Below are 288358 nucleotides of genomic sequence, written 5' to 3'. Positions count from 1 at the left end.
GGGCAGAAAATGTAACTCATCAGGCAGGGTGTTCTAGAAAGAGAAAGCAGTCAATGCAGAGGCCCAGGGGAAGACAACCAGATGGGAGCAGCGGGGGGCAGGGAATGGAAGGTGGGTCAGTACAGCTGGAGTGGTAACAGAATGGAGAAGAGGCCACCTAAGGGAGCCCTGAAAGCCACTTCATAGACTGTAGACTTTCTGGAAAACAAAGAGAGGTACTACTAAGTTTAAGTAAAGGCACAGCCTTGTGAGATTTGCATTTGGGAAAGACTGATGGGAGCACGGCAGAAAGGGGACTGGAAGAGGACAAGGGGGAGTCAGGGAGTCTGTTCGATCGTCCAGGGCAAAGAGGAAGGTGATCTTTGCCAAGGCAGAGACCAAGGGGATGAGAAGAAGAGCTACTGAAGGAAAACTTCTCTGAGAAGGAAGAATCACAACACTATCTTACTTTCCTGGTTTCTACACACCTACCCAGCTCATTAATCCTCACACAAACCCACTGAGGCGAATCTCACCCATGGTGTTTTATTTCTCCAGAAAGAAATGAGCTCCAGGTGGTTGACTCAGAGGTAGGAAGCTCCCTCCCAGGGAGACACCACATGCCCAGGCTGGCATTATTTCCACTGTAAGCCTGCAACTAACGAGCTTACGGCTCCGAAGCTGCTGACCACACTCAGTGAAAATGCATGTGATTTGAGAGAAATCCCACTGGCAAGGAGACCAAGTAGAAAGAGAAATTCTCAGGGAAAAAATACTTCCTTCTGTTGTTCAGAAAATAATGCTACTCTGAAAGCCATTTTTAGAACGGTTAAATAACCAAAGAATTACACGAGAGATCTATTTTTATTTTGTGGGGTAAAGAAAATTATTTAAATATTGTATTTTGTTTTCTATATTTCTCTATGTAGGGTCTATTTTTACCCAAAGATGTTATTTGGAGAAATATATTTATATCTTACAGCCTTCAAGAACATCTGATAGATAGGTAAAAGTTGAATTAGCCTCCAGAATTCTAAAAAGGGGCATCTATATACCTGTTTATCTTTGGAGCAAGCAATATTAAAACAGCTAAATAAATTAATAAGACATTTACCTATCTAAAATGTGAATGCAGTGTAATGAAACCACTCTGTGTTCTGCCAGTTAACTGAAGGAGTTTTATTCAGGAAACACCGAGAGCCAGCATGCCAAAGAGGAGTAAACAGCAAAAAGTTTTATCACAAACGCATGATCTTTGAAGAACAAAATCCACTCCCTTGGCAGTGATCAAAAAGGAAAAGTGTGGGAGTGTTTCCTTCAAAGAAGACCTTCAGGTGATTGCTCTCATGTGGTTAGCAGTGGCTCATTTAATCCCTAAGGGCTGTCCAGCCAGGCCTGCACAAACCAGCAACACCCTTCCTTATCTGCAGTTTGCTTCTGCTTGCAGAGGAAGGAAAACAGAAGAAGATACCTTGATGGTGGCTGGTAGATGGTATCTGTGAGTAGCTGGTAACTGTCAAAACTAGAACAAATCCTTTCCCAAGGATGGGACACATTCTTTTGTCTTGCTCCAACACCATGGAATTGACAATCACAATATATAAAACTGAATTCTTAATACCCCAGCCAAATCTGCTCTTCCTCTGGTCTTTCCCAGTTTCATAAATGTCACATTGATTCATCCTGGTGCTCCTTTCAGTAAGCATTCCTTCACCTTCATGTTCAACGGATTACCAAGTCTCCAATCCATCTGTAATCTCAAGCCACATGGACCGGACCACCCTGATTCATGATGCCTTGTCCCCACAGCTGCTGGAGAGCTGCAAGAACCTCCTGCCAGTCCCCCATTTCTACTCTGACCTTCTCTACCCATCACCACCCAGCAGTTGGCATGGCCTCCCCATGCAAATGAGAAATTACAAATTCCTCAAAGGTTTTCCTTTCCTCCTAACACTCTATAGCATGTCCTATAATACGTCCAACTTGAGGTCTGGCCCAAGCCCTTTCTCCAGCTTGACCTCACACCTTTCACCCCGACATGTATTACTCTCCAGAGACAATTCCTTCACTTCCATAAATACGTCAATGAATTTCTCACTTCCAGGTCTTAGCAGCAGGTCTTGGAGTGCTCTAATCCTTGCTCTTTGCCTGGTTAACTCCTATCTCTAACAGGTCTCAAAGAAAATATCCAGCTTTCCCTGACCCTTCAATCTAAATTTGATTCTAAATTAGGGCATTTTTTTTCTCAATGCATGTAGTTTTCCTTGGCATGTAACAGCAATCTGAATCTCCCATATTTGCCATGTGTTTATCTTTTTAATGTTAATGCCTTCTACTATCCTGTAATCTTGGTGAGAGCAGGAACCAGGTGTGTTTTTCTGGCTCACCCATTTCTCCAGCACCAAGCACAGAGCCTAATACATAGTAAGTGCTCAAGAGCTATTTACTGAATATATGGATAAAGAGATGAGCAAAATCAAGGCTTACAGATACAGTACACAGAGAGTTTTAGTACACAGAGAGTTTTCATTTCATTTAAAAGGCATTAATAATGAATTCTATTTTTTTAAGGTTAGCAGAATACAGACAACGGTTGAGTTAAACTGACTTGTATTTAAACATTGCATATACCATTCAGTAGCTGTATACCATGGGGAAGTTTCTTCCCTCTCTGCATCTTGGGATTTTAAATTCCAATAGCAGAAATAACAATCTATCTCATAGTAAATTGAGAGTGCTTTCTGGTTTTTTCTCACAACTTTATTGTACTTTCCAATTTTTCTATTATTATAATCAGGAAGGAACAACAAGAATTATTTTAGAAAATGCCTATCTCAGAAAGTTATTGTGAAAATTTTCTACTAACTAGTGATTCAGATAATGTATTAATTATCCACCACTGAATAAAAACCATAAACATGAGGGTGCCTGGGTGGCTCAGTCAGTTGAGCATCTGCTTCAGCTCAGGTCATGATCCCAGGGTCCTGGGGTCAAGTACCACATCAGGCTCCCTGCTCAGTAGGGAATCTGCTTCTCCCTCCATTCCTTCCCATTGCCTGTGCTCTTGTTTTCTCTCTGTCCTATCTTTTCTCTTTCTCAAATAAATAAATAAATAAAATCTTTTTTTTAAAGTGTGATATAAAACAATAATATTGAATATGTCTATGTGGCTCTGGAATCAGAAATGGCACACTGGAGTAGTTCGGGCTCAAATCACTCATGAGTTGCAGACAGATACAGCCAGGCTGTGGTCATCTACAATCATCCAGTTATGGCTGGAAGATCCACTTCTAGGGTGGCTCACTCACATGGCTGGCAAGTTGATGCTGGCTTTTGGTTAGGGGCTCAGGTCCTTCTCTTGTAGATCTTTCTGCAGAGCTACTTAAGTGTCCTCATAGGCTGATGGCTGGCTTTCCCCAGGGTAAGGAATCTAAGAGGTCAAAGCAAAGTTGCAATGCCTTTTACAACTCAGCCTTAGAAGTCACAACACTGTTGCTCCCACCATATTCTATTGGTTGCGGGCAGTCAGTCCTGATTCGGGGTGAGAGGAGACCCCACTGTAGCTAAAATACTGGGACCTATGCAACATTTGAGAGGCTGGCTTCCATAGAGAGAAAGACTTCATGCTTATTTTCTCCCTACAAAATGCCCATAAATTTCTACCACTATGTGTGTGATGTGTGACATTGGCAATTGCTAATTGTGGCATGTCTGGGATTTTTTTTTACACTACTAGGCTTTTGTCACACTGCTTCAGGTAGAGCAAAATGAGTGTCCTTTGTACATTTTCAAGGATATGCCTAAATCAATTTCATATACTTTCCAAAGTGGTTTCTTGTTTAATTTGCTTTATCCAACTCTCAGCATGCCACCATCTTTGTTCATACTTAAACATTATTAAATAAAATTCATCATTTGATGATGATGAGAATGATTATACCTCTCATATCACTACTCCCTGATTTCAATCCAAAGGTAATTTAACTAACAGTATCTTTGTAACTGTTATTCTGATGTGGAAGCTGGAAAGTGGAATGCGTAAACATGTAGTAGAAGAAAGCCTAACACCTTGGTCCCATATCCAATGTCATGTCATTGACTGAAATTAATTGAAATACTTGAGCTCTCTCCTTATTTATGGCCCTTACTAAATAAAATTGATAATAATAATCTTATCTTGCAAGCATAAATAGTAATGTCTATGTTAAACACACATAGAACACTAGGTTTCCTCTGGAGATGGGAACTAGCTATCTGGGGAAAAGAAGTAAGAAGTGTATTTTCACTGTATGTTCTTTTGTATCATTTGATTTTTTAACTATTGAATGTAATATCTAGTCAACATCCATCAAAAAGTATTTAAAATTATTGGAAATAACTCAACTCTTCAACAGAACACTGCTTAACTAAACCAGTTTCCTATCCAGAAAATGGCATCCTAGTTAGCTGAAAAAGAAATGAGGCATTATCTCTATACAGTACTACTAAATGAGCTCCAGGATATATTGTTAAGTGAAAAAAAGCAAAGTATAGAAAAGTGTGCTTAGACAAAAGGGCACACTATAATAAAATACAATAGATAAAATATATTATCTAAAATACAATAAATGGGGCACCTGGGTGGCTCAGTCAGTTAAGCATTTGCCTTCAGCTCAGGTCATGACCCCAGGGTCCTTGGATTGAGCCCCATATCAGACTCCCTGTTCAGCAGGGAGTCTGCTTCTCCCTCTCCCACTCCCCCCTGCTTGTGCTTACTCTCTGTCAAATAAATAATAAATATAAAATAAAATTAAAATGTAATAAAATTAAAGAGCAATGGATGGCTACCATAATATTTTTAAATAAATGGTTATCTGTGGAGGGGGAAGAACCTGGGTGAAGGTAATAGGGATGGAAGCTAGACTTCTTGTTTTGTTTTATTTTGTTTTGTTTAAGATTTTTATTTATTTATTTATTTATTTATTTGACAGACAGAGATCAGAAGTAGGCAGAGAGGCAGGCAGAGAGAGGAGAGGAAGCAGGCTCCCTGCTGAGCAGAGACCCCCCCCCCACCCCCCAATGCAGGGCTCCATCCCAGTAACCCGGGATCATATCCTGAGCCAAAGGCAGACGCTTTAACCTACTGAGCCACCCAGGCACCCCGGAAGCTAGACTTTTTAAAATATTTTTAGATTTGACTTTGAAACCATGAAGGTATTTTGCATAATTATAAAACAAACTTTAAGTTTTAAAAAGTAATCCCTAAGACTTTAAAGTGAAATGGTACAAGTTAACCTAAGTGTCCAACTGTTGGCACAACCACACAGTAAAGAACCCTTTTGAGTGACGTCAAAGCAGAATTCCCAGAATGTTAACTGGAGCCAGTCAGCAAGGGCTCCCGAAAGCTGTGTCTGTCCTTCCCAACTCTGTATTCAATGATGCAGAGTCCATAGCTTGGAAGCAGCCACTCAAGGGTATTTATATCATGGAAATCAGCAAATGCCACAAATAAGTCTTCTGCTTATTTTGGTTTTCTTGCTTCTTTGTTCTTAGAATACTAATTGTTAAACATTTACCAGCACACCACTCAATTTATCTGTACATACCGAGAGACCAAAATAATTATAAAACAAAATTACCACAAATTAGCTTCAATAATCATGGTGTTGGTGTAGAGTTGGTGTTGTTATTCTGAGACTGTCTTGGAGCAGTACAGGATAAACAAATGAGTCATTATGTTGCTATTGTTAAGAACTGAGATTTTGGAGAGTGGGAGAAAGAAGATAGGAATGTAAGAGATTAAATAAAAGCCCTCAGTATTGAATTTCATTTGGGAGTATCAGTGTGAACACATGATGAATTTTACTTTATCTAGCATAATCATAGAGATGGAACCAGCAAAATCCAAATTGTGGGAACTCTGCAGCAAACTACACAATTTCTTCAACAAAAACAAAAGAAAAAAAAAAGAAAAACAACAAGAAAAAAAAATGGAGGAGGGTATCTATTGATTAAAAGAGATGTAAAATATATTTAACCAATCTCATTGTATGAACTTCTTTGGATCCTGATTCATACCAAAAAAGAAAGAAAAGAAAAAAGAAGGAAAGAAGGAAGAGAGAGCATGTGGGAACATGAATAAAAACTGAACATCTGGGGATGCCTGGATGGCTCAGTTGGTTACACATCTGCATTTGGCTCAAGCCAGGACCTCTGGCTCCTGAGACTGAGCCCAGCATCAAGCTCCCTGCTCAGCAGGGGATTCTGCTTCTCCCTCTCCCTCTGCCCCTCCCCACATGCTCTTGCTCACGTTCTGTCTCTCAAATAAAATCTTTAAAACAAAAACAAAAACAAAACAGGGACACCTGGGTGGCTCAGTCGGTTAAGTGTGTGCCTTCAGCTCAGATCCAAGGGTCCTGGAATGGAGTCCCACATCAAGCTCCTTGCTCAGTGGGGAACCCCCTTCTCCCTCTGCCTCTTCCCCCTCCCCACCCCATGCACGCTCTCTCTCTCTCTCTCTCTCTCTCTCTGTGTCAAAATAAATAAATAAAATCTTTAAAAATATATAAGTAAAATAAAATAAAGCAAGAAAACAGAACATCTGATGTTACTAAGGATTTTGTGCTGGTTTTGTATGATGATTGTACATTATTGTGTGATGACTGTATTGTGATTCTGTTTTACTAGCCTAGTCTTTGTCTTTTAGGAATACTCCTGAAATATTTACATATGAAATTATATAACCAATATGCCTAGGATTTGACCAAAATAATCAGGGGTAGGAGTAATGAGAGAAGCTGTAAAAAATAAAATTGGTCATAAACTGATCATTGTTGGAGCATAGTGATGGATCCATGGAAGGTTAATATATTGTCTATTTTTGTATTTGCTAGAAATTTTTGATATGTTTTTAAAGATGAATTCCTATACCCCTATGCCTACTAGATTTTGCTTTCCCCCAAGTTTTTTTTTAAATATAAGCATATTTTTATGGTTACTACAGTATATAATACTATATTATGTACTTTAAAGTTAGTGAGAAAGAGGATCTTAAATATTCTCATTACAAAAAACAAAAATCTGTAACTGTCTGATGATGGATGCTACTGGACTTATTGTGGTGATCGTTCTACAACATATGCAAATATCAGATCATTAAATTTTACAACTAAAGCTACTATAATATTATGTCAATTATAACCAGTTTAAAAAAACATGTATGAGCGTATTTGCAAAGAGATAAGTTTCTGTGGATGTGTTTTTAATATCATCATCTACTAAAAATTACTAAGTGCCTCATGTGTGGGCCTCAATTTAACAAAATTCACAAAGCACCAAAGTATAGCCATTAAATCATACCGAATTAGTTAGAAAAAAAAATCAACTTAATAGAGTCCATGTATAGACCAAAAGGCCTTGGCAGCTATTAACTCAATGCTTAATTAGGAAAAACACATTTCAAACAATAAGCAATCAGAAATTCTTACAAAGTCACAAGACTCAAAAGGAGTTATTGCTGGCTGTATAACATTATATAGGCCCACATAGAAAGATTGTTAAAAACATCTGGAATCCAAGAACATCTGCTACAGGTGAGCAAACAGAGCTCCATAAAGCCATGAAAGAGACAAAACAAGCCGATTGACCCGAGGGGCACTTCTATGAATAGCCCATTAGGAGGAAGCATAGACAGCACTTCTACCCACTGTGCGTTTCTCAAGAAAATGAAACCTCAAAAAGTATAAAGAGGCATCAGCCAAAACCATCTCCATTTGCCTTTGGTGTGAAATATCCTTTTCCAATTCAGACAGACAGCAAATATTTAACAAGGAAAGAAGAGAAGCAGGTGCAGAATTTGGGCAATAGGTAACGACTTCTTGCACCATTTTGAGTCATCAGTGAGACATTTAGGTCAGTCACCTTCAGACACAGATAGTGCTTTTGATCACTATAAAAAGTAGGGAGGACTTTAGGAAGAGACCCACTCCTGTCCCTGGCCCCGTAGTTCCAACTAAATAAAAAACCCACACTCCACGGCAAGCTGGTGGTGAGAAATGTCGGCCATCAGCCAAAGTAAGTAATGTAAGCAAACCCTGAAAATGTCCCGAAGCCAGACTTCAGAAGAGAATGAACAAGGTGTTGACTTTTGGAGTTCCTTGTCGGTGTCCTTAAGGTCTCAAGTCACATAGGTAGGAAGTAGCGGTTTTCTTTGTGGACATAAGCCAACATCCCTGCAAATGTGTCTTTTGGGCGACCTACATCAGAACCACCTTGAGATGTTGCTAAATACAGACCTCCTAAACAAAATGGCAAGTGTGACTGTGGAATCTGTATTTTGAACAAGTCCCTTGGGCTGTTTTCGTGCTCCCTAAAATTCTGAAATCACAGTACTAGGCCAAGCTTGAACAGAGTGTTATCACAGATCACAAAATGCCCTACAGCAGAAGCAAATGCTCATGACTTTTCTTTTATGTGAAATCATTTTGTAATCACATGTCTCACATCTACAAAACTTGGTGGGAGGGTAGGGGTAAAGATTACAGATTATTCAGGGTCAGAGTTTCTCTCTAACTCCCTATCCTGTAGCTAGCCTCCTGATTTTTCTAATCTCTGAGTGATTCAGACTAAACGTTCATGTTAAAAAAAAAAAAAAAAAGTTACAAGAAGAGATACTGAGTGATTATTTGTATTGATTATCTGTGGTGTAGAGTATATTCAAACATCTAGGACAAGAGTGCGTTCATGATGCCCATTATGGAAAGAGTAGAGCTCACTCAGATTAGTGGGTACCAGCAAGAATCTAGAATCGGCATGAAGTTCCACTGTAAGCTGTGTGACTTTGGATAGTTCACCTAACCTTTCTGGAAGTGTTCTTCCACTTGAATCAAGAACACTGAAAATCTCTTACCAGGATGTTATGAAGATTAAATGAAGTACTGTATGCAGAAGCTTTTTGGTATCTGCTGAACACAAGTGAGCCTAAATTTTTATAGTCATTCATTTCTCCATGCAATTAAGCCTGAGCATCTACTACACACACACACACACACACACACACACACACACACACACACCCCAGGCTAAAAGGCACTGTTCTCTTGCCGTCAAACACATCAGTGTAAAGCTTATAAGACCATGACAGGCAAGGAGGGGTCTCTGAAGGGGGATTATAGAGAAATCTTGAGCTGGGAGATGGACAAACTGAATGATATCTTTGTTCTGTGCATCCCACCGGAGGACAGTCAATATAGGCTAATCAATCTCATGAAATCACTTATCCTCAGGACACTGAGATCTCTATGGAGAATCCTGGGTCAAGATTTCTACTTGGGAAGACTTGTAAGGATCCAGCTTTTAAATCAGCAAGTGACTGGAAGAGAGTATATTTTCCCTCCCTGATTGAGAGATTTAAAAGAAGGCAATTAATCTCTCCTCATCAGTTCTCCCTTGCCGGACTTCCCTTGACTTCTCAAAAACTGACTGGTGTGCACTTCTGTTTATCAAGAATCAATCAGTGTTGGTGATATAGCTCTCTGCCTGCTCTCCGTCAGTAAGTGGATAGAACTGAGCTAGGCAAACCCAGAGATGCCTGCTTGGTTTGCTGTGATGCCCAGATCTCCCCTCTCCATATCCTTTCACACACCCTCTTTCCTCCCCAGAAGCCCTAGATCCTCAGTCTCTCCTAGCACGGGGAGGAAACTGATCCAAGCACTAACATGATTTTGGTATACTTTGACATTTTGCTCCTAATTGTGCTGTGTGCAGTTTTAAAGAGGAAACCAAAAGGATGCATTTTAAGGGAGAGAACTGCAGGAGGAAATTTCTGGGAGGAAGCAGAGAGATGCTTCAGGTCCCCTGATGATGTCAGTGAACAACCTCACACCTAAGAGCCACGCTGTTCCAGTCCTGCTCCCTGGTCATGGTTGGTGCTTAGTCACCTCCCATGCTAGGCAGCCGTGCATGCCTGTCATTGTTGGTACATGGTCACTTCTTTCTTCAGGGAAGAGCCAAAACTCAGCATCTTCCATGGAGCCCCCAACCTTCCCACCCACCCCCGGGGTCATTTCTGATGAATCACTTTGGTTTCATAACATTATTAAGAATGTCCTAATGGGGATCGCCTGGGTGACTCAGTGGGTTAAGCCTCTGCCTTCAGCTCAGGTCATGATCTTAGGGTACTGGGATGGAGCCCCACATCGGGCTCTCTACTCAGCGGGAAGCCTGCTTCCTCCTCTCTGCCTGCCTCTCTGCCTACTTGTGATCTCTCTCTCTCTCTGTCAAATAAATAAATAAACAAAATCTTTTTAAAAAAAAAAAAAAAGAATGTCGTAATGGATTGCACCTGGCACAGCTAAGGGAAGCACTGAGAATTTAAGTCTGTGTTGAGGATAATGGCCAAAGTCTCTTTCCCCCTGGAAATTTCCCTAATTCCCTCACCTCTTTCAAGGAAGGCTTTGTTCCAATCTCATCTTCACGTAGGGTCTGCTCTGAGCAACCCTCCTGAAAGCCACATCATCTCCCTGCCCAGTGTCCAGACTCCCAATTTCCCTCCTCTTTTTGCCACAACATTTGTCAACATTCAATATATCTTAAAACCTACTTGCTTATTTTGCCTATTGTTCATGTCTGTCTTGTTACAAATAAATCCCATGAGGGTGGGAATGTTGATTTGTTCATCAATATATGTCTAGGGCATATTTACCCTAAAGATAGAAAGGTAATGATCCAAAGGGGCACATACACCCGAATGTATATAGCACAATGTCCACAATAGCCAAACTATGGAAAGAACCTAGATGTCCATTGACAGATGAATGGATAAGGAAGATGTGGTATATATACAATGGAATACTATGCAGCCATCAAAAGAAGTGAAATCTTGCCATTTGCAACAACGTGGATGGAACTAGAGGGTATTATGCTAAGTAAAATAAGTCAACTGGAGAAAGACAACTATCATATGATCTCCCTGACATGAGGAAGTAAAGATGCAATGTGGGGGGGCTGGGGCATAGGAAAAGAATAAATGAAACAAGATGGGATCGGGAGGGAGACAAGCCATAAGAGACTCTTAATCTCACAAAACAAACTGAGGATTGCCAGGGGAGGGGGGTAAGGAGCGGATGATGGGGATATAGATATTGGGGAAGGTATGTGCTATGATAAATGCTGTGAAGTGTGTAAACCTGGAGATTCGCAGACCTGTACCCCTGGGGCTAATAATACATTATATGTTAATAAATAAATTAAAAATTTAATAAAAAAAAAAAAATATGCCTAGGGCCTAGGAGTGAGCCTGACACATATAGAATGCTACTAACAAAATAGATTTAATCAATTAATAATAAATAATTAATCTCCCAACTGATTAAAATAATAAATTAATGATAGGATCGTTGCTGGTGATGATTCTAATGTCCATCTGCTGTTGCTGGCTAACAAGTGTACTGAAAAAGCACCGTGGCTAACTGGAGTAGCAACGTCAAAGGGAAAGGAGGACCATTCTGTGCTGGGCACTTCACCAGAATGGGTGCTTATTAATACAACGCTCCCCATTCTCCACGGAGTTTCTAGAACAAGGACCTTTCACTTACAAGTCCCAGGCTAACCCCCAGTACCTAGGGTCTGGCCTGGGCAGCAGTCAAAGGGAGAGCTAGAGCATAACTTTTCCCCAGAACTCCTGGAAATTCCTGCAGGGAAAAGGAAGTATTTCCCCAGCCCTGAACTTATACCTCAGGTGCTTCCCCCACCACTTCACCCCCCAGAACATTAGGACAATCCTAAAGGTTTTCGGAAACTAAGAGTAGCTCTTCATCAGGAAGCCGCTGGGGAGCTCCCACCGGCTTACCTAGGATGGTCCAGCCAAGCCAGGTGCAGACCATGAGTCTGTCACCACCTGCCCCATGAGCAGATAAATCAAACATAGGTCTGGGCTATTAAAACTGCATTAAAAACAATACATATGAGCAAACGGAACCCATGAGACGGGAGCAGGTTTGCTGGAAAAGTCATTGGCTCAGAACAAGCGACTGGGTTTGGCCCCTGCATCTCACCAGACCTTAATCAGCCACAATCACTCAAAACCTGCTTGTCTCCTAAAACCTAAAACAGTAGCATCAGCACTTTGTATCGCCCTGTCTTCTGAAATAAAAGACGGGCCTCTTGTGGAAAAAATTCTGGAAGGGCAGACACTAAAACTGAACACCAGTTACCTCTGGGAGAAAAGATCACAGGAGAAGAGAAGGGGATGCCTTTAAATTCATTCACTCCTGAATTTTATAAATTGGTCAAAGCAAGCATGTGTTGCTCTTGTCATTTAAAAAATCAGTCATAAGTCTTTTTGAAAAAAGAGTCCTGGACCCAAGGATACAAGCAGGCTTCTCAGACAGGCGTGCTATGACTGTATGGAAATTCTCTGTGAAATGCAATCCCAGTTTGCTCCAGTGGGAAGTGTGGAAAAACATGGATCTCCTTCACTGTGGACACCAAGGCCATGTCATCCCAGGAGCAGCTTAGCCTGTCAAATAGCAGTCTAACCCTGCGGTTCTCCCCTATGCCTTTGCCTCCATGGACCACATACAAGTGTCCGCTCCTCGAAAGACTTTGCCCGGGGAAGGTAGTGTGCAGTGTTCTCTGCAAGTCAGCCTGCCCAAGATCAAGTTATCCCAGCCTATCCCAAATGATTCCTTGTTTGCAGGACACCCAGAGTCCTGCTGAGCAAACTGGCCTAAACCCTGGAGCCCTGTTCCAACAGGATCCGGCAAAGGGATTTATGAGAAGTCACGGCTGATGGCAAGAGGAAAATACTGCTCAATGAGAATAGCTTTGTCCAGAAACTGGCTGTGGTGTGTAACCAGACGACCGCCCCAAGGCAAGGCGGGAGCTGGCTCATGCAATCTGGGCTCCCTAGAACCACAGTGAGCCCCATTCACAAAACCACACCCCACAGCCCAGAGCCTGGAGAGGCTCCGGGCCATGCTGAGGGCACCTTTTCCAGAATGTGGCAACACAGACATGTAACCAGAAAGAGTCTATGTTTCTCTGTGGTCAGTATCTGCAACTGAACTTGAGGCAAGACTGGCATTGCACAATGACTTGCACAGTTGGAAGGGACCCGGGGTGTATCCAGAGGGTGGTTTCAAACTTGGATTCACGAAGTGCCAGGGGTCAGAGCAGGCATCCCAGGGGACCTGGGGGAAGCCAAGGGGAGCTCTGAGCTGCCCATTCTGGATTCATCAAGAATAGTTTATTACTTATCTATTTTGTATCTGGCTTCTTTCCTATGGATGTCAGACAGCCTTGCGACAGGTCCAACCTCGGCGTGAACTCATGTTCAAAGAAACAGCTGTCCATCAAAAAAATATATAATCTGAGAAGATTCATATCTATTCTCAGTCTCTTAAAAAAAAAAAAAAAAAAAAAAGCCAAAGGAGTGGAATGCATTCTTAATGCACACTAAGAGATCTTTAAAATCCATTACTCCCATTCTCTGCCACTCTCAATATACACTGCACAGATGGCAGCTGCTTCCTGAAATCTTACTCTCCTCCCTACTTCCAAAGCCAGACAAGAAACTTTCCATGACATCCACCATGGCCGTATGGCTAATTCCGCCTCACCCCCTCACCGTCCCCCGGCCCCCACCTCCCTTCTCTGGCTCCCTTCTCCACCGTGTAGCTCAGTTTAGCTTTTCTGGCTTCACTGGTGGGATTTGGGCTTCCCCCCGCCCTTGCCCTGTACAGGAAAGACCAGACACTGGTACAGCAAGCATGAACCCTTCTTCCTTACAAGGTAGTACTATGGAGAAAGACGGTGAATTCTAGCACAGTGTTTTGTTTTGTTATTCCTTGTTGCATTGGGTTCCCACAGAAAAATTCATTCTTAAAAGGATGCGACAGATCCAGGCCATTCCAAATGGAATCTCTGAGAAAATTCTAACTGGTAATCATCTGCCTCCATCCATTCAGTGACAAGGTGTTCACTACTTCACAAAGCAGTATGTATCACCTGGGGCCAGCTTTCGTATGTGAAAGGTCATCCAGAGCCAGGTCTTTGACAGGGTTTGAGGTTTGCTCAAAGATCCTTCTGCCTAAAAATACTTCTCTCCATCAATCAACAGAAATGTCTCAGTGTCTGAAGTTCCCATGTTGACTCCCCAAAGACTGGTTAAATATAAATATAGTGTCTAAACCACGTAAGTCTTTCAGTCACGAACACCAACCTCATTCTTTGAGTTGATTTTGCAAACTAGCTAGCCAGACAACAGGTGATACCTTGAGATGTGGGGTTAGGGATGAAGAAAAACAATTCCAAAGTACAAGGTGACTAGGCCAGGCTCAAAGAGGAGATGCAGCGAAGTGAAGGCGGCCTGAAGTAGTGGAAGGACAGACCCAGAGACACACCTAGTGTTAGAGACCCACTGCTGCGCTCCCCACCCCAGAGTAACCAGTGGGCACCACCAGATGTGCCGTCCAAGAAGGCTTGAGCCCCCATCATCAGTCAACACTGGTTCCGGACACACTTGCAATGTGTGGTACCACGTCCCTCAGCATCTGCTCCTGACCCAGCTACCTTACTAATTCTCTCTTCTCTAACTTAGGCCCAAATTTTGGGCTTATCACCTGGTTCCAAATACCCCACCCATCTGTGATCCCTGCTCTGTCTCCAGTTCCCAACACCACCCTCTTCAAGCCTGCCCACCTGAGCCCTCCGCTTCTGTCCTTCATCTTAAACAACTAATCATCAGCTACACCTGGTGTCCCTCACCTCTGATGACTCTAGTTAGCAGTTTCAGCCACGTGCCCCTTTCCTGTCAGATGTCACAAAACCGCACTGCTGAATTCCTTCATTCTCAGGGCTCTCTAAACATTCATTCACTGAATGAATGAAGGAAGGAATAAATGAATACTTTATGGGATCTGGCCAGGGATGTGGAGAAAAGACTAAACAGAGGTTCTCTTGAGTGACAGAAGTTGTTCAATAAATCAACACCAAAGATATTATGAGGTTAATGCCCATTAGGCATCTGTCCTTAGAGCCCTCTCTGACCCCAATAACCATAGTCAGGCATTGTTGTTTCCAATTAGCATCTGTTCCCTTTCTTCTAAGTCTCCTTGGGGATTTTCAATCAAGGCACAGTAACCAAGAAAAAGGCTGACGGTCTAGTTAGACCTCCAAGCCTCTCTCCTCTGAGGGTCTTCATCTTGAGTTGAGTGACCCGAGAATGGAAATAATGGGGCAGATCCCTCCAGAAGGCTGTGCCCTACCGAGACTGGCTGGTTGGGTAAGAGGTACTCTAGTACCCACAAGGTAGTCACCGTGTGGGTACTAGAGTCAGCTCGCCCAAACTGGGATCCCCTATGTATTACACCCATGTCTTCGGAGAACTCCGAATTACTTAGCTCCTTGCTGCCTCGGCTTCCTTTTCTGTATAAATGCAATGTGCAATGACCATCAAGGATCTTCTTAGGTTCAAATCAAGATTCACACCCATAAGACAGCAAATGGCTCTGTGTTTGGCATCAGTTTACCCAGAAGCATATCAGATGTTCTTCAGCACAGGAGTCCTTACAACAATTCACACAGTAGGATTCAAGTACAAGATGCCAAGATCCACATCAGGTGGGATCTGCTCCAGCTTAAGACCTCCTGAGCACCTCCCCATCCTCCTCCCCCTCTGAGAGCTATTAGCTCTTGTAACAATTCCGCGAGGCATAGCTTGCAGGTTCCCACATAAGGACAAGCCCATTGTAAGAGTCCAAGAAGCCCCAAATGATAGCTCCTTAACAGGTATTATAGTCGCCCCAGCCTAGAAGCCTTTCAGCAGAAGCAACGTCGCCTAGCAGTACGGTTGACACACATACCATTCATGTCTGGTTTTCCAGAATAAGAGTTGGGCAGTCAACCAAATGTCAGATGGTCACATTGCAGGGGACTTGGGTTTTGTTAACCCTTTCCCTCATAGGATAATAATGGTACCCAGATCAAAGCACTGTTGTGAGGGTCAGATTGACTAGTACGTGTCAAGGCCTTAGAATAAGGGCTGGAACGAACACAGTATGCATTCGGTCAATGCTAGCTACAGCTGTCTGCTTCTGGAGCTGCCTGTTTTTTCCCCTCCTTTCCAAAATCTGATTATTCTGGCTTTTCTTCTCTTAGCTAAGAGCAATCCTTCCAGTAAATTGAACTTTTGCTTAACTTGACCAGAGCACCTTTCTACAGCCACTGAACAACTCCAGTTAGCTCGGAGAATTCCGGAGAAGGAGAAGGAGCCCGTCTGAAGCAGGGAGTCTACCTGACCTGACTCTCAGGACCTCTGGTGAGTGCCAGATTTCTAAGTGTCCAAAGGAGAGCCTGAAATGTTCACTATCCTGCAGGCCCAGAGGGACGTGGAGCCTGAAGCAGAGGTGGCTTCCAGCCCAGAGCCTTGTCAAGGGTGCAAAAGGACGAAACCGTGTTCCTCTGCTTACCTTGCTCCGTGATCTGAGGTCTCTGTGTTTACTAGTGACTAGGGAAGAATGTTGTCAGAGCACATGGGTCGAAGCGGAGAGTTGTCTCAGAGTTAAGTCGTTAAAGGAGCTCTTAGGGAGCGGAGAGTGAAAAACCCAGGTAAACACAGCCGGGATCCTTCCCCTGTGTGACCCTTGGCCAGAGCACAGACCTCAGTCCAGGGAGGGGCAGCAGACAGTAAATCTGTCCCTAAGGGAGTCGCACCACAAATGGCGTATTCATTTCTTTCTCCTCCCCCTCCCCCTGGTCCAGTGAATAGGAGTGATGGTATCAGCAGATCTGAGCCCCTCCGTGTCACTGAGGTAACTGTCTGGGGTTGAGGCAGGATGACTCACTTGAAGGCAGTTCTCCTCCTGTCTCCTCTTTATGGCCACGGTGTCTGGTTTTCTGAATTGATAATTCCTCCCCTTGTCCCGGCTTCCCCAGGCCTCTTTCCTTCTACACCCTGCAGCAGATCTGACTTGCACCTTCCCGCTCCTAATACTCTGACTAAAACAGGCTGAGAGAGAAACGGAGGCTGCTGTCCTATCCCTCCTGGGTCTGCCTGGGTGACAGTGACTGTATTTCTTGCTCAAGTATGTTTCCATGCCTGCTCTCTGAGTCTAAGGAATGTTGCCTAGACAATAACTTATTTAGGAAAGGTGAGAAGAGAGATGGATCTGGAAAGCTAGCAAGTGTCTTGCTACAGGCTGACTCCACGGCCATCTTTCCCTTCCAAAGAACATCAATCAGGTGCCGCCCCTGGGTCTCCCCCCAGGCTCAGACTTCCCTGTGGGCTGGATGAGTGCTTCCCAAGCACCGGCCACTTCCTTAATACATCACTGCGCACCCCCCCACACTCCGTCCTATCAGTTGCCTCTTTTATTTCAAAAGTATTCCCATCTTTTTTTTAACATAAATCCCCATTTATCTTCTTCAAATTCAAAATACCCATGCAATCCTAAGTTTAATGTGCCATTGTTAATATTTCCTCCACAGAGAACTCTTAGGGCATGTCAGGCCCCACCACAAGTATTTTACAAACATTAGCTCAGTCAGTCCTCACCAGAACCCTGTGAGGGATGGGCTGCTTCATTCCCATTTTACAGATCAGGACACTGAGGTTTGGACCGGTGGGGAAGGAATCACACAGTAACTAGTAGAACTGGGACTGAAATCCAGGCGGGAATGCTCTGGAGCTTGAGTTGAACCTGAGTTACCCATGATGGGATTCTGCCTTTTTAATACATTATAAAATAACCATACAACTATTAAATTGCTTCCCTTTTAATTGACATACCACAAGAAACCATCTCGTGCACCACCCGTGGTCCATTCCACGGCCTGAGAAACACCGGCTCGGTGGCAAGAACTCTGGATTTTCCACTACCAATGGCTGTGTGGCCTTGAGCAAATTTTTTGACCACCATAAGCCTCCATTTCTATTGGCAATAATCCCTACTTTTCTCCTAGATGGCTGTAGAAACTAAAGAAAATCATGCCGTTGAAAGTGTTTTGGGAAATAGTCTTGCCACACAAGTCAAGACTATCCGGTCTGATGATGAATAAATGTTCAAAATGAAGGAAACAGTGCCTCAACTTTTTCATTCCCTGGTTGAAAACTCTTTTCACATAAAGAGTAGATTTTTATGTTCCTTTGTGTTAGGGGTGGTTGTTGCTGTTGCCAATCCAAAATGTACTACGCCATGAAGTAAGGTCTGTTTGTATTATTTCACTACCTGATGACTTCCTGTGTATAACATTCAAATGCGAGCAGCTCAGCCAAAGGCCCATAAAGCCATTTCCCCCACACTTTACACTTAGCCGTGCTAAACATCTGCTTTTCTCGGCCACCTGAGTTGATGAGTTTCACTTTGCACTGCGGTGAGGTCCAGGTGTCAGGCGAGGCCCCAGACATTCTCTTCCCTTCTTGACTCAAGAGGGGACTGGGTTTATAGCCCCATTTCCCCCTGAAAGAGCTGGTGGGGAGAAAAGCCCTGCAGCTGGGCTTTGTTACCCTCAATCAACAACCCTGGCATTTTTTTTTTTTTTTTTTTTAAGGTGGCTGGCAGGACCCGAAGTTGCCTTCTCAAATTTTCAGCTAGGTTGGAGCAGTAGCCATCTGGAAGGATGGATATGAATATAAAACTTAGTGAGGAAACTTTGGGTTTTCCATTTTGGGGAGTTCCTGCTTCTTAAAATTTTATTGTATCCTTACCCTCAGAATAATGCATTCTCTAGACTGAGTCTATCAACGTGGCCAAGGATCTGATCTGTTCCTTTTTGCTCCTCATTATCGATAAATTCTGAAAAAAAGAATAAATAATGTAATGCTCATGGGGATATTTTGATATCCTTGTAAGAGCGGGAAACTGTAATGAACTAGTGAAACCCTGATACCGCAATTGCCTTTTGGGGTCTCCTACCTGATTCCAAAATCCCTTCCGTCTCACGGTATTTCTTTTAAATCCTGTGTCCATTTTCCCCTTGGAAAACACATTTCAGTATAAAAGAGAACTTCATCTGATAACTGATTAATGTAAAAAAAAAAAAAAAAAAAAAAAGCAAGATAAATAAATACAGAGGATAATATGCCCTAAATCCCTCCTGGCTTGTCTCTCTGTCTCTATCAGCCAAACCAAAGCCTCCTATCATGGGAAGAAAGCAACGCTCTCCCTGAATCAATATGGATTGTATTTTGAAGACCAGAGTATATGAAACAAATGATTCAAAGCATGATTGGATTTGCACACAGGATACCATCTGTGTGACATACTTCCTTGCTTTACAGCTGGGTCCTGCCCATAATTTTCCTAAGCCATGTCTGTTGCTTATCCGACAAGAACAGATCACTTTTTTTAAAAAGGGTCTAGGTTGGCTATAAACAACCATATTCATTTAGCTGCTTGGGAATTTCCCGTCAATCATTCCTTCACTGCAGAGGTATATTAAGAAGTGTTAATTTTTACATTGGCTTAAAAATGTTACCTGTCCCTCCCCAGAGGTTCCAATACAGCTCCTTTTCCCCAACATCGATTTTTCACTGCTGTGCTCTGTCCCCAGGCCATGGGCCCAGACATCTTTCTGGGCCTTAAACTTCTAGCCTTTAGATTCAGACCCACCTTATTTACTAGAGATGACTGTCCCAGGCACTGTGCTAGATACCTTCACATACACTCCACTATTCGATGCCCAGAACTTTAAGAAAAGCAGAATGCCGCCATTTCACACACGGGAAACCCAGACAGGCAGAGGGGCACCAACCTTGTGGGGACTGATCCTGGGTCTTCACCTGAGTCTTCCCCAAGTCCCTTACTCTCTGTATGAAATGAACGCCTTCGACTTCTCTTGCCCCTGCTTTGAGCTATCTCAGTTGGCATCACCAACCACCCACACCCCACTTTGCAAGGAGCGTCCTCTTTCCTTTCCATCTGTGCTTGGGAATTCAGCCACTCTGGGCTCCTCCCAGACCTGTCTTCCCTGTCCTGCATTCTGTAATGGTCTCCTTTCCCCGAACTACCCCCTTCTCCTTTCCTGCCACAGCCAAGCTCCTGAAATTCCAGCTATCCTCTTCCTACTTCTCGGTTCCTATCTGCGCTCCACCGTCTCGAGACTGCCCACCAAAGGGTCAGCTTTCATTCAGCTGGTCTATCCCTCTGTGTTTACCACGTTCTGATTCCATTAAGACCTCAAGCAAGCAAGCATTTGCTGCTCTGTATGCCAAGAGGAGATATATGTATCCAGATAGATATTTTCCCCCACAAATTTTTCAAAGCCCCTTCCTAAATGTTTTTCCAGGTCTTCTGGTTTCCCTTTAATTGTTAAACATTTCAAGCTACCGGGAAGTAAGAACTATGCCCTCTCGTTTTCAGCAGTGGCCTGAGGACATGCATGCAATCCAATTAGAATCAAGTTAAGAAATAGAATCCAAACCGTTCCACCAAATGGAATCCACTCATCCTATACTCATTCTCTAAATATTGAAATCCCATCACTTCAGGGAACAGGAGAAGTAAGTAAGAAGAGCCACATTATCTAGGAAACCACAATTTCTTTTTTGAAAGTTAGCTAATATTGTACAGAAGCCCCACTTTCCACAGGGGGAGGAGAGACAGACGACAGTGTTAGCTCTGTCACACATCTGGGCTGTTAGTAGGAACATAAGAAAGAAAACACTGATACACTGCTGGTAGGAGTGTAAACGGGTCACACTTTTTTTGGAGAAGATTTGTCAGTATATATCGAAATAAAAAATACATATACCTAGCAGTTCCATTCTTTTAGAACTGATCCCTATATTTACTCCCAACTACACACTAAGAAATGTATGTGGTAATATTCCTTGCAACATTTTCAAAACAAGACAGCTCAATAAATGAAATCATCACCAAGATATGTAAAGAAGCAAAATGCAGAACAATGTGTACAATGTGCTAATATTTATGGACATGGGGTGAACACACACACTTTCACCTGAAAAGAAAATAGACCCATAAACACACATATACACATTTGGATTCTAAAATGCTGTCTCTAGCAGCCTATACCAAGAAATTCTCTTAGCTGTTGTCTTTGGGCAGAAGTATGGGGGACTGAGGGCCTGCGGTAGGAAGGAAACTGATTTTTTCTCTAGATTTTCAGATGCTAAGTTGAAATTTTGTCCAAGCAAGTATTTAAATTTTTTTTTTTAAAATTTTTAAATAAAAAGAATGTTTTAACTCGTTGGGTTACCTTGAGCATCTTTTTTTTTTTCCCAGTTATGTGTAAAGAATTGCTATAATTTAAACTTTTTTTTCCCAGCAAAGTGTGAAGAGTTGCCGGAAGATTTGAGAGGCCTGGGTGGGCCAGCTCTGAATGGAGATGTTTCAGCCAGTAATTTGGAATGGAAGGTTTTTCTGCTGCCTCCCACTGGGTTTCAGAACTTTAAATGAAGTGTTCTATAAAGAGGGCACACTTAGTTCATCCATATCCATTAGTCTACCTCATACAAAAGTCATCAGCTAACCCTGGGAGAGGTTTTGCAGGACAATCTGAGTACTCCGCAAAGTATTTTTCTGTGCTTCAGGTTCTAGAACACATGGATGTACAGAGGGTAAGCAGTGCAGTTCACCAGCCACATCGCGTCTGCTCCTGCCCCAGACAAGGAGACATCTGAAGGCCAGTGACTCTTGCCCAGCCGCCCCTCTAACTCCCAATTTTCAATACTCATTTGCGAGTTCCTGGCACCATGACAAGTCCAGGCCTTCTATTTCTGGCTCGGGATAACTTTGTGATCTTCCCTCAGGAGCCCCCTAACCTGGCATCTTCTCTATCCGTCGACCTCACACCCCAGGAGAGAAGGGGAAATTCTGGAGACCAGGATCCCCTGAGCCCCCAGAAGATAGTCCCTGGCAGACAGGCTGGGACTCCAGGCAGCCCTGGTCCTCGTAACAGCGGTCACCAGAAAGGGCCACTACAGCAGCCACTGCTGTCAAGTGGAAATAAACTTTTAATAATAACAGCAGTGGATGGGTACTTGGGCTCTTCCAGAACAGCCATCCAGGGACATTCCGGCTTTAAAATTCTATCAATTCAAGCAAAAAGTTGACAGTTTCCACCCCACCGGGGAACACTTGAGCCCTTAATCACTTTTACTAACAGCACAGGACCTGAGAACCCACGACAGCTGAGGACCTGGCCGTTGCCCAGTCACCTGCGAAGGAGCGACCACTGGAGAACTGAGGCCCTTCTCTGCCTGTTTTTCTCACTAGTCTTTCTTTCTAACTTTCCCATAGGTGTGTTAAGTCCAAAGGCATATTTCTCAGAAACCATAACTCACACTTTCTCTGGTCCCCTCACCACCGCAGAAGGTCAAGACGCTTTCGGTAATGCAGTCTCCCTCCTCAGCTTCCGCTTCCAGCCTTGATGAGGAAGGGGAGACCAGCGTCTATACCCCCCATCTCATTCATGTACCATCAAGACTCACCTAGGGGAGGAGAAACACTTCCAGGCCCACAATGTGCATTTATATCTTTAAGCATCTAATATACTGACTGTTCCTGAAGCCTCACGCAGTCTGAAGAGAGCATAATGCAGGTAAGACTTCCATTGATTTTAGGCTGATTTTTCCACCGAACAGACACTTACAAATCACTCTATGTGTCAAACTCTGCCCTTTTCCTGATTCAGTCGTCATTCTCCTGGTAACTTGCAAGATCTAAACCAGACAGTTCTATCTGCTGGGGGGCCCTGATTCCTTAATTCAGCCGAGAATAAGGGGTGTTACCTTCTGTTAATTCAAAGACAACCTATTTTCAATGAATGGTTCAGAGCCAACTTCTCTTTTGAGACTCTGGATGTGACATAAATACAGGGCAGGAAGAAGTCAATTCTCTATTCTGCCTTAACTTTGTTACTGTTCCAATGATTCACATAAGAAAAAAAAAATCCTCAAATGCTCTCAAGCTTCAGACATATTTTTGTATGTTTACTCAGAAAGAGCAAGTCTACAGCTCCATTTTCATATTTAAATTAACAGCGGGAGGAAGCTTCTAAACCAATCCAAAGATCTCAGCTATTCTGAATCAAAGCTAAAATTATGAAAACAAGTTAAAACCACAAATGGCGTCTGGCTTTTAAACTCTAATGCACGGATGTAATGTAACCACACTTTGTGTTAAGAGAGGTTTAATGGTTTTAGAAGAAGTTTTGTGTCTTCTTCTTTCCTCTCCTTCAGACTAACTTGTTCAAGTGCTATGGCAAAAAGACATGGAGTTTATTATTATTCATACTGGATTTTTCAAGACTTCAAGTGTGAGGAGAGACTTGGAAGCACCCCCTCACGCCCAGCGTCTGCATACTGGAAGAAGCAGCAAGAAAATGAGAAGGCAGATAGTGCTTCATGATTCAAAACAATGAATTATGCCAAATTCCTCATGAAAGGGTAAATTTGCGAGCGTCACGTTCACCCCCAGGCCTGGAGGCTGACTTTGTATACGACGACTCGGGGGGAATCCATGACTCCACGAGTCACATTCCAGGCCACCTCAGACCGAATGCTTTTCCCCACCAATATTTATGTCTCCTTCTTTTAACAGCATGGATTTCTTTCCTATTTTTACCGCTCAACTTGAAATCGTTTCTTTCTGTCTGTGCTACGAGGTCAACAAAAACCAGTCAGAGCGGACTTTTCAGATGTTGCATCGCCCCCTCCATTTTTGTGAGAATACTGCGATGAAAGAAAACCATAACCATCCAGGGTTGTTAGCATCCTCCTCTACTAGAGTTCTTCCCACTTAGAAGGTCCTCCTCTTCCCTCCACACACTCAAGTCCTTCCTTCCCACCCTCCAACTCACATTAAGGAAGGTTCTAACAACCCTCCTTCCCCTTTGGCCCACAGAAAGCCAGCCCCATGTGAGCACTAAAAGAATCATGGAAGGTGATGCTGTACTCTTCTGCTCTTGAGGGAACTCTTAAGTTGTAACGTCAAGACTTTCATGCGCCCACAGGATGTAGCTCAAGGTAGGCCGGAGACTAAGTAAGAGGACACTTAGATTGATAACACTTGGTCTTGAGCTTGGCGGTAACTGCTTACTCTGAGGAGGTGTGTGGGCGTATGCTCTGTGGTTAAGCAACTGTCCTTTTCAGCCTGCCATACGCATCCTAAATGCTACCCACACACATTTCATCATAGCTTGTTGAAGCTGTTTGAAGAGGAAGTTATAGATCAGGTGCTTTTCCTGAAAGCACAGAGTGTTTCCCAAAAGAAAATGCTACTATTAAGCAATTAAAGATAAATACACGTAGGGAAAAAATTGTCAAAGACTTACATGGACCAAAAGGATTATAGGCTGCCCTCAGTGGAAAGCCAGGCATTGTCTAAGTATAATCTTTCGAGATCTTTGACTCTCTGAGACCTCTGCGTCTCTTATCGACCTTGAGCTATTTTACAACTCTGTAAACTGTACATAACTGACAGTAATGAAAATGATTCGTGTCAATAGACATGCAAATGAATTTTGTTCCCTGAAAATACCATCGATTTCCCTCGGCTGCTGTGGAATGAGCCCAGTTTTTCATCAGTCTGGAGGTTTAATGCCGCATTATTCTGGTTCTTTGAATTCTCCTCTGAGCAACATGTAACATCTTACTGGTTCCAGATTTAACTGATGACTTCAATAACATCACTAACATGTTAACTTTATGTCTGAGATTCATGGTTTTATTTTACTTAAAAAGGAATTCAGTGGACAGTATAAAATTGCTCTTTACTTCTCTCATTGAGGAATCCATGGAGTTCCCCTCAGGTGGGCCTCAAGAAGCTCCTTCGCTCGGATCTCCATCTTTGTTCTCTTCCCCCCCCGCCCAGAGTCTTCTCTGTCTTTTTAGTCATTTATCCCCATGACAGGCTTTCAACCAGCCAGTCCAGCTGAAGAGAGGAGAATAAATATTCTGATTCTTCCATTTCCTCAGTATATAGCAGCTACAGAAAAAACAAACTTGTCTGTAGCTAGTACAGACTACAGATCAGATCAGAACTCCAGTGTACTGTACTAATTCCAATTGTCAAAGATCCCCTCCAAGAAAGAGGGCAGGAAGGAAGGGCTTGAAACTCCATTTTACCACCCTATGCTTCTTTTCTTTTCCTATTAAAAAGGCAGGTTGATAATTTGTCTTTCCATGAGTGAAGGGGGTTTCTACAGATCTAGTCTACTCATTTGTCAAGTTTCTATCATGGCTCTCAGCCAGTCCCTGACGTTAATCGAGCATTTGCTATATAATAGAAATTATTCTATTTGCTGGAGATTTATAGAACTCAAAGAGCTCACAGTTTTGAAGACCCACCTCCACATAAGTTTGTAGTTATAATATCATGCAGCCATACAACATTTAGTAAACTACGTTGTCAGCGTAACTATCATGAAGATGTCCAGTCTATGTCCAATTAACACAACCAAAGGCTCAGTAGAGTACTTGGGCCTAGGGTCCTTGACTTCTTTGCATTAAATTTGATTGAACCCAACCACTTCCATACCAGAACCTACCCAAAAACTAAATAGTAGAGATCAAATCTTTCAGATGGCTAGTTATCAAGTTACTACTCACAATCCAGAAAATGCAAATACTTAGCTTGGCTTTCAAAAATGACAATTCCTAAAACACAGGATTAATAACAGTAACTTGAAGAGCATTTAGGTGGTTGGGACCCTGCATTGAGACCTGACATTTGCAGGGGCTGGGTGCTGTTCTGCTTGCGGGTGCCTTTCTAAAGTGAGTGGGCAATCTCCCTGACCTCCAAGAGGCTCCCAGAGTTTGCCGTGTTTTATGAGTGATTTTTAAAGTATATTCTAGACCTCCCTCCTTTTCCAACTGTTCAAGCTTCACTGGGCTTTTAAACTTTCTATTTCATTACAGTACAAACAACTCTACAAGCGGGCCTCCTGCTTCTTCCCTCAGGCTATGCAGAATTATTCATACTCAAGGTCTAAAGAGGAACATCAGTATGAAGGAAAAACAGACTAAAGAGTGAAAACAAATTAGCAATCCAAACAGCCCTCTCCCTGCCTGTCATGAGAAGGCCTTTGGTGTCTCCTCCCAGAGTCAAGAGGTTTTCTGAGTCAGAGATTAAAGGATACATTTCCAGGGCTCAGAGAACAGACGCTCTGTGAAATGTATATCCACCCAAAGCAACCAGGACCAATTACCCATGCGTAGAACCATGGCGCGCCCTGATCCCAGTATGAGCCTCCGAAGCCAGAGGAGCCTGGCTGGGATATTTGCTATTCTGCACCCCTTGGACATAGGCCTAAAAGGGCATTTCATATTTTCCTTCATGTCTGGATAGGGAAAAGAAAGAAATAAGAAGAAATATAAGGCATTAGGCTATCTTTGGGAGTGTTGTAAAACCTTACCAGAAAGCATTTGGTCTTAACCAGGGTGATCTTGCCCCACAAGGAAACATTTGGCAATGTCTCCAGATATTTGGGATTGTCACAGCTGGGGGTGGGAGATGTTACTGGTATCTAGTTGATAGACACAAATGTTGCTAAACGGCCTACCCTGCACAAGGCAGCACCCCCTGCAAAGAATGATCTTGGTCTGTGTGTCAACACCACTGATGTTAAGAAGCCCTGTCTTAAAGAGACTAAGCATTGGAAACAGAATTTCTTAAAAGCTTCTCTCTCTTTCTCTCTCTCTCTCTCTCTCTCTCTCTCACACACACACACACACACAAACACGGTGGGCTTCTTGAGTGTGAAACCCATATGATTGCATAAGGCACCGCCCTCAGAATGGTCCCCAGATTTGAGATCATCCTCTGATGCTGCCATCTTGAAATCCTAATAATTCTGAATGAGAGACCCCACATTTTCTTTCTGCCCTGGACCCACAAATTCTGCAGCTGGTACTGTGAGCAAATGCATGTATATGGGAGACTTGTCCAGTGCCTGGAGCAGGACCCTATGTCCTCCACTGTACCCTATTTCAGCACCAACATTTTCCTTTATCCTAGCAGTGTGCGCTCTTGTCCTGTTTTGAAAACTCCTTTGGAGTATGGCAGAGCTGAAACTAGAAAACATACCTGAATTGCAGATTTCAAAATGCCTGAAGACTCATTCCCTCCTTCCCCATCATACTGTCTAGGATACCCACAGATGGCACCCAGGAACAGGCCACATTATGTTACATGGGACATAAAGAGACGTTTTCTCAAGGATCCTGGAAAGGACCCAGAGGTTCTGTAGACAGTGTGCTTTTCTGCAAGGGCAGTAGGGCTCGGCTCCAAACACTCTTGAAAGAATGGCAACACAGGGCAAGCATCTTAATACCTGAAATCAAATAAAGTCAACTTTCCCATCTATCCTCTCCTTGCAAGTCTTTTTTTTTTTTTTTCCATATAATTCCATATAATTCTCCATTGTCAACAAACCTGTGATATGCTTGAAGTGTCCTATTAAAATTGCAGCCAGTTTCCATCCACCACTTTGCTTGTAAATCCCTTTTCACGTACTATCCTAGGTCCATCAGCAACAATTTAATGTACGGGATGTAAGACCCTATCCACAAAGATCTTGCTCACATTTCCAAACGCATTTCCTAAAATGTCCTATTTGTGGAATTATCTGCGATGCTTCTGTGAGAAAACCACAGGAGCAATAACAAACCTAACAAGTCTGAGAAACTGCCTCCGAGGTCCAGGGCCCCCCCTCGTCGGAGACCGACATCATGTGTCTCTGCTGCCATCTCCTGGCGAACCATCTGGCAAACGCGTGCTCGAGCCTCCGCCCCTTGGGAGTCCTCCTGAGAACGTTGGAACTGCACTTACAAGGTAAATGGGCTTTGAAAAAAATATTAAAGCACAAATCACAGCCACTGCCACATTAGTAAACAGTGGAGAACATCTATAACAAGTTCCAAGTTTGCAAGCAATTTGACTTAAAACTGTACACACAGAGCAGAATTCAACACCGCGGTCTGTGAGCAGCCAGCCTTGCCTGAGCAGTGGGCATCTTGGGGACCCATATGAGGACTATGGGGAAGGACAAGGGAGGGAGTGAGTACGCTCCGCTAGTAACAGCTTGAGTTCTTTAGAGGTTTTTGCCTGTCTGCTCCTAGGAAGGAGGAAGGGGGCCTGCTTTTCCCAGTGAAGTGGAAATAGGGCCAATATCCCTCGTTAGGCATCATCTGAGATACTCCTGCTTCTCCTTTCCCCTTTGCACATGCAACACAGACCAGATCTGCAATAATAACAATGATGATACCATGCAGAGCAGAGAATCCATCCGTTCACCCCTGGATTCCCACCAGAACAGCAGCTCATACTAGGTGCTCAAAAGATGCATGCTTACTGGGCACCTGGGTGGCTCAGTGGGTTAAGCCGCTACCTTCGGCTCGGGTCATGATCACAGGGTCCTGGGATCAAGTCCTGTATCCGGCTCTCTGCTCAGCAGGGAACCTGCTTCTCTCTCTCTCTCTCTCTCTCTCTCTCTCTGCCTGCCTCTCCATCTGCTTGTGATATCTCTGTCAAATAAATAAATAAAATCTTAAAAAAAAAAAAAAAAGATACATGCTTACCAAAGAGACAGTCAAAGCTATCCTTTGCTGATGGCATATTGTATGCCAAGTCTGTTACAGTTCTTACCTCATTTAATCTTTATAGTAACCTCTGAGGTATGTATTATTATCCCTGGATTATTGATACAAGAAGTGACAGCAGACTTAGTAATGGTCAGCCTGACCAGAGAGGAAATTCCTGTTACATTACTAGAAGCCCACAGAGATGTGGCAGCATAGTAATAATAAAATCAGTTACTGATAAATCACTTTGCACTGGGACAGTGCTCAGTATTGTTCTATTTGCCTTTAACAACAGCACAGCGAGATCAGTTTGATAGAATACTGCCATTTCACAGATGAGGGCCAGAAGGTTTAAGCAATTTGCTGGGCTTCCAACCCAGGGCTGCCTCAGTGATGCAGATCCTCCTCCCCACATATCTTGCCCCTCAGGGTAGGTGTTGGGCTGTGCTCCTTCCCCTAGGAAATCACCAGTGAGAATAAGTGTGGGTCAGCTCCGGCATGCAGGGCCCCCCAGCTGACCAGCTGTAAGATACTTCCCGCCTGAAAGATTCAGCAGCCTGGATACAGAACAGAAAGAGACCTGATGGGACCATCTTGGAAGTCGGGGTGGTTGGTTTACCATAGACTAGCGTCTCCTATATTGAATGACAAAAGTCAAAAGGTCAGCTGTAAAAAAGCACAGAACAATGACAGCAACTGGGCTCTTCTATTGGGCTGTTCTGTAAAGACTGCAAATTTCACATATTTTTAAAAAAATAGATAGATAGATAGATAGATCTATAGATAGATAGATAGATAGATAGATGGCACTGACCTAAAATAAAGTGACTACACAAAAACAAAAACAACAACTATAACAAAAAACCCAGGGCCACCTGGGTGGCTCAGTCAGTTGAACATCCTGCTCTTGATTTCAGCTGGAGTCACAGTCTCAGGGTCCTGGAGTCAAGCCCCACCTTGGACTCCATGCTCTGCAGGGAGTCTCTTTGAGGATTCTCTTTCTCCCTCTCTCTCAACCCCTCCCCCTGCTCACATGCTCGCTCACTCTCTCTAAAATAACAGACCTTTCAAATTAAAAAAAAAAAACAGGACCAAAAAACCCAACAACTCTTGGATACCCACACAAAAACTTGTACACAAATGTTCATACCAACAGTATTTCTTGCAGCCAAAAAATGGAAACAACCCAAATGCCCAAATGCCCATCTACTGAGGAATGGATAGATAAAATGTAGTATAGTCATACAATGGACTATTAGCCAGTAATAAGAAGGAATAAAATACTGATAATGCTACAGTGTGAATAAACCTTGAAGACATTATGCTACATGAAGAAGTCAGATGCAGAAGGCTACATATTATGTGATTCTACTTATACAAAATGCCCAGAATACATAAATTTATAGAGACAGAAAATACGTGAGTGGTTCCCTAGAGTTTGGGGTGGGAACAGAGACAGATGTGAAGAAGGATGAGGGAGTGACTGCTGAAAGGTACAGGGTTTCTTTTAGAATAATAAAAATGTTCTAAAATTGATTGTGTCATAACTATATAGCTCTGTGGATTAAAAAAACATTGAATTATATACTTTAAATAGGTGAGTTGCATGGGATATGAATTATACTCAGGAAAGCTGTTCCAAAAAGAAAAATACATACATGTGTGTTTAGAAACAAAATAAATTCTTTAATTATTAAGGGAAAAATTCGACACTCCATTGAAAATGATCCGGCCCCTCCCCCTAGTCTTCCTTATCTCAGCAAATGGCACCACACTCTTCCACAGCAAGAAAGCCATGAGTCATCCTTGAATTCTCTTTCCCCTGTACCACCTCCACAATTCAAGTCCCTCAGCAACTACTGGTCATTACATCTCCAAAACACATCTCCAACTTCCCCCATTCAGCCCCATCCACACTTTGGCCCCCCTCCCTCGTTCCTAACTCGTTCCTAACTCATTCCTGCCATCCTCCAGTCCATCTCCTATAAACTGCAAGAGTGACTATTCTAAAATGGACATCAGTCTGTGGCTTTCTCAGGCACAGACCCCCTCAGCAATTGCCCACTGGAGGACACAACACCCACCTTCACAACTGCCCCAGCATTCCACCTTTTATGAGGCTCTAGTTGGACTGCACTCCCTTCTGTCCCTCAGTTATGCCAAACTCTTCGTTGCTTCTGGGCCTTTGCACATGCTGTGCTGTCTGACTGGACCAGCCCTCCTTCAAATCTTTGGTGTGACAGGGTGTCAGCTACCCTTTAGGTCTCAACTCACATGTCCCCTTTTAGCGATGTCCCTGCTGCCCCACACAGAAGGGCCCCCAGGGTTCCGTGTCATGATCCTTATCAAAATCTACAATTACCCTACTTGTCTACTCTTGCCTTGTTCATTAGGACCAAGGTCTCATTTTTTTTTATAATATACTTAAAATTAATAGAAACATCTATCTTAATGAAAGAGTGAATGAAAACCCCTAGAAGTCCCTACATTTTAAGATTGGTTAGAGAAGAATCCAGCAAAGATGCTATTTTCCTGCAAACTTAAGTTCACAGTCTTGGGGAAAAGCAAGACTCTCAGATCCTAGTGTAACGAAAGACGTTACAAAGATTTTTAGTGAACTCAAACAATAACAACAGCATAAAGACAAAGAAAATATCTGCAACACTTTATGGAATGGAAATTCGTAATATGGGGTGTAGAACAATTAATCCTCTCATATTCTAGTTTGAATTCAACATATTGGTATTTCCCTCACAAATAATTCCAAAGAGATGCTTATGTATTTATTCTGCTTTGTGTATGAATAATATGAATTAAGGAGGCCTTTTTCTTTTGGGTGTGGCTCTCCATCCCAAATTTGGATGATTTTCTAAAATTGAACATTTCAGTCTCTGAGTTACTTTTCTCAAGTCATGAGTCTCAATTGTTTGGGGTTATCAATTTGAAAGTTGCCCCTACTTCAATCAAATGAGGGTCAAGGAATAAATGGGAGGGTGGGGGAAATAGGGTAGTGGGCAGATGTCCCAGAGAACTGTGATTGCCCAAGTCCCTGTTTTTCATCCCTCCACCAAGTTGAACCTGAGTCCTGATTCTTACTCAGGAAGCATGGAGGAAGGGCTGGAGATCTGTACATTTGCAACCCCAAAGGTATCCTAGCACAAAGTCAGAGTTGGAAAACACAGGCCAGGCGCTGTGAAAAGATTGGGTCACCAGCAGTATAAAGATAGCCAGGATTTGGAGCTCCCCAAGAGGAGGCCTTGTCTTGGGGGGGGAGGGCAGTCATGGGAACACGTATTTCAACGCAATCTGATAAATGCTCTGAGCACCTTCTGATGGGAGGACAGAGAGAACTGCCCCCAGAGTCGGTCATATTTGTTCTGGAAGGATGAGGGAATTTTGAGGACTCAAATGGAGGTAGGGTTCTCTATTGCTACTTGTAATTTTGTGTTTCCAAATGATTTTCAGTGATCTGCTCTTGAAGAGAGAGGCACCCTGTTTTACCAGCCATCAACATGTCATAGTGTGAAACTGGTCTTAATGGGCCTGTGTAGCTTTAGTGCTGTTTGCTAAAATATTAATAATAATGAAAGGCAGAGAGCATCCTGGACCACATCCTATGTGAAGAGAAATCAAGCTCCCAGTGTTGGATTGGGGGGTTGCCTGGGGTTGCCCCAGGAGGGGTCAGGGACTTAAAGGTGTGGTAGATAAGTTTTGAAGATGAAAAATGAGGGACTATAAAGATTAGGAGCTAGCACAGCTGTCAATCAAAATTTCTGGGCTCTGTGAATGGTCAGATGTCCAGGGACGTTCTCACAGGGTCATTTCCACGTGGGCAGTGCAAGCTGAGAAGAGCTTGTACTGTCGGCAACATGAGCAACACCCACCAATGTGACAGTTTATAGCTTTCAAGGGATCACAAATATATCCTAGTAGTTTTTCATTTCTTTGGAGAATAAAATGCCCAAATATACACATATTCACAATATACACAGCCATTATAGACCGACCTATAAATAAATGTAAAGATAAACTATTCTCTCTTTAGAAGACAGAATGGAGCTATTCAGATAGGCACACATATTTGGTAGAAATCAAGCTATAGGAGGGGTGATAGGAACGGGTTTTGGAACTAGAAAGAACTGGGCTTGAACTGGACTGCACCATCAATTAGCTGTGTCAAGTCCGGCATTTGCTTAGCGTCTCTGATCCTCAATTCCACTATTACAAAATGGAGGTGATCAAAACCTGCTTGAAAAGGGGATTAAATAGATGATTATGTAACTTTGGTAGTTTTTGAAGTGATGGGCCAGGTTCCTGGAATTTGCTAGTCTTTCTACTTTTGTGTTAAAATTTTATTTAAAGCAGAAACTTAAAAAACAACAACAACAACAAGAAACGGAAAAGCCGGTAATGGAGAATAAAGCTCCAGAGACAACAGACAGATCAGTGGTTGCCAGGGGATAGGGAGGAGGGAAGGATGTATAGATGGAGCACAGAGGATTGTCAGTCAGTGAAAATACTCTGTATGATACCATAATGGCTGGTGTGTATCATGATACATTTGTCCAAACCCCACAGAATGTGCAACGCCAAGAGTGAACCCTAGTGTAAGCTGTGGACGCTGGGTGATATACTGACATGTCCCTGGGGGCTCACTGATCGTAGCACGTGTCCTACTCTGCCAGAGGCTGTTGATAATGGGGCAGTCTGTGCATGTGGGGGCAGGGACTATATGGAAAATCTCTGTAACTTCCACTCAGTTTCGCTGTGAACCTAAAATGGCTCTAAAAAATTAAGTCTAAAAAAAGAAAAAAGTCTGTAGTGACACCAACAACCTGGCCTGAGTAATAGAACAACTGTTAGACACATACCCCATTATAATATTCAAGTAAATGCCAAAGGTGGGAACAGTCTGATTGGCCACAGAAACAAGTGTATTGGATACGCCAGAGAAGCAAGTAGGCTTGTGGCTTAACTTGAGTCTTTTGGGGGAGGAAACCGACAGGTACAAGTCATTTTATTTGCAAATCTCCAGTGTGACTTGCCCTTTCTCCTTTAAGAAACATTCAGGCCTCATTATCTATTACCTGCCCATTGTCAAATGTTCTCTTGAAAAGGACAATCTCTGAACTTTACTTTTAAAAAGCCCTCTAAATCAGTCACTAAATGGGAGGAAATTTAACAAAACTTTGTGTATTTACCTAGGCCTTTTTTTTTTTTTTTAAATGGTGTCTCCTTGCTAACACAAGTTGGAAATTTTAACAGCTACCTGCTAACAGACGACAGAATAAGGCAACAGTGGCATCTAGTGTTCAACCAGATCCTTTCTGCAAAGCTCCTGGAGGGAGAAACAGGAGCCCCAGGGTAAGGTGATGTGCATCTGTTACATGTAACCAGCCCAATCTGCTGGGATCAGCAAGGTGCGCTCACCTGGGTATTTATGGGGCTTCGTTTATGGGGCTGCTCCTACAGGTGTTCCCAGGGAAAGGCTGGTAGTCCTACTTCCAGGAACACGCCACATCTCACAGCTGTGGAGCACACCTGGAGTTAAGGAGTTGGTTCCATCCCATCTGCCTCAGCCTCCCCTCTATCCCAAGTTCAAAGACAGGTGATAAGCCTTGAGAGCCCCTGGAGGACAAGAACCCTGGCTGACTGTTGTAACAGCCTTCTACAGGAGTAAACTGAATAGCGCTTGCTGACTTTGGGAAATAATCCTGGTTTTGCATTAACTTCATCCTGAGATCCTGAACTCCTCGATGAAGAAAAAATTCTGGGGGAAACCATTTGACCTATAACATTCTATAAAGAAGAGGCTATCTTTTATCTATACATGCCAGAGAGTGTCAACATTTTTTTTACTACTTTTTTTTTTACTGGCAGTGGAACTCCTTAGAAGTGAAGTATTTGAGATAATAATGTCATAAAACATAGATTAATTCATAGATTTAGATTAATTAACATAAATTAATTAACATAGATTAATAAAATAGGTGAAAGGGGCACCTGGGTGGTTTAAGTGTCTCACTCTTGATTTTAGTTCTTGATCTCAAGGTCATGAGATCGAGCCCCTCTTGGGGCTCCTGCTAAATGTGGAACCTGCTAAAGATCCTTTCTCTCCTTCTTCCCCTGCTCCTCCCTCTGCCCCATTAGAGGGCTGGCGTGTGTACGCGCTTGCGCACACACACACACTTTCTCGCTTTAAAAAAAAAAAAAAAAGTTTAAATAAATAAATAAATAATACGACAGGTGAGCTATAGCTGCTCCATTTAAAGCAGGAGTGGGTGGAAAAACTGGATCCTCAGTCACTTGACCTTCTACAACTCCACCCTTTCTCTCCCCTGTCCCCACTCCCTCCCCCTGAGCCACTCCTCTCGCATCGCAGTCCCTCAGCCCCACCAGATCCCAGCTCCGCAGAGCCCTACTTCCTCCCAGTACAGGCCCTTCAATAGGCCCTTTAAGCTTAGATCTGTCTTCTTAGGGTGGCCGTCAACAGGAAAACACCTGTAGACCTCAGTGAAAGATACAAAGTAATTTAATAGGAGGGAAAAGTATAATTTACTCAACACAGAAAGCTACAGCAAGCAATAAGGCTGCACAGCACTTAGTGGAAAGGCAAGCTTTCCCTTCCTTCTACATCCCTGACAGTGCCCCACCCTCCCCCTCACCCCCTTGCTAATGGCCCCACATTCTTGGATGAGGACACCCTCAGATCCATTGAGAAACTGCTTGCCTTTCTTCTGGGAGTTTTATGCCCTTCTGCTCCTCTCTCCAGGACGGCCCACCTGTCTTCCCATAGGTGTAATTAACTTGCGACCATGCAAGCAAAATTCTGAAGGTTACGGAAAAGAGAGTCAATGGTCAAGTGTCTCAAAGTCAGTATTCTAGGGGCAAGAGCCCCCTATTAGTCCCATGTTTCAGGCCTGCCTGTGACATATTCCTAAAACTGTACCACGGAGCTTTCTTGATAATTACCCTTTCAATTCACGTCTTCATTCTCTAAGAGGGCATCATCAGGTATCTTCCAAGCTATCCAAACAAAAAGATCAGCATTTGGATGGCTCGAAGCCACTTAGTTCTCTTGATTGGGAAATTAATCCAGACAGGAAACTGATAGCCATAGCTTACAACTAAAATGTCATCCATATGGTTTTATCAGAACATAAAATAAGAAAAACTCCTCTTAGTCCCCTTTACCTGGTCCAGAGAGGCATGAGCACTTGGTAAGTTCCATATGAAAAATGGCATTATCATCCTTACTAAAAGTGTGTTCATGAGAGTTGACACTGAACAATTTCTACAGACAGGATTTCTTCTCTCTACCTCATTTTCGAATTTCTCAACCTCAGCGCTATTGACATTTTGGATCATTCTTTGACAGAGGAAGGAGGGATCTGTCCTGAGCACTGTAGGATGTTAGCAGCACCCCTGGCCTCTTCCCACTGGATGCCAATAGCCCCTCCCCCCAGTTATGACAACCAAAACATATCTCCAGACACGGCCAGATGTCCTCTGGGGGACAAAACTACCCCCTTCCCCATTGAGAACCATTGCCTTGTATGAGCTAACTAGCCAATTTTTACAAAAATCCCTATGTATTAGATAGCTTTATTTCTCCCATTTTATAGGGAAGGAACCCAAAGTCTGGGTAAATTCCCCAGTTTTACACTACCAAACTCAGTTTGGAGCCCCGTAATCTAGCTCCCAAGTACATGCTTTCATCCACTTTGCTACATCCCCCTCTAAGCCCCTAGGCCCCCTACTGACCAGGGTCCATAGCAGTCTCAGAAGAGCTGGTAACTTCCTGGACTTGACACTGCCTTCTGAGACACTGCTGCTTCTTCCAGAGGACTGTCCTGTGAAAAGAAAGAGAAGTGAAATTCAATCCCTCATATATTTGCTCTCCTGTGTGAAACAGTTCCTCAGACCACGTCTGCTGAGAGGTCGCCGTCCAGTTTCAGAAGCAGTCACAAAACCAGATTTCTCTACCTTCATCTCTACTCATGGCAGAATTCCACCTTCCACTTTTACGTTCTTCCCCAAATGTTGAGGTTCCTGATTCCCTCTGGGACCACAGCTAGAGCCACCACAGGTGGGATCCCAGTGGGTACCGTCTGTGTGGATCTCGTTTCCCCCATTAGCTCATTTAAACTTCATACCAAGCATTCTGCCCATTTTGCTACAAAAGAAACTAAAGATCAAAGCCGTTAAGAAACTTACCCAAGGCCATCCACCTTGTTAGTGACAACGCTGAAATCCAAATGCAAAAAGCTCTGCTTTTAACCACTAAGATAACCTGTCCCCTTGGCCAGCAACCGCGTCACCAAGTTTATGGTAAAGATGTACCTGCCCACACCTGAAGCGGACAGTGCCTTTGCTGTTGGAAGCATCAGAGTTGCACGGATGGCTCATTCTTAGGCTGCTGTCAATGCCACCGGTGCCAAACTCCTAGCGTGTTCCAGAGTCCAGGGAAAGGACAGGCACAGGAAATAGCTTGTTACATTGTTTGCTCTTGTTTTTGTGTCTCCTCATCTTACATCAGAGCACACAGTGATCATGGAGAAGGAAAATGTCAGTGGCAAATGGAGCTAGACTCAGAATGCCAGCCCTCCCTCTCTGATGCTCTATTCTTGAGTTAAACCCTGCCTCTTGACTCTCTCTTGCTTCGGGATACAGGCTCTCCTCAATCATCTCTCAGCCACTGTTTCCTTGCTATCTTCCATATGCCAGCCACTCCAGTAGGCACTGGGGATGGAGTCGTGGGCGAAGACAGATGTGCTGCTTGCCTGTTCCATGGAGCTTGCAGTCTGCAGAGTAGACGATCATTAATCTAATCATCACAGGAATAGAGTCAAGACAACAGCTGTGTTAAGGACCATGGAGGAAAAGTGCATGATGCTCTAAGATTACATACGCTCCGGTGGGGCTCAGCTTGTCTGCGGGGTTGGGGAAGGCTTTGTCGATGAATGTCCGTTGAACTGACACATAAAGATCTACAGAACAAAGAGGAGGTAAGAGCAGTAAGCAGCTAAGAGGGAGCTGGAGTGCAGGTAACCGGAGACTGTTACCGAGAGAATGTGCACCAAGGCTATGTAGGAAGAAGGAGCCGAGCATGTCTCCACCACTAAGGACACCCATCGTCCCTGGCTTGCAGAGTGAGTCTGAAGAGACAAGCAAGGCCCCAAACTGCAGAACCTCATGGGCGTGAGTAGGGATTCTCTTTCTTGAGAATATTGCTTTGGGGGGCACCTGGGAGGCTCAGTCAATTAAGCGCCTACCTTTGCCTCAGGTCATAATCCTGGGGTCCGGGATCGAGCCCCCCATCAGGCTCCCTACTCAGTGGGGAGACTGCTTCCCCCTGTGCCTGCCACCACTCCCCCTGTTTGTGCTCTCTCTCTCTCAAGTAAATAAATAAAATATTTTTTTAAAAATTTTTAATTAAAAAAAATTTTAATTTAATTTAACTTTTAATTAAATTTTTTTTTTTTTGCTTTGGACATCTGGGTGGCTGTTGATTAAGCACCTACACTGGGAGCTCCCTGCTCAGCAGAGAGTCTGCTGCTGCTTCTCTCTCCGCTCCTTGCCCCTGCCATTGTCTCTCTTTTTCTCAAACAAATAAATAAAATCTGGGAAAAAAATACATACATACATATATATATTTATGCATGTATATATATATATGTGTGTGTATATATATATATATATATATATATATATATATTGCTAAGCTGGAGCAGACATGAATATATTTCCATTTTTAGAAGATCACTTCCCTCTGAAAGAATGAAAGGATGACCAGAAGGCCCGGGCTACTCGCAGAATACAAACAAAGGAGAGGGCGTAGCTTCCCTGAGGCAGAAACTCTGACCGCACACCCAGTTGCCACACTCCTCTTCTTGCTTACTCACAGGATTTCTGGTTTTGTGCAAAGTGGTATTGTGCTCAGTTAAAATTATTCACCTTCTCAGAATCCCTTTGCTTCGCGGCTGGCCCAGTGACTCAGTTCTGGCTAATTCTATTTTATGAGGGGAACTCTCTTCAAGGGGCAGGCATCGCTCCCAGGCCCTTTGCCCTTCCGGCCTTCCACGGTCTCCTTCCCTGAATACGGAACCGGAACCGGAAGCCACGTCTGAAGGAAGTTGCCCCCTTTCCGCCTGGAGGATTAAAATCACAAGGTGAGAATGAGGAACCGGGGGCAAGTCGCAGACTACACAGGTGTGGTGCGGACCCTCCATTCCCAGACTTCTTGTTCTGTAAGACAAAGCAGTCCCTCCTGGGTCAGGCTCTCCATTATTCACAGCTGAGCCCAATCCTTCCTTCACACACTAATCCTTCAACCGTCTTCACACATACCTGGGGCAGAAAAACCTCTGCAGCAACGATGATAATTTTTACCTCTAAAAAAGTATCCGGGCTGCATTTTTGTACTTCTGTGATGAACAAAATGGAAATTTGATGATTTAATTCTTCTTCTCGGCTCCCACTGTTGCCACCGTATTTTTTGGAAGAGTAATGAAACCAGTATTTGTGAAGGTTTTCCATGGCTCTATGAAAATGTTTCATCAGGCTTCACTGAGACAAATAATTATTTTCTGTAATGGATTTCTGACGTGAATATACAGAAATGCAGCAATTCATTAGCAGGATTCAGCTGTATCAGGATCAAATTATGTTGCAAAATGTAGTGATGCATGCAGCTCCAGAAGAAGACAGCATGGCAGAAAGGAAGCAAATGAATCAAAAGATCAGAGACCCAGGTAGTAGTAAACCACGTGGCAGTTACCGGCTAGCCAGTGTGACTCTGGACGAGTAACCTGAAGTCAATTTCTGCTTTAGCAAAATGAGCAGTTTGGAATAAATGACTTGTCAGTTCCCTCTGAGCTCCGAAATTTTGAGTCTGGGATCTTAAAGCCAGGAATTAGTCTTATGCCTAATATCACAGTATGAAGACTTGTATTTGTAAACTCAAAACAATTCATAACGGATCATTCAGTATCTAAGCATAAAATATTTTTTAAAAAAGTAAAATATAATAAGCTAGCAGTTTTACTCCTGGAGAATTAGATCCCACAAAATGAATTAAGGAGCCACAGCTGGGATCATCTTTGCCTCTGTTTTGGACGTCACCATGTGAGACAGTGAGAGACCCAAGGATGATAGCTGCCAACTAGTGGAAACAAGGAAAGCCCCATGAAACAGATATTTTAAACATGAAACAGGTGTGGATGTTTATTTATACCTGGCTGCTATATAGATTGACATTGTTAAGACTTCAAAGTAGGCGTTCTCCCCATAGGCAAAGGACCAAGGAAACAGAGGAGTCACAAAAGAAAGAAAAGTGGTAAACAAGCCTATGGACTAATTTTCACCCTAATAAGCAGAGATGCAAAATAAATCAACAAGATAACTTTTTCTTCTTTGCCAGCCCCCACCCCCCACAACCCGGTGTATATTCCAATCATAACAAAGATACAGGGGAATTATATTTCCAGACACCACTGCTAGAAAGAGCATAAATTGATAGATATCTTTTGGAAGATGTTTGATGTGGTATATAAGGAGTGATTTAAACAATCATTCCCTATGATTCTGTAATTCCACAAACAACACAGAACAAAGCAATATGCATGAAGATGTTCATTGCAGAGAAAAAGTGGAAACAACCTTGAAATGTCCAAAAATAGATGAAAGATGATAAAATGTGTTACATCTATGCAATGTACCATTAGGTGGCTTGTAAAAATGATGCTCTCAGAGGCTACTTAGTAACAGAAAATTGTTTATGCCCTGTGAAATGTGGTAAACGGTCAGCTCATATGTGTATCTTTGGCTTCCATCATGTTTTTAAAATTTTAATGTAGTAACCAACATTTTAAAACTGATAAAATCTACATAAAAATGTTTCCTTGGCTCGTCTCAAAAAAAAGTCAGATAACTGGCAAAACAGTCTATTTGCATTCCAACAATCTTTCAGAGCTGAGTAATAACTGTTCCCTTTATTTTTTTTTTAATTTTGTTTATTGATTTGACAGACGGAGATCACAAGTAGGCAGAGAAGCAGGCAGAGAGAGGAGGAAGCAGGTTCCCTGCTGAGCAGAGAACCCGATACAGGGCTCTATGCGGGGCTCAATTCGGGGCTCTATCCCAGGACCCTGGGATCATGACCTGAGCTGAAGGCAGAGGCTTTAACCCACTGAGCCACCCAGGCCCCCAACTGTTCCCTTTAGATAAGGAGCACAGAAACCCCTTTGATCCACAGTCCCCACCCAGCTGACCCTCGGAGACATTTCAGTTCATGACCCCTGACATAAATTAAAAATTGGGATATAAAATTGTACATATAAATTTTAAATATGCACATAAAAAAGAATGAAATCTCCCAAAATGTTACAAATAATTGTGTTAGAATTATAGTACTACAGTTTTTTTTTTTCTATTTTAAAATTTGCAGCATGACTTTCAAGTTTTTTAAATGGGTTAGAAATTGACATAAGTCAATATAATTTTTCATCAAAGATCCAGTCTTTTAGTAAATTTCCGTGTTCTCAGGCAATTAGAAGAGGAAGGTAAAGGCCGTAGGTCTCCTCTCTGGTAATCTTGCAACCAGGTGATATGAAAAGTGAATCTTAGCCCAAATTCTCCTAAACATACAGCACTTATTAGCCACAAGCTAAACATTTTCTTCCTGTAACACCAGAGAATTCTCCCTTTCTTTTCTCAAGACCCACAGTAGGTCTTGAGACTTGATACAAGTTTCATTTTTAGGTAGACACAACAGTACCCTGATAACCAAACCAGGTAACGCAGCCTCAGATCTGTGAAGTACGAGGACAAAGGTCATATAAGGCTTTAGGCCTTGAGCAGTGCTTGGTCTAACATATTCTTAGCAACATCTTCCTACAAAGATGATGGAGCCAGTGTTTCTAGCTAAACACTTACTAGACTATGACTCATTTCAATGGAAAATCATTGCTAACCATGCTTTCTGCAATTTAATGAAACTTCAGGTGTAAATTTTGCTAAAGATCATTGAAATGATTGAACAGCCATTTGGGAAGTGGATTCCTGATGAGAATACTTCAAATGCTAACTACATATCTCTAGGATGTATGATGGAGTTCACTTACACATTTCGCACTGCTCATGCTGAAGAATTTTTTAAATAAATTGCTACCTAGAAACTACAACTCTTGGTTTTTGCAAATACTTATAATACTGTTGTTTCTAAATTTAATTTCACTAAATGCTTAGAATATAGATGAGTAGAAAATCAAATGAACCCCACTTTTATACTAAATGATTAAAGGAGACTCAAGCTAAGACCTGGGTCCCTGACTCAGTTTTCTACCACCCACTCTTTTAAACCCTGATGGTAAGGGATTTGAAAATGGAGATGCCACATATCCTTTTGTTGTGTGTCAAAGCAGGACATGAACTAATATTCTTGAAGCAAATAGTAACACTTCTTGAAACAGTACACAGTGTTCCGAGTGGCTGCCCCTTTTAACTCTGTTCATAGTAGTGACATGGAAATTGAGAACACTGCTTTCAGGGCAACTTAATCCAATTTAAACATATTCCTTGTGATGTTAGTAATAGAAAGTTATCTGTAGAAATGAATGAATGTATTACTCTCATGGAAAAAAAGCCAGGGCTGTGCCATGATGCCTCTGTGACCCCTGAAGAGTAATCAGATAAACTGGTTTCTGCTGTTGTCAATGCAGATCTCTTCCAGAAGCTACTGATTTTAAACCGATGCCCCCTAGTGAAACTTACATGTAATGTCTTAGCTACAGAAAAGTCACTTTCATGATATCTTTAAAAACTGTTTAACCACTTATGTTAAATGAATTAATGGATCATGATATCCACACATGATAAAAAAAAATTTTAAAAAACAATGTCTTAATTTGAAAGCCAAATACATTTTGAAATGACTTGCAATTCAATAATACATTATTTCAGTAGATAACTGCTCTGGCTTGGTTTAGTAACCAAAAAGTCACTATATATGGGTCATACAAAACATAGACTTGGATATTGTAAATTATTTGCTCTGATAGTGTCACAACCGAGTTTCCTGGGGAAAGATTTTGAAATGGAGCAATGAAAGAAGTTATCGGCAAACACCTACGGAGAAGAGAAGGCAGGCAGGATGGGGGAAAATGTTACTAAAGTGGAGTCACAACAAAGGCTTCAGCCAACCTAATGGGGATCTCTGGAGCTGGGATAAGTCTTCACACACCTGTACCAATGAACTTGTCGACAGATACAGGATGTTCCTGGACAGGCTGGGAACCATGGGAGAGACAGCTGTCATCAGTCGATGGCAGTTCCCAGGGAGCCTAATCTAAGAGCCCAGACACCGAGACCGCCAGCAGCTGAGGGAATCTTCCAGCCCCAAGGACAACAGGCTTGAGCAGTGTCCCCACATCCTCTGTTATAGTCCACCCCTACAATGTGCAGATCCGCTGGCTCCTTATGGCAAGTTCTGGGAGGGACCCCTCCAAGGAACCTGCTGCATTTCAATTCTTGAGAAATGAAGAAGGCTAACCAGACAACAGTTGGTTGCAGCTGGTCTCAAGGTCATAGTCATGGTGACTATCATGTCTCTCCTCTAGATTCCTGAATGGTACTCCTCAAAACTCTCAAGGTCTTCAAAAGCAAGGAAAGGTCTGAGTAGCTATTTTAGGCAAAAGGAATCTAGGGGACCATGGAGGCTAAATGAAGTATGATGTCCTAGATGGGATCCTGGAACAGCGAAAGACGTAAGACAAAAACTAATACCTGAGTAGACAATGGGCTTTACTTCGTCATGATTACATATCAATATTGGCTTATTAGATGTGACAAACCTACCACACTAAGGTAAGACGTTCATAGTGGAGAAAACTTGGTGTGAGGTGTATAGCACCTCTTTATGATCTTTGCAACTTTTTTTTTTATAAATCTCACACTATTCTAAAACCAAGATTATTTTTTAAAGTAACAAGGAAAAAAATTGGATAACTCATGCATTGGTGGGTCTGATAAAAACCTAGCTCCTGATGAGCAATTTTTCAAATGATGTGTGATTCTGGCCTTCCCCAGAACCCTAGAGATCTATGTTGTTATTCTCCTATTGAGTTTTCCAGAAACTCCACACAACCTCTTCTCCTGTCCCCAAGATTTATATAATCAAAAGTGTCTGCAGGGTCATAGCCTAGACCTGCTTTGGAGCCTTTTCTTGCCCTAGACCTCCCTCCGGGGTCTAAGATTTTCATGACACCCCACTATCAAGGGTGGAGCAGTAATTCCAGGTGAGAATGTAAAGAGGCCTGCCAAGCGTTCTGATGCCTTCTTAGCTGTGGGAGGTGAAAGATGAAATAACTTGACCTTTCCTTTGGGAAGACGTTCCAGCAATGGCCCTTGACCATTGGACCCCTAAAAACCACCAAAGTCGGAGGTCCCTGAGACTTTGTAGGATTCTCCCATCCTCTGAAGTGTATGTCTTTACTCATGCATTTGCCACTTCGTACTCCTCAGATCTAATGCCATTGAGATAGATGACCCATGTGATATTCTGTAGAATGACCACATGACATGATACCTGTCCCTTTGGACTATATTGTAGAGGGTGAGAGAGTCTAGCTTGGGAGCAAGTCCATTAATGTTACCATTGTCCATCACAAGAGAATGCAGACACTTCTGGTCTGCCTTTCCAATGAGTATGGAAAGAACATATTTGCCAGATCAATGGCCACATGCCATGTAGCTGAGTCTGTGCTCATTTGTTCTCACAAAGATTCCGCATCTGGCCCAGCGGCTACTTGGTTGAGTTTTCAATAATCCACTTTCATTCTCTGGCATCCATCTAGTTTTCAGAGGGGCCAGCATGGTGAATTAAATGGAATTATGGTCAAGACCAATGTCCTGCAAACTTTAGGTCTTCAAGGGCATCACTAATCTCTGCCACCTCCCTGGGATGCAGTGTTGACTTTGGTTTACTGTCATGGCCAGGGGCTGGAGCAGTTTGACTTTCCACTAAGCTCTCCCACTAGGACAGTTTTTAACTCAGAGGCCAAAAAATAAATGGTGGTCCTGCCAAGTCCCAAATACATTCAGCCCAATAATTTCTTCTGGATGTGGGGAGATGAACACTGGATAGATCCATGGACTCAGTGGAACTACTGTGTTAGATCTGGACTAGGACTCCATAAACCCTACAGACCTCCATTCTCCAAGGCACACTATCATGATACTCTTGTCCGTGAGTATCTGTGTCAACTTGGAAATTGTGTCCTACATCCTCAGAGTGTTTTTGTACACACTTTTCCCCAGTGTACAGTTATCCAGGGAAATGACTGTAGGTCCTTTTGAGGAAGGACTAGGGAAGTCTTTGCTGTATATACTTGCAGTGGTGTTGCAAAGACCTCCTCGTGGGGATCTAGACCATCCTCCGGTCACTAGTTTTTGGATCTGGAAAATAGCCAGGGTCTGGAAACCTATCAAGAGATCATAACTTTCTGTTAGGGTAGCTGTGCCCCATCTATCTCCTGGTCAGCGTTCTTGGAGATCTTTCGCTGGTATAGCTTGAGCAATATTCTTACTGGTCACCCCTCTGTTCCGCCTCTAGGGATGCTGTGTTCTATTAACCGTCTCCAACTCTCTCTGCAGGGACCCTCAGACCCGACCACTCATTATGATCCTTGTGTCCACTTTGCTTCTGCCAGTGAAGCACTGCCCCTGGACCCCTATTTGTCCCCTGCATTGCTATTAGTGAGCCCACTTCTGGAACAGCATCTGGACCACAAGCCTTCTCACTGAGCTCCTCAGTGATGTGGCTTCCCCCTCACCAGTGCATTCCTGATCACCTTGCTCCGCGTGTCCACTATGCCTTCCTAGGTGCCCCCTTTAAGAAAACATGAATACTTGATTGTTTACTGCCATAATATCCATGAAGCAGGACATCAGCAAACTCCAGGGTTTCCCCACTGGAGCACATTAAAATAAATAACTTTTAATATGGAAAGTTCCATTCATCTCTACCATCTGAAAGCACTGTGCATACACAGATGAACCTTTGAGAAATACTACAGTGGTCAACAGGGAGACATTCAGAAAGTAGGAAAACCCTCCAGCCGCCAGCACATCTGTCGATCGGGTCCTGCCGAACCCTATGTGAGCTCTGGAGTGGTCCATGCAATCATCCTTGAGCCTGCCATGTATTGTGGTATCACCTGGACTTGAGCACAGATCTTCCCTTTGACTTGCTTTAGGACAAGGGGGAGGAAGTCCTTAAACCCATTTGCCTATCAGCTTCTTTACCCTTTATTATAAAGGGATTATGGAAAGAATGATCTGTTCCCTCTTATTTCTTGGAAATATCACACACATCCAGCTGAAAAGTAAATAGGAAAACTTTTTAATTCCCTGCAAGGAAAAATTCCTGGATAATTCCATGTTTCTTATACTCATAGAGACATTCTTATCCTTATTCATACATCACCAAAAATAAAGACAATGTTTACAATTAATTCTCCAAAGATGCAAAAAAGGCAGAAAGACAAAACACAAATTCCAAGGACAGACATGGAAACAATACGATTTAGAAAGATTTATTGTTTATTTTTAGTTTTGTTTTTATTTATTTGTTTCACTGTTTGTACGTTTATCTCGCAAGAGCCTACAGTAGTGAGGGAAATCGTCTGCAGGCTAATTTTAAACAATGTGTGAGAGAAGTTAAGCATTAAATATAAAAAATAAAACTTTTGGCTTACTTACTATACTAGAAAGAATCTTCCTGAAACATGTCAGTTAAGTTGATCTGCAATGGATTAATAAATGAAGAACATGTATCTTCCTCTAAGAAATATTTCAGACATTGTATATACTACTAAAAGAGCTGGTCAGCAAGTTTTCAAGTCACCATCCCCTGGACAAACTAAAGACAAGTTACCCTTTAGCTGAAGTCAGAAGAACAAAGTCTGTAGGAGTAAAAATATTGCCAGTGTTCTCAGCAATCTACCAATACATCTGACAGGTTCTGAAAGTCTACTCAATAATGTGAACCAGGAGTCATTTCCCGGCAAGCTCCTTGCTTGAGTGGCAAGTAACTTCCGAGGCTGGACTTCTCAGTCTGTGGAGAGAAGCAAGTTGTATTGGCAGCATTGCTCCATATTGAAAATCCAGAAGACAGTCCTGCAATGACCCTCTGTGTAACAGAGCTGCAAGTCTGCACTGCGGGTCTCTGGGCAAGTGTGACTCTGCCGCTGAGCCAGAAGCAGATGAAAGAGAACAGGAGGAAGTGGAGGTCAAATGTTTCAGTTGATAGACGCTAGCCCAGATAACATACCATGGCCTTGAGGTCTTGAAATGGATGAGATGCCAAAATGAGGTAATCAAGTATTGATAATGTTAAGAATTTAAGATGCATATCCCACCACTGAGGACAGAGCTTTTTGACATGGGATTGATCTATCTGGAATTCCCTTCTGGGCAGCCCTGTTAGATATTCCTATTATCTGCTACATTAGAACCTCTGAAGAATTCTGACTTATACTCAAGATGATGCCTCTGACACCTGCAAGGTTCTGAAGGAGCTTCCAAATCAAATAAAAGTCACATGATGCCTGGTATTATTTTAGCATTAGCTTATATTACATAGTGATTATTTAAAATTCAGTAGTCCATATTTGGGCTCAATGATAGCTTTATCAGTCTTATTGTTTTCTTACCTAGAACATCCCACTCTCCCAATAGGCTTGTTGTACAACCAAAACCAAAATGGGGAGAGTGGGTTCTTGAAATCTAATCAGCTGGGAGGAAAGATCCCAGTGACCATATCCCTGATGCAAGATCCCATGTGTGTTTCAACACAACCCAAACATTTCTTATCATAACATCCTCTTGAAGACCAAATATTCCAAACCCTTAGTTTTTTGTAGGATTTAGAATGATTTTTCACTTAGCTAGCCCTCCACTTGCTTACTATCTTCTATATGCATTTGTCCAACTTGGATTGGCTGTTGAGTACCAGCAAGGGGATCCCAATTCTGCTTCCTAGACTGTCCTTTAAGGACTTGGAAACGGAAGGTAGTGCAGTTCTTTCTGGCCATCCGCCAGGCTTGGGACTCCTGGCTTCTTGGGGTAAGTTCGACTGGCGATTTTAAAGAACTCTTCTGCTGCATCGAGAGCAATGAGACGGTCCTGCCGAAGATTTAAACATACAAGCATTGTCAAGATGGGAACTCAGCCATGTTGATGGGAACACCAATCTAGTAACAATACCCACCCTAAAAATAATCATGAACAAGTAAAACATTGCTTCAGTTTTTCTCAACAAATTTAGAGATGTCCCTAACCTTTACTCATATTACCCAAGAAACATTCCACATTCATAGTAGAGTCCCTTTCAAATTCTTTTTTAATCTTAGGTCATATATATATATATATATATTTTTTTTTTTTTTTAAGATTTTATTTATTTGTTTGAGAGAGAGAGAGCATGAGAGGGGAGAAGGTCAGAGGGAGAAGCAGACTCCCCATGGAGCTGGGAGCCCAATGCAGGACTCGATCCCGGGACTCCAGGATCATGACCTGAGCCAAAAGCAGTTGCTTAAACAACTGAACCACCCAGGCTCCCAATCTTAGGTTATATTAACAATGTTTCTCACATCTCTGACCTACAAATGATTCGAAAAGCTGGCTGCATAGCAGAAGTGGTTGAAAAGTACGGATTCTTGAGCCACAACCTGAGCCTCAACAGGGATGAGTGCAATCCAGAAATCTGAAAATTTAAAGCCCGTCAGGTGGTTCTGATGCTGTCGGCTTCTGGAAACCAGCGTATAAGATGCCAGCTTCGTCTATCTCCCCAAACTGTGGTGTTGTGGTGGTGCTGGAATGATGAGTATTTGGAATAACAGTAAAGCAAAAACTTAAAGCAAAATGAGGGCACTTAAAAAATACTGGAGTGCCTCGGTGGCTCAATCAGTTAGGCATCTATCTACCTTTGGCTCAGGTCATGATCCCAGGGTGCTAGGATTGAGCCCCATGTTGGGCTCCCTGCTCAGGAGGGAGTCTGCTTCTCCCGCACCTTTTTCCCCTCCCCCAGCCCCCACTTGCTCTCTCTCAAATAAATGAATAAAATCCTAAAAAAAAAAAATGCACATATATATATATATATATATATATATATATATCTCCACTTACCACAACAAAGAGGTATCTCTCCGAGAGCTCCCAGCTTGTTGGAAAAATACTGGTTTCTTCAGCCAGTTTTAACAATATCTCCCGAGCCTTCCTTGTATTTTTAGAATCACTAATGGTGCTGAGTTTCGTCACGGACAACAAAGAGTCAGCTTCCTTTTGAAAACCTACAGATGTTATATGTTAATAAAAGAAAAAAAGGAGAAGAAAAGAAAACCTACAGAGATAAAACTTTACCCCTCCTGTAAATACAGTATCGATAAGAAATGGCCATCCTGCAGGAGATTAAGAAGGTACCCAGGGGTGCCTGGCTTGCTCAGTGGGTTAGAGCCTCTGCCTTCGGCTCAGGTCATGATCCCAGAGTCCTGGGATCGAGCCCCATATCGGGCTCTCTGCTCAGCAAGGAGCCTGTATCCCCTCTCTCTGCCTGCCTCTCTGCCTTCCTGTGATCTCTGTCTGTCAAATAAATAAATAAAACTTAAAAAAAAAAAATGAAGGTACGCAGATGTGCACTCCAAACAAACGTCAGGAGCCAAGGCCCTGCTCCGCGCACTCCTTCCCAGTTCAGTGTAACTGGCAGGGTCTTTAAAGCTCTTTTGAGATTTCTTCTGGTCTCATTTTCTTCGTTAACTTTTCCCTCCAAGTTAAGTCTCAGAACCTCACCCACTGACAGCTTGCTACTCCCACCTCTTTTTTTGGCACTGAAATCCTCCTCCTACTCCTTCCTCTTCCCCTACCTGCCTCTGCATTTTGGGACCTGCAAAGTGGTTGTCTCCAGGCTTCTACTTCTCCAAGCCCACATTCCTTCCCCCGAGGCAATAGTCTTGTTAAAAAAAAAAAAAATTACTCACCCTAAAATATGAAAGACTGAGAGATTCACACCTGCCTGGACTAACTCACTTTATAGGAGACAATTAAGTCACAAGAGTGGTGAGTCAAGAGGGCAGGGGTCCATCCCACCGTAACCCAACGGAGCAATGGGGAGTGATGCCAGCAACCTGTGAACAGGTATGAGGCCAAGGGATTCTGTTCTCTTCCAAGGCAGAAGGATGGAAGACTTCGAACTCAATACATTCATGCTTTAAATATGAAAACAAGGTCATTTTCCAAGGTGAGGGGCCACGTTTACTGTATCATGACTCTAGCCAACTTAAGAAAAACCAACGCCCAATGTCTTTTTCGATGCCACAGGTCTATGTCCCAACTTGGAAGGTTTCCCAGCTTTGAGTCCTTCCGAAAGTCCACACTGAGTTTTGCTCTCTCTCATACAAACAACATTTCTTTCCACCTGCCTCATCTTCAAGCACCTCCTAACTGGCCAATCACGCTCATCTAATTCAATCCATGATGTACACCGCCAGAAATATCCGGTGGTGGTGCCCGCATGCTTCCCCTGCCTGGGATACTCCGCGCTGAGCACAGATGGGAGTAGCACATGGCCAAGTATGTCCTCAAGACACAGGCTTGTAGGAACAGAAATACGAGATGTTTATGCTGGAGGATACAAGGAGCACAGGATTGGGACCATAACCCGTACACAACAGCTCCAATCAGTCAGCTGCTGACGTGTCTTCTGGCCTTTGATACAAAGCTCGAAGAAGATCTTGAAGAAGAAAGGGAAGAGGAATGACCACCCCTGGCTATCTGTACCATTCTCAGTCACTCTCACACTCACCTAAATCCTCTAAGATACGTTTCCATCTATTTCTCACTTCCCTCCGGATCTGCCGCAGGGTGTAGATATCGTAGTTGAGTTTTTGCCACTCCTGAAGGAAAATAAAAATGCGGATTTATTTTCACCCCTTGCCGTCCACTGTTCTCTAATGCCCAAATGGACACTGAGTGAAACAGGTGGGTCTCCTCTTCACCAGACTTCAAAACCTTTCTGAAAGGAGAGGAGGGCACGCGTGAGAAGGCGTCAGCAGGAATCCGACGGCTCCCATCTCCAGGGCCTCAGCCTGGAGCAGGCGATGTTCCTTAAACTCTTCCTGTTCCCGGTGTCTCAGCCTCAATGCTCTTATCTGTGAAGTGGGGGTGTCGAAAGGGATGACTTCATTCCAGACAGTTATAAAGATTAAAGGTGTAGAATGGCACACACCCACATTCAGTGAGCCCCTACTAAAACCCATGTATGACCAAAGCCATTTTATCCCTGAAGAAACTAAAGCCCGAAGACATTAACTGGGGCATCCAATACCATCCAGATAATTGGTACCAGAATTGGTATTTGCATCCAGGTCTGACTCCAAAGTTCATGAGAAATACGGCACACAGCACACACCAAGAATTTATCTCTTCCTTTGTTATCAGAGTACAGTAGACCTGGGAATCCCAAGTCTCTGGCTTCCTGGCCAGCGTCTTCTTCACCGTATCCCAGCACTGCTCTCTTTTGCTTCAATAAGATTCATACAACAAGGCAAATCTTTTCAGGCAGAATTGTTTTCAGAACTGCTAAAAAGCTATCATTCTCAAAACTCCAATCTTATGGGCAGTAGGGCCATCACATTGGTCTCCAAACAGAAACTGAATCTTTCAGAAGCATCAGAATCTTTATTAAGCTAAGCGTTTCTTTTAAATATCATGGGCATTTTTTGTTAAGGAGCCTTATCTATACAGAACAGTCATTTTAGAGAGTATACTTTTTCTTATCAGCAAAAACATTAACCACACAACTGTTCTAACACACAGCTTCAAAGAACATCATTCTTTTTTTTTTTTTTTAAGATTTTATTTATTTATTTGACAGACAGAGATCCCAAGTAGGCAGAGAGGCAGGCAGAGAGAGGAGGAAGCAGGCTTCCCGCTGAGCAGAGAGCTCGATGTGGGGCTCGATCCCAGGACCCTGGGACCATGACCTGAGCCGAAGGCAGAGGCTTTAACCCACTGAGCCACCCAGGCGCCCCAAAGAACATCATTCTTAATGATCAATTTAAGATTCAAGTGTGTGATACTCTGACTCCTCTAAGGGCAAATGTTTCAGGGATGACACCCATTTCCTACAGTTCCTGTTGAGCCCAACCTTGCTCGTTGCTAATCAGCTTTCATGACTGGCTAGGAGAAATCCATTTAGCTGCCATTCACAAATATTTATAGATACCACTTTGAGAAGAAAAACCAGTGAAATAAAGGGAATTTTGTTACAACTACATTTTAGATCTTGTATTGAAGGACAGGCCATCAAAAAGGCATTGATTTCAGCCATTTTTTTTAGAAGCCAATAAGTGGGGGAATTTGAGGACTCTCTCCTGGTCTTCTGTAGGGCATTTGTTTGTTTGTTTCTTTGTGTTTTTTGTTTGTTTATTTTTTGGACCAAAGGCACGTGTGAACATGTGTGGGCACGAATGTGTGGTGACGGAGGTCTGGGATAAAGCCTGTGCCCTGGAAGAAAGCAAAGTTAACTGAGTCATCTTGGAAATATGCAACCCTGACCCATCTTGAGCATCATGTTCAGGGCATGATACATATAATTCGCTACAGAGTGGGTAAGTTGGGGGGAAACCTCCACAATTGTTGTTCTCGTTGGATGGGTCTTATTGTACCACATTGGCCATTCAATGTAGAGCATTCTGGAAAAAAAACAAGCCTGCTGGAGCCATCCTGCCTGGGTCTGGGTCCCGGCTCCATTATTTCCTAAGAGCCTGGCTTTACGCAAGTTCATAACTTTGTCTCATGGCCTCGTGTGTGGCATGGGGACACTGTATTACCGACCTCATGGGCTTATTCTGAGGAACACATGTGTTCATACAAGTGCTGAAAGGGACGTGTGATGCCCATTCTCCTCCAGTCAGAGGGGATACGGTTAAAAAACAATCCTCCAAGACTCCGGATGAGGACTGAGGGCAGCATCTCATTTGGGAAGACCTCCAGAAGAAAAAGTGCTCAGCTCTTAGTGTCAGGTACAATTTTAGACTTTTCCTAAGAACTGTTTCACCATTATGGACACTGAATTTTGTAAGGGACCAGTTTCCACTAAGTGGAAATACAGAGCCCTTTCACAGAAAGTTGAAAGGGTTTCATAAGCATTTTTGAACGCCCAGAATTTCATACTCCTTTCTATGTCTTTTTTCACGCTTTTTCTCTCTCATCTTCTGGTTTGTGCTCTCTCACTGTCTTTTCATGAGTGTTGTTTTGGTGCTTTTTGCTAAAAAGAAGATTGTAAATAAATAAATTATTACACAGAGCAGTGTTGTGCTGATTCTCAGTGAAGTGAGCCCTCCTTAAATGGAAAGTGATGGGGCTTTCAGAAACACTTGATTGGAGAAACCCACACAATCAAAAAATCCACAGATACTTTCTGTCTTCACACAACTTTAAATCATGTAACAAACCACTAGGTGGCTTCATTAACTTGTGATTCAAGGTCTCTGAGCCTCTGTCCTGGCTTCTTAGGCTGAAGCCCCAGAACTTGTCTGCTCAGCTCAAAGTAGCCAAATCCTATCCTTTCAGAGACCCAGCCTCACTGGGTCGTCCAAGTTGAAGACTTTTTTTTTTTTTTTTTTTTTAATTTTCCTCCTCTTGCTGCCCATCTATCAGCTCTTTTGCTATTCCTAAATTCCAACACTGCATGTCATAAAATTCTTTCTGTTTCAGTATCTGTTACTCTGAAAAAAGCATTTGATGGAGAAGTGACACTATGACATTAAAAAATCTGCTAAGGACAGATCTCCACGTGCATCGCCCCCCCTCCACCCAGCCAATTAAGCATCGACTGACTTGGGTGCATGGGAAGTGCTGTTAAAATTAATGGACTAAAGCCATGCACTTCCTATATCTGGATTATTACTGTCATCTTTTGACAGAATGGTCATGGATAATCGCATATGAAAGGATCTGGAAGTTTTGTGGAAAATTTAAAAGCTCTAAAACCAGTAGAAGTGTAGGTAGGGTTTGCTTAGAATTGGTTTTGGATAAAATCAATGAAGAGGGGAATTTGAATTTGTCTTTAACATATGACCCCAACGAACGGCATCTGAATGCAACAAATGAGAAATGGGGATGGATAAAATCTTACCCATGGCTAAACAAACTAACTCACCTATTCTCTGCTACTGGAGAAAATCAAGTCTTGTGATGTCCTACAATTTTTAAGTTGTCACACTTTGTTCTTAGACAAATAATTTTAAAATTAAGACTGGGGCGCCTGGGTGGCTCAATCAGTTGACTGCCCAGGTGTTGGTTCCAGCTCAGATCATGATCTCGAGGTCCTGAGACTGAGCCCCACGTTGGGCTCGGTGCTCTGCCCAGAGTCTACTTGGGATTCTTACTCTCCCTCTTCCTCTGCCCCTCGCCCCCCTAAAATATATAAATAGATTTATAAAAAATAACAAAGACCAATTAAATACCCTTCATAAGTGAGTTGAAATCCCAACCCATTAGATATCAAAAGTTGAAGTCTTACTTTCTAAAATAATCTTTTGTTTGTCTTTTGCTAAAACCTGATGTAATACACTGTGGCTCATCATGATACAGTGGCCTGAAACAGTCAACTAGCAAGGGTGTAATAAAAGAAATAATGCGGGGGGGCGGCTGGGTGGCTGCTAGCTAAGAGTCTAATTCTTGATTTCGGCTCAGATCATAACCTGAGGGTTATGAGAGGGAGCCCCACATCAGGGGGTTCCACTCAGCATGAAGTCTGTTTGAGCCAGACTTCATATCTCTGTCTCCCTCTCTCTCTTCCCCTCCCTCCCCACTCTCTCTCTTTCTCTCAAAAAAGAAAGAAAAAAGGAAGGAAGGAAGGAAGGAAGGAAAAGAAAAAGAAAAAGAGAAAGAGAAAGAGTGCCAATTTGATTGCATAAGACACCAGGGAGCCAAGTCCAAGTGAAAGACATGTGACTGAAAGTGTGTTACTGAAGGCATGTAGACCGGATTCTTGAGGTGTTTCTCCTCTCTGCTTGTTGGCCCACAAGATTCAAGCCGGGTAAGAAGGCTGAGGCAACACAAAGACAGGCAGAGCAGAGAGGACTGTATTGCTGTGAGGCTGTGGATGAACGAGACTGTTAAAAAAGTACTTCACATTTGCTAAAAAAGGCAATGTCTGCATTTAGAGAATGGACTCAAACAAGATGCTACATATATTTTAAGTCATCTTAAGCTCTTAGAAACAATTTCAAAAGCAATCAGTTTATCTTTAAGTCATAAAAATAATACAATTACACAGAAGTAAAAACCCAAAGAGAACAGAAGGGTCTAAAATGAAAATGAAGTTTGCTTTCCCATTTTCTTTTTCTTGTCCTATTCCTTGGTAGTACATTTGAACATTTCTTTTCCTTGTTCCTCCCACCCCTGCTCTCTTCTTCTCCTTCCTCCTCCTCTTCCTCCTCCTTCTTCCTCTGGTAGCTACTTCCATAATTCCAAGTATCGGGCTCACATTCCCAATTTCTCATGTATTAACTTGAAACTTTCTTTGTATGGTCTGCTACAAAGAATAATTTAGTTGTTCTGTCTCTCTCTTTCTCCCTCTCTGTCTCTGTTTCTCTCATCGCCAGGGAGACAGGAAAAGTGGGGAAACAAATTGCCAACAGTATGTGGACAATCATGACCTTGCCACTGGGGCTGGCACCTTGATGCTCCCCACAAAAGCCAGGTTCTGATAGCGAGGAGGAAAGATGTGATAAGGACACCAGGGCAGCAAATACGTATGCAACAAAAATGTCTGCCTCAGACACATACTTGATGTCTGCTTCCCTGATATCTGTTTTCCCTTTCTATCAATCTGCCACCTTTATTCAGATTTTCCTTTGGATAACAGTTACATTCCCAGCTCTAAAAGTTGGTACCAACTGACTTAAGCCAATGCACTCGACTTTGGCTGTATATTAGAATCATGCAGGGAGCATTTCTAAAATACCAGTGCATGAGACCCATCTCCCAGGCTGATGAAATCAGAATCCTTTGAAGGGGTGCCAGGTTTAAAATCCAATAACTCACATCAGTAAGCACAGCCCTACTGGGGCAGGGATGGACACCTCACCCAGCTCAGCGAAGGAGATGTAGCTAATACTGTGAGGCTTTTGAGAGTGACTAGGAGAGATGTTCTCCCTTCTCCTGGATGATGCAGTGAGAGGGTAAAAAACCTAGAACTAGCTAGAACTGCTCCCATCACCATGACTACCCTGAGAAAAGTCAGCCTAAGGAAGAAGTCAACCCTCAGAGGAGGACAAAGGTGAAAGCAGCACAGAGAGAGAGAGAAAGAGACAGCCTAAGGACATTACCATCTCAGGATCTTATCTCATCTGAAGTCAGTCCTACTTCTGGAACTCTCTGTCATCCAAGACAATTCCACTTAGGTTTAGACAATGGGAGTTCTTTCTCTGGTCCTCGCGTCCGAAAGATTCATGTTACAAACTGCACTCACGGAGTACATAAACAAAAAGGAAATCATGACTACCATACAAAATATTAGTCTCGTGCTTTCCTACCTCTTGCTCTTGGGGGAAAACATTCAGCATATAGACTTATTTGGCTGGGTGAGGTTATGGTCTACAGAGAAGGGGGTGTTAATGGCTCGATCTTCCTGTCCCTAAGTGACTCAGGCGATGACACAGATATAAAAGCATTCCTTTTCTGGGTCCAGGGACTGCTTTACAGTGCCTCCCCTGAATTCTGTCCATCAGAGCAGAGCTTCTCACTGGGGCAAGACTGTACTTATAACAGGAGATTGGCTATGCTTATATCTCATCGGCTAATTTCTTCCAAAGATCTGATGGAGAGGGTTCCAGCTACCATCGACTGACACACTCAACTCCCTTATTTACAAACACACATAGAATCTTTCTGGCTGGATCTAATGAGCAGTTCAAGCTGACTTTTGATTCATAACAACTTTGAGTCAAAACCTATTCACCATTTGAAACCCAAACATTAGGATACCCTAGTTTTTGTCTTTCTTGAATGGTCAAAAACCATTTTCAGAAGAAGCAGCTGCCTGTACCCAGGCTTAAATCTGCTTCTTTGTTTTCACTCCATATCCCAAATCAGACAATCACCAACTGAACTTTAAGAAATGGTCCTTATTGTATTTGATCTGCAAGAGAGTCTTTCCCAAATTTTGCATGAGTTAATATTACTTCCCTCATGCTCAACATGGCAGCTCAGTCTGTCAAGACGGAATTCCAACCTAATTCCAAAGTCCACACACACCTAATTTTAAAAAAGGAAACATGAAAGAATGACTAGTTATTGTTACTACCTCAACACAGGTTCCTTTTTCTTGCATATTTATTGTTTGCTTATTTAACTTAGGGAATATGTTCATATGATCCACAATCCAAAAATAAAGGCCTTGTCTCCCAGCCATCAGGGTATAAACAAGGAATGTTTCCATTTTCCCCCATAAATGGTGGCATACTATATTCTGCACTTTTCACTTAATAGGTTTTAGCAGTCGTTCTGTATCAGAATATGAAGTTCCAGATCCTTCTTTAACATGACTTTCTTTCCCATCTGTGTAGACGGACACAAAATTATAATAAGCATATATATTTGGGGGCGCCTGGCTGGATCAGTTGGTAGAGCATGTAAGTCTCGATCTTGGGGTTGTACGAGCCCCATATTATGTGTAGAAATTACTTAAAAATAGAATCCTTAATTACTTAAAAATAGAATCCTTAAACTGCCTTTAGAATCCTTAAAGGCAGTTCAGTCACTTAAGCATCCAAATTTGGCTCAAGTCATGATCTCAGGGATCCTGGGATTAAGCACCTTGTTGGGCTTTGCTCTCTGTGGGGAGTCAACTTACCCTTCTCTCTCTCTTCTGCCCCTCCCCCGCTCATGCTCGCTTGCTCTGTCAAATAAATAAAATCTTTAAAAAAATCTTTTAAAAATGTATATACATTTTTTTATAGAAAATGGTCCCCTAAAAATTACAATATGTTCCTGAATGTGCCTGAAAACTAAAAAATGCCTTAAGATCTTTTGCTTCTGGCACCTGGGGGACTCAGATGGTTATTCATCTGCCAGGTCATGATCTCGGGTCCTGGGATCAAGCCCCACATCGGGCTCCCTGCTCAGTGGGGAGTCTCCATCTTCCTCTCCCTCTCCCCTCCACTCATGTGCTCTCTCTCTCTCAAGTGAATAAATCTTTAAAAAAAAAAAAAAAAGAAAAAAAAAAGACCTTTTGCTTCCCCATCATTCTTTCTAGCATCACCATTAGAAATGATTAAGTACCCCCATGTGTCACGCACCACAGATTTCCTTCGGGAATTTCCACTTCAATGCAACATTGACACGCCGGCTCTAACAACATTGCCTTGTACAAAAGTTAAACATCTACATCAGGAAATGGCCCAGCGAATGGGACCCCAATACTTTTCCTTGAAAGTGACAGCTTCTTGCTAAAATGAATCCTTTGAACATTGCTAACTGCCATCTCTTTCTTTCCATTTTTGCCTGTTTACATCATCTCGTGTTATCTTCTACTTACAATGAAGAGAGATTCTCCAAAGGATAGAAAAATCATATGGACTGCATCTCTAGTATTCCTTCTTTTTTTTCTGTGGGGGGAAATATCAGATAAATCAGAGAGAGACAGGCAGTGTGGGGGGCGTATATCTGCTAACAGAGTCTCTCATGTTTGCTTCTCACAGAGAAGTGTGAGATGGGTGATGCAGACGAGGGTTGTTTTGCAACCACTGAACAATAACTGTTGATGTCAGTCTGGAAAAAGGTTTTCAGTAATGCAGGACAGGGCTCGGTGTGGGGGCCTCATCATCGTTTTTATCATGGACTTCATGAAATCAAAGGCCACGGAGGTGGGAGAGGAAGCGAACACATGGCAGGAGAGAACCAAGAGTTAAAAATGTGCAACAAATAAGGTCCATGAAATAAAACCTATACGCTGGAATTTATTAGGACTAAATGGAGATATATCCTACTGTGAGGTTGAAACAGGGGACACAAGGGACCCACTTATACAGCAGTTCTGATCCAAGACAGGTCTAGGGTTTGACTCAACTAAAAGCTCCAAATCCACCCAAAATGGAACATTCAGTCTGCATTTCTCTTGTGCCAAGCACAGGTCTGGGCTTCCCAAAATAAATAGCACATGAAGCCTGCCCTAAAGACATGAGATGTAGACCCCAAAACTGATGTATATTATACTGCCTTCATCATGAGCATCTCTGCACTCTGCCCAGAACCCCTGGGGGAGCTGCCTAAAGAGGCATCTTGACCAACAGGAGCACTGCCGGGAGAGGGACCAAGATGAGACGAGATGGTTAGGTCACAGCAGCCTGGCTGGGAGATCTGCAAACCACAGGGCTTTGGGAGTATGGTAAGGGCATCCTTCAAGCCTCAGCAGCTGCTGCATGGAAGAAGGAGTCCTCTTCTTTTCTCCTCTCTATATACACCCAAAATACAGGACTAAGACTAACAGATAGAAAAACCCCCAAGGAGCAAGATCAGTGGGAGACAGAACTTTCTTTTCAAATGAAGTCTTTGTAAGATGATGAGCTCTTCATCACTGGACCTGGAAGGAATAATTTCTATAGGAAATATACCACCGTTGAGCCTCGAACAGCTTGGGTGTTAGGGGTGCCGACCTCCTATAAAGTAAAGAATCCATGCATAACTTTTTATTCCCTCAAACTGAACTACTACCCAGCACCTGGGTGGCTCAGTTGGTTAAGCGTCTGTCCTTGGCTCAGGTCATGATCTCAGGGTCCTGGGATGGAGCCTGGCATTGGACTCCATGCTCAGCAGGGAGTCTGCTTCCATCTCCTCCCCGCTTATGCTCTCCATCACTATCTCTGTCTCTTTCTCTCAAACAAATAAATAAAATCTTTAAAACAACAACTGAGCTACTAATAGCCTCCTGTTGACCAGAAGATATAGTCGATTAACATGTACTTTATATATTATGTGTATTATATTCTGTATTCTTATAATAAACTAAGCTAGAGAAAAGAAAGTATTATTAAAATAATATGGAAAAGAAAATAGGGCAAATGTATTTACAGTACTGTACTGTACTGTATTTATCAAAAAAATTCCTTGTGTAAGTGACCTGTGTAGTTCAAACCCATGTTGTTCATAGGCCAACTGTATATAATTTTAAATATCCAGAAATGTAATTTCTTTTTTTAAAAGATTTTATTTATTTATTTGACAGAGAAAGAGAGAGCACAAGCAAGGGGAGTGGCAGCGTAGGGAGAAGCATGCTTCCCGCTGAGCAGGAAGCCCGATTCGATTTGGGGCTCCATCCAGGACCCTGGGATCATGACCCAAGCTGAGGGCAGTTTAGCTGACTGAGACACCCAGGCGTCCTCTAGAGATGTGATTTCTGTAGTTTCTCTCAATATAATATATTTTTCTTGTATCAGCTGGCAAAATCCAAAAGGATCTCAAGGCATTTACAAAAAAGGAGAGACAGGTAGATAGAGATAATATGTATAGAGCACTTACTTCTTCCCAGGCTCTGCTCTAAGCCCTTTACATGTATTTACTTCAGTAATTCCCATACGTGCGTTACTCTGGGAGATGAATAGGATTATCCCATCTCAAGAATGAGGAACCTGAGACAACTTGCCCCCGTGTGCACTAGTAAGTGAGACCTGGGACTTCACATTCCAGCAGCCTGGCTATGGGGCCAACGCACGGTGCCACTGTCCACACCACCTTCTAAAACAGGAAGAAGGGACGGGTTGGCAGGTGCAAAGGGAGGAAAGGAATGGAGGAAGAGCCCAGAAGAACAGCTGGTCAGAGAAGAAACCAACCTGAAGCCAGAACAGCTGTGTCCAAGGAGGAACCAAGAAAACATAACTGAAGTCTCGGGAGAGACATTTTCTAGAGACAGCGTATTCCCAGGATGCTACCAAACCCAGCAACATCCTTCTCAAGGGCTGGCTCGCTGGGAAGTTGTGCTCCAGTCCCTCCTTTGGGGACCTCAGAGCAGGCAGAAAGGACCCCAACCGCTCCCAATTGCCTCAACCCTCTCTTCCCCACAGTCCCTCCTGCCCACCTCCTCCCCGTGTCCTCTGTGAGGAGAGCCAGATGGGCAAAACCGTTCCCTCCAAGGCGCAGGGTGTTGGGTGGTGAGGGTGGCCTAACCCGCAAAGGTCTGAGATTCTGAGGACCACGGAGAAAAGGTCAAATCTTTGGCCTAAACTGTGCTTGTCTGCAACAGAGAGCCATGAAACTCCCCATAATTTTCTGAAACTATGCTTCAGGCTCCAAGACTGAGTTAAAAAAAAAACCCAGGGTTTCCTCAGACTTCCTGAGAGGTCCTTCCTCTGCTCCTCTCCCTCGCTGCCCCACCTCTCATTCCAAAAGGAAGCCAGCCACATTAAGCTCCCATCCTTGGAAAAGTCCCTGGGAAGCCTGCAGCCCTCTTCTGCCACGCTTGCAAGATGCCTTCATGCAGAACCCATGTCCTCCCTAGAGCACACGGGACAGCCACCGCCGGCGAGGGCACTCACTCACGTGATGGGCTTCCTCCTCCCAGACCTCACCAGAGGGCAGCTCTCATATGCCACATTCAAGAAAAAGGATTTTGGAAGGAATTAGCTCATACTTCTAAAAGGACAGCTGGGTCACTCGCTGACCCAAGCAGCCATGGTCCCCTGCCCATCTCCCCTGCTGCTGCCTCAAGCTCTAGCCCACTCTCCAGGCCCTCCTCACTGCCCAGGCTTCCCTGGGGAGCTTCCACCTGCTGCTGTCACTTCCTCCCCGTCCCCTGCCAATTCACCAGTCCCTGGCAGTCAGCGCCCTTCAGAGATGTTACCCCAGAGAGCGCTAAACTGCCTTCCCGACAGTCAGGGCTCCACATCCCTTCCAAAGGCCTCAGCCTCGGCCTACCTAAAGCATGGATTCCTGACGGCCATCCCCTTCTAACGGGCCTCTCTGGGTTTCTGTGGGAAAGGGAAGAAGAAAGTCGTCTCTGTGCGGAGCCCACTGGGTGCAGGACACGACGACTCTTCACCCGCCTCCCTCCCGACACTGCCTGGCATAGAAAGGTCCAGTCTCTCGCCCGGAGTGAGCAGCAGATCTGAGATTTGGGTCGGCTCCCTCTCCAGGGCACCCTCCCGATGACCTCCATCCCCCTCTCGCTTTCTTGGCAGCTCCTGCTTCCTCCTTCGCCTCTTCGTCTCCCACAACTCTGCCCGAGCCTCTGCCTTGGGCTTTCCCATTTCCATCTGTCCAGAGGATTCCCAACCCCCCAGCAATGCCTCACCAACCCCCCGTGGTCCCTACTTCCCCGATCTCCTCCTGACCCCACACCTCTGCTGAGGGTCTCTACTGGCCCCTTTCCTCTGGCTGTCTCCACGGGGAAGGGCTGCTGCCCAGGCCATGCTACAGAACCAGTGAGACCCAGAACCAGCCTTGGCCGAGCCAGCAACTGCCCTCCTGCCCACCCAGCGTGGTTCCCTGCTGCCCGCTCCCCTCAGTCCTGCTCACCCCGATGCAAACCAGTCGTCTGCTCCCGCGATCTGCCCTCTGCCAAACTACTGCCATGCCCCGGCCTTGATGGAGCCTGAAGAGCTGCAGAAACTGGTCCCTCTGCTTCCTTCCAGAAGCTAGTATCCCCCAACCCGCTGTCTTCCTAAAGCTGAGGCTGGGCCATTTCTCCGCTCAAACACTTGGGTTGTGCTGCGGTGCTTACTGAATAAAGCTGCAATTCCGAGCAGGCTCACCACGCACTGATTCTCCAGGCTCCACCCACCACATCCAGCCCCAGGAGTGTGCACCTGCCGCGGGACCTCCTCTTCCCGAGCACCTTGCACCTCCGTGGCTTGCACCACGTTCACGCACCTCCTCATTCGAGAGCCAGCTAAATCCTATTCACTCGACAAGGTTCTGCTCAAATGCCTTCCGACACCTTCACCTTTCCCACCGACTGCAAGTAACTGCTTTTTTCTTTCGAAATTTCTCAGCCCCTATATGAAAACTGTTGCAGAGCTGTTTACTGTACAGACACTGGTACAAAGGTATTCGTAATGTTTCCTTCGCTACTAGACCGTAGGATCCCTGGGTACAAGAACCTGGATTCACCCACATCTTACACAATCCTCTGTGCAAAGTGTTGCCCCCCTCGTGGGTTCACTGAATTCAAACGAATATGACAAATCACATAAAGGCTGCGTTCTGCTGGTGATTCAGTGCTTCTTTTGATCTAGAAACCGGCACTAAATCTCATCAGAAAAAGTCATTTGGGCGCTAGTCCATGCCCTCTGTGGACAAGGCTGGTTTTTATGATCAAGATATTTTGATTTCTGTGTTTTGGGGAAATGATGAATTTGAGAAAGGTGAAATTAAACAAAATAATCCATTCTCCTCCAGCACTCTGTGCCTGATCAAGTATTTGACATTTCAGAAGTTCTTTTCGCATGTGGTTCTTTAAGTAATAAGAGATGCTGAGGCCGGCCTGGGTGGCAGGTGCCGTCCCTTGCACAAAATCCAGTGTGATAGTTTCGTAGAGCCTTTTCTAGAGACATGTGTGAAGTGAGGCTCTGACAGTTTAAATAACCCAGCTGAGATCTCACAGCTGTTAGCAGGAGAACCTAAAATTTAAACGCAAGTCTGTCTGACTCCAGAACCCACGCTCCTCCTGGTATCCTAAGCTGCCCCTCAACTGGGCCCAAATTTAGCCCGCTCTGTTGTCCTTCCCTGTCACCAGCGTGGAAACTGGGACACAAGGAGAGAAATGGAACACAACGTGCAGAGACATTCCAAAAGCAGCTTCTGGCACAGCCACTCGGGTCCAGAACAGGGACAGGCCCCCTCCTCTGTTCTCCGGCTACCCCTTGTTGACTCGCTCCTCACTGCCCAGCAGTGGGAGGACACACCAGGCAACCAGATTCCAGTGCGAGCGGCAGGCTGGGGAGAGTGGGCCAGGAAAGGAGGCCACGCTCCGTTACACAGAGAAGCCTCCTTTAAACACAGCTGGTTCCCAACAGTGTCAAGGGCACTGACCCAGGAGGGGCATCCTCTTTCAGGGCTATAAAAGCCTGTTTTCTCCACCTGCCAGATACGGTGTGGAAGTGGGAAAGACAGAATCGTATTTCACTGTTCCTAGACAGCCAGGCTGCTCATCTAGCCCTCTGCCTCCCCCTCGCCCCAAATGGCACAGGATCAAATGACAGAGCTGAGAACCTCGGCGTGCGAAAGGATGAACAGCAGGGAGATGGACCTTGGAGGAAGGGGCAGTGAGGAGTGGTGGCCAAGGGGGGACCAGGGACCTGGCCCTTAGGTCCTTGGGGGCTTCAGGGCTCAGAGGGCCCTCCAGATGCTCCAAGCAGGGGTTGGCTTTATCGCTTCTGCCTGGACGGCTCATCTGTCTGGAGCATCTGTTGGTGACTTGGGTTTATGGAAAGGAGCCTTTTGGAGGGGCAGGTCAGACTCCCACGCAGTTCTCTCTCTCCAACTTTGACCAGACCCACCTCTTCAGTGACATAAGAACAAACCTCTGGGTAAGACACCTGCGTCTGGGGCTCCTCCCTATGGACCTTCCAGAACTATCCACTTGCTCTTCTCCTGAACCCCAGGGAAAGCTGGGCCTGGTGGGGTTCACGATACCCCCAGGTCTAGGACCAGCCTGCTGGGCTGACCACCGGGAGCCTCAAACTCCTAATAGCATCTGGGAGTCACAGTCTGCAGAGCCATGGAGGGGCACCTCCTTACCCAGATTGCCTTTTTTTTTTTTTTTTTTTAAGATTTATTTATTTATTTGACAGAGAGAGAGATAGCAAGAGAGGGAGCACAAGAGAGGGTGAGTGGGAGAGGGAGAAGCAGGCTGCCCGCTGAGCAGGGAGCCCGATGCGGGGCTCGATCGCAGAAACCCGGGATCCTGACTTGAGTGGAAGGCAGAGGCCACCCAGGCGCCCCACCCTGATTGCTTTAATACAGTCCCACTGCCCTTTGCAATGCTCCTGTGTTCTGACCTAGAACTACAGCTAGAATGTTGACCTAGAACAAATGAGACATAAATGCCAAGCAAAGCTTTTCCAGTTCTCCTTGTTTATTTTCATTCCCCAGCTCTGCCAGGGTTCTGGAAACAGACTGCTTTGCAGCCAGAGGCCCCTGACCTAATTCTTTATCTGGTTTTAACTAGATTAAGCCAAAGGTTAGCTCCCAGCTCCTGCTGCCGAAGTCTGCCAGCAAGGCCATGGAACCAACTGGGCTTCCGAGCAATGAGATTTTAAGTCAGTTCTGTCTAATTTGGGGGGTTCCAGCACACTCCGGCTTCCGAGTTAGGAGAAGGGTCAGACTCAGGGTGTGATTTGGCGAATGCTGTCAGTGGGAAGAACTGGGGGTGGGGGGGCGGGGACTTGGAGTCTGCATGTGACATTGTTATTCCTAATCAAGGAGCTGGAACCAGCCCCAAGTCCTAGGACAATTCATGGCTGTCACCAAAAGCAAAGGATGATAAGCCTGCGTTCCTGTTCAGGGAGAGCAAAGGGGGACTTAGTTTCTGGCAAGGTAGAAATGACCGATTCATTGACTTTCAGCATATACCCACGAGGAAGGCTGTTGCTCCCAAGTACTGAGGCAAGTTTAGATTTAAGGACGGGTTGTTTGAATCCAGGATCTAGAAGACAACGGAGACCCAGCCAGCCCTCAGCACCCAGCCCAGGGCTGTGCAGCTCCCTTACCAGCAGCCACACGTGGCAGGGCTGAACACAGAAACGCTCTAAGTGTAAAAGACACGCGGGATTCTGAAGACTTTATACCAAAGGGAAAAAAAGAAAAGAACATAAAATGCCTCATTAGGAGATTTATAGTGATTATATATTGAAATGATAATAATCTAAATATGCTGGGTTAAAATAAGATACTATGAAATTCAATTTTACCTATTTATATTTACTTTTTTAAATGTGGCTGGTAGGAAATTTAGAATTACTTGGGGGGCTTGCAGTATTTTTTTCTTGGACAGGGCTGATCTAGATAATACTATGCCCAGTGGTTTAATTTCAAAATGTGGCAACATTATGGGGATTAATGAGTCACTGCTCCTTTTATTGCTAGTGTGTCTTTCAATTTATAAGAGTGCTAACAATGAATTCTGGACACGGAAAAGAAATTTTAAAAATAAATAAAAATTTTTTTAAAAAAGTGCTTTCACACCATAATCTCAGTACATGTCACCTAAACCCAGGTAAATGTACCATTACTTCTAAAAGACCACCAAGACAACAGAAAGGTATATCATCTGACTGAATAAAAACCCAAAACTTTCCTTTTAAATTGTATTTATTTATTTATTTGAGAGAGCACACAAGCAGGAGGAAGGGCAGAGGAAGAAGCAGGCTCCCTACTGAGCAAGGAGCCCCATGTGGGACTTGAGCCCATGACCCTGGGATCAGGACCGGAGCCTGAGGCAGATGCTTAACCAACTGAGACCCCCCCAGATGCTCCACCTCAAAACTCTTCTAGAAAAAGGAAAGAAAATAATAATACAAAAGTAAGAAACAAGCGGTGGGTGGGGGGAGTGTTTGATACAAATAATAGCAAGAGATTAACATAGAAAAACCACACTTGTGAATAAGAGATATCAAAAGAGAATTTACAGAAGGATCAATTAGGAGATAATACCAGCTCTTCAAGAATTCTCAAGGAAACAATGAATGTTGTGTTGCTGTTGCTACCTAGCCAAATTATCTATGAGAAGCAGCAGACAAGGAGAATGCCTGGGCTGGGCAGGGTGTGAGGAAAGGGGCTCCTTCACTACAATTGAGAGTTACAAATTTTTTTCACAAACAGGGAAAACTATTGGGCAGTGTGTTTCAAAATATATAAAAATGGGTAAACTATTTAATCCAGTAATTCTAGTTACAAGTATCTATCCTAAGGAAATAATCTCGGGGCGCCTGGGTGGCTCAGTGGGTTGAAGCCTCTGCCTTCGGCTCAGGTCGTGATCTCAGGGTCCTGGGATCGAGCCCCGCATCGGGCTCTCTGCTCAGCAGTGAGCCTGCTTCCCCCTCTCTCTGCCTGCCTCTCTGCCTGCTTGTGATCTCTCTGTCAAATAAATGTACAGAATCTTAAAAAAAAAAAAAAAAATTCTAAGGAAATAATCTCAAATACAAAAGATGTGAATGCAAAGAATATTCATGAAAGCACAAATCGGAAAGGCAAAAAAGTGAAGACGAAAGACCTAAGATGCATTAGTCATCAGTGTTAAGGCAGAATATTTATTTACTTATTATAATATATATGAATTTTTGAGACAATTATATACAGAGAATATATATAGTACATATCTATAGGTACATACAGTATAAATTCTATATGTATGTATATACACACAATATCTCAAACATACAGAAAAATGTATAATATAGTACGCTAATATTTATCTCAGAGTAGAATTTTGTATAGATGATTTTTTTCTCCTATACTTTCCAAATTCTCCACAATGGTTATATACTTCTTTTATAATCAGAACAGAAATTTTAAAACACCTAAGAAGGATTATTTTTAACAAAAATAATTTAAAATTTTAGATTTAATAATTTAGGTAAAAATTAATTTTAACAAAGCTTCCTTTGGTAATCCAAACTAATGTCTACTTACTCCAAAAATGAAGAAGTCTAGTTATGAGTACCATTATCATTTGAATTTACTTAGAAAAGTATTTACTATGTTCTGGATGACAACTCACAGACCCTACTCAACTCATATGACTTCAATTAATTCTGTTAAACTGAAAATCCTGTGGATAAATTTGTAAGTTCCTTTGTGTGTGTGTGTGTGTGTGTGTGTGTGTGTGTGCGCGCGTGCGCGCACACCTCAATATTTAGCTGAAAACACCGTTGCCTCTGTGGGGCATTTACTCTGCATTCTGGAATCTCTGCCAGCTATGAAGAGGAGGGGTACAGAAAGTAGGCAGGCAGAGCAAGGACAAGGTTAAGTGTGGTGAGGAAGGAGCCCCAGGAGAGCTAAGATTATCTGGGGATGGCGGGCATTCGGGGGAGCCAGGTAGAAGCACAAGGGAGAGAAAGAAAGGGAAGAGAGAAATCAGAAGTTATAATTTGCTTTTTTTAAACTAACAACTCTCCAAATCCAAAAGTTTCTCACTTTTTTTTCAAGCCAGACACTTCTTATTGTAGTGGTGACTCTTTTTTTAAGTAGGCTCCGTGCCCAGTGTGGAGCCCGACATGGGGCTTGAACTCATAATCCTGCGATCAAGATCTGAGCTGAGATCAAGAGTTGCGTACTTACCGACTGAGCCACCCAGGCACCCATGTAGTGGTAACTTTTTCTAATTATTCTTCCTGCATACTTTATCACCAGGGACCCTGCTAATAAATGTCCTGTCTGTATTAAAAACCTGTCAGCTTGTTTACTTCTACCTGGCACTGAATCTTGCCTGTCTTTTTCATCTTTGCCCCCCAGGAGGAAGAAGTTAAAGCAGCTGGTTTGTGACCTATTCATTCTTGTGTGTGTGTGTGCGAGCGCGTGCGTGCACGCACGCGCATGTGTGCACACGGGCGTATGTGTTTGGGGGAGGGGTAAGCCCTACCAAGAAAAAGAAAAGAAGGGGTGGGAGCACCTGGGTGGCTTAGTGGTTTAAGCCTCGGCCTTCAGCTCAGGTCATGATCTCAGGGTCCTGGGATAGAGCCCCACATCGGGCTCTCTGCTCAGCGGGGAGCCTGCTTCCCCCTCTCTCTCTGCCTGCCTCTCTGCCTACTTGTGATCTCTCTCTGTCTATCAAGTAAATAAATAAAAATCTTAAAAAAAAAAAAAAAAAGAAAAGAAGGGGTACCTGAGTGGCTCATTCATTTGGGCATCCGACTTTTGGCTTTGGCTCAGGTCATGGTCTCAGGTTCATGGAATCAAGTCTTGCATCAGGCTCTGCACTCAGCAGGGAGTCTGCTTCTCTACTCCCCCTCTGCTCCTTTCCACCCTCCTCCAAATAAATAAATAAATCTTTAAAAAAAAAAAAAAGAAAGAAAGAAAGAAAGAAAAGAAAACTGGTAACCCTGGCAGGTGACCCAATCTAATTTCCTTATCAGCCGAATCTCCTGGTAACTAGAGGGATATCTCCTAGGAGGAAGAAACCTTGTCTACAGAATGCCTTTAACACAATGTCTCAGGACAAAGCGTTCCTTAGACTCAAGACACCCAAAATCTTTGGGGTAGGGCTCCCTGGAGAATGTCACATACGCTACAAAATAATGAAGGGGTATTAGACAGAGCCCTTTCACAATTCAAATGCTTTCCACAATGTGAGGTAACCCAGTGAACTTTAGACTCATCTAGTATTCTGAGTCAGGTGTATATCTTGTGGAGGAAGAGCGTCCTAAGATGACATTCTCAAGGTCCCAGACCTTGCCCTGCTTCAGCTGAGCCTCTGGATGGCCTGCGTCTTTGATGCCGGCTGGGTAAGATCTGTGACCCGTGTGACTCTGATTCGATGATCTGTGTTTGGCTCACTCCACCCCTCCCCCATCACTTGACTCCTACGTGCTCATTTCTCCATATTTTTCACTGTCCACTTTACACCTTCTCCAAGTTATTGTTATCCTTTTTAAGACCAACCACTGCCCTGGTCCCACCATGCACATCTCTGGGATATTATAGCCTTGTGAACACAACATTCATATTGACCCTGGGACAAGAGGCAGAAAGATGTTGCTGCCTGGTCACCTTCCAATGACAACACAGTTCCATTAACAGCCAGGAGTTAGTATTTAAATTCAAGCCTTATAAAATGTTTTTCCTTCCAATTCCGGTATCTCATTCACTGCCTGCCTCTTACTCTCCTCCAAACTTCAGCTGAGCCTCCAGGGGCACTGGCTCTCCCACTCAAGTGTTTGGGGGTTACTCTGACCAAGCCTTGAGCATGATATAATGCCACAGCCTCGAGCCAAAATAATCACTTAGGCAGAAGCAGCCCCGTAATTGCCTGGATACTCACGGGTTAACACTTCTGTTTATAATTATCCCTTTACTGGTAACTATTATAGATAGTTATAGGATGACCCTTTGCCAAGCCAGTTAGGAGGCTGCCTCATGAATCCTGAATTCGGCAGCCATTTCCAGTTTTTAAGACCTTTGCCTGGGCAGCATCTACTTGGTTCTTCATCAACACGGCAGGCTTTTGTTAACTCAAACAAGTCCTTACCCCAACTCCTATGCACTAGAAATCTCAGAATGGGAGGGGAAAACCGTGGTGAGGCATGAACCCACTGCACATTCAACATGTTTGGAAATTACAGTGTATTTTTTAAAATTTTGACTAATATCGCGTCATGGGTAATTGTGTAGTCATTCCCCCGCCCCTCAAAAAATCAGTAAATGAGAAATGTTTTACACCAAAAAAATAAAAAGGCCAGAAGAGTCCCTCGGTTTCTAAAGAGGATCTCTTCTTCCAAAGATCACAAAGAGAGGCAGGGGTTGGGGGAGTCACAGGACGCCTTCTCCAAAGCAGCTGGTTACGTGTCCTTCTGGTAGGAAAACCACACAATCATTCGAGCAAGGACTACTGAGCAGCAAATCAAAGGCTAAGCATGAATGGCCTCAAGACAGATAGTAAATGGATTCATAAGACCTAAGGATTCATAAGAATTCATAAGGATTCATAAGGATAAGATAGTAAAAGAATTCATAAGACCTAAGGTCTTGGCCACAACTCCTCAGCTTTGTGACTGACATGCTATAGTAGCCAAAGATAATATGCAAACAAATGGGCATGTTTGTGTTCCAATAAAACTGGACTTAGAAAAACCAAACAAACAAACCTGGATTGGACCTGTGAGCCACAGGTTTTTGGAATGTGGAGGAAAAGGTGGCATGACAGAATGAAATCTACCTGTTCTATTCTGGGAACTGTCCAAGCCCCGTTCCAAGCACAGTGCATGTATCTCGCTCAAAGGACATGAGTCAAATCTAGCTCCTTACAATGTAGGTGCCCAGGGGTGCAACACTTAATGTTTCTTGGGGTAAAAACCACATCACTGCTCCCTAGTTCACAGGCCTTTAAATATGAGGACTTTGAGATCATGTCCTCCATACCTCCCTCTGTCAGATGAAAACAACAACAACAACAAAAACAACAAAAAACTAGCCCAGAGAGGTTGAGTAGGCTGCCAAATGTCACAAAGTAAATCAGCAGGATAGTCAGGAACCAGTAGTAGCGTTGAGCCTGAACCCCCAGAACCTTTTCTACAGCACCATGCTCCCCCTTGTGCTCTATGAAATAAGCACCTGGTTTCCTTTCTAACAAACTTTCTTTTTAACACCCTGCCTGAGCTCCAGGTGACAGAGTGAAGTAGATGACCTCCAAGCATGGCAAGAGAGTCTTTTTTCCAAATGACATCTCACATAAACCCCAGTATGAAACATGCGAAAGTAAGGATACCTCTTTCCCTCCACCTGGTTGCCCTCAAAGCTCCCGGGGCACCTTGAACGGATCATAAGGTTCAAGGAAACCACATAAAGACCAAGTGAAGAGGAAAAGACCTTTGGACACAAGCACAAAGGAACCATGGAGTGAGTGTCCTGAGGGGCATATCAGTTGTAATTTTATCACCTGCTATCCTCTCCAAGCCTCTAGTTTCCAGCACTCTCTTCTCTCCTTTTCAGTCCCGCTCTGCTACCCAGGGCCAACCACAGCAGAGCCCCTCCCTCCCAACCTCTGCTGTTTCCTGCAATCTTAATCCTGGATCCCATTCCTTTAAAAAGATCATTTGTGCTGACCTATTAATGATATTGACATGTAAATTAACTTTTTCTAAGACATACATAATTATCAGACTTCTGATAAGAATGTATTATTGCTCCCAGATATCAGATTTGACTTTTAAAGGGGATTTTTAGAAGCTCAACAGTGTTTTTGAAATCATGTTGCCTTACTCTTCCAAAGATGCAAGGGCAGGGGGCTGTGGGAGATAGGAAATCTTCTACCAGAGATGTTTTAATTATGTCAGTTTCCTGATAGATTCATTGAGGGGGGTGAGAGGAGAAGAGTTGTGACTTGATTTTAAAAAGAAGTTGAGGGGCGCCTGGGTGGCTCAGTGAGTTAAAGCCTCTGCCTTCGGCTCGGGTCATAATCCAGGGTCCTGGGATTGCGCCCCACATCGGGCTTTCTGCTAGGTGGGGAGCCTGCTTCCTCCTCTCTCTATGCCTGCCTCTCTGCCTACTTGTGATCTCTGTCTGTCAAATAAATAAATAAAATCTTTAAAAATAAATAAATAAAAATAAAAATAAGAAGTTGAAAAACCACAGACATCGCCAAAGCATCGGCCCAAGGTCAAGGTCTCCGTCATGATGCCTACACAGAAGCTATTCTTCAGGTAGTTGAGAATTGTGAAGCATCTGAAACTTGAATCCCTTACAAGGTAACAAGTCCTCCTGCCACAGTTTCACAAGTGGCATGAGACACGGCAAAAAACCACCAGACTCTTGGGAGGAGACAAAGGACCCAGCCATCACGGTTCAGCAAGTTTCATGGAGGTGCTCTAAGCTCCGATTACAAAGCAGTAATGAGGGGGAGGGGCAGTCAGATGATCTGCGCATGTGCAGTAGGCTACATTACACACTTACCCGAGGGAAAGGTACCCTGAACCCAGGGAACCTGTTATAACGAAAAACAGGTCTGCCTGTTCTTTTCTCTGGAGAGAGAACTACCTACCTACATCTCCCAGGGCTGTTCACTATGTAAGCACCCTTGAAAAGACAGTCCAGGAAAACAGGCAGGCAGTGCCTTGGCTCCCAGAGATCAAGAGATCCATGGAGAAGAGCCTGGGTGGCTCAGTCAGTTAAGCCTCTGCCATGAGCTTCCCAGAATGAGAATGACAGGGGCTAGAGGGAAGGAACAAACCTTGCACAAGGACAAATAAGTAAGCAAGTTTTACTTGTTTAGTTAGGAAGTGTTCCTCATTTCTCTTAGAACAAAATTCAAAATCCGCCCCCCCTCCCCCACTCCCCATTGCATGGCTCAGTGTGCATTCCTGCTCTGGTCCTTGCTGGCTTCCCAGCGCCACAGCAAGAGCCCCTTCCTTGCCTCCCCCGGCTGCGACCCCACAGGCCTCACTGTCCTTGGCAGCTACCATGCTCCTTGCTGCCTGGAGCCTTCGCACCTCCACCATCCCCTCTGCCTGGCACATTCTCCACAAAGCTCACGCCTTCCCCTCCTTCAGGCCTCCGTTCCCAGCCCAGAGTGGCTTTCTGTCTCTTGTCTTATTTTTCTTCGAAGTGCTCATCACAACCTACTTTGTATGTATCTGTCATGGGTCTTCCTTCTGCCCCTGAGGGCAGGCGCTTTGTTTATGGCTATGGCCACAGGAGCTACATCTGTCCACCAAAAGAAACAACGATTTATAATCCGATCAGTGGTCTGCCTACCTTTATGGGCTGAATTGCACACGCCCCCAAACTCCCTGCATTGGAGTCCAGACCCCTAGCACGTCAGGCTGTGACCCTATTTGGAGATGGTGAGGAGGGTAGCCAAGTTAAAAATGAAGTTATTAGGTGGGCCCTGTCCTTACAAGAAGGGATATTTGCCAGGATTTTGAAAAACAACAATGTCAACTGCTCTCCACTCTTGGAGGCAGAAGTTCCATAGAAAATCATCCTTCTGAAACAGGTCATTCAGTATGTACTCTCTCCAGTTTCCATGTGCCCAAAGGTGTTTTCTATTAAATGTCACTTTAAAACCGGTAAGAAGATTGGGGCTCCTGGATGGCTCAGTTGTTAAGCGTCTGCCTTTGGCTCCGGTCATAAACCCCGGGGTGCTGGGATGGAGTCTTGAATCAGGCTCCCTGCGCAGGGGGGAGCTTGTTTCTCCCTCTCCCTCTGCCGGCCTCTCTCTCTGTCTCTAAGATAAATAACATCTTTTAAAAATAAATTAAAATAAATAAATAAAACAGGTAAAAAGAGAAATACTATGTCCTGGAATAAAATGTTAAGGTGAAGACTAAGGTGTCCGTAAAAAGCCTTGTTTTCAAACACTTGGCAGTCAAAGGCCTGGATACATCTGGGCCTGAGCCAGTTCCTCTGGAGGACCAGAACCCAGCCTGTGTCAGCTGAGACCTTTACATAACAGAAAGCAGAGGCGGCCAGGGAGTGTGTTCTGAGCAAGCGGAAGGAATGATATGCGGACGAAAGCTCAGAGGTCTGCTTGCTTCCCCTCCTAGGCAAGGGCTTGCACAGCCCTGCTCTACGCATTCAGTGGCTGCAGAGTCAGAAGGGATCGGAAGCAGGAGAAAAAAAGAGAAGAAAAAAACTTTCAAAACGAGGGCACAGGAACAGGTGGAGCAAGTGGGATGAAGGACAGTCAGTGTTTGAACATCAGCCCAGGATCTGCCAGCCGGACAGGAGATCGTTTCTCAAATGCCCTGCCTTACCCAACACCGATCAGATGGCAAAGACGCCAGGGCACCCCCAGTCAGCTAGCCAGGCTCCTGTGCAACTTAGAGCTGTGCTCCTTGCTGCCTGCTGGCTCACGCCAGCGTTCACCCCATCCCAAGTCGGCTCCTGAGTCCCGCAAAACCCTCTGAGACAAGGAGCCATCTGGTTGCTCTGGTGCCTTGGCCTCCACCCAGGGATTCTGCATCCCAAGCTTTGGCAGCATTTCCAAGGTGGCGAGGCTGCTCCAAGCCCAGTTCAGGAAAGATCGTAAACCACAGTGACAGTGAGCATGGACACCAGGAAGCCCCACAAATAGCACTTAGCGGAGCAGACCTCTCTGCTCAGAACACCTCTCTTCTCCCTCGTTTTCACCAGTTGTGATGCATTTGGGTTCCCAAGTTCTCCTTTCAAATCATTCACACACTTCACTTGAATTCCTCTGGTTTTCTCCTAATACCCGCTTCTCTTTAACTTGTGGCTGAGCAGAGCCTATGCGGAATAAATGGATGTTTAATTGGGTAGAAAGAAGGGGAAAAAAAATGTTAGGCATGGGATACTCAGTGGGTGACAGCCAGGCCTGGAGAGGAGCCAACGCCAGGGGGCACAGCCAAGAAGATGACACGAGGTGAACCTGGAGGGGCCCCCAGAAGTGAAGAGGGGCCCAGAGCACAGGGAAGCATTCGGAAGGGGAGGGCTGCCCGTCCTGCTGGCTACAAATGTCCCCTCTTCATCCCCACTCATTACGCGACCCATTCCAAACTTTGGCCTGAAGAGACGTACTACAGTGACTTCCCATGAGAAAAAATGCCAAAACTTTTATAACTTTACACAGATAACAGCATACACGGTGTAAGACGACAGAGGGCATCTCAGAATTAATTTCTGCATGTTGTCACGCTTGGGTGGAGAGAACCATGCTTGAGCAGTCCTTGGTCTGAAGGTCTCTCTTCTTACAAGCTGTTGCCATTTCTACTTCTAGCTCCCTCAGAATCTCCCAGACTGTCTGTGACAGCCTAGGACAGAGCCCAGGGCTCATGGATGAAAGGTCTCGGCCATGAAGCGTGGCCTGTGGTTAGTAAATTCAACTGCACTGGACTTTCATTGTCACACGGACTTGGTTTCAAAATTTTCTGGGAAATTCATCAAAGCTGACACCAATAAAAAAGGGGGAGGGGAATGAAAGGAAAAAAAGAAAAGAAAAAAAAAGGAAGGAAAGGAAAAAGAAAAGAAAATCAGCAAGTCAGCTCAAACAGACTGGAGTACATTCAGCTCTACAACTGAACAAAAATATTCTGGTTGTGCTCCGGAAAGACTTACTCCTGCTACGCTCCTCCCTCATCCCTTGCTCAACATCGGGCCTGGTTGGTCTGCCAGAGCACCTGATCTTCTGGTTCTTGGTTGAAAGACTTCATTCCACAGCTACGACTGGCAGCCTGTGGCCCCAAAGCACTTCTCCCACATGCTTGTGGCCTCTGACCGCGAAACATTATTTATGGAAGAAGGAACAAGGTTAATTTTGACTCTGGTCTGTTGAAATGTGCTCCAAGTTCTTTCATTTAGTGATGGCAACAACGTGGCGTAAGAGCTTGGGCCCGGCTCTACCTCAACTAATGTGTCATGAGACGTGACGAACAGTTCAAGAGGGCGTCCCCCATTTGCATGCCTGAGCCCCGGGGCCTGCCTCCTCTATTGCAAAACCATCCAAGGGCCCCACTCACTACTGTGCTGGAAACAGCCTGATCCTGTGTAACCAGGTAGCTAGGGCTGGGGCTTCCAGAGTAAAGGGTGGTTTTATAGGGAGGTTCCTTCTAGAACACTCTGGGGATTTTAAGTCAGAGAAGCAGGAGCTCTGGCCCCCACCGGAACTCCATTTTCACTATGAGTTCAGTCAAAACCAGAAAGCCAGACAAGTGGCTCGTAAGCAAAGTTCTTCAGAAATCTTGCAGAAATTCCAGAGATGAGTGCATTCCTGACGGGACGGCCAAGCAGCCCGGACCTGCACAGGCGCCATGCAATTAAGAGCCATTTTCGGTTATTCTGAGATGAGCAAACCCAACCAAAGGAAGGAGCGGGGGCAGGCGTGGTTGAGGGGGGAAGCGGGAGGTGAAGAAGCCAAAAATAAAGCCCTGTTAATTACCAACTGCGGCAGGCAGGTGGAGGGGAAGGGAGTTCCAGAGAAGGAGCCTGATTGAGCAGAAGGATCTGACAATGCTGGAAAGATAAAAAGGGACTGATTGCTCCCGCAGGGTCTGCCCCAGCCTGTTCTGGCAGGACTGCTCAGAGTTTGCTCCTGCTCCTCCAAAACTGACTCCCATTCTCTGGTCTCCCCTCCCTCCCCTTCCCCTTCCTCCAGCACACCCTCCCAACAGCAAACCAGAACAGTGTAGAAAGACCCCGGGGAAACCGCCACCATAAAGTGTGCTGTGAAATGATGATTTGACATGAAGTAGGCATCTGTGAAGTGATACAGGCATATGATCTAAAATTGTTGTCAAATAGTACCGAGAGCATGAAGTTACAGGAAGACACAAGTCTTTTCTCTGCATGTGCCTCTGCTCCCCAGAAGTCACCATGACTAACAAGCTGATAGGTAACCTTCCAGAAACTCTCCTAACTATAATTAGCCTTAGCTCTTCTACGAGCAGGACGACAGGATACCTACCCCCTTAGCAACAGAGCATAATTCACTCCCTCTTGATTTTGTAACTAGTACTTTCATTGGATTATTTTATTTCCAGCTTTTTCACTTTTCAAAATAATGTGGTGAAGCCCACGTATCTCTGTTTAACGGTGTAAGAATATTCATAGGATGGACTGTTACAGCAAAGCTGCCAAGGGAACTGATTTAATTCATGTTCAATATTGAGGCTACTCCACCTTAAAGAGGATTGCAAACTGGTGAATGGAGCCAGAATGACAAATGAGGAAGCAGAGGCGCTATTCTGATCACAAGGGATTCCATTCTGGGCAACCACTTCCCGTGGGCTCACTTGTGTCCCAGCCAAGAGAAAAATGCAGGTCTTCCCTGAATGCTGCTACAGTCTGTTTGGGCAGAGATTCCTCCAAACTCAATAGCCTCATTGGTTTCTGTGCCCTAAGGGCAGCTTTAGATATTAAACAATAAAGCAAGAAAATGAGTTAGACTTCAGTCACAGAACTGTAGCTACCGATGGGCAGTAGAGATGATACCACGATGAGATTGAGAAGACAGTCAAGAGGTCTCAGGGCAGAAGATGGGATGGTAGGACTCACTGGGCCTTGGCAGTGCCTTAAATTCTATTTGCAATCATCTGTGCACTTCATTTGGACGACAGTGTCTGGAGATATTAAATTATTCTGGATTTCTCTTGATTCTACGTTCTGCTGCCTGACCTCCCAAATCCATGCCTGAGTCCAGTGCCTGAAATTACTGCTACCCTGGGGTGGTATTCAGAAATACCTATCTACTACCATCATGGGGCAAAGTGTCCTAACCAAATGACATGAATAATTTGATAGTGGAGGTGAAAGTACCAGGTTACCATGATCACACCAGGAGGACGGGGGTAGTTAGCATAGTGCATGTAACGTACTTAGAGCAGCACCAAGTACACAGTAAGTGCCCTATAAATGTGCTTTGCCATCATTCTCACAGTCTGATTCCTTTCCACCAAGCTACTTTCTAGTCTGGTCACTGATTTATCTTATGAATTTTATTATAGGGCAAAGACTTCTGGGACCACTCAGGTATATAGCCCCCCTCAATGGTTATATGCATTTGGATTTATACAACAGTCTCTTGTGAACTTGGTAACTGTTAGTAAAACCCCCCTAGATGGGTAATTTTATATGTCAACTTGCCTGGGCCACAGTAGCTAGATAGTTGGTCAAACTTTATTCGCGATGTTTCTGTGAAGGTATTCTGGGACTGAGATTAATATTTTAATTGGCATATTCTCAGTAAAGCAGATTACCCTCCATAACCTGGATGGACCCAAACCAATCACTTGAACGCTTTCACAGAACAATGAGTAATCTTCATGCAAGAAGGAATTCTGCCACCAGACTGCCTTTGGACTTAAACTGCAAATCTTCCCTGAGTCTCCAGCCTGCAGCCTCCCTTATCAGCTTTTGGATTTACCAAGTCTTCACAACTGTGAGCCAGTTCCTTAAAATAAATATCTCTCAATAGATAGATAGATAGACAGCCTAACCGTTTCTGTTGTTTCTTTCTCCAAAGAACTCTAGCTATGCTCATATAGTTCTTCTCCAAAGAACACTCTCTATGTTCAGATAGTTCTAGATGCCCTGAAAAATTCAAGTTCAAAGACCTTGCAAAGCTGATCACCAGATCTTGGGCAGAAGTGACACCACCCATGGTATTGCAAGCCTGTGTGGTTTGCATGAACAACCAACCAGCCTCCCCCACATACACACCCATCACACTGGCCTAAGAATAGCTGTGAACCTAGAAGTGGGTCCTTTTTATGATGAAAAGAGAAAGTAACCTAATGGAAGTATCAACCAGTTAGTTCTCATGCTGAGTTGAGAGGTGAGGGATCTAGGAAGAATAGAAAATAATTTTCCTACATTGTTAACACTAAATTAATATCAAGACTTAAAAATATTAGGCTGAAGAACTTGGGTCGCTCAGTAAGTCAAGCAAGTGACTCTTGATTTCAGCTCAGGTTATGATCTCAAGGTCATGAGATCGATCCCCGAGTCAGGCTCCCCACTCAGCAGGGACCTGCTTGAGATTCTCTCTCTCCCTCTGCCCCTCCAAACCCCCTGCTCGTGCATACATGCACTACGAGCATACATGCACTACGCTCATTCTCTCTCTTAAAACAAAACAAAACAAAAAAAGCAAAATATCCTTTCAGACATAGAATAACTGACCCTATAATTCCAAATCAAACCTGCTTCATTCAACATTGGACACATCATTTGTAACAAAATTAACCAATAAATCAACACAGAATTTGAGCTTTTGTTGAAACAAATCTTGTATAGGAGAATAGTCTAGACTTTGAAAAAATAATCATACATACATTGGCTTATTTCCCTTAAGAGGGAAATAAGTTAGACAGTGTATGTTCTACAAAGTCCTATGGATATCAGTTTATTTGAACACCAGTTTATTCCAGTTCACATTTAATTAAAGGACAGGGGACCCTGGTGGCTCTGCTGGTTGAGCATCCAGCTATTGTTTTCGGCTCAGGTCATGGTCTCAGGGTGGTGGGATCGGCCAGTGTAGGGCTGCGTGCTCAAGAGGGAGTCTCCTTCTCGCCTTCTCCCTCTTCCTCTGCCTCCCCACCTGTTGGTGTGTGGTTACTTGTGTGCGCGAGCCCAAGTTACCTCCCTTTCTCTTTCTCTCAAATAAATAAGTAAATCTTTAAAAAATTAATCAATAAATAAAATAAAATAAGAAAGAAAATCATTCAACTGTCTGCTCTAAATCCTCAGAACCTGGTGGCTTTCCTTCCCCACTCTGTAGTCCACTGTATAGAACACTGAGTCAGAAACCCATTTCTGCATGACACGATTTCAGAAAGTCCCAAAGAGCTCTGGCTCTCTCTTTTTAATAACAGTTTGTCTACATCAGAAGACTGTGGTGACAGCCTGGTAATGCATGCAGGAAGCACCCTGACCGGATGACGGGCAGGCATCTCTAATGATCTCATTTGTTCTAGCGAAATCCAAATTTGATACTGAGTCAAATCTTGTACGACCCCACTAATACAAGGTATCTACAGTGGTCCAAGTCACAGAGAGAGAAAGTAGAATGGTGGCTACCAGGGGCAGAGAGGGAGGTATAAGAGGTAATATTGTTTAATGGGTAGGGAGTTTAGGGTGGGAAGATAAAAAAGTCCAGAAGATGCATGGTGGTGATGGTCGCTCAGTGATGTGAATGTACTTATATCGCTGAAGTGGCGCTTCATAATGGTTAAAACGGGGGCATCTAGTTAAGTGTCTGCCTTAGACTCAGGTCAGGATTCCAGGGTCCTGGGATCAAGCCCCACATTGGGTTCTCTGCTTGGAGGGAAACCTGCTTCTCTCTCTCCCACTCCCCCTGCTTATGTTCCTGCTCTCTCTCTCTCTCTCTCTCTCTGTGTGTGTCAAATAAATAAATAAATAATCTTAAAAGATTAAGCTTAAAAGAGGCTCAGTCAGTTGAGCCTCTCTGACTCTCAGTTTTAGCTCAGGTCATGATCTCAGGGTCATGAGACTGAGTCCTGTGTAGTCTCCATGCTTAGTGGAGAATCTGCTTCAGATTCTCTCTTCCCCTCCCCCTGTGCTCACTTTCTCTCTCTCTCTCCCTCAAATAACTAAATAAATATTTTTAAAAATGGCCAAAATGGTACATATTATGTATTTTACAATACAAAAAAGAAAGGTGATCCTATGTCCCAGCTTGTCTAGGGCAGCCCCAATTTCTATCTTTGGCCCTGCATGCTTGATATTAGTGCCTCTTTTTCCTCTTAGTTAAGCCCTGTGACTGGGTCCCAAAGTAGGCAATAACTAGCATGACACCCCTACGGTTAAATAATTATTTAGTGTTATCTAGCTAAAACACGGAAAAGTAGAACTTTTATCCCTAAATCTAATTTCAAAGCCTGTGTTTTCTACCACCTCACACCCTACCATGTATCCAATGACTTCCTGTATGCATCAAGTTTTGTAGCATTTATTGTTTTTTTTTTCAGCCTTTTGAAAATCTAAAGAACTATTTTTTAATTTATTTTCAGCATAACAGTATTCATTGTTTTTGCACCACACCCAGTGCTCCATGCAATCCGTGCCCTAATACCCAGCACCTGGTACCCCAACCTCCCACCCCCCGCCCCTTCAAAACCCTCAGATTGTTTTTCAGAGTCCATAGTCTCTCATGGTTCACCTCCCCTTCCAATTTCCCTCAACTCCCTTCTCCTGTCCATCTCCCCTTGTCCTCCATGCTATTTGTTATGCTCCACAAATAAGTGAAACCATATGATAACTGACTCTCTCTGCTTGACTTATTTCACTCAGCATCATTTCTTCCAGTCCCGTCCATGTTGCTACAAAAGTTGGATATTCATCCTTTCTGATGGGGGCATAATACTCCATAGTGTATATGGACCACATCTTCCTTATCCATTTGTCCATTGAAGGGCATCTTGGTTCTTTCCACAGTTTGGCAACTGTGGCCATTGCTGCTATAAACATTGGGGTACAGATGGCCCTTCTTTTCACTACATCTGTATCTTTGAGGTAAATACCTATGACCCTGCAATTGCACTAGTATTTATTGTTTTAAATCTGCTGCCTTAAATACAGCTTTGGTGTGCTATCTACCTTGTAAGAAAACAACATCTTAACACTGCTCTCCAGAAATGCTTGTGCATATATATATATATATAAGTCATTACATGCTCAGAAACGTCTGTAGTTCTGTGTGTGTGTGTGTGTATATGTCTGTAGTTCTGTATATATATATATATATGTAGTTCTGTGTGTGTGTGTATATATATATATACATATATACATATATATACATATATATATATATACATGTATATATATATATATATATACATGTTCTGTATATGTGTGTGTGTATGTATCTATCTATCTATATATATATATACATATATATATTTTTAAAGGATCGGTGGGTGAAGAACAGAAAGGAACTTCCCAGACAGTACGTCTTCTGGTGTGGTCCAGTGGGTTTTCAAGCCAGGAATGGGGCCTGGGGTGTAAAACAGTCCCAAAGGAACAGCGTGTGGAGGATAGTACATCTAGTGGCCAGCACAGATGTTGATACTGAGCAAACACGAGAGTCACTGTGTGATTCAGCAGGCAAAGGGTGTGTGATGTCAGCAAATACACAGACGGGAGCAGCTACTGGAAGCAGGAAGTCAGCATCTGTTTGGCAAGTTTGTCTTTGACCCAAAGGATTCCACTGAGGCTTTTTCTAAGCTCACTGGAGAGAAGGAAGCAGTGTCTCCACTGGCTTCGGGGTCATCCAGACTGAGCTGGGATCCCAAATTCCCAGTCATTCCCTCCAGCACCTTGTACAGACGACTCGAAGTCCTTAATCTCAAGGATCTGAATGCCTCCCTCCCAGGGCTGCTGTGAGGATTCAGTCTGCCTGGGGAGCGGGCTGCTTAGCCCACGGTGCTAATACTCAGTATTATTGCCTAGAAAACAGAGGCTAAGACCACTTGAAACTCCGATCCTAGTAAGAATTTTTATTCTCTTGCCCACAAACCCAAATATTCACTAGCAAAATAAGATAGAGTATGGCCACCTTCCACAATCCGCACACTCTGGGCTCTGCAAGTACAAGGCCTTTGGGGGAACCCAGAATTAGCTAGAGAACTGCTTTCATTTTCTACTATTCTGCTTTCTGGGCTTGGCCTAGAGCTTGCAGTCCCATCTCCAATAGGAGCCAAAGTTCAGCACTTACAGAGAAGCCAGCCAACCCTGCCGGGGCACATCTCAGCCCATGTGTGGAGACCCGGGGAGACTGTCATGCAGAGCCCAGTGGCCTATCCCGGGCTCCTTGTGTGTCACAGGGATGTGGCCTGTCCCCAACCCTCCCTCTCGCTTCCTCACACCCTCCCACCAGATACTCCACTCAACTCCTGTGTTCTCTTTCTTTTCAGCACCAGGGCTATGCCAGGCTAAGTGTATACTCCAGATACTACCACAACCCCTGGGAAGATCTGTGGCTATTTTAGGCATTTTATATGAGCTGTTTACAATACCTGGCAACATTCTTCCAGCAGAATCCTGACATGCAGGAAGAGCCAACGAGTTATAAACTGGGAACATTTCATGCTTTTGCGTCTACAGTTTTAAAATATAATACCATCTCACGGCTCCCCAGAATCCGGCAGAGTATGGTTTCGATGGGATCACTCCAGCCACACGAGCATCTGATGTTCACGTGGATCCTCCCGGTGTAGAAATCCCACCTCTCTCAGTGACGGAGAGGCAGGCACAGGTCATGAGAACTACGGACACTTCTGAGCATGTAATGACTTAAGAAAAATAGGCATAGAATTTCTATCACTGATCCCACCAAATAAACATGACCAGTTTTGAACCAGAAAAGTGCTTAAAAGTGTTTAGAAGATCAATGTGACTTTTAGCATTTATTTTTCATAAACAAACATAAAAAGCCTTTTTTAGCAGAGTAAAAATGTTGGCTGTTACTGAACCATCAGAAAGGACATCAAAACACAGAAGTCAGGGAACATTAACCAAAGCAGAGATGGGATAGAAGGGCACAAGATAAAACAGAAGCCTGGGTCCGGAGCCTTGACTGGCTGCGATCCCCACAGAAAAGCACCACCAGGGAAAGGTGTGCTACAGTACAACCAAGAACATTACCTAAAATGAGATCACGATCCTCATGCTCAAACACAGCTCTCGTCTCCTAGCATCAAAAAGTCACAGAAATAGGCTTTGGGCAGACGTGGCTCACCCATTTTTAAATCTACATCAAATTGCAGACAATACCTATTCCCTTCTCATGATTTCAATCATGGTGTTCACAATATACAATGCCTCTAGATGCACGAAGCCAAGATTCAAATCTCGGCTGCCATGTTTTCAGCTCCGTGGCCTCGAACAAGTCGCTTCCAAAAGAAATAATCATGGTGCCTACCTCACTGTGTTGCTGTGAAGAGGACATAGTTAATACATGCAACTTGCTTGAACAGTGCCTGGAGCTGTTCTCATTGTTATTGACATCTTGGGGGACAAGAAAATTCAATATGATTAAAATCAGGTGTCCAAATAAAAAATTAAGAGGCATCGATATTTCATAAACCATTGTAAGCTCCCTAGAACAGAGTGGATTATGTGAAGAACAATCCGTCTAATGGGAATGAACAGAACGATCCTGATTCAGGGTCAGGATTCTGAGAAGTTCACTATTTCTCAAACGTAAAGTATTTTACGGCATCATTCGAAGACAAGAGCAGTAAGTTTTCCACTGCTTGGAGGTCTGCAGATGCATTATTTCTTCTGCTGGAAGTCTGTTTTCAATTAGCTTTTGAAGCTTTTGCAAATGAAAGTGCATTCTATTCTATTTCAATAATGTCACATTTTACATCTTCTGTTACTGCAACTAACTTCAAGTTTGGGCTTTGCTTCATTATTTGCTCTGCATACACTGCTTTTCTGACTTTTTTTTTTTTCATTTTGGGGAAACAGTGTGATTTGCAGCATTTCACACCACTAGGGGAATGGAGGTAGCACACACAACTATTTTGAAATTATTTTTTATCTTTCAGGGTATTCCAAATAGGGACATTGCCAGCATGGCTATGGCTACTCAAGGAAAACCATAATGCCTGATTTTCCTTAATACCTTGCTTGAGCTTCTAAACTGTATCATACAAGAATATCTTGGGTTCCTTGTACCTCAGTAGGTAGAATTTGTTTAGGTAGAAAACTAAAACCCTCTGTTTTATTAACATTTGTACCAGTTTCATCCTTTGTGAAAAAGAAAATAAGCAACAGTAGTAAACAAGGAATTCCTTCAAACTTAAAACACAACCCAACCGGCTTCCCAACTCCATCTTACTCATCAATGGTGGGTTCGTTTCTGGTTCATACCAGACAACATAACAATAATAATATGTAGTAGTCATCCATCTTGTAAATGTGCCCGGTATATTTGCAGCCCACAAACATATTTTGTCTAGTTGACACATTTTTTTAATGTGAGTTATCACTTAAAAATGTGGGGCACCTGGCTCAGTCAGTTAAGCATCTGCCTTCGGCTCAGGTCATGATCCCAGGGTCCTGGGATCGAGCCCTGCAATGGGCTCCCCTCTGCAGGGAGTCTGCTTCTCCCTCTCCCACTCCCCCTGCTTGTGCTCGCTCGCTCTCTCTCCCTAATAATAAAATATTTAAAAAACATAAAATAAATAAAAATTTGGACATTTTATTTGTGAATCTGGATTTTCATCTTCCCTTCAAAATCAAAAGTTCTATGGGGTACGTGGGTGGCTCAGTCGGTTGAGCACCTGACTCTTGGTTTCGGCTCAGGTCATGATCCCAGGGTAGTGAGATTGAGCCCCTCGTCAGGCTCCACGCTCAATGTGGAGTCTACTTGAAGCCTTTCTCCCTCTGCCCCTCCCTTCCCTCTCTCTCTCTCTCAATGTCTAAAATAAATAAATCTTTAAAAAGAATAATAAAAAGTTCTGGCACTTCCAGATCCATGTTGTCAGAATGACAAAGAGCTGCCTGGAACTCAGCAGCTGCTCCCTTTGAGCACAGGATAAGCTTCCAATGCTCCCCCGTTCCACAGTCTCAGGGATCTTTCCTAGGTTCTCCTAGGAAGCTAGGGGAGGCTCTGTGGCAATTCCAGCATTTAAATGTACCCTGACCTAGCAATTCTTGTCCCCAAAAATCTACCCAAAATCATGCAAGTATATATGGATATCCATTGCAACACTACCTCAGAAACCCTGAAACAACATAAAAGTTACTAGGGACTGGCTGAATAAGTGATGGCCAATCCAGGAAAGAGAATATCAGAGACCCTCCCCAAAACAATGAGGTAAATCTAGAGCATCCTGAAATGGACCTAGGTCTAAAAAAGCAAGGTGAGGAGCAGTATGTAATGTGGGGGGAAATGAAGGATAGATTAACATATGCTTTTATATGTATTTCAAGTGTTTGGAAAAAAAATATGAAAAAATTTTTTATCCAGGTGCCTTGGAGAGGAGGGGTGCGCCAGCTACTCTGGCCCTCTTGCTGTTAGCAGCTTTGGGCACAGTGGGGTCAGAAGAGGTCTATCCTCACCGGCAGAAAGAAACCCTCCCTGGTCAGCCCAGTTCAGTAGGGTAAGGAAGGGGTAGCTCTCGTATCAAGGGAAAGCCAGGTCACTCGCTCCTGTCCATATGCTCCAGAAGGGCAGCCAGGTGGCAGGACTTGGCTGGAGCAGCTCAATGACGTGCTTTCGGTGTTATTAGCGGAGGATGGAATTGTGCAGGGGACACTGGAAACCGGGGACAGAGCAGAACACAGCTGGGTATGATATACTGTATAATATACAGTTAAACCCTGTGATTGATGTCTAGCAGAGGCCGTCCTCATCAGCGCTCCACACCCAAGACAAAACTCACCTCCACAGCCTCTGTAGACACTCCAGGCCACCTTCACCCAGGCCTGAAGGACTAGAAGCAACTGTCAGCCCCGCCCCAACCAGAAGATCCCCACCCCCACACCTGCTTCTAACTCTGCCCACCCCACCCCCCAAAGGCATCCAAGCCAAAACAGAATAAAAAGACATGTGGCTCTTCTGAAAGCTATCACTTCCTGCTAATGCATGATTGGGAAAGGAAAAAATTAAGCAACCAATTAGCAAAAATAAAGAAGCCCAGATAAGGAACAGATGACCCTCCCACCCCCTGCTGTGGCCACCTGTCCCCAGCAACACACATGGACCCTCTCTGGTACTTATTTTCAGAGCCAGAGTCTGGGGTTTTCAATGTCCCTATTCTTTTCAATTACTATAAGATACAAAGTAAAACATGACGTCTGTATTTAAAAAGGGTATCCACTCAGAACTAACTGATAAACACAGAATTTAGAAAACTTAGTATTATTTGGAAAATAATACCCATCATATTCTATTTTATTGTATTATACATAGTACCATAATGAGGAAACAAAACATGACTCCCCTGTTGTTTTCTCTTATTATAGCTTGCTCCTTTTCAATATGCCAATGTTCCCATACCAATAACTTGGGGATAAGAGTTGACTAAGAGTATTTTCAGCCCCTGTCTTTATCCATTTGTCAAAACCTGTACAATATATGCTACAAAGAGTGAACCCACATGTAAACTCTGGACTTCAGTTAAATGTATCAATACTGTCTGTACCAAATGTACCTCCCCCCCATGCAAGATGTTGGTAATGGGGAAAACTGTGGACTGTGGACGTAGTGGCTGTATTTTCTGCTCCATTTCTCCATAAACCTAAAACTACGCTGAAAAATTACTAATTTAAAGATTGCTACTACCAAAAAAAAAAAAAAAAGATCAATTTCATGCCTCATCACAAAAATTATGATACGTGGCTGTCTAATCAACACGCACAATTTAAGAAGCTATCAAGAGAAAAAACAAAACTAATTCAGACCCCGCTAATGCACAAATTGTGATAATGCAAAATACACTTCCACCTTCCACTTCCGTCTGAATCTTCTAACTGTGGCTTGCTAAGCAGGCCATGGAAGATGGTCCGCTCTCTTCACCGTCTTCCGCAGCACTGCCTCGCTTGCGCTGTAATCCTTGCATCATCGAGGTCGTAAGTAGAAGGCGGTCTCATCTGTGTGTCCAGCAGGTGGACCAAGACTAACGAACATTAGCACCCCCAGGCTTCCTTTTCTTTATTCCAAGCTGGCCTTCTCAGTCACTGCTTTTTCCGACTGGCCATTATCAATGGCACCCGGCAAGATCTCGACCGGCGCCCGCTTACCTCTGAATCTTTGGCCTGCTGATTTCGAACGACTATCAGATTGTACAGGATTCTGTCGTCATCTGCCTCTGTGTGGGACAGGTCGTGGGGCATGCTCCACAAATTCTTGTCATCGTCTCTCGCCAGAGTTGCTCCAAATGAAGAATATGGATTGCTATCACTATGGTGTTTAAAAAAAAGGGTATAAGCGTTTTGTAATATATATAATGTATATAACATATACATCAGATGCCTGTAACATGTAATGCAAATAAAATGTTATATACTGTATAATATACAATGTAATATATAAACATATATTTCTACTAACAAGGCCTGAACTGTCTCAAATAATTAAGCATAGCACAGTAGAATAATTTTAAAAATGGCTTTTAAAATGACAGAGAACAGATGTAACCAGACGCCTGGGTAGAAGGGATATTACTACGTTCATCAGGAAATTGAGCCCTGCACATCCCAGCAGTGAAAACTGAAAAATGAAATCCAGTGGGGGGAAGGGGAATAAAATTCTTGTATAATTAAAAGAAGAAATTGACAAGTGACCTGAAGAGGTGAGCTTTTCACGGGCTATGAGTTCAAGGAAGCACAGTAAACTGAGATCACGATGGCAATGAACTATCAAATTCCTTACAAGAAAGTGAAGAAACAAATATGCATATCCAAATGCTTTCCTTTTTTTTTTTTTAAAGATTTTATTTATTTACTTCAGAGAGAGAGAGCAAGCATGAGTGGGGGGAGAGGCAGAGGGAGAAGCAGGTTCCCTGCTGAGCAAGGAGCATGATATGGGACTCAACCCCGGGACCCTGGGATCATGACCTGAGCTGAATGCAGATGCTTAACTGACTGAGCCACCCTGGTGCCCTCCAAATACATTCAGTAGACAATGTGGATTGTTGAGTAAGAAGTTCAGTAATCCTATTTTTGTATGTTCACTCTAGGATTTACCCTCTACAAGGTGGTTACCTGTGCTGGGACTTCTGGAGGAGGCAAGTGGCTAAGCCTCACTTAGGACCTGCTTGCACCTGGCCCTGGTGAGTTTCTGTGAGACTGAACAGCTAGGGTCATGTCGAGGATATTCCCTTGATCTAATTATATGTATGAAGCCCTGACTCCATGTTAACCAGAGGGCTCCATAAAGTTGTGAACAAAACAGACACATAATCCCCATCCTTGGACCTCACTAGAGCCCAGGGAGGGAAACACATTAATGAATGACCAGGTGGCTATAGAGTAAAAAACTAGGATACGCACTGTAGAGCCAGTGGTGGGAAGCATCAGGTAGGCATTGTAAAGAAGGGGTGATTGAGCTTTAAGTTGTAATTCTAGAACAGAGTTCCAGACAAATGAAATAACACATTCAAAAGCCCTTGGGTCCAGTTGTAAAAAGTGGAGCACAAGTGGCGGGGGATCTTGGAACCAAGGTCGGCAGGAGGCCACTATCTGCCTCAGACAAGGGGCCAAGACACTGGACCCTGAAATCCCTCTAGCTACAGTGCAAAGTGTAGGGTCTGGGACTGGACAAAGAGATCAGAGCGATGGGGAAAGGAGCAACCTATGGGGAACCAGAGGCTGCTTGGCCACATGTGGCTGTCATGTAGGCAGCCTGACACAGCAAAGGCAGAAATGCAGAAAGCACTTTTGTTCAGAATGATGAGTCAACAAAGAATTCAATCAAGAAATGGGCAGAGGACATGAACTGACATTTCTACCAAGACCTACAAATGGCCAACAGGCACATGAAAAAGTGCTCCACATCACTCAACATCAGGAAAATACAAACCAGAACTGCAATAACATATCACCTCACACCAATCAGAATGGCTAAAATTAACAAGTCAGTAAACAACAGATGCTGGCAAGGATGTGGAGAAAGGGGAACCCTCTTACACTGTCAGTGGGAAAGCACTGTTGGTGGGAATGGAGGTTCCTCAAAGAGTTGAAAATAGAGCTTCCCTATGACCCAGCAATTGCACTACTGGGTATTTACCCCAAAGATACAAATGTAGTGATCCGAAGGGGCACGTGCACCCGAATGTTTATAGCAGCAATGTCCACAATAGCCAAACTATGGAAAGAACCTAGATATCCATCAACAGATGAATGGATAAAGAAGCAGTGATACACACACACACACACACACACACACACACACACACACAATGGAATACTATGCAGCCATCAAAAGAAATGAAATCTTGCCATTTGCAACGATGTGGATGGAACTAGAGGGTATTATGATGAGCGAAATAAGTCAATCAGAGAAAGACAATTATCATATGATCTTTCTGATATGAAGAATTTGAGAGGCAACGTTGGGGAGTTGGTGGGTTAGGGAAGGAAAAAATGAAACAAGATGGGATCAGGAGGGACACAAACCATAAGAGACTCTTAATCTCACAAAATAAACTGAGGGTTGCTGGTGGCAGAGAGGGGGGTAGGGAAAGGGTGGTTGGGTTATGGATTATGGGGGAGGGTATGTGCTATGGTGAGTGCTGTGAAGTATGTAAACCTGGCGATTCACAGACCTGTACCCCTGGGGCATTATAATAATAATTTGTTAATAAAAAATAAAAATTTAATTAAGAAAAAAAGAGTGAAATCTTGCCATTTGCAATGACAGGGATGGAACTAGAGGGTATTATGCTGAGCAAAATAAGTCAATCAGAGAAAGACAAAGACCATATGATTTCACTCATACATGGAATTTAAATAACAAAACAGAAGAATATAGGGAAAGGGAAGGAAAAATAAAACGAGACGAAATCAGAGAGGGTGACAAACCATGAGAAACTCTTAACCATAGCAAACAAACTGAGGGTCACTGGAGGGGAGGTGGGTGGGAGGGGGTAACTGGGTGATGGACATTAGAAGGACACTTGATAGAATGGGCATGGGGTGTTGTTGGCAACTGATGAATCCCTAACTCTACCTCTGAGTCTAATAACACTCTATATGTTAACTAAATTGAATTTAGATTTAATTTTTTTTTTTTTTTTAAAAGATGATGAGCCAATGAAAGAGAACACAGATGAGGCCTCAGTGCCCTAGCGGCACATGTCAAATTCATTCACTCATCCCTTCGGTTGCTGATTCCACAAACAGGAAATGGATGCCTGCTGTTTACTGCGCGCCAGGCTGGGTGTTTTGGGGACATGAAAACAAAAAGGACATTGTGCGGTTCTTAGTGTGACAAGAGTGCAATGAGATAAGTGAAATTAAATTTTTTAAGTATAAACAGAATGTCGTAGAACCAGAGAAGGAGTGACAACCTGTGTGATGGGAAGGAAGCTCAAGAAAGGTTTTGTGGAGGTGATCTCTAACCCAGACCCGAGGAATGCACCACCAGGTGCCTGGAGGAGAAGCCGGGGAAAGGTATTCCGGGCAGAGGGAATGACGGGGGCAGCGCACAGAGGCCTGAAGCAAGCACAGGCCTGGGGGATTCCAAGCCTCCCTGTATGGCTACACCACACAGTGCTGGCACAGAGGGAAACAGAAGCGTGGGAAGAAGAAAAGGTCACTCGGGGTCAGACCGATAACCCTGCTGGACTTTGGACTTTATTGTGTGAACTGTGGAAAAGTTTAAGGGGATTTTGAGCCTTGTCAGGTCTGGGTTTTAGAAACAATTCAGGGGGAGGAAGGACCAAAGACATGGCCTAGGAGGCCATCCCGGGTGTTCATGATGATCTCTGAGGTCCTCTGTCAGGGGGGCGGGTGTGGGGCTCACGAACCAGCCACAACCACAAGGCCACTCGATTTAAATGTCATTTGTTAGAGTTCCAACGCAGGTTGCTTTGCGGCACAGGAAAGTGGAGTTCTGCTAATAAATACATATTTCACCATACATGTCTGAAATACTGGTTGGGAGAGCACGAGCAAGGGTGTAGATACGGAAATAGGACAGGAGGGGACATGGGAGGACACACTCTAGCATCTCGAGAGGTTAGAGCCCATGGCGGGCAGAGTCCTAGCTGATATGGGAGACGGAGGCCTTTAACTGACCCCATGCAGAGGAGGCCAGGGTTGACCTTGAGCCTATGGGACGTTCACAGGGAGGTGAATCTGGCTTGGGAACAAGGACGGGGCTGGCCATCTAGACTAGGGAGAAATGCCCATGCACTTCCATCCCCTGGAAGACGCAGCATCGGAGGACTGGCCTGGGCCTGGGGAGTAAGGAAAGGCTTTGATGGAAACAGCTAGACTTAAGCAGCAGGAATGGAAGGGCCACTGGAGAGAGAAGGGGAGTCCCAAGGAAGACAGACGGTGAGGCCGAGAGGAACTCCAAAGGGCAGGCAGACACTGGAAAGGCGTCCACGATGTGAGACGTGCTGCCTTTGATGGCTTTCTGCCTAAGCAGATTTTACAGTCGGTGATAAAGCCCGGCTGCCTGACACAGAGCTTCGCCTGGGGGCTCCCATGTCCCACCCCTCCTGCCACACGGCTGTCTGAAGTCAGAAGGGTAGGTAACACTACCCCGTTTGCAGACGCAGACCAGACTCAGACCAGACTTTGGCATTGCTTGACCGTCTGCCCAGGACTGACCGCCAGCTGACAGTCCTCCCAGCATGAGGTCCCCAGTGGGGTGGCTCCAAGCAGCCACGTGTCACAGGCTGGACATCCAAACGCGGTGACAGGGACACACCCACAAATGGAGCGGCTCAGCTAACCAGTGCACATGTGCATGTTGCCCTCTAAACCGGCAAATTCCCCCAGGGCGGCTCCTCCGGGCATGGAGACCCCAGAGGCTCACGGTGGCCGCCGCCCTGGCTCCCGATGCCACTGGACATTTCCCTCCAGGGCCGTGAGACTCTAGTACTTTCCTGAAACCGCTCTTCAGCTTGTCCCCGAATCTGTTCCACTTGTGTCAGTCTGGACTCTGCAACAGGCTGGAAAGTCCGTCCAGGGAGGGACTGTACTCTGCACTTCTTAACATCCCACATGGCCTGGCAGGAGCAGGCACAGAGGAGGTGTTTTCAGAGTATGTGACGAGTGTCTGTCGCAAAGTGAGCTGTTAGAGGAAATGTCAGCCACAACCCCCCATTGCCACCTTTCTAAGACTCCCCCCAAAGCAGGAGGTTGAGAAATTCGCCAGTACCCACCTGCGTTATCCGTGATCAAGCACATGGGACCACGAGTAATCTAGCCCACTTTCTGCTCCCAACCCACAATCCCTTTGCATGTTTACATTACAATAGGTGCCTCCGGGGCTAGTCCCCTTCCTCTCAAAGCCCACCTCTCTCTCTCTCTCTTTATCTGTCCCTCTCTCTTTCACCCCAACACACACACACACACACACACACACACACAGGAACACGCATGTCTCTGGCCAGTGTGAAACACAGCCTCTCCTGCTTCGTCTGCAAACCCAGACACAGCTGCACAGCGAGGTCAGCACCGGGCCTGTTCAAAGGAGCTCATGCTCCAGACACGAGGAGCCTCCCCAGTGGTCTCCACATCTCACGCTGCCCTAATTAGAAGCCGAGTTGCCCTGGCATCCCGTGAGCTTCGGACTGCCTCGTCCCTGACACCCAGGGGGATGGCATAAAACAGGCAAGAGAATCCAGCTCTTTGGCCCCTGGGCGACCAACGACTCTGACCCGTGCTGTTTGCCTGGGACTCCTGCGCCCCTCCTGAGAGTGGGATGTGACCCTAACCCTAACCTGGTCAGCCACACTCCGGTCCAGATGAAAGTGAAGGAGGGTCAGTCAGAGCCCGCCTGACTCGCTGATCCCAGATTCTCTGCTCTGGCAGGCTAGACCCTGACCCTTTTCTTCTGCACCGCCCACCCCATCCAGGCATCAGTCTGCTTTACTTCAAAACTGTAAGCCCATAAGGTGGAGAGACCAGAAATAAAAGAGAGAAAGAAAGAAATGTGTAAAGCAAATGACAGGAGAAGCAGCTTGGGAACCTTGTGAAGGACTCTGAGGCTTGTGTAAAGAGAATTCAGTGCAAAGGCCCTGAGGTCTGAACCCACGAAGCTCAGGGAAAACAGAAAGCAGGGACGGGGGTGCTGAACCAGGAACTTTGACCTTCTCCCCACCCCCCCCCATAGAATGATTTCGAAAAGGTTCTATAGAAAGTGAGAGCAGCTGTTTTGCCCCCGGACACAATCTGCTGATAATAAATATTTTATTAACCTCAAGCATTTGAGAAGAGGCTCTGAAGTCACATTAGAAGCTGAAGCAGTTTTCACTCCCAACAGGTAGGACGGTTCCACCCCTAGTCCTTCCTGGGGGCGCAAGACCCAGTCACTCCTCTTCTCTTTCAACAACCCATCTGCAGCTCCCAGGAGACTCCAGATCTGGGAGCACCAGGCTCCCTGCCTGGGGCCCGAGGGTGCAAAGTGCCGGCAGCGGCTAAGGCTGCTTACCCAGAGTTTCCAGAGCTTCCCGTGAGTCCTCCCTACGAACAAGACCTTGGCAGGCCCAGGAACTACCGTGCGCACTGCTGATACCCACAGCTGCAGTGAGTGGCTCCATGGGTCTCCCCACAAACAGGCCACGTGTCAGAGGTGGCTGGCTTAAGGCTGAAGCCCTAAAGAGAGTGAAAAGATAAAAATCTCCAATAGGGATGCCGGGGGTGGGGGGCACCACTGGTTGAGAGTCCGACTCTTGGTTTCAGGTCATGTTCTCAGGGTCTTGAGATGGAGCCCCGTGTTGGGTTCCACACTCAGCAGCGAGTCATCTCAAGAGTCTCTCCTTCTGCCCTACCCTCCCCTGCTCTCTCTGATAAGTAAATTATTTTTTAAAAATCTCCAGTAAACAGCAACCAAAGGTCTCAAAAAACAGACCCCGAAGGCTGTTTGGTGCCACCTCCTTGACTAAGGACTCCTCACCTGATTCCCCACCCAGAACGGGTCTGCCTGCTGAGCCCCTGGCTTCCAGATCTTTCCTTTCCTCTTGCTAAGGAAGCCTCCCAGTGACGAGCCAGTGGAGCCAAGATCCTCTCCCTCTCCTTCTTTTCCCCTCCGTCCTTCCTCTGTGCTGCTGTTCCCTCTCTCTCTCTCTCTCTCTCTCTCTCTCTCGCTCTCTCTCTCTCTGCCCCTCCCTGCCTTTTTCCTTCCTCCCCTCCCGCCAGACACCCGAGCTCTTCCTCACACCGGCTCATCCGGTCTCAACACGGTGCCATAGATGCCAGAGTTTTCCTCAGCATTTCGCCATGGAGGTCCATGACTTCCTTCAACGCCGGAGGCTCCCCTCGCCTCAGTGTGAAGGAAGAAAAACCCCAACCGGGGGCCCCTTTTCCGGCCCTGCTGCCCGCTGGGCCCCTGCCCTCCTGCCTTCTGTCCTCGGGGCTGAACGAGAGCCCCACGACAGCACGTCTCATGCCTGCGCCCAGCGCTTCCCGGCTTGAAGACGGCCCTGACAAGAACCCTGGGAAGCAGTCAGGAGCACGGGACCCAGTCCTCGGTCTCTGCTCTGCTCCCGCTCTTTCCCGCTCACCTCACCCCCTCTCCTGTCTACACCTGTGTCCCCAGACTCCTCCACGTGCTGCTCCTTCCCATTTCTGTGGAGCTGTGAGAGGCACCTTGAGCTCCACAAGGTCACAACCAAGCACCTGGTTGTCCCACCTGACCTCCCCACCAGCAGCCTCCAGTCCGATCCTGGACACTCTATCCTTCCCACTGCTCCAGCCAAAATCCTGACGTCACTCTTGGCTCTCTCATCCCCTACCTCCAAGCCATCAGAAACTCCCATTGGTTCTACATGCAAAACACATCCATCTCCCACCACTCTGAGCCAAGGATATAAGGGGCAGGCACTGGCACGTCCCAGCACAGTCTGGGGTCTGGCGAGCCAGGGTGGTCGGTCTCCCATCTGGCATAGGACTCCCTCCACTCACTGTTTCTACCACCGCTGGACTGCTGCACCCCACCAAGTCTGTCCCTAACACAACAGCCAACATAATCCCCTTACGGTATAAATCAGACCACGTCACCCCTCCGTCAAAACCCTGCAGTGGCTCCCACTTGACCTAGACTATAAGCCAGTCATTCAGTGCTCTGTTAGGCCCCATAAAACACCCCAGCCACTCTGGCCTCTTCGCTGTTCCCTGAACCCCCCAGTCACCCTGGCTGTCCCTTCTACCTGGAATGTTCTCCCCCAGATACCCACATGCCCCCTTCCCTCCCCTCCTCCACATCTGTCTAAACCTCAGCTCCTCCATGAGGCCTGCTCTGACCAATCTACTTAAAATGGCAAGCGTGCTCCCCTGCCCATGCTCTCCTTTTCTCTTCCCTGTACATGTTTATCTTCCCGTTTACTTATTACGTTTGCTGCTTCCTCCCCAATTGGGGTAAAAGCAGGAGAGGATCACTACCTACTCGGCCCAGGGGTGATGTATCAGAGGGCTCAGAACAGCTCCTGGCATGCAGGAGATGCTAAATAAATATTTTCTGTTGAGTGATGAATTGTTGTTTCCCAAGTTCACAGGGCTCTGAATGGTCGAAATGAGGCTGGAAATCCCTGTCTCCAGACTCACAGACAAACTCTCAACATTTTTTAGCTATTTCAGTTCACAAAGGTGAAGCTCATCGTCTCTCCAGAGGAAGCAGACAATAAGTACATACATTTGTATCAGGTGATGCTCCGGGCCTAGCAGGAATACCAGGTGAATGAAGGGACAGAGGGAGGGGGTGGGGGCCTGTTTTAAAACGGGTTGCCAGGGAAGCTTTTCTGATAAAATGACTTCGAGCAGAGACCTGGATAGAGTGAGGGAGTTACCCACACAGGTAAGTGGAGGAAGAACATGCTAAGCAGGTGAGCAGGAAGTGCAAAGGCCCTGAGGCAAAAGCATGCTCTGTGCATCTGAGGACCCAAGGGAAGGTCCATATGGCTGAAGGAAGAAAAATTTCACCTGATGTGCTGACTTTAAAATCGGAGCCTGGTGTGACAGTCCTAAAGTGGAAACTACCCAAAAGTCCACCAACAGTAGGATGGGTGAGCAAAATGCATACCCTACAGAAACCGAGAATCACAAGTTAATCGACACACTGCAACCTGGATGGATCTTGCACAGTTGGATGTCATTGAGTACAGCTGAAAAGCAGGCAAAACTAAAATACATGTTCAAGGTGCACACATAGATGGTAAAGCCTTAAAGAAAAGCCAGAAAATGACTATCACAAAAATCTAGATAGAATCTGGGGTGGGGGATACAGGGCTAGCCATAGTTATCTCCTGGCCCGGATGGTAGTTATAAGTATAGTTACTTTATAGCTGTTGTTTATACTGTAGCTATTTTTAATGTTTTTAGTTTCCTTTGTTTTAATTTTTTTTAATTTATTTGACAGAGATATATCGCAATTAGGCAGAGAGACAGAGAGAGGAAGAAGCAGGCTCCCTACTGAGCAGAGAGCCTAATGCAGGACTCCATCCAAGACCCTGAGATCATGACCTGAGCTGAAGGCAGAGGCTTAACTCACTGAGCCACCCAGGCACACACGTTTTTAGTTTCTGATAACGCATATACAGATGTGAATTTTTTTTAAGTTACGGAAAAAAATAGTAATTGAGGGAATTCAGTAATCTCTTAGGGGGGTATTTTAGATACATGTTGCATCGCCAAAATTATTCCCTAAGTAGGGCCCCAAAAAGAACAGAGTGCACAGTACATAAAAGGCACCATACAAATATGTATCAACCAGACTAAAAAAGACTTCCATCGTTAACAAAATAAATTTATTTTACCCAGCACTGAAGCAGAATTTACTCTCTAAACAAATGTGAAGAGCTGAGATCACTTCAAGATATCTAGAGAAAAAAAGTTCCAGGAAAAGGTGCCTGGGTGGCTCAGTGTGTTAGGCCTCTGCCTTCAGCTCAGGTCATGATCTCAGGGTTCTGGGATCGAGCCCCACATCAGGCTCTCTGCTCAGCAGGGAGCCTGCTTCCTCCTCTCTCTATGCCTGCCTCGCTGCCTACTTGTGATCTCTCTGTGAAATAAATAAATAAAATCTTAAAAAAAAAAAAAAAAAGTTCCTGGAAACCTAGATCACAGGCTGCGTAAGAGAAAGAAATTTCATCTTCTCTGGAACTTCCAGTGTCACTAAGACTGACTCATGCAATTCACGAAAGGGGAAGAGAGACACTGGAGGTTGCCTGGAAACAAAACCTTTAAAAGTCATCCCTCTATGCACCCTGAGTGGCTGACTTCTTGGTAAAGCATTCACCTCCTACCCATTGGACTGGAGGCCCGGTCTGGGAACTGTGCCCTTGACCTCTGCCTCTCTCCCCTCTGGCTTTCGAAAAGGTTAAGCATCCAGGCTTTGGGAAAGGTTCTTCGAGCTGGGAGCTGATTCCTGCAGTAGGAATCCTTTGTGCCTCTGCAAGCATTTCCTAGGAATCATGGTCAAGTCCAGGGCTCCGGGCTTTGAAGCTGCAATTTCTACAGGAAGTCGTGGCCCAGCTGTGTCAGCTCGGGGAGCCCGACATCACACTATGGGGAAAGTCAGGCCATCTGGGCCAGCCCGAGAGAGTTCACTGACGCGAACTCTTCAGCCAACGTTTCTTTAAGCCCTTCCAAGGGTGGAAGACAATTTATTCAGCTCAGAGGTCATGTGAGTCCACACTGTGAAATGAAAAACTCCGCACATGTAAAGGATTATTGTTCCTCTCGAACCGGTGCTGAGTGCCTCCCGAGTGTCTTTAACCCCCCACCCTTCTTTCCCATGGGCACCTGCTTTCCCACGGGCAGCCCGAACACAGGAACATGAGCTTAGGGCTTTCGACCCCAGGTTCTAACGATGCTGCAAACACAGTTTCTAGCACACACCACGTTAGCAGCTAGTTGCACATCTCCCTGCATATGAGGCAGTCCCCGCTCTTTCTACAGTGATGAAATATAATAGGATTTGAATCCAAGCTCAGCCAAGCATGCCTCTGAGCAAGTCACTGAAGCTCTTGAGCCTCAGTTTCTTCAACCATCAAGTGGGGATTGCAGACGGCTCCGCTTCACTGTTCCCACGTTCGCACACTTACCCACTTACTAAAATCTGTCATCCCAGATTGATGCTGGTGCTGCTTCTGCAGCATTCAAGGGGCACGTCACCAGCTGGGTTCCTCTGCACGATGCCCTGCTTGCTAGGCTCAGCTCTCATAGTGCAGACAAGTGTCCTTTCCGTCATGTATCTGGTGCCAAGTTTTTTTGCATTTCTGTGTTTTTTATTGGTGATTCCACTGTTTGGAATGGCCCCCAAGCATAGTGCTGAAAGCCCTCAAACCCGTGGGTTAGATAAGCTCCATCCAGACAGCAGTGAGAGGGCTGCTGGCCCTGAGTTCAATGCTAGCGAGTCGAAATATAAAGAATAAGATGTCGTGGAGGAGAGGTCGTGGAGGAGAGCCGGGAGCTAAGGCGATGTGGTCGCTCATCACGTGGCTCTCTCAGGTGGCTTAAGAGAGAGCCACGATTAAAAACTCAGCCACGGTTGTAATTCTCTCCCTTTCTTCTTTGGCTTTTCAACAACTGGACTGTCGTGGTGCTTATCGGTTACCGACAGCCAGTAAAAATCAGAGATTGGCGTGAATACAAATGAGAGCGTCAGACCTGTACTTCCCCGAAAGTCTTCAGAGGGACCCTGGTGAACAGGCTTTAGAGTGTGACATTTGCATGCCAGTTCCTTCACGTTGCATCGAAGGCTCATCCAGATCTCTGAGGTCTGTCCCGTGGGACATCATACAGCAGTGGACTCTGGGGCCGGAGGATGGGACATCGCTCTGCTCAAAGGCTGACTGCAGCTGTGCTTCCAGAATCATGACATTTCAAGGGCCACAACTCATGCTCAGGGCAATTTTTATATGGCAAGGCATGCTTTTAGCACGGATGGAAGAAAGCCGTGCTATAAAAGTGAAATAAAAACGAATGCTCTGAGCTCGAACATTTTCCCAAAAGTACCCTGTAGTGGGTTGAATAGTGTCCCCCCATAAGATCTGTCCAAGTCCCAACCCCCGGTTCCTGTGAAATGGCACTTCATCCAGAAATAGGGGTTTTGCAGCTGGATTTACGATGACCCCTAAATCCAGTGACTGGTATCTTTATAAGAGCAAAGAGAGGAGTGTTTGAGACAGGAGGAGAGGCACACAGAGGGAAACAGAGGCAAAGACCGGAGGTGGGCAGCCAGAAGCCAAGGACACCGGCAGCCACCAGAAGCTGGAACCTGCAAGAAGCAATTCTCCCTAGAGCCCTTCCAGCTTCCAGAAGTGTGAACGAACATATTTCTGTTTATTTAAGCTACCAGATTCATGGTACTTTGCTGTGCCAGCCCTAGGAAACTAATGATAAACACCCCATGTGTTTCTTTCCATTAGTCACATAAAACCTTGAGCCCAAAAGCTATTCACTATTTTACAGACAAATGATCGACCACCTACCCATTCCAGAACAATCCAAAACAATCCATTGGGCCTCAGTGCACATTGTTTCCTTGTGGTTTTGATCACTATTTACTTTAGGAATACAGGCCGTGCAGGGAAGAATGGCAAGCAGAATGTCAAACCTTCCAAGATGATTAAAAAATGAGTCTTAGATGACTCTGTCCTAAAATCAGAGTGAAGGGAAGAAAACAGAGACTGACCAAAACCTCTGGCTTTCTTCAGCCCTAAAGCCTGGTGTGAAGGTCAGGTCTTACGTCCTTTATCCAGACCTGTTCTCAAGCTTCCTGGCAATAGAGATGACCTCACCTATTTGCTGGTGAAACAGCCGTGAGCAGCTAGGAGTTGGACAATTGCTTGTCCTTCATATGCCCTGGGCCCTCAGGTTCTCTCCCTGTACCACAGACGGTCTCGCTGGCCCTGGAGTCCAAGTCAAACAATTTCAGTGGACACAAGCCCACAGGAGGAGGAGAATTTGCATCAAGCCTGGGACAGCCCTGCAAGATCCTACATCAAAGTCTGATCCCACAGGGAGCCTGGGTGGCTCAATCGCTTGAGTGGGACTCTTGATTTCAGCTCAGGTCATGGGTCATGAGATAGAGCCCAGCACTGAGGTCCGAGCTCAGCGAGGAGTCAGCTTGAGGCATCTTTCCCTCCCTCCCCCTCTGCCTCTCCCCTGCTCGCATACCCTCTCGCTCTTAAAAACAAATAAATCTTTTTTTTTTAAAGTCTGATCTCACATACAAATGGCTATCAGACACATAAAAAACATTTCATCATCATTAGCCATCAGGGAGATTCAAATAAAAACCACACTGAGATACCACCTGACACCAGTTAGATTGGCCAAAATTAACAAGACAGTAAACAGCTAGTGTTGGAGAGGATGTGGAGAAAGGGGAACCCTCTTACACTGTTGTGGGAATGCAAGTTAGTGCAGCCACTTTGGAGATTCCTTAAGAAATTAAAAATAGAGCTGCCTTATGACCCTGCAATTGCACTATGTGGTATTTACCCCAAAGATACAGATGTCATGGAAAGAAGAGCTATCTGTACCCCAATGTTCATAGCACCAATGGCCACAGTTGCCAAACTGTGGGAAGAACCAAGATGCCCTTCAACACACGAATGGATAAAGAAGATGTGGTCCAGGGCCCCCTGGGTGGCTCAGTTGGTTAGGCGGCTGCCTTTGGCTTGGGTCACGATCCCAGCATCCTGGGATTGAGTCCCACATCGGGCTCCTTGCTCGGCAGGGAGCCTGCTTCTCTCTCTGCCTCTGCCTGCCACTCTGTCTGACTGTGCTTGCTCGCTCTCTCTGAAAAATAAATAAATAAAATCTTTAAAAAAAAAAAAAAGAAGAAGAAGATGTGTTCCATATATGCAATGGAGTATTATGTCTCCATTAGAAGGAATGTATACCCCACTTTTGTATCAACATGAACGGGACTGGAAGAGATTATGCTGAGTGAAGTTAAGTCAAGCAGAGTCAATTATCATACAGTTTCACATACTTCTGGAGCATAAGGAATAACACGAAGGACATTGGAAGGAAAGGAATAGTGAATTGGGGGAAACTGGAGGGGAAGCTGAATCATGAGAGACTGTGGACTCTGAGAAACAAACTGAGAATTTTGGAGGGATCGGGGGTTGGGTGAGCCTGGTGGTGTGTATTAACGGGGGCACGTATTGCATGGAGCACTGGGTGTGGTACATAAACAATGAATATTAGAACACTGAAAAAAAATAAAATAAAATTACCAAAAAAAAAGTCTGATCTCATTTTGCAAAAGAAGAAAGTAGAATTTGAGGAAGATAAGGGAGGTCCGCCCCCACCCCCACAAATCCCACAGTCAGTTAATAGCTGAAACTAGGACTCAGGTCTCCTAACTCCCCCTGGGCTTGGTTCACAGGGCCAGGTTGCTTCTACTTCTACTTTACCCACAAAGGACATGGAAGAAGGGAAGGAGAAAGGGGCCAAAACAGACAGGAGCCAAGGCCACTGATATCCACCAGTTTCTTGTGCATAAATCTTATATTACTTTCGGAAAACATTTGGTAGTTTTCTGAATTTTTTTACAATGCAAGGCATGGATTTGGAAGTCTGACAGACATGGATTCAAATTCTGGCTCTCCGACTTCCCAACTGGGATTCTGAATTCATTTAAACTCTCTAAGCCTTGGGTTCCTCCTTTACCAAATGGAGCTAAGTAACACCCATTTCATTCAGGGCTAGGGATGACTAACAACAGAAGGTATGCAAGGAAATCTCACTCGTGCAATAAGATATACCCAGGATGCACCATTTCTAGAAAGTTAAGAAAGAAGGTAGATGCAGTCAGGAGAGATACGTTGGGGGGTTCAACTCCATCGCTGCTTTCTAAAGGCAGATGCTGGGTGCATGCGTGTGTTGACTCTATTAGTCTTCACAGCGTTTTGTCTTAAATACATTTTTTAGAAAATTTACACATGGAAATTAACAAGTAAATAGCATTATCATCATTACCAATCAAAAAGGAGCTATTCCGTTCTTACTCCATGTTGAGCACTGTGCTGGGCACAGGAGGAGTCAGGGGAGCTGGATTTAGCCCCTCTAATCTAGACCAGAACCTCCAATCAAGCTACGGTTGCAGCCCCCCCTTAGAAAAGTCATAACCATAAGAGACCCAAGGGGTAAACAGAAAGTAAAGAGATGCCATAACTGCTTGGGGAGACTTTCTAAGGCTGCATCACAAAGGAGGCAGCTGAAACGGGCCTGGAGAACAGAGCAAAGCTTAAGAAGTCGGAAAAAAAATAAGATGTCTATCTAACAAATATGGCATTGTAAACCACACACCAGGGGGAGACCAGCATGACAGGAACGATCACAGGCAGAAACCGGAGAATCAGACAAGCCAGGAAAGAGGAAGTGTGAAAGCAAGCGCAGACGGTCAGCACAGAGGTATGGCCCACGCACCAACGAAAAAACATCGGATTTCTATTTCTTGTGACTTGCAAGAGAGCAATTTTCATGTCACCAGGCAGAAGCCAGAAACCAGATTTCAGCAGCACCTGGGTGGGGTGGTCAGTTGAGCCTTCGACTCTTGATTTCCGTTCCTGTTGTGATCTTAGGGTCCTAGGATCAAGCCCCGAATCTGGCTCCCTGTTCATCAGGACTTCCAAGTCCATCCATGCCTTGCATTGCAAGGAGCCACTAAGGAACTTGGGATTCTGGCTTTCTCTCTCCCTCTGCTCCTCTCCCACCCGAAAATAAATAAATATTTTAAAAATATTTTTAAAAAAGAGAGAAAGCAGATTTCATGGTGAATGGGTGATAAGGAAGAAAGTGGGGGGTAGGGGGGACAGTTGACAACTCTTTCAAGACCTTTGCGCCCGTCACAAAAGAAAGCAAAGGGTGGTAATTGAAGGGCTGGGCAGTATCAGGATGAATTTTCAGGCATTCCTAAAAAAGGAGAAATTCTTTTTCTAGAAAAAGGGGAAACGAAGAACAGAGAGAAACACAGACACAAAGCAGACAAGGCACAGGCATTTCCCTTCAGGTATAAAGTTCTAGAAAAGCCAAAAAAAGAACAAGGTCAAAACATAAAAGGCAAGATCAGATTGGCAAAGGAGATGAGACTCAGAGTTGCTTTTCTTGAACTCACGAGAATCCCTGGTGCATTTTGGAAGAGGCCCGCAAGTGACCATGTAGACAAATGACACTTGTCATTCCCCAACCACACCTCTTTCCAGCACTGCTCCCTTGCGGCCTGAAACAAAACTTGAAAACCATTACCTCACCATAAACGATTTAGTTAGGGGGAGAGCATATATACAAAACCCTTTTTTTATAAATATTAAAAAAAAAAAGACATAAAGAAGTCTCCATAAAATAAAAATTAAGACCATCTGGCCCCATGATTTCACCACATCAAGATTTCAAACCGGCCACTTTTCGAAACAGTCTGGCAGTTTGTCCAAAAGTTAAATGGAGGATTCCTGTATGACCCAGCATCCCACTTCTAGGGATGTACCCAAGGTCACCGAAAACTTACATCCACACAAAAACTTGTGCGCAGACGATCACAGCCCCAAAGTGGAAACAACCCAAATGCCCATCCGTTGGTGAACAGGTAAATAATATGTAAAGAAGCCAAACATAAAAAGGGTATTCAGCCTTAAAAAGGAATGAAGTGATAATAAATGCTACAATGCAGCCGAAACTCAAAAACACGATTTGGAGTGAAAGAAGCCAGGTGCCCAAGGCCAAAGAGTGTTAAGATTCCATTTATAAGCAACTTGCAGAAGAGGCAAATCTAGGGCTGAGGAAGGGGGAGTGGCGAGTGATTGCTAAGGGGTGTGGCATTTCGTTGGGACTTGAGGGAAATGTTCTCTCTCAGATAAGGGAGACGATTACACAACTTTCTGAATATATGAAAAACCACAGAAATTCCCACTTTAAAAATAAATAAACAAACAAAAAAAGATTTCAAATGACACCTCATGGTGACTTCAGTAAGGAAGAACATACAGTTCCCCATACACACACCTATCACTGCTCCACACTTCCACAAACAGGCCGCTCTTCCCAAATGGGATTGCACTGAAATGATGCCAGGATTGACACTAAGCCACAGAAGACCAGTCCACTCATATCCGCATGCTCAGAAGAATAACAACGATAATTAACACTAACAAGAATTTATTGGTTGTTTGCTATGGGTCAGAACACTCTGCTCAACACTTTACATGGATTAGCTCATTTTCTTTCTCACCGCAACCCTTTGAGGAACACACTGCTGTCCTCCCCATTTTACAGATGAGGAAATTAAGGCAGAAATAAGTTTCATAATTTATGCCCAGTCACCCAGTTGGGATTTTCACCCTAGGCATTCTGACTCATGAACACTAGGCTCTTCTGAAAATCACTTACAAAATTCACTGCCTTCCAATGCAAACCGGGCAGGTGAAGATTTTTAAATAACCAAAACTATTAACTCGAATAGCAATCGGGATGGAAAACTGGAAAGACCCAAGACACTGAGAATCAGTACTGTATTCTCGTTACACTGAATACTGACGAGTTGCGCATACAAGCAAGCATCAAATTCCAGATTGTTACTTACTTCTTTGTAGTCTGAGGGTGGTTGACTAGCTGTCTCCCTGTCCATATTATCCTAATAGTCTAGGTTTCTTGTTGAAACCATCAGCAAGAGCTCACAAAAGTTTGTGCATCGTGTGTACAGTTGTTTCTGTATATAAAGCTGACATTACATATATATTTACACACATGTGCGCTCACTAAACAGTGAGAGGCAGATGGTGAATTCTAAATCCTAAGTCATGGGAGTGAGAGATGAATGAGCTCAGAGTCATCAAAGAGAGCTGCTGCGGGGAAGGGGGGTGGGGGGTGGCTTGAGAACCAGCATTTAGCTGGTTGGGGGGGAAGGCAGGAAGGGAGGATAAAGGTCATTTCTTGAGGCAAGCTTGGGGGAAATAAGAAGGTTGAATTGTCCCTAGAACAGCAAGGATGCCTGTCTGATTAAATCAAGGAGTGCACAGTATTTAATACACTGGAAAATAAGAGTGGACAGGCAGCAAGGGGTTACGTAAGACCTCCTAAGTCACGGGAAGTGTTTGGACTTGACCGAGTAAGAAAAGGTAAATCATGCTTTTGCAAACTTAGAAAAGCTTTATCATGTTAGCTGCAGGTTTCATAAGAAACTACCCCCTAAACATGACCTAATGGAACCCTCATTTCATCACTGCGAAGGTACAAAATTAATTTGCTTAACATGACAGCCCAGAACAAAACTGTGTCGCATGGCCCCTTCCACAGAGCCACTAAGCGCACTCACTGCCAACCTGCGTTCCATTTCCTCACACTTCCTAACCGAACCTGTAATGAGTCAACATCCTAGTCAACAGGCTGTCCCTACAGGAAATAAGCATTTTTGTTTTGTTTTGTTTAATGTGAAAAATATTACGGCGGCTCAGTCACTTATAATGGTCTTTCTTTGGTAATAAAACTGAAGGCACCGTACCCAACTTCTCTCCTGGACGAACTAGAAACTCACAGTCGCCTTTTTCACTGAAATACGCCTATTAAAGACACGGTCTCCGCAGGTCCTCCAGACCGACCCCGACGCCAACTTCTCTTCCGCGCTTCCCTTGGCGCTTCCCGCGGGCGTCCACCTGGGTCTCCCGCGCCTCCGGAGGTTTGCGCTCGCGGACAAAACTCCTACCCACGGGACAGGATCTCCGGGCGGAGGCCGAGGGGCTGAGTGGGCGCCTCGGTGCGACCGTGAAGCGAGCCCCCCTCCCTGGCTCGGACGGGCACACGGGTACCCGGCTCCGCGCCGCCGGCCGCCGCCACGGAAGCGCAGACGGCGGCCCCGGGGCGCGCACCCACCTGACCAGGGGCTCCTTCTCCGGCGCGGCGGGCTCCTCCAGGCACCTGCACGGGCAGCAGCAGCACACGGTCCTCAGCCAGTCCCGCGGCCCCATGGGGAGCGAGGGGCCCCGCGGCGCCGGCACACTGGGACACGGCCGCGGCGGCGAGCGAGCGCGGCTGGGGCACGGCCACCCGGCCGGCGTCCAGGTGCGGGGACAGTGGCGGCCCGGGCGTCGCGGGCCGGTCCGTGCGCATCACGCCGCGGCCGGGGACGCGGGCGAGGCCGGGACGCCTGCAGGGCCCGGGGTCTGCGTGGCCGCGCGCTTTCCTCCACTTGGGTTTTGTTTGGGGCGCCCGTTTGGTTGGGGCTTCCCCCCTCCCTTTCTTTTAATTCCCCGGGGGCCAGTTGGGACGCATGCGTCCCCGAGACTCTCTGCTGCTGCCCTCTCAGGAGGAAGCGGGGACTCCAGGCAGCTGGCACCTCCGACGGGCGCCCGGGGCTGGGGGAGGGACGGGGCTTGCCCTGGAGTGACAGGGCACGAGGCTGGGCGGACTCCATTCAGACGTTTTATTGGCTTCGCTCCCCAAGGAAATAAAAGGTCCTCCTTCCTACTCCGTGTCTTCAAAGCAGAGTGGAGGGCACGTTTTTTACCGGGTCAGCCCCACACGGAGTAAAAGCTAGCAGAAGAGCGTGGATTGACACGTTAGCGAAGCGGTTTGTTTGGTTTTGTTTCGTTTTGTATTTAAGTAATCCCACACCCAGCATCAGGCCCCAACTCGAACCCAGATCAGGAGCCCCAAGCTCCCCGCAGTGAGCCAGCCAGACGCCCCCAGAAGCGGGTTTTTTTAAAGTACTGCATTTCCCGTAATTTTCCAGTTGTTTTCAAGCTCACCAGCCCCTAAAACACAGAACAGGCAACCCCTATCATTAGTTTCTTGCAATTTTCCAGAGCTCTTTATGTGCTTATTTATAAACGTATGTATGCTTGTACGAACTTGTAAGTATGTGTACTTCCGGCCCACTCCTTTTTTTTTTTTTGAAACCCAAATGGTAGCATACATCCCACATTTGCGCCCTGGCTTGTTCCACTCATTAGATCATGGAGACCTACAGCAATACGGGTCTATCTTCCTCTGTCATTTTAAAGGTTATTATACGGTCATACCGATTCCCATGTTATTCAAGCAGACCCCTACCTACTGACATTTCAGTTCATTCTGGCCTTTTCTCATTAAAATAATGCACCAGTGACCATCCTTGAACTACACATTTGGACATGTGTATCTATTGAGTAAATACTTGGCAGCTCAATGCTGGGTCTTGGTAAGGCCTTTTTAAAAATTTTAATAGAGATCTTGCCAGATTGCTCTCCAAGGAGGCAATTCCAATTTGCACTCTGACGGGTAACGTGCGAAAGTATCTATTTCCCTACACTCCTGCCAATCAAGTCACCATCTAATTTGTCATCTTTGCCAATCTAATTTATTCAACAAATACGTAATCAGCATCTGTTGTGTGCCAGACTTGTACGAGGCGCTGGGCAAACTGCAGGGAACAAAAGAAACAAAAATCCCTGTTCTCTGGAGCAAGCATTCTAGGAGGAGAGTTAGGCAAAACAAGTGTGTTCTTTAATGTGTTAGAAGGTAATGCATGGGGGCTCCTAGAGGGCTCAGTCGTTAAGGATCTGCCTTAGGCTCAGGTCATGATCCCAGGAACCTGGGATCAAACCCCACACAGGGCTCCCTGCTCAGCGGGAAGCCTGCTTCTCCCTCTCCCACTCCCCCTGCTTGTGTTCCCTCTCTCTCACTGTGTCTCTGTCAATTAAATAAATAAAATCATACCAAAAAAAAAAAAAAGGTAATGCATGCTATAGGGATAAATAAGGCAGGGAAGGAGACAAGAAATGCCAGGGAGGGGGATGTGTGTGTGTGTGTGTGTGTACACGTGCTGGGGAGAAGGATGCTGCCTGCAGTTTTAAATGGGGTGGTCTCAGAAAGCCTCCTAATATGGTAACATTTAAGCCAAGACTAGAAGGAGGTGAGCAAGCCAGCTATGATATCACAGGGAGGAGCATTTCAGGGAGGGTGGGGCTGGGCTAAATCCCAGAGGAGAGAGAATAGACTATAGGATGCAAGAGAAAGAGAATTCTAGAGGCCCTGGAGATGTGTAGGCTAGGAGGAAGAGTAATAGGTAATGATGGAATATGGGACTTTGTAGGATTTTGCTTCAGCTTAATCTCCGAGTTGGAGGTGTTTGGGTGGAGGGAGTGATGCGGTCTACCTAGATGACAGTGCGATCCATTAGCTGCCACCTTGAGAAGAAACTGGGTGCCAAGAAACAGCCAAGGGCTGTTCAGGGAGATGCACGTGGAAGCCATTCCAATGATCCAGGTGACAGACCAGGGAGGTCTCAGTAGAGGTGGTATGGACTCTAGATGGAATTTGAAGTTAGAGCCAACGAAATTTGCTAAAGGATTGGAAATAGAGTGTGAAAAAAGAAAGGAGTGACTCTAAGGTTTCCAGTTGACAAGCTGCAAAAGCTGACTCGCTGTTGATTGAGATAGAGAAGAACCTGGTGGGGAACGGGTTTGCAGGAGTGAGGAGGAAGAGCTAGAATTTACTTTCAGAAGCGTCAATTCTCATGGGCAGTGTGTTAATTTTTTTAATGTGTTGCTACCCCTAAGTGTGTCCTCTCCTGGCTACATTATGAAGCTGAAGGAACTTACCAAATGCATGTTCATTGACAGGCTGGCTACAGAAGGATAAAAAGTAACAGGAGGTTTCCTTTGACCTTGACTAAGGTTTTGATGTAAAGTCCACATTACAGAATAGCTGTTGTTGCCAGGCAGCATGGGGCTGTGTTATCAAGCCCAACACCATGTCATTTATCACCTGCGACTATGACAGCAGGGAGGCTGAATGCTGTTCTTGACGGCAAACTTCCGACTGGCTGGAAAATCCCTTTGGGAGAATGCGCACTAGGTTCTAAAATTGGATTTTGAATGTGAGTCAGTCCACTCAGGTTCAAATAGAAAGTGGGTAGAGAAGGCTGCCAAATGTGAACTCAGCCAGCAAGAAGATGCTGTCTAGGTTCTAGCAACTACTATTAACTACTGGAGTGGGATTTATTGAGTAGATAAATTAGAGAAGGCTTTCAGCTCTTGGAAAATACAGGTGCTCTGCCCCTTTTCTACATGTCACTTAATTCTTCTGAACCTCAATTTTCTAATCTTTGACATGGATATTGAATCTGGCCCTCCCTAACCAGACACTGTTGTGAGCTTCGAATAAGATAGTTCGACAACCATGAAGTTCCTTAGAAATGTCAAAGGTCAACACTATTGATCAAATCCAGTATAGGCCTTTTGGTTCAATGTCTTTTCCAATATTCCTTAGCTTGCCCATGATAGTATCTGTACCTCTGCTGTGTGGGGCATCTTTCATGTGGTCTGTTTCAGACAAGATATTTCTAGAAAGCCATGGAACCACATCTGCTTAACAAACATGATCAAGGAAGTCTTAACGGCCTGATTTACTAAGAATTGTATATACTGTTTACCTGCTCTAACAATTACTAATGTCTTTCTTTTAAAATTAATTTTGAGATATAAAAGTTGTAAATGAAACGTTCCTCTAGATAAGTTGAAATATTACAGCTCAAGTTCCTTCTGGCCACGATCCACAATCTGTTCATCTTCTGCCCTCTCCGGGGTAACCTTGTCATCAGTACGGTACCAAACTTTTTCCAGACACATGACCACCTGGGTGAACCTGTGATGTAAATTTACATCACGTGTGTGTTGTTATTCTTGGCAGTGTTTCGTTTGAATATAAAAACTGCATGTTAATCTGCCAGCTTCTTCCACCTAGTAGTATGTCTTGGATATTTAACCTTATTAGCCCATATAATACTACCTCATTCATGTTTTAACTGGTGTGAGTATTCTATTAACCAATTTGCTAAGGATTATTTTATCTATGTTTTTGCAGTGCCCATCTTCCCAGATCTTAAATACTCTCCTGATTTCCCTGTTTCTTTTGGTAAATAGGATCTTGGGGAAGAACAATGTTACCAAACCCTCCAGGTACAGCGTCCAGGTGGCTGAGACCACGTTTTGGTGACCCTGTTTCCTGTTTCAGACCTCATTCACAGAAGGGCAACGAGCCTTCCTGTTTTTACAGTGATGCTAGATTGTTCCTACCGCCTGAGTTGACCCAGCACCACCCACCACAGATGGCAACATCTGACATCACCAAGAGCCCCTGGGCACCTGATGTCGGGGGAGTAGGCAATCTCCTGGGGCACAGGGTGACTCACAGACCCATCAGCTGCTTGTTTTCAAGGCAGAACCGCTGGCCCATGTTGTCAGCCTTCTCCATGGCAGGAAGAACTCTGGTGCCTGCTTTGAAAACAAGTCTCCTTTAAGAATTTATTGATGATTCCTGTGAGTTACCGGTAGAGGCATCCACAGGGCAGGCCAGATCAGAAAATCACATTCTTAGGCTCCAACAGCACATCGTGATTGCATTCCACAGGAAAGTGAGGCTTGCAATGACATAGTTCAAGCTGATGTCACTCATAGAGTCATTCAGCAAATATTTATTGCACCAGGTCTTGGGGATGCAATGGTGAATTAGAATGTGGGCTCCATCCATGAAAACAAGGATTTTATTTTGTTCTTGCAATATCCCAGCACCTTAAGCCATGCAGATCCAGCGTAGGGACTCTGGAAGGGAAGGACTCTAGAAGGGAATTCTGTATCATAGCATCAACGAGAGAGCAGCCACAGGGTAGGCACCTAACAAATGTGTTAAAGAAATGTGTGAAAATAGAAAAGGGGCTGTTGAGTGAGTCCAGAGTTTGCGCGAAGTTATCTTTAATTTCTGAAGAGCCCCTTTATGAGCCACCCATATCCAGTAGAGAGGTAAGGGACACTGTCTTCCTTATAGAAAACAACCATCCTCTGAGACAAGCCAGTAATCCAAGCAGACCTCAGCCTCATCACTGTGAGTGCCAAAGGTGGACCGAAGTGACCGAAAAGGGACAGCTAACATGCCTCCTGTCTCTGAAGAAGTCACATCAGGGACTGAAATGACTGGCTGTCACTAAGATAAAAGTGAGCCAAGGGTCCCTATTGGGTCTCTTGTTTCCGTCCCTGCAATATGTCTCACGTCTCCTGTTTGTCTTTTTCTAATATTTTATTTATTCATTTGACAGAGAGAGACCACAAGTAGGTAGAGCAACAGACAGAGAGAGGGGTGGAAGCAGGATCCCTGCTGAGCAGAGAGCCGATGTGGGACTCAATCCCAGGACCCTGAGATCATGACCTGAACCGAAGGCAGAGGCTTAACCCACTGAGCCATCCAGGCGCCCCACGTCTGCTGTTTTTCTTTGAGGAAGACCCCACTCCGATCCCATGGGTTGGGTCTGATGATCAATGTACTCCCCGCCTCCAACCCTCAGACCTTAACCTCCAATGAGGGATGGGTGTGCGTCCAAGATGGGCCGATTAGACACGCTTCCTGAAATTCACATCTTAAGGACAATGAGCCAACGACAGAATATGGCTGGAGTGGAGACATGAATTATTTTCAAAACAGCATCCTGAAGAAGTCCAACAGCAATTGCTGTTTAGATATCTGGACCTTGCCTGTTCCCTGATCTTCCAAAATCCCATTGTTCAACCTGTTGAGTTTGCCCATCATTCTGAGGCTTATTCTATCACTTGTCAAGTCAATATTCTTTTTCCTTTTTTTTGCTTCAAGTCAACAAGGGTCAGAATCTGTTGCTTTCACAGCTAAATTTATACAGTCCTACTGACGAGGGTTAAGAAACAAAAAAGGAGTGATTGTACGCAGAGAGAGAATCATGAAAGACCAGCTCTTTTTTAGACCATACACAACAGGCCAAAGTTTGATGAAGTCAGGTGAGATTTTTGTCTGTTTCTTTGCTTGATTTCTCCTCCCCAAAGAGAAACAGATAAAGATCTGCCACCCAAGAATCCTTCATTGTATCACTCTGTGGTTCTCCATAAAGCAAATGACTTTCCATATTGTCATACTATTTTTATTTGGTAGAGTCTGCTGATCAATTTCACTTGCTTCCCTGCCCCCACAATGCAGACTCAGAGAAAACCTTACTGATCAGTCTTCGCTCCTTCTTCAGTGTCAAGCAACGAACATCTTGGCTCTCTCCTCATAATTTAGTAGAGACTCTTGCAAACAACTTCGTACGTAGGACCCAGTGCAACCCGCACTCTGTAATGGCAGCCGCTGATGCTCTAGTTCTCACGTGCTTGTGTGTGTGCAAGGAGTTCTGCCGTCTGGAACGGATAGAAATGACCCCACAAAAAAAGAGCTAGTCCGTGGGTCTGTCAAGGTCAATGCCCGGCAACTCGACTACAAGGGCTTTCTGCAGGAGGGTTTTAAGAATACCACCCCACCCCCTAAAAATTGAGAAAGGTAATTGATGAGTTCAGTGACATCTACTCCCAGACCAAAAAGGAAGAGAGAAATTATTGCACTGGATATAGGTTTCTAGTTTCCAGGTGATCCTAAACACCTGCATTAGAATCCCTGGGGAGGCTTATGGAAACACCAGATTCCTAGGCCTTACCAGAGACCTTTGGAATCATAAGCTCTGGGCTGGGGCCCCGGACTCTGCTACTTTACCAGGCTCCCCAGCAGGGATGGTCCTCGGTGGAGGCTGAGGAGGTATTTATGGCACAGCAGTTATGGGGACACTCTCTGTTGGGGCCGATCCTGCACTTGTACAAACAGCCCCAAGAGTGAGCCGCCCCTCACTTTCCGGACCCTAGTCCCGACCCCACTTCTCAGGCTTGGGAATTCTGAGTCACGCGGCAACCTTTAAAGGGATCACTGAGGTCAATGAGGTCATCAATCCGACGTGACGGGCCTCCTTATAAGAAGAGGAGATTGGGATGCAGGGACGGAGGGAAGACCAGGCGAAGACACAGACAGAAGGCCGCCATCCACAAGCCAAGGCGAGGCCTCGGGATGAAATCAGCCCTGCTGGCACCTGGGCCTCACAGCTTCCAGAACCGTGAGAAAGTACACCTCTGCTGCTTCACCCACCGAGTGCGTGGCGACTGTGAGGGCCGCTCTGGCAAACTGACCCACAGAGGACACCAGAGAACCACCGGCAGGTTCCCAGCAGGGGCTCTGGCGTCACAGCGCGCCCGTGTGGCTGCGGTCAGGATGAGGTGAAATACTACCCCGCGGGCTTACGGAAAACAGGAAGTGCTCCGTGAACTTCAGCTACAATTACTGTTGTTAAAAAATATACATACCTTTGGGTGCCTGAGTGGTTCAGTGGGTTCAGCATCTGCCTTCCCCTCAGGTCATGATCCTGGGGTCCTTGGGGCCCTGGGATCAAGTCTGGCATCGGGCTTCCTGCTCAGCCGGGAAGTCGCTCCTCCCCCTTCCCTTGAACCTCTCTCCTGCTCATGCGCACTCGCATTATGCATATATAATCACCTAGATGGCCCAGTCGGTTAAGCTTCTGCCTTTGGTCATGATCCCGGGGTCCTGGGATGGAGTCCCACGTCAGGCTCCCTGCTCAGCGGGGCATCCACTTCTCCCTCTCCCTCTGCTGCTCCCCCTGCTGGTGTTCTTTTGCTCGCTCACAAGTGCGCGCTCTCTCTCTCTCCTTCTCGCAAATAAATAAATAAAATCTTTAAAAATAAATAAAAATAAATACATATGTATTTTTTAAATACATAATTTAATCAGATTCGACTCCTTCCCCTTACACCGCCAACTGTGACCACCTAAAATTATTCAATTTAACAAATACTCATTGAATGTCTACTTTATAAGCATGGCACTGTGCTAAACCTCTTGCGGAATACAAAGATGAAAAATAAGCAGCACTCGTCCCCAGAACATTACTCAGAACACATCTACCCACAACAAAAATTGCAGAATTATGATGCTGAAATCCACTCTATTCCCCTGTGCCCCAAGGTGCTCAAACTTTTGGTTGCTCACATTTTTCACATAGAACTATCGTAACCAGACTCATCGAGCTAACTGTACTTTTCCCACAATGTTCCCATTCTAACTTTATTCCTCTAACTCTACTGGGACACACTGTTTAGACATCCAGGCTCAATCCTCACCTCTTCAGGGAAGAAACGGTTTTGCTCCTCCAGAAGATTCTCCCCTATAACCCCAACTGCTCTACAACCTGCCAAGTCTCCCCAGTATAGCCAACTAAAATTAAACATCAGCCTGGATCCATTAGTTATACCACACTTGCTCCTGATGTGATTAAACTCTACTCAACAAACACGTATTAAGCACTTGCTACATGCAAGGTGACACGAAGACACTAAACAGGAGAAGCCATTCATCCTAACTGCTATATTGGAGAATACATGAGCACCGTCGTTGACTGAGAAAGGCTCCCAAAAGTTTGCTCCAACTTTAAGCCAGATCCCACCAATCTGAGTGTTCATAAAGAACCAAATTTATGACAATGGGTTTTTAGTTTTCCATTCAATTATATTACTTCTTTCTCCATAACACTCACAGAGATACAGAAACAGGCCAGAATCCCACAATTTTTCCTTGCAAGGTGTACCCAAGCGGGAAGTACCAGGTAAACCTCCCCATGAAGATTCAGGTATCTGCTCCTCTAGTGCTCCATGCTGCCACCTAGTGCCTAGCCCTCGTAAGGAATCCTAGTTTCTTGGGAGATGGACTAAGGATCTGAAATGGGTTCCAAAGTTTGCTTTCTCTACACCACGTATTCAGACTTAGATCTCAAATGACCATCTCAATATTCAAATGCGAGGCTTCAACGGTCTCTAACCAAACTCTAAACCTGCTAGGGCACTGCTGAACGGGCCAGGGGCAATACGTCCCCTTTTCTTATCAGCATGTGCCACACGTTATTGATTTTTTTTGGATGTTTGATTCATTCGATCGGATTATTGCTACTCGATTTATTAGATTGATTTACTATCTTATATAGAGGAAGTAATTTAAATCAGTGACTGAAACGGAAGCGTCTTTGTTTTCCAATTTTATTATTTATTTTGCTTTTTATCTACTTGGAATAAAAAGTACTTCCATAAGGTGGTGGGGATATGGACATGGGGGAGGGTATGTGTTATGATGAGTACTGTGAAATGTGTAAACCTGGCGAGTCACAGACCTGTACCCCTGAAGATAAAAACACATTATATGTTTATTTAAAAATTTAAAAATTAAAATAAAAAAAAGTACTTCCAAATCTGTCATGGAAACAACTTGACATAAATCAAAGGGTGGGAGCAAAACTCCCCAGAAAAAGAACAGTCCTTGGTGAAATGTGTCGATGGGCCACTTTCGCTGTGTAAAAATTCCCTCTGATGAATGGCCTAGAACTATGTTGTTCTGCATACTAATGGGGGGGGGGAGCAAGAGTTGGTGTGGGGACCAAGGACTGGAGAGAAACCAGAAGGAAGAAGAAGCAGGAAGGAGGGAGGAATGTAGCAGAAGGGCACCTTGCTGTGAGCTGTGTGTGAAGGAAGGTGGCAGTGAATCCTTCCAGAATAGGACAGCACCGCATGCCAGGACTCAGACAGGAAAGAGTGAGACTTTAAACTGATGGATGCTTAATTTCTACTTGACCAAAGCTGAGGTCCCTTTGAATATGTTATGAGTGCCCTTCTCGAAGGCTTTGTGAAGTTGGCCAGCTTAGGCCTGTAAAGCGCCACACCCCCTCCCCTTGCTGAGCTCCACAAGGGTCTTTTCTCCATTAGCTCTGTCTGGGTGTTTTCAGTACAGAGAGGCCTTTGTCCCCCAGGTAGGGATTTGACACGGAGCCACCGTCCTTGTCCCTCACGTCTTCCCTATGTGCCCCATAAGAAGGCGAGGTCTCCTGTTTTTTGTCCATAGGCATAGAATTCTGTTCCCCAGGGGAGGCAATCCCATCCATATTAAATTTAAGAAAAATAGAAGCTACAGTGGGGTGAACTTCCAAAACATTACAGTAAGTGAAAAACAGCTGGACAGGGAAGGTCACCTACCCTATGATTCATTTACGTGACATCTCCAAAATAGGTCAACCCAAAAAGACAGCTCATCTGGGTGCCAGGGCTGGGAGGAGAGGAAATGGGGAGCAACCGATTGTTGGATATGGAGCTTCCTTTTGGGAATGTTTTTAACTTGACAGAGGTGGTGGATGCACAACACTGGGAATGTACTCAATGCCACTGAATTTACTAAAACTGTTCATCTTATGGTATGCCAAATTTGCCCGAATTTTTAAAAATGGGTTAGGGGCCCCTGGGTGGCACAGTGGGTTAAAGCCTCTGCCTTCATCTCAGGTCATGATCCCAGGGTCTTGGGATCGAGCCCCGAGTTGGGGGGGGTCTCTTCTCAGCAGGGAGCCTGCTTCCTGCTCTCTCTCTGCCTGCCTCTGCCTACTTGTGATCTCTGTCTGTCAAATAAATAAATAATTTTTTTTTAATGGGTTAAAAAGACCTCTTCCCGGGGCGCCTGCGTGTCTCAGTGGGTTAAACCTCTGCCTTCAGCTCAGGTCATGATCTCAGGGTCCTGGAATGGAGCCCTGCATCGGGCTCTCTGCGTAGCAGAGAGCCTGCTTCTCTCTCTCTCTCTCTCTCTCTACCTGCCTCTCTGCCTACGGGTGATCTATCGAATAAATACTATAAAATCTTTTTTAAAAGAAAATAAAATAATAGGATGAAGGTAGCTTCGTGGTAATTTAAGAAGGATCAGGCTGCTGAGTTAGGGCAACAAAGGCAAATGATTTAGAATAGGCAGAAAGTGTCATAAACACTCCCTACCTCCTGGAGGCTGGCATTTGGGTTTGCATGTCTAAAGACTCAAACTTGGGGCTCCTACATGGTTCAATCCATTAAGCTTCTGTCTTCAGCTCAGGTCATGATCCCAGGGTCCTGGGATTGAGCCCTGGTCAGGCTCACTGCTCAGTGGCCAGCCTGTTTCTCCCTCTCCCTCTGCCTGCCGCTCCTGCTTGTGCTCTGTCAAATAAATAAATAAAATCTTTTTAAAAAGATAATAATAATAAATAAATAAATAAAAATAAAAACTCGATCTTATTATTGCTCTCTCCAAAGTTCTCAGAACTCAGGGATACTGGTTCACGCTCATAAACCCACTGGGAATTAAAGCATGTGGTCTAGGCTGACACAAAAGTCTCACAGCGGCTCGACATTCTGAGGTGCCAGAGCAGCCCATTATTTCCGCTTAGGCAAAACTGCACAGAAAATCAGATATCTTAGATTCTTTTTTGCACATGGACTTGGAGGGAAGGGAGTTGGTTTAACGAATTCAGTTCTGAAAGTCTGATGCACCCTTTTCCACAGCCAATGTGTACACACTGAGCCAAGCAAATGTTTGTAACCTGTGAGTGGGGTGTGTGTCTTATGACCAGTTTCTACACTGGATGATGGATCACTCTCCCACTTTGGAGGGCTGCATGTTTTCTGCTCACATTTGTATTTTAAACCAAATTAAAATGAATTATTGCTGTGAAATGACAGGGAATTTTGGAATTTACTCTAAGATACTTAGCAATCAAGTAGGGGAGATAAACAAGTTTGGAAAAACATACATCATAATTAAATCTGGGGGGACACCTGGGTGGCTCAGTGGGTTAAGCCGTTGCCTTCGGCTCAGGTCATGATCTCAGGGTCCTGGGATCGAGTCCCGCATCGGGCTCTCTACTCAGCAGGGAGCCTGCTTCCTCCTCTCTCTCTCTGCCTGCCTCTCTGCCTACTTGTCATCTCTCTCTGTCAAATATATAAATAAAATATTTAAAAAAAATTAAATCTGGGTAATGGATATTATGATACTCTTCTCTCCAGTGAATGTTTGAATGGTTCCATTAACAAAAATGTTTGTGTTATCTCTCGATGCCTTGGTGAGAGTCTGTCTCTCTCAGGATATCACATTGGTCACCGGCTCTACAGTTAGACTCTTTCAGCTCAAATCCCACTTCTGCATTCAGTAGGTAAGATCTGGAGCAAGGCATTGGGCCTGTTTGTGCAGGTTTCCCCAACTACAAATGCTGCTAGTGATGAAACCTACCGCATGTGGTCTTTGTAAGGGTAAGATGAGATCATGCATGGAAAGTGTTTGGCACTATCTGGCATGTCGTAATCACTCAATAAATGATAGTTCTCATTACCTACGGCGTATTGGTTCTATAGCTCTGTGGGCAGTATGTTTCTGCTCTCCAATTTGAACTCCCAAGCCAACACAAAGCCCATTTCTATCCACACATGCTTTGCTTGCTCAACAAAATATTCTCTTCTGTGTCTTACTGAAATCCTCTCCATTTTATTCCTCCAAGTAAAATAGTAAGAACTAATGAGGATCCAAAGAAGGCATCCATCCTCCCCAATTCCCCAATCTCCATCCCAACAACACAGAAGAGAAGGGTTGCTCCTTCTCCCTCCCCACCATGGTCAGTCCCACCAACCCCCAATCCAGACTCAATGCCTCACTTGGAAATCTTCCCAGGGGGAAGAAATAGACAAGTCTTCTGTTTTCAGCTCATCTGAAAACAAGAAGCTAAAGAAATTTAACAAAATCAGCTTTGGTACATACAGCCTTTACTTTAGAGGCTAAAATTAAAGGGTAAGAAATTCTGACAATTACTCCAAATCACCTAATCACCTATAGAAATGACCTTATTATTTTTTTTAAAGAAATCTTTATTACCTGAGTTTATGGTAATTATTAGTATCTGAAAAAAGGTAATTCTGTTGGGTTATACTTAAAACTACAAATTCTAACTATATTTGTGACTCAGTCTATACAGATGAAAACAAGCTTCATGGTCCAAATAGTCAAGAAAACCAAGGAATATTGGTTTTGCTTTGACTATTTGAGTTTTTCCAAATTTACCAATTGGATATAATTTCCCCATTGAAGTGTATGAACTCAACTATATCAATGTCACTGGAATAAATGGACCATTGTCCCTTTCCTGCTACTCTACATCTTTACCTAATTGGCTTGTGCTGGGCCTGACTAACTGGTAATGCTAACCAACCAGGATGGGAGGCTGGCCAGAATTTCGTGTTATGCCCAGTGCCTGCAGGACAGAATTCAGGTTAAGGGGCAATAATTTTGTACACCAAATACATATGCTCCTTGGAACCTGGTCTTTTCCTCTCTCTGCCACACCCTTGTACCCCCAAGAACCATTGGATGTAACTGCAAACTCTCTCCTGTTTCTCCCCTTTCTTTACAACCAACTAATTCTTCACCATGTTACCCACTATCCAAGTAATGAATGAGACCATTTTTATTTTGCAATTTTTTTTTTATTTGAGGAATTTCCAAACTTACCCAAATGTAGAGATAAGAATAGAATTAACCAATATATAATTATCTGTCAGTGGCCTAAACAATTACTATCATGCTTCCAATCTCCTTCCACTTCCTCCCATCCCCTACCCCACTTTTCTTTAAACTGGAGTATTTAAAACCAAATCCCAAATACCGTTTCTTTCCTAATAGGGAAGGACATTTAAAAAAAAAAAAAAAAGTAACTGCCCTGTTATTATCACATCGAATGACAAGTATCTCTTGCATAACATAGGCTAATATCCAGTCCATATTCTAACCTCGCAATTGTCTCAAAGCCGTGACAAGAGTCAGTGGTAGAAGCTGGAATTGGAAACCAGGCAGTTGGACGCCAGCAGAGACTAAGAGCCCTAACTCATGGAAGGAGAGAGCCCACGGAGCGCTCTGTAGGAACGGGCAGGAAAGGGCAGAATAAACAGGGGGAGAGGATGTAAGGGTGCCTGTGAGCAGACAGGTTGTTGTTAACGTCTGCAAAGTGGCGTCAATCAGGAGAGAACGGACAAGCTCCAGAAGACCAAGTTTGGAGGCTGCAGATGGTAAAGAGGTATAGGCGGGCTCGCTCGATGAGAGGAGTAAGAACACCCCCCGCGATGCAGCCCCGATGCGGACTGCGTTAGGACTTGCGGTCCGCAGGATCTGACTCCCACCGGGGCAGAGGGCAGACATGCCTCTGGTCCACGCCCAGCTGAGAAAACTGGGCGGCGGCGCGGCTTGGGGCAGAGCAGACACAAACCGACAGGGGGCGCTGGTTACCAAGCAAATCAGAGCATTGCCCGCGGGATTCCAAACATCCCTTTGGATAAGCAGAAATTTCGATATTCCTTGGGATAATTGTCATAAAACAAGCGCTGGATGATCACCCGCTTTTACTCGAATACACTTTTCTGGATTATGGTTTCAAATCTTCCTGCCAGTTGATCAAATTTCAACTCTTCAGGAAGTGGATGTGATTTGAAGTTTGGTTCAATAAGCAAACGGCCAAGGAAGAATTCTTGAGAGGTTTTTGGTCCAAAAAAGGTGATTTTATATAGTACGGGGACAGGCTCCGTAGGCCGATGAGCTGCACCTGAGTGTGGGGGTGACTGACTATATATTTTACGTTTGTGGAGGGCGGGGAGGTAGAGATAACAGGTTTCTAAGGAATTTCTGTATGCGCAAAGCAGGGTCTTACAGGAATGTGAAGACCTAGGTATCGTCAAGATAACGTTGCTTCTAGTCTTTAACGAATATCCCTGGACTGCAAGCTCTAAGTTTCATTTAAAAAACATCTTTCTTGCCTTTGTCCTCCTCATCAAAGTGAAACCCTTGTAAAGGAGGAGTGCAGAAGAAATACTAGAAGACATTAGAGCTCAAGTGGAAACTTTGCAGGCAAGTCTTGGCTTCCCAAGAAGGCCCTGTCCAGAGAGGCTCCTGTTCCACAATTTACCACAAGGTGACACTTTTTTGAGCCAAGCTTTTGGGTAGTGTTGAAAATAAAAGGGGCTGATGGTCACGGGATATAGGCATGTGGCAGCTTCAAAATGCACCCCTTAGGCCGTGGGCAACAGTTAATTGCCATCTCGGCCCTAGTAGATTAGTAGTTCCTCTTTATATCTGCTTTTCCCTTACTGGTTTTTTCAGTAAGCACTGTGCCTAATGTGAGGCTGGAACCTACCACTCTGAGATCGAGAGTTTTGTGCTCTATCAACTGAGCCAGGCAGGTGCCCTTATTCCATTATTCTTTACAGTTCTCCTTACTTCCTATTAGCCAATCTCTCATTGCTCCCATCCCCTGTGGTAGCTCATAGTGCGAGATACTGAATCCAGGTGAGAGTTTACCATTCCTGCTCGCAGGGAATCAGACATCAGTCTCCTGGGGCTTATACACAGACTGATCCACAGGCACGGAATCCCAAGCATCAGCATGCAATCAGGTAACCCACTTCCCAAGGAAAATGTGTGCGACTGGGTCCCTGACCTTGAAACCATCAGTCGTTGCACACACAGTGCTTCTAGAAGGAGCCAGCTCCACAGAGGACTAGAACAAGCAATACACAGCCTAAGTGCCAGCATCCTTCTGAAAGGTTGGAGTACCATCTGTCAGGATGCCTTTCCCCAAAGGCTTCGGGAACATTTCTGGGAACCAGTGAGTGGAAGAGAGAGTGGTCCTATTTACCAACACTTCCAAAGCTCCACCGTGGGACCTGGTACTTCCCATCCATTTCTGAATCTTGCAGCATTGGAAGTCCTGGTTCCAAAGGAAGGCATTCTTGCCAACTATGAACTATGGCCGAGTTCAGGGACCATTGGCCTGCCTGTGTGCAGGCACCAGCTGATGAAAAAAGGAGTATCCCTGGCCAGCAGGAGGAGCAGAGCTACTCCTAGACAGTGAGGACAAGAGTGACCATGTGGAACCCAGGTCATCTACCAAGTGTCTCCGGGTACCCCCAGGCCCCACCGTGGTGTGAATGTGCACATGCAGCAAACCTTCCCTCTGCCTCCTGCTCACTCCTGTCTTTGTCCCTCTTTCACGGGTGTCACACTTGCTCCACGGTCTGAAGGTCGCCGCAGTCTTCCGGGGCTCCCCGCCTCTGCAGGCATATCCCCCACGTCTCACGCACATCTCATTCTGTCTTGGCACCTGCTTCCCAGAGGACCTGAACTAACATAAGCCATGAACGAAAGGAGAGGCATGTGGGTGGGGGAGAATGTCCACTCATTTAACTCAATTAACAGAGTTGTTTTTTCCTCTTGATATCTTTTTCTTCCTGGTATATGCCTTTAGCACCACGACCTTACGTTTTATGACACTTAGAGCACTTAGGGAGGCTTAAATTTCTATGTGGCTTGATTAATGTTTCTCTCTCTCTCTTACTCTTGTAACCTCTGTTGGGGGGCACGGTCAGTGTGGTTTTGGTTGTTGTTGTTTTGTATTTTTTTTCAAAATTGTACACCCAATACTTTTTTTTTCTTTTTAAGATGTTATTTATTTGACAGAGATCACAAGTAGGCAGAGCGGCAGGCAGAGAGAGGGGGAAACAGGCTCCCTGCTGAGCAGAGCGCTCAATGTGGGGCTCAATCCCAGGACCCTGAGATCATGACTGGAGCCAAAGGCAGAGGCTTTAACCCACTGAGCCACCCAGGTGCCCTTGCACACCCAATTCTTAACATGATGTTGAGCACACAGGGGCTTAAAATTATTGAATGATTAAACTTATTCAGGAATATTCACTCTATAACCAAATTTCCTAAGTGTAGTAGCAAGAGAACATTATTGAGAGGACACTATCATGAAATGTACAGAAGTCCTGGGGAGTAGACTTATGATCCTAGAACATAGATAATGGTCAGCTGTCCAATCATTAAGCTAACAAGAAGATCTAATGAGGAGTGGTAGTTACGTCTCATGCTATGTGGGGTGGCCTCCATGCCTTACGTAGAAATAAACATGCGACAACACCATGGAGAATTGTGGGGTTGTTTTCGGTTATGGGCATGAGGAAATTTGAAAAGAAAGCCCTCCCTGCCTCTTTGTCTTCCACACCAACCAATGTTAGGGTTAACCTGTGGCTTGAATGCTTAGCAACTACGATATTATCGCGTCCAGAAGGCCATTTTCAAGTGTTTTCTAGAAGGAAAAGATTTCTGATCTTTCACTCTGAATAGCACGGACACAAAATGTACAGTTGTGTGTGTCCTCTCAGGGGCGACTCTGCACTTGGGCTCACCCATTAGAGAGCATCTCTTTCATGCTGCCCCCCCTTCCAGGCATCTAGTTAGCCTCACCCTGGTCCTGGCCCCATGTGGGAGCCTCATAAAATGGTAGATTTGTGGGTCCCTTCCCGGGGCATGGAAAATTACATATAGCTGTCAGCAACTTAATGATGGTTTGACGAGATTTTTCAACTTCACTGTGGTGTGAAAGCGAAAAGACTTTCAGCAGGAATTGCAGACCATTCTGCACCCATACAACCGTTCTGGTTTTCACTTTCAGTACAGTATTCACTAAATTACATGAGATATTCAACACTTCAGTGTAACGTCGGCTTTGTGTGAGATGATCTTGACCAACTGTTGGCTAGCGTAAGTGTTCTGGGCATGTTGAAGGGAGACGAGGCTAAGTGACTGATTTTCAATAAGCTGGGTGCATTAAATGCATTTTTGACTTAATGATATTATCAACTAACAATGGGGTTATCAGGACATGACCCCTTTTTAAGCCAAGAAGATCTGTACTTCGCACTGAGAATAAAGAAAAGAAAATATCTACTTGACTTCAAGAGGGAATAAGTCAATTAAAAGATGTTTAATTAATACAAAAAATGAATGTACATAATTTATAAAAGGCATTTCAGAAGTTGGGATCATTGCCCAAAAAAGTCAAGTGAAGGTAGGATACTGAACCCTAATTTGCATAACCTTTCATTTAAAATTCTTGTTTTGCATACAAAAAGAGAAACATGAAGTAAAGGGAATACTTTAGATTGGAAAACAAGACACAAATGAAATACTTCCAAGAAATGCTGCACATGACTCTACTTCTCTTCTGATTCAAGAGGCTTAATGCAAATCTAACTTCATGAACAAAACAAATCATCATCGACTATTATCATAAAGCCTTATGGCTCCAAAAGCATGATACCCACCATGAGACATGAATCACTGTCTATCTCTATACACTGTATATCTTCTATATACAGAGTTTTAAGAATCATCCAGAGGCCAGGTTTACTGCCTACCTTTACAACCAAATATTAAAACCTTTTTGGAAGATCATAATACCTCTATTATTAATTTGAAATGATTTCATTTTTCAATTAGCTTGCTTAGAAATGAAAGGCATCATCATAAAGTATGTTAAGCCCCATTCCTAAAACAGAAATCTTTAATCACAGGCTAAACAGTGTTGTTTGGGGCTTAAACATGCATTATTTCAAGAACAGTTTTTGCATAGGCATGACTGATAACATTAAAAGGCAGAAAGTGATAGTTCCCTTCATATTATCAGCTCCTGGAAAGTACCAAAGTGCATTCTTGAGATATTAAGGCATTTGGAGACAAAAGACACGTGTAGTTTCCTTAGCTTAGAGCTTGCTTTTACTCTTGAAATCCTCCTTCATCTGTTTGACGACAGAAAGGTCCCCTGCTCCGTCAGGCCAGTTGTCGTGGTCTGGTGAGTAAGCGGAAAAGCTCACATCAAGCGTAAATCTATTAACCTCCTTCATCATCTTAGTTTCCAGAAGACTCCCTTCTTATTTTCCCTGGTTCAACCCTTTTCTTTTCTCAGCAAGAAAAAAGAAATCATTAGGACAACTGGCAAAGGTCCTGAGAAAATCCTGGTTTGGAATCCCAGCCCTGCCAGGTACCAGCATTTCCAAATTTGGAGAGGTTCCTCCTCCTGAGCCTGTTTTCCTGGGGCGGGGGGGTGGGGGGTGGGGGGGGGGGTGGGGGGGTGGGGGGGGTGGTTGCTAACAACATCTGCTCTTCTAAAGTTGTGAAAATTAAATGTGACGGCCTATGCAGAGTGCTCGGTGCACCGCAGCCGTTCCACACATACTATTTCCTTAGGAACCAGGATGACTTTAAAGCCGTGTACTTAATTTGTACCGGGCACACACAGCTGCCTGTCCAGCATCCAGTCCCTCATCCTCTCTTTCCAAGAGCCTCCACCTGCACTGGGGAAATCCATGAGTTTCTGGGGAAGTGGCCCCACTTTGATCTCTGACCGAGCTAAGTCATGCCTCTGGCTACTGGTTGGGGAGAGCTAAACACGTCAGCTGGTCCAAAACAGGGTAGGTCTGAGAATTCTGCTAGAAATGCTATAAAACGTCATTCCACTCCCTTCTCTCTGTCCAGCAGGCTGGGGAAAAAGAAGCATGGGGCTTTCAGAGGACAGGCAGCCGTTCTGCAACCAGGAGAGTCCGTTTTAAGAGAAAGCCAACACCACAGAAGCAAAAACAGAGGGAAAAGAAAAAAAAAAAAACATTGCCCCCAAAGAGCTCAATGAGGGGATAATTTAAGTCTAGCAGACCATTTATTTACGGGCCAATAAATGCCTTTCCTGCTCAGGTCAGTATGAGCTACAGCTAAAAACATGCTATCTGACGCAAGGCTTTAAATGTGCATTATCTAATTTAACGCTTCCAACTGTTTACCCAATTAATGCTGTAAGTGACCCTGCTTTACAGAAAGGAAAATAGAAGCCTACAGATATTAATTTTCCCAGGACTTGTCACTCCTGGGCTGGCAATCTTCAAGAAAACATAGGACGAAAGGCTCAGTATTCCCACTCATGGTGGGGTCGGGGCAGAAGTATATTCTTTTTTTTTTTTTTTTTTAAGATTTTGTTTATTTGTCAGAGAGAGGGAGCACAAGCAGGGGGAGCATCAAGCAGATCAGGCAGAGGTAGAGGCAGACTCCCCGCTGTGCAGGGAGCCCGATGTGAGACTCCATCCCAGGACCCTGGGATCATGACTTGAGCTGAAGGCAGCTGCTTAACCAACTGAGCCCCCCAGGCATGCCTCGGTGGTGGAGGGAGAATATTCTTGAAAAACTGCTGTAGCTGATTTCACCAAAAACTTTAAAAAAAAAAAAAATCTCTACACTAATAAATACAGTGTTTGAGGCGCTTGGGTGGCTCAGTCGGGTGAGTGTCCGACTCTTGATTTTGGCTCAGGTCATGATCTCAGGGTCCTGAGATGGAGCCTAGCGTTGGGCTCAGCAGGGAGTCTGCTTGGAGATTCTCCCTCTCCCTTCCCCCTGCTCACTCTCTCTAGTATAAATAAATAAAATCTTAAAAAAAAAAAAAAACAGCGTTGGAATTAATAAGGAAAATCTTTCACTGGTGGCCTGGAGAAGCCGCTATCTGGAGTTCCTTTCCCTTTCTAGACGGAATCGATAAATACCCTCAGCACCGCCGGGGAGGGAAGTGGCCACTTTAACTACTATCTGAAAATGGTATTGTACAGCATGGAGGTGTTTCTGTCTTTCTAACCAGGTGCCTTAAAACCATCATATCTGGGGCACCTGGGTGCTCAGTGAGTTAAAGCCTCTGCCTTTGACTCGGGTCATGATCCCAGGGTCCTGGGATCCAGCCTGCCATTGGGCTCTCTGCTCAGTGGGGAGCCTGCTTCCCTCTCTCTCTCTCTGCCTGCCTCTCTGCCTACTTGTGATCTCTATCAAATAAATAAATAAAATTTAAAACAAAAACGAAAACCACGATATCTTCTGCACATCACCACATTGATGTTACTTGTAAATACTAGTAAAGAAATCTAGATAGGAGGGGGAAATAATAATATTGAAGTCCTATACGTATCATTTATTAATGCAAAGAAGGTCTGAAGCCTGGAGTAGACTGTTAGTACACAAAAGAGTAGGGTGAACGTCGGTCCCTGATGTGAAACTGAAATACACATGCAGGAGTCTGGAGTGGCCCAGTCGGTTAAGTGTCCAACCCTTGGTTTCAGCTCAGGTCTGATCTCAGGGTCGTGAGATGGAGCCCTGCTTTGGACTCCATGCTCAGCAAAGAGTCTGCTTGAGATTCTCTCTCCCTGTCCTTCTGCCTGCCCCTTCTCCCGTGTTCTCTCTCTCACTGAAATAAATAACTCTTAAAAAAAAAAAAAAAACACGTGCATTACCTCAACCACATTTTAATATGCTGGTAGCCACTTAACACTCTTCAATAACAGTGAGAATACCTTTGAATTTTATATTTGTGTGCAATGTGTATATTTGGCTGAGACTCATGAAATTATTGGTTTTGTATATTAAAAATGGTTGAAGAATGTATTCACAGACGATACTACAGACAAAGGGCTGATATCCAAGATCTATAAAAAACTCCTCAAACTCAACACACACAAAACAGATAATCACGTCAAAAAATGGGCAGAAGACATGAATAGACACTTCTCTAAAGAAGACATACAAATGGCTAATAGACGCATGAAAAAATGTTCATCGTCATTAGCCATCAGGGAGATTCAAATCAAAACCACATGGAGATGCCACCTTACACCAGTCAGAATGACAAAAATTAATAAGACCGGAAACAACAAGTGTTAGAGAGGATGTGGAAAGGGGAACCCTCTTACACTGTTGGTAGAAAGGCAAGTTGGTGTAGCCACTTTGGAAAACAGTGTGGAGATTCCTTATGAAATTAAAAATCGAGCTTTCCTATGACCCTGCAAATGAACTATTGGGTGTTTCCCACAAAGATACAGATGTAGTGAGAAGAAGGGCCATCTGTACCCCAATGTTCATAGCAGCAATGGACATAGTCACCAAACTGTAGAAAGAGCCAAGATGCCCTTCAACAGACGAAGAGATAAAGAAGATATGGTCCATATCTACAATGGAATATTATGTCTCCATCAGAAAGGATGAATATCCAGCTTTTGTATCAACATGGACAGGACTGGAAGAGATTATGCTGAATGAAATAAGTCAAGCAGAGAGATTCAATTATCATATGGTTTCACTTACTTGTGAAGCATAAGGAATAACATGGAGGACACTGGGAGATAGAGAGGAAAAGTGAGTTGGGGGAAATTGGAGGGGGAGACAAACCATGAGAGACTGTGGACTCTGAGAAACAAACTGAGGGTTTTGAAGGGGAGTGGGGTGGGGGGGTTGGGTGAGCCTGGTGGTGGGTATTAAGGAGGGCACGGATTGCATGGAGTACTGGGTCTGGTGCATAAACAAAGAATTATGGATCACTGAAAAAAATTAAGTTAAATTAAAAAAAAAAGAAAAATATGGTTGAATATAGCAAATTCCTATGATATCACTCAATATATATCCCAAAGATAATGTAAAATGGTACCGTAGCACCCTTCCCCACCTAATAGGTCTGAGTCTTCTGCTCAGATATACAACTTACTTATTAGAGGAACAAAGAGGAATTAAATCTTAAAAATACGGCAACATCTTGCCTCTTTTCTATACCTCCTTATACATATATATTCATATCAAGAATATTTTTCAAAGTTAAATATCCACCAACCTATATACACAAGGCAATTTCTTAAAATATATAAATATGTGCTATGACAAAAAATATTTAGATATTTTCTTTGACTGGGAACATTTTCTTTAAAGATGCTTTTAAGAATATAAACATTTTGTACATTTTTTATGTCCCGTGAGAGAAAACCATAATCCTCTCTGTAACTGCTTAAAAATTTTTTGAAAACTTGGCCACCTGCATGACTCAGTCGGTTAAGCGTATGCCTTCGGCTCAGATCATGATCCCAGGGTCCTGGGATCAAGTCCCACATGAAGCACCCTGCTCGGCGGGGAGCCTGCTTCTCTCTCTTCCTCTGCCTGCAGCTCTCCCTGCTTGTGCTCTTTCTCTCTCTCTCTCTCTCAAATAAACAAATAAAATCTTACAAAAAGAAAGAGATTTTGAGAACTTGAAGCTGAAAAGGCACAAATTTAGCGGTGGTCATTTCTTGTGGGCCCACCTGGTACATCGAAGATGTGCGTGTACAAGGACTGGCCCCCGTCCGCATCCACCAACTGTCCGGTGATGAAGGAAGCCGCAGGGGACAGCAGGAAGCAGACCAGCGGGGAAATCTGGAAACGGAAGCACACATATGCACACAGAAAAGCAGATACTCCCCCCCTGGGGCTGCTCCCCTGCCCAAGGAAATTCATCCCGAAACACAGCTGTAACACACAACCTATAGTCCGTGTGCAACCTGACAGATCACGACGACTAACCGCCTTTTTCTATTTGAGGCCCGTTGAAACAACGTGACTGGTGTGGAGAGATAGGAAGGTGCCCACACAGTGTCAAATAAGCTAGACGTGGTGAAGAAGCTGAAAGCAAACACAGTGCTTGATTTTTCCCAGACCACCCAGTTCCTGGCACACCTCTCAGCACCTACCATAACTCACTCTCCACACCACCATGTGCCTTTTACGGTTTTGCCCCTGACATAGTCAATGTGTCTATGGAACATGAAGCTGGCATCTAGCCAAGGATCCTGCAGGCTGCAAGGCCAGGAACGGAGACTACAGGAGCCTCCTTCAAGAGGAACTACGGAATCCCAGCACACCCCCTAAAAATTCAGAGGTGACTGATAACCGCAGCAACACCTATTCCCAAAACAAAACAAAGAAAGAAAGAAATGATTTCCCTGGATATCAAGGAACTCTCTGGGAGGCTTGGCACAGCCGGAGTTTCTCAAAGGGAGATCCCAAATACCGGCATTAGACTTCTTGTGGACGTTCATGGAAACTCCAGATTCCTAGGTCCTACCTGAGACCTTCTGAATTATAAGCTCCAGGGCTGGGTACCCAGAATCTGCTACTTGATGAGGCTCCCCAGTGGGACTGAGACTAGGGGGAGGCTAAAGGGATGCTTAGGGTACAGTATTTAAGGAGGTGCTCACTCTTGGGGCAGACCCCGCGCCTGGACGACCCTGAGAGTGAGCACGTCCTTAAGTTTTATGTCCACGCCTAGCTTGCCTCACCCTAGTCTGGGTCCTGCCTCTAGAGTATTCGTTTACCCAGTTATGCCTCTGTGAGACTGTAAGACCTGTAGACTAGGCATAGCCTTCTGTCTGTCCTTGTGCCACCAGAAGCTAGTGTAGACCTGCACTAAAACAGGCACTAGCCATACAACACAACCCACTTTCCGCACAGCTAGTTGGAAGGGAGATGTGCTTTAAGTATAAAACACACACTAGATGCTGAAGACTTGGTACGGAGAGAAGAAGGCAAAATCTATAGAAGAACCAAAGATGAAACTATAGATATATACTGGACTGAATAAAACCTTATTAACAATTATATATATATAGATATATATATAATTATTTCTATTATCTATTGTCTACTAAATTACTGCAATGATATTAATTTCATCTTTTTACATTTCTTAATGTGGTTACTGGTTAGCTTACAGTTACATATGTAACAATTATTGTATGTCTAATGGACAGCACTAGCACAGGGAATTAATCCTGGAAAAGTTCCTCCATCCCTGAAGAAGGGCATATATTTCTGAATGATGGTGGAAGCTAACCACCAGAACTGGTATTAGCCTGAGCAAACAGTCAACGATGACTTGCCTAGTACATCAGGAAGACTCACCCCATAAGCACCTTCCTGAATGCCAGCCAAACAAGAACCCTCTCATCCCAGTAACCATGACCTCCAAGTCTACAAACCCCTAAAACCACACCAGCTCCAGAAAATGGTAAAGAGCCATACTCTGTTCAGAGAGACTGTCCTGCACTAGTGTGAACATGGCTTTGTGCTGAATTTTGTTTGAAATATTCACTGATGGCTTCCTGTGTTGCACGTAAAATAAGCGCTTCATTAATGTCTACAGAATAAAGGTTCTTCATGCTTCTCTTCCTCTAAAATGAGCGGATGTTGCATCACCCAGCTCCCGCTACAGCGTTTTGCCCACAGACTAGGCCCCACTGAATTGAAACGATCTGCTAGGTAAAAGATAGCTAAATATTCATGATGCCTGGTTTACTTTGGGAGCTCAACAGAGCGCTAAGCTGAACCAATACAATATTTATAATTACCAAACTAACGAGGCACTGTTGTACTATCTTCAGACAGATTCTTCCTTTCATTTTAATGAAATCCATTTGATAGATGGACTTGAGGAACCCAGCCATTCACAAGAGTTTTATCCATCCGTAAACACGATTAAAGACTAGCAACTTGTAGCCACTTCCTATGTGGGTAACACCATCTGTTGATTTTCAGCTCTGTTTCTTAAAGGGAACAGGGATTTTAAATAAGCAAGCTGGAGTTTGAATCTCAGTACCATGAGCCATGTATGGCTTTAACGGATCACTGCGCCTCCTTGGCCCTTAGTTTCTTAATTTTGTTAATTGAGTCGGGTCTGCCAAGTGCTGTGTTCCTTTCCAAGAGATGTGGAGGGACATCGAGCGAGCTGTAGCTATTCCTTTGAAAACTATAGCTATAGGGGTACTTGGGTGGCTCATTTGGTTAAGCATCTGCCTTCAGCTCAGGTCATGACCCTGGGGTCCTAGGATCGAGTTCCCACATCAGGCTCTCTGCTCAGTGGGGTGTGATTCCCCCTTCCGTCTTCCACTCCCCCTGCTCATGTTCTCTCTCTCTGTCTCCAATGAGTAAAATCTTAAGAACAACAACAACAAAAACTACAGCTACATTCTTACCCTCCTGCCTCTACCCCAGAGACTGTCACTTATTGTCACTTACTGTCATCTCACTGAATAAGCAGGTCAGCCAAAGGTCTGGTATGAATGTGGTCCCCCAAATGATGATTAGCCGGGGCAATCAGAATATTTTGGAAACAGGAGTTAGGGATGCTAGGACAGTCAAACAGGCATCCTCTGTTCTGCATCTCACAGAAGCTCCCAGCCTCTCCCCTTCCCTTCCCAAGTGAGATATTTGAGGGTTTTACCTCCATCAGTCAAAGCATGATCAGCAAAACCCTAAGTCTTTCCAGGTGATTTGCAAAAATAAGACTATATTCATTATGATATTAGGTCTTTGTCTGTCCTTCTCCCTGTGTTGACATTTGTAGTAATGGTGCCAGAGCAATGGTGGGAAAAACTGCTGGAGCCTCCCTGCAAAGGGCAGCAAGAACATGAAATGGAAACTAGAGGTCCTTCCGCTAGGGGTCACTGTTCTCTTCACCAGCAAGTACACATGGGGGGAAAGCTCGTTTCACTTTAGAACGCTAGATGAAGCAGCAAAAATTACTTGTCGTATTGACCTTGACCATTGGGTACAATATCCTTTTTAATATCTAGTGTCATGAAGTAGGAACTGCACATCAAGCTTTTCTGCTTCGTAGGGACATCTGACAGCTATGAACTGAACTAGTCACTCTCTTCGTGAAATCCGTCAGTAACCTGAAAGAACCGCAGTATGGTTATTCACACTGGGGTACTTGGCAGACTCCCCTCCCCCACAAACAAATGAAGTGAGAATGTCACTTCAGAGGACAACAACTTTGGTTTTTGTATTTGTTTTCAATGACAAGATCTGAGTATGCAAGCAAAAAGCAGAATTTTGGAAAATATGAGCTTGACAGTTTCTTAATGTTTCAAGATTTTTCTGAAGAGATCAGTGGTGATATTAACAAATGTGATCATTTATTTTCATTCTTTTTATTTAAATTCAATTAATTAACATACAGTGTATTCGTTTCAGAGGTAGAGGTCAGTGATTCATTAGTCTCCTATAACACCTACTACTCATCACATCGTGTGCCTTCCTTAAAGCCCATCACCAGTGACCCCATCTGCCTCCTCTTTAGCAGCCCTCAGTTTGTTTCAAGTAGCTAAGAGTTACTCATGGTTTGTCTCCCTTTCTGATTTCATCCTGTTTTATAATTCCCTCCATTCCTCTATGACCCAATGTTTTGTTTCTTAAATTCTACATATGAGTGAGATCATATATTTGTTTCTCTGATTAACTTATTTTGCTTAGCATAATACCCTCTAGTTCCATCCACGTCATTGCAAATGGCAAGACTTCATTCTTTTTGATGGCCGAGTAATATTCCATTGTGTACACACACATACACACACACACACACACACACACACCCCACATTTCTTTATCCATTCATCTGTTGATAGATATGTGGGTTCTCTCCATATTACGACTATTGTGGACATTGCTGCTATAAACCCTGGGATGCATGTGCCCATTTGGATCACTGTGTTTGCATCCTTTGGATAAACACATACTAGTGTGATTGCTGGGTCGTAGGGTGGTACTGTTTCTAACTTTGAGGAACCTCCCTACTGTTTCCAGAGTCACTGCACCAGCCTGCATTCCCACCAACACTGTAAGAGGGTTCCCCTTTCTCCACATTCTCACCAACATCTGTTGTTTCCTGAGTTGTTAATTTTAGCCATTTCGACTGGTGTGAGGTGGTATCTCATTGTGATTTTGACTTGTATTTCCCTGATGGCTAACGATGTCGAACATTTTTTCATATGTCTGTTAGCCATTTGTATGTCTTCTTTGGAGAAGTGTCTGTTCATGTCTTCTGCCCATTTTTTGACATGATTGTCTGTTTTGTGTGTGCTGAGTTTGATAAGTTCTTCAAAGACTTTGGATACTAGCCCTTTATCTGATATATCATTTGCAAATATCTTCCTCAAATCTGCTGGTTGTCTTTTAGTTTTGTCAGTTTTCTTCCCTGTGCTAAAGCTTTTTATCTTAATGAAGTCCCAGTAGTTCATTTTTAAGTGAACTTTTTTATTCTCTTGCCTTTGAAGACGCGTCTAGCAGGATGCTGCTGCAGCCAAGGTTGAAGAGTTTGCTGCCTGTGTTCTCCTCTAGGATTGTGGTGGATTCCTGTCTCACTTTCAGGTCTTTGATCCATTTTGAGTTTATCTTTGTGTATGGTATAAGGAAATGGCCTGGTTTCATTCTTCTGCATGTGGCTGCTCAATTTTCCCAGCACCATTTGTTGAAGAGACTGTCTTTTTTCCTGCTTTGTCAAAGATTTAATTGGCCATAGAGTTGAGGTCCATTTTTGGATCTCTCGTCTGTTCCACTGATCTATGCGTCTGTTTTTGTGCCAGTCCCATACTGCCTTGATGATTACAGCTTTGTAATACAGCTTGAAGTCCAGAATAGTGATGTCATCTGCTTTGGTTATCTTTTTCAACATTCCGTTGGCAATTTGGGGTCTTTTTTGATTCCATACAAATGTTAGGATTATTTGTGCCAGTTCTGTGAAAAAAGTTGATGATATATTGATAGGAATTGCATTGATTATGTAGCTTGCTCTAGGTAGCATGGACATTTTAACAATATTTGTTCTTCTAATCCATGAGCACGGAACGTTTTTCCCTTTCTTTGTGTCTTCCTCAATTTTTTTTCATGAGTATTCTACAATTTTCTGAATACAGATCCTTTGCCTCTTTAGTTAGGTTTATTCTTAGGTATCTTACAGTTTGGGGTGCAATTGAAAATGGGACAATTCCTTAACTTCTCTTTCTTCTGTCTCATTGTTAGTGTAGAGAAATGCAACTGATTCCCGTGCACTGATTTTATATCCTACCACTTTACTGAATTCCTGTATGAGTTCTAGCAGTTTTGGAGTGGAGTCTTTTGGGTTTTCTACACAGAATATCATGTTATCTGCAAAGAGTGAGAGTTTGACTTCCTCTTTGCCAATTCTGATGCCTTTTATTTTTTGTTGTCTGATTGCTAAGGCTAGGACTTTTAGTACTATGTCGAACAGCAGTGGTGAGCCTGGACATCCATGTCCTGTTTCTGACCTTAGCAGAAAAACTTTCAGTTTTTCCCCACTGAGAATGATATTCACTGTGGGCTTTTCATATACAGCTTTTATGATATTGAGGAATGCACCCTCTATCCCTACACTGTAAAGACTTTTGATCAAGAAAGGATGTTGTATTTTGTCAAATGCTTTTTCTGCATCTACTGACAGGACCATATGGTTCTAGCCCTTTCTTTTATTTATGTAGTGTATCACATTGATTGATTTGCAGGTGTTGAACCAACCTTGTAGCCCAGGAATAAATCCCATTAGATCGTAGTAACTAACCCTTTTAATGTACTGTTGGATCCTACTGGCTAGTCTTTTGGTGAGAATTTTTGCATCCATGTTCATCAGGGATATTGGTCAGTACTCCTTTTTGATGGGGTCTTTGTCTGGCTTTGGGATCAAGGTAATGCTGCCCTCAAAGAAGGAGGTTGGAAGTGCACCTTCCATCTCAAGTTTTTGAAACAGCTTCAAAAGAATATGCATTAATTCTTTTTAACTGTTTGGTAGAATTTCTCAGAGAAGCCATCTGGCCCTGCGCTCTTCTTTGTTGAGAAATTTTTGATTACTGCTTCAATTTCCTTGCTGCTTATGGGTCTGCTCAGGTTTTTTATTTCTTCTTGGTTCAGTTTTGGTAGTTTATATGTCTCTAGGAATGCATCCATTTCTCCCAGATTGTCTAATTTCTTGGCATATAGTTGCTCATAATATATTCTTATAATTGTTTGTATTTCCTTAATATTGGTTGTGATCTCGCCTCTTTCATTCATGATTTTATTTATTTGGGTCATTTCTCTTTTCTTTTTATAAGTCTGGCCAGGGATTTATCAATCTTAATAATTCTTTCAAAGAACCAGCTCCTAGGTTTGTTGATCTGTTCTACTGTTCCTTTGAATTCTATTTCATTGATTTCTGTTATAATCTTTATTATTTCTCTTCTGCTGGGCTTAGGCTTTATTTGTTGGTCTTTCTCCAGCTAATTTAGGTGTAAGGTTAGGTTGTATACTTGAGACCTTTCTTGTTTCTTGAGAAAGGTCTGTAGTACTATATACTTCCCTCTTAGAAATATCTTCACTGCATTCTAAGGATTTTGAACAGTTGTGTTTTCATTTTCATTTGTTTCCATGATTTTTTAAAGTCTTCTTTAATTTCCTGGTTGACCCATTCATTCTTTAGTAGGATGCTCTTTAGCCTCCATGTCTTTGAGTTCTTTTCAAATTTCCACTTGTGATTAAGTTCCAGTTTCAAAGCATTGGGTCTGAAAATATGCATGAAATGACCCCTACCTTCCAGTACTAGTTGAGTCCTGATTTGTGACCAGGTATGTGATCTATTCTGGGGAATGTTCCATGAGCACTTGGGAAGAATGTATATTCTGTTGCTTTAAGATGGAGTGTTTTGAATAGATCTGTGAGGTCCATCTGGTCAGTATGCCATTCATAGCCTTGTTTCCTTGTTTATCTTCTATTGGATCATCTGTCCATTACAGTGAGGGGGGACTTAATATCCCCTACTATTATTATTGATGTGTTTCTTTGATTATGTTATTAATTGGATTATATAATTGGCTGCTCCCATGTAGGAGCATGTTAGATCTTCTTGTTGGGTAGACCCTTTAATTATAATATAGCATCCTTCCTCATCTTTTATTACAGTCTTCGGTTTAAACTCTACTTTGCCTGATATAAGGATTGCCACCCCAGCTTTCTTTTGATGTCCACTAGCACAATGAATGACTTTCCAGCCCTCACTTTAAATCTGGAGGTATCTTTGGGTCTAAAATGACTCTCCTGCTGATAACATATCGACAGATCTTGCTTTTTTATCCAACCTGATACCCTGTGTCTTTTGATTGGGGCATTTAGTCCATTTACATTCAGAGTAACCATGGAAAGATATCAAGTTAGCGCCATTGTATTACCTGTAAAGTCACTGTTTCTGTTCCTTTCTGGTCTATGTCACCTTTAAGCTCTCTTGATGTTTAAAGGATCCCCTTTAATATTTCTTGCAGGGCTGGTTTGGTGATCACAAATTCTTTTAGTTTCTGTTTGTCCTGGAAGCTTTTTATCTTTCCTTCTATTTTGAATGACATCCTTGTTGAAAAAATATTCTTGACTGCATGTTCTTCTCATTTAGCACCCTCAATGTATCATTCCAATCCTTTCTGGCCTGCCAGGTCTCTGTGGAAACGTCTGCTGCTCATCTAATGTTTCTACCCTTGTAGGTTATGGACCACTTGTCCACAGCTGTTTTCAGGACATTTTTTTATCTCTGAGATGTGAGAGATTCACTGTTTTATACTGAGGTGTTGATCTATTTGTATTGATTTTGAGGGGGCTTCCCTGCATCTGCTGGACTTGAATGTGTGTTTCCTTCCCCAGATTAGGTAAATTCTCAGCTATAATTTGCTCCAATATACCTTCTGCACCCTCCTCTCTTTCCTCTTCTTCTGGGATCCCAAGTATTCTAATACTATTTTGCTTTATGGTATCACTTATCTCTCAAATTCTCCCCCAAGTGATCCAGTAGTTGTTTATCTCTCTTTTTCACAGCTTATTTATTCTCTAACATTTTGTCTTTTGTATCACTAATTCATCTGCCTCATGTATCCTACCTAAAAAATTTAGCCTCCATTTTTTATTGCATCTCATTAATAGCATTTTTTATTTTTGACTTATTAGATTTTAGGACCCCCCCCACACACACTTTTTTTTTCCAGAAAGGGATTCTCTAGTGTCTTCTATGCTTTTTTCAAGACCAATTAGTAATAATCGTTATTTTGAACTCTAGCTTTGATACCTTACTTATTATATCCATACTGATTAGGTTCTTGACAGTCAGTACTGCTTCTTATTCTCTTTTTTGAGGCGAGTTTTTCTGTCTTGTCATTCCTGCAGAAAGTGTTCACTTTTCTATTTGTAGAATCTAGCAAGTCTTTTCTTAGATCTCTACTTAAGTTTGCAGGTGTTCAGAATGAGGTCTCCCACTTCTCGCCATCTTGGACTCCTCACAAATGTGATCTTTTGATATTGTATAATGGATTGTGTGTCAACATCTAGAAGTTCTCCATAACACGGTGGACCAGTTTTTCCCAAAAGAACAATAACTTATGTCACAAAATCATCTTTGGGTGAAAGATCTAATCAAAGTGTAAGAAACACTAGTGGGGGGGCACCTGGGTGGCTCAGTGGGTTAAAGCCTCTGCCTTTGGCTCAGGTCATGATCCCAGGGTACTGGGATCGAGCCCTGCATCGGGCTCTCTGCTCTGCGGGGGTCCTGCTTCCTCCTCTCTCTCTCTGCCTGCCTCTCTGACTACTTGTGATCGCTGTCAAATGAATAAATAAAATCTTAAAAAAAAAAAAAAGAAATACTAGTGGGTTTTCATGTAACAGGGTACAAGAGATTCATTGACATGGTTTGAGGTCAATCCACATTGCAACCCATCTTTAAGAAACAGCCACTTGTCGAATATCAAAGAAGAATATCCATAATTATCTAAAAAGGCCATTAAAATGTTCCTCCCTTTTCCAACTGTTCATGTACATGAAACTGGTTTTCTTCATACGCTTTAAACAAAACAATATATAGCAACATATGGAATGTAGACACGGACGTGAGCATCCAGCTGTATTTTGGTAAGCCATACATGCAAGAGAGTTGGAAAAGTGTAAAGCAAGTGCAAAAAATGGTTTTCTTTTGCTTTTCAAAGTACAGCAACTTTTCACTAAAAATATTATTTATGTTAACACATAATATCTTTATTACTATTATTTTAACTGAACTGATAAATATTCCTTAAACTTCTCAATTTTGATTTCTATACAGTAAATAGAGATAACATAGTTCACATAAACAAAGGTTGTGTTCTGTCCAAAATAAAAATTTAATCATTTCACCTCCTTGATTAAAATCTTTTAAAACCCCTCTTAGTTTTCAGAATAGGAATCCAATATTGTGCTTAAAATGGCCCATCAAATGTCTGATTTAACAGTATCTTCCAAAAACTTAATATGCAAAACTATTTTACTTCAAGAATTCTAGAAAGTCACTCCTGACACAAGAGTGCACATCTGTGTTCAGGGATGTTCACTACAGAATCACCACAATATCAGAAATATAAAGGGAATCTAAACATGCAACAGTAGAATCTAATTAAACATATCATGGTATAGCCATAGGCAAGTTGCAGAAAAACACATACAGTAGAATCCCAATCTCTAAAAAGGTTGGTAAATATGGGTCTTTTGGGGTATGCCTAGTAAATTTCTGAAATGAAAGACATCAAAATGCGAACAAAAGCGCGTTTAGAAATTAGAAACCTTTTTCTTTGAAGAGTTTAACGGTTTTGCTTTTACATTTAGCACTTCAATAAATGTGAAAATTATTTTGTATGTGATATGAGATAAGAGGCCTAATTTCTTTCTAATTAAACAGCCAATTGCCATAAGACTTATGCTAAATGGTTAATCCTTTCCTTGCAGACTTGAAATGCTACTTTTATCCTATTAAACTCCTTATATACACATGGTACTGATAAAGGAGTACATTCTGTTCCACTAAATTTATTCTGTTCCAGTGTCAGCACCATATACCCTAAATAAGTATGACCATTTATAATATGTTTTGATATTGGGAAGGTCAAATCCCCTACATTATTATTTTTCAAAACATTTTTTGGATGCGTTTGCATTAATATTTCTCTAGATGAACTTAAGAATCAGTGTGTTTAATTTCAAAACTATATAAAATGTATGCATTAGTTTAGGGAAACTTGATATTATTTATTTTTATTATTTATTATTTTTTAAAATTTTATTTATTTATTTGAGAGAAAAAGAGTGAGAGAGAGCATGAGAGAGGAGAAGATCAGAGGGAGAAGCCGACTCCCCAAAGAGCTGGGAGCCCAATGCGGGACTTGATCCTGGAAGTCTGGGATCATGACCTGAGCTGAAGGCAGTTGCTCAAACAACTGAGCCACCCAGGCACCCTATTATTTATTATTCCTTTTTATTAAAGTACAGTTGACACTCGACATTACATTAGTTTCAAGCACACACCATAGTATCTCACAACTCTATGTTATGCCACACTCAGCAGAAGTGTAGCTACCCTCGGTTATCAAAAAAAGGGAACCATGATTTTAATAAAACTGATTCTCTTCATTGAGGATTATGACATGCTTCTATTTATTCTTTTTTCCTGTTCTTCAAGAATAAATTTCTTATTGTTTAGAGCTAAGTTTATACCACGTAGTTCCATTTTTATTATTATCATAGAAACAATATACATTTTCCATTGTATTTTAAGACTGATATTGCTGGCCTTTAAGAAAGCTACTGATTTCTACATACTTAAATCTGGTCACCTTCCAGAAACCAAGTATGGAACTTCATACAGTTCTGGAAGTGAGGTATGGAAACTTCACCTGATTTGGCTTAGGGTCCCGGGTACCAACAAAGGCCATGTGATAAAATAACATAGCTGAAAAGTGCAATGAAATAAAACCAGGCTGTTCTTCATTCACACTGCATTCAGTTCTGGATAAAGAGAGCTGTGAGTGTGTAAGGCACAGAGCCAGAAAGTGTAAGGGAAATGGGCTGGTGGCAATAGGACCACTCATCTCTGTCAGCCTCTATCATCTATCAGAATGTGTAAAAAGGACACCAAATGTCACAGTATTACAAAGTACAAAAGAAAGCAATTGGAATCAACGTTAGAAATATACATTACCTCCTCAGGAACTCCAATTCGCTTGGCTGGGATTCTCTTAAAGAACCCTCCAAATAAGTTTTTTGCCAACGGACCATAGTTTTCAAGAGCAGTCGGGGAATAAATGACTCCCTATGTTTAAGAACAAAAAAGAACAAAATGAAGCCCATAAAATTAAATTTTAAAATCACAAAGACATCAAGGCAACCATCAACCAACACCAACAAAACAGTGGCTTAATAGAAAAGGCAACATTTCTAATATAAATTTTTCTCAATATCATCAAGGAAGTACAGTTAACCACGATTACAAGTGGATTATATGAATGTTCATTTTGTGAACTCTTCTCCCTGAATAACCAGCAAAGCCCTGTATTTTTCCTGAAAAGATGTGTTCTCTAAAAACATAATTCCATGAATAGATCAGAGAGGCACTTAAGTGTGAAAAGGCGGGTGATAGAGGAGTCTATTCTGTTTTCCACGAGGCTTCTCTGATTTGTAACAGAAGCCTGGGCTGTGGTTATGTGAGACATGGAAAATACAATGGTTTCATGGGTTTTCATTATGGTAAAACCACAGATAAAATGTTTGAATCCAATATAAATAAATAAAATTTCAATTGTTTGGGAATTCTTTGATTTGGCTCTTACTAGTTTTCAAGTATGTTCCCGAGACATTTTCTCTTCACTTTGAATCAATCTTTAACTTGAATTAGACCTTAGTTTTTTCTCTCTCTCCTAAAGAAGCATTAATGATACACCAAGAAATAACAACATAATCTGGCAAATATTTGTTCTCTAAAGCAGAGGTTCTCAATCTTCATTGTGCATTTGAATGTCCTAGGTGGCTTTTAAAAATACCAACACCTCAACTCCATAGCAGGGAATCAAGCTTACCTTTCAATATTTTTTAGACGTTTCCTAGATGATTCTAAGATACTGTCAAGACAGAATCATTGGCTTCCTTTCACCTGCTTGACACTCTAGTCGTAAATCTAAGCCTAAGTCTCTCCAATTTTACCTATTTTTAAAAGCCTGTGTTTCCTAGTATGCAGGCATATGAACAAATACCTCCATCAACAATCAAAGTGAATCAGAAAAGCACAACTTGTCAACAACGTTTGTATGGAACGTTTACCTACAGGGGCAACACAGTTGATCCTTACTCCACTGCTAGCCCATTCCACAGCCAAGGACTTGGTGAGGTTGTAAACCCCTGCTCTAGCGGCTCCAGAATGCCTTTAAAAGACAAAGCATAACAATTCCAATCAGCTTCCACTGAATGTTTCTCTCGTTAACTCAAGTGACAGGTATGTCAGTGGCCTGTCAGATCCCCACAGATATGTTCTTATTGAGTCTGTTTTATGGAGTCTTCATCTCAACAGTGGGAAAGGAGTGGGTCTTTTAACATTAAAGCCAAAACACAGATATCTGATAGTCAATTGTGTGTGACCAGCCCACCAAAGGTTCTTCAAAACACCATGACCATAAGAGAAATATTTTGAAGATCTTTTATTATGTAGAAAAATTAACAGATTGGTTATTTTGGGAGTTACAGTGCGGTTATCTTTTAAATCAATTTTAGATGACAAGGCATAAGAAATTCATATTCATACATTGGGCTAAAAATAGTATCAATAGAATTTCTAGACACACCCAAATTTAAGTAAATTTTAATATATTTTCAGATAGAAAGTTCAAAATAGTTAGGTCTGCATCGATATGGGGTCTTATGCACAAGGTACACTGTGGCGTAGAATTTCTAATTATAAGGTCCTTGGCACAAAGTATGTCAGATCTGGGGGCATATCTACATCTCACTAGAGAGAACCTACAGAGCCCAACCTCTTTAGAGAAAACCCATCTCTGTCCCAGTGTTGGCCACAGTAACCTTAGTGGGACTCCAGGCAAAACACAACCACTTTGTCAGAATTATCCAAGCGATCCCATCACCATCAGGTATGGCCACAACTTCTGTTGCTACTGCATCCAGCAGTCTGGGTCTATCTATAGGACATGTTCCCTTGCCCTGCCCCCAATGCTGACAGTGCTACGAGTGGCCCAAAAGCAGCACTCAGCTGGAAGGATAATGGAAATTTCCAGGCTTCTCCACAACACCAGAAGTAACAGGCAGGGGCATGAATAAACATGCTAACGTAGAAATGCAATCAAGCCCTGGCCCTTTTCTGTGAGGGGGACCTAGAGGTGTTTGTCCCCTTGCACTCAATGCCCTGATCACCAGGGCCACCACATGAGGTCCTGCCTCAGCATAGGAAAAGCCTCAGCAGTTATGTTGACCCCCTGAAAAAGAAGCAAGTGGCAGACGTTCAGAAGCTGGAGTAACGGCCAAAGAGAGACAGCCACTAGAACTGAGAGACAGGTGGAAAACCAGAGACAGAAGTTATTGAATTTCAGCATCTGAACCAGTTTGTTATACATGAGCAAGAGGCAGATGCAGGGCAACAGAATATGCCACTCCAAAATATGACAGTAGGATCTCAGGACATGCCACCCAAAATACACAGCTTTGATAGATTATTTTGAGCTGAAAATAATTTTGGCACTTGAAAAATAGCAAAGGCAGGGAGAAGCTTTCCCTAAACTCCCCTTATCGGCCTAAATATAGACTGGGTTCTACCCAAAGGAGCTCGATTACCATAAATCCCCTCCCCAAGGGGTTTATCATCCAGGGAAGACTGCCTGTGGTCACATTTGTAGAAAGACTAGAAGTTGACATCACACCCAGACACACTCTGTCACAAGCTACCATACCTCCCACCTATTTTTCCAAGGGGCCCACACATCTTTCATAAAAACCATCTGCTCTCCTCTATGAGGCCTCCGTCTTTCCTCCCCTGTCTTTACTAAGATAGTGGTTCAGTCTGAGCTCTAAGCCACTCTTGGAAGCTACTCATTTCTCCCTGGGTATCTCCCGCATACACATGATTTATACCTATGAAGAAAGTTTTTTTTTTGTCTTGTTAATTTGTCTGTTATTGCAGGGGTCTCTACTAAGAACTCAGAAGGGTAGAGGGAAAATTCTCTTTCCTCCCCTACACAGTTTTCTCATGCTTCACAGATGAAGAGAAGGACATTCAGTAGAAACTTAACACAAACATAACAACATGTTGAGATTACATTTCCATACTCAACGATCTACCAGAGAAGGTGACAGAAAAGGGTGTGACGTCAGAAGTGAAACTGCTGAAGGATGTCAAGGGCACAGCAACAGGGGAGCCTGAGGCCCAGCTCTCCATCCTTCCCGGTTAAGGAGAGAAGGATGCAGTCTTCCTCCATGGGATTCAGATCTCCTAAAAGTGATACAAGGACTGAAAGAAGTTACTCTGGATCCCCAAACAGCACATCCTAATCTGCTTCTCTCTGAGGATAAACAACAACAACAAACACCAAAACCCAGAAAAAACTTTGACAACTGTGAAGAAAAAAGCAGAGAGTTCATTCAAATCCAGAGAGACTTATAGTTTATCCAGTCCTGTGCTCTGAAAGACTTGATTCTGGTGGACATTCCTCGGAGGTCAAGGTGGATGAGATGCCTGAATGGGCCATGGGGGTTTGTGAAGATTCCCTTTCCAGGAAGAGAAAGTGGTTCCCATTGGAACAGAGTAGATACTGGACAATTCAGCTTCAGAGTGATGACTACGTCACATAAGTGCTGCCTTAGTCACCGTTCTTCTAATGGAAAACCCAGGAGGGACAGACATTTATTTGGACTATGAGTTGACTGAGATTATATGTTACCATTTACATGACAGGTCTCACCGCTGTTCTTTCAATGACCAATTTTCTGAAGTATGAAGGCCTTGTTTCTGTATCATATATGATTTTAAATCTCTTATAATCTGTACTGGAACAGATTGTGAGTGATAAACTGTCTTGAAGGTTGTCACAATGCCTCACTGTCTTCCTCTAATTTATAAATAAGAAGCAGAAGGATGCATGACTCTCCATGAATATAGCACCAACCAATTTTTTCAATGCTTCTACAACTTAAATAGTTACTACCATAGTTACTACACTCTTTTTCATCAGGCCTCTTTCAATCAGAATAATTATTTTGAGGGAGGAGTAAAGATGGTGGAGTAGGGAGCCCTATTTCAACCGGTCCCCTGAATTGAGCTGGCTATCTACCACATCATTCTGAACACTCAAGAATCAGACTAAGATATAAGAAGATATATCTGGATCTCTACAAACAGCATGTCTGCAGTGGATGGCCTCGAGGTATGAAGTGGGAAGCCGTGATTCTGCAGGCAGATACTGGAAGATAAATGGATGGGGGAGGAAACCTCCACAATTTGTACCAGGAAGGCAAAGGCCTCCTACACTGGGGACTGGGCACAGACTCACAGATTGGTAGCCATGGGGAAAGGACTTTAGGGCAGCCTACCAGACTGAAGCCTGGAACTACATGGGTACATGTGTGAACGGGGGTGCAGCTTGCGGTTTTAGAAGCACAAATGGGAGAGAGTCTGGCCCTGGGAGCGAGGGCTGGGAGTGCTGCTGTGCAGCCTGCAATGCAGGATGCTGCAGTTTTTAGCAGCACAGATAGAAAGAGAGACAGTGTGGCCTAGAGAGCTCAGTGAAGAGCAGACTGCAATCTCATTGTTCTGGGACAAAGGTTTGGATATGGTCACTTCTGTTCAGATTCTCAGAAGAGACGCATAAAGCCACCAGAGAACCAAAGCCCGTCTCTCGCCAAACCAGCTTTCACTGAGCCCATCTCCCTCCCCCCACAGGGGGCAGGACAACTCTGCCCAAACAGGGTTGCCTCAGTGACAGTGTGGCAGGCCCCTCCCCCAGAAGACAGGCTGGAAGAACAAGAAACGGACAACCCTAAGTTCCCTATAAAGCAGGTGCATCTTGCTTGGGTTGTGGTCAATAATTTGTACTCTGTACATTCCCTCAACCACCCCTCAACAGAATGACTAAAAGAAGGAACCCCAACAAAGGAAAGAATCAGAGAATATGGCCTCTGCCACAGAACTAATACATATGGATATAACCAAGATGTCAGAAATAGACTTCAGAGTAACAATTACAAGGGGAAATCTAGACTTGAGAAAAATATTAACAACAATATAGAATCGCTTAGGGCAAAAATGAAATCGAATTAGGCAAAGCTTAAAAATGCTATGAATGAAACGCAGTCTAAACTGGATAGTCTGACTGCTGGGGTAAACAAGAAGAATGAATTAGTGAGCTAGAGGATAAGATGATAGAAAAAAAGGAAACTGAGGCAGGATGGGAAAAACAAGTTAAAGCCTAAGGAATCAAACTGAGAGATTAGCGACTCAATGAAACATTCCAATATCAGAATTACTGGGATCCCTGAGGGAGTGGAGAGCGAGCGAGCGAGCGAGAGAGAGATCTAGAAGATATATTTGAGCAAATCGCCTCTGAGAACTTCCCTAATCTGGGGAAGAAAATAAGCATTCACTTCCATGACGCAGAGAGGACCCAAGATCAATGAGAACAGACCAACGCCCCAGCATACAAAAGTAGAATTTGCAAATCCTAGATCCAAGGAAACAATATTGAAAGTAGCAAGGAGGAAGAGATTTCTTATGTACAGAGAGCAGAACATCAAAATAATGTCAGACCTGTCCACAGAGACCTGGCAAGCCAAAAAGGCAAGACATATTCAGGGTACTCAATGAGAAGAACACGAATGCAAGGATACTTTATCCAGCAAGGCTGTCCTTCAGAATGGATGGAGAGACAAAGAGCTTCCAAGAATGGCAGAAACTGAAAGAATATATGACCACAAAGCCAGCCCTATAAGAAATATTAAGGGGGGTTCTATAAAAGGAGAAAAAACACAACAGTGATATAGAACAGGATTGACAGAGGCAATCTAGAGAAAAAAGCTTCACAGGCAATGTGACAATAAAATCATATCTTTTTCAATAATCACTCTTAACATGAATGGCCTATACATTCACATGAAGTGGCACAGGGTTGCAGACGGGATAAAAAGACATGACCCATACCTATGCTCTCTAAAAGAGACTCATTTTGAACATAAAGATATATCAAGATTGAAGGTGAAGGGATAGAGAACCATTTTTCATACCAACAGACCTCAAAAGAAAGCTGGGGTAGCAATTCCCATATCAGAAAAATTAGATTTTAAGCTAAAGACTGTAGTTAGAGACTATATCATTCTTAAAGCGTCAGTCCAACAAGAAGATCTAACAATTGTAAATATTTATGCCCCCAACATGGGAGCAGCCACTACATAAGAGACCTCAACACTCCACTCTCGGCAATAGATCATCTAAGCAGAAAATCAACAAAGAAAGAAGAGCTTTGAATGTCACACTGGACGAGATGGACCTCAGAGATATAGTACAGGACACTTCACCTTAAAATATCAGAATACTTATTCTTCTCAAACACACATGGAGCTTTCTCCAGAATTAATCACATACTGGGAAACAAATCAGATATCAACCAATACCAAAGATTGAGATTATTCCCTGCATATTCTCAGACCATAATGCTTTGCAACTAGAAGTCAAACATAAGAAAAAATTTGGAAGAAATTTAAACACTTGGAAGCTAAAGATCATCCTGCTTAAGAATGTTTACATCAACCAGGAAATCAAAGAAGAACATAAACAATTCGTGGAAACCAATGAGAATGAAAACACATCGGTACAAAACCTACAGGATACTGTAAAGGTGATACTAAGTGGGGAATACATAGCCATCCAAGCCTCACTCAAAAAAATAGAAAAGTCCCATATGCACAAATTAACTTTACACCTTCAGGAACTGGAAAAAGAACAACAAATAAAGCCTAAGCCATGAACGAGAAGAGAAGTAATTAAGATTAGAGCAAACATCAATGAATCAGAAACCAGAAATATAGTAGAGCAGATCAACGAAACGAGAAGCTGGTTCCTTGAAAGAATTAATAAGACTGATAAACCACTGGCCAGACTTATCCAAAAGAAAAGAGAAAGGATCCAAATTAATAAAACCATGAATGAAAGGGGAGAGATCACAACTAACACCAAAGAAACAGAAACAATTATTAGAAATTACTATCAATGACTATATGCCAATAAATTAGGAACCTGGAGGAAATGGATGTCTTCCTGGAAACCTATAAAATACCAAGACTGTAATGGGGAGAAATTGACAACCTGAATAGACCCAATAACCAGTAATGATATTGAAGCAGTGATCAAAAACCTCCAAAAAAATAAGAGTCCAGGGCCCGATGGAGTCCCTGGAGGATTCTACCACACATTCAAAGCAGAAATAATACCTATTCTCCTGAAGCTCTTTCAAAAAATACAAACAGAAGGAAAACTTCCAAACTCATTCTATCAGGCCAGCATTACCTTGATCCCAAAACCAGGCGAAGACCCTATTAAAAGGAGAATTACAGAACAATATTCCTGATGAATATAGATGCCAAAATTCTCAACAAGATCCTACCCATTAGGATCCAACAGTACATTAAAAGGATTATCCATCATAACCAGGTGGGACTTATCCCTGGGATGCAAGGTGGTTCAACGTTCGCAAATCAGTGTGATAGAACACATTAATAAGAGAAAAGATAAGAACGATATAGTCCTCTCAATTGATGTAGAAAAAGTATTTGACAAAGTACAGCAAATCCTTTCCTGAATAAGACTCTTCAGAGTGTAGAGGCAGAAGGAAGATTCCTCAATTTCATAAAAACCATCTATGAAAAGCCCACAGCGAAAATCATTCTTGATGGAGAAAAGCTGAGAGCCCTCCCCTTTAGATCAGGAACATGACGAGGATGTCCACTCAGTTTAGCTCAGACTAAACTACCCTGCAAAGATGTAATAGAAAATAGACTAGCCTTAGACAGGATTAAGAAAAATGTTCCAACACAGCAATATGACTCAACCATATATACAAGATTTCCAGATAGCCTTTTTTTTTTTTTAAGATTTGATTTATTTCTTTGACAGAAAGAGGTAACAAGTAGGCAGAAAGGCAGGCGGTGGGGTGGGGTGGTAGGCTCCTGGCTGAGCAGAGAGCCCGACACAGGGCTGGATCCTAGGACCCTGAGATCATGACCCAAGCCGAAGACAGAGGCTTAACCCACTGAGCCACCCGGGCACCCCACCAGATAGGCTTTCAACAACTCAAAAGATGCTCCACAGAGAATACCATTCCTTGATCAAGAGAACTGTCCAGAAGTTGACAACACACATTTTGGGTCAGGCTCTGGGGAACATGTACTCTCACACTTTGTTGGCTGGAAATACCTAAAAGTATGCATTTACCCATCACCTTCACCCAGCAATCCAACTTCCAGGATGTACCCTGAAGATATAACTCCACAACTATGAAACAAATATGTACAGTGTTATTCACTGCAGAATTATTTGTAATGCAAAATGTGGAAACAATACAAATTTCTAAGTTTGAGATAGTACGTGCATTTGAATAAAGGAATTTGAAAAGAAATCTGTAAGTCCCTCATAGTGGTCTACCAAAAAATTTAATAAAAATAATAATAAATACAGAGAGAAAGAAGGAATGGCTGTTGCAGAAAAGTCATTTTACAGAAGAATATCAGCTAATAAATACAGAAGCAATTATGAAATCAGAAAAATCGACATCTTCCGAATCCTAATGTCTTAAGTGATTCAGGTAAGAATCAACAATGGTTACAAAAATCACAATGGCAAAGAGGATATTCATGCAGTGCCAAAATATCACCCTGCACATTACAGTTTACATATTACTAATAAAGGAAGTCAGGTCATGGTCTTACTTGGTTAACAGGCTATCTCTGGAATGAGAAGGTACAGAGCACTCAACTTTGTATCTTATGCAGTTTTATACATATGTAAAAATTAGCATGCTTTGTTCTTATAACACTAGGATAGGTCTATTTCATAAAAAGAAATATTCTATGTTGGAAAATCTTTAAAAATTTTTAATTAAAAAAAGGGAAGGAATCAGAATTCATCAAATATACAAAAGAAATAAAAATGAAATAGATACAAATTAAATACAAAAAGAATTTTTTGTAAACCAGATTTTTTAACTACTAAAAGTATGGTTTTCAAATAGCTTCCTGGCACACTGTTTTCTCTTTGTTCTATGTGGACTCCCTTTTAGATTATTAAGACTCTACTGAGCCAGGAGGCTAAGTTAGTTCACTGATTGACTTTTTTTTAAAAATCTATTTCCAACATAAAAATTTACCAAATTCACAGTAAGAATCAAACATGTCCAACTCTATTACAGAGTAATAATTTAGCAGTTCTGTCTAAAATTGAAGATATATATTCACAGTATTCAAATCTAAATTAATCTAAATATGTTTCATTTCCACATGTTAACAACAACAACAAAAAATCTCTTCAGACACTGATGACCAGTTAGTGACATCTGGATTAGGGTTACTGGATAAAATAGAGGACAACCAGTTAAATCTGAATTTCAGATAAACAAGAAAATATTTTATCATAAATATGCCCCAAGCAATATTTGGGATAGACATAATATAAAACTTAATGGGGCCTCCTGTTTCTATTTTCTTGGTAAATCTGGCAAGTCTAATATGCGTAGGAATGTTTTGCAAGTACATTTTTGAAGATCAAATAAAGGGCAATGTTAAGTATTGAGATTGAAACTCATTACAGCATTCAGGATTGTGACTTATGAAATCTTCTCCACCCCACTCCCCCCATTCAGAGGACAAAACCCCAAGACATAGGAAAAAAAATATGTATATATATATTAAGTATGCTTACACAAATCCTGGAAATCCATTTCTAGTATGGACAATAATATTGACAATAGATCCTCCGTGCTCTTTCATCCAGGACTTGTAAACTGCAGGAAACAGCCAATGACAATCATATGAAATAGCGTCCTGACTCTCTTCTCACTCACGGTCCCGCCATCTTGCTTGCTATTTAAAAATTTTTAATTTCAGGGTACCTGGGTGGTTCAGTGGGTTAAGCCTCTGCCTTTGGCTCAGCCCTGCATCAGGCTCTCTGCTCAGCAGGGAACCTACTACCCCCTCTCTCTCTGCCTGCCTCTCTGCCTACTTGTGATCTCTCTCCCTGCCAAATAAATAAATAAAATCTTAAAATTTTTTAAAATTTACAATCCCTTTTTAAAAATCCTGACTGAATATAACTTATATATCAAGAAACTCATCCACTTTATGCGTACAATTTAATGATTTTGATAAACATAGAGCCATGTACCACTATCACAATCCAGTTTTAGAACATTCCATCACCCCCAAAAACATTGCTTTGTGCCCATCTGCAGCCAAGCCATCCCCACGCAAACTCTCATCTACTTTCCATTTATATAAATTCGTCTTTTCTGGACATTTCAGATAAATGAAATCACACCATATGGGGTCATTTGTGTCTGGATTCTTTTACTTAGAATAGTATCTGTAAGGTTCACCCACAGAGTAACGTGTCTCAATAGTTAATTTTTATTGCCGAATAATATTCCAGGGAACAGACAGGCCATATTTCATTTGTCTGCTCACCAGAGGATGAACATTTGAATTGTTTCCACTGGCAGGTGATGAAAAATACAAACTGTTGGGTGGACATAGGTTTTTATTTCTCTTGGGTAGATGCTTGGGAATGGAACTGCTGGGTCATATGGCAACTGTATGTTTAACTTTTTAAGGAACTGCCAAACTGTTTTCTGGTGTCGCCACTATTTTACATTTCTACCAGATATGCATGAGGGTTCCAGTTTCTCCAGGCTATTATTGCCCAATTTTTTTTTATTATAACCATTCTAGTGGGTATGAAGTGATATTTCACTGAGGTTTTGATCTGATGTCCCGAATGACTAATGGTGCTGACAATCTTCTGATGTACTTATCAGCCATTCAGTTATTTTCTTTGGTAAAATAGCTATTCAAATATTTTGCTCATTTTTTAATTGGTTTGCTTTCTTAATACTGAATGATAAGAGCTCTTTCTTTGTTCTGGATACAAGTCCTTTATCAGATGTGTGATTTCCTTCAGTCTGGCTTATCTTTTCATTTTATTAATGTTGTCTCTTTAAGTGCAAACATATTTACGTTTGATTAAGTCAAGTTTATCAATCTTTTTTACTTCATACATGTTATTCTAGATGGTGTATCTCAGGACTCTACCTAAGTCAAGGTCATGAAGATTTTGTGCTTTATTAGTTCCACAAGTTACACAATGTTACCAACTACATTTAGGTCTACGGTCCATTTTGTACTTTTGGTTAACTTTTACTTATGGTATGAGGGAAGGGTCTTCTTGCATGTGGATATCCAACTGTCCAGGACCATCGCTGAAAAGACGATCATTTCCCCACAGAATTGCCTTGGCCCCTTGGCAAAAATCGTAAATATAAGGGATTGATCACAACTATAAGGGTTTATTTCTAGACTTTCAAATTTGTCCAAAATATCTATTCTTTTCTCCTTATGCCAGTACCACATTATCTTGAAATCAAGAAGTATAAATCCTCCACCTTTCCAGGTTTGCAAAACTGTTTTGGCTACTCTGAGTCCTTTGCACTTCCACATGTATTTTAGGATCTGCTTGTCATTTTCTGCAAAGGTAATAGGGACTGCATTGAACCTACATACCAATTCGGGAAGAACTACAACATTAACCGTATCAAGTCTCCCAACATATCCCAACTGGGATATGTTTTACAGTTGGTGGCTTCTTAAGGTACAAATAACGCTGTTTCTACTTTCTTAGTAGTATATAAAATGATGGTGCATTTCACCAAAGATACATTGAGTGTATCTTTCACTCAATGAAATACATTATTTATTTTTAGACAACATGATTGTGTAGCTAAACACCTGAAAGACTAATTTCAAAAACTGTTAGATAAACTACAAATTGCTAGATAAAGCTACAAGATGAACTTGAAAAAGTAGTTCTTCCATAAACCAACTATATCCCAGCTGAAAATAATTGGGAAAAGAGCCCATTCAAAATAGCAGGCGTCGGAGTGCCAGGTGGCTCAGTCAGTTAAGCATCTCCCTCCAACTCAGGTTATGATCCCAGGATCCTAGGAATAAGCTCCACATCAGGCTCCCTGCTCAGTGGGGAGCCTGCTTCTCCCTCTGCTTGTGCTCTCTTGCTCTCTGTCAAAAAAATAAAATCTTAAAAAAAAAAAGATAATAAATATAAATAAAATAAAAATAAAAGGTAATAAAATGATAATAAATATAATAAAATACAAATATATTTTATATATCTATATAAATATAAAAAATATGAATAAAATAAAAATAAAAGACAATGAAATTTAAAAAAAAAAAGCTCCCTCTGCTTGTGTTCTCTTGCTCTCTGTCAAAATAATAAAATCTTTAAAACAAGAAAAGAAAGAAAGAAAGAGGTCATGAATAGCCCAAAAAGCTTGGAAATGTAAATAAAGATCTATATGCCATATCAAATATCTAAAAAAAAACACACAAAAAAACTATGAAAAAATAAAACGGTATAAATTTATTTCAATTACCCTACACAGGCTTTCTGCTTTTCTTAAAGAATACTCTATGTTAGAACTCTGAATGCAGGAGCACCTGGGTGGCTCGTCATTAAGTGTCTGCCTTTGGCTCAGGTCATGATCCCAGGGTCCTGAGATCCAGCCCCACATCAGGCTGCCTGCTCAGTGGGAAGTGTGCTTCTCCCTCTCCCATTCCCCCTGTTTGTGCTCCCTCTCTCTGTGTGTCTTTCTCTGTCAAATAAATAAATAAAGTCTTAAAAAAACACACACAAACAAACTCTGAAATCATCTTTGTGTTTTTCCCCTTACACTTCCAGAGCTGTCATGGGAATATTTCTTTAAGAAATGTGAGGTAGTCTCAGATGCCAATCACAAGTCCAGCTTGTTACATTGTGCTTCTGACCAAGGGGCTATAAATCAGAGGTTCCCATGAAACAGCCAGCCACAACGAATGTAAAGCTTTATACTACAGTTAGATGAAGTTGAAAGCTGGAAATGTCTGCAAGATTTTGACATAGAGATGTTAAGAATATAAAGCCTAATCCATATTAGGGTGAAGACCCTTTGGGCTGGAATTCTACCTGTTCTGTGGTTTTCATCACAAAAACATCTTCGATCGTTTTTAACAAAACCTTTGAATTACTCAATGTCAGGGGTTGAATACCATCACCTATGAAATATAACTTTCAATCCAAAGATCTTCATGCATGCTAATTAGTTGTTAGTCAGAAAGGATGTGGACTCCGGCATTTTCCCTGAAGATTTGACAAGTTACAAGAGATTAAACAGATTCATTTCTTTAAAACTAAGTGTGAGAGTTTTGTTTGTTTGTTTGTTTTAATTTCAGGAACAAGTTCGTAGCTATATCTTTGTACAGATTCTTAATAATTTTCTCATGATAAATTCCTAGAAATAAAATTTTAAGATAAACCATTCCCATATTTTACAAATATTGCCAAATGACTATCCAGAAAAGCAGCAATTTACATTTCTGTGTCCTATGCAAGCAAATCAGGGCAGTCAGTACTGCAGACATGGAGTTTCTGAATCCCCAATAATTCTCTTGGAAGATTCTCTATGATCTAGGGGCACCTAGGTGGCTCAGTGGGTTAATCCTCTGCCTTCGGCTTAGGTCATGAACTCAGGGTCCCAGGACTGAGTCTGGTATCGGGCTCCCTACTCAGGGGTAGCCTGCTTCTCCATTTCCACTCCCCCTGCTTATGTGTGCTCTCTCTCTCTCTCTGATAAATAAGTAAAATCTTTAAAGAAAAAAAAAGATTCTCTACAACTTTAAATAAAGACACCTTGCCTTTTTGGGTTATTGGTCATACTCACCTGCTTTGCACATGTAGAAGGTGCCCGTCAGGTTGGTCTCAATCACAGCATGCCATCCCTTTGCACTGATGTGTTCTGCAAGAGACGTGAACTGGCCTCCTCCATTGTTTACCAAAAAATTGATCTTACCGTAAACATCTAAGGTGGATCTGACCAAATTCTCCACCTAAAGAAAAATGTTCAAAGTAAACTGGTTAACAACTTCACTTGCTAGCTGGACTGATAGCTTACTCTGGGAGAAGAACTTGCAGTCTATCGCAGTAAATGGTATCACTACCAGTAGCCGAAATCCAGGTAAAATTAACACTAAGAAATTACTTAAAAGGGGCACCTGTCTGGCTCAGTTGGTATACCATGTGACTCTTGATCTTGGGGTTGTGAGTTTGAGCCCCACGGTGGGTGCAGAAATGACTGATCACTTAAAAATAAGATCTTTAAAAAAAATAAAGAAATGACTTAAAGGGCAAAAGGCACAAAAAGTAATCTCGCTGAGCCCACATCCTTGCTTAGCTTCCTTAAAGATTGTTTCTTTCCTCTCCTCCCCCACGCGGTAATACTCAATATATCATTAGCGAAAGAATCTCTTTTACAGCCTCTGCTTCTAGTTAAACTCCTCTAAGACCTCGACCACAGGAACATCTGAAGCACTAGTTTTAGGAACTGCTACTGTAAATAAAATGAATGAATAAAGGCTATAGACATATTTGCATTACCTCCTCTTCATTGCGGATGTTGCATTTTATGGGAGTGACCTGAGCCTGATTGTTGGGGGGCAGACTGGCCTTCAGTTCCGTTGCAACAGATTTTAATCTATCCAAGTTACGAGATGCAATGACCACATTACACCCTGAAAAGAAAACAGTCAAGAAATAGTAAATATGCTTTCATTGATAAATATGCTTTCACTGGTTGTCTAAATTAAGAAAAAAAAAAACAAAAAAAGTTCAGAAGTTCTTTCATGTGTACCCATTAAGAAAAGGTGAATCAAGGGGTGCCTGGGTGGCTCAGTGGGTTAAAGCCTCTGCCTTCGGCTCAGGTCATGATCCCAGGGTCCTGGGATCCAGCCCCGCATGGGGCTCTCTGCTCACTGGGGAGCCTGCTTCCCCCTCTCTCTATCTGCATGCCTCTCTGCCTACTTGTGATCTGTCAAATAAATAAATAAAGTCTTTTTAAAAAAATGGTGAATCAGGACTTCTGCCTCTGGTTAAAATCAAACATCAATAATGGAGTTTACCCTCCGGACCAATGGAACAAAAAACCTGGTCAAAGTATAATGCAGAACAGCTTTCAGGCACAGGACTTGGGGTAGCATGGCACAGTGATCTATCTCAGAGAGTGGAAACAAACAATGTGAGTCCTATGATCATTCCAGCTTGCTACCTGAAGAGTTTCCCAGGTACAACCCAGGGAGGAGGAAGAGGAACCATTCAGATTCCAGGATGAGATGAAGTTGGGAGTCAAGGTAGGCCAAGAAGGCGCTGGAGATAGTGTTTCTTTCTTTTCTTTTTTTTTTTTTTTTAGATTTTTAAAATTTGACAGACAGATCAGAAATAGGCAGAGAGGCAGGCAGAGAGAGAGGGAGAGAAGCAGCCTTCCCGCTGAACATAGAGCCATATACAGGGCTCGATCCCAGGACTGTTGGATCATGACCTGAGCCAAAGGCAGAGGCTTCAACCCACTGAACCACCCAGGCACCCCGCTGAAGTGTTTCAAACAGGCAAAATCTCATTTGAAAAGCAATGGGTAAGATACTCAGAAGGGTATGGCCTGAGTGGTGAAGCAAAATTACTCTAGATTAACTAGATTAAAGGCTATTCAGGTCAATACTTAACGTATAACAAGTCTCTCTTAAAGTATCAAACTGTTTCCAAAGAACCTAACAACAGAAATAACAACTTCTGGGCTGCAGTTAACACGGAACAAAAGCTCAAGAATATTTATTTATTTATTTTAAAGATTTTATTTATTTGACAAACAGAGATCACAAGTAGGCAGAGAGGCAGAAAGAGAGAGGGACACAAACTCCCTGCCCAGCAGAGAGCCTGATGCAGGATTCGATCCCAGGACCCTGAGATCATGACCTGAGCTGAAGGCAGAGGCTTAACCCACTGAGCCATCCAGGCGCCCCAGAGCTCAAGAATATTTAAATGAATATATAAATAACCAGCATCCAACAAGATAAAATTAAAAATGTTCAGCAGTAATTTTTTTAATTGCAAAGCAGGTAAGTCCAACGCATCATGAGGAGAAAAGTTAATAAAAACAGAAACAGAAATGGCAATGACGTTATCATTAAATAAACCAGTGATAAAGAGAAAAATATGAAAAGTCTTCCCGCGTTTCCTCATTCGGTTCATAGGACGGGTTCATTTTAAACACATCTATAAAGAATTCCACAGCACGTTTCCACAGGTCTCCTTGTTCCCCACCTCGAGCACGTTATCTGTGATTCTAACTGTTCCCTTTAGTGCACAAATAGTGGTTTCATCCTTCAAGGCTTCTGCAGCATTTCTTAGAGACTCTTCCCTTCCCCCCCGCGGTTTCAACGTCTCCTACAGGTACAGCCTCTTGGCTTGGCCAGTCCAGGTCTCCCAGCCCTGCCGCCTACCTCCTGGCTCCAGAAACCCCGTGAGGCCAGTGTGTGTCTCTGCCAACCTCTTGACCTTAGGTAGCCTGACCCTGAGGGGCCCGCTCGCGTACCCAGGTGCAGCAGCTCCGTGGCGATGGCCTTTCCGATACCCGTGGCCCCTCCGGTGACGATGGCCAGTTGGTGCTGCAGCAGGCCCGGCGCCAAACAGCTCCTGCACTCGCCCCAAAAGGCCATGGCGACGGAGAGTCTAAAACCCGAGAGCGCTAAGGTCACTGTCGGGTCGGTCTAGGAAGGGCAACCGTATAGGCACCCTGCCCACGTGACCGCGCGGGCCCCGCCCCGCCCCGTCGCTCCGCCCCCGGCGCCCGCGCAACCACCCCCCCCCTCCCACGCCGCGGCAGGTCCCTATCATCCCAGCGGACGGCTGCTCCCCCGCGGCGCTGCCCGACCGGGTCTGGGTCCTCTGCCAGACTTTGTCCGCGGCATGTGTAGGTGAGATCCCTTGTTCGTTGGGTTTGGGTTTTTGTTTTTAAATTTCGGTGCGACCGTGGGGACCGGAGGAAGGGAAGCAGACAAAAAGCGGGCGCGTGCTTCATTTCCAAAAATCCTCGGTGCTTTAGGTCTCCTGGTTAATTAAGATAGAATTCTCCAGGGCACCTGGGGAAGGAGAGGCTGCAGGCTCCGGCTCCAGTTGCTGTGTGCCTCTGGCTGGGAAGGAAAGGGGCAGGCTTAGCTGCGGGGGAAGAAATCTGGCCTCCAGATCCTTTCCCCCTCTGGAAGGGACGCTGAGCGCTGAGTTGGGGGTGGGGGTGGGGGTGGGGAGTGGGATGCCCTTGTAGTTATCCACAGAACCAAGACAATAAAGGATCTTAAAAATAAACTCGAGCCCACCGCCACCTCATCTCCCTTTCCCCCGCCCAGGAATGAAGGGAAGATGCAACCTTTACCCCATTCGAGATCTAATCCATTTCAGCCAGGCTGCAGAACTGACAAATCCACGGGTGTGTGCTTCCTGCAAGGACGCTGATGTAGGTGTGTGAGATCCTTATCATCGGGTTCATTCCTCAAGCAGGGAAGCAAGCATTCGGAGGATGGGGGAGGGGCGTGAGATTTCTCATCCGCAGTTTGATGTCCAGGAGCCCAGGGTTATTATTCAGATTCTCCTCCGCATTGTTCATCTAGCTTCCCGCTGTCCCCCCACCAGAGAGAGCTTATGCCTGGACTGTCCTACTGAGACTTGGCCTAAGAATTTGGCAGATCTAGGGAATGTGTGTGGTGCTGTGGTCTTAACAATTCAGGGAACACGCTATTTCCGTGTGCTGTCAGAGTTCTGTATTTTCACCTACAAGGTATTAAAATGATGTAAAAGCAAACAAAGGCCATCCTTTTGTTGGGTCCACCCCCCAGCTAGTTATTCACAAAGCAGATTAGAAATGGGTCTTGTTAAAAGTGGAATCATGGGGGGAGGGGGGAGGGGGAGAGGGGTGTGGTGATGGACATTGGGGAGGGTATGTGCTATGGTGAGCGCTGTGAAGTTTGTAAACCTGGCGATTCACAGACCTGTACCCCTGGGGCTAATAATACATTATATGTTTATTTTAAAAAAGGAAACACTAAAAGAAAAAAAAGTGGTATCAGACATCCCTTCCTCTCTGATCTCCCATCACCTTACTCTCCTTGGACCTCCTTTAAGAAATACTTGCCCTGGCAGACCCCTGGGGGCTCTGTCAGTTAAGTACCTGACTCTTGTTTTCAGCTCAGGTCATGATCTCAGGGTTGTGAGCACAGAGCCTGCTTGAGATTTCTCCCCCTCCCTCTGCCCCATCCCACTCCCCACCCTCTTGCACTTTATTCTCTCTCTAAAAAAAAAAAAAAAAAAGGAAGGAAGAAAACTTGCCCTTCTCATTTGTTGATGACGAATTCCAATCTATACTCATTAAAGGAAGGAAGACACCTCTTCCACATTCTGCTTCCCATTTGCTAGAGAGTGCTTTGATTTTAATGACAAAGTATTTGTTTTTTAGTAGGATGAGAAATAGTGACTCAGGTCTAGGGCTTTATTGTTCTAGAAAATTCCTTGCTTTCTTTCTTGAAAGCAAAGAGTACGTTGTTACTTTTAAAGATTCTTTTATCAAAAGTGTAATTTAATGTGATTGGTGATCTGGTTTGGACCTGTGGATTCACATAGCTCTGCCAGGGTGGGTCCCTGTGGGCCTGCATCCACTGCAGCCTTTGTATGGCGACTGAGGAGACTGAGGGATTCCCAAGTCCTCCAGTGAAAAGGCGACTGGGCTGGCTTTAAGCCAATGTCACCCGCTGAGGATGATAAGGAGCCGTTCCAGGGCTGCAAGGAAGTTGCAGTCTGAGCAGTCAGAAAGGCCCTTTTTCACTGTCCAGAGAGTCTGTGATTAAGAGAAATGTTGAGGTCTCTTTAAGAGATCTGTTAAAACGAAAAGGCATGTGCTCTTTGCCCAGTCTCTCACCAAGGACAGGGTTTGAAAGACTGCTAACCCCACAAGGTCCGGAGGTTCAGCAATAGAGCCTCCTTGTTTCTAGATTTTAATTCTGGTTCTGGTTTGAGCCATCTCTTCACAGGGCATCCACGCCATGCTACACTGATGTTCCTTTGGCTGAATCAAAAGCTGTCCTACGCTCTGCATCACTGCCCCCTTTGCTCTCCGAGGGTGCGGGGGGGGGGGGGGAAGGCATCTCCTGGGCCATGATCCTTCCACATTACCACTGTGCCATCCCCTATTAGCACTGACTGCCTTGTCTTCTGGGATGTGCTTGCTGCTCACCCATCTCCCCACCCCTCCCCCACCCCATCTGCCTGGTAACTTCATTCTCTTCATGCCTCAAAGCAGCTGCTGGCTCATAACTGACGGGGGCCTGTGAGATTCTCAGCACTCACTCAGCCTCACAGATTCTTGGTGCAAAAAAGAATGTCAGTGAGGCATCTAATCACCCCCATCCCACGCCCTCACCTTGAAGTAAGAGTCCAGAACTGAACCAGCTTACATAAACAAGACTCTTAACCAATTCACAGTTCACAGTTCACAGGAAACAAAGCGTCAGTGTTTCCAGTATAGTGGATGGTACAGTTAGCTGTCCCTGCCTTTTTCTTTTTATTTGAAGATTTTATTTATTTAAGAGAGAAAGAGCGTGCATGGGGCTGCATGGGATCATGACCTGGGCTGAAGGCAGGAGCTGAACTGACTGAGTCACCCAGGGACTCCTGTCCTTGCGTTTGTAGAGTTTTCATTCTAGCATGTAGATACGATGGGAGTGAGAATAGGGCCACCCCTGTTTCCCTATAAACGAACAAAAGCTCAGACAAGGAAGATCCAATTTTATAGCTCTTAACAATACTAAGATGCTCGAGCTCCTCGTAACCCACTACCCTCGCTACCGGGAGCTGTTTCCTTTGTAGACAAGCCAGATGCTTCTAAATAATGAACCAGCCTTCAGTGTGAGAGCCTTTCAGGTCAGGTAGACTGGGCAGTGACCTGAGAGATACTGCTCACCGGACCATGAAGGAACAGGATACAGTCTAACAGCCACTGACCAGATTAGAAGTTTCAAGTTGCTAATCCAACATGGCTCCAATCATGGACATCATTCTGAGCCAGATTCCTTTCTACCTTTACATTGATGAGACTGTCTTCCTGAGAGGAGCTAATGGTGATTTTTGGTGGTAAAATGGTAAGCATTTTATTTCCTAGCTGACATAGTGCATCTCGTGGTGGTAAATCACAGTGCTAGTGGAAGGGTATGGCCACCCCAGACAGGGGATATGTGGCTCTTTGGGTGACAGATACAGAAATGAGAACTGAAAGAGCAGTAAGGCAGGAGCAAGGCACAGTTCACTGTAGTAATAGTAGTAGGTTAACTTGAAAATGATCATACTCTACTCTTCCAGACCCAATTCAGATTCCGTGGAAAGGGAGATGTGACCATATGGGTCACAACTGGTCACATATGTGACCAAACAACTCTGCGGGAGTATGGAAATAAAAAACAAAACAAACAAACAAAAACCCCGATTGTTCTGAAATCAATGACACAGGGTGCCTTGATTTGAAGCTTTGTAAACCAAAGGTAGCAAAATAGCAGACAATTCATATTTTGCTTTGTTTGGTGGTTTGTCTACATGGAAATTTATTTAAATTTGGACTAATCACAACAATTAAAATCCAGAACTTTAACAGGAAATTTTAAACAACCTATGCCAAATGGGCCTGTGTTTCTCTGTGAAAGCAGTTGGCTTGGTGGGTGGAAGAGAGGGAAACAACTTCCTATTTCTGCAAAGACCTGTGGTCTTACGTTTATCATAGCATCCCTCCCCTGCTGCCCACACACTCCTTATTGTATCCAGAAGGTAAGCCGGGTGTCCTTGCCCTTTATTAGCTTTTTCCAGCCATAATTCATCCATGCAGGTTGTTTTCTTTCCTGCAATGCACACTTCGGCAGAGGCTTCAAAGCTTCCTGGTTTCTCCACCCACCAAATCCCCCAAGTTATGCTGGGTATCCGGATGGGTTTGGAGAAGGCACTGGATCACGTTTGCTCCCATGACCACCTGGGAGCAGAGAATTGGGAGCAGACTCCGGGGAAATTATCCATATCATGCATGATAGTGAGAGGTCCTTAAAGGAGCCGTGTAATACCACTGTGGAGGTGTGTGTTTTTGGCAGGGGTTGCGGGGGGGTGGGCAGGAGGGTGGCAGCAGTTAGTGACTGAGTGACTGAAGGGGAACTGGCGGGCAGAAAGCAAGGACTTGAGACTTTTGTGATGACTCAGCCTGAGAAAGGCCCCATAGCTGGACAGGTGTGCTCACTTTGTGGTGTTGTGAATCTTTGGGTTTTTACTGAATGCCTAGGAACTCTTGATTTTCTTTTAATAAAACTCCTTTTAGGACACTATTGTCTAACTCCTTACACGTAGAGAATACTAGCTGTCTTAGTCTGTGCAGGCTGCTGTAATGAAAAGACCACATACTGAGTAGCTTAAATAACATACATTTTTTTCCATAGTACTGAATGCTGGAAAGTCCAAGATCAAGGTACCGGCAGATTCGGGGTCTGGTGAGAGCCTGATTCGTAGATGACCATTTTGTTGCTGTTTCTTTACGTGGCAAAAAGAACAAGAGAGTTCTCTGGGGTCTCTTTTATGAGGACACTAATCTCGTGTGTGAGGATTCCACCCTCATAACCTAATCACCTCCCAAAGACTCTGCCTTCTCATACCCTCACTTGGGGATTAAGATTTCAACATACGAATATTTCAACATACAAATTTAAACATGAATTCATCTGTTGAAATGAAAATTTTCATTTCAACATTTCATTTCAAGCACAAAATAAAATCTTCATTTCAACATACAAATTCAATAATTCAATTCAAATTCAAATTCAATAATTATGAATTTCAACATATGAAACATGATTTCAACATGTGAATGTAGGCTGACATTTAGCCATGGTAGTACAGACTGTACTGAGCTCTCCATTGGGTTTCATGGGTGAGGGTGTGGGTGCTGAGCGAACATCAGTGTGATGTCCTTTGTACTGGACAGCTGAGTTTTAGAATCCGCCCCCCCCCCCACCCAGGAAAATAAAAACTGCTTAAACCACCCATTATCAGGGATGATGTCATTTTATGCTCTAACTTTGAAATGTGTGTCAGGATCTACCTATGCATTAGGGCTGACAAATTAGAACCCACCAACTTTTGGGGCAATTCTAGTATATTAGGTAGGATTTCTGTGTGGCTGCCTTAAGAGACCAAAATAATACTGGATTAAAGGAAGATAAATATTGTGGGGCCTGGGTAGTACTGTCAGTTAAGCCACTGACTCTTAGTTTTGCCCCAGGTCATGATCTCAGTGTTGTGAGATCAAGTCCCACATCAGGCTCTGGGCACAGGGTAGAGTCAGCTTGAGATTCTCTCTCCCTCTCCTTCTGCCCCTCCTGCTTGTGCCATCTCTCTCTCCAAAATAAATAAATCTTTATTTTTTTTAGATTTTTACTTATTCATTTGATAGAGAAAGATTGCAAGTAGGCAGAGAGGCAGGCAGAGAGAGAGGGGGAAGCAGGCTCCCTGCTGAGCAGAGAACCTGGTGTGGGACTTGATCCCAGGACCCTGAGATCATGACCTGAGCCAAAGGAAGAGGCTTAACCCACTGAGCCACCCAGGTGCCCCTAAATAAATCTTTTAAAAACAGCAACAACAACAACAACAACAACCCAAGATAAATATTTTTCTCTCATATTACAATCCAGAGGAAGAGGGTTTATGGCTGTTCTAATGGCTTTTATTCTTTCTGTGTCAGTCCACTGTCATCTCTTTTGGGTTGCTTTTGTCTGCCTGGTGAAAGATGGCTCATCAGATTCACATTCCAGGTCTCAAGAAGGTGAAAAGAGGTAAGAGAGGGCCAAGCAGAGAAGTTGCACACATCACAGCTGCTCACATGCTTTTGGCCAGAGACTAGTCATACGATCACACCTGATGCAAGGGATGCTGGGAAATGTTATCTTTAGGAGGAGAGTCATGTGACCAGCAGAACCCTCCATTACTGGAGGTGAAAACAGATAAAATTATACCATAATTGTTTATTAAGTATAAAGGAACTTTTTAATATTCCTTTCTGTTTTTTAAGATTGAAAAAAAAAAGTTTTAAGTATTCCCTACACTGAATGTGGGGCTCGAAATTATAACCCTGAGATCAAGAGTCACATGCTCCATCCTGTGAGCCAGCCAGGTGCCCCTTAATGTCTTTTTATTAAACCTTTCTTCAGTCTCAGTCTTTGACAAAAATCAGACTAATCTTTAATTACTACCAGTTCAGACTGCTCCCCCAGCCCAAATCATTAATTCAGTCACTTAAAATTTGTTTATTGAACAAACATGTATGTGTTGGCCTACTTACATGGAACTATTTCCTAGACCTTCTAGTCTAGTAGAGGAGATAGAAAATAAACAAGCAAAATAAGAGAACTTGGGGCACCTGGATGGCTCCATCAGTTAAGCATCTGCTTTCAGCTCGGTCATGGTCTCGGGGTCCCAGGATCAAGCTCCCATGTTGGGCTCCCTGCTCAGCAGGGAGTCTGCTTCTTCCTCTCCTTCTGCTCTTCCCCCTGCTCGTGCTCACTCTCTCAAATAATTAAATTAAATTAAAAGAAAGAAGAAATAGAACTTGATTATGGATGTTGTTAAGTCTTATACAGGAAACAGGCTGCTGTGATAAAGAATCATGAAAAGCAGGGTAGGGAGCCCGTTTTAGGCTTGGTGTCAGGAAAGCTTTGGAGGAGCTGACAGGTAAACAGAGATTTGGGAAATAGCAAGGTGCTCGCCATGTGATAGGGCGAGATTGGAGCAGAGACAAGGCAAGGCAGACAGTATTGAAGGCCTTAAGTGGTAAAACATTGGGTGCTCCTGAGGAATGTGTAGGCAGCCAGTGCAATTGTAGCATAGAAGGTATTTGTGAAGGAGGTGGTATATTACATAGGATGGCAGGATAGAGGGGCCACAGTATGTAGGTCCTTAGACCACATGAAAAAGTTTAGATTTTGTTTTGTATCAGTAAGAAGTCACTGGAGGTTTAAAGCAGAAAGTGGCACGAGTTTATTTATGTTTTCAAAAGATCCTTCTGGGGCATCTGGGTGGCTCAGTGGGTTGAACCTCTGCCTTCGGCTCGGGTTATGAACTCAGGGTCCTGGGATTGAGCCCTACATCAGGCTCTCTGCTTGGTGGGGCACCTGCTTCCCCCACTCTCTCTCTGCCTGCTGCTCTGCTTACTTGTGATCTCTCTCTCTCTCTCTCTCTGTATGTGTGTCAAATAAATGAATAAAATCTTAAAAAAAAACTTCTTTCTTACTGCTGAGTGGAGAATTGATTGGAGGACAACAGTAGTAGAAGCCAGAAGACAAGGAGCAGTTTTTAGAACCACACGTAAGAAAGGGTGTCCTTGGAGTGTCTGTGTGGCTCAGTTGGTTAAGCATCTACTCTTGGTTTCAGCTGAGGTCATGGTCTCAGGGCCCTGGGATCCAGCCCTGTCTTGAGCCCTGCATCAGGCTCCACACACACAGGCATGAGTACTCTCTCTCTCCCTCTCTCAAATACACAAATAAAATCTTGAAAGGAAGGAAGGAAGAAAGAAAGAAAAGCAAAGCAAGACCTCTTAGACAAGAACGGTAGCAATGGAGGTGGGAAAAAGTGGTGGATGAAAGAATTAAAAATTATCTGCAGAATTTCCTTCAAGAGTAGCTTAAAACCAGTTATTTAATGCATGAGAATCTAAACTTGTTCTTTAAAATCTATTTTTCCCCTAGGATGACCAAGAATTTAGAGTTAGTGTTTGATTGAAGTTACTGTTCTGCTGTATCACATTTATTAATAATCTTCAGACTGCAGTAGAAGTGAGGGATGGGCGAGGCCTAACTTCCAGAGAAAAGAGCAAAGTCCTGTCTCCTCTCTTAATTCTATTGATCAAAGCCTTGGAAACTGGGGAATTTGTTTTACTCTTTCTTTTATGGACTCTAAAAGGAAGGAGAAATGGTCAGAACCTGCTTCTCAGATCGGATATTAACAGCATAATAAAGTGTACAAAAATGGGGAAGATAATTAAGCCTTCCTTTCTTAACAGTTATATCCTATTTCTTTTTTTTTAAGATTTTATTTATTCATTTGAGAGAGAGAGAGAGCATGAGCAGGGGGAGAAGCAGAGGGAGAGGAAGAAACAGACTCCACGCTGAGCCAGGAGACCCAACAGCAGCTCGATCTCATGACCCTGAGATCATGACCTGAGCTGAAATCGAGAGTGAGATCCTAAATGGACTGAACCCTCCAGGCACTACCATTTATATCCTGTGTCTGATTGGCACTTTCCCTTCCCCTCTGCCCTATTGGGTCAACAAGGACATATTGAGTGTCTGCTATATGTCTAACCATAGGATCTTCCCATTGGAGGTGAAGAAGTATAAGAAAGGTCTTGATTTCTAAAATTGTATAATCTCCTTGGGAAGATGAATGAAAAATAATGAAGCCATTCATACTCAATGCCAGATGATATGAAATGTTGCAGAATTAAGCACCGAGAGAGCATAGCACAGAGGACAAATGCTACTAAAATACAGAGTAGAAGAAGGCAAAAGAAAGGGATTGGAAACTAGCATTTTTGAAGTATCCATCCATCATAGCCATTTTATACTTGAACACTCATTCCATTCTCCCCACTCTTCTGCAACAGTAGGACTGGGGTGGGGACAGATGGGTGGGCTGGAGTAGGGGGACATGAGTCAGTGAGTCTGTCTTGAGCCAGGCTTGAAACAGCTTGAGAAGAGTGAAGATGGTGATGGAACTAACATAAGTACATGTGTTGACTAGTCATGTTGTGCAGAAGGGGAAAGTTTGCTACTGAAGCCTAGCATGGGCCATGAATGGGGAGAGCCTCAAACTCCAGACAGACCCTTTAGGTATAGTTTAGTTAGTCATGGCAAGATGGTGATGATTACTGGACAACATAAAAATGATGTATTTTTGTTAATCACCATTTAACATGGTTGAGGAAGAATTCTGAAATGGAAGGTGAGAGACCAGCTTGGAAGAAGTAGTATTAGAGGTATATGGAGGTAGTAAACATTCAAGTGAAGACATTATCAAAGAAACTTCATAGGAATGAGTAGCAGAGAGTGATTACTATTGGAGACATAGGAATCCATCTCTAACATGGGAAATGGATTCATCCAAGACAATTCTAAGGGTTTAAGTATAGAATCTTGGGTAAATGCTGGCAGACAGCATGGCCCCCCATGAATAGAATATAGGCTTTGAAATGAGCAAACCTGGCTGTAAGTCCCAGCCCCACTACCACGTAACTTGGAGCAAGTTGCTTCTCTAAATGGGAATAAAATAGTGCCCACTTCATTGGTTTGCTGAGGCAATTAAGTAATATGATTATTGTAAAGCACTTAGAACAGCACCTGACACGTAGTAAATATCCAATAAGTTTTAGTTCTTACTAATTTTAAGTCCAAATGTCCTCATTTGTAAAATAGTATTTGTTTCTTAGGATTATTGTGCCTAGGACAATTGTACAATATCTGGCACATAGTATTGTCCAAAAAAGTATTAGAATGTAATGAAATGGGAAAACCATATAGAAGCAAGTAACACAGAGACTAACAGATGATACAGTAAGCAAATGTTCTTTTATGAGAATAGGCACAACATAAATGGTGTAGGCTTTTTCCTTCCCCTTCCCATTCTCCTTTCCCTTCCCCCTTTACCTGTCCTCTTCGTAACACTAAGAGGTTAAGTCAGCTAGAAATAAAGAGATGAGTTTGGTTTAAACATGCATAGCTAGAAATGATGAGGGTTGGTTTTTTTTAAGATTTTATTTACTTATTTGACAGACAAAGATCACAAGTAGGCAGAGAGGCAGGCGGGGGGCGGCGGGGGCAAGGCAGGCTCCCTGCTTCGCAGAGTGCCCGATGTGGGGCTTGATCCTACGACCCTGGGATCATGACCTGAGCTGAAGGCAGAGGCTTAACCCACTGAGCCACCCAGGCGCCCCGATGAGATATTTAAGTAGAGAATATCCACTAGGCTGCTGGAAATCCATCTGGAGGATACATTAATTCTTGACATCCATATTTGGGCATTCTTGGTGTCCTGCAGAGGTAGGCAGGAAGGCTGCATAGTTCAACAGGAGAAGAATATACTGTTGAGAATAGAGGGTAGTCGGTTGAGAATGGAGTCTCAAAGGGCTGGCTATTGTGGGTGGAGGAGATAGATAAGGGAGTAAATGAGGCCAAAGAAGAATTTGAGAGGGAGCAAGAGATTGAAGACAGGAAGTCAAAGAAGGTAAAGAAAGGTTCAAGAAAGAGGGAGAAGTTGAGCTATTAGAGAATGGAAGGAAGTCAAGGATGAGGAAGATAAGAGGATCAAGAGTACAGTTGAGGGACACCTGGCTGCTTCAGAAGAGCATGTGACTCTTGATCCTGGGGTTGTGAGTTTGAGCCCCACATTGGGTATAGAGATTACTCAAAAAATAAATAAATGAATAAACAAACTTAAAAAAAAAAAAGTTGGAGTGGTCAAGAAGAATATCTGCTCCCAGATCACTCTGAGGGAAACCAGGCACTGTCGTGGGAATTCTCAGACAGCCCATGGAGAGGCCCATATAGGGAGGAACTGAGTCAGCACCATGCAAGTGTGCCATCTTGGAACCAGATCCTCTGATGCCATCCAAGCCTTCAGATGAGGGCTGCCCTGCCATCTTCAGAGACCTTGAGACAGAATCATCCAACTAAGATACTCTCACATTTCTGATCCAGAAAAACTATTCACAGGAGAGCCACAAAGTTTTAAGAGAATTGTATTGACAGAATACCTAAGGAATTCAGAGACTGTCCAAAAGCAAAAAGGCCTTTGGACCCCCAAATTCTGTAGGTGGGAAGCAGACTGAGAAGACGACTCCTCGCCCAGCTGAGACACTTGGAGATGACTGGCACAGAGTACTGTATAGGAGAATATGTAGTTCTTTTTTTAGACCTCGAAGCTTGTGGTAATTTGTTACAGGACAATAAATAACGAATATGCCTTGTTCTAAAACATACCTGATATCGTTTCATCCTCACGGCAAATAGAACAAAAAAGTACTTTCTCTAGCCATAACAGGTAGTCACCAGGAGTAATTTTAAACCTGTTTGACCAACAACTGTCTGTTCGAATAAACTTTTGAAAGTCAATTCATCCGTGGAAGCCCCTGGCTTCTGACAGGTAAATTTACTGACCTGATTGACTTCTAGTCCATCTAGGGATGGACTCTGATGGGCTGGTTTCCAAAAACATCTTCACTGAGGGAAGTTGTTGATCAATGGACAGGTTTAAAACCATTTCTGAGGGCTATCTTTTATCATAACTACCAAACAAACCATCTTAAAGTTTGTTGGGCCATTTTGTACTCTCAAATCATGGAGTTTGTTGTTGTTGTTGTTATTTGGTTTTTGTTTTGTAAGTAAGCTCTACACCCAACGTGGGGCTCTGAGCCAGCCAGGAGCCCTTCAGATCATGTTTTGAGGTGAGTCAGAGGCAGTTACATGTTTTGCTAGTACACACTGACTGAGTACCTGTGTAAAATTAGCTGTACCGGAGGCAGGGAACAGACCCTTAAGGTGAATTACCAGGAGCTCACCAGTTCTTTTTATTATTTCCTACTTCCTCTAAAGGATTTGAATGGGGTCTCCAAGGGTCATCGCCCTCCTTGCTTACAGATCAGATTGTTCCTCCCACACCTCATCAGCTCACCAGATAGTCACATTTGTTTTTACAGGAGACACAAATGCTTCTCTTGACTCTTGTTTTATTATTCTGTCCTGGGGATCTAGAAATTCTTCCTTTTACCTAACACCAGTCTGTCCCTGTTTGTTTTGGTTCGTGGCCAACCAAACAGAAGACTTAGAACACCACACATCATTCGGTTTGCACAAGCCCATAACGAGTGATTATTATTCCATGAATGCGTGATGAACCATAGATAAGTCCAAAGAGACAAAGGTAAGATCAGATTTTATTAAGTTTTGAGAGGAAATTGGAGAGAGTTGTTTTGGACACAAGTTCACTGAAGACCAGAGAGATCAAGGCTGTGGTCGTTTCACTTTGGCTGCAAGTAGTGGTTAGTGCCTTATTGCTGAGGCAGGGAGGAATCTTCCTTTTCTTGAAAGCAGATAATGGAATGGTGGAACATGAGACTCTTGATCTCAGGGTTGTAAGTTTGAGTCCCACGTTGAATGTAGAGATTACTTAAACACATAAGACTTAAAAAAAAAAAAACAATTGTCAAGATAATTCTTAACTTTCTCTTTCTGCTGGTTGTGCAGGCTGCAAGGAGTGGTATGTGAATCAGAGTTCCCCTGCCAGGCCTTCCTGAGTCTATTTTAAGTGAAATTTCTTTATTTTCACACTCTCAAGCTCTGGTATTTGTACTCTTACAGTAGATATAAAGTGGTGCGTTCAGAGGTCACCCGCATCATAGAATTACCTTGGTATGACTTACCAAGCATCAGTTTTACTAGAGGATTTATACCAGGGAAAACATTTTTATATTAAATACAGAATCTTAGAAAGAATTTCAAAATTCACGCACATTCTTAACAATAAACCTCTAACCTTAGGGAGATGCACACATAGCCTCTTCTTCCAGTCCGTTTTCACTGGCTGTCCGTTCTGCCCTGGGGATCCTTTGGTAGGGGAGCACTGTTTGCGCTTCTTGACACCAGTAAGGCAAGCATGTGTTAAATCAAATTCAACATTCTTATCACTGAGTTCCAAATTCTGACTTCCCTTAGGTGCTTTAATCTTTTTTTTTTTTAAGATTTTATTTATTTACTTGAGAGAGAGAGTGAGAGAGATCATGAGAGGGGAGAAGGTCAGAGGGAGAAGCAGACTCCCCGTGGAGCTGGGAGCCCGATGTGGGACTCGATCCTGGGATTCTGGGATCATGACCTGAGCTTTAATCTTTCTAATAGGTGGGTTCATTGTGTTCTGAATCAATTTATCTTGGGAAGACTTTGTGCTCTGGATTTTTGTGTTCTGAAACATGTCATAGGCAAGTTCCTTGCCTAAGATGGTGAAGATGCGCCTTCTGTTCAAACAGCCTAGCTCACCCCAGGCAAAGACAGGCTTGAGGACTTCCTATAACCCTCCCATTCTACCTGGGCACATTTCACTTCTGTCAGTCAAAATCTCTCTATTCCAGTCTGGGCTATGTGCCCAGGACACAAAGGTGGTGGAATTTAAGTGCCTGCAATCCAGTGGAGAGATATATAAGAAAATAAACTGTAGAAGACAAGAACTTGGACAAAGGGTAATCAGGCAGAGATACTTGCCCAGAAGGTAGCTCAGGCTTTGGGGTAAGAAGTCAGTCCATTGGTCTTAAGATGCATTGAGATGAGGGGAAAAGAGTGTGTTTTGGCATTTGAAGAATTACGATATAGAGTTGGCCCTGTCACATGATAATGTCAAAGATGGATAATCTTAAGACATGAGATTTGCTTCGAATTGAGTGGCATTTAGAGCCTAGTTCAATTTGTTGTTTGTTTATTTTTGCTCCCCTGTTTGGGCCAGCCCACTGGACATTAGGACCGCTTCAGACAAATGAGAGAAGAAGCCTCACTGTTGGGGATAAAGAGAAATCAAAGGGTACGCAAGTGGGATTGAAAGGAAGGAAATACTCAGAGACCACTGGGACAAAATGAGGAATTGGAAGTTGAGAATAAGGCAACCTGGAGTTACTGGAGAGTAGCCTGTCTCCAGGATCCTGGGGTGGAAGGATTGTAGTAGAATCTAGCAACTCTTCATTGTAAATACAGTTATTTGTGAATGGGGAATTTATGAGGTAAGTAGTTCAGAAATTTTTCATATTAATAGAAGCTATCACTACAGTCATGACAGAAAGATATTTTCCCAGTATAATTTGTAATAATAATGGATGATAACAGGGCTGCTTGTCTCCTCTACCAAGTTTAAAACTGAGTTTGTTCACAGTGCCTGATATCCAGTGGAATATCACCATTTTGCAACTCATAGTGAATTAGTGGGTCTAGACAATGATTATCAATGGCTACTAATTTCATTTTTAAAAATGGCCAAAATGCCATTATTTGTCTCCAGATGGAAGTACAAAATGCCCTCTATAACACTGTCTAGCCAAAACAACCAACCCAAAACATTCCAACCTGAATCCGATCGAGCCTAGTTAGCTACCAGTGTACAGGAAGTACGTGTGGTTCAGAACACCGTGTGGGAATGCAGTCGGCAAAACCTAGGCTGGGAGAATCTGCAAGGAAAATAACCTGCTTTTTTTCCACAAAGAAATTGGAAAGAAAGTAATTGGAGGACAAACATATGGACCAGTCTGATAGTGTAGTCCCTAGCCACATGTGGCTATTTTTAAATTGGTTAGAATTCATTAAAAAAAAAAAAAAAAAAAAAAAAAAAAAGCATTTCCTCAGTTGCGCTAGCATCATTCGAGGTGTAATGCAGGAATTCTACTGGATGGCACTGCCACACACAAACAGGCATCTTATAAGATCTGTGTGCATTGCATAGACCTTATTGGGATCCCAATTCCAGAAAATAGACTTTAAACTGTTAAACAAACAGGGAGATTTGAACTGACTGGATATCGGATGATATTAAAGAATTGTTTTAAAAACAATGAGGTATGATGATATTGTGGGTATCTTTTTTTTTTTTTTCCCAAAGATTCTTTATATGGGAGAGAAACAAACTGAAATAGATGAAATGGTGTCTGAGGTTTGCCTTTAAATAAGTTGGCTATGAATATTTTGATTATTATTGAAGCTATCATCATAGGGACATGGAGGGGTCCTTAAGGTTGTTCTCTGTCTTTTGTACAGATGCCTCTTTCCATAATAATAAGGTCCTCCATTTAGTATGTTTGAAACTGTCCATAATAACATGCTTCTGAGTTTTAGTTTTTGTTCTTGTTTGCTGTTGTTGTTTTAAAAAGCATATGAGAGGCACCTGGGTGGCTCAGTGGGTTGAGCCTCTGCCTTCGGCTCGGGTCATGATCTCAGGCTCCTGGGATCGAGCTCCACATCGGTCTCTCTGCTCGGCAGGGAACCTGCTTCCCTCGCTCTCTCTCTCTCTCTCTCTCTCTCTCTTTGCCTGCCTCTCTGCCTACTTGTGATCTGTCTGTCAAATAAATAAATAAAATCTTTTAAAAATAAATAAATAAATAAATAAATAGCTAGCAAGCTTATGAGTGGGGCACCTAGCTGACTCAGTTGGTGGAACATGAGACTCTTGATCTCAGGGTTGTGAGTTGTGAGTTTGAGTCCCATGTTGTATGGTAGAGATTACTTAAAAAAAAGACCATCTGAGCAACTAGCTGCCTGAATTTGACTAACTGGGTATTTGCTAATTTCTCCCTGATTGGTAGCAGCATTGAAAGCATTTCTGTCTTCTCAATGGTTCAATGCACCCAAATCACAGGCCAGTCAGTGTCTTTAAAGGATGTTACATAGACTCTCCTCTCTCCCCACCTCTTTTTACCTGGAGAACAGAAAGGAGAGAGAATCTTAAGAGTGGGCAACTATGCATCCTCTCCACTGGTCTCCCCACATGTGATAGGAGAGAACCCAGGAATTTTCTGGGATCTTGGGCTAACAAGAAGCCAAGAGGCATGTGCTCTTCATAGAATACCATGGTAGACGTGATTGGTGACATTGTGCCATCTTTGGGGAGTTTTCTAAAAGTTCCATTCATCCTTTTGAGTATGGTTGCAGGACTCAACAGCCAGATGACTGGATTACTGGCCCCAGCCATCCAAATTGTCATGTTTGGTGGGAGCGAGAGTAGTTCTTAAATCCCATTTATCTATAAGGCTTTCTCACCCAACTTTCTCATACTCAACATCTTCCAGCTGAACTGATGGGTTTTGCATAATTTATAAGTTTGCATAAATTACACAAATATTATTACAATACAAATAAAATTTTATTCACGACAATCCAATCTTGTAAGAGTATTTCTGCAGCATTCCCCAAATACAGTGATATGAGAAGGAAAGCGAGGAGAAGCTTTCGGGCAAGTTGAGAATCATCTCCCAGACCCCTTTCCATCTCATCCTATTTCCTTCCTATTGATGGCTTTGCTTGCCTATCTTTCCTGTGAAACGCACTGACGGAACATCTTTGCTTAGCCCCATTCAGGAAGAAGCTCTGTGCTGTGCGGATCGTGAGTTTGCTCAAGGAAGTCAGACTCTTCACAAGGAATAACTAGACAAGAGAAGCAGCATGGACGAGCTGGCACCCGTAGAAGGCGAGGGCCAGCTCCCAAGCCCTCACCACCAGGGCTCTTTGAGGAAGGCTGTGGCTGCTGCCTTGGCCCTGGATGGGGAATCCACAATGGGTCGCAGGAAAAAGAAGAGGAAAGAGTCCCGCCCTGAATCTATCATCATCTACCGGTCAGAAAATGAGAAACTAGATGAGGGGCCTGGGGAATCAGAAAGTGGAGACCGGCCTAAAGAAGAGGAGGGAGATGATTTCCTAGATTATCCTGCAGATGAAGGTGAGTCTCTGGGGCCACTTACCTAAAGCCACAGGAAGGAATGAGGATTCTCCAGAAGACAGGGATTGGCTCACTGACCTACTTTGACTTATTGACACCTTTCTTTCTTTTTTTTTTTTTAAAGATTTTATTTATTTATTTTACAGACAGAGATCACAAGTAGGCAGAGAGAGAGGAGGAAGCAGGCTCCCCACTGAGCAGAGAGCCCGATGTGGGGCTTGATCCCAGGATCCCGGGATCATGACCTGAGCCGAAGGCAGAGGCTTTAACCCACTGAGCCACCCAGGCACCCCTATTGATACCTTTCTTTTGGCGATATCACAGTCTTCATTCTACAGATCAGCAGTATTTATTAAACATTGACTTTGTTCTCTTCGCAGTGATGCAGAGATCATCTCTGTCCTTTCTGAACTCCTAGTGTAAGCGAAGAGACCGATTTATACACAAAAATTAATAATACAAGCAGACTATGCTAATTATTTATTTTTTTAAGACTATGCTAATTACTTAATACATGTAAGATAAAGAAGCAAATAGTTGACTTTTATAATAATCAGGAACCTTTGAATTACAATAGCAGTGAGTGGTAATATTCCTTTACGTGTAGGTTGGCCAAAAATTGGGTACACTAGGATAACATCAATGTGAGAAAATAGTTGTGCTGTCAATGTACCTCCAGTGGAAATGGAATTCTGTTTTACCCACTTCGTAGGGACATTTATTAATAATTATTAAATTCAGATTGCATGTCTTACATTCTAGAAATTCTCAGTATCCCATGAAACTTAGGCCCATGGGCATAAGGATGCATGTGTGAAAATACCTGTTGCTGCTAACGGAGCTGTGGAGTGTCCGGACTAAGCATCACCATGCAGCAATAGACGGGTAAGGTAGATCGATTGTGTAGCAGGATTGTTCTCTAAGACATAAGCCCACTGTAGAAAAGACCAGCAACATCTCTGCTCTTGTGCAATTTGCCTTCTAGTGAAGGGAAGACCAACAGTGAACAAGGCAGTCATTCAAAGTTAATTTCAGGGAGTGGTATGAGTTGCAAAGACCGTAAACCACAGTGATGCAAAATGATCAGTGGAGGGCGTGGGGAAGGAGATCGCCTGGCCATGTGAGGATCTCTGGAAAGTGGCCCTTGAGCTGATCTGAACGAAATGAAGGAGCCGACTATGAAATGAGGCCAAGATCCTAAGATGGAAGCACCACTGGCCTACTCCCCTGTTCTCAGGGAAGACGAGCAGCCGTGGTGGAGAGGTTCATGCTGGGCCTTGCAAGTCATAGTAAGGAGTTTGGGATTTGATTAAAGTGCAAATGGAAGTCATTGGAGGACTTTTATGCAAAGGAGAGATAGCCTCTATTTCTAAACCATCTTTCTGGCTTTTTATAAAGAGTGGATTCTAAGGGACAAGAGTAGAAGCTGATAAGAGACTGTCCCAACCCTGAGGCCACAATAGCACTAATGTAGAAGCCTGGACCAGGGTGACCTCAGGAAAGCTAGCTAGGGAAAATAGGCTGGATTCTTTTTTTAAAAATATTTTTTGTATTGGCAGAGAGAGAGAGTACACACAAGCAGGGGGAGCAGCAGACAGAGGGAGAAGCACGGTCCCTGATGGGGGACTTGATCCCATGACCTGAGCTGAAGGCAGATGCTTAACCTGACTGAGCCCTCCCAGGTGCCCTGACAGGCTGGATTCTGGGTCTGATTTGGAACTTGCTGATGGATCAGAGGTAGGGAGTGAGAGAAAGAGAGGAGTCCGCAATGATTCCTAGAGTTTTGACAGGAGCAACAGAGAAGGATGTGGTGGTGTCATTTACTGTTTAGTGAGATGAGGGAGGTTTTGAGATCATTAGGTTTTGGGTGAACAGTACAACCTTCCTACTTCTTCCAGCCATGGAAGAAAGACTCCAGCCTACTGGAGTCTACTCCAGTAGCCTACTACGCCCCTCCCACCCCGCCCAACCTCCCCTTGTAGACTATATTTCACATACCAAGGGGCCACAGACTTCTGTGTTTCAGTAGTTCTGGTGTCACTTCTGGATGACTAAAGGACGGCAGATTGGTGGTGGTGGTGGTAATGTGTGGGTATGTGTATGAGGACAGTGTACATGTGTGATACGTGTGGTGTGTGTGTCCAGAGCTTGGACATGAGGGCTGAGATGACCATAGGCATGTGAGGAAGCCTCGTCTCAAGGAAGCATAGAGACAGAGATGAGCAGGGAAGGGGAGTGCACTGCCCATCGGTAGGACACATGTGCAGCACAATCTTCACACACATCAGTGATACTCACGCACTTATACACTAGAAAAAGGTCGTTATGAACTGGTGTCTATGGCAAAGTTCCTCATACCCCTCCATATTATAGAGATCGTGCCAAGACTGAGGACCAGCAAAGTGGAGAGAGAACTTGAAAAGCAAGTCAACCTGCTTCACAGTTTCTTCAGAGCCCACGTGTGTGGAATAAGAGTCCCCTGAGGGAGTCATAACATCAGGGAGGGAGGGAGGTCCACCCACTTCATCTTCCCATAATCACTGACTCCAGGACTGTGCCAGGTGCTATAAAAACAGGAACTGTGGTATTCAGCCTCCAGCTCAGATGATGACCCTGTGATTAAATGTCCACTCTTCTGACCTTAACGTCACATCCTTGATGCCCTGCAGGGATGTGGAACATGCCCTTGGACAGCCGCTATGTCACGTTAACTGGCACCATCACACGAGGAAAGAAAAAGGGCCAGATGGTGGACATCCATGTCACACTAACAGAGAAGGAGCTGCAAGAATTGACTAAGCCTAAAGGGTCATCAAGGGAGATAACACCTGAAGACAGAAAGGCCTGCCAAATGGGAGCGGATCGTGGGCCCCATGTGGTCCTCTGGACACTGGTCTGTCTGCCTGTGGTCTTTATCCTCTCTTTTGTTGTCTCTTTCTACTATGGCACGATCACCTGGTACAACATCTTCCTTGTGTACAATGAGGAGAGGACCTTCTGGCACAAGATCTCATGTTGCCCCTGCCTCATTCTCTTCTATCCAGTGCTCATCATGGCCATGGCCTCTTCCCTGGGCCTCTATGCTGCTGTGGTCCAGCTCTCATGGTCCTGGGGAGCATGGTGGCAAGCTGCTCGGGACATGGAGAAAGGCTTCTGTGGCTGGCTGTGCAGCAAGCTAGGTCTGGAGGACTGTTCCCCCTACAGCATTGTAGAGTTGCTTGACTCTGACAATATCTCAGGCAATCTCTCCAACAAGGACCCCACCCAGGAAGTAGAAACTTCCACTGTCTAAACTTCCAATAACTTCCATCCTTCTCTGGTCCTAGTAGCCTATATATTGTCTCCCAATTCCAGGAGATTCTTTCTTTAAATTAAACCCTTTCCCCTCTCAGTCCCGGAAAATTCTAGCACACACTGTTCTGTTCTACCATCTTGGTGGTTCCAGGAGGGCAAGGAACAAAAAAGCAATTTGTGCCAAAGCAGTCTATCCACAGACGAATTCTTTTCATTCCATGTCCTAAAATGACCATTTATCTGGGACAGGGAGTACAGTTGTGTGTTATGCTCAGGAGCTTGAAGATGTTACTGGTGACTGGAACCCAAGGAAGGATGTGACTAAATGTGACAGGGAGAAAAATGAGGCCCAAAGGAGACCAAGCTCACCAAAAAGATAATATGTAGGTAGGAGAGAAACGCTTAGGAAGCTGGGCTACCATAGTGCAGCAGAATGTAAAGAGGAGACCAAGGAGACCAAGCTCACCAAAAAGATAATATGTAGGTAGGAGAGAAACGCTTAGGAAGCTGGGCTACCATAGTGCAGCAGAATGTAAAGATTTGAGTGTATCACTTAGATTTTGGTTTAATGGCATAGAATTCAAATCCTAAAATACAAGTGGTTTAAACAAAGTAGAAGTTTCTTTCTTTCTTATATAGAAGAAACCTGAAGGTTGATCATCAGGGGACCTGATGAAGTCATCCAAACCCTAGGCTTTCTTCCCCTACCATTAGGATATAGCCCTCGTCAGCCTTGTCCTCAAAACCTCAGTGGTGACCACATCTCTAGCCCTCGCATCCATGGTTCTTGCAGAATAGAGGAAGGAGCAAAGACATGTATATTCTCCCTGTTTAAGGAGACTTCCCAGAAGTCTCGCTCAAGCTCAACACTTCCTGTATTTCATTGGCTAGGCCTTAGTCACATGACCTTGCAAGCAAAAGAGGCTGGGAAATATAGTTTTTTGATTAGGCAGCTATAGTTCAGGTTAAATATTTGAGTTCTGCTAATTTAAGCAAAAAGAGAAACATGGCAATTTTGGTAGGCATAAAAGAATCTCTGCCTCACGGTAATTATTTAAATATATTCAGATCCCAAACTGCTATTTTGTTTTATTTATTTATTTATTTATTTATTTAGGGCTGAATGTTACACAGAGATTTTCCTCATAGATACTAGTTACATATACTATGTATATGCTATCAGTAGATAATTAGCATCTCATGTACTTTGCAATTAGTCTGTAATGTCATGTGGTTTCAGGGTTTTTGGAAAGGAAGAATGGAGAGTTGAATACAATAGTAGCACAACTTTTTTCCTGGTAGTGAAGGCAGGACTGGGTTATGATGTTTAATTTAATCTATATATTAAAGACTGTGTAGGGAGGATTTGCAAACTTCCCCCAACAAGGATCAGTAGCCCTAAGCATGGAGAAGACAGGGTTAGGTTTCTGTTGTTTGGCAAGACCTCACAGCCTCACTCAGTCGGACCTTATTGGAGTTTAACCAACAGTATCTTCACTGTGCTATGAAAGCATGTCTTCCTGGCCCCTGCGGGGTGAACACCAGATGAATCTAGATGAATAGAATCTGAACTTATTTTTTTTCTGTTTAAAATTATTCCTGAGGGTGTCTTTCTAATGTCAAAAAGATCGAATCCCAAGAGATCGAGCAGATTTTGGAGGTTTGGGTCCTCACAAGAACAGCTGGTGCCCATTTCTTGTTCCTGTCTCAGGAAGAAGCTACATTCAGAATGGCTGTCAATCAAACCAGACAGGTCAGTACCGCTCTCCCACAGAAGGCCACGGACATTGGCCTGAAGTATGGGGAACACCCTTTTCAGAAGAACCCCCTTTAAAAATAGCAACAACAAAAACTATTATTAGTTTCACACAAAACAAAACTCTGCCCAGCTGTTTTGAAAGTAACCTTGGTGCTCTCTGGTGCTTTTGCAGAAATGTAAACAACTGAAATGATAACAAAGAAAATAAAAATAAAATCAAATTAATTTTGTTCAGATGGTCTTTGAATTTCTCCAAAATTGCTTTGAATGCTACTGTTTGCAGAGAAAGGGTGAGCATGATTGCTGTTCTGTGTATGTATAATGATCTTAATATGGATCCTTATGTTTTGACTTTTCCCACATACCACTCATTTATGGTGAGTCCATTTAGGTGGACTGTTTTCCGCAGATCACATATTTACCTAAGCCTACATTAGGAAATCGCAACTGCATTTGTCAGATTTTTCTGGGATTAGGGAAACCAATGGCCAAGGCCAAAAATAATCACGATTAGGACTAGGGTATGGTGGCTGTGGTGGAAATGGAGGAGGATGGGTTGAGGGTGGGGCCAAGGGATACTGAGATGAAGTGGACATGGCTCTCAGACTAGTTAGACTCAAAACCTAGTGGAGGAAGCTTAAATCATTTCACAAGGGCTCTATTAAGGTATATAAAAGCCTCGTCTAGACTTGAGGAAGACTTGACCAAAGAGATCAAAAGGAATCTCATCTTTGCTATCAGCAGATACCTAGAGAATTAATACCATCTATGGACATTCTGTTAGCTCATAGTTGCCTAATCTTTATGGCGAGCATCAAGGAGGACTGCGCGTTCCAATGGCTTTACAGCCATAATATGCCGAGCTGGGTAAACCATATCTGGTCCATGATGACACTGCTACTAAGCCATCTGTCTATTGACACTGAGCAGCATTTTCATATCAGTTCAAGTCCAAGAGGGAATAAAATCTTTATCCTCCAGGATTTTCAATAAAATGATGCTAAATCTTGAAAGTTTAGATGACCTGAAAGTTGCATTGTGCCCTTCATGGCCACCCTGGACTTACATTTGGCAGTGTTGCAAAAGCATAGTGGCTAACATTATTGCCCACCTCCCCACCTTCCCCTCCAAGGTGCAAACAAGCAGAGGTACTAGAATCTCTTTTATTTGTCCGAGGAAACAAACCTATAGTGGAGGAGGTTTGGGTGAGAGGGAGAGAGAAGAGAGCTAAAGGAGAGAGAGGAAAAAAAAAAAAAAGAGAGAAAATACATACAAGATAAAAGCCCTGATATAGTTGACACCAAATGAACAAATCTTTCAGAATCTCTGAAAGTGAGAAAGAGTTTTATTCGAGCCCAAGTTAGGACAGCTGCCAGGGAAACACACTTCACAGGGAAGAGAGTGCTCTGGGAAATTAACAGTATTTACAGGGTTTTGTACTTTTTCCACTGAGATTATAGATTAGCATATGGGCAGGAATCACAAGTTTTATCATAAAGGGATGCAGGGAATAGGAGTATTGATCAGTAACTCAAGGACAAGATATTTTTTGTCATTCACAAAGCCTATGTACAATGCATGTGTGGCAGCCCATAAATCAGGTTTTGGGTCTGAACGAAGATCATATACAACTAATGAGAGAGCAGAAGGCCAGCTGAGGACAAAGCACAAGCTGACACCCTACAACCTACCCCGTCCCTCCCCCACTCACCCCCAGGTGTGTTGTCTTTGGCATTCCTTGGGAACTCCTGGCTGCCCTAAAGCTAAAGGAAGGCAAAACCAAAGGTTAACAATAGAGATCATGCCCAAGAGGACATGATCTCTCCCTTAGTTTATAAATGTCTTAGTGTTTTACGAGAAAAAAGTATTCTTATCCATAGCCTATCTTCCAGAGACCCATAGACTCAATTTCCTGGAGTCCTAACATCACCCACCCATCCATTATGATATAGGAAACAAAGGTAAAAGGGAACATAAATAAAATAAAATTTCCTTATAACCTGCAGCCAAGGACTCGTGATAGGAAGGATATAAAGTTTCTCCAGGAAGCTCCCAACTGTCTTACTGTTAATGCTTACTAGAACGAAAAACAACCTTCATTTGACAACGGCAAGGCCTCCAATACCTTGTAGGTCTTCTTTAGCATCTCAAAGTTTTTTTGAAAAACTTTTTCCTTCTGTCCTCCAACTCTCAAGTACATTATCAGTCATCCCTCACAACCTGTCCACGTGCCCAAGGGTCCTGTCCAAGGGTCCTGTCCACATGCCCAAGGGTCCTGTCCACGTGCTTTAATAAAATAACCTTTTTTTGTACCAAAGACATCTCAAGAATTCTTTGTTGGCCGTCAGCTCTGGATCTAACCTATACACATTCAAAAACTACATCACAGTCATAGTGACTTAGAAATCTGAAATGGCTTCCCTTGTATATCAGGCCTTTGGAGAGGTGTTTTGTTTTGTTTTCATCAACATGAAACATACAAATTTCCTTCACCATAGTGAATTTTTACTAATTTGATTTACCTCTTATATAGATAATTTATAAAAAATATTTGAGTTTTAAAAGAACTCCTTGGTTTTGAGTCAAAAGCTTGAAGTGATGTGACATGGGCCAGGAGTGACCAATCAAGAAATAATTCTTGAGACATTTTCCATACAAAGAAGTGTTCTGAGGGGGTGCCTGTGTGGCTCAGTTGGTTTTCTGTCTGACTCCTGATTTCAGCTCAGATCCTGATCTTGGGGAGGTGAGATCAAGCTCTGTGTTAGGCATGGAGCTTGCTTAAGATTCTCTTCCTCTCTCTCTGTTCCTCCTTCCCTCCTCTCTCTTCCTCCCCCCACAAAAAAAGATGGTGTTTACTTCTTTAAATTTTTAATTAATTAATTAATTATTTTTTAAGAAAGGCAGACTGCCACATACAGCACCTCATCTGGATATGTCTGGAGTCTTGGAAGCTTGACTACCCTATGTTCTCCTACAAATAGACCCTGAGAGCTTTTTTGGAGGTTCTAGCAGAGGAGCGCAGCTCCTTCTACACCCTTGACTGAAGAACGGTCCTCTCTTGCATCTGGGAAGGTCATCCTCTTCGACTGAGCAGGCAGCTTTGGGAAGCAGGAACATGGCGTGGTGAGGGAGGAGGGGATACCTGCCTAGCAAGCCAGATCAGCTGAATCAACCCTGTCGATCAATGAGGTGACAGATGTCATAGCCAGATCACCCTCACATCCCTATTTTTAAAAAAGATTTTTATTTATTTGACACACACACACACACACACACACACACAGCACAAGCAGTGGGAGCAGCAGGCAGAGGGAGAGGGAGAAGCAGACTCCCTGTTGAGCAAGGAGCCCAACACCAGCCTGGATCCCAACACCCTGGGATCACAACTGGAGCCCAAGGCAGACAGATGCTTAATCAACTTAGCTACCCAGGTGCTCCAAGATGGTGTTTTTATTAAACCCTGGGGAAAGTACCTGTGGGTAGAAAGAGCCGCCCAGGCATTGTGAGGAGCTATTCATTATATACTTTTAAGGTGGGAGGAAGGGTAAAGACAAAGAAGTTTCCAAAAAGGGATTTTTCATATATTAAATGATACATGTTTGCAACCATCCCCCAAGCACCAATATACATCTGTAGGGTTTCAGGACTGAGGGTTTACTAAACAGTAATAAACGACCTTTTCCTAACACTACCTAGCCCTTTCAAGGTCCTGGAAACCTTGCTTCCAAAATTCTTCAGAGACTTATGCTACTCCTAGTCCCCTCCCAATTTCAAAGTGTATGTAATCAGTCACCTATCACGATCCCAGGCAGCTCTTTCTGGCCATGGGTTCTGGCCCTGTGCTTTAATAAATCAACCTTCTTGCACCAAAGACATCTCAAGAATTCTTTCTTGGACTGGGGTCTGGGTCTCACGTATCCACATTCAAAAACTCCAACCATTTTTTAAAAAATTCATTTATTTATTTATTTGACAGGCAGAGATAACAAGTAGGCAGAGAGGCAGGCAGAGAGAGAGGAGGAAGCAGGCTTCCCCCTGAGCAGAGAGCCCAATGTGGGGCTCGATCCCAAAACCCTGGGATCATGACCTGAGCCGAAGGCAGAGGCTTCAACCCACTGAGCCCACCCAGGTGGGCCACCCCAACCATTTTTTAAACTAGCGAGCCCTTCAGGCATTCTGATTGATCACCGCCGCCTCTAGAACATTCCCTAGATTGGACTTCCAAATTAAATCCTTAAGTATTAATGCTTAATATCCTTCCTTCCAAACTGGCGACGCTTCAAACTATTGGGAGATCCTTCGCAGGTGTTGTTCTGTGCCTCGTCCTGTGCACATTGTCCTGTGCACATTCCATTTCCTCTGCAAAGGAAGGAATCGATCCCACTATTGACAGCCTGGAAAACTGTTCTTTCGGCAGTTGGTTCCAATGCCATCGCGTCTGCGAAGCCTTCCTCTATCTTCCCTTTTCGGAAAAAAACAGGCTTTTAGAGAAGATAAGGGACTTTCTGGATTCATACTCATACTCATGGAAATCGAACTCCAGAACTCTGACCCTGGTGTTGGTGATCTCAACACCAGGAAACGGAAACTGTTTCCGTGAAGTCAATTGCTCTAATCTAGTTTTACAGACCCGAGCAACTCACTGTGCACAAACCCCTTACGGGGTTGGGGGTGTGTGTGGCTGGGACACGCAGGGACTACGCATGCTCAGGCGTCCAGTTTCCCCGCCCCTTCCAGGTTCCATGGGAAGCGGCTCTTTTTACGACGCTCGGGCTCTGACGCTGCCGGACCTCAGTAGCGGCGCTCGGGGTTCCCGCCCGGAAGAGGCGGCCGCGGTACCGGCGCACCCAACATGGCGCGGCCCGGGAATAAGGTAGAGAGAGCGCGGGTTTGGGCCTTGCGGATGCAGGGGATCCGGAGAGGGTGGTTCGGGAGCAGGAATCGTGGGATCACGGCGGGCCACCGCTGGGTCCAGAGGGGCGGCCGCGCAGGGACAACCTGAGGATCTGGAGCCCGGATACCTGAATTTGAGCCTCGCCCACTCCCCATTCACTCCGCCTCCTTAGCCCTCCCAACCTCTCACTCCCTCTTCACCTCCTCATCCCCCACTCTCCCCGCTCCCCCTGCCTCCTTCTTACTTTCGTAGTCCACCCTTCTCTTCCATTAGTTTCTCCATCTCCTCCGTTTCTTTTGAGCCTGGGTTTTTAGAATCTGTAAGAGAATGAAAGTTAGCTTTGGTAGACACCTACCCACAGATTTGTAAAACTTAAGACAGGGACCGTGAGTAAAATACGTTATCTTTTTTTCTTTCTTTTTTTTTTTTTTTTTTTAAAGATTTTGTTTTTATTTATTTGACAGACAGATCACAGGTGGTCAGAGAGTCAGGGAGAGAGAGACGAGGAAGCAGGCTCCCTGCTAAACAGAGAGCCCGATGCAGGGCTCGATCCTAGGACTCTGGGATCATGGCCTGAGCCTAAGGCAGAGGCTTTAACCCACTGAGCCACCCAGGCGCCCCTAAAATACGTTATCATAAAATGTAAAGTAGCATGTTATTACCCCTATCATAATCTAATATTTCACATTTATCGAAAGCTTACTCTGTGAGGCACTGATCTAAACGCTTTTCCGATTGCATGTAATCTTCACGACAAGCCCATGAGGTGAGAAATATTATCCCCAATTTACAGTTGAGAAAAATGAGGCATAAAGAAAGTGAAATGATTATCCCAAGGTTATCCGGTCCCTAAGAGATGGAATTCAGGTTTGAACCCAGGCTGTCTCGTTTCAGAGCCCTACTGTGTTGCTAGGAACCTGTGACCCTCAGTGTCCCTGATTAATAATACACATTATGATGAATTTTTAAAATGATTTTTTTCAATATAGACAAAAAGTGATGGTTGTCTCTGAATGATCACTAGAGGGAAGTGTGTTCCAGAGAATTATTTGTTCATCCAAACATTGAAAGGCTAGGCCCTTTAGTAGGCATCTGGTATAGTTAAGCAAGATAGATGTTTCAGCAACTGATCCCTAGTCCCCACGACTCCCATTGGGAAATGTTGATTAAAGCAATTATGAACATTTGATGTTACTTATCTTTTTGTTCCTCCTGTCACCTGCTGAAAACATTGCAGCAGCTGTATTTGGCTGGTGGACTGGGAGCAAAATTCTAACAGCCTGTATTGTTTCCTTGTGCAAATGAAGAGTTGCTAGATCTATGCTGCTCAGTTTCCATTTCCTGGTTTTCTTAATGCTGCGGGATAGGAACTTAAAAGTATCACCTAGACCATTCTTCTGCTTCCAGAAAGAAGTTCTGTATGGTAAAACCCTTTGATGGCCATTTTTTGGTTACTTGATTCCTAATAAAGGACTTTTATTTCTTTAACTTAGAATTTTCTGGTTTGAAAATAGTTTTTTTTTTAAAAAAAAAAAAGTTCTCTGGACTAAAAAGACTTAATCTTCTAGCTTAGAGTTTTCTGGTTTACCTTAGAGTTTTCTGGTTAAAACCGTTTTCTGCTATATTAGATAAATGGACGACATATTTTGGGACCCTTACATTTTTTAAGATTCTTATGCTCAGGGCATTGAAACTATGGGGTGTACACCTTATCGTTTGCAAAGGAATTTTGTAGTTTATTATCACCTTTTTTCAAACATACTCTCTTTTCTCCAGAAATCTCTTAGTATTAATGCATTATGTTCTATGCTTTGTAAACTAGGGAAAAACTTGAAGTCTTTCTTTTCCATGTGTTGTCTGAGGTATAACCAAATTTAGAAATCATCTGTAACTTCTCTCATAGGAACACATCCAGATTTTCCACCCCCCCTTTTTTTATTAGATAGGCTCCATACCTAGCATAGAGCCCAATGTGGGGCATGAACTCATGAGGCTGAGATCAACTAAGAGTTGAACGCTTAACTGACTGAGCCACCCAGGCATCCCAGATTTTTCAAACACTTCTAGAGTCAGGAGATCATTGCTTCAGAAGACCGTGGTTCTTCTATTGATCACTTTTTAAAATATATATATATATTTTTAAACATTTTATTTATTTATTTGACAGAGATCACAAGTAGGCAGAGAGGCAGGCAGAGAGAGAGGAGGGGGAGCAGGCTCCCCACTGAGCAGAGAGCCCGATGCGGGACTCGATCCCAGGACCCTGGGACCATGACCTGAGCCGAAGACAGAGGCTTAACCCACTGAGCCACCCAGGTGCCCCTTAAAAAAATATTTTATTTATTTATTTGACAGAGTGAGAGATCACAAGCAGACAGAGAGTCAGGCAGAGAGAGAGGAGGAAGCAGGCTCCCCACTGAGCAGAGAGCCTGACACGGGGCTGGATCCCACGACCCTGGGATCATGACCTGAGCGGAAGGCAGAGGCTTTAACCCACTGAGCCACCCAGGTGCCCCTATTGATCACTTCTTAATGTTATTTTTCTCCTTTGTATGAGTCATAACAGTCTTCCTGTAACTTCCATCTGTTGATCCATTCCATCTCTCTCTCTCTGACCAGTCCTTTTCTAACACAGCTGCCAAGTATTTGGGAGGAACTATCATGTAACCCTAAATCTTCTCACTTGGCTCAAATATCTAGTTTTTTTCAAATTGTTCCTCACATACCCTGTTCTGTAGATCCTTCTCTAACCTGCGTATCTCATGTCCTGTTGTAATTAATCTTCATAAGATGTGCTCAGAATTGTTCATGGTTTGTCACCTGTGGTCTGATTAGTACAAAGCACAGGTGAGACTCCCTGTCAAAGAACATTAACTCTGGAAAAAACCGTGGATCACATCTAGTCCAACAACTGCTTCCTGCCTGGAATTAACAGCAAGGTTAAGTGACAGTCAGCCAGGGACTCAAGGCTAATTGGTAATAAAGGTGGGACTGGATCTCAGATCTCCAGGTTGCTAATCTACTCTTGGTTTTCCTTCCTTGAATTTAATACACTGTTGATACAACCTAAAAACATGAAATAGGTGTGGGGAATGTAGTGCTGTAGCCGTCATGTTGGTGACTCACGTTATAATCCACACTGAAATCGTGGGTTGCCATTTGTTCAGGTCTCCAACTCATATTCATTTGAATTCTGGATGCCAAATGTAAAATTTTGCATGTAACTATTTTATTTTAGTTTGTTTTCCTATTCCCTTAGTCCCGATGTATGCAATTGCTGTCTATTGATGAGGCATCTCTGTGGTTCCCTTACCTGTAAGTCCCCATATTCCTGTGTTTGAATCCTGTTCTTCTTTAAGGCTTACGCAAAGATCACATACATCCAGAAGGCTTTCCTGCCTCCTTACCCCTCCTTTATCTACTCTACCATCCCCTCCACCAGTCTTGGGTAGATGCCCCTCCTGTTTACTCTCTCAGTGCCCACCGCATGCATCTGTCACGGAATATTCTGCCATTATTATTTGTTTGTGTGTCTTTGTCCTCTACTAGGATAGATTTGGTGTCGTAGTCTTCATTTTAGACCCCAGTTTACGAACTGATTCAAATTGATGGGGTATAGCATTTCAGTATGTATAGGTTGTAGCCATCACCTTTTGCCTCAAAAATGCTTCTTCATAACAGGCTACCCCCAAATCAGAGGCTTAGGAAAAAAGCATCTATTCTCATGCTTGTGGCTCTGCACGTCAACTACAGTCTGATGTATTTTGGGGTCCGCTGCACTGGACTTAGCTCTGGTCTGTGGGTTGTTTTTAGGTTTGCTCCCTCTGGGTTTACTCCTGGGCTCAGGCTGAGCAACAGCAGCATCCTGGAGCATCCTGGCTTTCTATTTTTCAAAAAATATTAGGACTATTTAAAGTTTCACTGTTATAAACATTTATATGTCTTACATACATTCTTTAAGTAGAACAGTCTCCCTCCCTCTGTCCTGTAGTCCCTAAGTCTCCTAGAGTACAGACAGGTTCTTTGAGTGAAATAAGCAAAGGCCATACCTGTTTTTCTTTTCTTTTTATTTTTAATGACCATTATTAACATTTTCTCACTCTCTGACATTGTTTCTAGGCAGCTGTTGTACTGTGTATGGATGTGGGCTCCGCCATGAGTAACTCCCTTCCTGGCGAAGAGTCCCCATTTGAACTAGCAAGGAAGGTGATGACCATGTTTGTGCAGCGACAGGTAAGTTTTGAGCTTATAACTTTTGTTTTAACTGCTTGTTGTCTCCACTTAGTAACACAAGATACCAGCCTGCTTAGGATGTCCAGCCTCAGTACTTTTGGTACTTTATATTTTTTCAATTTTTTTTTTTTTTAGAGAAAGGATATGAGCCAGGGAGGGGCAGTGGGAAGAGAGGAAGAATCCCAAGCCGACTCCATGCTGAGCACAGGGCCCAGCACGGGGATCCCGAGATCATGACCTGGAGTGAAATCAAGAGTCTGATGCTTAACTAACTAAGCAACCCAGGCACCCCCAACCTCAGTGTCTTGGGAATCTGAGGAGTTTTTTTTAACATATACTATGTACAAGTCCAACTACCACTAGAGCCTGACATTTTTTCTTCCTTTGTTTTGGCCCCTCCATTAGATATTATAGTTTTTTATCAGAAACAAGGCAAAATAAAAATGTTTACAAATAGTCTCTAGAGCTAGGCGGCCCGGGTTTGCTCCGTCATGACGTTTACTAACCTCGTGATTTTAATTTCCAAGTAACCTTTTGCTGATAATGCATTATCCCAAAACTTAATGTCTTAAATTACTTTTTTTTTTTTTTTTTTTTTTTTTTTAAATTATCTCTCCTGGTTTTAAGGGATGGCTGGGTGGCTCAGTTTGGCTTCTTGCAGTCGCTTATGCAAGGGCATTCAGATGTTGGCTGGGCTGAATCACTTGAAGGCTAAACTGAGCTGGACTCCTAAGGTGGCTGGCTCACCCTCATGGCTAGAAGTTAAATCTTCTGTTGGCTCTGAGCTCAGCTGGGGCTGTCCATCAGAACCCTTGCATGTGGTCTTTCCATGTAGTTTGGGATTCCTACAGGGTGGCAGCTGGTTCTAAGAAGAAAGTTTCTAAGAGTGGTTATTCCAAGCGACCTGCCTGTATGGCTTTTTATGACCTAGCCTTAGAAATCCAAGGAGGTCATTTCTGCTGTTAGCAGCCAAGCAAGTCACTTAGACTAGCTCACATTCAGGGGGGTCAGGAATGGGATGAATAAGACTCCCCTGTTGATTTCTGTCCCTTCTTGGTATGACTGCTACTTTTCCTAAAGCCATGAAGTTCTGCCTTATTCAGTGGCAGCTCCTACTCCTCCTGGACACCTCCATTGTTTCTTCTGGGTGCTGCCCTTTTCACTAGGCACTATGACATCCCACCTGTCACCCTTGATTTTAACAAATTTTGATGACCTGGAGTCCTCGATGTGTCAAGAAGAGAATGCCTCTAACCCCATTCCTAGTTTTAGTAATTTGTGTTATTTGCATTTAAGTAATGGTCCTATATCTCAATGTGTAGATTTTTTTAAATTTGTTTTTTATTTTACTTATTTATTATTACTATTTTTTAAGTAGGCTCCTTGCCCAATGTGGTGTTTGAACTCACAACCTTGGGATGGAGACTTGCATGCTCTACCAACTGAGCCAACCAGACGCCCCTAGATTTTTTTTTTTTTTTTTTTTTTAAGAGAAGCCGTTCTTGCACTTTTTCCTCTCGGCTCTGCCTCTTCCTTGGGAGTCTGAATCTGGAAGGCTGGGTAACAGCACTTGGTGCCTGTCTCCTGCTGCATTCAAAATTTCCTTCCCTTTCCTGGCTGAGATTTTGTTGTTGAGCAAGATTACCTTGCTTTAGGATGAAGTCTTGTCCAGGACAGAGGTAGAATTCTAGTTGGGCTGCCCCATTGCTGGACATGTTTGAACCTCAATAACTAGGATTTTTTTTCTGCCTGGTGCAACTAGGAATTGTATCTGGAATTATTAGCATGGTGGGTACTTTGAGAGACCAAACAATAATAAAGAAGGATAGGATTCCGTCCTCTTCCCAGGCAGCATTCTTCCCACGGATGGAAAAGTCTTGGGTTAGGTAGGTGGGAACAGGACTGCCTTTTGGGTCAGATACTGTTTTTTATTTTTACATTTTCTTATGAACTGTTTCAGGGCACTTGGGTAGCTCAGTTGGTTAAGGGTCTGCCTTTGTCTCAGGTCATGATCCCAGGATCCTGGGATTTAGTCCCAAGTCAGGCTCCCTGCTTCTCCCTCTCGTCCCCACTCCTTCTCTCTCGCTATCTCTTTTCACGATCTTTGTTTCTCTTTCGCTCAAATATATAAATATTTAAAATAAAATAAAAATAATTAAAAAGAAGAAATGATTCATAAAAGAGGCAAATACAGAGAATAATATAATGAAAGCTATTTTTCCATTATCTAGCACTATACACTACTTAAGTTCTGCCACATTTGATTGATTTCTTTTTCTTTTTTTCTTAAAAATAGTTACAAATAGGGGCCCCTGATTGGCTCAGTCATTAAAGCTTCTCAGCTTGGGTCATGATTCCGGGGTGCTAGGATGAAGCTCTGTGTTGGTCTCCCTGCTCAGCAGGGAGTCTGCTTCTTCCTCTGCCCTCTCCCTGCTCATATGTACCCTCTCTCTCAAATAATTAAGTAAAATCTTAAACACACACACACACACAGAATAATTACAGATAAACTTGAAGCACTCTGTATATCCCTTCCCAGTTCTCTCCTTTCCTCTTTTCCTCAGAATTTGCAGTAATTACTATGCATGTTTTATACTTTTGGATGTTAAGCATATTCATAAATAATATTTAGTATCATATGAAACTCTCAAAAATGTGTGTAATGTTTTTATATGGTACATATAATTCGGCAACTTATTTTTTCTCAACCTTATGTTTTTAAGATTTACTCATCCTGATAAGCATGCACAAATTTATTCATTTTTTCATTGAGGTGTAATATTTTGTTCTATAAGTATTCTGTAGTGTGTTTTTGCATTCTGTGGATGGGTAGTTAGTTTGTTTCCACTTCTCTCCTGTTGTGAACAGTGTCCAAGTGAACTCTCTTGAAGTGTACTCTCTTCTTGAGTACATATGCAAGAATTTCTCTATGGTATATATACCTGTGAGTGAAATTGCTGGGATACAGGACATGAACCAGCAGTTATTTTTCTAATCCTCTGGAAAATTGAAACCTTGAGTCATCATTCCAGAAGGATAGATTAAAATAATTTCAAATTATCCATAATTTATTTTCATTGAGAATTAAAGTCTGATTTGGCTGGACGACACCAAGAGCAGTTACCAGTCTCTACTCCCCTATGTCCAAATTCTGTTGAAATGAATGATAAGATCTATACTCAGTGAAAGTCTTCTTAGAGGCTAGGAATTGTCTATCATCATCCCGTGGACCATCTGGCCTAGTGTTCTGTTGTTGACAGTGACCCCAGGAACATGCCATAGGTATGGTTGTCTTACTCCCTGAAGGTTAGGTATCCAATGGCTTCCAGGTGGTACTCAATGATTCTTAACCTTTTAACTTTCTTCTCTAGGTGTTTGCTGAGAGCAGGGATGAAATTGCTTTAGTCCTTTTTGGTACAGATGGCACCGAGAATGCCCTTGCTGGTAAGGATCAGTATCAGAACATCACAGTGCACAGACACCTGATGCTACCAGATTTTGACTTGCTGGAGGACATTGAAAGAAAAATCCAACCAGGTTCCCAACAAGCTGACTGTATCCTTTTTCAACCAGAGAAGACTCTTACGAAATTTCCTTTATACTGGGGAATCATAATCTAGTTATGAATCATAATCTAGTTATGGTGAGGCTCCCTAGAGTCTCAGCCCAAGAATATGGATGTTTTTGGCTCTAGGAACATGGAGGTGGTGTATGTTAGGATTTAATGTGAAATTAATCAGTTTGGATTTGGCCCTCCAGTCACTTACCCTTTCGCTCTGTTAGTGATACTGGGGACTTGGGAAGTACCATAAGGGAAAGATACCTGTGGGTATATTTGTCTATTGATATGTGCAGAGGGATTGTTGGTAGAGATGGTTAGAGATGTTAGGATGCAGAGAAGATAATAGTAGAATAAAGCAGTAGTGTTCTCAGTGCTTTCCTAGACAGAGGGTATTTTTGTTGCAAAAGTCATCTAAATATATATTTAGATAAATGATATCTAAACCGAGATTTGCAATTTCTTCCACAGATGCTATGATTTTAAGGGCTTACTTTTACTTTTGTAAACAGTAATGGTATCCCTGGTCACTGGGAGGTGTTCCTGTGCTGAGTGACTTGCAAATGCTAAATTATACCTCACTTCATCTTTAAGAGTAGACTGTAATCAGCACAAATGAATTTAGAGATAGTAAAATGGCTTCATAATTTTTGTCTCCATAATTGGGAATATGGTAGATTACCTTCCAGATAAACTTTGGAAGAAGGGCAATTTGGCAAGTACTTTTAAATCATCACAGAGTCAGCCCAGAGTCCACAGTTTCAAGCCCTGTTGACCTCACTGGAAAGAAGTAAAGAAGTTGCGTGTTCTTGGGATAAAGGGACTCTTTAGTGGTATCTTCTGCCCTTAACTAGCCAAGTCCTGGATGCACTCATTGTGTGCATGGATGTGATTCAACAAGAAACTGTGTAAGTGTCTCAATTGAAGAGAGGTGGAAATGAGCTTCTCGGCTAAAATTACATGTTGATGTATTCTGTGTGTTGTGTGATTTCATTGTAATTGAGCTGCATGTTTGTGTGGCTAAGGAAACATTTGATAGAATTCAGTGGTCCAGTTCGCCCTTTATTTTTTAAGTTTAAAAAGAGGAAGGGCTATAGTTGATGAGAATGTCTCTGGGAGAAATAAATGTTTGGCTTGTTTCAAGTTCCTTTCTTATTTGACTTAAGTTAATTACCAGGAACGTAAAAAAAAAGTTAGATGGTATTGTTCCTAATCTTGCTGAATTAAATGCATGAAACTAATAGAACACCATATGTTAACTAACTGGAATTAAAATAAAAACTTAAAAAAATTTTTTAAAGTTGTAGTATTAAAACAATTAAATTTTTTTAAATTAAAATTTTTTAAATTAAAAAAAAATTTAATTCATTACTTGTTTAATTGCTGTGCCTTTAAAATGTGGGTCTTTGAATATATACACACCCACCCATCCCTTGACTGTTAGGAAGAACATTTGCACAAAATCTGGGGCCTAGATTTGTATTATCATTTCTCAATCTCTTTACATTTTGTATAAAGTCCTGCCCCTGGCCCTGTGAGTGGAATCTGACCAGGGTATTTGGAAAGTGAACCCTTGCAAGGCTGATGTAGTTCCTGGGAGAATTCCTTGTTTACATTTTGGCTAAGTGGAGGCTGGAAAAGGGATCCTTTCTAATCACAATGACCACATCATTAACTGAAGTTAGAGTTCGAAAATCAGGGATTTAATATTTCCATATTGCTCAAAAATTTTGATTATATGTTTCGTAGGTTGTAGTTACTTGATTATATGTTAGTAGGATCTTAATTGAGCATCAATGATACGTGGGATTCTAGAATGTAATCACATTTGTTAACTATCTAGATTAGTTTCTTAACCTCTTTCTGTTCGTTGACCAAGTATATTTGAGTTTGTGGGTAGAAATTCAAGAGAATGATTTCTTATTGTAATAACTCTCTCTTTTAGAGGAAAGAAGTTTGAGAAGAGGCATATTGAAGTGTTCACTGACCTCAGCAGCCCATTCAGCAAAGATCAGCTGGACGTTATAATCCATAACTTGAAGAAATTTGGCATCTCCCTGCAGTTCTTGTAAGACCATGAGAATAATGTCTGAAGACCAGTCCTGCACTCCCATAACACAGGGAGTGGGGCCACTTTCTAGAGTGCTTGGTTCCCAGGAGTCTCTCTGTGCTTAGAGTCGAAATATGTCAGATGACTGACTTCAGCAAACGTTCACGAGAGTACCCGCTGTTCCAGGAACCCTTGAGTTTTAGTGATGAAGGGATGAAAGTCACAATGAAATGGGAATTTAGCTCACTAGCAGATTGTTTATTGGCTCTTCTTAGACTCAAAGAACTGAGGAAACCTTTGAGGATAGTCAGTTTATCCCCTGCCTATGTAGAGGACTTTACCCAAACAGTTCCCAGATTGGTGATTTCTTTTGCTCAATAGCTCTAGAGTACTCTATTTTGCAGGCAGGAACTGTTTTTTGTTTTTTTGTTTTTTAAGATTTTTTATTTATTTGTCAGAGAGAGAGAGAGAGATAGCATGCAAGCACAGGCAGACAGAGTGGCAGGCAGAGTCAGAGGGAGAAGCAGGCTCCCTGCGGAGCAAGGAGCCAGATGTGGGACTCGATCCCAGGATGCTGGGATCATGACCTGAGCCGAAGGCAGCTGCTTAACCAACTGAGCCACCCAGGCGTCCCCAGGCAGGAGCTGTTTTTAGGGTAGAGACAGATTTCAACACGAGAATCATTTTAAACACATAGAATGTTTATCTCTAAGTCTTTTTCAAATCTAAAGGATATGCACATGTATGTAAAATGTAATTTGCTTTTGTGTATTTAGAAATGGGGTATGCAGATTCCAGGGAAAAATGTTCAAAGAAGGGGTGCCTGTGTGGCTCAGTCAGTTAAGCCTCTGACTCTTGATTTCGGCTCAGATCACGATCTCAGTGTGGTGAGGTTTAGCCCTGCAGTGGACTCTGTGCTGAGCCTGGAGCCTGCTTAAGATTCTCTCCATCCCTCAGCCCCTCCCCCCACACCCATTCAGCGCTAGCACACACTTTCTCTCTCTCTTAAAAAAAAAAAACAAAAAGTTCACAAAATATTTCACCATTTATTGCAAGACAGAAACTCTCCTTGCCCAATAACTTGAATGCCCCGCCCCATCCCAGGCATTTACTTTATCTTCTGTCCCTAACAAGAAAGTTGTTTTTTTTTTTTTTTTACCACAGTGATCATTCCTGCTGCATTTGAAACTTGTCTTATCTTGTCCTATTTTTGGTGAAAGCAGAGTGATGGTATAGGATGTTGACTTATTAGTCTTCTGGGGACACTCATTTTCCAGATCGAGAGCTATACCGGGAAGCCTCCAGCTTAGAACGGTAAGCCTTTGGCTTCTTTGAAAGGCCTGCCGTGGGGAATTAAGAACCTCTCTTGCATGTATGTATCTCTTAAGACTGCAGAGGGGCATCTTTTTTCTGTAGAACTGTAGAAAAATAGTTCAGAGTAACCTATCAAACTGATACTTGTTAAGATAGTACTTCAGAGAAATTAAGTGCTTTTTAAGTGACACTTCTCTTCGTGTTGAGTTGAGGTTTTCACAGTACTTCAAAAGCCCTGCCTGGCTCCTCTTCCCTGTTCATAATTTCAGGATGCCTTTACATGGTTGAAGCCTACTGCACTTCTGTCAAAGTCATTGGAAAGGGCTTTTTTGCCTGAGTGATACTGTAAAGTGTGTCGAAGAAGGAATATAGCCTTGTCGTCTATCTCTGCTTAGTTGACAGGTTGCATTTTTTTCCTTGGGCATTACGCTCTATTCCTATGCTATAAATCTCCAGCATAACAAAATGAAGTTTCTGGTTTTATTGTTTGATGTATCCCAGATATGACTGCTTGTTCCAGTTGGAACAGGCCCAAGCAGCACTGAGTTCTGAGCAGGCTCATCTCATTCCTTGGACCTTGTTTTAGTTTCTTCTGTTGGCTGTTGTGAAAGTGTCAATGTGGTCAAAAGCAGAGTAGAAAGAACTGTTACTGTAACTTCTTTTTGTTGGAGAGCTTCCCGACTCTTGATTTTCATCTCATTCCCCTCTTTGTTCAGGTTACAGTGGTAGAAACAGCAGTGGCCTGGTACAGGACCTGTGTGCCATACACCGCTTCGTGGAGGCTCTTTATCCAGTAGGTCTCACAGGACATCTGTGCCTGTCATGCGGAGTGCATGTAGAAAACATTTAAACAGGGAGCATTATTTTAATTATAGCAAATCAAATAGTAAAGAAACTACCTTAAAAATAACCATCCACATGGGCGTGACCAGTAGGTGACGCTGAGTGAACTGAAAAGTCTGTTCTTTGGGTTTCAGGGGGAGTGAAGTGATACGCTGCCTTGGAAAGAACTTTATCTTTTGATCAGGGGACAGTCTTTGCTGTGTCACTCACTGGCTGTGTGGCTTGGCCAGCTTGGTTCGCCTCTGTAGCTTCAGTTGCTTTTTAGGATGTGGAGATAGAAATCTCTGTCCACTTAGAAGGATTAAATGAGGTTGTTTACATGAAAGCATTTAGAAAGTGCCATATACAGTATTACCATAAAATTTGTTTGGTTGGTTGATTTTTCATTTTGTATATTGATTATTGAATCTCTGTGACTGGTAGTCACAATCTAGTTTTAGTCTCATTTCAAACAACTGGAGTGTGGAACACAAGAACAAAATTGGTTTTCCCTATTTCCAGCAATTAAGTGATGTCTATATGGGAATGCTAGATCTACAGTAATAAAGGTAACATGTATTTAAGTATTTTGTACACATTCTATCATTTAATTCTTCATAATAACATCAAGGGATCATTAAAGGCTATTTTATTTTATTTTTTATTATTCTTTTTGGCTGCCTAGACTAGTGCCCACCTTTTTCTAGGAAGCAGTTCTTCCTACACTTTAACCTCATGACTCAGCTGAGAGCCAACATCTTCTTAGTCCCCAGGCTACCACTTCTACCTGGCTTATCTGAATTTATGACTGATGCTAGAGCATTAGATACTCAGTCCACTCCTCTTTGGTAGTAGAGCTGGACAGTGTGTGCTTAAAGGCATTCAGAGACGATGTGGAGGAAGCCATTCAGAGAGTGAAGCCAGCATGAAGGCACATGGAGACAACATGGAGACAGTGAGAGGGTCAGGTAGTCCTTAACGTGGTTGAGACTGGATCCAGTCCTCCTAAGGCATGTGCAACCCTGCACTTCCAATTATTTGGTTATGTAAATCAACGAATTCCCCCCCTTCAGCAAACCAAAAAGGCCTCAGTCACTTGAAACTAATAGAATATTGACTAAGTTCGGTAAGTGCCATCTGACAGATGAGAAATTTAAAGCTCTGATGACCGACATGCCCGTTTTGTCATAGCTAGTGATCCACAGTCACAGGATTAGAGCCCAGCTTATTTCTTGACTTCAGAGCTTGTCTTCTTAACTACTGCTGATTTTTTCCTGATAGTTTGCCTTTCCCCGTTGGCAAGGAGGATGGAACTGGGGACAGGGGAGATGGGAACGCACGCTCAGACCACCATGGACCCTCCTTTCCTCTAAAAGGAATTACTGAGCAGCAAAAAGAAGGTATTCGGATGGTGAAAAAGGTGATGATGTCTTTAGAAGGTGAAGATGGGCTAGATGAAATTTATTCCTTCAGGTAAGAAGTGAAAACATTGATTGCAACTTTCAATAGTGACCATGTAAATTTCTCTTTTGATCGGGGCTCCCTAATTAGCTACTCTTGAATTAGCTGCCATTATTCAATAAATGTTCTGACTTTTATTGAAGAAACAGTGCACCAACCCCCTATCCCCTTTTCTGTTTGTGTGGTCAGAACAAGACTTCTGGTTTATTTCCAGGACAGTGTGTTTGAAGTTTGGAAATGTATAGATACTGCAAAAGATTTAACAAATCAAAATGTAAAAGATGAGATAGTAGATTTCTTCTTTATGCCAAGTTTGGGGCACAGTTCGTGGGCCCTTTCTTTTTATTCACCTGAAAAATACATTCCTAATTCTGAAAAGTGGTTTCAGATCTGAAATGGTATCCTCTTAATCTCTGATTTAGGTTTTAAGAGATGGCATACTTAACTGTAATAGACTTTTTTTCTTTAAAAGACTTTAAAAAAAATTTTTGGTCAAAAAATAGTTTGTTCAGACAAAACAAAACAAAATATCCAAAATATAATGAATTTATAATCTATATCTTTTATGTGGGTTTTGTAAAGGCAAAACAATTTTAAAAATGTGAAATCCTTGAAGTACTGATTAACAGTAAAACAAACTGCCTTTGCAACCTTTCAGTTAGAGACAATGGGAGAGACTGTGTTAGTCTCCATGTTAGTATTCTTGGTTGGAATCGGACATGGATTTATTCTGAGCAAAGAACCCAAGAAGGTTTGAGGAGCCTGACTTGGGAAAAGTAGCAGTAGAACACTGTATAGTATGGCTTGTGGAATTTCATGTTCTGCAGGAGAGTACTCCTTAATTCCTGTTCATCAATCAACACACAAAATACAGGCATTTTGAGCAAAGTTCTAAATTGAAATAAAAGTTCAGCAATTGAGATATTTTTGAGTAGTTAGGTGATACATACCCCAATTTTTTTCTCAGCTATGATTTTGAAATTTTTATATTTTTAATATATTACAAGAAATACAAACAGTAATCCTGATTTTCTAAATACATACACCTTGAAAGACTGTGGGTAATGGGAATTTTAGAAATTGAATTGTAGTTTCCATAGGGGTTGGAAAAGGAATCAGGAAGGAATCCTGTAAAGTGACGTTTCTTATCATAATACGTGTTCTTACTGTACTGTGCGCAGATATGCGCTTCTAACTTCTTTATTTCAAATTTGGACATGGCTTGCTCTGATATCAGACTATAGGTCTTAACCTAAGAAATTCACCATGATGTGATAAATAAAAATTGTAGGCCTAAACAAATTAATGTTTAAAAAGTTCATTTTCCTGTATCATAGCCGGGAGGGAAATTACCATGTATTGTCCTCATGTCCTCACAATTTGAAGATACTTTGATTTGATACAACAGCCATTATCCACTGTGGCTACTTAAATTTGAATACATTAAAATTAAATAAAATTAAAAATTTAGTTGCTTGGTCACTCTAGCCACATTTCATGTACTCAGCAGCCTTTTGGACAGGCATGGTTAGAAATAGAACATTTTTATCATTGCAGAAAGTTGTACTGGACAGCCCTGGGCCAGACTTGTCCTCATCCAGACTTCGCTTGAGGAGATTCAGGTCTACTGCAGAAATGATCCACTTGTTCTCAGATGTTATGTATTAGATGCTAATTTTTAGAAATTCTCTTGGAGCTGAATTCAAAACTTACAGTGGTTTTACATGTGACTCAAACTAAGTAATGTCCTATGGATATGTTAGATCTGTTTCAGACCCCTTCATTCCTCAACAGTCCAAAGCCAAGAAATATCATTAACTTTGTTTATTTGTTTATTATCATAGACTAGAAGTACGGTGCCTGGTAGAATATCTACTGTTTGTTATGGATTATTTCTGAAAATTGGAGTCTTTTGAAACCTCTTTGTCCTTAACTCTGAATAATGTCAGATAATTCTCTACCTTTTTGTAGATTTGTTTTGCATTTGCGCCAAGGGAATTGATCTTGGTCTGGATTACCGCCCCCCCCCTTTTTTTAAGGTTTTATTTATTTATTTGTGAGAAAGACAGAGGGAGAGAGAGTACAAGCAGGGAGAGTGGCAGGCAGGGGGAGAAGCAGGCTCCCCAGTGAGCAGGGAGCTGGACGTGGGGCTCAATCCTAGGACCCTGGGATGATAACATGAACTGAAGGCAGATGCTTAACTGACTGGGCCACCCAGGCGTCCCTGGATTATATGCTTTGAATGTGTTTGGTCATTGGTTTCTTTCTTAGTGAATATAGGAAATTCCAAATATTTCCTATAATCTTGTCTATTGTGTTTGATTAGGGACCAGATAAAAATAGAATTGATCCTCATTTATGTTTCAAATAAAGTAACCCTTTACATTGTGTTTGTTACTTCCCAATTCCCCATCCCTTCCAGTAGAAAACTTGGAGTTAACGTGCTTTATCTTAAGACTAAATATGGACTAAATTCCTTTATTCCCTGGAGGGTCTTTATTTAACTCTCTCCATTGTGTGTATATATATACTTTTATTTAAGGTGATTGGAATGAAGTAGTAAGTTAGAGAGTTATGAGCAGCGATACTTTGGGATGGGACTCACCTTTTAATATCCTGAAGCCAGAGGTTCTTATATCTAGGTCCATGGTTTTCAGGGAGCTGGTGATCCCTTTAAATTGTGGGCAAACTCTAAGAAGTGTGCTTTTATCATATCTTCAACATGTCCTTGGTCTTGAAAAAATCGTTAAGAACCAGGGGCTGAATTGAAAGAGAAGATTGAGTAGGGGAAGAGAGAGATGTTCTTTTTCACCTGTCGGTAATGTAATTCAATTCCTTCCTCCTAAGCCAACTCGGTTGTATTCTGGCTCTCTCCCAACTGGTGGTTGTCATTTTCCTGCCATCCCTTGCTGTTCCTCTCATAATGATAAATGACAATTCGCTTCTTGTTCTGGAAAATTAACTGCATCACCCCCAGCAAGGTTAATGTTTTAAAATTGTTTTTGTTACATGTGTATTTTTTCATTGTATATATAAATATTTTATTAAGTGAGAGTTACATATATGTTTATTTTTTATTTAAGTGAGAGTCTGAGACAACTGTGTGTCTTTAAGAAAATTGAGAAGCGTTCGATTCCTTGGCACTGCACTCTGACCATCGGCTCCAGTTTGTCTATAAAGATCGTGGCTTATAAATCGGTAGGTGGTACTTACACATTTTTAATTTTCAATTTTTAATTTTTAAATTTTTTTTATTTTTAAGTAATCTCTGCACCTCGCATGGGGCTCAAATTCACAGCTCCAAGATGAAGAGTTGTATGCTCTACTAGCTGAGCCAGCCAGGCACCACCCCCCCAAACTCATATTTTTTAAAGCAATGCATCAGGCAGGCAAATATGCTTATATAAGGAACTGCCAATTCATTTGTGAGTTATTACTACCATAATTATTGCCTCTCTAACTGTTCTCCCTGTTCATCTCATCTCTCTTTAGCTTTTTTATGTAAAATGCATTTAGGATAGAAAATTTTAAAAATCATCTGTAATCCAGATTCCTTCCTTTCTCTTACTTTTTTTTTCTTTTTTGAAAGAAAATGGAATGCATGAAATCATGTCACTGTAGTATCATAGCAGAAATACAGATATACACTAAAGAAGTCCAGAATTTTGAAAACTCAGTCTCACCCAGTTCAGTTATTAATAATCTGGCAGTAACAGCATCTGTGAACTATCAAAAACTATTGACTTGTGACTGTGAAATTGCCTTTTGTAATCTCTTTATATGTGTACAAAATAGCACACTTTCAAAAATAAGTTGCTTTTGGTGATTATTGGTGAAATTGCAGTTTGAGTAGGAGTCTGTAATCTGTGCCTCTGTGTGACCTTTCTTGCCTGTTTTCTTTAAATGAACAAATTAAATACATACAAACAAACATCTAAGTGTAGAAAATACACAAAAACGTGTTTATATATTCAAGTGATCTTTTTATAATCAGGGCCTTAATTCTAAGACACATGCTACATCCATGAAAACCTTGGAGGGTGCTGGTTTTTTTCAGCTGCCATCAAGGCCTGGAATAGAATACAGTCTTCTCTTTTTGTTTTAAAGGAGATTTAAACAATTTTTTAAAATATTTTATTTATTTATTTGTCAGAGAGAGAGCAAGCAGAAACGGGGAGCAGCAGGCAGAGGGAGAAACAAATGCCTTGCCGAGCAGGGAGCCCAATACAGGACTTGATCCCAGAACCCTAGGATCACGACCTCAGCTGACGGCAGATTCTTTTTTTTTTTAAAGATTTTATTTATTTATTTGACAGACAGAGATCACAAGTAGGCAGAGAGGCGGGGAGAGAGAGAGAGCGGGGTAGGGGGAAGCAGGCTCCTTGCTGAGCAGAGAGCCTGATGTGGGGCTTGATCCCAGGACCCTCAGATCACGACCTGAGCTGAAGGCAGAGGCTTTAACCCACTGAGCCACTCAGGTACCCCTGAAAGTTGTTTCTTTTTTTTTTTTTTTTTTTAAGATTTTATTTATTTATTTGACAGATCACAAGTAGGCAGAGAGGCAGACAGAGAAAGAGTGGGAATCAGACTCTCTGCTGAGCAGAGAGCCCCATGTGAGGCTCGATCCCAGGACCCTGAGATCACGACCTGAGCTGAAGGCAGCCACCCAGGCACCCCTGAAGGCAGATTCTTAACTGACTGAGCCACCCAGGCATCCCTTCTCTTCTTTTTTTTCTAGTTTTCTTTTTGGATTTCCTTATTGAGTTCTGGCTTCTGATAGACAGCTCTCCCTTTTCTCTCTGTTGGAAGACAAGTAACAGTGTGTGGTCCCATTTTATGAATATGAAGGTTTTGTATAGAAAATGCTTATGTGTATATAAATAATTAATATTTATATGTGGATTACCTTGGGGGGAAAATTAAATGCAGGAAGAGTTATGAAATAAGTGAAAATTTCCACAGTTGGCCAGAGCAAACAGAATGGTTTAGCTAGAGTAATTGTTACAGACTTTTCTTATAAAGCAGAGAATATATGGGGTTTTCATTTTTTCATTAGAATCCTGGCTTTACTTGTTTTCCCTTTATTTTTCTTTTTGGAATTAAGATTATACAGGAGAGAGTTAAAAAGTCTTGGACCGTTGTGGATGCCAGAACCCTCAAGAAAGAAGATCTACAGAAAGAAACCGTTTATTGCTTAAATGATGACAATGAAACAGAGGTCCTGAAGGAAGACACTATTCAAGGTGCGCCTGTGAGAGAGCTGCTTCAGGGCAGTGGGAGGCCAGCTTGGGTTTGTGCTGGTAGTGTTTGGTGGATGTTTTTCTCAGTTCTAGAGACATGACCATGGGAGGGACCATGAGCTCATCTGTTGGGTCCGAGGCAGGATGGTTCCCAGGATGCACTTGGGTACTCCCTCTGGGATCAACATGTACTCCAGTGACAAGACTTAATACTTGGTTTTATTTTAAAGTTTGAAACATACTAGCTAAGAGTATTTCTATTAATGTGGCCGAAGGAGTTTCTTTGTTTACTTCCATGGTGATTATTCTTCTGAGTGCCAATTTCAGGTCTTGAAGATCTTGCTAGCTCTGCTCCCTTCAGGTAGTTTAGGGGATCAGAAACATTTGTGTCCATTATATGGCTTTATGTTCACAAGGTTGTTTACAGTTGTATGATACATTCGATCTGTGTAGTATGTCTGGAGGGCACCTCTCCAGAGGGCTTACAAGTTAGCTGAGAGTGTCTGAATTTTCAAGAGCTAAAATTAGAAGATACCAAGATGGTTAAGATAGAAGCCAGTCTTTAGGTAAATTCATTGCCAGGCTTTGTGTTAATTTGCAAGCCTTGAAGAAAAGCCTTTCGTCTATGGCACTAACTCTCAGTGTTTGTGTGTAGTGTGGAGGAGAGTGGTTGTGATTCCTTTCTTTCTCCTGATCGATTATCAGTAGAAAATGTAATTAGTATGCTGCAATCCCTACTAATTCTTTAATTCAGTTCCATATGATAGTGTGGTTACAAAATGTGAATTTTGGAGTCAGATCTCGGTTAGAATCATACCTCCATCAGTTACTAATCGTATGATCCTCCTATAATGACTGAAAGAAAGAAGAGGATGTTTAAAGGTATAAGACCAGGAAAGTAGAGGCCTTCTCAGGGACAGCAGGTAGTTGGGCTGGTGTGTCCACCTACACAGTTTAGTACTTGGAAGTGATATCCCGTAGACCGGCCTCCTGAAACAGGCATCACATTCTTGTTTCCGTTTTACAGATGAAAGAATTGAGGCTGAAAGACACTCATTCACGTATTCAAAGTCCTGCAGCTAGCAACGGGCAGAACTTGAACCCAGGACTGCCCTACTTCAGAGTCTGTGTTTCTGCAGACTGTTCTGAATTAGGAAGGGCTTTGAATGACAGGCTGAAGAGTTGATGCTTAATCGTGAAAGCAACCTGGAGCTGTTTCTAGTTTGGAGGAATAGAGTGTCATTGAGATTGTGTATTAGGGAGATTAATATGATGGAGGTAAGGTGCCAGTTCTTTTGGTTGCAAGCAAAAAAACCAAAACCCAAAAAACAAAAGCAACACATCTCTGTTTATTTTAGGCGAAAAGGACATTTATTCACTTATTGCTGGAGCAGTGGAGAGGGAAGAAGTAAACATTGAGTTCAGAGGGCACAGAGGCAGCTTTTGTCTTGTCCCTTGGTGCAGCTACCCACATTCTTCCTTTGCCTCTCCTCCACTCTCTGCCCCCTCTTGGCAGACACAGGCCCAGCAGACCTATGTATGCAAACGAATACGGTTTTATGTTGCAGTCTATTCTGTGCTTTTTGCCATGTACAAAATTTAGGTACTGATTTTTTTCCTTTCAGTAGATGAACCAGAAAACACAAGACAGGTCTTTTTGTTTGTTTGTTTGTTTGTTTTTTTAAATACCTTAAAAATTAGTTGTTGTTGTTTTAAATTAAATTATTTTTTCTAAACATATAATATATTTTTATCCTCAGGGGTACAGGTCTGTGAATCGCCAGGTTTACACACTTCGCAGCACGCAGTTTTAATTAGAATTTTCAAGTTAAAAAATTCAAGTAAGATGTCTCGTGACTGGCAAGAGTTAGGAAAAACCACTATTAGTCACGTGCCATACATTTCCCTGATAATTTTTTTTTTTAAGGTTTATATATCTATTTGAAAGAGAGAGCAGGAGAGAGAGCACAAGCTGGGGGAGCTGGAGGCAGAAGGAGAAGCAGGCTCCCTGCTGGGCTGGTAGCCTGCTGGGTAGGGAGCCTGATGCAGGACTTGATTCCAGGACTCTGGGATCATGACCTGAGCCAAAGGTAGACGCTTAACCAACTGAGCCACCCAGGCACCTCTCCCTGATAATTTTTTGTTGGGGTTTTTATTTTTATCACCAGCTTTTTAAAAAGACATATATGAAAATACAAATGTGTGTTTTTTTTTAATTAAATGCGTGGCATCAACAGATTAACAGGAACAGATAAACTGGATCACAGATTCTACCCCAAACAAAGAAGTTTCTTTGTTTCTCGGAATAAAGGTGCACGTGCTTTTCCTTTCCATTTGCCGAAGGCCAGAATCCTTGAGATTTGATACTCGTTCTCCCCACCAAATACAGAAGACTATATATTGAAAGGGTACAACTTTCCATAGAACAGAGGCCTTGGAACAGGACTGGAGTTATTTTTAAGAAACTAAGAGCCTGTATTTATATGAATTTGTATGAATAACCAAGTAATTAAAAAGGAAAAAACATAATATAATCCCAGAAATGAAGTAAATTTAAATGCATAAAAATAGCCAACTTATCAATTGAATGTTCCTAAATAGAAGAGTTTTGGCTTCTCCTATTAGGCATTTGTATGTCTTCAGCATGCATTTTGGAGAACATTTTATTCTGAAAATTTCCTTTGGGCATTTTTCTTTGCGGGTCTCCAGGTTTCTGAATAAATGTGTTCTTGTTATTATGTTTACAAATCACACTTGTACTTCAGTCAACCATAGTTTATCTTTGGAGGATAACTAATACATTACATTTGCTACATTCTTTCTTCTAGGCTGGATAATCATTAAGGTAACTAGATTGCAGAAGATGCTACTTAAAAAATGTAATTAGATTTTAATCACCTCTATACTGTGTATGTTGTTTCTGTATCTGCCACTACTTTTTCCTCACTGATCACAGGGGGCAGTAATTTGATTCCAGGGAACAGTATATGGAGGCTTGATCTGGAGTATGCATGTATTGTTAATGTATGCGTAGGGCTAATTTCAACTTGTAGAAAATTAGGCCCCATATGCTTAACTGATGCTCTTCTCTTGTTCTCCAGGGTTCCGCTATGGAAGTGATATCGTTCCTTTCTCTAAAGTGGATGAGGAACTCATGAAGTATAAATCAGAGGGGAAGTGCTTCTCTGTTTTGGGATTTTGTAGATCTTCTCAGGTATGGCACTTACTCTTACTCGTTGGCAACAAAAGAAATGAACTTTTCTCTTAGTGTTATTTGAGAGGGTATGCTTTTAGTTGGTCCTTTTATTTATGATGTGTATTTATTTTACTTTTAGATTTGTTTGAGTATAGTTTGGGGATTAGTGTCAACTATCATCAGTTTTTGAATAGAGAAACCAAGATACAGAAAAGTTGAGCAGTCTTAGCATGAATCAGAATATAGTCTGTTAAGAGTCACTTCTTAGCTTGGCTGTCAGTCTTGGCTTACAGTAGCCTTAAAGAAACATCATTCAGTTCTCTGCTACTGTGCTGCTTTCTCTAAACTGTTATGTGTGATAGCGTGTCTTAGAGGAATGAAGGTCTGCTTGGGTTTTGAATGACCCCAGGCCTCTTAGAATGTCACTGGTTTATGCTGGGCACCCTTCTCTACACCCAACAAAGAGGTCTAGGATCTGAAGCCTGTCCTTAAGTCATACATTCTTTAGACACCGATGCAGAGATACACAAAACACATAGCGGGAAATGTGGTAACTCACTGAGGGCTCTGGGCTATCATATACTACTCTAGAAAGGGCTATTAAAGATTCCTGGAGATCTTAGATTAAATGTTCTTAAGGTAGGCAACCAGAGAAAATGAATAAGCATTTCTTGTAGCGTGTATTTTCTAAGGCTCTACAGGGATAAAGCAATGTTTGTTGGTTCTAAAGAAATTCAATTGAGAATTGTAATGAAAATAAATATTACCTGGCATACTGAATTTGAGCTTCTTCGTGTTGCTGTGGGATATAGTCTCTGTATGCTTTGGTGTTAGAATAATTCCACAATGGTACAGAGTTGTTTTCCCTGATATGCCCGAACTGTTGGGTATGTTTTTAAACTTCTTAAGCTGCAAATTGGGAGTACTTACTGAAAGTTGATATGATTTTAATGGCAAAAATACTTTTTGGAAGTTGAGAGTTTCTAACAGTTCTCTAACAAATTACACTAAATACTTATTTCTTAAAAATGAAAGTATTCACCTTGTAAGTTCTACAGACTTAAAACTTAGGTTGTTAATGGCAGTGCCTCTAGGTCTTTCCAGTGAAGCAGAACTTCTCTTCAGGCCTGTGTGTAAAAGCTGGCCTGTTGGAAAGTGGGTCTTCCTAATTCCAGTTAGCTAGAAAAGACCTATCCAAAACAACTGATCTGAAATTCATGACCCGAGTAACTGTGCTCAGTGTCTTGGCTTTAGGGGTGGGAGGGCAGAAGAACACTTGAGGGGCGTTGCCCTGTGCAGCACATGGCATGTTCTTGAGCTAAGCTCCAGGGTCAGGATTACCTGGAGCAGAGAGAAGTTGATCTTGGTCAGTAGATGCAGGGGGTTGGTTATGATGCTAGGAACTCTTCAGTCTTCATTTCTTTCTTTCTTTTTTTTTTTTTTTTTTTTTAAGATTTTATTTATTTATTTGACAGAGAGAGATCACAAGTAGGCAGAGAGGCAGGCAGAGAGAGAGAGAGAGAGGAGGAAGCAGGCTCCCTGCTGAGCAGAGAGCCCGATGCGGGACTCGATCCCAAGACCCTGAGATCATGACCTGAGCCGAAGGCAGCGGCTTAACCCACTGAGCCACCCAGGCGCCCTCAGTCTTCATTTCTAAGCAGGTATCAGTGGTGCTGCTTTGATTCCTCTGATACCCTGCCAGAGAAGTAACTGAATTAAAAGGGGGACAGGAGGACATGCAGTACTTATTTTTGGTTTCCCTATAGTCTCCCCTCCTCCAGTATGGCCCCTGCCCCTCATAAGTAGTTTTTCACTCTGGTCCCTTTGCAGTTTAGCAGTGCTTCGTCTTTGCTCTTGGGATGAAGTCCAAATTGCTTAACTTTGCTCACAGACACTTCACGATATGATCTTTGCTACTCTAATTTTGCACCTCTCCCCTCATGCTAGGGTACTGCACCTACTCTATGTTCTTATGTCATTCCAGACTCGATTCACACTAGTGTCTCTGCCCAGCACACTTGTGCTAGACTTTTTTGTTAGTTCCTGTGCATCCTTGAAGTCTTGTCCTGGGTGTCACCATTTGCAGAAGCCTGCCCTCACCCTTCCTGACCAAGCTGGGTGCCCTGTTCATGTGCTCTCAGGGCCCTGAGCTAGAATGCTGCACTCTTGTGCCTTTGCAGTGCAGTTCCCTAAACCTGCAGGGCAGTTGGTTTCATATTTGTCCAGGCTCCTCAGGACCAGACTCTGCCCTGTTCATTATTGTTTACAGTGCTCTCAGAACAATGCTTGGCATGTCCTTGGAATTCAGAGATGTATTGTGTTTAATTGAATTGAACCTCAAATAAAAAGTTGTTTCTAGTCCCCATGAGTTTTTTTACATTTTGAAGAGAATTTCTTAGTAACTGTGGCACAATAACTAAGAGAATAAGAATTTCTTAGTAACTATGGCATAATGGCTATAGGTGTTAACTTATTATGGATCAAAACCAAACTGTTTTCCTCACTTAACTCTTGTAGGTCCACAGGAGATATTTTATGGGAAATCAAGTCCTAAAGGTTTTTGCAGCAGCAGATGATGAGGTGAGTTGACAGTGGGCCTTTGAGGTAGTGCCACAGAATTGAATGTCATTTTAAGTGAGTTGTTTGGGGCTTTTATGGTTTAAAATGAGGTTAATTCCTGCAACAACAGTGGGAAAGTTCACTGAGCTTAACTCTGAAAATGGAGAAATGATAAATGAAGTTGTCACAGCGTGAGCACAAGGCCTGAGGACATAGTCCTGCCGCTGGAGACCAGGTACGTGTTAAAAAGAACATTTGAACAAATGCATTTACATGTGGGAATCTCCTGGTCAGATGTTGAGGAGGCTTGGGGTCAGGGTGACATTTTCCTTGTCATTAAGCACTGAACATTTAGTGCTTAGCTTTAGCCTCCTGGAGATGAGTGTTAGTGATTCACTGGGCCACTTCCCTCATTAAGAAATTCGTCTTTGTCCTCTTCCCTCTCTCTCTCTGTACTTTTTCCCCACCTCCCTAGGAGTTTCTGTTTTCAGGCTGGTTTTAGCCCAGCTAACAACCCATGGCCATCGCATCCTACCTGGTCGTATCTGCCCTCTCTGTAAATGTTTGCTGTTCAGCCTCCAAGCTGGAACTTGTCCTATCGAGATATTGATCTTAACTGGGATATGGCAGTCTCAGGTCTGCTTGAGACCACCTAAGCAGGGATCCAAGTTCCGGATATATTTGCATTTGAAGTTAGTAAACTGGATGTCCGAGGCTTGTTGGGGTGCGGGGAGGGCGGTGGCGGAAGTGGTCTCGTCCTCCTTGTCTCCTTTTCCGCTTTTTCTCCTCACTTCCGAGGGGTACCTGGCTGCCGATCTAATGAGTGGCCATGCCATTACTGGAACAGTTAACTTAGGAGAATTGCTTTGTTTCCTGGCAGTACCAAATGGATTTGTCAGCATAGTAAGCATTTGTGAATCTTAGTTTACATGAGAATCTTTGTTCATGGATTTTTTTTCCCCAAGTCAAATCCTCTTGGGAATTATACATTTGTAGTATATGTTGTCATCATAGCTTGACAGCATTTTAAACTGAATTTTAACTCCAGCTTACCATTCCTGCACGTAGAAAACTCTGATCACTTCATGTGATTGCCAGTATGTCATAAAGACTCTTGTCAGCATCTTTGTGTTATCACCTATGTGGTTATCTAAACTGGCTAGCTAAGGGCAGCCTGTGGCATGCATCATTCCAGCCCAACCTCATACAGACCCTATAGATCATTGGGTTACTTCGAGGTCACTCAAGGAAAAAAAAAAATCATCTGCTAATGGCAAAGGGTCTCACTCTTTGGTGTCATTCTTGATGTCCTACTCAAAGGACAGTACTAATAATGGGATCTACTGAGATAGGCAGGGGGGTTAGGGAAGTTATGTCAGGTGATGACTTCCAAGAAAACTTTGTAGGTCGGAAAGGAAGTATTAGGGACGTGGGACGTCAGACATAATAGCCCCCTTCTTACATTAGAGGATTATCATGTGGAATAGAAATTTAACTAGTTTTCCTTCCAACAGGTGGCAGTTTTATTCAAAATAAAGAATTATTTTTATCAAAAGGGTTACTACCTCCAGGTCAATTGGTTTCTTGTGAGACAGTCAGGTCTCTGTTCCTGAATATTTCTCAGCAGGGTCTTTATTTGTGCCAGTCAGATTTGGGGGAGGGAATTTCTTCATCATGTGGGTGGTTAAGCTAAATAAATACTGTTGTTTTTCAGCTCAAATATTCTATGACTCTGTCAATAATTCCTTTTAAAAATGTGTTTTCTCTGGTCATTAGCATACAATTTTCTTGTATAGAGAATCTATACTTGCACATAATTTGTACTGTGTGTGGAGGAGGAGAAAAGGAAGAAAAGGAAATAGAGCTGTAGTTGAGTTTCCCACAGAGGTAGCATTGTGTTGACAGTGTCACAATCATTCCTGACCCCTTCTTTCCTTCTTTTTAATATCCCAGTTGGTTCTGTCAAAGATACCCAGATAGAAATTTGCAAATAAATTGGAAGTAATCTTGTCCTCAGACTCCCATTGTGTGTGCTTCTCTGGTCTCTAATGGGACTTGCTAGACTGTACACATTCTGTATTTGGTACGTATCTCACTTGTGCTAGGAAAGAATGTATGAGCTCAGTGAAATCAGGGACTTACCTTTGTTTTCTTATAGGGTCTAAGACTGTGTAGCAAAGAGTAGGCACTAAGTAAATATTCCGTGAATTGAACTAGAAAGGTAATGAATCTGCCACAAAACCTTTAGAGGATTTTGATGACAAGGTATTGAGGTCATAGGTTTTTGGTGGAGGAAATGAAAATGTACGTAGCTAACTTGGATAAAGAGTAATTATAATACTGAGAAAAGTTCAGACTGTGTTTGGGGAGTTACGGAAATGGAGAGACTAAAGCAAATCTAAAATGGGGTATCAATTTACTGGGCCTTGAGAATAGGTTAGGAGCTCAAGAGACAGAGATATGGAGAGGGCTTTCTAGCTAGGAGGAAATTTTAAGAGTAGAAAGCTACAGAGGAGGGAGAGTATAAGACTTGTTTAGGAATAATGGTCAGCTAACTGAGGCTGGGATAGTAGAACCACTGGAGATTCTTTTAAAGATTATTTATTTATTTATTTGAAAGACAGAGAGAGAGTTTGCATGTATACTTGAGCAGGGTGTGGGAGAGGGACAAGCAGACTCCATGCTGAGCAAGATCCCAATTGAGCAAGATTCCAGCTTGGAGCTGAATCTCATGATCATGACATGAGCCCAAATCAAGAGTCAGATGCTTAGCCAACTGAGACACCCAGCTGCCCTGAACCATTGGAGTTTCTTAGGGAAGGGAATGACGTGATCAGCTCTGTGAACTGGAGAGGCAGTGATGGAAGAAATAGATTAGAGAGATAGAGAGAGGTAGATTTAGTACAATTTGGTAAACACTTGAAGGGGAAGGATGAGTTGGGTGGCATTACTGAAGACTTTGGGCTTCTCATTTGGTTGTATGGGAGGTAGAGTTCTTGAGGTAGGGAGTACTGGAGGAGAACGGGGGAAAGATAGTAGTTTAGTTTTGGTCATAAACAGTTTCAATTCCTGTGATATACTACCAGCTGGTGGGCAGTGTAAGTCTGGATCTTCGAGTTTTAAAGCTGAATATACAGATTTTTGATTCATCAACTCATGGGACTGGATAAAATAATTCCGAAGTAGAGTTTCAGAGTGAGAGAAGGTGAGAAAGGCCAAGACCAAAATTTCAAGATTAGTGGAAGAAGAGAAGAGTTAGGGGAGGAATGATCCACAAAGTAGAATAATCACAGAAGAGTATTGTTTCTGAAGCCAGAGAGAAAGTGCAGAGAAAGGGGCGTGGTCAGATGCTGCTGAAAGGTCAAATGAATAGAATGGGAACCAAGGATTGGCAGTTAGGAGGTCATAGCTGACTTTGGAGAGTAATTTCAGTAAATAAGATGAGGGCAAGAGCTGTATTAGATTGAAGAATAATTGTGTTCTAAGCTGTGAAAACACCAAGACACCATTTGGTGAAAACACCAAATTTCATGAAATTTAGAGGTAAATGGAAAGATAGAGATAGTAATTTCTGGAGAGAGGGGGCCAAAGAAAGATTGTGTTTAGAAAGGCTGAGACTGGATGGAGTTGATTGGGAGGATGAGGGTATGAATTGAGAGACGAAAGACTGAAGTGATGACAGAGAGGAGACATATAATGAAGTAAAGTTCCAGAAGAGCTTACAGTTAGTGTGATCAAATGGAGGTGTGTACGGTGTGGCCTTGAAGTAGACAGAGGGGCACTTAAGAAATCTGAAACCGGAATAAGGTGGATGATGATTTTTTTTTAAGGTTCAGTATAGTTATTTTTCTTTACTGTATAATCATGTAGATATCATAGTGTAGTTCAATTAAGAAAAGCTATTCTGTTATATACATCTGAATTTATCTGACCAAAATATGCGGGAAAGCATTAATCAATACATGATCAATATATATTGAAGAGACTCAAAAATCAATGTGAACCAGGCAAGAATGGCTTTTTAGGAACACTGTTCTAAATATTTTCATTCTGGAGAAAGCCAGGAAATGAGTTAGCAGAACCTCTTTAATGTCTGGCATGAAAAGGGTCCAGAAAAAAGAAGTTAATGGTTTTCTATTTTATTACCAGTTTCAAATTATAATACTAGTAACTCCATCTGAGGCTTTGGAAACACTAAAAGTACTCAGTGTTTTCCTGTTCGGTCTATATATTTGATCTAGTTAACAACAGTAAGGTCCAAGAGTAATTTTTATAAGCACAAAACTTACTCAGAACTCAAATTATTTATGAAAATGTTATAGCACTAGAGCTTAGGAGTTTGCTATACTGATAATCTGTAACTGCCAATGGACACTTTCATTTTCAGTAGCATTGATAAGAAAGCTATAATATAGGTTGTAAGCATAGTAGAAATAACATATAGTTTAACATACAATTTAAAAACAAAAGGACTTTCTTTTTCTTAGGTAAAAATCTTGTAAGTACAGGTGACCCTGGAACAGTGGACAAGGGTAGAGAGTGAGGGGGTCTGACACCCCAAGCAGTCAGAAATCCAGTGTAACTTTTAACTCTCCCAAAACTTAACTACCAATAGCCTACTCTTGACCAGAAGCCTAACCAATAACAGCATTTAATATGTATTTTGTATGTTGTGTGTATTATATACTATGTTACAGTAAAGTAAGCTAGAGAAAAAATGTTAGTAGGAAACTCATAAGGAAGAGAAAATATATTTATAATACTGTGAAAATCTGTGTGCCAGTGGACCTGTGCATTTCATACCCGTGTGTTCAAAGGTCAGCTGTATTTAGGTGTGTTGGGGAAGTTCACACACACTGGCTCTGTGTTCATGCAGTGGCTTTTTTATCAGGCAGCAGCAGTGGCACTTTCCTCCCTGATTCATGCTTTGGATGAATTGGACATGGTGGCCGTAGTTCGATATGTCTATGACAAAAGAGCTAATCCTCAAGTTGGCATGGCGTTTCCTTATATCAAGGACACCTATGAGGTAAAACCCATAGTTCTTTCATGTTAATTTTTTTCCATCAGTTCCTTTATTCCAAACAGTGCTTCTCAGCTCGTAATGTGCCTGGGAATGACTTGGGGTTCAGATTCTGTAGGTCTGGAGCACTGCCCGAAATTGTGCATTTCTCACAAATTCTCAAATAAGGCTGACGCAGATGGTCTGTGAACCACACTTCCAGTTGTAATGAAAGAGCGTGAATGTAAGGAGCTTATTATTAAACCAAATCAGTGAAGGTGACCTGTAACCTTCTGCTTGTCTAATCCAGTGACCTCTCCATTCTCACCCTTCTTGACTTCGCAGAACCTGCTGGGGATAGAGAGCGCCCTTGCTTTTACAAATGAAGAGTATGGATAAAGGTCAAGGGTGGTCCTTTCAAGGACCTTTTTTGTGGTCCTTGAAAAATTCAGTTTATTTGGTGTTCTCTTGTTGAAAATACAGGCCTAGATTCTTGACCGTCTCCCTGTTTCTCAGGGAACTTTCTGTGGTAGAACTGGAAAAGAGAAGGCAAATACCTTGACTTCCTGATCAGCCTTCCAGTCACCATGACTTTTCCATTTGTTGTATTGGTCACACATTTTGCAGGTGTTCTGGATAATTTTTCTGTTAAGTATTTTTTTATGTTTAATATTCTTGTGCCGTTCATGGTTGTATACAGTGAAAACAGAAAGCAAAGCAGTACCAGACTTGACTTGTCTGATTTTTGAGAATACTTTTGTTGCACCACTTGCATGGCATTTGGGACCAGCTTTGTATTTTTTCCATTAATTTGGTTTCTGCTTTTACCTCCTCTCTTTCTCCTTAGTGTTTAATATATGTGCAGCTGCCTTTTATGGAAGACTTGCGACAATACATGTTTTCATCTTTGAAAAATAATAAGAAATACATTCCTACAGGTGAGTTTATTTTCATTTTGCTCATTAGTTGGCTCTAAAGGCAGACTGTCCTTGGGAAATCACCTACCTGTAGTCACTAATTGGGGCTGGGGGCCTCCACAGGGTGGAATTTCTTGGACTCCAGCCATGCTCGTGCTCATACACAGTGGTGATGAAGGGGATGCATCATGTTTTTTCGTAGTCGGGATGGGTTTGCCCTGAACTCTCCAAACACTGTCTGGTTTCCTGCTCTGACACAGAGCTTGTAGCTAGGGAGCAGCTTTTTGGAAGTGGATGTGCATTCTCTAGTGCCATACCAGTTTGCCCTCTGCTGAAGTGAGCTGACGTGCAGTGTCAAAGCTGTGACTGTAGTGTCCTACGTAAAATATGATGTAACTAACTGAACCGAAAAGTTAAGTTCTGTAAGTTACTTTTTCTCTTTGTTCTTTCTTTGCAGTTTATACTAACCCTCCAGGCTGCTTTGTTCCTTGCTTCTAGGAGTTACTTTGAGCGTGATGAGAAAAGGCCTTTATTATGCATCCGGCAATGAGGGTCAGGGTGCCTCCTGGGATGGTTCACATAGGTATCAAATCCTATCTTAGTCATAGTTTAAGACAGCTGCAATAAAATATCAGAGTGGGCTGAATGTAGAGAATATATATACCAAAAAGAACACAAAATAGTGAGTAGATGTTTTGGTTTGAAAGTTTAAATCTGTGTCATTGTAGGACTAGGGAATTGTGAGTTGAGTCTCAGAGATGGGTTCTCTGTTTTTTTTTGTTAGATCCTTGAGGAGCAGTGCACTGTAGCAAAGCCGATAATCCAATAGGCCCAAGGGTTTGTGTCTTCACCTTCTAGAAATGAATCCCTCTGCATCTTGGTGGGGCCAGGCATGGACTTGAATGTATCGAAGCCTCCACTGTGTTACAATATTATTTCTCTCCGTGTTGATAATTTCAAACATTAAATGAGTAGACATTTGAAAAAGAGAACTTTGTTGAGAAATTATCACATGGACATAAATCATTCGCTTGGGATCTAAAATGTGAAGTATCTTTCAGTCTCTTGATTTGTTTTCTGTGAGTTTGCATATTTTTATTTGCATGTTGCCCATTGGGAAATGGATTGTTGAAACTGTTGGACCGGTGCCCCAGTTGCTGTTTACACAGAGGTGTCCGGATGCTCGTTTGACGTAGCAGGTGAAAGTCACCGAATGTTCACACATGCAGGTGCAGCTTCCAGCCTGTTGCCTGGGGAGCTCTGCGGTAGTCAGTTTAAGATGGTGATGCCATGCCAGTGTCTGAAATCTCTCCTGGAAAGTCCGAAAATGGGATAGAAATGTATCAGGAGAAAAATCTGTAGTATGCTCTTTCATTTTGTAGTACAAGAGATACTTGAAAAGATGAAGAACAGAAGCACAATGGGCTTTTTAGGAACTGCTTACTCTTTTCTACTTTTTGCCTAATAGCTGTGAATGATCCAAAAACAGCGCTTCAGCTTTTAACAGCTGTATGAATCAGCAGAATGGAAGCTACACAATGGTGGTTTAGGTAGAAGTGTTCTGGAAAGCGTTGCCTTTTATCCCCATTGCTTGGACTGTGCCATTTTTGTTGCATTGGTAGATTTTTATAGAGAAGCACTTGCTTTCTGTTAGGTATTAGGAGAGAGGTAACGAAGATGTCATGTTTCTGCTCTCAAGGATCTTACAGTTTGAATGGAGCGGGGTAAGACATGGATGCAGGTGTGCATACAGGCTGTGAGGTCTGTGAGGGGAGAGAGCTTGTTCTGACTTTGGGAGACTGGGAAGGTGTCTACTCCCTCAGGTCTACTGGTGTCTTCCCATTAGGTTTCTCTGTCTTCCTGTTAGTTACCCTGATACAACTTATAGGAAATCCTTGTGAAGCTTATGTCTCATCACCAAAGGTATTTTCTTTTTCTTCTTCATGTTTTTCTCTTTTAGCTAATTACTAATTTTTTGAATATCACAAACTCATTGAATACTGAATATTTTGAGTCTCCATATAGAGATTGGGTTTTGTATGTCTGTGGTGCTTCCTCTGGAACAAACTTTTTGCCTTTCGGGATGATATTACACTGCAGAAGTTCACTGAGTGGACCTAGGAGACCAGCTACTCTAAATAGCTCTTTTACAAAAGAGATCACCACGACTCAGGTTAAGTGACTTGCGTAACTAGAGACTACTTTCTGGCTAAGCCCGGACTGTCTATAACCTGCTGGTAATCCTGAATCTCTGAATGGAAGGCATTTATTTTAGTGAAGAGCAGTGGAGGTAATCATTTTCCTTTGTGTACTCTGTTTATGCTTGTTTTAGAGGCTCAGTTGAGTGCAGTAGATGCCCTGATTGACTCCATGAGCTTGGTAAAGAAAGGTGACAAGGAGGACACCATTGAAGACTTGTTTCCAACCAGCAAAATCCCAAATCCTCAATTTCAGAGATTATTTCAGGTAAGAGAAAAAAGATGAACCAGTCTTTTTTTTTTTTTTTTTTTTAAATTTTTATTTATTTTTTATTTTTTATTTTTTTTAAAGATTTTATTTATTTATTTGACAGAGAGAAATTACAAGTACACTGAGAGGCAGGCAGAGAGAGAGAGAAGGAAGCAGGCTCCCTGCTGAGCAGAGAGCCCGATGCGGGACTCGATCCCAGGACCCTGAGATCATGACCCGAGCCGAAGGCAGTGGCTTAACCCACTGAGCCACCCAGGCGCCCCTGAACCAGTCTTTTTTTGTTTTGTTTTTTTTTTTGTTATTTTTTTGTTTTTTTTTTTTAATGAGAGAGACCTGAGTGAAAAGTTAGTGTAATTGGTCAGTCCCAAACAAGCATCTTTGTTCTCTGAGAGCTTCAGTTGCATTATTTAATGGAAGTATAATAACCTTCCTCTAAAAAAGATAAAAATACTCTGAACTGTTAGGAAGAAAGGGGAAAAAAAAGAAAAAAAGAAAAAAAAATTAGGATATTTGAAAAATTATTTTTCAGGGCACCTGGGTGGCTCAGTTGGTTAAGAGTCCTTCAGCTCAGGCTCAGGTCATGATCCCAGGGTCTGGGGATTGAGCCCTGTGGGCTTCCTGCTCAGTAGGGAGTCTGCTTCTCTATCTAACCCTGCCCCCTGCTTGTGCTCTCAGACATTCTCTCTCTCTCAAATAAATAAATTAAAAATGTTTAAAAAGAAAAATTGTTTTTCTGGAGGAAGCCTAGTTTTCTTTCTTTTTTTTTAAAAGGGAGTTTTTTAATAAAAAGCAGATTCTTCTTTTATGCCTTTTCTAGGATTTCCTCCTCTGTTTTATACAAATGAGACTTTGCTTTGTTTTTAATATCCAGATAGTTGGAGAATTTTTATGAACTGTATAACAGTATTAGAGAAGCGGTTTTTCAGTACCACATCTGTCAAAATTTCATAACTAAAGTTAGTATGGAGGTCAGATCAAAAGGTTATAGTATGAAATTATTAAAGAGTATCTATAATATAGAAAACTGTAAAATAGGTATTTTTGAGTATTGACCTGAAGGAGTTGGAAGGTGGAGATTGGATTAAGGGAACCAGAAGGCTGACAAGAGAGCTGACTTGTGCTGAAACAGGGGAGGGATGGCCTGAAGGACTATTCCAGTCCCAGGTGAAGTTGGTGGCAGTAGTATAGGCCTTTCTGAACCCCACGAAGCTGACAGACCTCACACGCAGCTTTTTCAGTCATGCTCTTCCCCACAGGGGCGGGGACGACCTCCTCTTGCAGGGGTGGGGAAGGTGAGGGAGACACCACTGGTTATCCCTCTCTACTCCTTTCTCAAAGCATCTTTAACTGTCTCAAGTCTGTATCAGGGCCTATTGTAATTTTAAGGGATCTCCTACTCAGAAGAAACTGCCTGGTTTTTTTGATGCTTACATTTGCTTTAAGTAGTGAATTAAAATCTTTTCTTCTAAAATTAGAATATAAAGCTTAACATGGAAAAGGCTGACTCAGTGACTTCTCCAGTATTCTAAGTATATACTACTCGTATAAACTTCTTTGGTGTTTTTGTCAAGTGGACTTCAAGACCTGAAGCTCTTTGTCATTTGTGAGAAGGGAGGAGCAGACCACTTGGTGTGGAAAGCTTGCAAAAGTATCTGGTCACTGTAGTGAAAAGTGGAAACATCTGATACTTGGCAGATTTATCTTGGGTGGGTTCTGCCTGCCTCAATATGTGTTTATTGGGGTTGGTGGACAGGTATTTGATACCTTTCAAAGCTGTAGGCACTGGCAACTTTGATTTTTACAGCTTACCCACCTTTCTTTCTTTTTTCTTTTTTTTAAAGATTTTATTTATTTGACAGAGATCACAAGTAGGCAGAGAAGCAGGCGGAGAGAGAGGAGGAAGCAGGCTCCCCGCTGAGCAGAGAGCTTGATGCAGGGCTCAATCCCAGGATTCTGGGATCATGACCTGAGCCAAAGGCAGAGGCTTTAACCCACTGAGCCACCCAGGCGTCCCATAGTGCGCCTTTTCACTTTTCTTTTTTAAAACAAATATTTGTTGAGGACTAACACTGTCCCATGAGCTAAAGATAGAATAAGTTCACTTCTTAAAAGGAGACTCCTGCCCCCAGAAGAGTGAGAGGAATGGAGATGCAAAGCCAATAGGTACAACAGTGATGGGTATAAAACACTGTGGGGAAAAGATTCTTACAAGTGGGTGACTGGAGGGAGGCTTCACTGAGGAAGAAAGGGGATGTGTGAAGTGACAGCGACATGGCAGGCAGAAGTAGTAGCATGTGCAGAAGCTTGGGAGTGGGGAGGAGGTCGCTGGACTTGGGGACTCCCAGATAGTTGCACTTGGCTGCAGCATAGGCTGTGTGGGGCGATGATGGGAAGGGGGTCAGGGAAGGTAAGCGGCAGGTGGATCGTGAGGAGCCGGTCCCCTGGGCATTACCCTGTAGGCAGTGGGAAGTCCCGGCAGGGTTTTGTCAGCAGGTGGGTGATGGGTTTGTAGAAATGGGATTTGACCGTGACATGGAGACGGAGCAGAGACCCATTAGAAAAGGTGCAGTGGGCCCTGTGAAGGCCTGAATTAAATGGTGACAGGGAGAGCAGAGAGGGAAAATGTTGAAGGCAGAGGAACTCGCAATTGGAGAGAACAGGATCTTAGCTTGGATGAAGAAGTGTGGAAGGATGGCCTCACTGTCAATGACGATGGGGAATACAGAATGAACAGACAGAAAAAGCAGTTTGTGTATGTTTGCAGGGGTTAAATTTGAGCTGTCAGCTATCCCGGTACAGGCACCCAGTGGGAAGTTGGAAGTAGAGGTACAGAGCCCAGGAGAGAATTAGGGACTTGAGAGTCCTCTTCGTGTAGAAATAGAAGTGACTGTTTTTGTGCCAGTACCATGCTGTCTTGAAAAACAGACCCATAGATCAATGGAACAGAATAGAGAGCCCAGAAATAGACTCTCAACTCTATGGTCAACTAATCTTCGACAAAGCAGGAAAGAATGTCCAATGGAAAAAAGACAGCCTCTTCAATAAATGGTGCTGGGAAAATTGGACAGCCACATGCAGAAAAATGAAATTGGACCATTTCCTTACACCACACACAAAAATAGACTCAAAATGGATGAAGGACCTCAATTTGCGAAAGGAATCCATCAAAATCCTTGAGGAGAACACAGGCAGCAACCTCTTCGACCTCAGCCGCAGCAACATCTTCCTAGGAACAACGCAAAAGGCAAGGGAAGCAAGGGCAAAAATGAACTATTGGGATTTCATCAAGATCAAAAGCTTTTGCACAGCAAAGGAAACAGTTAACAAAATCAAAAGACAACTGACAGAATGGGAGAAGATATTTGCAAACGACATATCAGATAAAGGACTAGTGTCCAGAATCTATAAAGAACTTAGCAAACTCAACACCCAAAGAACAAATAATCCAATCAAGAAATGGGCAGAGGACATGAGCAGACATTTCTGCAAAGAAGACATCCAGATGGCCAACAGACACATGAAAAAATGCTCCATATCACTCGGCATCAGGGAAATACAAATCAAAACCACAATGCGATATCACCTCACACCAGTCAGAATGGCTAAAATCAACAAGTCAGGAAATGACAGATGCTGGCGAGGATGCGGAGAAAGGGGAACCCTCCTACACTGTTGGTGGGAATGCAAGCTGGTGCAACCTCTCTGGAAAACAGCATGGAGGTTCCTCAAAATGTTGAAAATAGAACTGCCCTATGACCCAGCAATTGCACTATTGGGTATTTACCCTAAAGATACAAACGTAGTGATCCAAAGGGGCACGTGTACTCGAATGTTTATAGCAGCAATGTCCACAATAGCCAAACTATGGAAAGAACCTAGATGTCCATCAACAGATGAATGGATCAAGAAGATGTGGTATATATACACAATGGAATACTATGCAGCCATCAACAGAAATGAAATCTTGCCATTTGCGACAACATGGATGGAACTAGAGGGTATCATGCTTAGCGAAATAAGTCAAGCGGAGAAAGACAACTATCATATGATCTCCCTGATATGAGGAAGTGGTGATGCAACATGGGGGCTTAAGTGGGTACGAGAAGAATAAATGAAAGAAGATGGGATTGGGAGGGAGACAAACCATAAGTGACTCTTAATCTCACAAAACAAACTGAGGGTTGCTGGGGGGAGGGGGTTTGGGAGAAGGGGGTGGTATTATGGACATTGGGGAGGGTATGTGTTTTGGTGAGTGCTGTGAAGTGTGTAAACCTGGTGATTCACAGACCTGTACCCCTGGGGATAAAAATATATGTTTATAAAAAATAAAAAATTATATTAAAAAAAAAAAAGAAATAGAAGTGAATGAGATCCCCTGGGGACAGTATATTGCATGAGAAGAAAAGAGAATGGAGTCCTGAACACCAATGTATGAGTAAATAATTAGGGATAGACAGAAAAAGAAGGGTTGTTAAAAGACAAAACGAAATGTTCCTGTCACCATCACTACCCCCACCCACAAAAAGTCAGAGAGGTTGAAAGAACTAGGGAGAAGCTGGTGCCTTGGAAAGCACAGGGAGCGAAGCATGTCCAGAAGGAAAGAACAAGTCAGATGCTGCACACTGGCAAGTGAGGGCGAGCACATGCTGAGGGCCTTCGCTGACCTTGAGGGCCCCTGCTGACTGAGGGCCTGGGCAGGGGGGGTGGGGGCGCCAGTGGAGTAGGGGGCCGGGGACCAGTAGTGGCACAGTCCAATGCTGGGGGAGAAGGCTCCACTGAGCGGGGGAAAGAGAAAGGGGACACGGGAAGCTAACAAGGATGTGGGGTCCAGGAACGTTCCCTTTATAAATGAAACATTTCATAGCTGAGAGGAAATGAGCTGGGAGTAAGGGGCAGAAGGATGGAGAGGTTAACCGTCAGTTTGTTGACAACAGGTTAATTTAATTCTGAATTTTGAAAAGAAGTGCTGAAAGATACATTTTAGGGGAAGTATACCCTGACACCAGCCTCTTATTAAATCATTGATACAGTGTTGGTAAAATCAACATATTGGTAGCTTATAAGCTAACTATGTGGCCCGTGGATTTTTTTCCTTTTTCAAATTGTAAAAATCACATGAAGTAAAAACAGTTTGTAAAAGAGAAATAAATTCAAGATTGTAATCTCAGCTCCTCTATTAAAAAGTGTTACTTCCTCATAACTTCCAATTTTAAATGAATTGAGGTTTTTTGAGTGAATGAATTTGATAAGTATCTTGCTTAATTTCATCTAAAACATATCCTTTGAAAAAACCTGAGTGGTTGATGCTTTAGAACACATCCTGTAGGGTGATGACACTATTTGAAACAATTGCCTGGAATTCATACTGAAGATCTGGAATATTGTTCGGTGGGGAGGTTGGGTAGGATATTTGTCCATTGTTTGCCCTAGTTCTTTTCCCAGAAATGTCAATTGAATATCCCCGAATCTTCCAGAATAGTCTGTTATGTTGGGTATTGGATTACTGCTTACATCTTGAGGGCTTTCTAAGCTTTGTAGATAATTTAATGACCTGAGGGAGAGCACTGTGAATTAAGAATCATGCACAAGGGACGCCTGGGTGGCTCAGTTGGTTAAGCAGCTGCCTTCGGCTCAGGTCATGATCCCAGCGTCCTGGGATCAAGTCCCACATCGGGCTCCTTGCTCTGCAGGGAGCCTGCTTCTTTCTCTGACTCTGCCTTCCACTCTGTCTGCCTGTGCTCGCTCTCGCTTGCTCTCTCTGACAAATAAATAAAATCTTTAAAAAAAAAAAAAAAGAATCATGCACAAGAAGGTTGGGGGTAGATTCACAGGGTTTGGGATCACTTTGGTTTCTCCTTTTGCTTCACATTAAACAAGCTGATGTTATTGTTGCTCAAGGGAACGTTGAGTAATTAGGAAAGAGGAAAATGGGAATCAGACTCTGAGACAAATGAATCTAATATGGAGAAGGAAGAGTGTGGTTTGGTGTATTGGGATGAGGGGGTGGCACATTAAAGTTCTAGAGGGTGTCAACTTAGACAATATTTACTATTTAAGCTGCAGTTTTTTGTTCTTTAGAATGGATACGTCAGCTTACATTTTCTACAGGGTAGGAAAACCTGTAGTGGGGCAGTATGAATCATATATACCTTGGGATATTAAACAGTATTTTGAATTATAAGAAATTTTCAGCTCTCTAGTTTTGTTTTTGTTTTTGTTTTTTTTCTTTAAAATTACCGATGTTGGGCGCCTGGGTGGCTCAGTGGGTTAAGCCGCTGCCTTCGGCTCGGGTCATGATCTCAGGGTCCTGGGATTGAGTCCCGCATCGGGCTCTCTGCTCAGCAGGGAGCCTGCTTCCTTCTCTCTCTGCCTGCCTCTCAGTGTACTTGTAATTTCTCTCTGTCAAATAAATAAATAAAATCTTTAAAAAAGAAAAAATTACCGATGTTTAAATCTTTGAAGGTGGGAATAATAGGAGTCTTGTTCTTCAACTGAATTTTGGAATGTAGAGCAAAGGAAAGAAAAGGTCAGTGAATTGGTAGTTTCATTTTGCTTACCTCCCTGTACTCCTCCTGTTGCTTACCTTCCTGTGTTCCTTTGATAGTATTTGCTTTTCTGGGCAGATGCTAGCATTCACAGCCAGAAAGCAGTACCAGGGACTGAGTATAAGTGGTTTCGCCAGGTCTCCACTCACTGGAGCAGGGCAGAACCAGCCCTAGACTCTATCCCAGCCTTGTTCTTGGGGCCGCTTCTTGACACTTGTGTCAACATAAATAGGAAAGAATCCTTTATTTCTTCCACCGGTACTGTTGGCTGCTTATCATTGCCACCCACTGTTTTGGGTACCTGACATTCAGCAGTTAACAAGACAAACAAGATCTCTGCTTTTAAGAAGGGAGGTTAAATAATAAGTGAGAAGACTGATAAGATAACTTTAGATAATGATAAATGCTTTACAAACTAGAAAACAGGGCCACAGGAAATAGCTGGGCGGCAGGATGGGAGTAGAGGGGCTCCTTCACAGAGTGTCAGGTTGAGCCTCTCTGAGCAGGCGATATTTGAGCAGAGAATAGAAGGATGAAAAAGGGCCAACTCCGTGGGGATCTTAGGGAAGCCCTATGAGGCAGAGAGAGCGATAAACAAGGCCCCAAAGGCTGGGCCGCACTGCCATGGGGGTGAAGCAGGAAGAGCCTGGCCTAGTTGGGGTGTGAGAGGGAGGGAGGCACATGAGGGAGGTGCTGCGGTGTGTGTCACTTCTTAAGGTGTGGGAAGGGCTTGGTTTAAGACCGCTTCGGCTTCACAGATGGTGGAAATGGATTCAGGGAGACCCGTTAGAAGGTGATCGCGGTGGATCCCACGAGAGGAGATGGTCCCCAGACAAGAGTGATGGGAGAGCACGTGGACAGAAGTGGATGGAGAAGAGCCCAAACTCGGCACTCTGGGAGGGTTTGGGACAGACCAGTATTCTGTCTCTCCGGCAGACTTCCTCCTGGGACTCACTGAGCTTGGCAGCTCTGCCTGAGCCCCGTTTCACCCCCCCAACACATCGTCGTCTAAGATTATGCAAGGGAGAAAGCATTCTGCTGAGGGGAGCTAGAAGGATTAGACGCTTCTGGAATGATGGGTCTTAGGGAGACTCGCCTATCATCCAGGTGGTAGAAACAGCAGCCTCTTTCTGTAAAATGAGCCTTTTCTCTAAGAGGCCTCCAGCTGATGTCGCTTCCAGGCTCAGAGCTGGTGTCCTGCTAACCCCGGTACTTCCAAGGCCACGTCTTTGTTCCCTTTTACATGTGGTAGGAATCCTGTAGCCCTCGCAAACTAAACATGCAGGAGCTCTGATCAAAAATTGCAGTGAAGTCATGTATGATGTCTACATCTGTGTTTCAAAACCTTTCTTCCTTTTCCACAGTGTCTGCTACACAGAGCTTTACATCCCCGGGAGCGTCTGCCCCCAATTCAGCAGCATATTTTGAATATGCTGGACCCCCCCACTGAGGTGACAGCTCAATGTCAAATTCCACTCTCTAAAATAAAGACTGTTTTCCCACTGACTGAAGCCATCAAGAAAAAGGATCAAGTGACTGCTCAGGACATTTTCCAAGACAAGTAAGTACTCGATGTAGTTGCACTTGACACTGGAGCATGTGAGACTGGGCAGGTCTTAGAGGACCTCTAGAATTAAGGGTTGCCTGTGCTTGAAGGAGGAAACCTTTTGATGTTTGACCCTTGCATTGAAAGTAGTCGCTTCTCCTATCTGTCCATTGTAGATCTATTACCCTTACAAATTCACCTGGAATTTCTTTTTTCTTTCTTTCTTTCTTTTTTTTTCTATCTGGAATTTAGAGCTGTCTTCTGGGTTGTTGATATTTTGATCAGCATCACAGTCTTGGTGATTTATGTTTAATGGGAAGGCTAAACAGTTTTTGAACATCTAAGACTAACCTTTATTGTTTTTAAAGTAGGGTGCTGGGAATGAGAGGACAGGAGTCAAGGTCATAAGGTTTTTCAGTTGGAGGCTGGCATCCGAGAATAGCAGTGAGGCTTTTGGAGGAAAAGTGGAAGGGAGGATGAAAACCTAGCTCTTTAGCTGTGCTCATACCGGATCAGTGATGTACCTGGGTATGCCAGGAGGAAGGGATTTGTAGTTTAAGGACTGCAAAATGCTTTTCCTATGGTCAGGCTTTGAAGTAGCTGAATAAAGTTTTTTCTCTCATCAGATTCTGTTTACAGTCTGTGTCAGTTTCCATTCAAAGCAAAACAAAAACTATAAGAAGTTATAGTTGATGATTCAGAATCATTTAGGTGTATAACATTGATTTTTGCCAGGTGTGGGTTCAGTTATTGGTGACTTTTCTCCCCAAATCAAAATGATCTATTCATTTCTTTAGGTTACATTCTAAGAGTCCGTTATAGACCATAATTTTTTCCCTTTTTTTCTTTGATTTCTTTCCCAAAGAAAGAAAACTTTATTGACAAACTAAAGCATATTGTTTGTAAATACCCCATTGGAAGAGTACGGAATAATTTCAGAAACCATCACAGGGTTCTGTAAATTATTAAGTTATTGAAATACTTCCCAAGTTGAATAGAAAGCTGTGCATCATCTGTGACTCTTTATAGAGGTTAATACCCCAGGCTTTGTCGGAACTGAAAATAAAAAATCATGGCATTGGTATATTCTATCATGTGTGTTCCTAACACATCCTGGAGAGGTGTTTCTTTCTCTTTACACAGGAAGACTGTCACTAAAAATCCACTTTTCCTTCTTCTCTCATCTGGTGTATCCCTCTGGATTGGGCTTTTAAAACAGCTCTGTGTACTTCTGAGTCCCTTTCTGCCCGAGACAGGTTTGCTGTGGTTTCGCTGCAGTCGTGTGGCTGTTCTCTCTCTGTGTATTAAAGCTCCAGTTCATGATCTTGATTACCTTCTGGTGTTGTGGGAAAGAAATGGGCCGTTTCTCCCTTCTCTTGTTGATTAAAATGTAAATTAGCTGGTTAAAAAACACACCACAAAGGGGCCGGGAAGACTGTTGTTCTGTGATTTGATCCCCACAGTGATGACACCTTCAGCTCTGTTCCTCCTGCTCACTGTTTGAGGAAGCCAGAGCACGCGGGCTGCTGGTGCTCTCCTCCCGTAGTGGTTTGCGACAGGACCAAGTTATGGGCTGGGGGCCTGGGAATTATCTCGCTCACACACACCTACTCACACGCCTGTTCTCAGCCCTTTCTTCTCAGAAATCTTTCAGGTTTTTAAGAACTGCAGAAATGACTCAGTTAACAAATATTTATTGAGTCGTTCCTGTATTTATGAAGAATGACTCAGTCCCTTCTGCAAGGTTCTTAAACCCCTCAATTTTAATGATGTGGCTTCAGTCAGCTTTAGAGGTGGTCTCCCTACCAGGGAAAAATTGCTAACAACAGCCATGTTTTTGTGTCTACTCAGCACCTCCGTATTCACGGTACATAGTTCCATTGTAGAGGTGAGGGGCTAAGATTGGAGAGTGGGCAAATGTCTGGGAGGAGGTGTCCGGCCAAGACAGGAGTCCTGAGCTGGGAATCACCAGTTTTTATTCCAGCTTTGACACTCTCGATCTGATTTTGGTTGATTTACCTTTACGAGAGTTTCTCTACGTAAAAACAGCCTCATCTCGAGATATTTTCAACATGAAATTACAGATACTGAAGCTGTTTGAACTATTTGAAAGGAAGGCAGGAGTCAGAACCCAAAGCTGTAATAGTATCATTATCCAGTAAAACATCAAATATTTGAGATCTTCTGCTCATGCTGGACCTATTGAAGCCTGAGTATTAGGTGTGATTTCATTCATTTCAAGAAGGTAAGAGCACCACCTGACAATGTAGTCCCAAAATGTACTTTTACCCCTACCATATGAAAGCATTGCCTCTCTCTGTTGCTGCACACCCTTGAAACAGTAATGTCTCTTGGACAGGGAACTCGAATGTGAGAATTATGACATTGGAGGTCTAATCCTGTTTGTGCATCTAACTTCTATGTGATCTTGATTTCTTTTTGTCTCTGTGCAGATACAATCTAAACTTTTCTCCTCTTTTCAAGTCCCCTAAGATCCTCCCCACATACCCTCAGTGACCAGCCTCACCTGGTTACTGGTAGAGACCTCAGACTCCAGAGTCCGACAGTGTGAGTTGGTCCTCTCGCTCTGCAGTGTGACCGTTGGTGCAAGCTGCTTGTCCACCCTAAGCCTCAGTTTCCACCTGGGTAAATAGGGTTGCTGGGTATAGTTCTCATGGAGTTGTCGTGAGGGTTAATTGAGTAATATATGCTGTTGACTACTGGAGGGCTAGAACCCAATACAGTGCCTAACACATAGAAAGAATACAGTGTTGGTGAGGAAACGATTTACAAAATCTTTGTCATGTCCCTGGCATGTTCGAGATGACTCCGATGGTGATAACAATGTCATAAGGAAGATAGAGGCCCGTAGGTAGAATGCGTCAATTCTGTGGCCCATTTCCTCTAAAAATATACCTGTGCTGCATCTGTCTTCACTTACTTTTTTCCTTGTTTCTTTTTTTTTTTTAAGATTTTATTTATTTGAATGAGACAGTGAGTGTGCGTACAAGTGGGGGAAAGGGACAGACAGAGAGGGAGCGGCAGACCCTCCACTGAGCAGGGAGCCGAATGGGAGGCTCAACTCCGGGACCCTTGGATCATAACCTGAGCTAAGGCAGACCCTTAACCAACTGAGCCACCCAGGCACCCCTACTTCCTTCTTTCAGGTCTCAGTGGAAGGGTGTGCCTTGTCCTATCCAAAATCTGTCCTTCTCACCTGTGTCCTGGGATGTCATCTTCTGTCTCATCTGATGCCTTAGTCCACTAATGATTTCCTCCCTCTCTCTGTATTTTCATCTTTTCCCTCTGACCAACTCCTTTGCCTCTACACATTGGGATTGTATTTGTTTCCTCTAAGCCAAAATACAATCATGCTCTCAATTTTCTCCCTCTGATTGCTGCCCGTTATCTTCTTTTCTTGTATAAGGTAGGCATATTGGAAGAAAAGTCTGCACTGCTGCTTTTCCCAGCCAATTCCCTGCAATCTGTCTTCCATAAAACACTGACTGTGAAGTTTCCTTCAGCCTGGCGGTCCTTTCCTTTCCTGACCTCCTAGTAGCACTTGACATTGTCAGTTATTTTCCTCCTTGGGACTCCTATATCTTCCTTAACTTTAGCTTCTCCAGAATTTTCTTTCTAAACCTTTGCGGTTTCCTCTAAGATGCCTCTGGGGTCTGCCACCCCCCCCCCCATTCCCCACCCCGCCGCGTCTTAAGTGTTCATGTTCTGTCCTGTAGGGACTCCTCCTCAGAAAGAGCTGACGTGTCTTGGACACAGGTACGTGTGTTGTAAACTTGCCTTACCTGTGTGGACCGTCTTGGCCGTCTTAGGGAGTAGATTCTTTTGTTAAGTCCCTCTTAAAACTGAGGACACTGAGGCTTCGAGAAGATAAGAAACTTGCCTAAGATCACAGTAGGTTAAATACTGGGAAAAAGGGTTTGCATACAGTCTGACTCCAGAGCTTACCTTCCCAGCCATTATGCCATGTTGCCTTAGCAATGCATGTCCCAAGACCTTTTGTTACTTCACGTACAGGTTTTCAAAAACTACTGAGTATCTGTCTATTCTCATATACTTCCATCCTGGGCTCTGGACATCTGAAGTGTCTGTAGATCCCTCGAGTTCAGTGTGTCCAGAAATGACTTTATCATCTTCTGTCTCCTTCCATGCTCCCTTCAAACCCTCTTCATGCTTTATTCTGTGTTTCAGTGAACGACACTTAATTTTCAGGGAGTCAATACCTTTCCTTTACTTTTCATGTCTAATTGGTTTACCAAGTTGTGTTAGCTTTACCTCAAACCTCCTCCTTTGCTTCCGGTTCGTATAGTGGCTAATAGCATTGATTTTGCAGTCATCCAACTCTACGTTGGATCTAAATTGATGCATTTCCCTTCAACGGTGATAAAAATTGACAAGTTGCTCTGCGCTATCTGAGGTAACAAATAGGTACCTTTCAGAGCCCTACGGGAGAGTGGCTTAGAGTACAGAATTCCCTTGTGGGCCCCCTTACTAACTGTGTGCTTTAGACAAGGTCAGGCACTTTTGAACCTTGGTTTGTTCATTTGTAAAAGGTCAGTAATGAGAGCTAACTCTATATAAGGTTGTTGTGAAGTTTAACTGAGGTATTTTAAATATGCTTGGTGTAGTGACTAGCCTGTGGTTAATGTTTAAAAAAAGTTAGCTCTTAATTAGCTTCCCCTACTGCCAGTGCCCTTCTACAGGCCTCAGTTTAGCCTGCTTTACTGAGATAAAACCTGAACTGATTTCCGTTTCAGGTCTTACCTATTTCCAATCCATCGTGTGACCTGAGTGAATTTTTTTTTTTAAACAAATCTGATCACATCAACACAATGATTCTTAAATCTTTGTGTGTATGTGTGTGCATATGATGGACCCTTTCAATTATCTGATAAAAACCATGAACCCTCTGTTGGAGTGGAGGGGGTGGTGGGAGGGATGGGGCAGCTGGGTGGTGGACATTGGGGAGGGTATGTGTTGTGGCGAGTGCTGTATATTATGTAAGACTGATGAATTACAGACCTGTACCCCTGAAACAAATAATACATTATATGTTAATAAAAACCAAACAACTATGAACCCTTTCTCCCAGGAAAATGACCTAATATACTAAATTTTGCATATAATTTCAGGTGATTCACATATTCCTTGTCACTATCCTTGGACCCCTGATTAAAAACCTTTGCTTTAGTGGCTTTCCATTAGCATTGACTTAAGATCAAATTCCGTTACACAAATGAGAAAACCTAGTTAAGTGGCAAGAGAAGTACTTATTCATAGTCTAGCTCCCTAGAGATCCACTTTCTTTCCTTGTAGTTTCTGTGTCCATGATTTAGATACAGCAGTCCCTCCTTATCCACAGGGAGATATGTTACAAGACCCCCAGCAGATGCCTGAAACCATGTATAGTACTGAACCCTATCCTTGCTAAGTTTTCTTCCTATATATGTATTAAATAATTACAATAAAGTTTAAGTTATAACTTAGGCTCAGCAAGAGATCAACAGCAATCATAATCAAAGAAAACAGTTATAATAATATACTGTAATAAAGGTTCTGTGAATGTGGTTCCTCTCGACTCATCTTTCCTGTGATGCTGTGAGATGATAAGATGCCTGCATGAGACGAAGTGAGGTCAGTGATGTAGGCATTGTGACGTAGCGTGAGGCTACTGTTGACCTTTGGACCATAAGTCATAAGGAGGATCATCTGCTTTTAGACTGTAGTTGACCGCGGGTAACCGAAACGGTAGAGCAAGACCATGGATAAGGGAGAACTGCTGTTATTTCCTGTCCTTTCTCACTGCTTCCCAGCCTGCCTTTCATGCCCCAGCCCAGTACAGCAACTGGCCGTCCTCTTAGAGGGACTTGCTGCTTACCACAGTAGTTTGTTCATCGCTTGTTTGTATCTTTATCTCTTTTATTTGGCTGAATTTCCTGAAAGTGTTGGTTGGGCATTATGTTTTGCACATTTACAATCTAGAGCCTAGTATAGTGGCCAGCACATAGTAACTATTAGGTAAATGTCTGGCCAAATAGATGAATTACAAAATATATACATACTTATAAAAGACAATAATAATAAAATGAGAAAGAATAGTAAATTGTCCATGGTTCTGACATCCAATTGCAGCAGCTGTTGACTTTTGTATGTCTGCTAGGGTCTTACGTGGATAATTTCTATCTTCCTGGAGTTCGGCTTCTTTAGATAATTTTGGGATGAGAGTCATTGCCCTTTCCCACTAGAGAGAGACAGTATTCATTTAATATATGTTAAATTCCTAATAATGCTGTTAAATGGTTCAGTCTTGAGAAGATTAACCATATTCAATTTTTCACTACTTTCTGCGTATTGCCTTTACCTGCCCAGTCCTGGAGGATTGGTTTATAGGTCTCTGTCCTTCCATCGCTAGAACCATATTTTGGAAGGTGTAAGAAATTCTTCATGCGATTCAACCTTGTGTTCTCACAGAACTTAGCGTAGGGCTTTTATATATTTAATGCTTCTTAACAGCACTGTATGAGGTGATTTTTATTTTTGGAGACTGTTGATGAGTAGTCATATGCTCATGGTACTTTTCATCATAGTGTTTTCCTGAGGAGCAAACTGAAGACCAGCGAGGGGAGTCACTTGCTAGACTAGATATTCTAGATATACAAGAATTAAAATACCAGTCAATACCTTTAGGGCAACTTAAAGGGTCCAGGGTTAGTGGAAAACGTGAGACTTGAATCCAGGAGTATTGCATTGCTCTTGGGAAGAAATGGGAAAGGTTCACTGAGATGGCTGTGACTTTTTTAAAAGGACTCCAGTTCTGACAGAATTTCATGCTTCCTTGTGCTTGGGCAATTTTTCCTCCCATTTTTGCCATCCAGGCTTTGTGTGGTTATTTCTTACTCTGAATCACTCACCCCTTTTCATGTTTCTTGGTCTCTGTCTTTCTGTCTTTACTTTTCAAAAGGAAAAGGCAAGTGGTGAATGGAAAGATGTCAAGTAATAAAAGTTTGAATTCATGTTTGTGAGGCTCTAATAATTACTTCAGTTCTTTTTTCTCACACAGAGATTCTTTATTGAAATATCATTGAATAAGCCAGCTTATGCCTCATTTTTCTTTGTTTTTAGGATAACCTCTTCAAGGCTCATTCTCTGAAGGTTGGGCTTTTGAACAGAAACACACCACGTTTAGAGATACTAGATCTTGGTTGCTAACTTTCCTTCTCATTCAGCCATTTCTTGACAGCTGCTTTCACCCCAGATTGATTATTTGTCTGGGAGAAAAATTCTCGTATCTCTATGTTCAGCAGCTTAAGGGAGCTTATAGGCAGAGTCTTTGGATTTGATTTTCTTCTCCTTTGCAATTAATTTGTCCTCCTCTTGACTTTAAGGCAGGCTGTAGAAGCCAGCATGTTACTTGAGACAAGATGTTTGATATGGTTCCTTGGAATCATCTTTCCCTTACTACACAGATGCTGTTGGACTGTTAACATATTGCCCAAAACAGAATTAGGTTTATAAAAGAACAAATTAAAAGGCTTTCTTTGAAAGTAGTTTTTTATAGTTTAAGGACTCCTCTAAGAACAAGGTCTTGCATATTTAATTAGGGATGGTCTAGTAAGTTTTAACAGCTGTGAGTAGAAGCTTATAAAGCTGTCGCATACATGGTGGAAAAGATGGGGTATTAGATCCAAACAAAGGTCATCCATGTCCATGGAAAGCTAATAGCTATCGATTCTGAGATAGAAGCTAGCAAATGGTATCTGAAGGGCAAATGGGTCTCTTCCTGAAATGCCGGATTTCCTTTACTTTTGCTTGTAGCTTCCTCTTTGTAGGGGGCCCTGTGCTACGGCTACTGATTATGACTTTTCTGGCTCTGTGATGCAGAGCCAGGGCTGCTCCCGGCAGGCCTTCAGAAATTCTGGGCCTGTGGGGGGCAGGCTCCTTGTCAAGAAGAACTAAGCAGGGCTGTTGATTTTTGATCCTTGAAAAATAAATGTATACTTCACAGGTCAACCACGTCTGGTTTTAGTATTACTTAGTCTGTTTTAAGAGAAAAAAATCCATTTATTTTTTTTCCAGCCATGAAGAGGGACCCACTTCTAAAAAACTGAAGACTGAGGAAGGGGCGGCTGACTTTAGCGTCTCCAGCCTTGCTGAAGGCAGCGTCACCAGTGTAAGCAGAACTTCCCCAGGGTGCTTCCGCCTTCCTGGAAGGTTGGGACTTGGGGGTAGGAGGAGGATCGCAGCAATTTTTGTTCGTCCACTAGTAATTTACTTTCTCTGGTGTCTCTAATATATGAACCATGTACCTCCTTCCCACACTGCTTCCTTTATTGTCAGGGAATGAATTACAGAAGCAGCTCCGTGACACATGTGCGCAGAGCACATGTAGTGTGCAGCACCTGGAAGAGCTCAGTAGTAGCACTTCCAGGAGAGAATTTTTGGTTGGCTTGACTTTGCAGCTTTCTGTTTAGTTAAAATGATAGGAGAAGTGGAGGTTGATGAGAGGAGTCCTAGTCTCTGAATATGTAAAATTTAAGAGCATGACTCCTCTATTTCTTTTCTGATGTATAACTTCAGAACAGGCTTCACAAGTTTAGGGTTTTCTCAAACCAGGGATCCTTTGACACTTTATTTAATGTGAGAAGGTTTTGGAACTTGAATATATTGCCTTCTGTTAAGTGGCATTATTTTGAATCAGTGAACCTTAAAAATTGTCCCTTACTAGCCAAATGCACTAGGAAGGATAGTTAGCATTAAGACATGCCTTTTTTCCACCCTAAAAAGAAAGGCTCCCAGGAAAACTGAACATCTTAAAATGATTTAGATTTTGATTTGTGTTTTACAGTAAAGGAAAAAAGATCATGACCTTAGTTGTTCTGAGAGCTTTTCTGACTGCTATGCCAGAGCCAACTGGAAACTTTAGTACATTTTGTATCAAAGTTTACCAGGAATAATAGAAGCCTGTCATCTTTTCTCCTGTGAACTGAGTGATACTTTGGGCCTATTAGGTTGGGACTGGAAGTTATTGTTTTTGTTTTAAGAATTTATTTATTTATTTGACAGAAGGAACAAGTATAGGCAGAGAGGCAGGCAGGGGAGAGAGGAGGAAGCAGGTTCCCTGCCGAGCAGAGAGCCCAATGCGGGACTCGATCCCAGGACCCTGAGATCATAACCTGAGCCGAAGGCAGAGGCTTAACCCACTGAGCCACCAGGCACCCCTGTTTCTGTTTCTGTTTTTTTTTTTTTTTTTTAAGGAGAGGGTAGGACAGGGAGGGTATAAGGGAGATAATCTATTTTTTTTTTTTTCCAGATTTTATTTATTTATTTGACAGAGACATGGCAAGAGAAGGAACACAAGCATGGTTAGTGGGAGAGGGAGAAGCAGGCTTCCCACAGAGCAGGGAGCCTCATGTGATCATGACCTGAGATCATGACCTGAGCTGAAGGCAGACATTTAATGACTGAGCCACTCAGGCACCCAGGAAAAGAGAGAATCTTAAGCAGGGGCTCCCCTGGGCGTGGAGCCTCATGCGGGGCCTGATCTCACAACCCAGAGAATATGACCTGAGCCAAAATCAAGAGTCGGTTGCTTAACTGACTGAGCCATCCAGGTGTCTCTAGGTTGGGACTAGAAGATTAAAGACCAGGATCAGGAAGTGCTATATAGTGTGGCATAGTTTCATCTTTGAAACTTTACCCCCTTGCACTATGGTAAATCTTTACACAATATCTGCTTTTATTCTGGGGGGACATGGGCAGCTTGGACATGTTTGCATGTTCTACTAGAACTTCTAATGCCAGAGAGACCTCAGCAGTCCCCACAAAAGGGCATTTCAGCAAACCAAGTATCAGGCAGTTATACCTCGTGTCATCTTCTGTGGGGCGGATATATTCTGGACAGACCCCAAACCATAGAATCCTCTAGTTGGTTTGGTGTCTGGATGTACCAGCATTGTGTCCCATAAAGCTTTCCGGCTGAGCTGACTGGTGACTTAGGTTGTAATACTTCTGACCTCTCCAGAAAGAAGTCAGCTTCCAGAAAGAGAGGTAAGTGGAAGTACAGATGGCAGCTCTTTGGCCACAGGAATCTGCTTGCTTTGAACACAACCCCAGAAAGGGAAATGAATAGAAAGGACCTTCTCTTTGTCTTTGGTTTTATATTATAAGAGCAAACTTACTACTACAATAAGCCATCTCATATTGCCTGAGGTGCTGCCAAAAAGAGAAGTGATCTGTGGGTTTATTGTCCGTGCATGTGTTCTAGGTTGGAAGTGTGAATCCTGCTGAAAACTTCCGTGTTCTAGTGAGGCAGAAGAAGGCCAGCTTTGAGGAAGGTGAGTGCTGCGCTGTTGGCTCTGCATTTAAGGGAAGATATGTAATTAGGGCGATAGATTTATAATCTAGATTAAGAAGCGTATGTAGCCTTTTGTTGGTAACCTTATATAGTGGGTTTCTTTCTTGGTGGGCCTTTGTGATTGTCGCTGGTGAGATCATCAGAGCAACATTCTGAGCACAGGGTGAACTCAGCACAGGTCTGCCCAAGCAGGGAAAGAGCTAATCTGTAGGGCTTTTTATTAAGAAAACCATAGGCCAGAACCTTAGAGCTTTTGGTTCCACTTCACTGAAGTTCTCTGGGGTCTTGTGAATGAGCTTGGAATAAAACTTTTTTTTTTTTAAGATTTTTATTTATTTATTTACAGACAGAGATCACAAGTAGGCAGAGAGGCTGGCAGAGAGAGAGGAGAAAGCAGGCTCCCCACTGAGCCGAGAGCCCGATGCAGGGCTTGATCCCCGGACCCTGGGACCATGACCTGAGCTGAAGGCAGAGGCTTTAACTCACTGTGCCACCCAGGCGCCCCAGAATAAAATATTTTTTAAAGAAGTATTTTTTTAAAAATATTTTGTATTTATTTATTTATTTGAGAAAGAGAAAGCCAGTGAAAGCAGGGGGGAAGAGCGAAAGGAGAGGGACAAACAGACCGTGAGCTGAGCACAGAGCCCAGTGCGGGGCTTGAACCCACAACCCTGAGGTCATGACCTAAGTCGAAATCCAGAGTCTGATGGTTAAATGACTGGGCCACCCAGGTGTCCCTGGAATAAAACATTTTTGTGTCATATCTTCCTCTTTTCAGTGACCCGTAAATCTTGTTCTAGGCCTGGCCTAAGGGTTTGAGCCTCTTTACACAAGTCCCAGAACACTCTGCTGCTGCAACTAGATTTGATCTTTCTAAAATTAACTACATCCTCACACTTTCTCTTTATGAATTATAACCTGGAATTGCATTTAGGCTTGGGCTCATATTAGGAGGACAGAGGATCTGGGACCAACATTCATTCACTTGACTGTTCCAGTTCCTGTGTTTATTTACTCTTTAAGGAGTGGTGGCTGGCAGTTCTAAATCTGCGGGTTTGTGCATACGAGAACATTGTGTTCATTATTGCCACCCGGGGTCAGGCCTGTCTTGAGCTGCCTCCTCTGTGTTTATGTGAACATGTGCACAGAACTTCTCTCCCAGCTTCTTGACATTTTAGCAGGGGAAATGACTCCAAATGTCTAGGAAAATCTCCAGTTTCTAGTCTGACCTCTGCAGTGCGTGGCATAGGTGTAGGTTACTTCTTGAGACTCCAAGAATCCTAGCAAGATGCCTCAGCTTGCTGTGCTGTTGCCCAAAGGAAGTCGTGACCAGCTGAGCCCCAGAGCATACGGTCTCCTGGACCACCATCTTGGCAGGGACACCGGAAGCCAGCCCCTGAGAATTTCCGAAGACAAGCTTTGTTACTGTGATATTCTGTATGTGTTTTGTGTTTTGTGTTTTGAGGTGGGGACAGAGCTTTTTGTCCTGTTAAGAGCTGCCATATAAGAGAAAATCTCTTGAGTTCAACACAAAGCAAAACTACAACTCAGTAGATGAATGGGCTCTAAAATTAAAGTGACAGCTTTCGAGAAGGATTGGTGGAAACAGTACTTCAGAATTTCTCTTTTTCATGTATGGGGGTGATAGAAGGGAGCGTTCACGGCATTTACGCCTGTGCTTTTTCTGCTTGGCTGCATATTGTGACTGTGTTTGGAAGAATGCACAGTCATTACTGTCAGAAGTTAGCCAGCTGTTGACTATCATGATTATCATGTATTTGAAGAAAGATGGAGGCCTTCTTAGCTTTCGGTTATGTGTTGTCGATTACCTTGGCCAAAGGCAGGGGTCCTCCCTTTGGAAGGGACTAGTCTTTCTGGCTGATAAAGGCGTGGTCTCTTTAGGGACTAAATCTGGCATGATCAAGAATGTAAAGGCAGCCACTAGTGTCTGCTATGTTAAAGTCATTGTGCCAGCATATTCTGTATGTAATAGCATATGCTGAGCTATTATATTCTTTGTCTCCGTTACCCCACATAGCACTCTTGCAGTCATGTGAGCAAATGGAGAAGACGGTAGAGCTTTAATAGTTGGTGCTAGAATTTTCTGAGAAAACTCGGCTTGTTGGTTTTTTTTTAATTGGAACAATATTTTGGTAACTGCTTAGGGTAGAGGCTAAGTCTCTGTCTCGGCTTGGTGGTTGGCCAGTTAGGGTTCAGAGAAGAGGGAATCTATTAACATCATAGAAGTAGAAAAACTGGAGCTAGTTCAGGAAAGAAAGGGGTGAGTAGAAAATGTAGAGAGGAAGTGGGGCGCCTGGGTGGCTCAGTGGGTTAAAGCCTCTGCCTTCAGCTCAGGTCATGATCCCAGGATCGTGGGATCAAGCTCCGCATCGGGCTCTCTGCTCAATAGGAAGCCTGCTTCCTCCTCTCTCTGCCTGCCTCTCTGCCTACTTGTGATCTCTGTCAAATAAATAAATAAAAATCTTTAAAAAAAAGAAAGAAAGAATGAAAGAAAGAAAGAAAGTAAAGGTAGAGAGGAAGTGAATGAATGTATATAAGGACACTGTTCAGCAATGTGTTCCCAACTCATAACTGCCAGTCTTCAGTGTCAATAAAATTCTGGATTCCTTGGTTTGAGAGCTCTGTTTGGGGAAACTGGTAAAGAGACAAGAGTTTTGGGTCTGGAATTACTTCAGGCAGAGCAGAGAAAGGACCTGAGAGCATAGGAGACCAGAGTCTGAAGAGCTCATGAGAGCGTAAATTCTTAAGAATTTGCACACATGTCCAGAAAACAGTGTTACCCCAGGCCATGGAATTGGGGATTCGAAGCAATCTTATGAAAGTGACAAGGGCAGGTAACCCCTACAGGGCATATAAATTACAATAGGTAGCATTCTCCCCACTTTGGGGGACAAACTGTACGACTAGGAGAAATGAACTTCCCTCCAAAATCACATAGGGATTCAAATCCATGTCTTTTTCAAATACTGGATTTTTCTATTTAACTGACTGTTTCTCCTGATTCCTAATGCCATCTTTTCCTACACATTTTTGTTGTTTTTCAGACTTAATAAGGTCATGTATTTTCAACCTTGTGTCTGTAGGTAGGACTTCTGAGGAGGAGACCAACCTTTTATGTTGAATATGACTGAGTCCTGGTGCGCTGCTGCTGGTGTGATGATGGTGTCCCTCTGTTCCTCTGTCTAGGACTGGGTCAGAGTTTCATAGTGACCTCACAAAGGTGGACTTTCTGCAGAGCTTGTGGGGAAATGAGACAGCCCACCTGTGAGCAACCGATTCTGTTTTGTGGTCCTAACCTGGCTTCCCTTTTATCCTCCCTTGCCTTGCTTCAAGCTCCAGGAGTTTCATTTGTTCATTACTTCTCCTAGCTTTGTTCTGCTCGGGCATCTCTACTAAGGCCCTTTGTGGTGAAGACTCACTTTCCCCAAAGCCCAAAGTTGTCCTCCAAACTTGAAGCTACCTTTCTGGCATTGTTCTCCTCTGTCCCTGCCAGGAATCTGTGCCTAGGGCAAGGAGGGGGAAGCTCTTCTCTCATCTCCAGGAGATCTTTTTAAATTCAGTTGCCAAAAGCATGATCAGTAACAGAGAGTAAGATAGTTTTACCCTTAGAACTTTACCCGTTCATCTATAATTATAAACTGAAACCTGGGTATAATTTCTTTCCATCTGGCTTAAATAGTCATAGCGAGAGTGTTGTGATCCTCCCCTGGACACCAACCGTCTAAACTAGGCATCTACGCAATTTTTTACCTTCTGGTTTTCAGTGTGAGGGATATTTCTTGTCTTAAGCTTATTGGCCTAGAGATGACACTGAACCCCAGGAATGTGTTCTTTCTGGCTACTGATGCTTCTGGTTCTGAGGTGCTCTTCTTTTTCTGGTGCCTTTCCTTCACCCACCCTGCCCACCCCACCATTCTGTCACTGCAGTTTTACAAGAGAAAAATTCTTGACCACAGCCATATGTATAATAATCATTTCTCAGTGGTGAAAGTAGACTTGTTTCTCTCACACGGTAGTCCTAAGCGCATGAGCGCCCTCATCCGGGATGTCTCTTGTCTGCACTTATGGCTTATTGGAAGAACTGGAGTCCAAAGCGTTCTCAGAGACTCCTTGAATCCAGGATCCCTTTATGTAAACAGTCCAACACCAGCCGCTGGAGGAACACCATGGATTTCAAACTCCTTGTCCCTTCCCTGCTTTCACTTAGGAAGAATGCAATAATGGTTGAAAGACAGCAGGTTAGAGGAGGAGGAAGAGCCACATTATTTCAACTCTCTAAATTCATGTGATCAAGATGGGTCCGAATTGAGATGTTCGCACGAAGTATGAGATACTATGTCAAGTAGCTTGAATGTACCTAGTGTGTCAAAAATAGGTTCTCTGAGGACCTTACAAATCAGAAATCTGGATCTGTGGAGACAGATAAAAGAATGAAATGAGGCTTTGTTCCCTGGACCCTGTTTTTGCCACTTAGATGATAAGTTCTGGGCACCCGGGTGGCTCAGTTGATTGAGTGTTTGCCTTGGGCTCAGGCATGATCCCAGGGTCCTGGGATCGAGCCCTCCCCAAAGGGCTCCCTGGTCAGCAGGCGGTCGGCTTCTTCCTTTGTCCCTTCCGTTATCCGTGCTCTCTCTTGTACGAGCACGCACTCTCAAATAAATAAATAAATAAATAGAAAAAAGTTCACTTAAGAAAATAATTGTAGGTTCTGTATTAGGCTTCTGAATAGTGACAGGGTGGTAGAGCTCCATTCCACCCACCTGAGCTCACAGGAGCATGGTGGTTTAAAAAACAAACCTGTCAAGAAGAGCCATCCTAAGCGGGACCAGTATGGACATTTACCGTTAGATTTTAGCACAGGGAGCAGGAGTGTGCACATACCCATTCTGATTAGGTGAGGATCAGTTTATTTTCTGGCTCTGAGGCCTTTCATTATATTTCTTGTATCTGTTCCGTCTCACTTTCTTTGGACCACTTCTCATCCTCAAGTCTTTTTGCCTTTGTTCTCCCGTGTACCTCTTTCTCATTGATTATCAAACAATATCCCTTAAGTGTTAAAGGGTGTTTATTTATTTATTTATTTAATAATTTTATTTATTTATTTGACAGAGAGATCACAAGTAGGCAGAGAGGCAGGCAGAGAGAGGGTGGTAAGCAGGCTCCCTGCTGAGCAAAGAGCCCAATGTGGGGCTCGATCCCAGGACCCTGAGATCATCACCTGAGCCGAAGGCAGAGGTTTAACCCACTGAGCCACCTAGGGTGTTTCTTAAAATTTACCACACTAGGTAGAAAGTGATAACAGTTCATGATAAAATTACATCATTCATCAAAGCCAAATAGACATTTTTTTTTCAGTTTTGTTTACTTATGTGCATTATATGACTCTGCCATGAGGCAAACCCAAACTGTGGATCCCCAAGAATTGAGATCTAGGAGAAATTTCCCATTGGGGGTGTGTGTGTGTGTGTTAATGTAATCTTGGGTATGGTTTATGTAGCTTCTCTTTCCAGATAAATAGAGGAAGATAAGAATATAGCCCTTTTCTGTTGTTTTACACAGAACTGGTGAATTAAAAAAAAATAAGTTCTGTTGGATACCTTGAACGTCTTGAAAGAAGGATACAAAATACAAATAGCAACTGAAATTGTAAACATCTTAAGCCCTATAAAGTTCTGTCTTATTTTTTAGCAGTGTGACATACTTTCTTAGTCCTGTCACAAAACAGCTGTGACACATCTAGTCAAGAGAGAGAAAATACATGATTATGGGTTCTAGAGGCTTAGTCCATACTTCATCTTTTTTTTATTAAATATGCCATTTGTTCTTCCCAGGATTCCCTTTTGACTGATTTGGTTTTAAATTGTTAAACTCTGGAACTTGACTGTTAGGGTTATTTTATGACTCATTTATTGATGACAAGTCATATTTGGAAACAGCGATCCATTTATTTGGAAGTTTAAAGGAGACCCGCTGCAAGGGTGTGTTAGTAATTGAGTAACTGACAGGATGATTATGCAGCCGTGACTCCGAGGGTCTCACTCCCGCATCTTCATGCGGGTGGACTCAGGCCGGGAGCCATTGACTTTCCACTGATGACTGCACGTGTGGGGAGGACACTGGATCTTGTGGCTTAAACTTCTTCACAGGATGCATACATTTCATTAAATGGCACAGCACTGCCCTGCAGTTTACATTTTAATATAATGAAACTTGTCAGCCAAATAATTAAAATGAAATTCTTTGAATGAAGGCAAAAAGAAGAAAGAAAAGAGACATGACACAGGAAGCAAAGGCCATCATGCACACATAACCACTCTCAGATCTTTTTGGTTTTCATCAACGCTCCTAAAAGGCTGCTATCCATTCTTACTCAGCTTTTTAAATTCTTTCAAGTTCCTGTCAATCTGTGAATCAGAAGATGTCTAATTACAGGGTATGGTTCTTGTAAAATGTAGCCTGGCTATCCGTTAAGAAAGAGAGCCAACTGGTAGTACAAAAATAAAAGGCTGTTTGCTGTGGGTCTGTTGTCAGTGAGCGCTCGGAGATTCTTCAGAGAGCGATCAGGGAGTCCAGATGTGCTCCGCGGCAGCGCCCCGCCTCCAGCAGTCCGATCTTTGCTGTCAGGCCGAAGTTCCTGCCTTCAACCTGCTGGGTGATTTTTTTCCCCCTTTTTGTGTTAAACATGGAAAGGGTATTTTTCCCTCTGGCTGAAAATGGGGAACTCACATGAGCATTTTCCCCACGTCAGAGCCCCCAGAAGAGCACTGAATGTGGGACCCGTCGGCTTGCCGCGATGACCCTGCCCACCGGACTGCGAGGAGGCTGCTCACAGGCGGCTCGCTCAGGACTAGGGACTCGGAGCAGTGACTTCCCAGAGAGGGTGTGTTCTCCAGCTGGCTGGTGCTGTGGGCTCAGGAGCTCGATGTGGGAGGAGGGAGCAGGGGAAGTACTTCCTTAGGGTGCTTAGGCTCTTGCCCTCAACCTCCTATACATTCTGCGCCTCTTGCTTGCATGGTGTGTGACCATCCCGCAGGGCGTTGCACTTGGTTCTCCTTGAATTGGGCTGTCCTCAAGATTGCTTCCTACGCCCAGCTGGGTGAAGAAGGAAACTGATTTCAGATTGTGCTGATGTGCAAACTGCTTTAATCAATGACTTAAAGGGACTGCTCGTGGCAAACAACAGAAGCTCTTAACCAATTAAGATGTTTAGGAAAGGATGTTAGGCTTTTGTTAAAATAGTCACTAATCAGCTGAAATGTGTTAAGAGGAGCCTAGAAACAGCTTGGAGTCCCACTTCAATGCAATAAAAGTGTTTGGGCCCTCCCCTTTCAAATTGCAAGCCCAAGGCAAAAAATATGCTGACACAGAAAGAAGTGGCAAGTATAATTTGATACAGTTAGTCCTGTCTGTTAGGCACGACTGCATGAAAGTTTTAAAAATGGCATGCTTGTTTTTTAGGCTAGAAAAAGGAAGGGAGTTTTGTTCAGATGTGGAGCACAGTTTCAGGAGGGCTTGAGGATATTGTCCTCAATATGGATGCCTTTGGGCAAAAGAGAATAGTTAACTTTTTTTTTTTTTTTTAAACAATTCCCCCGCCCCCCCCCCCCTTTTTTTTTTTTTTTAAGATTTTTGCTTGTTTATTTCACAGAGAGTAAGAGCACAAGTACGGGGGTATGCAGGAGAGGGAGAAGCAGGCCCCCGTGCTGAGCAGGGAGCCTGATGCAGGACTCCATCCCAGGACCCTGGAATCACGACCTGAGCCCAAAGGCAGATGCTTAACTGACTAGGCCACCCAGGCGCCCCAACTTTTTTTTTTTTTTTTTTTAAATCTTTTGTGGTTTGTTATGGACAGTTGGAGAAAAATCTTCAGTGAATAGTAATTAAAGGTCCTGTTATAGACTGAACTGTGTCTCCCCAAGGTTCATACATTAAAGCCCTGACCCTTAATGTGATAATATTGGATTTGGGGCCTTTAGAAGAGGTCATGAGGTTCAGATGACATGAGGGTGGATCCCTCCTTATAATGGTATTGAAGACCTTATAAGAAGTGACATCAGGTTTATGCTTTCTTCTTCTTTTCCTGTCTTTTCTCTCTTCCATCTGAGGATATAGTGAGAAGGTGACTGACTGCAAGCCAGGAAGAGAGCCCTCAACCCAAACTTGGCCGTGTTAGCACTAGCCTCCAGAACTGTGAGGAAATAAATTTCTTACATTGAAGTCTCCTTAGCCCATGGTGTTGTGTTATGGCAGCCAGAGCTGACTGCTACAGGCCCATTTTCATTTCCTTTGTCAGATTAAACTGCTGAAATTTTGGAATTTATCTCTTCATATCTTTCCGTGGTGATGAGATGCAGCTGAAACACTGAGGCTAGCCTTTGTAGGCCATTGGAGTCAGAAGCCATTTCTCTTGGGAGCGATCTTTTTGACAGTTCCCTTGCCCTTGGAATCTAGTAGTGTTTTCCTTGGGGCACTGAGGATGAAATTCACCGTCTGAGCTTCAGCAGTTATTCTGTCATGGAAACGTAGTGGAGGACTCCTTTCCATCTGTGGTAGATCTCCACAAGTCTTTCCACTAATTCTGTGTGCTGCTCAATGATCTTTTGTAAACTTACATAGTTATGGGATCATCACCACAATCCAGTTAAAAATTTTCCCTCACCCCAGAAAGGTCCCCCTGACCATTTGTAGTCCATTCTTTTTTCCTATCACTACCCCAGGTCACCACTTCTGTTTCTACAGGCTTACCTTTTCTGGAAATTTCACATAAATGGCATCACTCAATCTGCAGTCTTTTGCATGTGGCTTCTTTTACTTAGCATGTTTTTGAAGTTTGTTGATGTAGCATGTATCAGTAATTGATTTTTTTTTTTTTAAGATTTTATTTATTTGAGAGAAAGAGAGGGAACACAAGCAGGGGCAGTGGCAGAGGGAGAAGCAGGCTCCCCCACGAGCAGGGAGCCTAATGCAGGGCTCGATCTAGGACCCTGGGATCATGACCTGAGCCAAAGGCAGACGCTTAACTAACTGAACGACCCAGGCATCCTGAGTAATTGATTTCTTCTTATTGCTGAATAATACTCTGTTTTATGGATGTGCCATGTTATGTTTATCAGTTCACTAATTGATGGGTATATTTGGATAGTTTCCAGGTTTTAGCTATTATAAGTAATGCTATGAAAATTACAAGTGTTTGTATTTTATTGTTTTTCTTAGTTGAGAGTGGAATTGCTGGGAAGTTTATGTTTAGCTTTTTAAGAAATAGCCAAACTCCTTTCAGACAGCTTTACCACTTAACATCTCAGCAGCAGTGACTGAGAGTTCTTTGGTGACGCTTGTGTTGTTTTTTCAATTATAGCTATTCTGGTGGCGATGTGTTGGCATCCCTGTGTGGGACTTTTTTGCAGTTTCTTAAATACTAATGATGCTGACCTTTTTTCAGGTGGTTGTTGGCCATTCATATGTCTTATTTCCTCAGGTGAAATGTCTATCTGAATCTCTTCCCCATTTCTTAATTCAATTTTCTTATCTAGATGTAGAGAATTCTATATATATTCTGGATACAGGTCCTTTGTCAGATATGTGATTTGCAAATATTTTTCGCAGCCTGTGATTTATCTTTTCAGTGGTGTCTTTTGAAGTATAAAGTTCTTAATTTTTATTTTCTTAATTAGCATTTTTTCTTTTATGGCTTATCATCTTGTAGTCTTATGTAAGAAATCTTTGTCTAGCCAAGTCACACAGATTTTCTTCTGAAAATTTTAGGTCTATAATCCATTTTGAGTTGATTTTTATAAATTATTATGAGGGTGAGTGTCCTAGATTCATTGTTTTTCATAGGGTAACCTTAGTTGTCCCAGCATATCATTTATTGGAAAGACCATCCTTTTATTTCTGTACTCTTCAGTTCTCTTACACTGATCTATGTCTGTTCTTCATTGATACATTATTTTACTTACTTCAGCTTTATAGTAAGCATTGATATACTATCATATGTCTTTCAATTTTATTTTTTCCTAAAATTGTTTTGACTAATCCAGGTCCTTTGCATTTCCATGTAAATTTTAGATTCAGCTTTTCAGTTCACAGAAAAAAGCCCACTGGGTGTTAATAGGGATTGCATTGAGCATATGGAACAGTTAAAGGAGGATTTCCATCTTAACAATATTGAATTTTTAAACCCACGAACACAGGATATTTTCCCATTTATTTAGGTTTTTATTTACTTTCTCTCCATAGTGTTTTGTGGTTTTTAGTGCACAAGTCCTGCACTTCTTTTGTTAAATTTTTATGAGTATTTTATTCTTTTTAATGCTGTTGTGGTTGGACTTTTTTAAAGTTATTTTTTGGATTGTTTGTTGCCAATATATAGGAATTTTGATTTTGTATATTGACCTTATATCCTGCAATCTTATTAAACTTGTTTAATATTTCTAATTATTTTTATATACTTTGAGTTTTCTAAAATATTTTTTGTATTTATTTGGGGGTGGTGCGTGGAGAGAGAGAAAGCACAAGCAGGAGGAGTGGCACAGGGAGAGGGAGAAGCAGACTCCCTGCCAAGCAGGGAGCCCAACACAGGGCTTGATCCCAGGACCCTGGAATCAGGACCTGCGCCTAAGGCAGACACTTAACTGACTGAGCCAGCCAGGTGCCCTGTACTCTGAATTTTCTACATGCAGATGGTGCTGTCTGCAAATAAAGGCAGCTTTATTTTTTCTTTTCTAATTTGTATGCCTTAACACTCTTTTTCTTCATTGTATTGGCTGTTATATCCAACAATCACAGAATTATAGAAGTGATTATCCTTGTTCCTTGTCTTATGGGGAAAGCTTTTATCTTTACTGTTAATATGATGTTCTGGTTTTTCTCAGTCCCTTTATCATTGAAGATTTTCTTTTCTCATTCCTAGTTGGTTGAGAGTTTTTATTACAAATGCATGTGGAATTTTGTCAGATGCATTTTCTTTCTTTTTTTTTTTTTTGATGTATTTTCTATATAGAGATGATTACGTTGTGTTTGATTCTTCTATTAATAGGCTGTGTTATATTCACTGATTTGCAGTTGTTAAACCAGCTTTGCATGTGGGGATAAATTACAGTCCATCATGGTGTGTAATTTTTCTTGTATGTTCCTGAATTCATTTTGCTGATACTTTGTTAGGATTGTTGTATATATGTCCATGAAGGATACTTTTCCATAGTTTTCCTTTCTTGCAACATCTTTGGCCTCAATATCAGAGGAATATAGGCCTTATAGAATGAGTTGAGAAGTATTCTTTCTTCCCCTTTAAGATTAATATTATTTCTTTTTAAAATATTTGATAGAATTTTCCAGTGAAACCTAGGCTAGCGTTGTTTGTGGGACACTTTCTAATACTTGGTTATTTTACACATTATAAGTTTGGTCAGATCTTCCATTCTGTTTAAGTCAGTTGTAGTAATTTATGTCCTTACAAGTATTTGTCCATTTCATTTAAATTGTTTAATTTATTGGCCTCACATTACTCATATTATTTTTCTCTTAAGTTCTGTGGGCTGATAGTGATTTCCCTTCTTTTCTTCTTGATTTAGTGTCTTGTATCTTTTCTCTTTCATGGTCAATCTGAGTAAAGGTTTATGGTTTTGCCTATTTTTTGTAGAAGATCCTAACTTCTGCTCTTACTTTTTCCCCATTATTTTGTTTTTATTTCATGGATTTCTGCTCTTGTCCTTTTTATTCCCTTCCTTCTGCTCACTTTGGATTTAATTCGATCCTCTTCTTCTAGTTTCTTAAAGTAGAAGCTTAGATTATTGATTTGAAACCTCATTTCTTTTTTAATGTAGGCATTGAAAGCTATACATATCCCTCTAACCAGTTCTTTAGCTGCGCATCATAAATTGTGATACATCATGTTTTTATCATCATTCAGTTCAAATGCTTTCTTACTTTTGCAATTACCTCTTTTACCTTGGATTATTTAGAAGAGTGTTTAATTTGCAGATACTGGAAGGTATTTCTTTCTGTTACCTGAAATCTCTGAAATATTTCCCACCTTTCTTTCTGTTACCGATTTTTATTTTAATTCTGTTGTAAGACATAGTTTGAATGGTTTCAACCTTTATAAATATATTGGGACTTGTTTCATGGCTTAACCTATACTTTGTTCTGACAAATGTTCCACATGCCCTTTAAAATAATGTATATTCAAAAAAAATGTATATTTTACTGTCGTTATGTCGAGGGTTCTGCAAATGTCAGGTGAGTTTAGATGATAGTTTATTCAAATCTATATTCTTGTTGATTTTCTGTCTAGTTGTTCTCCATGATGTTTTGAGTATTGAAAGTTATTCCCCTTGAGACCTTATGGACTGGTAAGACCTCTATAATTTTTACCTGACCCTAGCTAAACAAAAATCTGGAGACCCAAGTGAATTTCTGCAGAGTACCAGTGAAGAAAATATTATCAATTCAGGTAATAGAGTATATTTTAAATAAAATTCTTCAGGTATTGGACTTTAAAAAAAAAAAAAAACTTAGATAATGTATCACAAGATTATGTTTGTGTTTCATAATCTTCTGCTTCATGAGGAATTCATTTACTTTAACAAATGACCACCTTACTCTGTACAGGAAAACTATAGATTCAGGAACTTGTTGGAGCACAGAAGATGATTAGTTGTAAGTATTGAAAAGTCAGTTTACATTTTAGTGATAACAGGTATTTTATTTTTTTAAAAAAGATTTGAGAGAGAGGGAGAGTTAGAGAGAGGAGAAAGCACTAGTCGAGGGAGGGACAGAGAAAGAGGCCAAGAGAGAATCTCCAGCAGACTTCCCGCTGAGCACAGAGCCCAATATTTAGTCTCATGACCCTGAGATCAGGACCTAAGAGGAAACCAAGAGTCGACTGTGCCACCCAAGTGCCCTGACAGTAGGTATTTAAGTCTCTATTTTCTTAGGTCACTGCTTACAGATTTGGAAAATTTTTATGTTCATTGTTTCTTCTTTTGTGCCATTTTTCTCAAGCATGGGTTTATTTTGTTTGATTCATTCTTTGTCTCATACATTGAGAAGAAAATATATGGAATAACTAAGGCTGGATTATCCTGTAATCGTCTCCATTTCTGATTACTCTTAGGTGGACTGTAATGAAGCCAACGAGACTTATACATTGAAACTTTAAATGTATAGGCTGGGGGAGGTGAATATATAAACCAGAGATAAGATTTTCCTGTAGCAAATCCGTATTCACATTGGTAGTCTTTCCTGAGGACAGTGGGTAAAGTTAAGTAATTTGAAGGTCCTTTTTAATATAGTCCTTTAGGTGTATGAGTAATAAACAGAAAGAATGAGGAAAGTAGACGGTGCAAAAAAATAAAAAAAGAAATAAAAGGATCATGAAATAGAAGTATTCTGAGTTTCATCATCAGTAAATGCCAACCCATGAAAAATGTCTATCCATTTAAGACTCACTAGAAATAGAAACAGTTGTTTATTGCTCCTTAGACTTCTCCTCAATAAAAAAATAAATACATGCTCATTGAAAAAAATCAAATAGTAATAGAATAGTGTGTAAAAGTTAAGAAAAGGAAGTCTCCTCCTCCATTGTCCCCTTCTCTTCCAGTCCCTCCAGCAGCTCGTATTCTGTCTTGCTTTCTTACTCTCTGCCGTTAGGAGTAAGCCTGTTAATCCCTGGCAATGCTCTGTGTTGTGGTCAAGATGGTTAATATTTTAGGGTGTGCTAAATTGGGGTTATAGCCATAGACAGTACATTTTGTAAAACACCCCCCCCCAGTACACCCCAAATCCCAGTGATCTCAAGCAACATGATCTAAGAGGAGAAAAAAGAGCTTCCAGCAAAATGGGATGGAGCTGAGTAATAGTAGGTGACGACAATAAAGATGCCTGTGTCCGCGTAGTCAGGGCAGTGCTGGAAATGGTATCTTTGGGGCACCTGAATGGCTCAGTTGGTTAAGCATCTGACTCTCGATCTTGGCTGAGGTTATGATCTTGGGGTTGTGAGCTCGAGCCCTGTGTCGGACTCCACGCTGGGTGTGAAGCCTGCTTAAGATTCTCCTTCTCCCTCTTCCTCTTCCTCCACCCCTATTAAAAAAAGTGGTTTCTTCTCCACACAGGCCTGCACACTCTCTTACACAGCCTATTACTCTTTTTCTGTGTACTCCCCTTCCATAGAGCTTTCTTTTCACCATCTCCATCTCTGTAAAATTAAAGTGAAGGGTGGTGATAAAAAAAAAAAAAAAAGTTCTAGACTGTCCATTCCCCTTAGTGGTGACCAGTTGTAAAAATGCAGTGTGGGGGTTTAAACTGAAGGCATTCAGAAAGACATCTTCATTTTGTAGAGGTTTTGCAGGAGTAAACCAGTGAGGCTTAGGCAGTTCATTCATCCATTTAGCAAGTGACCAGCATCCTACTATGTGCTAGTCACTGCAGCGAAACACAGACAGTAAATAAATAAGAAAATAAATGTCAAATGGTGGCAAGGACTTGTGTCTGTTTCCAAGGGCTTTGTAACAAAAAACCACTCTGGCTTAAAACTAGAGTTTATTTTCTCACAGTTCTGGAGTTTAGAATTCCAAAGTGGAGATGTCAAGAAGGTTGGTTCCTTCTGAGGACTCTGAGGGGAATCTGTTCCGTGCCCCTCTCCTAGCTCGTGGTGACAGCTGACAGTTCTTTGTGTTCCTTAGTTTGTAGACACGCCACTCCAGTCTCTGGCTCCTCCTCACAGGGAGCTCTCTCACTGTGTGTGTCCAAAATTTCCTCCTTTTTTTTTTTTTTTTTTAAGATTTTATTTACTTATTTGAGGGAGAGAGAGTGGTTGAGAGAGAGAGCATGAAGGAGGGAAGTGCAGGAGAGGGAGAAGCAGACTCGCCATGGAGCAGGGAGCCCACTACAGGGCTCATTCCCAGGACTCCCTCAGGATCATAACCTGAGACAAAGGTAGGTGCTTAATTGACTGAGCCACCCAAGTGCTCTTAAGTTTTCCCCCTTCTTATAAGGACACCAGTCATGATTAGATTGGGGCCCATTCTTATGATCTTGTCTTAATTTGATTACATCTGCAAGAACCCTGTTTCCAAATAAGGGCATATTTTGAGGTTTCGGAAAGGACATGAATTTTCAGAGAATGGTATTCAACTTAACGACAGCACTACAGAAGAAATTAAAACAGGATAGTGGGATATTTTTGAGTGCTGGGGTGAGATGGGCTTATGATCTTATAGAGGATCAAGGAAGGCTTCCTTTTGGGGTGTCATTTGAATAGAAAATTAAGGAAGGTGGAGGAGAGAACCTAGTGGGTGTCCCTGGGGAGAACTCTTCAGACAGAGGGAGCAGTATGTTCTCCTGAAGCAGTGTGTTTAGCTGCTTTTAGGAGCATCAGGGGGACCAGGGTAGCTGAAGTAAAGTAGATGAGATCAGGGTGGGAGGGGGGAGTGGTATCTTGGTTACATATCACAGTAGGGCCTCCTAGACCTCTTGCTTTTACTCTGAGTGAAATGGGAAACCACTGAGGAATTCCAGGTAAAGGTTGGTCTGATTGACTTTATGTTTTAAAAGTGCCCTGGCTGCCATGTTGAGAATGGGCAAGGTGAAAGTAGACAGATGAGTTAGAAGGCTACCATAGTAATACAAGTGAGAAAGTGAGAAGAAGTCAGATTTTTGATACGCTTTAAAAGTAGAATTGGTAGGTTTTGCTATTTGAATGTAGGGTGTGAGAGAAAGAAACAAGCCAGGGATGACTCCCAAGTTTTTTGGCCTGAGCAACTGGAAGGAATTGCTTTTTGCTGAGAAGGGGGAGACATGCTAAGTGGGTTATGCAGGTCTGGACTTCAGGAAAGAGGTCTGGGTTCTAAATATAAATCTGGAAGAAGTCACCTAGAGGTGTTCTCTGAAGGTACGAGACTGAATGAGATCTTTGAGAAGGGAAGAGGTATGGTGTCTGGGGCACCAGTGGAAGGGGTCACTTCGAGGCACAGATAGTTCATCCAAGGCAGTGGGACACAAGGCAGTGTGGGTATAGATGCAGGTGCGTGACCAGTCTGAGGAAGAATTCAGAGACCAGTCTGGCATAACCTGAGCCATGAGAGGCTGGACAGGAGAGAGCCCAAAGAAAAGTATCCCAGGTGATGGCAGCCTAAGGGTGTCCTGGTCCTCAACGTGCTAACAGGATTTTCCCCAGAAGTAAGGGTTTTCTGTTACTGCTGCTGAGGTGACCGTTGAGCATTTCTGACCACTTTGTAGCCCTGTGTAATTCTTTCCTAATTTCTGTCACATTCTGGGTCTGTCTCTTCCTTTCCATCCTAACTACCTGTATCCTAATTCAAGCTTTCATTACTTCACCATTGGATAGTTATAGCATCCTATATTAATTATCCTCAACGTTGTTCTTGTTCAGCTCATCCCATATGTTGGTACAGATTTAGCTATCCCCCCCTTTTTGTTTTAATTTTATTTTTAAGTAATCTCTACACCCAACGAACTTAAACCCTGAGATCGAGACTTGCATGCTCCACTGACTGAGCCAGCAAGGATCCCCCAGGCTTAGCTTCTTACAGCCCAGAGTTGATTAAGGGTCAGCCCTTAATCAGACACTCACCATGTCTTTGAAATTAGTCCCTCATTTCAAGGCTTTCCACAACCTGGTTCCTTTCTGCCATTGCAGGCCCCCTTTGTGAACTCTGTACTCAGACCAAACCGTATTCCCGCTCATACCCTGTGACACTGGCTTTCCTACCTCTTTATATTTGCTCATGATATTCCTTCCACAACGAATGCCCATTCTTTTTTCTCACCCTCAAATCCCAGTCTAAGGAGATGCTTGTGATTTAAGAGCTAGTGTATCCTGGGATACCTGTGCCCAGTAATGGTTTTATTGTAATGTGATACATTATCAGAGATGCTGGTGGTCTGCCATCGGTGGGACTGATAACCTCCATCTGCTTTTATGTTCTCTGTATACTGCTAAGTAATTTTTTTTTGTTTGTTTCTATTATTGATTTTAACAAAGCAGTGCTTGGGACTGGTAGTAATTACAGCGGAATTAATTCTTAGTTTCTTTGGATCAATTCATAAATCTTAGCCCCACTGAAGGAGAAGTGGTAGAAGAATCATATCTCAATATTTTGAGCTCTAAAATATACAACTTACTTCCCAAAAATCGAAAAAGAGGGGGATAAATGAAAGAAAGAAAAAGGATCTGAAGGAAGGATGCCATATAAACAGAGGGCATCATTATTTATCAGTTTGTAGGAAGATTTACCACATGAAACATAGTTGTTCTAAATTTTCTGGTACTTGATATGTCCTTTTAAGAGTGACTCAGATTCTTATGGCATCATAACACACTGTGCCACCCATCCCACCATCGTCCACAAAAGCACATTTAAGCAGTGGCCACCAACCTCTCTCTTCCTTTCTGTGGAGTCTGAGTCACCACTCACTGTATCTCTTCAGCTGATACGTGAATTTCAGTCCTATTCAATTACCAACTTTTAATTGGATCCCATCGCCAGATTGGTCTCCTGTTCCAGAGTGTTTCCTCTTGGCTGCACTGTTACTATGGCTACTTGGTTCCTTCTACTTACTTCCTGCATTAGGTGGATGACATCCACTCTGGTATGAAGCTAGACAGATACTGTAAAATTGCTATAGTACCAAACACCATCGTCTTGCATTCTGCCTCCCTCCTACTGCCCATCTGGAATAGGATCAAGTCCACATGGTAAGGTTATTAATTCTTCTATATCACTTTTATTTTAGGAAGCTTCACCAAGTTTTAGAGTTAGAAAATTATGGAGACCCTCTTTCTCTACTCCTAGCCCCACACCTAACACATACCTCCAGACATATGGCATATACATTACATAAAGGAGCCAAAGAAGTCACTTCATTAGATGAAAAAGTCTTCCTTTAGCTTCTTTCTTATGTTAGCATCGTGTCCCAATTTTGGACTTTAAATGCACTTCATTTTGGAATTGGGGAAATTAGTTACACTTAAAGACCAAAATATGTCCTTTTTTTTTCTTTTAAGCAAACTGCTGTATGCCCTGTAAATCTGTAAATATGCATTATAACCTTCAGGTTTTGTGGGACATGTTCAGTGGGTCTTCAGTGGTTAAATTGAATGTTGTTAATAAAAAACAAAAAGACCATAGAATGCCATGGAACCCACCCTTTGACCAGGAAACTTAAAATTTTGTAGACCTGAGTTATATCATCAAGTTATTTAAGATGAGAGCTGTTATTCTTCCAGAATGAAGATTTGTTGTAATGTTCTCTTACATAAAGTGACCTTACTACTAGTGGGTTTTCTGGATGCCATTTTTCTAGTTTCTCATTAGCTTGCACTATCACCTTTTTTCTAGAGTGAGCTAAGACCAAGACACCTTTCTGTGGCTATAAAGTAGGACTCAACCGTTAGCTCAAGTAAAAACAAAAATAAAACGTGAGAGATTTCAGTCTGCAGGAATGGATTCTGACAATAAAGACTTTGCATTTACTCTTCTCCTTGTGCCTGGGGTTTTAATTTAACACATCAATGAAAAGGCAACATTTAAAAGGGGGGGAACACCCAGCAGGACTTGCTTTTATTAGTGCAATTTGTAAGAAATTACTGCATTTAATGAGAAAATCGTTAAGCATGAAAAAATGGGCTGTGACTGAAATTGTGGAGCTTAAATGGTGAGATTTTAATTGGGTTTTTTAGTTATTGGTAAGAAAATAATAATAATAATAAAAAGCCAGCCAAGGCTGTATGTGTGTTGTTGAGGTGGTCAGCATTTTATATCCTTCATTCGATTTCCTGTGCCACTGGTCACCTGTGATACTGTGGCTGTGGTGGTCTCTGTGTCAGGGCCATGGACTGTTTCTGCTCTCAGAAGGGAGGCAGGCAGCTCTTTCTGCTCAATGGAGAATGCTGGGGCAAATCATCTTGCACAATAGTTTCTAAAAGGGGGAAGATCAGGGCAGAGGCAAAGAGCAGGACAGAGCTGTGTCCGCTTCATAGTCCAGCTTCTTCAAAGTAATACGTTTGCACATCATTTACGTGAAGCTTATCCTTTTTTCCTAATTCTCAGTTTCTTTTGGTGCCACCCGGTGATTTCTTTTTCCCTCAACAAAATATATTTCATTAAAGACCACAAAACTAAAATAAAATGAGGAATACCAGATTCGCCAGACCGAGAACCACAAGCATTGAGGGCAGATTCTGCCTGAGGTCTTATATCCATCCTTTTTTGGAAATAGAAGTAGAAAGGACATTTAAGAAATAAGTCAGCATATATTTTGTCTTGGAAAGGAAAATATTTGGGGTAAGTTTTTTGTACTTCAATTTTTAGAAGATGCTTTGACTTCTATGAAAGGAGAGAAGCACCATGGGAAGGGTTCAGTCACTCCCGCTCCTCTGGTTTGTCATCGCTGTCCACACAGTTGTGTGGCCACTGTGCACTGGGTTTCACAGGGTTAAACCTGAAGGAAAGGGAGGTATCTGTAGCGCTAAAGATGTTTCAAGTAAACATGAAAATCTCTCTCTCTCTCTCTCTCTTTTTTTAATGTAATTCTGGTTTTGTGGAAGTATACTTTAAATATATATATTTTTAAAAATTTTATTTATTTGAGAGAGAGCATGCTGGAGAAGGGGCATGAGCAAGGGCAGGAGGGTGGAGGGAGAGGGAGAAGCAGACTCCCTGCTGAGTAGGAAGCCCAATGCAGGATGTGATCCCAGGACCCTGGGACCATGACCTAAGCGGAGGCAGACGCTTAACTGACTGAGCCACCACCCAGGTACCTCCTGTATGTGTGTGTGTATAAATAAAATTTGATATATATTGTGTATATCTATTTATATATATATTTACAATATATATACAAAATTGGCTGAGAAAAGCTTTAAGTAAATGCTTATGAACATTTTCGGTAACTTTCTATTGAATTTCATTGTATCCTCTCATCCTCTCATTAGAAGAAAAAACCCTCACATTTTATCTTCCTTTATTATTTAAAGAATTCTTCGTTAATTTTGTATCTCCAGGATCTATCCAGTGCATAAAATGGGGCATCCATCCACCTCTATGGCTTCATAGTAACACTGTGTGGAATGGCCCCTGAATCCATTCCTCACCCTTCCCCTGTGTGCACCAGATGGGGGTGGGGGCGGGGATGGGCCAGAGCTACCCCTGCAGGTTGTATTTCCCAGCCTCCCATGACTACTGGCTTCCTACAGGGTTCAGCCCCTAGGAGACCCTGGTGGGAAATTGGTAGGAGGGAAGGAGGGAGGGAAAAGCTGGGGTGTTTCTTCCTCCCTGTCTGTGTTAGGCAGCATCTCCAGTCCTCCATGGCTTCGGCTCCCCTTGGACAGACCCATGAGTGAGCTCTAGCTGTTGCACTTCCCTCTGCTCTTTTCTCCCCTCACCCTGCACTGCCAAGGGGTGCTAAGGGCTTCTTGCTGTTCTGATCTCTGGATGACAGAACCGTTCTCAGTTGGCTTTATAGCCCTTCATCACCTGTTTAACAGTTGTGCACATTACACTTCCTTTGTGAAATACTCAGAGTGATTTCTGTTCTTCTCGTTGGACCCTGACTGATAGGAACACAGCCTCTACCCACAATGACCAGTTTATATCCTGCAGTAAAGAGCCATAAGCCTGTTGGCAATCCATTTTTGTTCTGGTTGCCTGTATTGAAACACAGACTCATTTTCTTATCACGCACGTGTTGCTTACACATTTCTGGCTTAAAATGGTCATTGTATTTATGTGTGCATTTATTACTGGACTACTTGCTTTGAGTTTTGTTTGCCAATAGGTATTATTATTATTTTATTCTCTTAATTACTGACCTGACCATATACTTATTTAAGAGCTTAATTTATATCATCATTTTTTAAGTTTGTTTTGTGAAGATGCCACTGCCATTGCATAAATCTGTTCTTAACATTTACAAATAATTTAACTGCTGACTTCTGTAAAGTGTGTACCCTTCCAATAAGTACATTTCACAGGAGGCATTGAGATAGTGAGAAAGATTAAATTGGGAAATGTCCTGAATGATGTCTGAGTTGAGCAAAATCATTTGAGATGAGTTTATAGCCCTTTATAAATAATGTGTGACAGATGAGTGAACCCACTGCTGTTTTGGCTCTGTCCGATGGAGGGGAAAGAACCCATAATAAATGACTTCCTTTCATTCTGTTAGAAACATCTTTGCAGAGAACAGTGGTAGTAAGCAAATGTCAAGTTGGAAACTGACAAGCACATGGCCCGGGGTATTTCGGCCCCTGTGACTGTACATTAAGAAGAGAGGTGATTCATTTTGGGGGATTTTCGGTGGTGGTGAATATTGTCTCTAGAGGGGGAGAGCATACATTTCAGATTAAACAAACACAAACAAAAAACCTGCCATATTCCCTATACATAACAGTTTTGTATCTGGGTTGCATTTTTTAATGTTAACACTAAAGTATTACTGAGACTAATTTTGTGTTATCCACAGTCTGTACATATGTGAGATGCTGGGCTAATATATAATGCCCATATTTAAAATCTCAAAATTTAGGCCATTTTGATTTTGAAGACTCCTTGAAATAAATGATAGCCCTTGCCTAAGATGGATGGCCCTTTCAATGGCCATCTTTTATATTAGCTACTAATGGGTATTATTGAGCCTCTGACTAATTCTGAAAAGCATTTTGGTGAATTATAATTGGGGCTGTGATTTACTGAGTATGAAGACTGACAGGCCATGCCATACCCTGTAATTGATGTAGAAGCAGAGACAAGCACCGTGATGATCAGCATTTCCCTGATGTGAGGCAAGGAGGACAGGGGCTTCAAAAGCGTCCTCTAGCCAAAGTAGAATATTATTTTGTCTGCCATTTCTGGATTGCTTTTATTAAAAATGGCAGGAAAACATGAAGTGCCACCAAACTTCGGAAGGGAAGTCTCATCCACATGTTATTCAGGATATTCAGGATATTAAAGCATCTTCCATCATGGATATTTGCTAGTGTTAAATGGTTCATGATAGTCAGTGAACCACAAAATAGTCTGGATAGACTGACAGAATTCAGAATCATGAGCCAGAGGCCCAGGCCACATAACCGATGATTCCTGAAAGGGCGAAATCTGGTTCTTTGTATTCTTTGGATTTATTGCAATTTGGATATACTTATCTCTCTGTGTTCCTGAACTTCTGGAGGAAAAGACAGACAGTCTAACATATAAATCAGAAAACTCCATCCAGGTAGGCCCACAAATACATAAGAACTTCATTCTTAAATAGAAAGTACATCTTCAGACTCCTACTTCCTTTTCCTTATGTCCCTTAACTGTGTCATTACTGCATATGGATTATTAACTTTTGCTTTATTTTAGTCTCCTGAATACTTTTCTCTGTAAAATGGCAAATTGTGTGTGTGTGTGTGTGTGTGTGTGTGTTCCATCACATGTCAAGATAAATTGGGCCAAGGAACTGGTTTTCTGTTTTTTTTTTTTTTTTCCCCAAAGCAGCTAAGTCCCTATTTCATTGATATATGGACTTCCTAAGCTTCAGTACCTAATCCCTTGTGCTTTTTATACTCTTTTTCTTGCAGTCTTTATGTCATAGTGTTTGGACACAACACATAGCTCTCCTCTTTCATCTCTTGGCATCCGTGGCGCTATACCCTCCTGGTTTTTGCCTGTCTCCCTTACCACGTCTTCTTAGCAACTTTGTCAGCTCCCCTTCCTCTCTACGAGCTCTAAATGTTGCAGTTCCCTAAAAGCTTGGTCTTCAGCCCTTCTCCCCTGCAGTTGCTCTAGAGCCAAGCTCCATCCTACGTTAGGACCCTCACACAGACTGTTGTCCTCTTGAGCCACCTGCCCTCCAACCTTCCCCTAGCTGATTCTTCCTCCTCCTTCCCCTCCTGTGCTGGACTCCATGTGCTGGACCGTTTGCTTCTCTTCAGACACACCCTGTGCTTTCCCACATCTCTTCTTCATACTTCCGCTCATTCTGTTTTCTGCTCTGTGATGGCCAACTCCATTTTTCATTGCTCAGCGAAAAAGCCATGTTAATTCATGAAAATATCTTATAATCGGTCACCAGAGATTTTTAAAAATTCACATCAGCTGACATATTGCTGTATCAGTCATAGTCCTTTTCACATTTACCTCCTATTATTATTTTTGTATATGTCTTATATCTTCTTGTAGACTATCAGCTCTTCAAAGCAAGGACTTCAACCTCATGTCTTCCACAGAACATACTCCAGGGTCTTCCCTGTAACAGTCACACAGTAAATATGTACTAGGTCGAAGTAATGAAAATACTCACTGCATAAAGAGAAACATTTACATTGTAGCTCACTAAGGTCCCTCCCTCTCATTTCAAAAGAAATGAGCTGAGTCTCTAAGATTACTACCCTTGGCTGATGAGTGCTGTTATTGATGGCGAATTTGGTAGCTCTGAGTATCTTTATGTCCAGCTCATCAGAGCAAGTGGGCTGCTGTAAGTGGTGGAGAGCACCGTCAAACCCTTCTGTCACCTCACCTCTCCAAGCTGAAAACAGAGAGAGCTTCTCTTGCTTTGAGCTTCTTGTTGGTTTTCCGCTTTGCCTACTAATCAGGGCTTTGTTATTTACCTTTTTTTAAAAGACTCATCCAGACATCCTTTCTCTCCTTGGTACTGTTGGGTATTAATTCACCACTGCAGGATACATTGGTAAAGATTTCAGAAATTGCAGGGAAGTGTTTCTTTAATCCCTCAAATTTGCTAAGTACTTTATTATAATGGAGATCATAATCTCTTAGTTGGTGGCAGAGATGCAATAGTTACTGGGGATATTTTTCTCTCGCTGCAGAATGATTATATTAAGAAATTCTTGGTCCGTTTTTCGCCCCCCCCCCCCCAAGATTTTATTCAGTTAGCATGCAAGTGGGGGGAAGGGCAGAAGGAGAGAGAGAATCTCAAGCAGTCTCCCCGCCGTGGAGCCCGACACAGGGCTCAGTCTCAAAACCCTGAGACTCTGGCCTGAGTTGAAATCAAGACTGCGTGCTCAACTGACTGAGCCACCCAGGTGCCCCACTTTGCCCAGCTTTTTAATCCTTTCCATAGACTATAGGATCCTTAGGAAGTAAATTGATGGCACTGAGTTTCCTGTTTTTCATAAGGCATCGAACAGTGCTCAGGTCACTGTGATTCACTTAGTGGCCTCGAGCCTTTATAGGCGAGCCTTGAAAGTAGTTTCATTAGTATTGTGCATGTACCTGTTCATAATTACTATGATGCTCAGATGAGGCTGTGACTGTGGCCTCACCTTGACCGTTCAGCATAAATTGCCCGCCCAGCCAGCAAATAAGTGGTTTCAGGGCATAACTGAGAGTGAGCCTTTATGCCCTGAATCTGTACATCTCCTTGGTTTGTTCTTTACCAGTCGTTAAGGGTCAGTTTCAATCTGCTCAGTGATTTATATTCCCTAATGACTTTGTTTCTATTTTCCTCTACTTTTTTTCACACTGAAAAATACTTGTGTGTGGGACAGCCTCAAGTTGCAACCTATCTTAGAAACAATAACATTATTAATGTTTTTGTAGAATTTATGACATTGCTTGCTGACAGTTATTGTTTATTAAGTATTCATGGCTTGTAGAGTACTGAGCAACAGAGAGAGTGTTCAGGTTCAAGGGCAGAAGATATGTAGCAATGATTCCTCGTACTAAAGGGATATTACTAAATTAAGACGAGGGCTGGTCTTTTCAAATTTGACCTCTGATTGGTAGAAGATGGCATATCCCTGGCTCATTACTCTTCTCTGTCTGGCACTGTTTGACATTTATCATGAATGGGATTAGGGGAGAGACTAGAGGATCTGTTTTCCGTGACCATATTAGGGAAGACAGTTTGGAATTATGCAATTGTCCCCTAAATTCTGGGGGAAGGGGAATAAAAACCACAATTAAAAAAAAAAATAAACATTTAGTGTTAGTCCCAAAATGAACATTTAGCTATAATTCTAAGCATTGTAGAAATTACATTTTATTTCTTGACAGATACCAGTAAGTATTACCCAAACTTGTCAAATACAGACTTTGGGAATCAGCATTTTGCATCTCACCTGCCCTTCCCATCCACCCCCTCTCAAAGAATAGCTTTTGTGCCTACTGACCATGAAGCTCGTGAACCCTAGTACGTACTTACAGGCACACAAAGCATATATTCTCTCTAACCAGCATCACTCAAAATGAGGAAAGTAAATTTGTTGTCTTTTCTAGCAAGTCACCAACTAATAAATCGCATTGAGCAGTTTCTGGAAACTAATGAAACACCGTATTTTATGAAGAGCATGGACTGCATTACAGTCTTCCGGGAAGAAGCCATTCAGGTAACGCTAGCTATCCTTGCTTGCCTTCCTCCTCCTAAACGGTTAGCCATCATCTCACGGAAGACATACGGCAGCCCACAAGTAAGCACAGGCTTTGCAGATCATTGTTCTCACCGTGAATAGCCGTGTTGGCCAAGAGATGCCGAAATGACTAAGTCTTTTTACTATCACTGTCATTTCTGAGGGGGTATAAAGATGGGTGGGTTGAGTGGGTTGCTTCATCCCTGGGAGTCCGCTTTTTATGACATTAGAGCCAAGGCTGTATGATTCCTACTTGGGGAACCAGGGAGATTTACATTGTTGTCTCTGATGACCCACGCATTAAAGGACTGGCTAACTACTTTAAAGAAATTGATGGAAAATATATATTGGTATAACTATTGAGAAGGATATTATGAAGATGGGAGTAGGGATCTGGAGTGCCAGGAAAAATCAAGAGTGCTGAAAATTAATTACTCAGAACCACACCCTACTTTTGATGTGGGTTTTTTGTTTGTTTTATTAGGAATTTTGAGAAAACACTGTGAAAATCTTCCAAATTATTTCTAGGCTTTTATATGTAAGCTCTAGGCAAGAGTGAACAAGTTTAAATTAGAAAGTATATTTTTAAAGTAGGCGCAGTTGTAGTGTGTGTTCTCATGTGGGTGCTTAGTAAGTATTGGCTGGGAGAGTGAACAAATTCTTGAGTTGTTTAGGTTCTTACAAAGAATGATAAGAAAATGAGAAAACTGTTAAAATTAGAAGATACAGAAGTAGATGATCCAGATGCCCTACAGATAAAGAAGAATATGGGCCAAATTAAGTCAGTAAAAGCCTAAGGATCCTGCAGGTGAAGAAGGATCTGGCAAGTTGGGAAAAGGTGGTGAAAATGTATTGCTTTTTCCGCACTGCCCCCATTAGACGGGGCACCCAGTAACACTTTTGTGCCCTGTTGTCGCCAGCTGAAATTACCAAGTCACTGGATTTCTTCAAAAATAAAAATTTTTAAAAAACAAGAAAAGAGCATCAAAAGAGACTCTGGAGACATATCAGCCACTCTTAATGTAGAGAACTTTTTATGCTGCAAACCTGTACAACACACACACACACACACACACACACACAACAGAGAAAAGGGTTTTATCACTGGGAAAAGTGAATAGTGACTGGTCATTTACTCCTGTTAAGGAATTTTTAGTAGTTTTTGGTATTTTTTAAAAAGTCCCTCTCTGTATTTTAGAAGCTGCATACCAACATATTTACAGATGACATAATATGCTCCCCATTTGCTTCCAAACAATCCCAAGGTTGTGGGGGAAGGTCGGTGTATGGGAAGGCAAGATTGGCTGATTTGACAGTTGTTGAAGCTGGATGTTGGGTATATTGAGAATTCAGGAAACTCTTCTATTTTTGTTTGACTTTGTCCATATTGAAAGTTAAAAAGCACAGCACTGGGCACCCTCCCACCCCGAAAAAAAAAAACCAGTGCAGCTCTGAGCAGCTGTGTACCTTCCACAGATGGAGGGATTTCTGGTTCGCCGCAAACCTAGCTGAAATTTGGAATGCCAGACCAGATCTCCCATTTACCAAAGAAGGACATGATATATTTTTCTTACAAATAACAGTGGATTTGGGATACGTAGCGCTTTGTCCTGGAAGTGACTTGTTTCTGTATTTGCTCTGACCTGATGCCCTTCTGCCCCCACATGCCACCCCAGTTTTCAGAGGAGCAGCGCTTTAACGATTTCCTGAGAGCGCTTCGAGAGAAAGTGGAAATGAAACAGTTAAATCATTTCTGGGAAATTGTCGTTCAGGGTAAGGTGTCTTTTATCATTTTCTCCAAATATTTATGCTGTTTTTTTCTAAATCGAAACAAATTATGTTGTATGGTGTGTTACGTGGCAACCTGGTGACTTTCCCTGTGGATTTGGGAAAATGCTTGGGATCCAGTGAATGAAAATAACAAGGCTTAGAAGCAAGCTTAATGAACATAAATAAAAAGTGATAAATAGTGAACATGTAGGTCCTATCTTAAACTTTGTGCAGCATGACCCATTTCCAAGATGGTACCTTTTCTGTTAGTTGGAAGAACCCGCGTGGGCAAACATTGCCCCCTTTCTCAGATTCTTAGACCCTTCCATCCTGCCGGACCCACAGCACTAACACTGACCTCACCCACATTTTGCCCTTCTACCACCTTTCGTGAGCGTGTTCTTGGGCTTTCCATATCAGCAGACGAGCATCTTCGTGCACCAAAGCCATTCCCTTACTTATTCACAGAGACCAGTGCAAACTTAACCTAGAAAGAGGGCAACACATACTCTTTCAGTGTTGGGCTTGATGTTGGATTTCCTTCATGCCTTGTGCCCGGTTTTTTTCACCTGACTTGATTTTCTTTCAGAACCAAGTATAAGATACTACCTATTAAAAATACCTCTTATGAAAACAATGATGTTGAAGATTCTGAAACTTTTCACTTGAAGTAGGACCCTCAGATTAGTTTGAACCTGTATTTCTGGGCAAACTCTGTAAAAAGGAGTTGCATATCTGTCTATCCAGCTTCTAAGGGGCAGCGTTTCATCACTCAGGCAACTATTTCCCTGACAGTTAATTTTTCAGCCCTTTAACTTCTACACTGGGGAGCAAAAGCAATTAGAATAGGTGGTGAATGAGACTTACTCAAATCACTCTGGTGTCTCTGCTGCCAGCCTAGTAGATGAAGGAGATTGGTTTTGGTATTTATTGATTGCCTCCAGCATATTGTTGGCTGAAAGGAAACTTACAGGACATACACAAGGTACGCATTTTCTGAGAGCTTGTATCCTATTGAGAGAATACACATGACCTGTGCCATTTCTAGGTACAAATGGATGTTAAATGTATATGCTTTTCTGAAAGTGTATCATGCATCAGCCATTTGAGGCAGAAGAAAATCTTAGGAAGAAGAGAAAACTAAAGGGTAGATTTTCTATCCTTGATTTGCTCTCACTGAGCTAAAATTGATGTATGTGCTAAATGATAGACATAACCATTGTGAGAGCATGTTGCCTCCCAGCTGGGGCCTCTTGCCATTCCATCAGTAGCTGGTAACATTACTAGAAGTCAAAATGTCTGCAGATTCCTATATTGGGTATCTAATGGGTTTGGGCCTAAGTATATAGTCGTTCACTTATTTATTTACTAAGCTTGTCCATGCCTACATTGATGGGAATTGAAAGATGAATAAAACCCATTCCCTACCCTTGAGAAAAGTATGGTCCATTAGGAGAGAGAACATGTGTACACGTAGTTTATACAAGGTAAGATATGATGACAGCCATTTCAAAGGCATAAACAAAGTGAGCTAAAAACTCTGAAGGAGAGTTTTAATCAGGGAAGACTTCATGCAGCAGGTAGCCCTTGAGATGTGGCCTTCATTTTACAGAGGCTAAGTAGGAAACAGGATACTATAAGATGGAAGGAACAGTGTGAGTTAAGTGCCTTCACAGACTTCATTTCTATAGAGAAGAGCACCTGTGGAGTTTTAAAAATCTCTAATGGGAAGATGGGGGGGTGATGGAGAGGAAGGTACGATCCGATCAGGATTGATTCTTTGCACTGAGATTTCACTCTGAATTACTTTTTAGATGGAATTACTCTGATCACCAAAGATGAAGCCCCTGGAAGTTCCGTCACAGCTGAGGAAGCCAAAAAGGTATTGCAGAATAACACCATCTTTAGATGAAGTATTGTAATGAATATTATTTTCTTGATGCCCATTCCTCCTTAAAAATTTTAAATTTTAAGAGTAACTGAACTAGTATACTCCCAGCATTCTTAATTGACCAATTGGCTAGTTCCTTTTCCTTCAACTGCAGTGTTTTTGTAGGAGAAATTGTAAACTCCCTCAGTCTTCCAAAGACTGCAGTCCTCATTCTAGAACTCACCCGGAACCACAGTGTCATTAGCTCTAGAGCTCCTGAGGTCCTTAGTGCGTACCAAGCATAGCCGAGACCTTGGTAAAGGCTGTGAAATCCAGGTAGTCCAGTGATTCCCACAAGGCCACACTTCAGTCACCTGGGGAGCTGTCATTTAAGAAGTACTGATGACCAGGCCCCACCCCCAAAGATTCTGGTAGTCCAAAATGGAGTTCTGGGGGCAGGGTTTGAGTTCTTAAAGCCCCTCAGGTGATTAAAATGTTAAGCAAGATAGAGACCCTCGTATTCCAGAGTAAGGCACGTCCATACCTCAAGAGTGTATGGTTCAGGTGCCTGGGTGGCTCAGTCGTGAGGCATCTGCCTTCAGCTCAGGTCATGATCTCAGGGTCCTGGGATCGAGCCCCACATCAGGCTCCCTGCTCAGCGAGAAGCCTGCTTCTCCTTCTCCCACTCCTCCTGCTTATGTTCCCTCTCTCGCTGTGTCTCTCTTGGTCAAATAAATACATAAAATCTTAAAAAAAAAAAAAAGTATATGGTTCATAACACTGAACTTCAGGTATGGTTTCTAACTGAGCCAGTCCTACTGGGACAGCACCCAGCAGCTCTCAATCACGGGCTAAAGCCTCAGCCGTCTGCTAGGCATTGTGCTGGGTAATAAGACAACACTCCTGCCCTCTAGAAACTCACTGTAGGCTTGCAGAGGAAGATAACGGAGATTCAAAAACTTAACTACACATGCTCACGGAGAGTTTGGTCTGGGCTGGCGGACAGGAGTCTGTTGAGGGAGTGAGGGAATGGCAGGAACAAGGCTAGAAGTATTCAGCTTAGGGCGAAATTCAGGCTACATTTAAAAATGCCTTATAGTTTCAACTCAAAAAGGCGTTTGGCAGAAACCATAGTATTTTTGGGGAAAGAAGTTAGATTATATGAGAATTTGTATTAACTATACTTTGCCTGGCAGAAGCATTTTGTTAAAGAACATATATGGTCCCTGCTTTCAGGAAGTAAAATCCTGGAATTTTAGAAGCACACACTAACATGCTGATGATTGTCTCAGAAGGGGCTCCACTGTGTCTGTACCCTCTCCCACCAGTCAGGGCTATAAATATATCAGTACTCGAGAGGATGTCATTTAACTGCTTGATTTTATTTGTTTGTTACTTCATACAATGGCATGATAATGTTTCCCCTTGGAACTGGAGTGTATCATTCAGTGCTCTCCAGAGGGAAAGAACCAATAGACTATATATATGGATGTGGGTGTGTGTGTGTGTGTGTGAGTGGGTTGGGAAGAGATTTATTTATTTTAAAGAATTGGCTCGTGAAATTGTAGAGACTGGCAAATCTGAAATTCGTAAGACAGGCCAGCAGGCTAGAAATTCAGGCAAGATTTCCATGGTACCGTCCTGAGGCAGGTTTCCTTCAGCTGATTGAATGAGACCCACCAATATGACCAAGGGTAATCTTCACTTCAGATCAGCTGATTGTAAATGTTAATCATATCTACAGAATACCTTCATAGCAACATCCAGACTAGGGTTTAGCACCACAGCTGGGCACTGTGGTCCAAACCAGGTGGACACATAAAATTAACCATCGCTTAGCATGAAGGCTTATCAGTTAGCTTTTGCTAAACAAGTAAAATAAGTCAAGACAAATAATTTAATTTATTTTTAATTTTTTAAAAAGATTTTATTTATTTGAGAGAGAAAGAGAGCTCAAGCAGGGGGAGGCGCAGGGGGAGAAGCAGACTCCCCAGTGAGCTGGGAGCCCAATGTGGGGCTCGATCCCAGGACCATGAGATCATGACCTGAGCTGAAGGCAGTCACCTCAACTGATTGAGCCACTCACTTGCCCTCGTCATTATTGCATTTAAAAAATTGTCACCGAGGTGAGAGTTAAGTACATGTTATTGTTATTGAAGGAAGATTAGAGCAGCGATCTAAAAAAGGTTGTATTTTTCCTCTCGGCAGTGTAGTGCATCTTAACCAAAGGTGTCATAGCTAAGTGAGTCCAGAATAGTAGAGAGGCAAGAAATCTAAGAAGGGATGACGTGCTTCTTGCAAATTGTCTGAGGCTTGTTCTGTGCTGCAAAGGCAGTGTCTTCTTTGGAACTTCAGGACACAGAGCCTAACCGTGGGGAATTGTGCTGTCCATTCAGCCGCAGAGAGGACTTTGAGTTAATGACGAGGTTTGGGGTGGTGTCCTTGAGTGGTTCCAGTGTCAGCGGCACTGATTTCAGTTGGTCGTAATTGAAGACAGCTCTGAGAACTTGTCATCTTTTTTCTTTCCAAAACATTTATTTTGTTTTTCAGGGGGGAGACATAATCGTTTGTATCAAAAATGTTTTTAACTGGCACCTGTAGGTTTTTGGAGTGAAGTGTGGAAGAGAGTGTGCGCACGTCGGGGGTGATGGGGACAATCACTGGGGGCGAGTCTGGCTCAGAGCAGCCCGCTCCATGTGGTTTCCAGGAGAGAGGACACACCTCAGCCCGCTCAGGGAGGGGAGTCCCTTCTGACAGTGCACTGCAGTAGATCGCCTTCAAAGGAGGCGTTTGTCAAGTTTGATCGATCCCCATAAAATCAGTTAGGGAAACCTGACTATAATCGAGGTTGAAGAACAGTACTCACAGCCCATTTCAAGTCTTCCAAGACACTTACATAAGTTATTTAAAGTTAGCAAGCTGTCAAATTATCTGTATTAAATGTTGATGATTTGAAAGGAAATAATTATTCAGAGATGTCCATTTTAAGTGAAAATTAGATCATAACTTTACACTTGCACCTCTTAACGAGGGCCATTTGTCTTTGGTGTATTCTAGAAAATAGAATTTATGACTCTGAGAAAGTAGATTTTATGACTCTGAGAAATCTAGGTAAGTCAATCCTGCTACAGAAATAGAAATTTCTTCCACGATGTAAGTTTTAAATAGCCACTTTTTTTAAATTCACTGACCGCTCTCACTTCATTTTGAAGCCTGGACATAACCGTGATGCCATTTTCACATTTTTATTGTTGCTATAACCTGTCCATTTTTTCACTTCACTTTTTCTGTTTCTGTTTGTTCCTGTTAGGCGCACCATTAGCACTTGGTGTTTGGTAATCTCGGTACTGTTCTCAGGGTGTGGCTCTGAGGTGGACTTGTGTCGTGTGGCTAATCCTGGCACGTTCCAGGAGCATCCAGAAGGTTCTTTGCCTCAGGCCACCATCAGTAAAACACCTGAACTGGTGGGAGGTTAGAAGAGGCTGATTCATCATTTGAAGTTTATCTTCTTCATCAAAGAATTTTTTCTTTTCCTTTTTAAAATAAGTTTATTCTTGCTAACCTGTGTTAGGGTTAGGACAGTGACTCTCAACCAAGAATGATCACACAGGGTCTGCTACTGACTCCTAGTGACCAGAGGCCAGGGATGTTGGGAAACCGAACAGCCCCCACATCAAGAATTATCTGGCCCAATATGCTGATAATGATGTTAGGAAGCCCTGGGTTAGAAGAATTAAAACAAGCCAGATCCTTAACTCAGGCAGAGGAAATTGGCTTAAGTTGTATATAATTTTATTCAGCTGGAAAGAATTCTAATGATCTTCTAAAGGAGTTTTTATTTTTAAAACTAAAGCTTACGGGGGTGCCTGATCTCTGAAACCGAGAAAGGGGCTGCTCCTCAGTCGGGTGGTGGGAGCGGCGGGGTGGGATTACCCAGGAACAGAACCTGAAAAACACTGATCTAGTCCAAACTCCTTATATTGCAGATGAAGAAATTGAGGGCCCCGAGAAAGAAAATAACATGGCTGAGATCTCTTAGTAAGTCCCTGGCGAGGAGTCTTGTTCTAGGACTGACCCCGGGTCCTCCATTCTTTTTACTCCATAGTAATAGCACAGAAGGGAGAGAGGACTAGCCTTGTGGCTTTGTCGTATTGTATCTCAGAGGATCCCAAGGGGCCAAGCTGTATCTAAATAATCATTTGATTTGAACTTGGAAGGGGGGCAGGTATCTTTTTAGCACCTGTTTTCCTGGTGGCTGCCCAATCTGGCCTTCTTTATTGTTGTTGACATTGATTTTCCCCCGCAGCCTCATAGGTCATAGGAGTTTAGCAGTCTGGTCATTTTACAGACTCCATCTAGAGAGGTGACGTTGACTTGCAGTGTCTCCTGGCTAGTTGATGGCTGGCAGAATTGACTCGAATCAAGAGCCCTGCCGTCCTAGGACAGTCCTCCTCCTGCCACACCATGATGCCACCTCTTCGTGCCTCCACCTTAGAACGCTACCAGCCACATCCACACACGGGAAAGATGCTCGCGGTCCCTCTCGCAGGAGTGCACCCGGCTTTCAGTGTGTGAGTTTGTAAGAGATCTTCGAAGTCTTGTGAAGGTTACAACATAAAGTTCAAGAATCATTACTGGAGATCAGTTTTCTTTAACTACTGTCTTCCGTTGACCCCATGATATTTTTTCTTTGCTCTTTTCCACTTTCCTTCTCTGCCGTAAATCTCTGGTGGAGTTGTTCTGTATGCTAATTCAAGGAAAAGCAATAAGGAAAGTACCGCAATTTTACCTCATATTTGTTTAGAGCTTGATACTTTTTTAAAACTTAATTTAATTTTTTGTGTGTATATTCCAAAATTCATTGTTTATGTACCTCAGCCAGTGCTTTTAATATACAATTTTATAAAAATACTGTTGAGGTAGAACATAACATGCAATAAATGCACGGATCTCAAATGTGTAACCTGGTAAAGCCCACAGCTGTGGGCGTTCGCCACCCAGATCGAAATACAGAACGTTTACGTCTCTCTGGAAGCCTTCACAGTCAGGAACCCCCGGCCCCCGAGGTTACCACTCTTCTGACACCTGTCACTGGAGAGCAGTTTTGCCTATCCTTAACTTTATTCATCCATGATGTTAGAGTTGTTCTTTCTGTATTATGACTATATACTACTCCCTTTTATGGTTATACCACAATGTATTTATGCATTCTCCTATAATAGGCATTTGATTGTTTCCACACTTTGGCAATTATGAGTAAAAATGCTGTAGATACTTTTTTAAAGATTTACTTATCTGTTTTAGAGAGAGAGGGAGAAAGAGAGCAGGGGAAGGGGCAGAAGGAGAGAGGGAGAGAGAATCTCAAGCAGATTCCCTGCTGAGGTCAGAGTCTGACATGGGGCTCAGTCCCATGACCCTGAGATCATGACCTGAGCCAAAATCAGGAGTCAGACACCTCACTGACTTAGCCACCCAGGTGCCACTAAAAATGCTATGGATATTCTTGCACCTGTCATTTGGTGGACATGTATTGGGCATTTTCCTAGGAATTGGAACATACAGTCTACAATATGACAAAGCAAGTTTGCATACTTTATTTCGTTTGAGACTCGCTATAACCCCAGGCGATAGGGTGAGTAGTAGTAGTCTTATTTTGTTAATTATATAAAGGTCAAGCAGCTTGCCCAGGGTTACTGAGGAACTGACACAGCGAAGGTTAGGGTTTTGTTCTCCTACACTAAGTTGTAGGATTTCTCTCCTGTGCAATGCTGCCTTTATAACACTGAACATTGAAATCAGAAGTATGTCCTTTTAGACAAAATACATGCAAACAGACTTGTCCTTCCTGATGCTTTTATATGTCTGAATTATGGGTGAGTCTTTGGAATCACCTGATAGTGTCAGAGTCAGCCCAGTGGAAGCCATGTGATTTTAATTTGGGATTGGTAACCATCTGAGCATGAGGTGATTGTTAGTTTTTAGTCTTCTGGAGAGATTAGACGGAAATTTCTATACAGGTGTTATCGACTCCATTTCTCTGCTTGTATCCAGGATCGTACTTTAGTGTGCTTGCAAAGTAATAGTTCATCCATTTCATAAAGCTCTCCAAGTAAGGACACTCTTTCTTGGTAACCCCAAGTAAATCCTGGTGGTTTGAGGAAGGAGGAGTGTGTCACACAAGTGTCCTTTCTGTTTGTTCTCGACTTCTGAGCATTGCAGAGGGAAAGAACACAAGAGAAGATGAGAGCTGGCTCCTGCCCCTTCCTGCTGCATTCAGAGAATCTGCTGCTTTTATTGAGAAAGCAGGCCAGCCACTGAATTCTCTGCTGTATCTCTAGCTTCCCGTCACACTGCACAGCCTGCAAATTACTTGCAGTTAAAAACTGATGAAGAGGAGTGATATGTGTAAGGGATCAGCCTTGCCTGGGGTTTTGAGGAGATAACCGATGGCGGCCCAGCTCTTAGCCATCATTTGCTTACACAGAAGTACGGAGCAGATCTGCCAGGAAAATCACTTGCAGTTGTTTAAAGAACTTGATGGAAGTGAGAGTTTGCCTGCTGCTGCTCCTGCCTTCCTAGGACCTTAGCCTAGTCTCCAATATGTGCCGTTGTGTTTAACTGTATGTAGCGCGGTCACACTGTGCCGACAGTCCTGTCCTCATTTATCTGGCAGCTGGGAAAGGGGCTGTGCGGTGAGGAGGAGATGGGAGTTGGGGGCTTGTAGAGGCTGTGTGCCAGGAAACATTAGGGATTTCCTGGATTGGGACCTACCATGCCGCCTCTTACCAGCGATGATAAAGGATGTGGTGGATGGCAGAACTGCTGAGCCCAGGGAGTGTGTCGGTCTTCAGAAGGTGCTCAGTGGGTTAAAGCCTCCTCCTTCGGCTCAGGTCATAATCCCAGGGTCCTGGGATTGAGCCCCACATCGGGCTCTCTGCTCAGCAGGGAGCCTGTTTCCTCCTCTCTCTCTGCCTGTCTCTCTGCCTTCTTGTGATCTCTGTCAAATAAATACATAAAATCTTTAAAAAAAAAAAAAAGAAGAAGAAGAACAAAGTAAAAACCACTTTTAGTAATGATAATTAGGATCACAATCTAGAGTTTCTTAGATATCTTGGAATCTAGGCAAGAACAGAGTTTAATCTTTAGACATACACCACATGCAAATACATGTGTGAATAATTTTTCTGTACTTGGCCCTCAGATATCTTTATTAATCATCAGCCAAAGTACGTAAATAGGATTAGTGATACAGAAGCTCCTTTACAGTTCTGTTGCAGACCAGAGCTCTCCACCCCTCTTGCTCGCCTTTCCTGCCTCTCATACCAGTGATTCCCAGTGTTGGGCATGGTCCAATGTAAGGTCAACAGGGGCTATGGAGAGACCCATAAATGTCCTTAGAAGGTTAATTCCTTGCTCTCTCAGTCAAAACTGTAGTTAATGAATGGTGAGGTGGTTTTGACTGAGGGAAAACAAAGTCCAGGAGGGAGGTTGAGTCAAAAGCAAACCATCATGGCCATGTCCGCGGTTCCAGTTCTGCCAGTACAGCCTCCACTGTCGCCTCTTGTTCCCTGTGTGCGTGAGTTTCTGGACACGAGGGACAGAAGGACCTGCAGCACTGGCTTCCTGAGACTTGCTGCACAGGTCTGCACTTGAGACTTGAGATTTGCACTTGAGACTTGCGGCACTGGAGCCTAATGTTTAAGAGAGACATGAGTTCACGGTTTGTCAGAGACATATTTTAACCTATTTGTGAGGTTTCAGAGGCCTCAGTGGTGTCCATTGTATCATAACAGGAATGTACAGGGAAGGCAGTTCTTGCCATGTTTTCATGCTGAGGTAGTGAGAAGAGTAGAACTACACCTTTCCATCCTGGGTGGAGGCAGCTGCGGGGGAGCAGAGGGGGCTCGGGGTCTGGCTCACTGTGTGCGCGCTCCATGCACATGGACCCTGAGGAATGCTGACAGGGAGGGGGATGCCCCCCGTTCCAGCTCACCCCTTTAAAAACACTCCTTCAGTTTTGGCTCTGCTGCCATTTCAGATATGATACTGGAAGGTAGATCACCTTTGGGTGTTAGATAAGTGGCTCACAAAAACCTAGCTCTTATATGCAGTGACTACATGCCTTGAGGAAAGGAGACCCCACTGCTGTTTCTTGGAGGGACAGGACAGAGAGCAGAAGTGTTCAGATGATTTTCAAGGGCACCCAGTACCCTTTCAAAACCTGAAATTCATCCCTAGATCCTTGCAGACTTCAATTCAAGGCCCTTGCTTTTCTGCACATCTGCTGTTTAGAAGCTCCAGGTCTTGAATACTAATGCTGAGCAGAAGCATGCACTAGAAACTTCCTCATCCACCTTCCTTTTCATTTATTTCCTAACACTGTTTGAAGGATTTCCAGAAAAGGAATTGTCCAGCCTTCTAAAAGCTCCCCCATTTTTGTGTTTCACATCATTTACAGGAAGTCCTTCCTTTTGTCCTCAGTAGAGTTGAGGAATGAGATTCTAATTGCTGAGTTCAAACACTTGATTCTTAGGCTCCTTTCAGGAGAGACCAAGACATACTGGTTTGGGGAGTCTGGTTCTTTTCCTAACCCTAATGAGCACACATATCCTCTCTGGAAGCAGAAATGGGAATATTGGGTGTCCTCTGCACCTGGTATGGGCCCTCCGTGGGGTCACTGCCTTGGCGAGCCATGTTTCCTCCCTCTTCACAAGAGGGAGTGGGTGACTCACTTGGTGACGAGTGAGTGTGGGCTATTCAACTTCAAAATCATTCTTCTCCAGGGCCAGAGGAAGGCGTGGTTTCTTTGAGGCCATTGCAGTGACACTTTGGGGATGAGTAGGCCTTCTTAGATCTGCCTGTGGCGCTGCTAGGAGACAGTGCCCTCCATCCAAAGAGGCAAAAATGTCACTGTGGTGTGCCTGACTTTCTTTTCACAGTTCCTGGAGCCTAAAGAAAATCCAAAAGAAGACACAGCAGCCGTATTTGCAGAAGGTGGTGACGTGGATGATTTAGTAAGTGCTTTTAATACATACCAGGTGTTCTCTGGATTGACATCGCCCGAGCCGTAAACACAGCCACAGCACTGCTTACCGTGGACTTGATTCTTGTTTGGGTTTTAATTGATGACACACCAGAAGCTCCCTCCACTATTATTTATTGCCATTATAAATTTAATCAGATAGGTAATTTCATAATGGAAATTCCTGTGCTCTCTGGTTTCACTTATATTGTTCATTCAGCTTAATCCTCTCCTGTGAAGGACTGGAAAGAGCTGGCGAGGCCATTCCTTTAGTAGCAGAATGTCATAATTTACTGAAATTGCTCTCAACCCAAATAAACAATACAACATGCAGTTTGTGTGGGTTGACGAATAAAAACAGCCTTTCGGAAGCCTAATTCTTGAATGTTCTCAATTAACTTAATGTAAACAAAATTGGCTGATAGGCGTTTGGGGGTTTCTGGACCTTCTCACGCCACGTCTGGGTACCTGGGAGGCAGTGTCAGTGTTGGCTTTGTATCCATCTTTCACGGGTGGAGACTTCCTGCCTATAAGCCTCACGTGACAGCTGATTCCAGTAAACACTCTCAGTCCTTTTGTGGAGAAATCCTTAGCTGGTAATGAGATACTTGGTATTTAATGCCTACAATAGGTAGCAGTGAGTCGGTGCGCAAGCCCAGCTCTGCCACTGGTGAGGACAGCCGTTGTTGTTAAATGGTCTCCCACCGGAGAGGCAGTGGTCCAGAGTTGGCTCCCTTCTGAAAGTATTGTTTTTGTTCACAGCTGGACTTGATCTAGGTCGTGGCTGCGTGGGGAATCTACGAGAGTTGCCATCGCTATCACGCCGGGAGCTCTGTCCAGAGGAGGCCCTTCAAGGGGAACAGGAAGCTCTGGAGATGGTCCCCATAGGTCAAGTGGAAGTGACTCTCCTAATTCTCTGGAATGAATATTTACATATGTAAGGGATAATTTCAGTCCCACGTTTATAAAGAATCCTTGTTATTTTCTCATCGGTGTATTATTTCTTTTGTGGTCTTTATTGATCTCAGTGTATAATGCCCGTACTTTGAAGTTTCTGGAAAATGGATTTCCTCCTGACCTGGTATGTTGGTGAGGATTGCGGCCCCCATGAAGCTGTCTTGTCCACAGCTATGGCATGTCACTGGTGAGTTCCTCAGTTCTCCCCCAGAGGTGGAGTCCTCGGTCGGATCCTCCAGCGGCAGTCACACCGGTGCTGATCCAATGGTGGCATTAGTTTCTTACCAGCAGAAGGGTGGGTTTGGGAAATCATGGCTAAGGGCTGGCTCTCTCTTTTTCTTTAAGCCTTTGAGTCCCCACATTACGTCAGCTGTGTGTATAGGTGGTTTCCTTAAGCAGGGCGGGAGGGGGGAGCACCACTGCCCCACGTATTGAGCTGTGGCAGTGCTCTCATGAAGAAACGACACCCTTTTGGCCCAGCCTCTGACATATCAGCAAACCCTAAAAAAGAAAAGAAAACAAAATGCAGAGGTTCACCCCCCTAGTTAGGATTTTATCATTTCATTACTGCCTACTTACCAGTCTCACAGGGAGAAGGTATGGTTGTGTTCTTCTTCCTTTCTTCTTCCTTCCTGTCCCATTCTTTTCCATTTCTACCCGAGTCTCTTTTGCGCTCTGTCTGGGTGATGTTTCCTTTCTTAAAATAAGAAAATAGCAAAACCCCCCTTTGTCCCCCCAGACCTCATTCCTTCCCTGAGTTCTAACTCCTTCCTTGGTATCCCAAACTCCACGGTGCCCAGTCTCCCTTATCCTCTGCACCCCTGCAAACGGTCACTGCTTCCCTTCATTTTGCAAAGGTTATATTAAAGGTATAAATGGCTGAATATAAGTATAAATAAATGGTTGTCACTCATTATGAATCATCTGCGAAAGAATTTTTGAGTGCTGTGCTGGGGAATTAGAGACCCTCTATGCATTGCTTAAAAACAACTCTCCACAACAGAACATTGTTCAGTCAGCTGAGTTGAGAGAGGAGTGGTTCACTTGAGCCTCTAGGACACCCCCTCAATACTGTGCACACCTTAGCCAGTCTTCTTCTTCTTTTTTTTTTTTTAAGATTTTATTTATTTATTTGACAGAGAACACAAGCAAGGGGAGTGACAGAGGGAGAGGGAGAAGCAGGCTCCCCGCTGAGCAAGGAGCCCGATGAGGGGCTTGATCCCAGGACCCTGGATCACAATCTTGAGCCAAAGGCAGCTGCGTAACCAACTGAGCCACCCAGGTGCCCCCACCTTAGTCAGTCTTGATATCCAGGTGCCCATTTGAAGCAACCCCCATGAAGGATGCCATCTGTATCTTACTGTCTAGTTGGGTGGTTGGAGCCCAGGGGATGTTTGTGACTTGGACAGATCTGAACCATTTCGTATGAAGAGGGAAAACTTTGTACTCTAAAGTCTGTATTATGCTCATCGGACCCACCTGGGGGTATGAATGAGGTCAGTGGGTATGGCCTGATAAGATTGAATCACTGGTCTTTGGCAGTTTGCATAGTTCCCTCTTGGAGACAGCCCTTCTGTCTCCAGCCCTTCAGACCAGGAAGAGTTTGAATCCTGTTAGTCCTTTAGATCTGATACTTGCTGATTTGTGTTGTGCATTGTGGGATTATTTGTGCTTCTCTAACCCCACTTTTACCTAAATTATCCAAATACCTGAAGAAAGAGTTGCATTTAACACTCTAGGGAGAGAAAGGATAAAATTAGCCATGCAGTGTCTGAATCCATGTTCTGTAGGCACAGTGTACGGGCTGTGTGTCTTCGGTCAGAGCACACCCTCGTGAGGAACGGCATGCGTGATGTTCCGGTTGGGCACCCCGAGGTCCCATTTCCCTGAGACGAGTTTTGCAGATCTGGAGAACTCCCTGGCGTTCTGACCGCTGTGACCTAGAGAGCAGCAAGTGGTAATACAGGATCGTCTGCCAGCCACGGCTAGGCCTCGGAGGCCTGTCTGTCCCACAGATGATAGGTTTGCGTGGTGGTCGGAAGTCACAGGCCATCATTCCTGCCACCTTTGGTCTTCTGTGGCACCAACACATACTGACTTAGAGAGGAGGTGGAGCTAAAGGAGGGGACTCCGCACGGCCCCTCAATCACAACCCAAATGCCCCCTCTAGGGTACGTGCTGCCCCCCTGTTAAGAACCACTTCTAAATGTTGGAGTTTGATTGCCACTTAATTTACATAAAAAACTAGAATCTTGGAAAATTATTTAGAAAACCATGTTGAGAATAGGCTTTTTTTTTTTTTTTTTTTTTTAAACCTAGTCCCTGATGGCTTTGAAAATAAGTGCACACGTACATATTTCTGTTTGGAATATGTGCGGTGGTAATGACTTGTCTTTGCAGCTGATACGATTGAAGCAACAGATTTTCTGTTTGGTCCACTGTCTCCCCTTGGCCCCCTTTGCTCCCAGTATTGTAGGTTCAGAGCCCAAGCTGGTCACTCGTTTAGAGTCGCTGCCTGGAGGGGATGCAGCATGGGTAGGGAAAGACACTAGGCTAGCCCAGATCTGAAATCGGTTCTGCCTCTGGTGCGTGCTGTCTGACCTTTGTCATTGTGCCCGACTGGTTACCGGCCTCAGAGCATGCCTGTGAGCGAACTTTTGTAAACTGCAACATGCTTTATTCAGAAAAAGCCTTATGGTCTTATGAAAACCCAAAATAGAGGGTACGGGCAGAACTTTTGAGTAGGTCCGCCTTCCTGTCTTTATTTCTGTCTTCTTTCTTTTAGAACCTTGAATATACCAGCGCTAAGTTTCATAATTATCTGTTGCTGTTTTACGTAGGCTTTCTTTCTAGTTATTACATGAAAATTACAGTCTCAGTGTGATTAAGGTAGGGGGTTAGAGCCCAGGGTAAGTGTTGATGGTCTGGTAAGGTAACCATGTGTACCAGTTTACTTGGGCATTACTGTCCAGACGTCATCATCATCATCATCTTCATAATGCCCTTTTTCACTCTCCAAAGTGGCCTTCTAATAGGGATTTTAGATGATATTGTCCCCCTAGATTTTGACCATATTAAGTTAGTATCAAAACCAGGGCCCAAGGAATGGCCATATCCTCCTGCCTTGCCAAATACCCCTTTCCCTTTAATGCCCTGCGGGAACTCAGTACATACAGCAGACAGCAAAGTGGAAACCAGCACAGAAGAACAGCTCAGGGCTTCATCTAATAGTCTGCTGCCTACCTCCAGGTCTTGCCCCCAGCCGGCTGCGAGGCCTGGGACAGAGCAGGAACATCGTTCTTGTCTGGCCGGCAGCGTGGAGCAGAAGTAGAAATGCCTGTGGAGGTTAGTGTCCATATAAGCTGTTGGGTTTAATGACACCTAATAAACCATCCAGTCATCAGTCACATTTGTAAGTCCTCCTCCCTCTAGTGGGAGAGTATCCAGAGGGTGATGGGGACACGGGGCTTCCTCCAGCCTACACTGGCCCTTCCGTGTAGGTCAGTCCCCCTGCTCAGCAGTTAAAATCCCAGCTTGGTAGTGTTGGCTTCCTGTGGTCACCTTGGAAAGAAAGGAAGCACCTCTTTTCTCCATCTGAACCTAACTCCAGACTCCATTTACTTCTGTTTTTTAGAGAGACATAATGCCATAGTGTTTCCATAGTGCTGCATGCTCGAGACTCCTAATGTCAGTAACACTTAGCTCTGTGGCCCTAGCAAGTCCCTTAACTTCTGTGAGCAACAGAATAACGGAGTTACTTGTGTTTCATCTGTGGGCAGGGTGGCCTACAGATGTCCTGTCCTGAAGACCGGACCTTCTCAGTCAAAGGGGGGTTTATATCTATAGCTTTGCAGGGGCTGCTTGAATAATGGGAACGGAGCAGGTGGCGTAGGTAGAGAAGAGGCAACCGAGACACGTGTCTCATTCCCAGCCTTACAGTTTACATTTCCCAGGCCCGCCTGCCTTTTGCTCTGCAGCATCGCAGGTGGGTAAGTGCTCTGCCAAGCCCCAGAGCACGTGTCTTCTATCATGTCTTAGCTCGGGAGAACCTCTGATTTTCTGTCTGCCCTCTCACCGTTTCAGGATGCTGGGAACGATGGGAGCCCCCGCAGGGCCAGAGTGAGGATCCGTGAGCACACGGTGGGACAGCAGGGTGGGGAGAGACCTATGGAGGAAGGTGACGCCGCGGGGAAGCTTGAGGAAACAGACATGGCAATGGTCTTGTTCTGGCTCATTTCTACCCTTTCTTTTGATGAACGTTATGTTATAAATGAATGAGGGGGGAGGTGTAGAGGGGTGGTCAAGAGAAAGAGGAGAGGTTGGCCAGTTGGCAGGAAGGGGGACTTCAGTGATGAGGGAAGCACAGTCGTCCCTAAGGCATTGTATTCTTAGTTCTGTCCAGTGTGGGGTGGGAGGGAGTCTTCCGCCTCCCCACTCCATTCAGTGAAATACTCACTCCTCACTAATGTGTCTGAAGTCAGTTATTTCAGGGCTGCATGTGAGCTGTGAACTCTGACCTGCTTCAGGGAAGGCAGGGGTGAGACAGGCTGACCACGGGGGTGGTCCAGTCCTCTCTGGATGACATGGATTCCTTAAGGTTTCAACTTGAAATCAGTCACATGTACGCAACTTTTTAACCCGGCCCCTTCCTTAGGTAACACTGTGGCCCCCAAGCCTTGATTCTGTAGCCAGAAGCAAACATCTGTAACTCCCCTTCCAGAAGTGAGAACGCAGATGACTTCTATCTTTAAAAGTAACCGTCCATAACAGCTTGGCATGGAAAACACAGAAGGGTAGCGTGTGTGACACATTTGTTGCTGCTCATAGTTGGAAAGTTTCACTCCAAGCTGTTGGGTGTGGATTTATTTAACTGGGGGAAAGAGGGGCAAGATCCGACACCTCATCAAAGAGGCAGACGCACGTTCCCTGCGGCCACGTGGCTTTTGTGTATTTCCTGGGACGCTGTGTCTGTTTCGGTGTGAAGACTCTTCCCACCCTGTGGAGGGATCTCCAGGGATTCCAAAAACAGGAAGGAGATTTCTTCCCTTCTCTGCTGGTCTGCCTTAGAAACACTCTTGCTCAGAGGCAGAGCAAAACCATCTAATCTAGACCATCTAATATGTGTCACTTTTCTCCATCACAATCCTAGTAAGAAGATTGGAAAGTATATTCCATTTCTTATCCGTTAGCATTGACGGCAGCTGGCAGAGGTGGGGGTCAAAGGGAGTCATGGGGCGTTTCTGCTGCCAGTGGTATGAAATCCCAGCCCCGGCTGAGAACGTCTGATGGGGGTTGGAGAAAACCAGCAGAAGTTGCCCTGAGTGTGACCCATCCTTTCTGCAGCTTCAACACCCAAGAACCATCTTTGTCAACCCCAACTTCCCGTGGCCTGCATCACAACGTTTTCCCCATGAAGTGGGTGGAACAGAACGTACTCACTTCTGAGAGGGTGAGAGTCTAACTTGGACCAGACAGAAAGCTGAGGAATGAGATCTGTGAGAAGTAACATAGAAATACTAGTCTACTTCTGGCTTTCATTTATTTATTTTTTTTTTTACTAAAAGAGGAAAAATCATTCCAAACCATTAACAAGTCAGGAAACAAGAGATGTTGGCGAAGATGCAGAGAAAGGGGAACATTCTTACCCTGTTAGTGGGGATGCAAACCAGTGTAGTCACTCAGAAAAACAGCGTGGAGCTTCCTTAAAAAATTAAAATAGAACTACTGTACGACCCAGTAATTGCACTACTGTGTATTTACTCAGATACACACAGTGATCCGAAGGGGCACGTGCACCCCAGTGTTTATAGCAGCAACGTCCACAACAGCCAACAATGGAAGGAGCCCAGGTGCCCATTGAAAGATGAATGGATAAAGAATATTCCACCCCCAATGGAATATTACTCAGCCATCAGAAAGAAAAATCTTGCCGCTTGATGGAACTGGAGGGTATGATGTTAAGTGAAATAAATCAGCCAGAGAAAGACAAATACCATATGATTTCACTCATGTGGAATTTAAGAAACAACATGAACATAGGTGAAGGGAAGGAAAAACTATAAGAGACTTAAACCAAGGGAACAAACTGAGAGTGGCTGGAGGGAAGGTGGCGGGGGAGATGGGGTAACGGGGTGACGGGCATTAGGGAGGGCATGGGATGTGGTGGGCACTGGGTGTTACATGCAACTGATGAATCACTGATTCTACCCCTGAAACTAATAGTGTACTGCATGTTAACTAAATTGAATTTAAATAAAAGTTTAAAAATAGTAATAATTCCAAACCAAGATAGTTGTGCCTCCAGGTCCTGCAAGGGGAAAGAGCTGGGACACTTAGGAGCAAATGTTTGCAGATTGTCCAGAGCCAGTGGTGGTGGGTAGGGACTTAAGAGAGAAGCAAAGGGCTAGACTTCTGGTCTTCTTCAAAGTCATCTTGGGAGGCAACATGCTCATTTTAGTCACCCACTTAGAGCAAACCATCTGCCCTGTTTTGATCCTTATTCACAGGGTTTGGCCAGAGGTGACCTTTCCGTGTTTTCAAACATCAACTATACTCTCAAAAGTTGGAGACCACACCTCAGGTATCCGGAAGGATGTATCACAGGCCCAAAGACAATTTGAAAAAAGTTTTATCACTGGTAGCATAAATATTTTGGCATAAATGGCTTAAGTTTTCCTTTCAAAAGGACCTCGTTCTCAAGGCAGCAGGAGGGTTGCTAGAGCCTTGTTGAAACAGATGTGTGGACTCCCATCCCAGAAGTAAAGACTCAACTTTCCATCCCACTGTCCATTCGGTTTGGACAACTTAGAGGCAACAAGATCTCTGGGGACCCAGAAGCTTGATGGGTCTAGCAGTCCATGGCATGAGATCTTTTCAAATACAGTATTTCTTCAAATCCAAAATACCATTAATTATGTTAAGAAAGGGAAAAAACCAACTGTGTCTTCTTTAGGCTGCATACCACTTCTTACAATATTAAAATCTTCTCTTGGGAGCAATGAATAAAGGACCTGTGCCTTGCTCCCCTCACTGACACGGTAGCACAGATGTGCGCTTCACAGAACAGTCTGGAGAACTTCGGACTGTAAGTGTTGGGAATCCCAGCTAACACTGCCTTAAAATTAGGCTTTATTTTCTCTGCTTACGAGAAGGCTGGCACCAGCCGGCAGTTGTGGGTAGTTCTGTGGCTCAGGAGCGTCTCGGGAGCGACCTCGGTTCTTGAGGCCTTTTCCTCCCCTTGCTCCTATTGAAAGCAGGAAAGAAGGTGGGAAGACAACCGTTAGCCAGCCAGAAGTTTCTCTCATCCAGCTCCTTTACCTACTAGCTCTGAACTCAAGAGAAGTGGCTGTACCTTCTAGATTTCCATTTTGCTAGATGTATAGCGACTGGTGGCTTTGAGATTTAAACTCCATTCACTGAAGTCACATTCCGCACAGAGTAAGCCATTGTTGTTCCCTTTCAGGCCTCCCAGCCTCCTGGTCACACACCCACACATCCTGTGTGAGAGCCAGAGAGAGAGTCTGCCGAGGTCTCTGGATAGAGCTGCAGCCGGTCCTGCCACTACACCCAGGCCTCTCCTGGATCTCCGTCCCTAGGGTCCACTGGGGGGCGTGCCATGTCCCTCACCACCTGTGCTGTCCCTGCACCAGGGCGTGGGTGAGTGCCCTGAGAGGCTGCTGTCCCGCCTGTCTCAGCCACCAGCCCAAGGCGGGTGCCTGTGGGACCTGGAGAACCAGGGAGGAAAGCATACAGACCTGGGATTTCAATTTTGTCGTCCAGGGCTTCATGCACCTGCAGTCTGGGCATTCGGTGATTTCATAAGTCCTTTTCCATCCGTCTTCCCCCTAGAATTTAATTTCTACCAGAAGTCACGAGTAAAAGCCGAGCCCCGCATCAGACTGATGACGTTTCAGATCTTGCCACTAACACCGCCTGGTCTTAAGACTGTGGCCCTGTTACTCACGGGCTCTTAGCCCTGGTTTCTGAGCCATCAGACAGGGTTTGTGGTCCCCCATGGCCAGGCTGAAGGAGGATGACCCCCACGAATGGTTGGCACCTGGTAAGTGCACAGTACATACTCCCCATTACCAGCCTCTCCGATGTTATATTCCTCCTCTACGCCAGCATCTGTCCGGCTTTAAACTGCCCGGCACTTGCACTACTGGGCACCCCAGTCCTGCGTGGATCAGTGACAATGCTCAGAGAAACGACTCCATCTCTGTCCTCCCCTTGCTCTGTGGTCTAGGGACATCCCCTGGCACGCCATCTGCTTCCTTTTACAGAATGGACACCTGCCTTTCCAGGAGTGTTGGAGAAGACAAGGAATGGGAAGCTCCCTCAGAGAAAGGGCAACTTGGGTTCTAGATGGGCAGAGACGTGTGTGCACGTGTGTGTGTTATGTGTTTCAAGTCTTGGCACCTCAGCAGGTTGGTCACATCACAATGTGTCACTTGGCTCCTTGATTTAACGACTTTCCTCCCCCATCTCCAGCTCCGTGGGCCCTGAGTCCTCCAACGGCTTCAGGGTTGGATGCCTTTTATAGGCTATTTTGGTTAGTGCCCCGATAGGGATTTAAGCACCACTCTTGAGCTGCTATGGGCCCCCTGGCAAAGGGAGGCAAGGGAGAACACGACTTTTATTAATAGTTTAGACCAAGAAGACATTCAGAGTTTTAGGACTGAAAGGGGTGTGTGGGTGTGTGTGTGTGAGAGAGAGAGAGAGAGAAAAAGAGAGAGGGAAGGAAGAGGGGTGACAACAGTTTCTGACTTAACAGGCACCACGCACACGTGCACTCACACACTACACCTACAGGTATATGCCTGTGCCCGCAGGCACGCGTCCTTGCACACATTCCCTTGCTGGGCCACTGCGTTCATTTCTGAGAGCGTCTTGTTATAAGGGACCAGTCCTTGGGTGAGGAGCCCACTGTTCTTCAGTAGGACTTTATCTTAATTACACCAGCAACAACCCTATTTCCAAATAAGATCACATTTTGAAATACTGGGAATTAGACTTTAACCTCGCTTTCGTGGGAAACCAGAGTCAACCCATAAGAGCCACGGAGGTTGGGTGTGATGTCCGCAGGGGACAGACGTGGAGTCAACAGGAAAGAGCGGCGTGGCGCGGAGAGAAGGTGGGTGGAGTCGGACACACACAGAGGCATGTGTGAGTGGGGCCTTTGGGGAGTGTGTTTTTGTGTCTGTCAGCTATCTAGACAGCACCTGAAGGACCGAAGGCACTCAGTAAGTTTAGTCTGTATGTTTAAAAAAAAAAAAAAAAAAAAAAAAAAAGCGTGTGCCTACACTCATGAGTTTGCTGTTCTCGCTCAATGGGGAGGTAATGTTTGTGCGTCTTGTGTGAGTGGAAGGGGTCAGAAGGCTGGATTATGAAGGATCTACCGTTGTGAAGGGTTTATTGAGAACGTGAGTGTGAGCCCAAGTGTTCGATAAATGCTGGCGGTGATTGCTGTGCACGTGAGTTCATGTCCTGATGTTCATGAATTTGCACGTGAGGGAGATAGTCACCTAGTCAGTGTCTAGTCCCAGCCCTGTGGCCCTGTCCCTTCACATTTGCTCTTCTGCGCGTCGTGTGGGATCTTACCCGGGATTGCATCTGGCGAGAGGGGGTGCCTGTCTTGACAGTCCGGCTACCCTGCAAGCAGGTCCCCATGCACGTCTTCTCCCTGACCTGTGTCCTAGGATCTTTGTCTTCGATATTCAGTTTAGTGAACATGCACTGAGCACCCATGGTCTCCAAAACACCCCTGTGCCCCGAGGAGATTAGAACGGGACAGCCACTGCTCGTCCTGAAGAAGTTCACGGACAGCCAGAATCTGCCCGCTGAGAAGGGCTGCAGAAGGGACCCCAGAGAGCTCTAAGGGTGCTAAAAGAGACATGACGTTCAGTCTTGGTAAGCGGGGACACTTTCTGGAGTTGGTGGCGTGTCAGCCGGGCCACGAATAGGACAGAATCTAGTAAAGAGGGAAGAGCGGGGCGGGGTTCAGGCCGGTTCGGGAAGGTTTGGTTTGGCCGGGGGATGCGTGATGGACAGTGATGGGCAGTGGTGGGGAAATGCCGTCTTGGAAAAGAGAAGTGCAGCCCAGTGGCGCGCAGCAAGGATGGGAGAGTGCAGGGCGGACTGCTGGGCAGCCACGGGGAAGCCTGCAGGGAGAGAGTGCGGGTCCAGACAGGCCCCCAGGAAGTGGGGAGGAGGGGTGGCCGAGAGCCCATCCCGTGGGCGGCCACCAACAGCCACGTGGCAGTGGAAGTCCATCTCTCCCCTCCCCCTTGGGTCCTGACATGGTGGGGAACCAGGGCCAGTGTCAAGGGCATGTGCCCCTCTGCGCCGTTCTGTGCAGGTGCCAGGTGGAGTTCGCTTGTCCCCCAGCCTCTCTCCTTTCCTCCTCTCCCCGGGTCACCTGGCTGCTCACTACTCCACCTTGACACACCTGTCCCTCCTCCTCCTACCTCAGCCACAACCTTCTCTGACCTTTCCCCCCCTTTCAGGGTCGCGCTTACAATCTGCCACCTCTGCAAAACTCTTGGCTGTGCGTCACCCTTCTCTACCTTTCCCTGTGGTCTGTGGAGCAGAATAAGCATGAGGTTGCTGGCCGGCCCGCCCCACCTCTGTGTACTCCATCCTGTCTGGGGTCCTGTCCCCTGGGGTCCACGCTTCATGAGAAGCCCCTGGGCTTCGTGAGAAGTGGGGTAAGAATCACAGGGGCTGCTCACTGGGGAAGTTTTGGGCGGGGCTACAGACCCCTGCTCCCCCCGGCAGTGGGCCCCAAACTTTGCTCTACATAGAAACCCCACCCCCCCAGGAGCTCTTAGAAACCCCATGGCCCAGGTCATGGACCTGCTGATTGAATCCGAATTCAGGAGTCAGGCGTCCTTGTGCATAAAGATCGCCAGCTGATTCCACATGTGACCGAGTTTGGACACCATCTCCTGCTGTTTTCCTCCTACTCTTGGCAATATCTGCCTCTAGATATCTGCCCGGAGGACGCTGGCAGCAGGCTGGCTGGTTGCGCCTTAGGTAGCTTGGAGGCCTTTGGTCTTGTGTGTCTCAGAGCGGGAGGGCACAAGGTCGGGATTCTTCCTTGGTCTCCTTCCTTCCTGGCTTCTCCTTTTCTCTTCCCTTTCTCCGACCTAATTAAATCCTGGCCAGGGAGGCAAGAGTATTCTCCTCCCCACACAGAATAAAGCAACCCCCCCACACCTAAGGAAAGCAGAGGGAGAGTGCTTGTCTAGTCCCCGCCTCGCGCATGTCTGTTCTGACTTCTACACAGTCCTATTACAGTAAAGGGAAACCAACCTCTGTTTCAATACTGTCTCCCTCCAACTTTGGTTCCCCAGCAATGATTTTCTTTTTTAAGCGTTGTAATCCTTCCCCTCAAATGAAAGCCTGTGCAGAAGCTTAACCTCTATGACAGATAGCAGTGGGGCTGTTCCCGTTGAGAAAATCCCTGGTGGCCAGGCAGGGTACCTCTGCCCCCCACCCCCCGGTCTCGCCCCCCCCCGCCCCCGGGCAGCGGGGCAACCTCAGAGTAGTGGGGAAGTCACCAGGGGAGGAGAGGAGCCCCTGGGTCTGGAGCTAGCTCCACAGGTCACGCCGTCTGTTGGCCCCAAGTTTCTTACCTGTAAACTCAAAATGGGATGCGGGAGAGGGAATTCCCTCCTCCCATCCACATTTGAACCAGAGTAGCTCCTTCTCCGCTTTCTTTACTGGGAGGATGCGCAAGATACTGCCTGATCATAGAGCTCCGTGACTTTACAAAGTTCAAAAACACTGGAGTACCTGAAGGCTTGAAAGGTACTTCCAACTGATTTTCATTCATTTCCTCCACAAAGATTTATGGAGTCCCTACTGTGTGCCAGGCACTGTTCTAGACATATCAATAAATAAAACTGACAAATACCCCAATATCCAAGACTGAGCACCTTCACCATTCTCAGGGAGCCCCTGAGGCTTTGTAACAAAGGAACAGGTCTCCCCTGTTAAAATTCAGCCCTTGGATCACATGCCGTTTCCCTGATTGTCACCCCATTTCCATACAAGGAGGCAAACAGACACGTAAAAGATACAGATGCAGAGAGCTCGGGACTTTACCTTACAATCCCACAGTGACCCTGTAGGGAAGGCAAAACTGGACCGCTGAAGCCATCTCTCAGTGAGTCCAAGTGTCCCACACGGATGACCACGGCTTCCTGCCCACCTTCCCTCACCACACTCACGGTTCGCTTCAGCCCAGACCCCCACCCTGCCCCTCAGCCATGTCCTTTTCACTTCAAAGTAGCAAAAAGCACAAACACCGACCGGAAGCAGCTGAATATATAATTCAAGGTCATTTCTAGGACATCTCCATCTTTGTTCCTGAGAGTAGGTGAGCCTCACATGACAGGCCATCCAGAGGAGGGACCTAGCCACCCCCCTTTCTTCCTGGTAGTACTATGGTGAAATGACGCCCACTCGCGGGAGAACACCGTTGAGGATATAGAGAAACAGAGGGGCTGTTTTAATGCGTTTTCGAAAATGAAAGTTCATTCCTAGGAGGTTCAAAAGAGACCAAGGCTGCCTCCCTCCATTCCCTGGTTCCTTTTCTGAAAGTGCACCTGTCTCATTCCCACAGCTCAAGGTTTTGGTCTTTAAAAATGGAGACGCTCCTAATAGAGATAATGGTTTAAACTGTTAACAGCTGTTTCTATCTTGGCGCGAATGATAGATCCCAAGCAAATTTCGTCTCAGGGGTAGTGGGACAGTACTGGGGCCTCAGACGTGGGGGAAGAAGTGATAGAGAAACAGACACAGAATTTTTGTGGGCCAAAGGCAACAGGTGGCTCTAGGTTGTGAGGGCGCAAATCAGTATGTACTACGGTTTCATTCAAGCGAGAAGCCCAGGTTGGATCTCAGTCCAATATCGCAGGACCTGTGGGCTACACCAAAAAAGAAGTCTGGTGCCTCTGTCCCAGAGGCAGTGGGGTTCATTCTTGGAGTCCGAGACTTAGCTTCTCTGGGTTCTGACGTGGAGGGAAGCAGACCATTATCACAGATAATGGGGGCCCAAAGGGGCAGCGTTATTTCTGAGCAGGAAGACACCAACATCCCCCCAAATGCAGGCTTCTGGTGCCGTGGGGTGAAGAGCTCTGCTTGCGCCCGAGGCCTACCTTGCAGACATGCTTCCCACACAGTCGGCAGGACAGACAGAGACGGGGACGAGAACGTCCCCGAACACACAGGTCAAGAGAAGAGAGGGTGAGACCCTCTTTTCAAAACCCAATACTCTCCGCTCCTGGGAGGAGTGCAAAAATCCATTTCTCAGGAAATGGCCTCCCTGCCTCACTTGGAGAATCCGAGATCTGCCTCGCCACTGTGCCTTCGCTTAATGAGCGGGGGGCTTCTGGAGGAGGAGACTGCGGGGAACACAAAGGAGAGGAAGGTGACAGAACTGACCCACCAAGACCCCACTCCCTTTCAGGCATCGGTCAGAAACGACGGGCTCGAAGATGCTCCAGCTAATTACTTGCCGGCCCTGAGATGGCACTTCCTTCGCCAGTCAAAGTTTTAATTAATCACGCGAGCAGATGGGCTGTCATGGGCCCCAGCAGCCGGGGTAATGAACTCATTTATTACCGGCCTCCGTCAGTGGGAGGCCACACAGGCTTCTGGGAAAAGCAGAGAAGGCTCCTGACGCCAGAGCCACAACAACACGGGCCTCGGAGGGAGAGTCTCTGGAAATGCCCTGGTGACAGACCATCCACCGGGCGCTAAGGAGGGAGGAAGAGTGTGGCACGGACAGGGTCGGTGGCTCCGGCTGGAGGAAGCGAGCGGAGAGCCTGGTGCTTTCGATGGCGCTAGGTTGGCCTGGTTTGTCCGGTCCCCACTGCACCCACGTGCCTCATGAAGGTCGGGCGGCGTGGGGTAGCCATGACATGTATTCGGAAGCAAGGACATGACGGGATGCGTTGACATGCCAGTTCGCAGAGCTCCGGGGTCGTGTCCTGTGGACGAGTTGCTGGATTTTATGTCCCGGGTTGTCTTACACATTCTCCCTAGTGTCCATTTCATGTTACGTGTGACGAG

General features: G+C 43.3%; 4 protein-coding genes and 1 long non-coding RNA gene across 8 annotated transcripts; 2 read left to right on the top strand and 3 right to left on the bottom strand.

Moving 5' to 3' along the window:
* Window positions 1–45882: 45882 nt before the first annotated feature.
* Window positions 45883–106672, bottom strand: MREG (melanoregulin). The gene is made up of 5 exons (XM_059168110.1): window positions 106196–106672; window positions 87446–87605; window positions 50364–50454; window positions 48692–48855; window positions 45883–47689 (listed from the first exon to the last, which is right to left on the bottom strand). The coding sequence occupies exons 1-5, from the start codon at window positions 106288–106290 to the stop codon at window positions 47555–47557; spliced, it is 645 nt and encodes a 214-aa protein (XP_059024093.1). The 5' UTR covers window positions 106291–106672; the 3' UTR covers window positions 45883–47554.
* Window positions 106673–123815: 17143 nt separating this feature from the next.
* Window positions 123816–157269, bottom strand: PECR (peroxisomal trans-2-enoyl-CoA reductase). Of its 3 annotated transcripts, none has more exons than XM_059168107.1 (8): window positions 157006–157269; window positions 155064–155197; window positions 154351–154516; window positions 150285–150366; window positions 141648–141744; window positions 140529–140639; window positions 128992–129103; window positions 123816–124694 (listed from the first exon to the last, which is right to left on the bottom strand). In XM_059168107.1, the coding sequence occupies exons 1-8, from the start codon at window positions 157172–157174 to the stop codon at window positions 124609–124611; spliced, it is 957 nt and encodes a 318-aa protein (XP_059024090.1). In that variant the 5' UTR covers window positions 157175–157269; the 3' UTR covers window positions 123816–124608. The 3 variants fall into 3 exon arrangements, with proteins under 3 accessions (XP_059024090.1, XP_059024091.1, XP_059024092.1); XM_059168108.1 differs by having other exon boundaries at window positions 157051–157268; XM_059168109.1 differs by having other exon boundaries at window positions 156959–157182.
* Window positions 157270–157312: 43 nt separating this feature from the next.
* On the top strand, window positions 157313–179284 carry TMEM169 (transmembrane protein 169). Of its 2 annotated transcripts, none has more exons than XM_059168104.1 (3): window positions 157313–157432; window positions 173668–174035; window positions 176705–179284. In XM_059168104.1, exons 2-3 carry the CDS (start codon window positions 173762–173764, stop codon window positions 177325–177327), a joined length of 897 nt encoding a protein of 298 aa, XP_059024087.1. In that variant the 5' UTR covers window positions 157313–157432; window positions 173668–173761; the 3' UTR covers window positions 177328–179284. The 2 variants fall into 2 exon arrangements, with proteins under 2 accessions (XP_059024087.1, XP_059024089.1); XM_059168106.1 differs by having other exon boundaries at window positions 157315–157428.
* Window positions 179285–183028: 3744 nt separating this feature from the next.
* On the bottom strand, window positions 183029–183869 carry LOC131827482 (uncharacterized). The gene is made up of 2 exons (XR_009352035.1): window positions 183732–183869; window positions 183029–183550 (listed from the first exon to the last, which is right to left on the bottom strand). It is a non-coding gene; the product is annotated as an uncharacterized LOC131827482 (long non-coding RNA).
* XRCC5 (X-ray repair cross complementing 5) lies at window positions 183824–274311 on the top strand. Its single transcript, XM_059168103.1, has 21 exons — window positions 183824–183961; window positions 188102–188215; window positions 191587–191770; window positions 192634–192682; window positions 193720–193842; window positions 197242–197433; window positions 200505–200619; window positions 202526–202664; window positions 205763–205875; window positions 208375–208437; window positions 213308–213445; window positions 214266–214356; window positions 216668–216801; window positions 224714–224910; window positions 232990–233083; window positions 235178–235247; window positions 260530–260639; window positions 262337–262433; window positions 264245–264312; window positions 273240–273314; window positions 274085–274311. Exons 1-21 carry the CDS (start codon window positions 183941–183943, stop codon window positions 274097–274099), a joined length of 2202 nt encoding a protein of 733 aa, XP_059024086.1. The 5' UTR covers window positions 183824–183940; the 3' UTR covers window positions 274100–274311.
* Window positions 274312–288358: the final 14047 nt, after the last annotated feature.

This window comes from Mustela lutreola, chromosome 3 (genome assembly GCF_030435805.1).
Source record: "Mustela lutreola isolate mMusLut2 chromosome 3, mMusLut2.pri, whole genome shotgun sequence".
Classification (NCBI taxonomy): Eukaryota; Metazoa; Chordata; class Mammalia; order Carnivora; family Mustelidae; genus Mustela; species Mustela lutreola.
Note: the sequence above shows the minus strand (reverse complement) of the source record. Positions and strands in the feature narration are given on the sequence as shown.

What these genes read in the sequence shown, in the direction of transcription:
- TMEM169 (XM_059168104.1), top strand. Translation starts at nt 173,762, where the DNA reads ATGGACGAGCTGGCACCCGTAGAAGGCGAGGGCCAGCTCCCAAGCCCT. An exon ending in AGATTATCCTGCAGATGAAG is followed by an intron (nt 174,036 to 176,704) that starts GTGAGTCTCTGG and finishes GATGCCCTGCAG; the next exon opens with GGATGTGGAACATGCCCTTG.
- XRCC5 (XM_059168103.1), top strand. Translation starts at nt 183,941, where the DNA reads ATGGCGCGGCCCGGGAATAAG. An exon ending in TGGCGCGGCCCGGGAATAAG is followed by an intron (nt 183,962 to 188,101) that starts GTAGAGAGAGCG and finishes CATTGTTTCTAG; the next exon opens with GCAGCTGTTGTACTGTGTAT. An exon ending in GATGAAATTTATTCCTTCAG is followed by an intron (nt 197,434 to 200,504) that starts GTAAGAAGTGAA and finishes TTTTTATTTAAG; the next exon opens with TGAGAGTCTGAGACAACTGT.
- PECR (XM_059168107.1), bottom strand. Translation starts at nt 157,174, where the DNA reads ATGGCCTTTTGGGGCGAGTGCAGGAGCTGTTTGGCGCCGGGCCTGCTG. An exon ending in AATGGATTTCCAGGATTTGT is followed by an intron (nt 141,745 to 150,284) that starts GTAAGCATACTT and finishes TGTCTTTTAAAG; the next exon opens with GCATTCTGGAGCCGCTAGAG. An exon ending in GGATCAACTGTGTTGCCCCT is followed by an intron (nt 140,640 to 141,647) that starts GTAGGTAAACGT and finishes TCTTAAACATAG; the next exon opens with GGAGTCATTTATTCCCCGAC.
- MREG (XM_059168110.1), bottom strand. Translation starts at nt 106,290, where the DNA reads ATGGGGCCGCGGGACTGGCTGAGGACCGTGTGCTGCTGCTGCCCGTGC. An exon ending in AGCAGGCCAAAGATTCAGAG is followed by an intron (nt 50,455 to 87,445) that starts GTAAGCGGGCGC and finishes ATTTTCCTTCAG; the next exon opens with GAGTGGCAAAAACTCAACTA. An exon ending in AGAGATACCTCTTTGTTGTG is followed by an intron (nt 47,690 to 48,691) that starts GTAAGTGGAGAT and finishes AATCTTCGGCAG; the next exon opens with GACCGTCTCATTGCTCTCGA.